General features: G+C 39.0%; 9 protein-coding genes across 15 annotated transcripts; 3 read left to right on the top strand and 6 right to left on the bottom strand.

Annotated features, from left to right (window-relative positions):
- Nucleotides 1-80,264: 80,264 nt before the first annotated feature.
- Nucleotides 80,265-91,980, bottom strand: LOC132126246 (GATA-binding factor 2-like). 3 transcript variants are annotated; one of them, XM_059537374.1, is made up of 5 exons: nucleotides 91,524-91,980; nucleotides 89,644-90,216; nucleotides 86,958-87,103; nucleotides 84,152-84,277; nucleotides 80,265-81,361 (listed from the first exon to the last, which is right to left on the bottom strand). In XM_059537374.1, the coding sequence occupies exons 1-5, from the start codon at nucleotides 91,747-91,749 to the stop codon at nucleotides 81,062-81,064; spliced, it is 1,371 nt and encodes a 456-aa protein (XP_059393357.1). In that variant the 5' UTR covers nucleotides 91,750-91,980; the 3' UTR covers nucleotides 80,265-81,061. The 3 variants fall into 3 exon arrangements, with proteins under 3 accessions (XP_059393357.1, XP_059393356.1, XP_059393358.1); XM_059537373.1 differs by having other exon boundaries at nucleotides 86,958-87,116; nucleotides 89,645-90,216; XM_059537375.1 differs by lacking the exon at nucleotides 91,524-91,980 and adding an exon at nucleotides 90,357-90,605 and having other exon boundaries at nucleotides 86,958-87,116; nucleotides 89,645-90,216.
- A 21,160-nt stretch (nucleotides 91,981-113,140) lies between these two features.
- Nucleotides 113,141-121,675, bottom strand: rpn1 (ribophorin I). Its single transcript, XM_059537048.1, has 10 exons — nucleotides 121,317-121,675; nucleotides 120,463-120,527; nucleotides 118,971-119,277; nucleotides 118,011-118,220; nucleotides 117,641-117,833; nucleotides 117,459-117,558; nucleotides 117,222-117,360; nucleotides 115,285-115,404; nucleotides 114,954-115,199; nucleotides 113,141-113,993 (listed from the first exon to the last, which is right to left on the bottom strand). The coding sequence occupies exons 1-10, from the start codon at nucleotides 121,548-121,550 to the stop codon at nucleotides 113,811-113,813; spliced, it is 1,797 nt and encodes a 598-aa protein (XP_059393031.1). The 5' UTR covers nucleotides 121,551-121,675; the 3' UTR covers nucleotides 113,141-113,810.
- A 1,832-nt stretch (nucleotides 121,676-123,507) lies between these two features.
- Nucleotides 123,508-149,525, bottom strand: pbrm1 (polybromo 1). 2 transcript variants are annotated; one of them, XM_059537295.1, is made up of 30 exons: nucleotides 149,396-149,525; nucleotides 147,211-147,358; nucleotides 146,972-147,069; nucleotides 146,736-146,883; nucleotides 146,282-146,428; nucleotides 146,066-146,176; nucleotides 145,920-145,988; nucleotides 145,725-145,823; nucleotides 145,542-145,627; nucleotides 144,596-144,687; nucleotides 144,286-144,502; nucleotides 144,073-144,214; nucleotides 142,246-142,340; nucleotides 141,876-142,155; nucleotides 141,648-141,753; nucleotides 139,531-140,170; nucleotides 139,217-139,428; nucleotides 136,239-136,424; nucleotides 135,654-135,811; nucleotides 135,292-135,546; nucleotides 135,069-135,214; nucleotides 133,035-133,192; nucleotides 132,698-132,881; nucleotides 132,300-132,504; nucleotides 130,364-130,565; nucleotides 130,074-130,226; nucleotides 128,278-128,427; nucleotides 125,626-125,675; nucleotides 125,242-125,455; nucleotides 123,508-124,100 (listed from the first exon to the last, which is right to left on the bottom strand). In XM_059537295.1, the coding sequence occupies exons 2-30, from the start codon at nucleotides 147,346-147,348 to the stop codon at nucleotides 123,928-123,930; spliced, it is 4,914 nt and encodes a 1,637-aa protein (XP_059393278.1). In that variant the 5' UTR covers nucleotides 147,349-147,358; nucleotides 149,396-149,525; the 3' UTR covers nucleotides 123,508-123,927. The 2 variants fall into 2 exon arrangements, with proteins under 2 accessions (XP_059393278.1, XP_059393279.1); XM_059537296.1 differs by lacking the exon at nucleotides 128,278-128,427 and having other exon boundaries at nucleotides 130,158-130,226.
- A 4-nt stretch (nucleotides 149,526-149,529) lies between these two features.
- Nucleotides 149,530-156,295, top strand: gnl3 (G protein nucleolar 3). Its single transcript, XM_059537302.1, has 15 exons — nucleotides 149,530-149,609; nucleotides 149,768-149,826; nucleotides 150,889-151,029; nucleotides 151,320-151,439; nucleotides 151,518-151,598; nucleotides 151,708-151,843; nucleotides 151,932-152,035; nucleotides 152,959-153,103; nucleotides 153,239-153,326; nucleotides 153,504-153,681; nucleotides 154,333-154,475; nucleotides 154,547-154,683; nucleotides 154,799-154,956; nucleotides 155,862-155,928; nucleotides 156,024-156,295. Exons 1-15 carry the CDS (start codon nucleotides 149,597-149,599, stop codon nucleotides 156,125-156,127), a joined length of 1,674 nt encoding a protein of 557 aa, XP_059393285.1. The 5' UTR covers nucleotides 149,530-149,596; the 3' UTR covers nucleotides 156,128-156,295.
- glt8d1 (glycosyltransferase 8 domain containing 1) lies at nucleotides 156,284-160,710 on the bottom strand. Of its 2 annotated transcripts, none has more exons than XM_059537297.1 (10): nucleotides 160,544-160,710; nucleotides 160,265-160,314; nucleotides 159,353-159,451; nucleotides 159,059-159,272; nucleotides 158,869-158,977; nucleotides 158,704-158,788; nucleotides 157,936-158,048; nucleotides 157,444-157,610; nucleotides 157,193-157,305; nucleotides 156,284-157,096 (listed from the first exon to the last, which is right to left on the bottom strand). In XM_059537297.1, the coding sequence occupies exons 2-10, from the start codon at nucleotides 160,278-160,280 to the stop codon at nucleotides 156,912-156,914; spliced, it is 1,101 nt and encodes a 366-aa protein (XP_059393280.1). In that variant the 5' UTR covers nucleotides 160,281-160,314; nucleotides 160,544-160,710; the 3' UTR covers nucleotides 156,284-156,911. The 2 variants fall into 2 exon arrangements, with proteins under 2 accessions (XP_059393280.1, XP_059393283.1); XM_059537300.1 differs by having other exon boundaries at nucleotides 159,059-159,269; nucleotides 160,265-160,312; nucleotides 160,543-160,709.
- Nucleotides 160,711-161,390: 680 nt separating this feature from the next.
- On the top strand, nucleotides 161,391-162,646 carry LOC132126175 (signal peptidase complex subunit 1-like). The gene is made up of 4 exons (XM_059537301.1): nucleotides 161,391-161,644; nucleotides 162,102-162,161; nucleotides 162,236-162,322; nucleotides 162,397-162,646. Exons 1-4 carry the CDS (start codon nucleotides 161,609-161,611, stop codon nucleotides 162,520-162,522), a joined length of 309 nt encoding a protein of 102 aa, XP_059393284.1. The 5' UTR covers nucleotides 161,391-161,608; the 3' UTR covers nucleotides 162,523-162,646.
- Nucleotides 162,647-163,971: 1,325 nt separating this feature from the next.
- LOC132126334 (serine/threonine-protein kinase Nek4-like) lies at nucleotides 163,972-178,906 on the bottom strand. Of its 2 annotated transcripts, XM_059537530.1 has the most exons (15): nucleotides 178,686-178,906; nucleotides 177,143-177,409; nucleotides 176,866-177,063; nucleotides 171,193-171,300; nucleotides 170,922-171,076; nucleotides 170,701-170,836; nucleotides 170,006-170,605; nucleotides 169,423-169,476; nucleotides 168,958-169,113; nucleotides 168,667-168,801; nucleotides 168,463-168,529; nucleotides 167,513-167,622; nucleotides 166,984-167,075; nucleotides 164,224-164,441; nucleotides 163,972-164,129 (listed from the first exon to the last, which is right to left on the bottom strand). In XM_059537530.1, the coding sequence occupies exons 1-15, from the start codon at nucleotides 178,770-178,772 to the stop codon at nucleotides 163,987-163,989; spliced, it is 2,526 nt and encodes an 841-aa protein (XP_059393513.1). In that variant the 5' UTR covers nucleotides 178,773-178,906; the 3' UTR covers nucleotides 163,972-163,986. The 2 variants fall into 2 exon arrangements, with proteins under 2 accessions (XP_059393513.1, XP_059393514.1); XM_059537531.1 differs by lacking the exon at nucleotides 169,423-169,476.
- A 6,020-nt stretch (nucleotides 178,907-184,926) lies between these two features.
- Nucleotides 184,927-227,610, top strand: camk1b (calcium/calmodulin-dependent protein kinase Ib). 2 transcript variants are annotated; one of them, XM_059538445.1, is made up of 12 exons: nucleotides 184,927-185,081; nucleotides 193,715-193,825; nucleotides 212,255-212,386; nucleotides 218,399-218,473; nucleotides 220,988-221,126; nucleotides 222,755-222,881; nucleotides 223,743-223,818; nucleotides 223,930-224,042; nucleotides 224,321-224,399; nucleotides 225,297-225,384; nucleotides 225,493-225,634; nucleotides 226,336-227,610. In XM_059538445.1, exons 2-12 carry the CDS (start codon nucleotides 193,740-193,742, stop codon nucleotides 226,431-226,433), a joined length of 1,155 nt encoding a protein of 384 aa, XP_059394428.1. In that variant the 5' UTR covers nucleotides 184,927-185,081; nucleotides 193,715-193,739; the 3' UTR covers nucleotides 226,434-227,610. The 2 variants fall into 2 exon arrangements, with proteins under 2 accessions (XP_059394428.1, XP_059394427.1); XM_059538444.1 differs by lacking the exon at nucleotides 184,927-185,081 and adding an exon at nucleotides 188,599-188,768.
- Nucleotides 227,611-274,348: 46,738 nt separating this feature from the next.
- Nucleotides 274,349-287,391, bottom strand: ccdc3b (coiled-coil domain containing 3b). Its single transcript, XM_059537489.1, has 3 exons — nucleotides 286,726-287,391; nucleotides 281,097-281,271; nucleotides 274,349-274,643 (listed from the first exon to the last, which is right to left on the bottom strand). The coding sequence occupies exons 1-3, from the start codon at nucleotides 287,079-287,081 to the stop codon at nucleotides 274,383-274,385; spliced, it is 792 nt and encodes a 263-aa protein (XP_059393472.1). The 5' UTR covers nucleotides 287,082-287,391; the 3' UTR covers nucleotides 274,349-274,382.
- Between the last annotated feature and the right edge of the window lie 967 nt (nucleotides 287,392-288,358).

Below are 288,358 nucleotides of genomic sequence, written 5' to 3'. Positions count from 1 at the left end.
CCTTCTTGGTTGATTTCCTCTCACAGCAGGGATCCTCTATAACTCCTCAACAATTTCCATGGCAATTGTGATTTTATTCCCATAATGGTTTTCTAACACCCTGAATATGTCAACAGCAGTGTTATAAGAGGATAACCTGAGCTCTTTGGAAATCTTATCGTCAATGCTGTCAACGAGCTGGATCTTTTTAAACTCACCTGACCCGGTGGGCTCCCCTTGCCTCTGGAGATTTTCCCAGTCCTTTTTCCAGCGGTAGAAATCCCTCTTATTACCACTAAACTTGGGTAAGCTTGTAGGTTTGATTCTTACTACTGGCATGACATGTGCTGCAGATGCTGTCACATCCAGGTTCTCCTTCATATTGGTTTCTGAAGCTCGTGCATCCTCAGCAGACCTTCGAGCCCACGCAAATTCAACCTTTCTTGCTTCAAGTTCATTGTTATCCTCCTTCAGCTTCCGTACACGACTTTCTAGAACCCCTCTTTCAGACGTTGGAGTTCATCTTTCCCAACTTAACAAAGCTCCAGTTGCCTCTTTCACCAGTCTCATCAAGAGCTCCAGTTCACTTCATAATTTTCGTAGGCGGTGCTGTCGACAGGTATGGTGACTGTGCGTTCACAGGCTTTCTCTGCTGCGGAGAAAGCAGCTAGCACTTCGTTCTGTCCGTATCTTTTCCAGAGATGATCTTGCACTAACTGATTAACTTCTTCAAACCTTGTGTCACAGTCTTCCAGAGTTTTCTTAAAGTCAGCCTCCTGCTGTGCTGAAAGTAATACCTCTGCAAAATCTTCTTGATTAGCTTCAATCTCTGCCAGCAATCCAGCTTTGTAACCATCATTTGATTCAAAGACTTTCCTTGCTTCAGAAGATAACTTTTTGAATTCCTCTTTGAGCTCAGATTCCAACAGTCTATGTACTTCTCTACAGATGAAGTTAGCTTGCCTGGTGAAGCTGCTTTTTGCAGAGGTTCTTTCCCTTTTCAGCTGATCGACTGTTTTTCCTAAAGCTTCCTCAGCCATGTTGGTTTGGATGTTATTCACTTAACTCCGTTGCGTCAGCAGAACTTTGTCTGGACTTCACACGCCATTCTCGGCTGCTCTCCGTCACTCAATTTGAATTCAGCTTCTCAGTTTCACCGATTTTATTTTAACAGTGCAGCAATCTCAGACACAATTCAGCTTTTTAGCCTCACAAGTGTAATTAATGTTGTAATCAATAGCCCAAGATTAAATAATGAATCAAGAAAGAGATGTTAAAATTGCACCTTGCAGTGTTTGGAAAAGTCAAGCGCATAGCATTGAGGGAATTTTGTATATATATATATATATATATATATATATATATATATATATATATATATATATATATATATATACAGTACAGACCAACAGTTTGGACACACCTTCTCATTCAAAGAGTTTTCTTTATTTTCATGACTATGAAAATTGTAGAGTCACACTGAAGGCATCAAGGGCTATTTGACCAAGAAGGAGAGTGATGGGGTGCTGCACCAGATGACCTGGCCTCCACAGTCACCGGACCTGAACCCAATCGAGATGGTTTAGGGGTGAGCTGGACAGCAGACAGAAGGCAAAAGGGCCAACAAGTGTTAAGCATCTCTCGGGGAACTCCTTCAAGACTGTTGGAAGACCATTTCAGGTGACTACCTCTTGAAGCTCATCAAGAGAATGCTAAGAGTGTGCAAAGCAGTAATCAAAGCAAAAGGTGGCTACTTTGAAGAACCTAGAATATGACATATTTTCAGTTGTTTCACACTTTTTTGTTATGTATATAATTCCATATATAATTCCACATGTGTTAATTCATAGTTTGGATGCCTTCAGTGTGAATCTACAATTTTCATAGTCATGAAAATAAAGAAAACTCTTTGAATGAGAAGGTGTGTCCAAACTTATGGTCTGTACTGTATATGTATATATATATATATATATATATATATATATATATATATATATATATAGTGTGCTCTGCATACTGCCCATTGTGACAAATGTAAAAGGTGCTGACATTTGCGTTCACATACTGCATATCATTGTATTATGAGCATTATATAATTCTGAACATAGCTTCAAGTTTCATATATTTCTGTAGATAACTATTTCATTGTTAAACTAATTTCGAGTATGTCTTGTCTGCTTAAATAATGAGTCAAGCAGATGTTAAAAGTCACAGATAGTATTGTTTGTAAAGTTCCAGTTGATAGCATTGCATTATGGGATATTGTGATTCATTGTGATCTTTTTTTATACAGCACATTTTGGCAAATATATATAAAATGACATCCAGGTCTTCCATGCATACCGGAAACGTATACTGTGCACAGTATGTAGGTAAATACTGCAGAAGCAGTTTGAGTGCTATACACACTGATACTTTATCATTTTTCCCAGCATTCTCATGCGTTCTGATCAGGAAAATGGGTTTCAAAGTGCAAGTTTTTGAAAATATACTGTTGTGAACCCCCCCCCCCCCCCCTTCCTCTAGTTCGTGCACACACCCACACACACACACACACACACAGCAGTTAATTTTTGAGAGGGTCAGGAATTGAGCAATAAAGAGAATTGGTGCTTCATTGTTAGAGATGAGGTCGCTCTCTTGGGGACTTTCCTAAATGTGTGTGAACAAAGATTAAGCCCCTCATGCACACGCACACACACACACAACACACCATAAATTAATTTTCTCACTTGTGACCTTTCCACACAAATCACAAATAAACATCTGACAGAGCATGTCGGCATGTAGATTTACTCTACAACATTTTTGGATATGGTGCTTTTAAGTGCAACGATTATTTATGTATGTGTTGATTTATCATCTTACTACTTATAAATCTGTTCAAATTAACTACAGTTGTGATACGGTTCCAGTCAGTTCAATCCTTTTGGACATTTAACTGAAAAGTTTGCAGAGAGATTTTTATTTATTTTTTTTAGATAAGTTTCTGTTAACTGTAATAGTTCCAGATGTCAGGTGTGAATTAAGATAACGGCAATGCACAATAGTAAACATTGTTACTACAGTAAAACTAAAATAAATAAGTATGGGATACTCTTCAAATTGTATGTTTTTCTCTTTTCTTTTCTTTTTTGTCTTTATACACAAAATTCATTAAAATACAATTATTACAAGCAATGACAGCTAATACAGCTCTGTGATGATAAGCATGCTCTTGAGCACACAGTATGTGTACACATACACACACACACACACACACACACACGCACACACACATATAGTTCTGTAAATAATAATAATAATATGTTTTATACATTTGAAAACTATTAGATCAAATTTCTAAGATTTTGAAAAAGTTAAAAACCATTGTGAAAAGAAAAGAAAAGAAAACTAAATGATATCATAGCAAACAACTTTATATGACATGGCAATTTAGTTCAGGTAGTGAACTAAAAAACAATTATATTTATGATATTGATGATACATATACTTAATAAAAACAACAAAATATATGCCAATATTGTAAGATAAGTAAATTAGCCAATTTAGTTTAAATGAAGGATTGCAGAAATGAGAACACCCTTGATTTAATTCAGAAAATGTATAATATTCTAGTACTTAGTATGTCCTCCACAACTTATAGTGCTCTGACTTTCTTGCTCTGGTCTTTAATGGGGAGTTTTGCTCAGCTCATCTCTACAGAATCTCTCACAGCTGCTCAAGAGCATTAAGATTGAGTGAAATACATGTCCACTGAAGGATTTTCATTTCGGGAGAATGAATATCTTCATTGCCATGCTGAAAGAAAATGCCCAATAATGCAGGGAATGAGGGGAGGGTAGCATCGTCTGTTTCAAGTGTTTGTATTACATCACACTACAGTGTGTGAACTCATGCCAGCATTGATAAAACACAACTCCCTCACACCTTCAGCACTTATTCATCCCTATATAAAAGCTTTACTACCACTGGACATCACTGTGGGTACCAAGCACTTCTCACTGTACTCCTCAACTACAAACACCAGAACATTTTGGATGCTTTTGGATCCGAAATGATTGACTTGGTCTCTTGAAACCAGAGTATGGATTCCCAGAAGTCTCTATTTTGTAAATATTGGCCTTGGAAGAGGTTAAACTAGTTTATTTTGCTTTGGCTACAGTCGGTAGTTCTGCTGTGGATAAACAAGCATATATGTCACTTCTGCAGGCTGCGTCGTACTCTGTGAGATAAAGTGTCACTCTTTTCATAGCTTTTGCCGGCTCCGAGACACTTGCATGTTATTTTTCCTGCTCTTCTTTTCTAGCAAAAAATCACTCATCACTAAATGAAAGTAAACTTAAAGTAAAGACCTGATTATTTCAGGAGCCTTTTCACAAGCCCATTGTTTTTGAATGTTGGTGTTACTTCTGCTATATTCTTACACTTAAAACAATAATTTGGAACTTCTCTTCTTCCATTGTCCTCTTTTATGCTAAGAAATAAGTCACCTGGCAGTTCTCTTCCACTGCTGCCAGTCTTAAGATTGAGTATGATTCAGTGAGCTATATAACTCTTTTAATTGTCAGGAAATCACCTGTCTTTAAAAGGTTTGGTTAAGTATACTTACCTGTTGATCAAAAATAGCCTTAAACCTATACACTTTCTTTGTTTTGTTCAGGAGGGTGTACTTCAGTTTTGCAACACACAATTTTATCACTTTCAAAAGCAAATCCTATTTTGCTGAATAAGTTTGTCATTCTTCTTTGGTAATTGATCAAGCAGGCTTGTTGGAATATTACATATCCAAAGAACCCAAGATGTCTTTTAAGTAAAGAGTAAATGCTGAATTTGTTAAGTTAAAAATCAAATAAAATCAGATTTTATTAAAAATAGTTTCATTAGTTTGTAAGCTTTTCCCTTTGATTTGTCCTGAACATTAGTTTAATTGTGATGAATAAAACTGCATGGAAAAAAAAACACAAAGCCTTGGGATGTCACATATCACACAACACACACACAACACACAAACACACACACACTGAGACGCTGCTGCTGCGAGGCCTGATGTAAATGAGCTAGAATGGTGAAGGAGGGGTCGGGCCTGAGCGAGACGCACAGAGAAAGAGAGAACTAAGACAACAGTATCACTTCTATTATCACATTAAAAGGGGACTAGAATGAGACACACTCCCGGCCTTGTGTCCACAGGACTGCACCTGCAGGGCCGGGGTCATTGTTAGGGACCCTGTCCTTCCCCCTCCCTCCTCCTCCTCTCTTTGGAGGGCTGCTGCTCTTTTCTCTTGCACCCTTTCTTTCCTCATCCCTCACTCTCCTCGTCTTTTCTGCCACTGCGTAAACACAGCTGAGAGAGAGGCGCTCACGTGCCGCCCCGCGGAGCCTTCTGCCAGAGGCCTGCTCCGGCCGGTCACACACGCGTGCGGCCTAGATTATGTTTGCACTTCTGAGAGTTTGTGTGAGTCTGTGTGTGTGTGTGTGTGTGTGTGTGTGTGTGTGTGTGTGTGAGTGAGTGAGTGTTTTTACATCTGAATGTGTGAGTAAATGTTAGCGCAAGTCATTTTCTCAATATCTGTTGGCTTTTTAATGCTGATGAGTTTGCTCAGTGCTGTCTGTTTGTTTGCTCTGGAGGAAAGTGTGGCGGTTTTAACAATGCTGCTCATTGTTGGCTCATTCGTCTTTATGGTGCAGCATATACACACCTGCCCATGGCTTTTATTTTGGGTTGTGTGTTTTAATGTATCATGTCTGCATGTACATTATGTGTGTGTGTTTGTGTGTGTGTGATTGGTATACTGCCAGAAAGTCTGTTTACCTATGAAATTAGTTTTCATATCTCATATCTTTTTATTTTCACTAACTGGATTCCATGATATTTTTTGTGACATTATCCTGCTAAGTATAGTTTGATCACTGATAATACATTTTTATGCATATCATAAAATTATTCAGTTGCTGCATCTCTTACAAAATTATAACAATTCCCGCACCATTTCCATAATATCTCAAGGTACTTGAAAAGGATGTGTCTAAACAACATGATAGTATCATTGCAACCTTTGATATTACATTGATAAGTAAAGTTTAATAATTAATTGATATTCAAATTATATATATATGTATATAATAATAATAATAATAATAATTCATTACATTTATATAGCGCTTTTCTAGGCACTCAAAGAACTTTACTTAGTCAGGGGGTATCTCCTCATCCACCACCAGTGTGCAGCATCCACCTGGATGATGCGACAGCAGCCATAGTGCGCCAGAACGCCCACCACACACCAGCTTACTTGTGGAGAGGAGACAGAGTGATGAAGCCAATCTGCAGAAATGGGGATTGTTAGGAGGCCATGATGGTCAGAGGCCAATGGGCGAATTTAGCCAGGATGCTGAGGTCACACCTCTACTCTTTTCGAAGGACATCGTGAGATTTTTAATGACCACAGAGAGTCAGGACCCTTTATATGTTTGTTGTTGTGTTATTATTACTCTTTCAATATTGTATTAATTTTGTGGTTGTTGTTTGTTATTATTATTTAATATTAACAATGTTAATATGTAACGTAAAATTAAATAAAATTAAATAGTGTCATTACAGTTGTAGTATCAGTAGTATTAATTAGTTGATACTCAAATAATAATAATAATAATAATAATAATAATAATAATTATATATATATATAGGTGCCGTCAAACGATTATGTTTTATACATACAAAATAAATATACACATTATGCACACATACATTATGTAAGAAAAAACTTGATTAATCGTTTGAAAGCACTAATATATCTATCCATCTATATACAGTGTATATATATTTATGAACTGGATTACTCTTTCAATATAGTATTCATTTTATTGTTGTTATGCAATATTTACAATTGTAATTCATATTTAATGTTGCAATAAATGTAATTTTACTTCAAATCAATCAGTGATTTTCCTGTATTTTTTCAGTTTTTTTTTTTATTTTTTAATTTTGCTTTAGTTTTGTGTATGTCAGGACAGGTAGGGTGTGTTTTGAGCTTTGATATGGTGAATGCATCCCCTCGCTACCTGTGGCTGGTATTCTAACCATGCAGGGCTTTTACAGCTTTACTGTGCCTTTTATTTATATATTTAAAAAAAAGCCCTAAAACAGTCTCCTCAGGTTAAAACAAACACACACGCCCACTCTCCTCACACACACAGACACACACGCCTGCTCTCCTCTCTGGCTCCAGTACCCCGTCCAGGGGGCAATAAACTCGTTATCTCTCTCTTTCAGATCCTAATCTGAAGGCTGGCTTGCACATTGCCAGGTGACCCTGGGTGGGGGCTGCCAGGGCTCCTAAATCCCCCGCTTCCCCCTGCTTCTCAGCACCCCTCTACCTCATTCCATCCCTGAGCCCACCCTCTGCCTGAGGGCCGCCCCAGCGCCCCGCTCCAACAGCAATTAATCCATCTATTGATCACGGAGTGCAACTCAGCAAGCTTCTGAACCTGCACACCAAAGCTCTCCTGTCTCAGGTATTGAACTGTTTTTTTTCTTTCAGTGATTTTTAAGTGTTTTTTGTTGCACTTGGCTCATCTGTCACCTCTCTCTCTCTTTCTAAAATAGCTCCTGTGGTCATCATAACGTCACACTTGGGAGCCATTTTGTCTCGGCCCTGTCAAAAGATGGTACGATGAACCAGCACAGGCTGTTGGTATCTGTCACAATGAATCATAATGAGAAAGTATGAGAAAAGCCACCTGTAGAAAATCAGGTATAAAATGGTTTCCACATCCTACTAAAATTTGAGTTACTGTAAAGTTATAAAATAAATAAATACATTTTTATTTTATTTTATTAATATGTTTGTGTGTTTGTTTGTTTGTTTAGCTGTTTTCTACTTTAATATATTTCTATGGTGCAAAGTTGAGTTTTCAGCATCAGTGTCACATGATCCTTCAGAAATCAGTCTACAATGCTGATTTGCTGCTCAAAAAATATTTCATATTTTTTCATCATGTAGAAAACGTGTTTTTTAAGGATTCTCTTATGAATACATAATGAATAGCATTTATTTGAGATCATGTGATGCTGAAGACTGGAAAAACTTTTTTTTTTCTCTGTAAAAAGAAAAAGAAAAACAAAGAAAAAAAAACATTATTTAAGGAGAATTTTTTTTATATGTATATAACTTATATTTTAGTATTTGTAATTTAAATACTTTTTTGTTGTAAACTGTTTATAACATATACAGTTAGATCCATTTATATTTGGACACTGAAACGATTTTCAAAATTCAGTTCAGTATGGTTCAGTATCACACCAGAATAGAATTCAAATGAAACAATCAAGATGAAATGTACAGACTTTAAGGTTTAATTGAAGGGGTTGAACAAAAATATAACAAAAAGCTTAGGAATTACAACCATTATTATATACAGTCCCCCCATTTTCAGTGGCTCAAATGTAATTGGACAAATATAATCATAAATAAAATGTTAATTTTTAATATTTTGTTGAGAATCCATTGTAGACAATGACTGCCTTAAGTCTGGAACTCATGGACATCACCAGAGACTGGGTTTCCTCATTTGTGATGCTGTTGTATGCTTTGAATCCAAGCCTTCTCCATACTTTTTTCTTCCTGTCATTCTGGCACAGGTTGATCTTAATTTCAGCAGTCCAAAGAATGCTTTTCAAGAAGTGGTCTGCTTTTTTGGTCTGTTTCACTTGGAGAGAGAGAGATCCTTTGACTACATGATGTGGGTTCAGAGCAACAACTTCCAAATATAAATGGCACACTTAGAATCAACTCCAGACCTTTTCCCTGCTTAATTGATGTAGAAATAATGGAAGAATAGCCCACACATGTCCATGCAACAGCTTTTGAGTCAACTGTCCAATTACTTACAGTCCCACAAAAAGTGGAAGGGCGTATCCCATTCAATTAATGGTCTGTTTTGCATGTCTTATGAAACCACAAAATAGCTTTGTGTGAAGAACAGGGGAAAATTAAATAATTATGCACAGAATATCTTCCCAAATGACAATATATGTGCAAACTTTGTTTCCATTTAGCTTGTTCTGGGCCCCATCGATTGTCGCTGCATGGACAAAAACAGGTGAAACGTGTTCCATAGAAGAAAGCCAGTCACACAGGTTTGGTACAACATGAGGTTGAGTAGGGGATGACATACTTATCTTTTTTGGGCAAAATATCCATTTACAGTTTTTAAAACAGCTTACAAACAAAATCTTTACTGGTCCTATAGTTTCTGAAACCTGACACTCAAACACCAGAACCACACTCCAAATCAGCAAAACCATACACTAATTCTCATCCTTTGACTCAGTTTTCAATTTCATAAAACACTTTTTGCAAAACACAACACACAATTCTCTATGTAACACACAAAATCTATCAGGAATTAATATTATGGCAAAGATGTTTGCAAATGTTTGCTTTTGAGATTTGTTTGTGATGTTTTGAATGCAGTGCTTCATTATGCAATAGATGTGAGGTATTTTGCATTTTGTGTGTGCGCCATTCTTGGGGTTGTGTGTAAAGTCTGGAAAAAAGAGGCAAAGTATTGAAAATGTAAGCAGTTGGAAAAAACAACAACAACTGTGACATCCATTTTGAGTGGATCATTAACAACTTTACTATATTAAACAGAATTCATACCAAGGACGATAACTCTAACTACTTATAACTAATAGTTATAACTATAACTATAAGTTTTAATAGTGGTTCTAATTATATTAAAACAGGTAATTCAACAAAACAACTATAACAACCACCACAAAGAGAATGATTTGTTTTCCAGCTAATGAATGATAAAAACACTGATAGCCAATCAGATTCCATAGCCATGCACAAGAGTTTAATCTGGCAGACGAAAAATAATAAATAGGACGATCCTATCTGTTGGTGTGGGTGATGCTAATGTAGTTATCATTATAGTTATCATTATTGGTGTGATTGGCCTTAAATGGAATCCCAAAATATGTGTGACTTGTTGCTTTAGTTTATATGACATTACATCACCAAAATGAGGGTTTAGTGAGTGTATATGTGTTGGCGTAAACACTGTATGTGTGTGTGTTTGCACGTGCACATACGCTGCTCAATCCAGCATGCCGGGCGCATGAACGGGACATCCTGAGCTCAGTTAATGCGTTCCAATGCATGAGAGAGCAGCGTGTCACTGGGTCACTTTGAGCTCTGGGGGCTTTGATCTGGCTCTGCGGCCTGAACCGGGGGTGTCGAGCCTGTCGAGGGAATGATGGAGTGATAGGGCTCACTCTCCTCCTCTCGCTTCTGTCCGCTCAGGCCTGAATGCCCCTCTTCATCCTCTCTAAATGCCACATTATGGGGCACTGAAGAGTGGGATATCCTGCGCTGCGACCCTAGGGGTCAGAGGTCGAGAGGAACAGACGAAGAGATGAAAGAGACTCTAATTATGCCGAAACAAAAACTACCTTGTCTCCAAACAACTATTTTTGGTGGGAAACAAGGGAATTCGAGATCAAGACATTTCTCCTCAGGCTGCGTAACACTTATCGCTCTTGGCGTCCTGTCATGGGTGCTTTTGCGATTGGCTGGGAGTTGCTTCTTATCTGATGGTGATTGGTTGAAGCCCATGGACGCAGGAAGTGACAGCGTGGTTCCCACAGTCCCTTCCTGTGAGAATGGGAAACTATGTTGAACTGGGGAGTACTGTACACATACCCACCAGCGTGCAGAGAACACAGAGTCTGTGTGTTCATGTCTGCGGGTCACGAGCCGTCTGCCCCCAGCTCTGTTTGTTTCTTTGTGGTTGTGTGAGTGTCTGTGTATTTGTTTGTGTCTTTCTGCATAGGGTGGGTTCATGGGCGTCTGTTTGGGCTGGGCCAGGGCTATGGGTGGAGTAACGTGGAGAAGGGTGAAGCTCGGTTCGGGATAAGGTGAGAGGGCAAAAGAGGGCAACAGCTACAGGAAACAATCCTTTATAAAGTGATCTTGATTGAATTTTAATTTCAGGGTACTGTAACATTTATGGCTAAATATGTTTATTAACCTTTAAAAATAAAGTAATAACCCATCTTTTGAAATATGTGTAATATTGTGTAATGTTGCAATTTTATTTTTATTTTTTAATATATTTTAAAAAGTAATATATTCATATAGTAAAGCCAAAACTTCAGCATCATTAGGGTACTCCAGTCTTCAGTGTCACATGATCTTTCAGAAATTAATCTAATATGCTGATTTGCTGGTTCGTTATTGTTACTTTTTTATTGGTGGTCAGTTTTTTATAATAGTTAATGTTATTATCGATTTTGAAAACAAAACAAAAAAAGTTTTTGCTGCTTCAAATTTTTGTGGAAACTGTGAACCTTTTTTTCAGGATTCTTTGACGAATAGAAAGTTCATTTAACAGCATCTATTGAAGTAAAACATTTTGTTACATTACAAAATTATAGACTTTACTGTGACTTTTGATCAATTTATTGCTTTGTTGCTGAATGAAAGTATTAATTGTTATAATGTTATGATAGAAGCTCTGGACTCTGAGCATAACTTGTTTTTTCTATAACAAACTATAAAATATTTTCTATAAAGACGTTAATGCCCTGGTCGTGGCAAATAGCTTTGGTTTTATATTTAATTTGATTACATTAATGTCTAAGTTGGGAGTTACAAGAAATATTTCAACTGCTACCATGTAAAAGGAATACTGCTGTAAAAAAGCACCTTAATTGTTTTAAGTGTTTGCAAACCAAAAAAAAAAAGGTTCAGTAAACTTTGTTGCTGCCATGTGCTTTGAGTTTGAGCTCCATCAAGTTAATTCTCTATCATCATCTTTTTTTTTATCTTAAAATACATTTTACACACCATACGTTTTGTTTCTATAACATGTGCATATATCCTCTATGGTATTCTACACCAAAAACAATCCGAGGTCGCCTTGTTATCCCTAGTTTTATTTTTTATTTCCTAGCTTATAGCCCATTATATAGCCCGAGTGGTTGCTGCTAACCTCATACATTACTAATACTCTATACACACACTTCATAATTGTTTTACTCACTGTTTCTTGCTTTAATGGCAGATGTGTGTCTACCTTTAAGTGCAGGTGAGGACATGTTCGATCATGTTCGCCATGCTGGAAACGCTCACAAGTCCGGGGTAAGTATACAGCGCACTGCTAACAGTCCCACCACCTCTACTCCATTTCTCTGCACAGGATGGTGCACCCAGGACGTGATCTTCCATGGGGGCATCTGCAACCGGGTGATGACTTCTCCCCCTTTGCTGCCTCCAGTCTTTGAGATCTCCACCTGGAACCATTTCGCTCCCCTCCGCAAGACATAATGCAACGCTGTGATCATTGGAGACTCCATTGTCCGGCACTTCCATGCTACATCAGTCAAAGTTAAAGTGCACACTTACTGTTTCCCTGATGCTCGTGATCTCAATGTTTCTGTGCAGATACCCGCGATCTTGAAGGGCGAAGAGAACATCGGGGTAGTCGTGTTTCATGCGGGGGTTAACGACACCAAACTGCGGCAGACGGAGACACTGAAGAGGGAATTCAGGAGCCTGATCGAGACGGTGCACAGTACATGGCCACCAACAATGATCATTGTGTCAGGACTACTTCCCATGTATCGACGAGGACACGAAAGGTTCAGTAGCTAAGCTCCATATGACCATAAGCCCATTCTCAAATAACTGCTATGATGGCTTTTGTTATACCCGCTTAAATGATTTATTAGATGTATTTGTGCTGTCCAATCTATTAAGACTGTGTCTGTAAATTTAATGCAGGATCTAGAAAAAATCTGATCGTTATTAAACCAGAAAAATGTCAAATAAATGTTCAAAAAGTTTTGAAGTTTGGGCTCATAAACAATAGATCACTCACACCCAAAGCAGTTATTGTAAATGAAATGATCACAGATCATAGATTTGATTTATTCTGCTTGACTGAAACCTGACTAAAACCAAATTAATATATTGGTAATAAATGAGTCTACTCCACCAAACTACTGTCATAAGCATGAGCCCCGTCAGACTGGTCGTGAGGGAGGTGTTGCAACAATATATAGTGATATTCTCAATGTTACCCAGAAAACAGGATACAGGTTTAACAGTTGTGTCTGCTCAGTTGTGCTCCTTCCTGCAAAACAATGATCTGTATAAAGAATTTCAGGCAGGTTTCAGGCCCCACCATAGCACAGAAACTGCGCTTGTTAAAATTACAAATCACCTGCTTCTTGCGTCAGATCAAGGCTGCATCTCATTGCTAGTTTTACTTGATCTTAGTGCTGCATTCGACACCATAGTGTAACGACTGGGTGAAGGAGTGGCAGGAAGCAAGTGCGAGATTAATGAGATTTAATGAAGACAATGAGACAATACAAAACTGAGACACAAATAACGCTGGGAGGAATGCACAGTCCAAGATGGTGGTGAGGAATGACGAATCTGGAAGGCGGAGGTGAGTTGGCAGCAGGAGAGGGTGACACAGGAACTGCGGGGAAGCGAGCCGAAGGTAAGTGGTGTTGCTTGGTGGTGGGGTGCGTAGAGTGGACGGGGTTCCGGGGAGACACGGACATCCAACGCAGAAACACACAAGAAAGCAAGGCATAGGTTACAAACATGAAACAACACTCTCACGAACACAAGACGTTAGACAAGCCAATATATAGGGATGAGTAATGAGTGACAGCTGTTGCTGATGACAGTTAACGGAGACGCCCACAAACTAATCAGTGCTGACGCGTAACACACAGACTTCACCCACAAAGTGCAAAACCCAGAGATCACGGTTTACCAACCGCGACAGTACCCCCCCCCCCCCCCCCCTCTAAGAATGCCTCCTGGAGTTCCCAGAAGGGCCTACCTGCTGATTGTAATCATCAATAAGGGAGTGATCCAGTATGTCCCTAGCAGGTACCCAACTCCTCTCCTCCAGACCATAACCTTTCCAGTCCACCAAGTACTGGAATCCTTGTCCTTGTCCCTCTCGAGTCCAGAATACGATTAACCGAATAGGTCGGTTCCCCATCTACGAGACACGGCGGCGGGGGAACTGGGGTAGGCGGATTAATACGTGAATAAAACACGGGTTTTTATTTTGTACACATGGAAGGCGGGATGTATCCTCCTGTATGCTGGAGGTAGTTTAAGGCGGACTGTCACCGGACTAATGATCTTGGTGATGGTAAACGGGCAAATGAATTTGGGAGCTAATTTGTTAGAAACAGAACGGAGAGGAATATTGTTCGTAGAAAGCCACACCTTTTGACCCATGACGTAAACCGGAGGCTTTGAACGTTGGCGATCGGCCTTGGCCTTAGTGTGCTCCCTCATCCGGAGCAGAGTCTCGCGGGCTCTGGTCCAGGTGCGGTGGCACCTCTGGACAAATGCGTGAGCGGTTGGGACCGCGACTTCAGATTCCAGACTAGGAAAAGCTGGTGGCTGGTAACCTAAGCTGCACTGAAACGGAGAGAGGCCCGTGGCTGACACTGGTAACGAATTGTGAGCGTACTCCACCATAGAGAGTTATTGGCTCCAGGAAGAAGGATTCTTGGAGACCAAACATCGCAACGTTCTCTCTAAATCTTGGTTGGCTCGCTCAGACTGCCCGTTACTCTGGGGATGATAACCCGAAGACAGGCTAACCGTCGCTCCTAGCAACTTACAAAATTCTTTCCAAAATTTGGACATGAATTGGGATCCCCTGTCAGAAACCACGTCTACCGGGAGGCCATGTAACCGAAAGACGTGATCTAGGACAGTGACCGCTGTCTCCTTGGCTGTCTGTAATTTGGGCAAGGGAATGAAATGTGCCGCCTTCGAGAACCGGTCCACAACGGTCAAAACGACTGGCATGCCATTAGAGGGCGGGAGGGCGGTAACAAAATCTAGTGCGATATGTGACCAGGGTCTCGAAGGGACAGACAGCGGTTGAAGAAGCCCATCAGGAAGCCGGTTAGACGACTTACCACTGGCGCAAACTGAGCAAGCCAAAACAAAATCGTGGACATCACGAACCATAAGTGACCACCAGAATCGTTGTTTAGCTAACCCCTTGGTTCGGCTTATCCCTGGATGACAAGCAACGTTAGAGCAGTGACCCCACTGAATAGCTTCGGACCGTAAATCTTCCGGCACAAATAAACGATTCGGTGGGCAACCGGGCGGAGGCGTTACCCCTTCTAAGGCCGTCTTGACCTTCGATTCGACCTCCCATATGAGTGCTGAGACGACTATTTTCTCAGGTAAAATAGACGGGACCGACCATGTTCTCTCGACTCGAGCGGCCCCTTTCCGGAGAGAAGTAATGGCGTGTAGGACTGACTTGTCTACCCAGGCGGTTAATCTGAGCGTCCACCCAAAGGGCAAGGTCGATTAGGCCGTTGAGTGTTGGGGGCAGCTCGAGGAGGTAGATCTCCTTCTGAACACGGTCGGCCAGACCATGCAGGAATCGAACCCACTGCGCTGCCTCGTTCCACTGGCACGCGGCCGCCAGGGTGCGGAACTGAATGGAATAGTCCGCCACTGATGATTTTCCTTGTTTCAGGTCCGAGAGCTGGTGAGCGGCCTCCCTGCTGGCCGCGGCTCGATCGAAGACCCGTTTCATCTCTTCGGAGAGGGAGTGGAACGAGGCACAACACGGATGTTGATTCACCCACATCGCCGTCACCCATAAGGCTGCCCTGCCAGAGAGTAGGGTAAGAGCAAACGCAACCTTGGACTCCTCTGTCGCTAAGGTGCGGAGCTACAATGCAAAATGCATGGAACATTTGTTAAGGAAAGTCTTGCAAAAGTTTGGCTCACCAGAGTAACTTTCTGGCGCCGGAAGTCGCGGCTCTGGCTGGAAGTGGTCCTGGGAGGTCTCCCGGGGGACGGGCGGCGCAGGCGCAGGCGCAGGCGCAGGCGGTGTGGTTGGCGCAGTGGGAGAGGTGAGTTGATGAATCTGCTGGGTGAGCTCGGACACCTGTGTCACCAGCGCTTGGATCGCGCGTCCGGTGTTCACGATGCTCTCCTGCTGCTGATCCATGCGGTTGACGCTGTGGTGAATGAATTTAGACAGTGAAGTGGTGCTCGCTGCTTCCATGGTTGGTGAGAGTGTTCTGTAACGACTGGGTGAAGGAGTGGCAGGAAGCAAGTGCGAGATTAATGAGATTTAATGAAGACAATGAGACAATAGAAAACTGAGACACAAATAACGCTGGGAGGAATGCACAGTCCAAGATGGCGGTGAGGAATGACGAATCCGGTAGGTGGAGGTGAGTTGGCTGCAGGAGAGGGTGACACAGGAACTGCAGGGAAGCGAGCCAAAGGTAAGTGGTGTTGCTTGGTGGTGGGTTGCGTAGAGTGGACGGGGTTCCGGGGAGACACGGACATCCAATGCAGAAACACACAAGAAAGCAAGGCATAGGTTACAAACATGAAACAACGCTCTCCCGAACACAAGACGTTAGACAAGCCAATATATAGGGATGAGTAATGAGTGACAGCTGTTGCTGATGACAATTAACGGAGACGCCCACAAACTAATCAGTGCTGACGCGTAACACACAGACTTCACTCAAAAAGTGCAAAACCCAGAGATCACGGTTTACCAACCGTGACACATAGATCGTGACATACTCATAGATCAATTACAAAACTATACAGGTATTCAAGGGCAGGCTCTAAGATGGTTTAGATCCTACCTGACTGATCTCTACAACTTTGTTTATTTAAATTGGGAGTCATCTCATTAATCGCCAGTAAAATATGGAGTGCCATAAGGATCTGTCCTAGGTCCTCTGCTATTTTCAATATACATGTTGCCCTTTGGTAATATTATTAGAAAATACGGGATTAGTTTCCACTGTTATGCTGATGATACTCAACTATAGATCTCAATGAGACCAGATGAAACTTCTAAATTATCTAAGATAACAGAGTGTGTTAAAAATGTAAAAGATTGGATGACCAGTGATTTTCTCCTATTAAATTTGGATAAGACAGAGATATTACTTATTGGACCAAAAACAGTACACAGAACCTTGTAGATTACAATTTGAAACTAGACGGATGTACTGCTACTTCCTCTACAGTCAAAATTCTGGGTGTTATATTAGATAACAACTTGTCTTTTGAAAATCATGTTTCCCATGTTACAAAAACAGCATTTTTCCATCTTTAAATCATTGCCAAGCTATGAAACATGTTACTTGCTAGTAAAAGCTAGTTCAGGCATTTATGACCTCTAGACTGGGCAATTGTAATGCTCTGCTAGAGGGTTGTCCTGCATCTTCAATAAACAAGCTACAGGTAGTCCAAAATGCAGCGGCTAGAGTCCTTACCAGGTCAAGAAAATATGATCATATTACCCCAATTTACTACCTATTAAGTTCTGTATCAGTTACACAATATTATTACTTAACTATAAGGCCCTTAACGTTTTAGCTCCTGAATACCTAACTATTTTTCTACAGTGCTACAATCCATCACGCTCCCTAAGGTCTCAAAATCTGGACTTTTGGTAGTTCCTAGGATAGCAAAGTCCACTAAAGAAGGTAGAGCTTTTTTGTATTTGCCTCCCAAACTCTGGAATAGCCTTCCTGATAATGTTGTGGTTCAGACAACCTCTCTCTATTTAAATCAAGATTAAAGACACATCTCTTTGGCCAAGCATTCAAATAATACATCTCATAGTCATAATCTTGTATTGCGGTTTTATCTGATCAAATGCAAGTTATTATTCTTTATCTTGGGTTAAACAAATACATTTTACTTGGTTGGAACAGCAGCTAAGCTAATTATGTCTATATTTGTTTCTGTTTTGCCACGGGATTTACATCCCGTGATAACAAGGATTTAAACAAGTTTCAGTCTGGATCCAGAACACCTGAGTAGAGATGATGCGGACCTCAGATGATGCTAAACCTGAAGCAACATACAGAACTACCAAATTTTGCTATAAGTTTGACTGCATCATAATAATTGCTGTTCAACACAGATGAAAATATACATAAATATAGCTACTGTATAAAAGAATAAAATAAAAGTAAACAATACAAATATAAGAATAAAATTTAAAAAAGGTATATACCGTAGAATTAAATATAGAATAGAAAATAATGTGCATGAAAGTACACTGTAGTCTTAAATATTCCTATAAAGATGCACAGGAATGCACAAAAGGCGAATTTGCAAACAGGTTGACACTGTCAGTATGTCCATGTGAGGTAGAGAATGTTGACTATCTTACTGATTAAGTGAATATTACGTGGAGACATGTAGATGTTAAGAGGCTGGTTTTAGTTTAGGAGCCTGATGACCTGGGGAAGAAACTCCTTAACTATGCCCCTTGGTTATTTAATATTAAAAATCATGATTAACTATGCGATTCATTTGCGATTCAATATTTTTATTGTTTTATATATATATATATATATATGATATGTTGATAAGCCTACTGAGTGCTCAAAAAGAGGCAGTGTGGCAGAAAAGAGGTAGTGTGGCCAAAAAGGAAGTACATTTCATCATCTGTGTGCTCAGCATCACATGCTGACAAAAAGCCTGAGTGGTGTTTCAGTTAGAAGAGCTGGACTGTTTTCCATGAATACAGGCAAATTATCTGTAGGGTGTCTACCTAGCTGATCTGTTTTCTCTGGAAATCCAGATTCCATTTTTCCAGTTTTTGACACACAGTAGTTGAATGAATCTCCCTTTCAGCTCATTTAATCAGAAGAGAGAATGGGATTATCTTTACTATTCTGAGAGGAATGTAGGATCCACTGGTTAAAATTGAATACTTTGGTAAAGGATATTATGAAATTTATATTTGGGCTATCAAATATAATTGCATTGCAGTTTATTAATTTATATAACTGTTCTTTCTGGTCCTCAAAACTGATTGGCTGATTAGAGTGTGATATTCAAATGATAACTCCAAGAGTTTCACTGTTTATATCACTCAACTTGCAGTATTTCTCACAGCGAGTATCATGGCGGACACGGTACTTGTTTAGACTTCAAATATAATAATTTTTTAATAAAGAAAACGTCTATTTTAAAATTTACTTTTGCGTTTCTGAATATGTGAGATCCAGGGCGCCAGCGGCCGTTCAGCACTCATGAATCTGCCTTAACAGATGAAAGGATATTATGACAAAGATATGTATTCAAACTAATGTTTTATTGTGAATATGAGACTGACCTGATGAATGAATGCTGTATTAGATGCATCAGACTCAGTCTCTCTCTCAAAATACTCTACATACAGTGAGCTTTTAATACAATACAGTAATACAATAAGCTTTCAATGAAGCAACTCAGAGTTTCTTCGTCACTAGTTCTAAAGTGACCTTTTCTAATTAGTAAAGGAGGCTTGAGCTCAGCTGTGAAACTGTCAAACTGTCACTGACATGAACTATTGTGACAATATGACACGTGTACAGTATGTATGAAGTTACAGTGATCTTAAAATACAATATTCTATGATTGATAGTCAAGAATTGATGACACTTATTGTTACAGACACGCCAGGTTCCCCCTCCATTCATTCACAGCGCACGCCCTCACCTGAGTACTGAGCACTTCCACCTGACCCTCATCAACATCCAATCACCTCTGCACTACAAATACCACACACATGCACTCAGTCAGCATCCGGTCTCGTTCGCAACAAGGTCTTACCTTTATGCTAACTCTAAGGACTAACTCTATCTCCACTTACCTCTCTCCAGTGATCTCCCGAAGTTCCCAGCCATCTCCGTGCGTGTGTGGGGTACACCTCCCTCCTTTGACGTCTCTACCCCTCTACTACGGATCCATTCTTCACAGTCAGTCTCCACATCACTTTACCCAGCACTACCCGCTACTCTGCTTGTGCCTGAATAAAACTGTCTTTCTGTTATCCTCAGCCTCATGTGGTATTCCGTAACAGAAGACCAGAACCAACACCGATCGGCACAAGCATGAGCCTCACGGACCCCTTCCAAGACCTGGTCGTTGCATTACGTCGGACACTCACCACTCTACTAGCATCCCCGACACCAGCGAGCACTTCCGCCAACAACGCCAGCACTTCTTCACCTGCCGTGCACGCCAGTCCCATGGCCAGGCTGGCGCCCTACTCTGGTTCGGCGGAGGATTGCAGCTGTTTTCTTCTTCAATGCTAGCTGGGGTAAAGCACTTCTGTGGGCAGATTCAATTTGGACTCAGAATAACCCAGTTATCCAGTCTTATTCCAGCTTCATCGACCATTTCCGAGAAGTTTTTGGCAGACCAGCTTGGGACTCGTCTATTGGTGAGAAGCTGTATAACCTTAAACAGGGAAAAATGTCTGTCAATGAATATGCTCTTCAGTTCAGGACTCTAGCGGCCACCAGTGGATGGAACGAACAGGCCTTACTGACTACATACCGTCAGGGATTCAAACCTCGAGTGCGGTTGCATCTCGCTGCATACGAGGATAGCATCGGGCTTGAATGGTTCATTCAACTCTCCATCCGCTTCGCCACCCGTATGCAGTCGTGCCTAGAAGAGCACCAGGGCCAGGCGTATCCCAACTCGCCACTCTGCCGACCAGAGGCCGTCAGCTCCCCAGAACCAGCCAACGAACCTATGCTAGTCGACTCCTATCGACTCACTGCGGCTGAAAAACAAAAGACGGCTGGCCCAGAATCTATGCCTCTACGGTGCATCCCCGGGGCATATCATCTCTGTATGCCCCGTCCGTCCTCCTCGTCCCATGGTGAGTGCCATTCTCCCTTCGAAGTATCAAATGAACCCACTCACCATGGTTGTGACACTTACTGCCGCTGACATTTCTCTTCCAGTTTCCTCCCTCCTCGGATCTGGGTCAGCCGGCAACTTCATCTCAGGTGCCCTCTGCCATCAACTCAAACTCGCTACCAAGGCAACGCCGTCAGCCTACCAGATCCACACAATAACCAGAAGGCCGTTGAGTAGAAGATGTGTGCGTCATAGTGTGGGTCTCATTACCCTCCAAACCGGACTACTCCACCAAGAGGAGATCCACCTGCTGGTTCTGGAGGAATCCACCGCTGACCTCATCCTAGGGCGCCCGTGGTTGGAGCAGCATAACCCTGTCATCTCGTGGAAGACGGGCGAAGTCCTGAAGTGGGGCGATTCCTGTTTCCAGAGCTGCATCACCGGTTGTCCTGTCCCAACCAAACCTACCCCTGCACCTCTTGCAGTTTGTACTACATCAGTTGAGAGCCCGGTGGAAAACCAATCCATCTCCATCGCAACATGCTACACCCCCTTCAGTGAAGTATTCTGCCCCAAACAGGCTTCCAAGCTGCCTCCACTCCAGCAATGGGACTGTGCCATCGATCTGCTTCCGGGTGAACCAGGGCCTAAAGGAAGGATCTACCCCCTTTCCATTCCGGAGGAGAAGGCCATGGAGGAGTACATCAAGGAGGCGCTGGCCCAGGGTTACATTCGTCCATCTACCTCCCCTGCTGCTTCGAGTTTCTTCTTTGTAGAAAAGAAGGACGGAGGCCTACGACTCTGTATCGATTATCAGGCTCTTAACAACATAACTGTCAAGTTCCGATATCCACTTCCCCTCGTCCCAGCTGCCCTGGAACATCTCTGTGGTGCCACTGTCTTCACCAAGTTGGACCTCCACAGCGCCTACAACCTCATCCGGATACGAGAGGGGGATGAGTGGAAAACTGCCTTCATCACCCCTACTGGCCACTATGAGTACTGTGTGATGCCGTATGGACTTGTTAACGTCCCCTCCGTCTTCCAGGATTTCATCTGTGAGGTGCTCCCGGAGTTCCTCCATAAGTTCGTCCTCGTCTACATTGATGATATCCTCATTTACTCCCGGAGCCTAGCGGAACATCGTCGCCACGTTGCGGAGGTCCTGCAACGCCTGAGGGCCTTTCAGCTCTACCTCAAGGCCAAAAAATGCTCTTTCATCAGCCCTCAGTGCAGTTCCTTGGTTACAACATCAACAGCAGTGGCATCCGGATGGACGAGGGGAGGGTAAATGCTGTAAGGAATTGGCCTATTCCAACCACCATCACAGAACTCCAACGATTCCTTGGCTTTGCCAATTTCTACAGACGTTTCATCCAAAACTACAGCGCCATAACCAGCCCTCTCACTAGTCTCCTCCGGAATAAACCAAAATCACTCTCTTGGACTCCAGCCACCACAGAGGCCTTCACCTCCTTCAAGAAGGCATTTACGACCGCTCCACTCCTGGTCCATCCTGACCCCAACCGACCCTTCATCGTTGAAGTCGACGCCTCTACTACCGGAGTGGGAGCAGTCTTATCTCAGCAGCAGGGGAATCCCAGTCTCCTCCACCCATGCGCCTTCTTCTCCCGGAAGCTCAACCCAGTGGAGGTAAATTATGACATCGGCAACCGTGAGCTGTTGGCCATCAAGTTGGCCCTGGAAGAATGGAGGCATTGGCTGGAGGGAGCCAAACACCCCTTTCTGGTTCTCACTGACCACAAGAACCTTGAGTATCTTCGGGTCGCCAAGAGGTTAAATCCAAGACATACCCGCTGGGCGCTATTCTTCACCCGCTTCAAATTTACCATCTCGTATTGCCCAGGGGCTAAGAACGTGAAGGCTGACGCCCTGTCCTGGTGTCACACCCCCGAAGAAAACCTAGAGGAACCAGAAACCATACTCCCAGAAAAAGTCATCATCAGCCCCATTTCCAATACCCCGCCGGGTTGCCAACCGGGACACCTGTACATCCCCAGGACAAGGCGCACTCCACCCATTCACTCTGCTCACACATCTCTTGGCACTGGTCACCCGGGGGTCAATGAAACCCTCTCGTTGCTAAGGGAATGCTTCTGGTGGCCCAACATGGCCTCTGACATCAGAAGGTACATGAATGGATGTACAGACTGTGCCGTCTCTAAAAGCCCATGCCATCTACCATCAGGCAAGCTCCATCGCCTGTGGTCACACCTATGGGTGTATTTTATTACTGATCTTCCTCCTTCTGATAATAATACCTGTATTCCTGTCATAGTGGACAGATTTTCTAAGTCATGTCGTCTTCTCCTCCTGAAAGGTCTGCCCACGGCAATGGAAACAGCCGAGTTACTATTTAACCATGTCTTCAGGTACTTCGGCATCCCAGAAGACATCGTCTCAGACAGAGGTCCTCAGTTCATCTAGCGGGTATGGAAAGCATTCCATTCGCTCCTAGGTGTGGCCATCAGTCTGTCCTCCGGATACCATCCACAATCTAAAGGGCAGACGGAGAGGAAGGCTCAGGAGATTGGATGCTTCCTCCGTACCTTCTGTCACGGCCACCAGAACTCCTGGAACCAGTTCCTAGGGTGGGCCAAGTACGCACAGAACTCCCTGCGACAACCTACCACCGGACTCACTCCATTCCAGTGCGTGCTCGGCTACCAACCTCCACTCTTCCCCTGGTCAGGAGAACCCTCAGAAGTCCCCGCCATTGACTACTGGTTCTGGGAGAGCGAGAGGGTCTGGGACGCGGCCCACCACCAACTCCAGCGGGCCCTACACAGGCGCAGGCATACCAACACGGTTAGAAGGTCTGACAATCCAACCGGGACATCCGCCTGCGCCTGCCCTGCCACAAGCTAAGTCCCAGATTCATTGGCCCATTCACCATCCATGAGCAAATCAATCCGGTCACTTACAAACTCCAATTACCACCTGAGTACCGGATTCACCCCACTTTCCATGTGTCTCTCCCAAAGCCTCACCATCCCTCTGTTTCTCCCTCCACAGAACCTGGCGAAGCCGAAGCCCCCCTCCACTCCTCTAAGGACTAACTCTATCTCTACTTACCTCTTTCCAGCGATCTACAGAAGTTCCCAGCCATCTCCGTGCGTGTGTGTGGTACACCTCCCTCTTTTGACGTCTCTACCCCTCTACTACAGATCCATTCTTCACAGCCAGTCTCCACATCACTTTACCCAGCACTACCCGCTCTTCTGCTTGTGCCTGAATAAAACTGTCTTTCTGTTATCGTCAGCCTCCTGTGGTATTCCGTAACACTTATCTCTTATCAAGGAAAATCTCTTCACTCGACCGTCATATTTGCAACACCTCCAGGCAGCTTAAACAAGACCAAATCCTCTCTAAATGAAAGGGGGAATCCTGAAATCTCAAAAACTGCTTGCTAAACTCGCGATTAAACTGAAAATTTCAAATCAGCAACAAAATCTGAAATGAACTGCCCCATAAATGCTGTTACTTATGCTAAAGTAATGTTTAAAAATCTTATTTTTCAGGCTAAACCGGCCAATGCACATGCGTTGTTCCAATGCGCTTATGACTGCACATGCATCGGCTGCTTTAGCCTGAGCTTCTAATGGCTGCTGCAGTTACCATGACTTTACCAATCAACAATTGGCTCTTTCATTTAGAGGTCGGGACTATCCCGCCATATTGCTCATTGCAGGTTATCCCCAGGGGTGCACAAAAGTGGTGCACAGGTGCGCATGCACAACCAAAAAAAAGTGCTTTGTAAATTAGTTAATACCGTTCATTTGCATACCGACACAATTGACAACTGACAATAACCATTTTAAATCAACTAACTGCAATACTGTATAAGTTTTTCATTCGCTGACACACTTCACTTGCACTCTTCACTGGTCACCAACCCACCAAAATACAATCTTCTTGATTTTAAATTTGAAGATGAAAATTCATATAAAAAAAGTAAATATTAGCTATTTATTTTTAAGTGTACTATATAATAATAGCATTTTTATCAAATATTTTTTATCTTAAAATATAATAGTATTATCTCACTTTATTATTTTGTTTATTATTTTCTTATGTGTATTTCTATGTGCAGTTTGAGCACCAAACCAAACATCCAGGTGGTCTCATGAGAACCAGAATGAAAAACTTTTGTTCACCCCTGGTCATCCCATTCATAAATATAATGGACCGTCTTTGTATTTCTATAGTCTTTGGTCTTATGTAACAAATATGATAAATATGATATTCACATATAATGTGCATGTGTATTTTCAACTAATAATAGTAATAGTATTGCTGTAAATAAAATGAAACCATTTTAAAATAAATATACATGTAAATATACATTATAAATAACTTACCCAGTTTGTTTGCTGTTCACAGTTTGAACATTGTTGTTCCCGTCAAAAAGAAAAAAAAAATTAATCAATGTTTTAATTTTAGTCATAAAAGTCACACGCAATGAAACTTGATCTTTAACCATTTTAACATTATACAAAAAATAATCAGTACCTTAACTGTCAGGTTAGTTAGGACAAAAAAAAATTACATTGAAAGCATATCTCGTTTTCAGAATCAACAGCTACTTTTCAGTGTTTGTCATTATTGAAACATGTTATTTTGTGTTCATAATGGTAAAAATACAGTACCTACCAGCAGAGGCTAACTGGCCAATGCTAACCTAGCTAAACCCTCACCCTTTGGTCTAATTATGCCTCCTATGTGGGTTTATTTTTCATGCAATATACTGGATTCTTTTATGTAAGTCTTTGGTCCCCAAAGGGCCTTGGCTGGTCCAAACTGGCCCAAACCTGGCCCCGAACTGGCTGATGGATTTAGGTCTAATGTTGCACTCCCCTGCAGGTGATGGATAGAGGTGAGAGGGGGGCAGAGAGAAAGGGAGGAGAGATGAGAGAGACCTGACCACCCAGGCCTGTCTTTACGAGGGTCTACAAGGAGTTGGCTGCAGGTCATCTCAGAGGGTTCAGCAACTCAGATTCCTCAGGGAGATTCACGATCAGACCCTGCAGGAATGCGGTCAGGCCACGTGCCAGTGCACTTTTTCAGGTAAACGGGAAGGAGAAATTTTTATGGGGGTTTGTTTTTGCATGTCTCTGCATCTAACCCATATTATCTAACCTTGTTAAGCAGGCTTTCTCACCAGATGCAGTATTCAAGTTCCCATTGAGCTCTAATCATTCCCTTTCAGGTTATGAAACCCCCAAACCCACCTGAAAGATGTTTAAATGACTGTCGAGAAAAGACAACAAGCAAAGCAGGCAGAAATTTAATTCTCACTCTTTATTACTCATAGAGATTTACGGGTGATTGCTTTTAAGTCTTCTTCGAAGCCCGTAAAACTCAAAACGTTTTATGTTGGGAGGTGGACTAGGTGATATACTGGGCAGAAACATCAAACCAAAACAGGAAAAGAAGTCAGAGTCTCTTAAAATGAGGAATTCTGAGATGTGGGATGTCATAGTACAGCTGGGCCCAGGGAGGAGAGGTCATCCCTCTCTCTCGCTCACTCTCATTATGGTTTTCCCTTCAAATATATCCTAAAACACATGACCTCTTTTTTACGTGTATAGCTTCGGTCCATCTGCAGAACAGTTTATTTTTTAAGTGTGTTTATCCTTACGTCTAAAGTCAATGGGGTTCCAAACAACATTCAAAATATATTTTATTATGTGTTGGGGAAAGCTATACTTTTAAAAATAATACATCACAATATGGCATTACTCCCTTAAAAAAAGGAGCTAACTGCATTGCTTAGTTAGGGTTAAAAAATATGGAACGTAATGTGTTACAGTACGTTTGTATGTATATGCAAATGTAAAAGTGCTTTCACAAAAAAAGTGAAATGACTAAAGGCGTGCAGCTTAAACAAAGCTTTTTGCTGGGCTGCCATTCTGGATTGCAGAAGAATTGGACACTGGAGAAGAAAGTTCAACACTTCTTACTGCCGCAATTAAACCCAAATGCAATGTTTAACTAAAGTCAGTTTTGCTCATTATGGTTGAATTTGATCATTAATGGTCAACAACAAAGAAATTGGTTTATGAAATGGACTAAAATGCGTAAAGGCTATTTGTGTTATTTAACATAATTACAGTACACATATACATGTACATACTGTATACACATACATAGTTATGGTTCACAGATAAGTCTTTAAGACTCACTAAGGCTGATTTCCCTTCACTGAAATCAATGATGTTTAGTGAACCAAATTTAAACACCCAAGTGTATTTAGTATAAATGTAGTTATATTACATGTTACTGGGATTGAGGTGGAGAAAGTGACTCTTAGTATCCTCCAGGTGGATTTGGCATCACTGAGAGACCCGTTTTAGTAGCTTTCTAGTAGTCCATTATATTTAACTCAAATTTGTGCTTGGCGGTACGTGGGCCTAAAAACTGCCAGACCACTTTTTTTCTTGCATGGACACAAATTATACTCTCACACACAAACAAACTCATGAACACACACACCACACTTGATGGTTGGCAGTGCCAGTTTTGTGCTGGGCAGGGTTGGTGGAATCACAGTGATCGGGCATGACAAGGCATGCAGTCTTATCCCGCAGCAGCATGTAGAGGAGGCTTAGCGTGTGTGCGTGTAGAGGACGAGGACGTCTGTGCTTGGATCTGTGTGGTAAGAGATGGGAATATGTTGAATGGTGAAATCTTGACTTTGGACCGATCAGTGTGGATTTAGAGTTGCTTCCTGGCAGGACGGGCTGCAGCAGAAAAACACTCCTGACAGAATAATCGCCCTGAGGCTTAACACATACACACATCCTCACATCTCATCGTCGAAGTGATAAGTTCAGTGCAACACACACACGCATATGCACACACACACATTCAGAGGCACACACATGCTCACGCCAAGGTGAAGCGATGACACAGAGTGTTGTGTATTCATGCGTGCATGTCAGTGTGTGTGTGTGTGTGTGTTCATCTATATGATCTCCACAACGAAAGATCTGTGGAGTCGGTGCTAATCTCATAGCGTTTATCCGTCCTCCTATCCTCTCTTTCTTCCATTTCTCTCTCCACACAGATTAATAAGACTTGGGCAGCCGCAGCTCTGACGTATGCTAATGGGCCTAGTGCGATTCAGCAGATCATAAAACTCAGATATTCCTTCTTATATAAGAAGCCCAGACGTGAATGCAGATGTTAAAGGCTTGTGTGGACTGAAGGAAAAAGAAGCCTTGAATTAGGATGTAAAAAAAATTAATGCAAAACATAAAACTCTTGTAGAAATGAATCTGCCTGGATGTAGACATGCAAAAACCGCCTTCGTAGGGTGACCAGACGGCCAATGTCTTTCTTCTGTGCAACACAAAAGAAAATATGTTCTATAAAATGTCTGTTTGTTTTTGTTGTCCATAAAAAGAAAGCCAATGGGGTTGTTTCGGACCCCAGTGACTTTCATCGTATGGACAAAAACAGATCTTCAAAAATGTTTGCCAGAATATCTTCTTTTGTGTTGCATCAAAGAAAGAAAGTCATGGAGTTTTGGAACAACACAAGGTCGAGCAAATGATGACGGAATGTTCATTTCTGGCTCAACTTTCTCTTTAAAAAAGTATTATCTGTGTCCTTCTGGAATCATTTGTGGTTAAAATGGCCAAACAACAACAATTGTATTTTTTATGTATAAACCCTTTCCATGCAGCCTGTGCTGTCACAGTTCCTTTTCCATTAGCCACAGATATAAATTGGTCAATGAAGATCAAATTTAGACAGCTAAACACTAGAATCTCTAACACTAATATGTGGAATAGCATTTTATAGTTCTATGTTCCAGTGGATTATTTGATAAAAATGTACTGGTAAGTCTTTACTAGTAAATAGCACAATCTTCAAATACAATGAACTGATTTTGTGTCATTTTCATTTGTTTCATTCAGAATTCAACTGAAGGGAAGTTTCCAGGAAGATGATATTAGATTTACACAAAAAATATGACATGCAAAAAACTACATTGTAGGACAAACTTGTTTTAATAAATAAAAAAACTAAATAAATAAATAAACTATATATTTTGGAATCACTGCTAATCATATCATTACTTTAGACTAAATACTCGCCTGTCACTCTGAGGCTTGCAGAGTCCATGAAAATATAGTTGTAAAATTATCTACAACAAGTTTTTGAAGGTAGACTTTTTTTGTGATTTTTTTATTTTTTATTCCTAAATCCCATTTTATGTACAATAAGAGGGGTTATACAATATGACGTTGTAAATAGTTAAAATTATCTGATATATTAGGAGATTTTATTAAATGTACACTCTTTCCCTTATGGGGAAATAGAGAAAAAAATATTGATGAATCGAAAAGAGGACAAACCCTTTAATAAGTCTCGACCCAGGCTTCCTGTTTTAAAACACAGAAAACTGAGCCATTGTTGAGCCATTTAAATTCAGATAAGACAGAGATATTAATTACTGCACCAAAAAACAGTACACAGAATCTTGTAGATTACAATTTGCAACTAGACAGATGTACTGTAACTTCCTCTACAGTCAAAAATCTGGGTGTTATATTAGACAGCAACTTGTCTTTTGAAAACAATATTTCCCATGTTACAAAAACTGCATTGTTCCATCTTAGAAACATTGCCAAGTTACAAAACATGTTGTCTGTTTCTGATGCAGAAAAGCTAGTTCATGCATTCATGACCTCTAGACTGGACTATTGTAATGCACTTCTAGGTGGTTGTCCTGCTTCTTCAATAAACAAGGTACAGGTAGTCCAAAATGCAGCAGCTAGAGTCCTTACCAGGTCATGAAAATATGATCATATTACCCCAATTTTACAGTCTATTCACTGGCTACCTATTAAGTTCCGTATCAGTTACAAATTATCATTACTTACCTACAAGGCCCTAAACGGTTTAGTTCCTGCGTACCTAACTAGCCTTCTACCACGTTAGAGTCACGCTCCCTAAGGTCACAAAACGCTGGGCTTTTGGTACTTCCTAGGATAGCACAGTCCACTAAAGGAGGTAGAGCTTTTTCACATTTGGCTCCCAATCTCTGAAATAGCCTTCCTGATAATGGGGTTCAGACACACTCTCTCTGTTTAAATCTAGATTACAAACACATCTCTTTCGCTAAGCATTCGAATAATGCATCTCTTAAATTGTGACTGCAGTTGCATCTGATCAAATGCACATTCTTATTCTTTAGCTTGGGTTAAACTAATTAATTTTACTTTGTTGGAACAGCAGCTACGCTAATTATGTCTCTCTGTTTTGCCGTAACTAGGATTTACACAAGCTCCAGTCTGAATCCAGAACACCTGAGAAAAGATGATGCTGACCCCTCAGAGGACCTCAGATGATGCTTACACTGAATCATCAACAGAACTAACAAATATTGCTACAAGTGTGATTACATCATATAATAATTGCTGTTAATAATGTTCATCGTCTGGCTGACTACGTCTTGTATTAATTTTTCTAAAAATCCTGTCATACACGCACAAACTGACAGTCACCACTTATAAGCTACTACTAAATATTGTAGAAACGTAATTTTCTGTAAAGTTGCTTTGTAATGATTTGTATCGTAAAAATCGCTTTACAAATAAACTTGAATTGAATTGAATTGAATGGGGTCTATACAAAATCTGTACACCCTAACACACACACACACAAATATGCTGTGGTGACCCCTCCCACTGTTCAGTGTCCTATTGTATAGTGGTGGTTTTCTGTGTAAGAGCTGCTGGGTAACTGGAGACACTGCTCTCTCTTACGCTCTTTTTCTGTGTTTTTGCAGGCTTTTACAGGTGCTCTGATTAGATTTGATGAGCCATTTGAATGTGCTTAGTGCAGTCGGGCTCCTCCTGTTTCTGTCTGATAAGAAGCAGAGGTTGCTTTCAGAAGGCGGCATTTCCGCGACATTAGCCCCGCAGCGCTAATGGGCTCTGTCAATGCAACAACAGGTGTTTATGCTGGGATGATCATTTCACTATTGCTCTCTCAGAGAGGTGTGGTATCAGCTGACCTTGATTTATAAACTGAGAGATAGTGGGATGGAGATGGAGTCATGGTAATGGAGGAAGAGGCGTGTAGACACATTTTAAGCTCCAAACCTGCAACATATTCACTACCATTTAAAGGTTTTGGTCTTATTGATTGATTGGTTGATTGATTGCAATCTTTGGATTACATTTTTGGATAATTGTTGGATTTTTGGCATTTGGCAGTCACACTTGTGATATTCATGGGCAAAAATTTTTTTTTTACTCTTCATTTAATTTAAAATAGATGTTAAAATGTTAAAATAGAGTCAATAGGTGCATTCGACTTCACGCAGCATTGCGCAAACCGATCGCTATCTGACTTGAAGCAGTTCATGCTAGTTAGAAATTTTATCCGACTTGAGATGGCGCCGACGCCACATGACTGTCACGTGTGCCATTAAAGTACCGCGAGAACGTTTCGAGAGCAGCCGGCTGACTCAGCCGCCGCAGTGTCTCCAGAGCGGCTGCAGGAGCGATGATGATGACACAGCTGTTTCACGATTGGCCACCACATGACAACGATCACGTGTGTTTCGGGTTAGTCGAAGCATTTCAGTTCCAATAATGGCAAAAAAATCTCTGTTTTTAGAATGGTAAAACCTTTTAAATGTAGTCGCACTGTTGTACTGAGTCACGTTTATCACACAAGACTGATAAAAGCATATATGCCCCACTGTATTACAGTCGTGGCCAAAAGTTTTGACAAAAAGTTTGCTGCTAAACTGCTTTTAGATCTTTGTTTCAGTTGTTTCTGTGATGTACTGAAATATAATTACAAGCACTTCATACGTTTCAAAGGCTTTTATCAACAATTACATGACATTTATGCAAAGAGTCAGTATTTGCAGTGTTGGCCCTTCTTTGTCAGGACCTCTGCAATTCGACTGGGCATGCTCTCAATCAACTTCTGGGCCAAATCCTGACTGATAGCAACCCATTCTTTCATAATAACTTCTTGGAGTTTGTCAGAATTAGTGGGTTTTTGTTTGTCCACCCGCCTCTTGAGGATTGACCACAAGTTCTCAATGGAATTAAGATCTGGGGAGTTTCCAGGCCATGGACCCAAAATTTCAACATTCTGGTCCCCGAGCCACTTAGTTATCACTTTTGCCTTATGGGTGCTTCAGGGTGCTTCATCTGAGAATATGACTTTGCCCCAGTCCTCAGCAGTCCATTCACTATACTTTCTGCAGAAGATCAATCTGTCCCTGATGTTTTTTTGGAGAGAAGTAGCTTCTTTGCTGCCCGTCTTGACACCAGGCCATCTTCCAAAAGTCTTTGCCTCACTGTGCGTGCAGATGCGCTCACACCTGCCTGCTGCCATTCCTGAGCAAGCTCTGCACTGGTGGCACTCCGATCCCGCAGCTGAATCCTCTTTAGGAGACGATCCTGGCGCTTGCTGGACTTTCTTGGACGCCCTGAAGCCTTCTTTACAAGAATTGAACCTCTTTCCTTGAAGTTCTTGATGATCCTATAAATTGTTGATTTAGGTGCAATCTTAGTAGCCACAATATCCTTGCCTGTGAAGCCATTTTTATTCAATGCAATGATGGCTGAACGCGTTTCTTTGCAGTTCACCATGGTTAACAATGCAAGAACAATGATTTCAAGCATCACCCTCCTTTTAACATGTCAAGTCTGCCATTCTAACCCAATCACCCTGACATAATGAACTCCAGCCTTGTGCTCGTCAACATTCTCACCTGAGTTAACAAAACGATTACTGAAATGATCTCAGCAGGTCCTTTAATGACAGCAATGAAATGCAGTGGAAAGGGTTTTTTTTTACCTTTTTTTTACGTTTTATTAAGTTAATTTTCATGGCAAAGAAGGACTATGCAATTCATCTGATCACTCTTCATAACATTCTGGAGTATATGCAAATTGCTATTATAAAAACTTAAGCAGCAACTTTTCCAATTTCCAATATTTATGTAATTCTCAAAACTTTTGGCCACGTCTGTAGTATTTAAATAGTATATGTCTATGTTGAACTTTATTCTTGAAAATATGGCGCTGCTTATATCGAAAATATAAGCAGTATGTAAAAACAGTTTCTGTTGTTTATGAAAGTTTCTAAAACGTCTGTGTATTTTACAAATACTGCATTTAATTCACTTAATTTGTGACAAAGTATGCAAAAACCACGTGAGTGTCACTAACAGGAGCAGAAAGTGTCCGCCCCCGACTGCAAGCGACTATTCTCGTTGTTCGCCGTCTGTAGCCGACCTTCAAGTCGAACGCACCCAATGCCTTTAAAATCCAATTTTGGAAGCCAGATTAGTGCCATATTGTGAGAGTAAAATAAGAAAAACATCTGAAATTCCATGGTTTAGCCCGTAGATTTCTATAAATAAAAGGCACATAAATTCTCTAATTGTTTTTAGACATGAATACTTATTTTTATTAAGTTGTGGGTTTATATATATATATTTAGACATTCTCAAAGACAAGTTTTGAAAAGTGTTTTTTTTATTTTGAAATGTTGATTTGAAGTGTCAGTTTTTGAATTATTATCACTACCGTCAAACCTAAACACAGAGAAAGCATTTTGAATTTTGAAAATTCTCAGAAATTTTGTTTTTTTTGTCGATTTCCCATTCATTTCAGTCATTTTTGACTGAAGACCTCTATTTTTTTACAATCACTTGTAAAGCCTGCTCGAATCATGCCCTCAATTTTTGTGTCTGTTCACATTCCAAATGCCATAGAAGTCATCAAGTTTAACCACATTTTTTTAAATTTAAAACCACAGAGCACCAGAGGGTTAAAAAATGCTGTCATCATGAAAGAATGATGAAAAAAGTATTTTGTTGTTTCAATAAAAATCTGAAAAGCCAAAAGCAAATCAGCATATGGATGATAGCACAGAATGATTTATGAAGGATCATGTGACACTGAACTCTGGATTAATGCTGAAAATTCCTTTTTAGAATATATCAAAAGAGAATGTTTTAAATTGTAAAAATATTTCACAAAATTAATGTTTCTTAATTTATTTTTTATCAAATAAATGCAGCCTTGCTAGGCATAAGAGACTTCAAAATCTTTAATATGTAATCAAAGTTTAATATGAAGAGACAGGCTTTAAAAATTAGCTATAACTGTTGCTACAAGGCAATGTGAATCTATCTGCTCACATGTGCATTTCTTTCATCCAAACGTCCTATTCATAACTACGTTCAAGATACATTTGATTAATATTACATTTAACAATTAAATTATTTACTTCATTGTTTTGATGTGAAAAGAAATTGTTTTGCTGTAGAAGAAAAATGAACATTCTGGTTAGTCATAAGTTTACATTTATTCACACTTACATTTATTCATTTAGCAGACGCTTTTATCCAAAGCGACTTACAGATGAGGACAGTGGAAGCAATCAAAAACAACAAAAAGAGCAATGATATATAAGTGCTATAACAAGTCTCAGTTAGGTTAACACAGTACACGTAGCATGGGATTTTAAATAAAATAAATAAAAAGAAATCAGATAGAATAAAAAAAGAATAGAGCAAGCTAGTGTTAGAGATCTTTACACATACACACACACACACACACACACACACATACAATTGCATAATAAATGAAAAGAAAATAGAATACAAATAGATTAGAAAGGTAGTTAGATTTTTTTTAAGAATAGAATTAGAATAGTGAGTGTTAAAGTTAAAGGGTCAAATAAATATGGAAGAGATGTGTTTTAAGCCGATTCTTGAAGATGGCTAAGGACTCAGCTGCTCGGATTGAGTTGGGGAGGTCATTCCACCAGGAGGGAACATTTAATTTAAAAGTCCGTAAAAGTGACTTTATGCTTCTTTGGGATGGCACAATCAAGCGATGTTCACTTGCAGAACACAAGCTTCTAGAGGGCACATAAGTCTGAAGTAACAAATTTAGGTAAATGGGTGCAGAGCCAGTGGTAGTTTTGTAGGCAAACATCAATGCCTTGAATTTTATGCGAGCAGCTATTGGAAGCCAGTGCAAATTGATAAACAGAGGTGTGACGTGTATTCTTTTTGGCTCATTAAAAATTAATCTTGCTGCCGCGTTCTGAATTAATTGTAAAGGTTTGATAGAACTGGCTGGAAGACCTGCCAAGAGGGCATTGCAATAGTCCAGCCTGGACAGAACAAGAGCTTGAACAAGGAGTTGTGCAGCATGTTCCGAAAGAAAGGGCTTGATCTTCTTGATGTTGAATAAAGCAAATCTGCAGGATCGGACAGTTTTAGCAATGTGGTCTGAGAAAGTCAGCTGATCATCAATCATAACTCCAAGGCTTCTAGCTGTTTTTGAAGGAGTTATGGTTGATGTGCCTAACTTGATGGTGAAATTGTGATGAAACGATGGGTTTGAATCACAAGCAGTTCTGTCTTGGCAAGGTTGAGTTGAAGGTGATGGTCCATCATCCAGGAAGAAATGTCTGTTAGACAAGCTGAGATGCAAATAGTTACCGTCGGATCATCAGGATGGAATGAGAGGTAGAGTTGAGTGTCATCAGCATAGCAGTGGTATGAAAAGCCATGTTTATGAATGAAGGAACCTAATGATGCCATGTAGACAGAGAAGTGGTCCAAGAACTGAGCCCTGAGGCACCCCAGTAGTTAGATGTTGTGACTTGGACACCTCACCTCTCCAAGATACTTTAAAGGACCTATCTGATAGGTGAGACTCAAACCATTGAAGTTTGGTTCCTGAGATACCTTTTGCCAGTAGGGTTGATAGGAGGATCTGGTGGTTAACCGTGTCAAAAGCAGCGGAGAGATCAAGCAGGATAAGTACTGAAGATTTGGATTCTGCTCTTGCCAGTCTTAGAGCTTCAACAACTGAGAGCAAGGCCGTCTCAGTTGAATGTCCACTTCTGAAGCCAGATTGGTTGCTGTCAAGGAGGTTGTTGTGTGTGAGAAATGTAGAGACTTGGTTGAACACAGCTCGTTCAAGTGTTTTTGCAATGAAAGGAAGAAGGGAAACTGGTCTGTAGTTCTCTAAAAGAGATGAGTTGCAGTCTGTATTCCAGCGCAACTTTTTAGTCCAGACACAACAACACAGTCAGCTATCGACACTGCTAGTTGTTGTTGGTTTGGTGTATCACAGCTAGGGTTGCCAACATCAGTAGAAAATAAGGAACTATCGTGTTTCTTCATAGGGAAATAAGGGACAATCGCACACAACATCACTGAATTCAGTGATGAATTGCCTTTAACTTAAAATTGAGTGTTTTCTGCTGTCTTTTTGCATTATAGACACACTGTTTTCCTATTTAATACTGTAAAGTGCTTTGACAAAATCTGTATTATTGAAAGCATTATATAAGAAAAGGTGACTTGGCTTTGACAAACTGATCTGCTGAAGTCGATTTGCTTGGAAGGTCGAGATCTATAGTTCCATCTTTGTTGATTCTGTTTACAGATATTTACTGGAATTATCTTAAACACTGAATTGTTGAACTACAGAACTACTATGCTTTTGAGAAAAGTCGCAAATCTTTAAGCTACTGTTAGTCAACTGAAAATCCTCCTGTTTGCTATCAAATCTGTCCTCTATCAATTGCTCCTGTCCTCGTAGACATTTCTCATCCTTTTTTTCTTCCAGGGAAAGACTTTTCAGCACACACACACACAGCATGACCTTTGCTCCCTGGCAAAGCTGCTAATAAGCTTAAATTAGTGTCTAACAACTTGGAAACATCAGGTGCTTGACTGCTCAACAATAATGACATCTGCTTCACGCAATTCAATTAGTGCCACAAACACCAGAAAAAAGGTCTTCTGAGATAGAGGGAAAGAGGGAAAGAGAGAAAGAGAGAACGGCAATGAGAGGGAGCCTCAAGGGCCTTGTTTGTCAGTGCATTTGTGTCCATGTGTGTGCGTGTTTGTCATTGTGTTACCTGCTGCTTCGGCTGGAAACTGTCACTGTCTGCGTCTAATCAGATTGTGAGAGCACCAGTGGCTAATGCAGACCGCTGCCGTCAAGTTGCCCATTTAAAGCACAAATGATTTGATTGCTGGAGTTTATTAGAAAATGGAGAGCCGAGGCTCACAGTGCTGCCCCCAACCTCTCTCTCTTTCTTTCCGTTTATCTATCTTTTTCTCTCTCCTCCCTCGTTCTCTGGGAGAGAATGGAAGTTATACTGCCTTTACCTATTTAGTTCTATTATCAGTACTTTAGGTTGGAGATGTTTTAATGTTTTAATGTGATTTCGGTCCATTGGCAGAAGTGCCTGATCACTTCCTCCCTGTCTGATTAAAGGCACATGCACAGATCAGGTAGCGTCATCACCGTGACCTCCACACAAAGATGGTAGTAAAAACCAGAAAACACGAGCATGTCATTTTTATTTTATTAGAGTTCTTGCCACAGAACATGGTCTTTGATCAAAAGTCAAATTCTGCCTCGTAATAATCTAAAAGCTGCCAGAGGCACTAAAGAGAGTTTAATATTTTACTAACCAAAATCATTTGACTGCATACTCCTAATGTTAACATGGATCAAATATATTTTGACATTTTTTAATTTATTCATTATTTATTCAATGTGAGAGCAGAAAGGAAATTATAGAAAGAACAAAATAGGAAGATAGAAAGTGAGCTCAGAGTGATTTGAACTTTTCTTTGTTTTTGTTTTTGTTCTAATTTGGGATTTTATTCATAGTTTCCAGTCACGTGACTGGCTCGATGACTGCATGGCAATACTTCCATAAAACTGCAGCACAACCCTAGTGAAAATTATATGTATTAAAATGTATTTGAAATACTTTTTCGCCATGCCAAGTGTATTACAGATACATTTACACATTTATGTACTTAATAAAAATACTGCAATTGTACTTTTGGTAGACAAAAGTCTCCGACAGTATTTTGGAACATCTAATTTTGTACTTAATGCACTTCATGTGAGCAGAAGAAGTGCTGAAGTCCAACTAAAGACATACTGAAATGCAACCGGGCTATAGTAGAACTATTGCAAACATGCTTTAGGTGCACTATAAAATATCTTGCATTTAAAGACTAATATAATATCATCATCAGTAGTGACATTAAAACAGATTTTAGGCATAATATTAATATTAATGTGCATTGTGCACAAGTAGTACTCGAAACAATACTATACAATAAAACTTTATTATCTTGCGTTACAGTAGGTTCACTTAGAATTACAAAACTTTATCACATGGACATTTTCAGTAAGTCTTGAGTGATATGTCAGTAAATATTTAACTATATTTAGTATGAAATTATGTATTTTAAATAAAACATTTCACTAGGGAAGCTGTACATTTTCCATCTGTTTCCAATCCACAAATATTTAGATCACCTATTAAAAGAATAAAACTAAGAACAAAATGAAGGTTTTGGTTATTTGCAATTTATATAAAGCACCTGCCACACTTTTTCAATCACTAAAATAGCTCATTGTAGTATGCACCATCAATAAGGTGTATACTGAATTCAGCCTTTTAATATCAGTGTCTTATAACATTACTGCTTTATATAAACCTTGAAAAATATCTGGTGGTCAGTGAAAGAAAAACCTTGTTTTGTCCTCCAGGTGGGTATTCCCCTAAGGGTGTGATGTCACATAAAAACTGAATGTTTGGCATTTTACCACCAAAAATTATTTCTAATCTAATAATTTGGGACAGCACGCTTGAAATTTCCCTACCACCTGATAAATTTCACTGATATGTCTAGTCAAGTTAAATGTATTAATATAGCACTTTTCACAATCCACACACTATCAAAGCTTTACAGAAAGTCAGATTATTACAGTAGAGTACATTTTAGGGCTGGACAATCTATATTGTAACTCTAACTATTATGTATATATGTTGTCTAGCTTTAAGAGATTTAAATATTATTCTGTTTGTTCTAAGAGCGAGTACACGGTTCTCAAAAAATAATGAGCAGTTGCCAAAAGTATAAATTCTGAAATATCTGTTGTTCTAACACAATCGTCTTAGGTTACGAATGTAGCCATGGTACCCTGAGAGGGAACGAGACACTGCGTCCTCTGAGGGGACACTATGGGGAACACCTCGTCGTGACCCGTGTCTGAAGCATACTTTGAAAAATGCCAACGTGTTGGCCGGCGACAGCCTCTGACGTTACTACCAGCGCGACTATAAATACGCGCCCGTAGGACCCGTCACTTATCTTCTTCGTGAAGCTTGCGTCCGAAGCATGGCAGGGAGCTAGAGGACGCAGTGTCTCGTTCCCTCTCAGGGAACCATGGTTACATTCGTAACCTGAGACGTTCCCTGTCAAGGGAACTTCGAACTGCGTCCTCTGAGGGGACACTATGGGGAACAGTATACCCACGCCGCCATGCTGAGGGGAGTGCAGACCAGAATCATGGCAAACACTAAGTACCAACTCTACCACTTCACCGGGAGTCGCCCCTGGGACGGTTCGAAGGCTGTCTATGACATTATCCCTTACGGCCAAAGGCCTAAGCTACATACCCAACTTACCTGTAGGGCCCTAGCCCGGGGTAGAGCTGAAGGCTTGGAATCACACAGACAGTGCGCAGAATCTTGCGTGCACACTTACCACTTTATGTGGGTTTCAGACAGTGCGCAAAGCGTTAACGTGCACACTGACCACCATGTGGTTTTGAGAAAGTACACAGGCTTAGCGTGTGTACTGAAAGGTTACCTGACAACCACAGTATGTGGGAGCTCACATTCAGAGAGACCTGTGAAGCCTGCTACCTGATAACCACAATATGTGGGAGTTCACCTACAGAGAGGCCTAGAGAGGCCTACTACCTGTTATCAGATAACCACCTCAAGTGGAAACTGAAAGTAATATGGAACTCGACTCCAGGGAGGCCTGGTGAGGCCTACTACCTGACAACCACAAACCGTGGGAGCTCGCTTTTTAGTGGAAACGCACAGTATGTGGGAGCTAAATCTCCAGCGAGGCCTGGCGAGGCCTACTACCTGGCAACCACAATATGTGGGAGCTCGCCTTCAGAGAGACCTGGTGAAGCCACTTGCGGGGCGCCCCCTTCTGGTCCGGACCGTCAGTAAGGCGGTTACTATGAACATAGAACCAACCAAAACATCGTAGGTCCAGGAAAGGAGACTGTTATGTGAGAGACTTTCCACCTAACCTCGATCCGGTGGAGAGCTGGTGGCTACAGGGGAATTAGGCAGGGGAGGATAAAAACAGAAGTTAAAACAGAGGTTAAAAACATAGACAGACCCCTCAGACCCTGCTTACCTCTCAGTGACCCGCGGGTCCTCTTGCCCCTGCCCTTAGGCGGGGGAGGAGCGCGAGCCGCGACACTAGCCTTCTGCGCCCGTCTACGATCCTCAGATCGAAATGGGCCATGACCCCTTTGTTGTTCGGGCTCGGACCTGGACCTTCGTGGAATGAAGGATTTAAAGGCAGCTGAGCGCGCCCTTGCCTCCCTGAACTTTTCGACCACCATCTCGACGGACGTACTGAAAAGCTCAGAAGGCGAGACCGGAGCATCGAGAAGAAACCCCCTTTCTTCCCTCCCGATGTCTGCCAGGTTCACCCACAGATGTCTCTCCGTTACCACCATGACCGCCATAGACCTGCCCATGGCGGAGGCGGCCTGCTTGGTAGCCCGGAGAGAGAGGTCTGTGGTGTGGCGCAGCTCGGCTACCTGGTCAGGTGAAAGGCCCTCGCCTGTATCCAGGTCCTTCAGCAGGTCAGCCTGGTAAGCCTGAAGCACTGCCATCGTGTGAAACGAAGCCACAGCCTGACCTGCTGCCGCGTATGATTTGCCATTTAAGCGGGATGTATCCTGGAGGGGCTTAGATGGCAAAGAGGGAGATTTAAGAAAGGACATTTCCCCCACAGAGAGATATCTAGCCAGCGTCTCTTCTACAGGGGGCATCCTCTCATAGCCGTTTTCGTGCATGCCCTCGATATTAGCATAACTCGTATGCTGAAACCGATGGGTGCGAGAGGAAAATGGCCTCTTCCATTCCTTTTCGACTTCTGCATGCAAGTCAGGCAAGAATGGAAGGCTCACCTGGGCTGGAGGGCTATGGTCAGACAAATAACCCTCATCGAGGCGACCTCGTGACGTTACCTTTCTGGCACGCTTCCATGGCAAGTCTAATTTTGCCGTGGCGCGATCCATAACCTCTAACAGCTCCTCATACGCAGGGCAGGAGGATTGAGAAGGCTCAGCCTCAGCTTCTTCGCCACTCTCAGACATCTCCTGCTCTTTCTGGGTAGAACCCAGCAGAGCACTAACTTCAGTGTCAGAATGGGTTAATGACAACGCATCTTCCTCCCGAAGTTCACTCTCGTTTGCCGCCGGAGAGTGTGAAAGGAAAAGTCCCTCTCTACACTCCTCAGCGAGATCCACCTGTGATCCCCACAAGCTCATTCTCCTCCGTGCCTCGGCAACGGCGGGTTCTGAGCCACGGGATCCAGATGGCTGTCCCTCTTTCCTCGAAAAGAGAGACAAACGATAGCGGAGCTTTTTCACAGAAAAACGTTTGCAGTGCACGCAGATTGCCCCCTGAAGGACATCGTGCGCGTGCTCTTCACCCAAACAAGAGACGCAAAGAGTGTGTGTGTCATCAGGTGTCAAATAACGCTGACACGGATGCACACACAGTCTTAACGCCTTGCTAGTGGATGCCATGATAATAATAATAGATCGCTCCTACCGTTTTGGTCATTTCTCAGATGCACGCTTCAAACAAAACAGTCAATGAAGACGAAGAAGACATATATATTAAAGTCGCGCTGGTAGTGACGTCAGAGGTTGTCGCCGGCCAACACGTTGGCATTTTTCAAAGTATGCTTCAGACACGGGTCACGACGAGGTGTTCCCCATAGTGTCCCCTCAGAGGCCGCAGTTTGAAGTTCCCTTGACAGGGAAACATAGTTCTCAAAAAGCATCAATGAGACTACAACTGGTTGACTTAAATTAACCATAAGTTATTGGAAAATTGACTTGAAAGCTGTTTTATGGACAAGCGTGGGCTATTCCTTTTAATTAATTAAGCAGGTTATACTTACAAATTAAGCAGGTAAAAGGTCTGTATCGCAATTCTGTTCTGGTGACATATATAAATATATGCATATATGAAATGCAAACTAAGAATATGATGCAAACTTGTAATAATGAAATAAGTTACATAACACAAATATCCTAATCTCATTTTATTAACCAATGTCTTTGCTGCTGACCTTCAATATTCCATTCAAACATGTTAACCCTCTGGAGTCTAAGGGTATTTTTGGGGCCTGGAGAAGTTTTGTCATGCCCTGACATTTGTGCTTTTTTCAGTTTCTTATAAATATCTAAATGGGTAAAGTCTAATCTCACTGTAATCAGCACAAACTGGGCTATAATAATATGTGAAATGCATGCATGTACATGATTGTATTTTTGAGAAAAAAAAATGTTATGCGTGGTTAGTGAAAAACTAAAAATGTTAAATCACTTGAATAAGGCCATAAAACACATAAAGAACAATGGTTCCCGGGATTTTTGAGAACTGGAGCTTGTAGCCTAGAATTTTTCTTTCTAAATGATGTGAAAATCATCTTGTTTAATCACTCACAGTAAACAATATCTTGATTTAAATTTTCTAAGACACTTTTTGTTGGTAAAAGTCATATGCGAGTAGGCGTCAACTATCATGAATATCATTGTGATTTACACCTGAGAAGACAAAGGCCTGCATAATGAGCTGCATAATGAGCCGTTCAGTCAGCTGTGTCACTGAGAGGAAGGAGTTGCAAGAAAGAATGTGAGAACAAAATAAATCTATAGAATTTTATGTTTGTAGTTTATTTAAAATATATTTAATTATCCCACAACATAATTTAATATTCACTTGGGGGAGCAGTTAAACTGTTTATCAGGAACAATCAAAGCTGACTTTCAAACAAATTGTTTTGCATCATTACTCCAGTCACACAATCCTTCAGAAATCCTTTTAACAATCTTATTTTCTACAAAAAACATTTATTGTTGTTTTTATTATCATTATTATTATTATTAATGTTGAAAAGAGCTGAGAATATTTTTTAGTTTTTTTAGGGGGAATAAATTGAAAGGACAGCATTGTCTTTACATTTGTTACAGTTATTTATTTGTTACATTTATATTATTTACATCAAGCTTTTGAATGGTATAGTATTGTATATTGTTATTGAAACTTCATAATGTTTCACTTGATTATACATTTAGTCAGGAATTATAGTTTGGAAAAAGTCTTTGGAAAAAGTCTAACTAGTAAAATGTTTACATGTTATGTGAAAACTAGTACAAGTATATAAATAAATAAAAAGAGACTTACTCATGTTTATGATCTCTGCTGAATAAAGTGCTTCATTCTTTTTTTTCTGAGGAAATCCATTTCTCAAATCCTCAAAAAAGTAAAAATGTATTTAGATAAACAAAACATTTGTGTTTCTTTTATTGAACGATTGATCTCTGAAGAGTGTTGAACTTTCTTTTCCTGCATCTTATTCTTCATGCAATCCAGAATTTGAGCTGTGCCCTTTACTTTACAGACTTGAATTCACATGTCTTTCAGCCTGAGTCTTATTCTTTTCATTTTTGGTGTGAAAGGACTTTTGCATTTGCCAAACATATAACTTTTTTATATTAAAGGGGTCATCGGATGCCTATTTTCCCCAAGTTGATATGATTCTTTAGGGTCTTAATGAAAAGTCTATAACATACTTTGGTTAAAATTTCTCAATGGTAGTGTAAAACACCAGCCATTTTATTGGGCTTATTGCTTTATCATGGGATGGGCCAGTACAGAATTACATATCTTTGGGAAGAATCTGTGAGTGGCTTCATTTGAGAAAGGGGTTATGATTTATCGGGATGAAAAAAAAACATTGGGTGGATTTTTATCATTATAGGGTGGTTGTGCACACACACTGCCAACACACATTTCAGTTTAAACAACATGTAAAAGTGAACTTTGAATTCGATGACCCCTTTAAAAACAGGGGAGGACTGAGAACTACATTGGGAGAAATTTTAGCTCGTTCCAACATGACAGCTTTTCACAGGGAATATCAAGCTGGTGTGTGTGTGTGTGTGTGTGTGTGCATTTGTTATGACCTTGGAGAGATCCTGGGACAATGAGCACCTTTATTCCCGGCAGATCGCCGCTAACACCACATCATCACGATGCCAGGTGGAGTAATGAAGTGTTTTCTTTGGAAGCGAATAAAAGGCCTACAGTTTTTTTTTTTCCGTGTTTTTGTAATCCGTGTCATGCCGCATCTTTGTGAGGAAGATGAAAATAAATTTTAGTTTCTTTACTTCTGGAAAGTGTTATATTAATTTTGTGAAGTGTGTATTTAGAGCTGCTATATGTTTAGTTCGTCAGGTACTTGTTTGCCTGGAAATAGTTTACCCATAATGGACCAGTGAATGTGTAAAACCTGCTATGTGTTTCTTGTTTGTTGTCCTCATCAGTCATTTATGTGTGTACACATTTGTTGATGCTTGTATATCTATGTGTATGTGTGTTTATATGTACTGTCCCTTTATAACTAGCCATCAGCCCCCCTCACCCCACCTCCTGATCTTTATCATCACCCTGATTTTATTTGGCAGTCTCAGCTAATCAGAGTCCAACATCTGGACTGTTACCATGGTTACAGGACAGCCGGGATGTGCAAGAGAATGGAAGGCAATCGACAGCTTTGTCCCCAGACAGAGAGCGATGGAGAAGGAAAGTACAACTGATGGACAGACAGTGTTGGGAAGGTTACTTTGGAAATGTAATAGGTTACAGATTACAAGTTACACTGTTTAAAATGTAATAGTAGTGTAACCTTTTCAATTACTTTATTAAAGTAATGTAACTAATTACTTTTGAGTACTTTTTGATTACTTTTCTAATTTTGTGAAAATTAAAGAATAATAAATAAAAGCATATACATCAACTTAAATACAGTTATCTAATAAGCATGTGACGTATTCTGTGTAATAAACTCCTGAAACATTGGTGTTTTTTTGAAACTGCTGTCTCTGTATATGATGATAGTTTTCTCAAAATAAGTAAAATGCACATGAAGTGATACAGAGCAGTTCTAGAAATTATGTTTATGTGCTCGTGTACTCCTATATTGAGGCAGCAGAGGTTGAAAACACTGCGAGCTTCAGTAGGCCAATGTGTAGTAAATGAAACCATGTCTTTGCCATTAATTTACAGGAGGGGCGGACTGGGAAAAAAATTCAGACTGGAAAATTCAAACTCATACAAACAAATTCATGGACAAAACTATTTTTTGTATGGACCTGACATAAAAAAGGTTTAAATATTTAATTTGGGGACATGCAAAATAATTAAAAGTTCTCTCCTGAACTGCACCTTCACTTCCACAGTCTCTTTATTTTGCCCTGTTATCCATCTCTCTCATGACTTTAATACTCAAGATTGAACAAAACTATACTTTACAATACGATACTCTACAATACTACAATATCTTTATTGAAAAATCCTAATACTGTACACGAGTTATGTTTTTCCTTTACAAAAAATTACCATGCTTTTATTAGCCTATATAAAAGTAAAATAACCTTGTTTTGTTTTTGTTTTTGTTTTTTTGCAAATGGATTTGTATTTATTTTTAAATAAATACATTTGCAAAATAATTTTACATTTTTGGTTATCACAGTTTAACAATAGTAACCATTTTCTCTGGATTTATAGTTAAATATTAAAATTTTAATTTTCGTAAGGGTTGCGTTGTTGTCTGTCGTAGCTACCCCTAAACCTATAAAAAAAAATCTGATTTTTTTCTCAGCTAAATTACTACAGTAACATTACAACCAGGGCCGGATTAACCATAAGGGCAACTGGGCAATTGCCCAGGGGCCCAAGACCTCTAAAGGGCCCAGGGCAGCAAGGGCACGAGCAAAATACTGTATCTGGTAATCTCCCGCTTTACATTAAACAAACTGTCAACACGGGCTTTTGCGCTGCACAGAGAGACGCTGCGCTGCCTATGACTTTGAACGTGAGTTGAGAGCGGTTGAGAGTCAGTCTCATGCGGAATGACCAATGAAGAGAGGGCCTCAAGTTAAGACCCTCTCCTCATTGGTCAGTCCGCATGAGGTGTGTCAAATGTTACGCCGAGCGGGTTACGTCAGGCGTTGCTACAACAGATAAAAATCTGACATGGAGAAGCTAAGTGGGAGCGCGAAGCGGAAATTAAAAAAGGAAAAGGACATCAGAAACGCAGAAAATTTTAAGTATATACCTAAAATAGGTCATTTCTTCACTCCTGTTAATGTTGCCGAGAGTTCTGTTAAGTCAGCTTCCGTCAACGACGAGGACAACTCAGCTAGCCAGGACTTTTCTTCAAGATGCCAAATGAAAGCAAACATGCACTCCCTAATTATTTAGGATTAAAATTGTGTGTTTTGCCAGGTTTTGAAGTATTTATTTTTATCTTTCTATTTTAGCTATTGGACATGAACTTGTTAGTGGCCTTGATTTGGAAGATGTTATACACCAGTTTGCACAGTCAAAGTCCAGAAAAAAGCCATTGTAAGATGTGTTTGCCAAATGAAGGCATTTCAAATTCAAACATGCACTTCCTCATTATTTAGGACTAAAATTGTGTATTTTGCCAGATTATGTAGCATTTATTTCTGTCTTGTCTTCTTCAGAGAAATTGACAGATTTCTAAATGTTTATGTAGCACTAAAATGTTTAACTGGTTAATTGTGCTGTGATATGTTGTTGTTCTATTTTAAAACAAGTTAAAATGAGCTTAGGATAAAAATGTTTATGAGCAGATAATAGTGATACTGCATTTTATTTATTTATTTTTTTCCTTGAGGTGTCAGCTTTATTAAAATGCTGTATATTGTTGTGGAGGGAAAACTGGCAGATTTCAAATTGTTTGTGTTGGACTAATAACTTGATTGCCTTGTTGAATTCTGAGGAGACAGGGTCACCCTGTCAGGGTGATTTCTGCTTAAAATGAGCTGAGGACCAAAATGTTTCTTGATGTGTTGTCTGTGGTCTTCTGTTATAGCTCTATCAATTCAATACATTTATATTGGGAATAAATGTTGTTAAATAAACAATGGTTTGAAAGTGGTTGCTTATTTATTCATTTTTGTGAAAATGGAGGATATTTCCCTCCCTCTCAATGTAGTGGGTCAATTTTACCAGATTATACAGATGCTGATGTGTTTTGTTTTCATAGCATTATATGTGAGTGAATGTCTTTGATAGGGGACATAGTAGTGCATTTGTAGTTCTATGAGCATTTAAATATTTGTAAATCAAAATACACCTGATGACAGTTAGAACTTGAAGTATTGAGTATATTTACTGTATATTACAGTAATATATTCTGTATATGACCATATTATGGGGATCCCGGGGTCGTGATGATGGGGCCCTTGAATATTGTTGCCCAGGGTACAACAAAGTGTTAATCTGGCCCTGATTACAACTGATAATAATGATGTCCTTTATATAGTATTTTGAGTGATGACTGATGAGCAACGTGCTGCTGCTTGATTAAATAAATAAAAAAAACAAAGACATAAAAGCATCTTTACAGATGAAACTGACCTGAAACCCTGAACAGTAGTTCTGCTTCTCTGCTCCAGCTGTGCGCTTCCACAGTCCACTCTTTTCTCTCTCTCTCTCTCTCTCTCTCTCTCTCTCTCTCTCTCGCATTGATTACTCTGAGTCTGATCCAAACCGTTTGGCGGAGGCGCGGAGAGCGCGCGAGTCATGACTAACACTTCATGACTTATTAGAGACAGGGGCGGACTGGCCATCTGGAGCACCGGGACTTTTCCCGGTGGGCCGCTAGCCAATGTGGGCCGGCCCACCCGGTACACAAATATATATATATATATATATATATATATATATATATATATATATATATATATATATATATATATATATATTTTTTTTTTTTTTTTTTTTTTTTAATTTACGGAAATCATAATATTACATCTCTTTTCTACGCAAATGGATGAGTGAGTCGATCGCGCAGCCAACAAGCGCGTTTTCGTCTAATTTAGAGAGAGACAGATTCATCTGGTACAGCGAATTTCTCTGAGCAGCAGGCCACTGTATACGTTCACTTAAAACATAACCGACTGTGTTTACGAAAATACTTGAAGAGACAATTATTTTGAAATAATTGTGTGTGTATTTGTTCATTCAGAAGTTACGATACCCAAAAGATGAATTAATTCTTTGTACGCGCATTGTCTGAAATGCTGCTCACAGCGCGTGCTTTGAACGAGTGCGCCCAAGCTTCGAACGCGCGCAAATTGTTTAAAAAAGTTGAATCAGCAAGATTTAGAAACAAGTGAAAACGATCAACTACGATACATTTCACCCCTCCAAGCGAGTGAACAACGCGAATTTTAAATCACTATTCACGATAGCCCGTCGGGAAGAGCAGTGATACATTTTGGAGCCCGACTGCAAAACACAATAGCCCTGGACGTCGGGCTAGCGATTTTGCGAGCCCTGCACCTCAGATCTATCCAGTTTGTGAACCACTGGTTTCCACAATGTTTTCGTTAAACAAAATAAATGATTATTTTAAAAGATTTACTCAAGAGAATAATCTGTTCACGAATCGGATCATGAACTTATATTACCGCATATTCATGCATCTGTTAACTGAATGCAAAGTGTGAGTTTTAGGAGAATGTTTGTCTCGTGATGAACATGTATCGCTCACTAGGAGTCGCTAAATGAACAGCTGCAGCACGCAGGTTATCTTTTTTTTTTTTTTTTTTTTTTTCAATGGAGGATCAGTTGCCCTATTGGTTAAAATCCCCAAACAGTATACTTAAATATCAAATAAATAAATTACATCAAAACAGGGGCGTTTGCGTTTTGATGTGGTGGGCTGCTGTGGGCCAGAAAGTCCAGGGCCACTTTTTGGTCCCAGTCCGCCCCTGATTAGAGATTTAATCATCAAATGGCGGACTCGCAAATGATCGCTTTAGTACATTCGGCAGGCAATTATACAATAATGATATTAAATAGTGGGGCAAAATCGGCTGCCAAGACACCGGGAATTGTCCCGGTTCTCCCGGTGTCCAGTCCGCGCCTGATTTCCACAGACAGGCAGAATGTGCAAGTCATATATTGCATTTTTGGGGCTTTATATTCACAGACACTAGTCGATGTCATGTTTTGATTCAAGTGTACTGACTTACTTTTGATTTAGTCATCCAAAATGTGGCATATTCCGCCCGCGTTAGGCATTTCGTTTTTATGACTGGATTCTACGAACCAGACTGTATTTCCGCATCCCGGAAATTATTAGGGCGGTATGTCTCAGAATAGTCAGTGCAATTTGGGAAAGAAATCAGTTAAATCTGTATGTGGATGTGTGTTAATATTCAAATGTAATCCCCTTTGTAATCGTAAAAAATGTCATAAGTAACTGTAATTTAATTACTCATTTTTTCGTAGTAACTGTAACTAATTACAGTTACAATAATTTTGTAATTAAATTACGTAACGCCGTTACATGTAACTAGTTACTCCCCAACACTGTGGACAGAGAGGTTAAAAACACATACACATGCATAAACAAATGTTAACCTAGCTATCCAGCTTTAAATAGACTTATAATGATTTTATATTAAAGGGTTAGTTCACCCAAAAATGAAAATTATGTCATTAATGACTCACCCTCATGTTGTTCCAAACCCGTAAGACCTCCATTTATCTTCGGAACACAGTTTAAGATATTTTAGATTTAGTCCGAGAGCTCTCAGTCCCTCCATTGAAGCTGTGTGTACGGTATACTGTCCATGTCCAGAAAGGTAAGAAAAACATCATCAAAGTAGTCCATGTGACATCAGAGGGTCAGTTAGAATTTTTTGAAGCATCGAAAATACATTTTGGTCCAAAAATAGCAAAAACTACGACTTTATTCAGCATTGTCTTCTCTTCCGTGTCTGTTCTGAGCGAGTTCAAAACACTGCAGTTTAGTGATATCCGGTTCGCGAACGAATCACTCGATGTAACCGGATCTTCTTGAACCAGTTCACCAAATCGGACTGAATCGTTTGAAACGGTTCGAGTCTCCAATACGCATTAATCCACAAATGACTTTAGCTGTTAACTTTTTTAATGTGGCTGACACTCCCTCTGAGTTCAAACAAACCAATATCCCGGAGTAATTCATTTACTCAAACAGTACACTGACTGAACTGCTGTGAAGAGAGAACTGAAGATGAACACCGAGCCGAGCCAGATAATGACTCGTTCACTAGTCAAGAACCGTTTCTGTCAGAGGTGTCTGATTCGAGAACCGAGGAGCTGATGATACTGCGCATGTGTGATTCAGCGTGAAGCAGACTGACACACAGAGCGTCTGAACCGAACTGATTCTTTTGATGATTGATTCTGAACTGATTCTGTGCTAGTGTTATAAGCCCAGGTAAACCGAAGGCTTGAATCAAGGGCAATCATCGCCAATGACCTCATTACGTCGAGCGCAAAAGAACCGGTGAACCGTTTTCTTCAACCGGTTTATTGAATCGAACTGTCCGAAAGAATTACTGGTGATCCGAAAACCGATGAAACCGGTTTTTGACTCGAGAACGAGTCAATCTTTTGTTCGTTATCTGGCTCGGCTCGGTGTTCATCTTCAGTTCTCTCTTCACAGCAGTTCAGTCAGTGTACTGTTTGAGTAAATTAATTACTCCGGGATATTGGTTTATTTTAACTCAGAGGTGTCAGCCACATTAAAAATGTTAACAGCTTAAATCATTTGTGGATTAATGTGTATTGGAGACACAAACCATTTCAAACGATTCAGTTCGATTTGGTGAACTGGTTCAAGAAGATGCGGTTACATCGAATGATTCGTTCACAAACCGGATATCACAAACTGCAGTGTTTTGAACTTGGTCACAACAGACACGGAAGAGAAGACAATTCTTAATAAATTCGTAGTTTTTGCTATTTTTGGACCAAAATGTATTTTCGATGCTTCAAAAAATTCTAACTGACCCTCTGATGTCACATGGACTACTTTGATGATGTTTTTCTTACCTTTCTGGACATGGACAGTATACCGTACACACAGTTTCAATAGAGGCACAGAGAGGTCTCGGACTAAATCTAAAATATCTTAAACTGTGTTCTGAAGATAAACAGAGGTCTCACGGGTTTGGAACGACATGAGGGTAAGTCATTAATGACATAATTTTCATTTTTGGGTGAGCTATCCCTTTAAGCTAACCAGCTGAATATATATATATATATATAAAAAAAAAAAAATATATATATATATATATATATATATATATATACAGTACAGACCAAAAGTTTGGACACACCTTTTCATTCAAAGAGTTTTCTTTATTTTCATGACTATGAAAATTGTAGGGTCACACTGAAGGCATCAAGGGCTATTTGACCAAGAAGGAGAGTGATGGGGTGCTGCGCCAGATGACCTGGCCTCCACAGTCACCGGACCTGAACCCAATCGAGATGGTTTAGGGGTGAGCTGGACCGCAGACAGAAGGCAAAAGGGCCAACAAGTGTTAAGCATCTCTCGGGGAACTCCTTCAAGACTGTTGGAAGACCATTTCAGGTGACTACCTCTTGAAGCTCATCAAGAGAATGCCAAGAGTGTGCAAAGCAGTAATCAAAGCAAAAGGTGGCTACTTTGAAGAACCTAGAATATGACATATTTTCAGTTGTTTCACACTTTTTTATGTATATAATTCCATATATAATTCCACATGTGTTAATTCATAGTTTTGATGCCTTTAGTGTGAATCTAAAATTTTCATAGTCATGAAAATAAAGAAAACTCTTTGAATGAGAAGATGTGTCCAAACTTTTGGTCTGTACTGTATATATATATATATATATATATATATATATATATATGTTTTTTTTTTTATCTTTTTTTTTTTTGGATGTTTAAAACTTAAACACTATATTGTTTTAAACTCAAAAAAAAAAAAAAAAAAAAAACCTGTGGCAACATTTGTGTACAATGATATTACACAAAGAGAAATGACCAGTAAGTGACGCTAAAAGTTTTTTTCTGAAACAGATGAATGCGAATATATTGATGTTAGATTTACATTATGTACATAACAGTTTGGAAATTAAATGCACAGTGAGTGGCACTGAAAATTGTATGCTCTATCACATTTTAAATTAATGTAGCACCTACACGAAACCCTATCCTTAACCTAACCGATAGTGTTAGCAAATGTGAATTAAAAACACATTTTAGCTTACTTCTGCAAGTCTGAACTTTTAATCATGACTCATATTCAGATGGATTCATACTTGAGTGCTCCGCTTTGCAACTGCAGTGCTGTACCAGGTGAGCTACCGAGCAAGTTTGTTACATCAGAAAAGCCTTACATATGCAGCTGGTTTATGTGATGCAAATACCGACATTTATTAGTTTACAAATCATCCAATATTATTAAGATCATTTGAGGTCATAAAAAACATTGTGCAAGGATTTGAAAACAAGTGTTTATTGCCCAGTAATCCACCCCTGAAAACTGCGTTGAATTATGTATAGGTATGTGTTTTGCAGTGTTTTCGCAAATATGTAAGTAGAGCCACGTTTTTCCAATTATTTTATTTTGCAATTTAGGACAATTCCGGTGGGATGTTTTGTCACATTTCGCTTCAGAGACAAATTTGGCCCCAAAGTATAGCTAAGTAAATCCTCACACACAGGATGACCTGCATCTTGGGTTACCTCATTCCTCTTGAGTCCAGCACCCCACTCACACACACCCATGGGGAAGGGTGTGGTAGGTCAGACATGGTGCGTATGCAAGTGTGTTTGTGCTTTTATGTGTCCCACAGGGAATAGCTGCTCTTTGAATAGCGTGGGTCACTAAAATGTCTGTAAATACACATGGTCATCAAAACAGTAGTTTTTATTTGTGTTAATGATCATTTATACAGAATGTAGATTATATGCATTATAAAACGTGCTGCGTGTTTAAAAAACTCAACTGTACAGCAGTAACACCTTAATGACCAATACTGGCTTCTGGGCCCTATGCAGAACTGTGTCGGCAGCAGGGGGTATGAGTGGTTATGAACAAATTAATGAAATGCATTGACCTCCCAAAAAGCGCTTGAGAAACAGTGTCTCTTTCACGGCTCGGTACGCTTTCAACTCGTTTTTTAGTCTCGAGCAAGACTGTACGACATTCACATTACATTATCTGACTTATTTTTACGTAGAAAGGGCAACAGGGAACCACATTAAAATAAATGATCAGTCATAAGGTTTCATAATCGCTGACCAAATTCAAAAACTAAACTAAAATTAAATCATCTTTGAGAGCAAGGGGGCCCCCTGGTGTTTCGGGGGCCCTTCACAGCTTGCGTATTTTACAGGGAGGATTGGCTCTGTGGTTAAAGGTCTGAACTGGTGGTGAAACGGGGTATAGGTTTGAACCTGGCTAAATGGTATTTTATACTTCAGCTTTACTTATTCTTGTAGAAAAGTGTAATATCAAGTTTTATAGTAGTAGTTTTATGATTTACTGTTCTGTAGCTTGGTATGCTAAAAGACACCATTGCTAAATCATGGCTGTTTGAGTTTGTTTGTTCATTCATATGATTTCACTATGTGTTTTTGATGGAGACTTCTTGTCTTTATGATGGTAGATATACACTGTATCTGTATACCTAAATACAGTTGTATGAGTCACAAACTGCACATTTTTAGTCATCATATTGCTATATTACATAGCTCAGGTTTAAACCCCTTTATATGTTTCTGAGAGTTTGTATGCTTATATGTGCTCACACTTAGTTTACTTAAAATATTAAAAGAATATTTTTTTCCCAACAACTGTATTTGCAGGTAATATAATATTTATGAAATAAATGGCCACTCAAGTATACTTCAAGAGAGTCTAATTTGTATGTTTTGCACTCAAGAACATTTAGTCAAATCATATTAAATATTTTATTTTTATTTTTTGTTGTGCTTTAAAGAATTACACTTTTTTATGTATTGACTAACACACTAAAGCATATATAAAGTACTCGATTATAGTTTTAAACTTTACATTCATTTCACACTGTGGTATAATATTAAGTCTTCATTTAAGTACTCCTTTAAAACGTGTGCTAAAATGTAATTCTTATTCACACTATAGTACTTTCTTAAAATCATTATACTTAAAAAATGCTCTTTCGATAATAACTGCACGTTATGTTCCTATGAAAGATGCAAATAATACTAATTTGACCTCTCAAAGTATGATTCAGTACAGTGCTATTGTATGTAACCTAATAATGTTGTCTTAAATTTGGCAATACTGCAATATAACATGGTGGAAATGTTAGTAATATTGTTGGTGCTCTTTCACAACAAATACAGCGTCACTCTCATGGGACGTACCCTTAACCTCCATATCTCTTCCTCTGTGCTCACACGCACATATACACAGAGAGAGAAGAGAGAGTTAATAAGGTCCATTACACTTTGCTCCCCCAGGCAACCAAAAACCTCATTTAACCAGGTCTGTTCGGCCAAGACAGGAAGCTCAACCCCCCCTTCATAACTACATTAAACTGAGCTAACGGATGAGCCCTAGGACAGGAGACTGGGGTCCCACCATTTCACAACAAACTGCTCCAAGGTGGGAGAGAGAGGGAGAGACAGAGAGAGACAGAGAGAGAGAAGCAGCGAGGTTGGGAGGCAGAAAACGTCCAACTGTAAAATCTAATCTCTTTTAAAAGCTGAGGACACGATCCAATTTTGGCAATTTCCATGTCGTATGGGGTCTGAGAGCAGGTCGTGTGTAAATGATGTTGTGTTGGTCCAGATTTGTTGCTATCACTGCAGGGTGATGCAGTTACGACTATCAGAGGCGCATCTCTTTCATGGTGCCTCTCTGTCTGATTCGGGATGTTATTTATACCAATAAGCACATGAACGCGAACCTCATTACTGCCATCAATCATGTATTCCACAGGCCTTACATTTACAGAAATTGTTCAGGTCCCACTGAGAGACGAGACGAGTGTCATGCACCTATGTTTAAACAAATAAAAAATTCTAGTGATATTATTTCGTACAGCAAATAAATTTTCTTTCTTTAATATACCAAACTCATTTTATTAATCAAAACAGTGGACCTGCAAATCATACTTTGTGTGAAAAGGAATAAAAGTTTGACTGTCTCTAGCGTTCATTTCAACTGGAAACTGCAGTGATTCGTATGGATAGATGCATTTGTTTGAGTTTCGCAGAAATGTAGGTAGATGCACATATTTCCAATGAGCCTATGTTGCAATTGGCAGTGAACCATTTGTGCAAGTGTACTGTCAGCAAAATGTCACTAATTATAAAGAATATTTTATCATAAGAAAAGAGAGTGCGAGAGAAGATGAGCAGGATTGGAATGACTGCAGTTTAAAAAAAAAGTGTAGGAAATGGGAGAGAGATGTCAAAGAGGAGACAGAAGGGAGGGACGGAGAGAAGACAAGTTTAAATGGAGTCCTAACAATGCCAGTGTTTGATGTTACTGCAACTGTAACTCACACCACAATTAAATAAAGCTGTGTTTTATTTCCACTTCCTCTTGTCTTCCTTTTAACTCTGTCCCTCAATCAATACGTCCACAAACAGACGATCGCACATCCCTCCTCTCATTTGGGTCACCTGTCCTCGGCGAAGAGGCCGAAAACCAGCTACTCTTCAACCCCCGGGAACCTATCCTCCGTCTGCACATTGTTAACGGTGTGAGGTATTGTTCACTTTTCTTGTAAGCTGCTCCCTTTGGCTCATCAATGGCACATTCATGTGGCCGAGGCATCATGCACAGCTTACAAATGCCCGGAGAAAGAAAGGAGCACTTTCTTTTCTTCCACAGAGGAAGATGCCATTGTTGAGGCCATTCTTTAAACACCACAAAGCGATCAATAAGCATTCAACAGGTTACGTAAAACCGCCCGACTTCCAGCCCACCATACCGACCGAAAGGAATCCTATCCCATAATGCCCTGTGTCTGTTCTCTCTTATTGTTTTTATTTCTGTCGTATACTCGATTCTTTTTCTTTTTTTCTCACTCTAGAGACATGTCTGGTATTTTCTGTAATGTGTATTGTAATTTAAAATATATATATAAATAAATAAAAAGAGTTTTAAACACTTCAATGTTTTTTTATACTTTACAATAACAGTACCTCTTCCCAAGGATCCAGGTTTGTTTGTGGCTGTTATACCAAACACCACTTAAAAGAGACATAGTGAGAGCAAGAGCAAGAGGTCAGAAAGATAGAGGGCAGGAGCTCGGAAGAGAAAGGGGAAAGATGTAGAGATTACAGAATGAAGTGCGTAGAAAGAAAGGGAGAAGAGGCGGAGAGTGTTAGAGTGTGTTTGTACAGCAGTCACACGTCCCCTCAGGCATTGTACTGATGAAGATGGACGTGGGGCGGGAATGATTTGGGCTGCAGGTAATTGTGTTAGTATTTCTAGCTCGGCCAATAAGCATCAATAGATCAATTTCAGCAATCTCAAGCAATCCAGCATGACTGATCTGAGCTAAAGTTGTCTGTAAATGGAGAAAGACACTTTAGAATGGGTGTGTCACAGTTTACCTGATTAAATAATGATGACACCTATAAAATGCTGCACTGTTACAATTTCTTGTCAATTAGAACAAAATTTAGTTAAAAATTACATTAAAAAAATAAGAGAATACATGTAATGTTATCGCAAAATAGTCCTCACATAATTTACTGTAAAAGGTATATACTCAGAAGTCTCAAAACTCAGATGTACATACTCAAATTATCTACTTATGTTGTTTTGTGGTTTTGTGTGTTTTGTGTGTAAGTGTCTTTACATGCAATAATTAATCATTTATATATACAAAGAAAGAGAGAAAGTGAGAGGTGTTTTATTATTATTATTATTATTATTATTATTATTATCATTATTATTATTACTTTTTACAGTTTAGAAGCTTAATTCCAGAAGAAGGTACGCTTGAATAGATATGTAATAAGAGAGACAGACAAGTGAACAATAGGGATGCAAAATGGGTAGAGACAGACTGGAAGAGGGAAGGAGAGAGAGTATGTTGCGGTAAATGACAGGTTGGAGCGGGACACTGATAACCTTCCTGGGTAAAAGCTTCCTCTCTTTCCTCTGGCATTTCGTCAGACCTTCCAATTACATTGACAGGCCGTCCCAACATCCAGCATCTGATGTCCCCTCGATAAACGCAATTATTAATTAACCAGCACAATTAAATCTGCCATGATGGACGGGATACAGGACAATTAGAGCCGGCAGAGCTGACTGATGCAATCATGGTTACAGTAAGTCAGCACACACACACACACACACACACACCAGTCACAGGTACATGCAAGAACATACAGTATTTGGTTTAACTGTTCAAAACAAATGCCCTCCATTTTCCTCTCCAGTTCTCATTACCATCATTTTAGAGGGCTTTTGTGTGTGTGTGTGTGTGTGTGTGTGTGTGTGTGTGTGTGTGTGTGTGTGTGTCTATTGTTTTGTTTTGTTGATCAGTTGTCTTTTTGTTTTTTGTTGTTGTTGCTGTTGTTGTGTTGTTTTGGTTTTGTATCGCTTTGGTGTTGCTTTTCATTTTGTTTTAGTTTAGTTTTGTTGTTTTGATCTTTGTTTTGTATCATTTTGCATTTTGTTTTGTTTAGTTGTGGTGCGTTGTTTTTTTTTGTTTGTTGTTTAGGTGAGTTATGTTGTTTTTTGTGTGCTGTTTATTTTTGTTTTGTTTGTTTCTGTTTTTTTGTCTTGTTTTCTTTTGTTAATTTATTTCCCATTATTTTCTATTGAAATTAATGTAAAACAAATTGTACTAAAAAGTTTGCTTAACTGTTTATTTGTGTTATTGTTACTTTCTTTCTGGGTCATATTTCAGTTTATTTATAGATTATGGGGTGTATTACAAAACATACATGTTTTTGACATTTGTGACACGATTTACCCATTTGCAATGTGCAAAATGAAGGACATGTATTACGTGTCGTTGGTGTGGGAATGTGCAGTGATTATATGTACAGACACTGAGCTTGGCTTGGCTGGGGGGGGGGTCCTGGGGGTATTGTGTGGCATCAGATAAGGACAGTTCTCAGAACAGGTCATTATTGACGCTTTTGTATTACAATAAGAATGATGGGCTTGGATGTCTCAGAGGGTGAAGGGGTCTGTGAGGATGGGCGAGGTGGGGTGAATGCCCCTAAAACACATTCATGACGCTGCGACTCCACATCGAGTATGACAGGTAGACCTCTGGGAATTGTGGGAAACTGACTGAAACAGAATGCTTTAACATCGCCACATAGTTCAGCTATCAGTAATTAATGAAAGACATGGGGAAGATTGGGAAATGCCCTCTGGGGAATGTTAAGGTGATTTTTATAGGGTCTAATGCAGGGGAATGGGGTGACGAGATACTGTTGGATGAGTCCTCTTGGGTATATATGGGAATCAGAAGAAGCCCCCATTCCCAGAATAAAAAAATATCAATATAACTAGTTTTTGCATATACTTAACCTGTTGATAGGTTACACACAGTTAAGGGTCTAGGAAAAGAAATTGGAACTGTGTGAATGGAAATACTGCTTGCTTCACACAGACAAATACAATGATGCGCATCAGGTCATTTTTTAGACTGACCACTGGCCACCTGAGTGCTTATGCTACTGTAACACATTACCTGAAACTTAACCAGCAACCTTTGTGTGACCATTGTGTGTGTGTGTGTGTGTGTGTGTGTGTGTGTGTGTGTGTGTGTGTGTGTGTGTGTGTGTCTGTGTGTGTGTCTGTGTGTGTGTGTGGATGCGTGGATGGTTCAGCACATCCTAGAATCAGAACATTAACACATGGAAAATCTCAGCACTCTTTGCATACTCTGTTCTGCACACGTTTACAAATATTATTGACATTTATTATTTATGATTTTAAAACATTAGTTCAGTTCATCTATGCATACAATTTGCTATCTTTGACCGTCTTAATTTAAATCCCTTTATAGCTAATCTATAGCTGGTGTAGGATTAAACTGTGTTACCTACATTAAAGTACTGGTTTAAGAACACTGGGTCTAAAATGATTCTGTAATATTTTACATTTAGTTAATACATTAACTATACAATACAATACAATTGTGTTTTTGTTTTTGTTTTTTTAGCATGCAATTGTAATGAACAAGTAAGAAGTTAACTGTCAATGGCATAAGAACAACTGTTGCAAGTAGAGTCCATTTGTTTACCTTCATGCGGTCTACTCTTCACAACAATGGTAACCACAAAAACTTCAACATTATAGAAACTCTTTCAAATGTCAAACATGGCATTAAACATTGGAAGCTTTTCACTTCACTAAAAAAAAATAATAATAAGTAACACTTTCACTGCTCAAATAAATAATTAAAAAGTAGCATTGATATTTAAGTCCACACAATGTTACTTTAATGTACTCATCCAGAAGATTTTAGCATGGTAATGGTAATGATAATGTTAATGTATTTTGTCTTGGCGAAAAAGATCTTCTATGCTGCTGCAGCTGATTTGCTGCTGCTGTTGGTTGTTGCTGTAGTTTTAGATTATTGCTGCTGCTGCTGCTGCAAGCAAGTACTATGGTGCTGTGAGTATTTAAGACATACTGCTGCTGCACAAGTATCATATAAAATAACCCGAAGCAGATCTGTACAGGTGGAGCTGGGGAAGGTGGAGGGTTTCAGAGGAACACTGAAAGTGCGCTGCAAAATACTTAAGTAGATGCTAACCAGCTATTTAAATGTAAAGCAGAGTTTAGCTCCAACCCTGAAAAGAAAAAAAAACTCACTTGTCTGTATCTGTAGTGATCCTGAAGACCTTGATTAACTTGTTCAGGTGTATTTGATTAGAGTCAGAGCTAAACTCTGCACTCTAGCACTCTAGGCCTGACGTTGCCTATCCCTGGTTTAGAGGCTAATGTTAATTTATAAATTGTATACTAATACATTTCAACAATTTCAACAATTCAAGTAGAAATAGTATATATGTTTAGAGAGAGAGAGAGAGAGAGAGAGAGAGAGAGAGAGAGTGAACAAGCATGTATTAACAATAAACAATAACATGAGTAACATAGATAAATATATCAAATTGCTGAACAAAACTGTGTTGTCAAAAGAGTGCTTGTATGCTTTTAAAGAATAATCCTGAAGTGTGAATAAATGCAATGTATTCGGATACTTAATAGTTAAATGTATACATTGCAAGTAAATGAAAATGAAATAAAATGTACTAAAAGCTTAAATGAATATTTAATGCAGTTAGCTGAAAATATGAGTACTTTTTGACCCACATAAGTCAGACTTTTGTGAATATGTATATGTTGTTTACATAACTGATCATGCTGCTGAATGTGCTGACAAGCATTTATGATAATGTAATTACATTGAATGACATTTCTAGTTTTACTTGTCCAACTAAATAAATGTGTAATTACCTATTTGTAATGATGTATTTGTGATTTAATACATTAAAAATATAACCTAACCTATTTTATATAAAATAACTTAAAATATAAAATATTCAGTTAAAACATACTTTACATGTGCTTTAGTGTGTTAAGAAATTTAGTTGAGAAAGTGTACTTACTTCCTTTAAATACACTTGAATGGCCATTTATTTAATTCAAATTATCTTTTATGCAAGTACAGTTTTTAAAATTTTAAAATACTTTTAAGTTTTGAAGTACTCTACAACTACACATTTAATACAATTAAGTACACTTCTTTTTCACAAGGGACCTAATGCATTAACTAATGTTAACAAACTGAGCACTATTGTAAAATGTGTTTTTTTAAAACATATAGAAAAGTTGACAAATAGACAGAAAACTCACAATTTTATTAATTATAAGTTACTGATAGCAGATGCTACGGTGAACTACAACCAGTGACCTGTGCAGCAAGTTTTTTACATGGATGAACTACACACATGGACAAATACATCTTTCTTATGGCAAATATACACACATATACACAAAAAATATATAGATTCATGTGTTCACTTACCATGCTCTGACCTACTAACCTAGGGCTAACATACATACACACTGGAACACAGATTTGTTCACACACAATTAAGGCCCCTAAACCCTAAAATCCCAGTTTACACACACACACTGTGAGTGTTGGACAGACAGACTGCCTGGCTCTGAGGTTAATTGAGTTGGGTGTGTGGCCCCGTGTGGCCGCAGCGTGACCTCGCTGTAGCCAAGGACGCCACTGAGCTCTCGCTTTGATACATTTGATATGGTTTAAGTGTGGAATGAAGAGCTAAGCCTGTTTACATTTGAACTGGATTAACATCAGGATGACAGTGGCTTCACTCGATACTGAGAGAGAGAGAACAAGGCAAGGCGTATGCTATATGCAGCTTTACACAAGGAATTGAAATGTCTCACTGATCGCCCTTGTAAGACTGCGTGCCGTGATTCTGTCCGACTGCCTCATCTGATTTTTAATTAAAGGAGCTAATCAAATATTTGACGATCACTTAGAAGGCGTCACATTATCTAAGCAGGCCTCGGCAGACGGTTAAAGCTTCCCAGAAGAAAGAAAAAAATTAATTGCTCAGAAGTTAAGATTTAATTGAGATCTCAGCTATGTTATGCATGATGCATCTTTGACTTTTTATTGTAGACTTTGCTTTCTGAAGTAAACATATCCAACGCACATTCCACCGCAAAATCTAAAGTTGAATATAATATAATATAATATAATATAATATAATATAATATAATATAATATAATATAATATAATATAATAAAATATAATATAATACAGTCAGACATATAATTAAAAGTTTAGTATTTAGTTTATATTGTAACATATTTAGTTGTTGAATTCACAGGCCTGTATCTGGAAGTTTTACAGTTTTAGTGTGACTGTGTGTGTGTGTGTGTGTGTGTGTGTGTGTGTGTGTGTGTGTGTGTGTGTGTGTGTGTGTGTGTGTGTGTGTGATTGCGTTTGATCTCTCATCAGAAGTCTTTCTGAACACAAGGCTGTTATTTTTTTACGTGTTTGCCTCGCCTGAAATCTAGATTGCATATGTGAAATAAGTGATTAGATTACGGCTTGATTGCTTTGCCAAGGAGAAGAGCATGTCTCTAAATATCATTTCATATAAACCATGATTAGAAGAAGCCCGTATAGAGCTCTCTACAAGCTTATTCACTTTTGTAAACACACCAGAAATGAATTCTGAGAAACATGCTGTTTTATACTCAACATTGGATCATGACACGCTGCAAACTCAAATGGAGAACATAAATCTGTGTGTGTGTGTGTGTGTGTGTGTAATCGTAGGAACAGGGTGCTTGTCTCTGTTTGTGCCATCTGAGGCTCTAATTCACTGTGTAATACTGTTTATTATGGGTATCAGTGTGTCTTTCTGCATTAGTTAAATGGGCCCCAGCACATTACTGTAATGGAGTGGCCACATGAAAACACAACCTGATCTTCTTCTCCTCTCTCAATCCCTCGTCTTTCTCTCTCTCTCCCTCTCTCTCTCTCCTAGAGTAATGATTTGATGTTGCTAATGGCTTCCTAAATTCTCTAGGAAGGGCAAAACCGATGTCGTCTTGGGTTACATTGGCTGGCAGACGGCCAGAGAGGGTGAGAGCGAATGAGGGAGAGAGAAAGCACGGCGACGCTCTTCTCTTTCTGCCTTTTCGTCCTCGTTGCTCATTTACAAAGTGAACTTATTAACAGTTATAATAATGACTGTTAGAAATTTAATCCTCATGTTCTGTTAGGGATCTGAGCAAAACGTTGAAGCTGTAAAGGTTTCACTCACAGATCACATAATTAAGTTCTTGAATAAAGTTTGAAAATGTAATTTCACTTCATCGCCCCTGTAGTGTGTTTTATTGTGGATTTGTAAGAAAGTCATTAAAGTCATGTCAATTGTTTTGATAAAAAAATAAGTAAATGGTGGCTGCTAAATGAATAATCTAAATTTAAAGTCGATTAGTTATCTAAGAGTGCATTCATTGACTGCATAAAGGTGACTTGACAGCTGAGCAGCAGATAAACGTAACAAGTAAAAGCCATTCGAAATATCCCTTGTACTGCATTATTGTAGTTATGTTTAAAGAAGTGTACTACCGTTCAGAAGATTTAAGATTTGTTGAAACTACACCCAGGCTGTGTTTTTTATTTAAACAGGTGAAATGTTATTGCAATTTAAAATTACTATTTTATATTTGAATATATTTTAAAATGTCATTTATTCCTGTGATATCAAAGCTGATGTTTTCAGCATCGTTACTCCAGTTTTCAGTGTCACATGATGATTCAGAAATCATTCTAATATTTTGGCCAAAACTATTTATTTATTTGTTTGTTTGATTGGCTTGTTTTTTCCAGGATTCTATGATGTCATTGAAAAGAACAGCATTTATTTGAAATATAAATATTTTGTACATTACAATTGTTACTTTTAGAACAGTTTATATATTTATTTTTATTCCTTGTTGAAATTTGGATGAACAGTATTAAATTTGCGATTAGACTTGGATGTGACTTGGTTTTAATGAATAAATGTTCAATATAAAGATGATATAAAATATTGCAATGATGGCTGCTTGCATCTGGTAAGCTTTTATACCAAAAACAAAATAAACTTCCAATGGGACTGAAACATTAATTTATGTTGGACTAAATATCTCAAATGCTATTTTCTGATTTGAACTTAAGAACAGGATCCGTCTGAATTGTAAGTGACTCACTTAATCAGACTAATTTTGTGAGCCAGATCAATTATGAATCATCCCTCATGAACACATGAAGGGTTTTTTTTTTACGGTTTTAGAGGAACTGAAATAGGTTACATTGCACAACAGCCTCAGTCTCCATTCACTTATAATAATAATTTAAAGAATGGTTAATTTTGGAATTTTCCAAAACTTTAGTCCCGCAGAAGAGGGTTCGGATTGACATGAGGTTCAGTAAATTAATTTTTTGGACAAAGTACTGCTTTGAGGCATGCTTGATTCATGCTCTGTTAACTACAAACGTCAAAAAACTTAACCAACAGTCCGTGTTCAATCTGCAACAAACGCAAACAAAGCATGAAAAGTTTAAAGGCGGCAACTTGTCATCTGAGCGAGTTGAGTAAGTGCATTGAGATCGAATGCCTTGAGGTGTGACTGCTTTGCCTTGTGTCTAACAGACAGAAAGAGAGAGAGCGTAATAGCGAGCGAGCGAGAGAGAGAGAGAGAGAGAGAAAGGTCTCTGATGTGAGCAGCATAATGCCGTTTATTGTTGTGATTAGTATTAGCTCTCTGATTCAACCCTGATGAAAGCAGCAGGCACTGCGCCAGTGAATATGTACATGAAATGAATAAGGGAGACTGATATGTGTGTTTGTACCCTGATTTTCAAATGGAGCGAGTGTGTGTGCATTTGGTAAATGGCAGTCTGATCACATGATGGCCTATGGCAGCCCCTAACAAACCGTGTAGGCGCCAGCGGGAGGGGGGGAGAGGGGCACTCGAGGATGGGGGGGGGGGGGTGCTGACTCGGGTCACATGACAAATAAAGTTTGAAGCCAAACTCCTTCACTTCAAACAATAGAGTATTAATGTTGATGACACATGATCTGAGCAGAGGCAATGGACACGTGTGTGCTTGTGTGTGTGTGTGTGTGTGTGTGTGTATGATCGTGTCTGCGTACTTTTGTGTGTCGAACGGCCTCGGTCCCGTCTGGTGTCTGCATGTCATGCTTACACACACACACACACACACACACATAGGCCTACGTACATTGCATGCCACAGAGAGGTGAAGTGGAACATTGCAATGCATGCATGACCGTGTCTATGTTCTTTTGTATTGCTCTTATGTCTCAGTCTCCTGTCTATAAATTTAGGTATCATTCACCACAGGTTTTTTAAGCCAATTTCCCAATCGTCTCTCAGCATGACAGAGATAAAAGAGACACACAAACAACTGTTATTGCAAAATAATACAGAGGAAACAGAATCCAGTGCATACTGATCACCATATCAAGCTAATTCTTAATAAATCAGTTTGACATGTATTATTTGCAGAAGGATTATATTTGTGTGTGTGTGTTTTCTGATATTAGTTAGCTAGAATCTTTTGCCAGCGTTGATGGCAGAACTGATGTCTTCTTCTGCTACAGAGCAGCTTTCAGTGCACCTTTGAGCCATTTATTCCACAACTGATCTTGGAAGATGTTGTTTAAAATAAATATATTAAAAATAATTGTACCCCATGATTGTGAAACACAATTTGAGACCTTTAGACATTGCAGTGTCATTCCAGTTGAGCAAGTAACAATGAGAAAGACTGTTTCTAACAACACGCTGTCTTAAATCTTGACATTAACATGCTATGGTGCTCTAAATGCGTAATCACATAGTTGTGTAACATGCAAATGTGGGATGCTAATAAGTTTATGGTAAACTAAAACAAAACTGTTTGCTTGAGAGAAAACGTAAGAGCTCAGAGCATTATGTGGACTCATTTACACTTATTTTTGAATATAGGGTAAAAAAACAAAAGCATCTATTTTAATAAAAGTTCCATCTGTGGCCTTTCAGGACTTTCCAACTTTGCAGCTTTAATATTTAAACTATTCCTGATTGAGTACCTGAACAATATTGAGTACATTTGTGTTTAATTAGCACTATAGGTGGGCTTGGCTAATGTGGAGCGTATTATGACTCAATTCAACTATGATTCATGTGACCTGAGTTTGTATCCTGGGTTTCTTTTCAAACTCCCACTTCACTTCTGCAGTACCCTCTGATACATACTATATAATAAAGACACCCCCCCCCCCCCAAAAAAAAATAAATAAATAAAATTAAAATTAAAATTAAAATAAATATCTTTGAAAACTGAAGTAATTTCATACACTTCATATATAAAACAGCTCACATTTTATATGATGGGTAAAAACCTGAGCACCTTAATTAAAGTTTTTATTTTGTTACAGTTTAGCAATAGAGAGAAAGTAGCAGAGAAGAACAGAGCAGTCTTTTGCTCTGTATGCTTCTGGATCTCGAAGGCTTGGCTGCGCTGTCAAGTCCAATATTCTTAGTCCATTAATCAGATGGAGGGTGTGAGCTTGTGTCCCAGTGTTTACACAGCAATGGAGTGATCGCTGCCCCCCGGCCACACACAGAGGAGGCTGAGGACGCACTGTGAAATGGGCCTGACATTGCTGTGCCTGTGTGTATGTGATGCTTGAATTGGACAGCAGAAGGGGACAATGCCAGACTGTGTGTATAAGTGGAAATCAGTAAGAGGTGAAAGAGTTTATTCGTGAATAAAGTTCATATCTTTGGTCTAATAAGAGGCCTTTCATAACTTTCAGGCAACTGCCATTTCCCTCATTACAACTGAACTGAGCTTTTTTTAAATTTGATGTACACAGTCACACAGTCAGGATTAAAACTCAATTACTTATATGCAATGCAACCACCTTAATCTAGGATCAATGTTCATCCATATTATTAAACATGCTTTGAAGCATGCATCTTCAAGTTGTCATTTAGGTGAATCATAATGCAAACCATATAAATGGTTGCACTCCCGTGACAAGTCTTGCAGAACCCCTTACAACTTTGCAACTGATCTAAGTAGGACATGAACATTCTTTGTTGGTCCTAAAGCAACATTTACATCAACCAAACATAGCCCTAATCTAGGAATGTCCAGTCCTGCTCCTAGAGAACCATCTTCCTGCAGAGTTTATCTCCAGCCCTAATTATATTCATCTGAACCAGCTAATAAAGGTCTTCAAACTCATTTGAAACTTTTAGGGCAGGGGTGTTGGAGCAAGATGAAGTTAAAGTCTGCAGAAAGATGACCCTCCAGGAGCAGGATTGGACACCCCTGTCCTACCGGTAAATCTGAAGTGTAATGAATGGTTGTGTTTCTTTACAATAAACCAAGCCCCAAGACTTACCTTAATTTAATATCAGAGGGCAGTGATTAAATACTAAGACAATTATTTCTGTACAATGGTTTTTGATCCATGAACATGGTTGAACTTTATGCCTGAGCCCCTACAATGAGGAGTTCACTCTTACAGCTGAGAATCCCTGGAGAGTGACAAATTGGTCTACTGTTGGTTGTTGGTAAGCATTCCAGTTGCACCCAACTGCAATAGGACGCAAATCTGATTTTCTCTCATTGGTAGTAATCCCATCACTGTTTTTGAAAGAGTTCCATCAGCAATGGTCTTTGTTAATTATGACACCTCAATAGTTCCATAAAGAAATGGCTTCCAGTCACTTGAATTTGTCACTTAAAATCTTAGTGCAGTGTTTACATTCCTTAATTAATTGTTTAGAATTACATTTACAATGAATCATGAAATATAGGCTAGTCAGCTTCAATGAACCAGGGATTTACTGAAGGTTTTCTGTAGTGGTCATTGGGTAGGAACAGTTGACCAATATGTGCTCTCATTGTGTAAATGACAAGTTTTATATGAGTGGGGAATCAGAACGAGCTCAAGATTAAGTGAATCAACAAGAGGCCTGTCTTACTCAGCAATTCCTGTAGCCTCCACTGTTCTTCTCTTTCTCTCTGTCCCTCTCTTCTCTCGGTCATTTCTCTCTCCCCTCTTGCCTACATTCCTTACAGTTTTGTTCTCCTGCCAAGGAAACTAATCAAAAGGCCCTCTACTTTTTTCTTTGTAGATCTATCTATCTGTCTGTCTATCTCCCTCTCTCTTTCTGTAGTTGACCTCTGGCTGCACATCCACTATGCAACCCATGGCATTATGCATGCTCCTCAACAACCTCTGCGGCCTGTGATGTCATGGCTGAAGTAGGGGCAGTTGGGAGTTGACCCCAGGGCAGCTTTGCTCGTGGCTCTGGGAGCTTGTGCAGTGGGAGGGTTTAAAGTAGTCAAATGATCTTGTTTCCCCTTGTTTGGAGAGCCTATCTCCCTCCACAGTTGTGTACGGATTTTTCTCCTTTTATAGAGCTTGCTGCAAAGCAAATTAAAACTGTCGGATCTCCTTCTTTCCATGCTGCCCTTCCCACATGATGGACCCATAATCTTATGGCCTCAGTTTGTTACCTTTCATTTCAGCTCTGGGCCCTTCAAAATACTTACCCAGGGTGGTCTAACGGTGATGTATGGGTCACTATTAACTTCCTGGGCTATAAACTCACAAACAGCTGGTATATGGAAAGGAGAGTATCACCTAACATGCATGCATAAAAGTGTTTAGTTTTAGGTATTCTGTGGTTGAGACACAGTGGTTGAGACACTATCACGTTTTCAGACCTGATAGATCAGATCTCCTATGTCCACATATCACAACCCAAATGCACACTTCGTATCATAACCCCAATCCTCTGATCATTTCAGATAGTACTTTGATAGAGGCCCAAGAGAACACCTTATAACACACTCTCAACCTGCAATAAATCCCTGTGGTGCTGCTAGTGTGTCGTGCTGACGAGGACAAACTCTTATCAGTGACAATGTTCATGTTGGAGAAAAAGATCTAACCGATGCCAATCTTCATATGCTCTATAAGTAGTTTTGATGCACATGTACACATGTATCCATGGACACAAAGCGCATCTTCCATCTGCCTTAATTTGTGCACACTCGTTTACTGTGGAAAATGATCTGCTTGGTGTATATTTTTCTTTTGAATCAAAGATTAGATGTTGAATTTGATCAGAAAGAGATAGAGAGCGAAAGAAAGAGCAAGAAAGAGAAAAAGAGAGGTTATGTTGAGACACACCGTTTGCCTCATCATGTAGTTTTTTTTTTGTTTTTTTTTGTTTTTTCGGAGACTGTCATTTCCGACCATTTCACAGATGCATATCAAATTCTGCAATCTGCTTCGTGGAGATAAGGCCCACTAGATGCTGGAGTTGCAACATCCCACTGAGCGAATGAGAGAGCAGACAGGTTTTCATAGTGATTTCCCTGTGAGATAGAACCTTTCCAGCACCCTCAGCATCACTGATTAGTGCTCTAATCTCACAGAGACTGGCGTCTGCCAGCCCAGCAAGCATATGCACATGACCCTAGAGTATGTAAGAGCCATAACCATGCTCTTGCTCTGGAAGGAGATGCAGCCATGAATGTCGCCTTGCTGAAAGCCAAAAGTGAAGACTCCCATCTGGAAACTTTTTTGTAAAAGTGCTCCATTATTAGGCGACTGCAATGTTTATTTGGTGGGGCCATTGCAGGTCAGGCTCATTAAAGTTCTGTGAGTTAGATGAGAACTTTTTTAAATTGTTTTGGGTTTTTTTGTTTGTTTGTTTGTTTTTGATAAATCTGTGAATATGATCTTGGAAGTTGAATGCTTAGATTTTAAGTATGAATTCTGTAGTGGTGCTTCTACTCAAGACATAGGGGGTCTTGGGAACAGCAAGATACTAGACACAACAAAAGCAGAAGTGTGGAAAAACAATGTGGTGTGTTTTGTCTGGAGAGGTTTTTACCTGTAATGCCAAAGATGGCTTAAATGAGGGATGGCTAGAAGGCTTCTAAGCTCCAAGGCAAACCCATTTTGTCAGTTCTCCACACGTTTACATGGCGATAGTCAAAATTGTTGTAACCTGCCAAATTCTACTCCAAGAAGCAGTTTGTTCCCAACTTATTTATGTCTAAAGTGAATTCTTGAAGTAATGGTCTCTGAAATTGTTGTCCCCTTTCAATCTGGTCCCTGATCCCTCTAAACTCTCTTGGGGACAGACACCAGGTTCTGTACCTCTCTATTCCCCCCGACCCCTAACTTTGGCGATGTGCCAGGCTGGCCTAGATACACCCGCTCCAGTTACCTGATGATGAAAGCACATGGGGTGCGGATGGGGATGGGCCGTCCAGACTAACACTCCCCTGAGCCTGTTCTGGCATTAGCACTTGCCCCCTTTGCTCTGTCAATGGAAGGCCGGATGAATGTACCTGTTTGTGCACAGACAGTGGGGATGAATTTGTCTGCCTTAGAAAAGAACAGGAAGGCCTGAACGTTGTGTGTCCCGCGAGGATGCATTGAATGCAAGAGTGTCTCCAGTGGGACATATGAATACTGCTGAAGCTGCTAAATGTTACCTCTCACAGGTGAGAGTGGCCCCAATGCTAGCCTCAATATTGGTTCTTTCAGGATAAATGCAAATACGTACTTGCTTTTCTACATAAGGGTGCTTTCAGTTCATAGATTCATAAATGAGATTTGCTTTGTTGACTATATGTAAGCATTAATAGCTGCATTGCTAACACTGACGAGACAAGCATTAATGTTAGCACTAAAAGTAAGGCAGAAAATAGATGAAATCGTTTCTTCCAGAGTTTACTGGCTTTAGTTATTAGTTATTATTTGTGAACATATTGATATTTTAAGCTGATTTATATTCATTGTGGATATTCACCTTAAATCATGTTGGCACTGCATAGTATCTTTTATCGCCTGTAGTTTACTTGCAAAAAAAAAAAAAAAGATTTCTTTATTGACATTGGAAAATTTGCTAAGCTAATGTTAACATTGCTATTTTGTTTCCTTTCCCTTGCTGTAGTGTCAGAAAACATATGAAAACATCTAACATCCAACTTTAATAGAAACAGCATTAATCCTAGTGAACAATTTATTATTTAATACCCACAATGCACTGCGATGAACAATCAATGTTCTGTAATGGACACAATATAAACTATAATGTTTTCTGGAGAGGGACGCTGAGCATAAAAATAACAGAAACATTATGTTTTTCTAGTCTGTCAGCTTAAGAACACAAAAGCCAACCCAACAGCAAAAAGATCTGTTGGAAATGTTCGTGAAACAAACATTTGTGTTGACTTTTGTTTGACAGTGAGTTCAGCTCACTATGAGCACATAAATCAAACATGACAAACAAATCATGAGGTTTACTGTAACATTCATAACATTCAAGAGTCCACAAAACTGACAAAATTGTAGAAGTGTAATTTGTTACAAAGATGTTTATGCAACATCCCAAGACCATCCTAGTGTCCAATTTCTGGTGCATAAAGTCATTAAATCAGTGCCTGAATTGTTTGCTTGCTTTTGTAAAAAAAATAAAAAATAAAATAAAAAATAGTCAGCTATATGATATAATGACTGACTCAACTGTTAATAGCATTTTTTTTGTCCAAAAAAGAAAGAAATGTGATGCTAGCTATCTCACAGCTTCTGTATGAGCCCCCTCCAAAGAAAGATTCCAGTTCTGTCTTTCTCAGTGTAGTGAAAGGATACAATACTCCTGTCCCAGGTGGGCATGTCGACCCATTTTCTCACAGAGCACAGTTAGGACCAGGACCACACCCTCTAACTTTAGACTTTATTTACAGTCAACCACAGACCTCTTCTGTAAGGGGTTTCACTTAACATTGGCAGAAATAAAACATTTTGGATAGTGTCTGACCTTTATTAAATGTTAATTTTGGATCTTGTCCACAACACTGGACAATCCAGCAGCAGAACATCACATCATATGCCTCCAGGCGTCATGATTATGGATTATGAACAAAACATTGCATAGTGACAGACAAATCTGGGAATCATGGGCATCACAAATATATTCACCCCAATATGAAAACCACAAAAAGCAATAAAGGTAGTCCTTAACCACGAGTATTTATGTGAAACCCTTACTCTCTATTCCTTTTTATCTTTTTCACTTCTCTCTACATGACATGTTTCTCTTTCACTCTTTGTATCCCTGAGCTGTACAGTACAGTGAAACACAGTACAGATGTACTGTTTTGCAAAGCAGACATGCATAACCAAGTGTGACAAGCAGTCAGCCGTGGACCATTTAAAAAAATAATGTAGTTCACAATGCCTTTTTCACCATTTTGATAGATTTTAGGGCTTATTCAGACCTAATAATACAATACGAGTATTTCCTGCTTAACGTTTTCACTTCCTGTTTTGTGAGGTTGTGTGTGCGCACGTGTGTGTGTGTGAGGAATGTGCTCTAAAGGGCTCAACGCCAGCATTATTGAGTTGGGGTTTGATGGCTGTGTAGAGGTTTGGTTTAAGTGTATTGGAAGTACAGTATGAATCAGTGAAGAGAACTGAAAAAGAAAAAAAAATGCAAGAAAATGGGACAGAAGAAAACAGAAACGGAAAGAAAGTGACATCCTGATACCTGCATCTGGTTTGTTCCTGAAATATGTTTCTTAGAAGCAATCACAGATTCTCTGATCTCTGCCGATGGTCTTTGCTTCAGGAATTTTATTTTTTGTACATAGATGAATCATTTATTACTGTTTTTAGTGGTGTTTGTTAATTCAAGCATCACCATTGCTCATTCATGGGATTTAAACACTTAATACTTTTAGTTTTACAAGTATGAATAGTACCTCACATCATGGTGACTGAAGAAAAATGTGCTGTATAAGCAATCAGACTTTACATTTTGCTTGGAAGTTGATGATATGTGTGGGTGGGGGAACAAAGTATACATTAAACCTGATTTATTACTAGAGACCTTAATATTACAGAGACTTGGTGATGTCCTTTTTTTACTGGATAATCTACCATGCAGAACACCTTAACAACCAATCAAAATTCCTTAGAAACCACAAACCAAAGCCTTGGAAACCATCCACAACAATCTTACATTGTGTCAGAAACTATTTGTACAGGTCAGCACCCCTCACGTTTTCTAAGTGAAACCAAAAATACTTCCCTGCCTTCTTCCTGCATTCGGCTTAATAAGCAATTTGGTGGCTGTAGTTTTGTAACTTTCCCTTTTGGCCTTTCTGCAGGTTTGAAACAATTGCCTTACACACGAGCAGGAAACTAGAGGGGAATAACAGTAAAGTGTAATGAGAGAGGAGCTGAAGTTTTTTTTCTTAGCTTTGTCCTGGCCTTTAGTATGAGGCACTGCCTTCCTCTAGTTTGTTATTTCATCAGGAAAGGTTAGTATATAAGACTGTGTATACACTGGACGTGAGCGGCAAGGTGCGACAAAATACTATAGAACTCATTATAATCAGTAATGCTGTCTACACTGGATGCGACGCGCCGCAACATGACAAATACCCTAAATCTGAAAATCTCTTCATCCTATCTATGATTAATCTGTGAGCAATTTAATTATTTTGAATTCTTTATTCTTAATTTTAATAATCCACTTTAGACATTCTCCTCTCCTACCTGTATGTAACGTTACTAAAGTAACTACATGTTAACTACCAGTCATTTGAGTATTAGTAGACTGTCTGATTAATATCTGCTAACATTTTTTATGTTCCCCGACAGACATTTTACTGAGTATGTCAACTTATTCTACTAACCCTAACCAGTCTACTAATACTCAACTCAGAGTTAGCTGACACAGAGTCATTACAAGCTTATATCAGCAGCAGTCATTGTGCCGTCTCCTTCTATGTAGTACCACAATGGGGGGGAGCTAAAGCCAAGCCTCGGGTTCGAGCCTCCATTGAAGACAGCAAGCCAAATTTGTGTGCTATATATACCATCAGGACTGGATGGGCAGGCGAATTTGTGTAATAGGAGTAAGTTCACATGTAGTTGCAAAGATACTTACAGTTACACTTAAAGAGGACTATCAAAATAAAGTTAATCAAGTTGATCAAGATGTCACGTAACAGAAAAATGATCTGTCGCTACTTAGAATGCATCTCAACTTTAATGACAGCAGCACCCAAGCTGAGCTAAACTCCAGAAGTTTTTGTAAAACCTGACAATCATGTTTTCTAGATGATCCAAAAGCATCAGACCATCAAAAGAGATGTCTTATCAAAGGATAATTGCTTGTGTGATTAGTGACCTAGGAATAGTGTAATAATACAAATTTGAATCATCTGAATCCCAGATTTGTGGTCTCAGACTTTTGGACCCCAGTGTATGTATTTTTATGTGTATGTGTGTTTATGAATGTGTCTCTTGGGGGAGAAACAATGGAAGAACACATGTTGTAACCACCGTACCCTCCTACTTACTTTTCTCAGGCTATTGAACAGAGTTACCGTTACTCCACCCCTTGCTTGGCATTTCATTACCAAGGGACCATATTTCTATGAATTTATGTCAGACCTGAAAGAGGAAGTTCAGCTAATAATACCTAACCAATGCAATGTGCAATTTGCGTGCGTGTGTGTTTGTGTAGGTGAGAGAGTGAGTTTGTGATCTGGGATGCCCCACCATCAGCAGAAAAAACCTTATGACCTTTGCAGTGGTTCCAGCAGAGAACCCAAGAGTGAAAAGGTTGTCCTTTCTCTTTCTGTCTAACTATAGTGTTCATCTGTAATAAAACGCAATGGAGGTAGGGGTCAATTCGATGTTTGTGTTTTTAAATCTGGTTAAATCTTGTAAAATTGTTTAAATCTAAAGCAAATATGCTTGGTTCTGTCACATGAGCGCTCGCAGAACAAGGACAAGCGTTGTAGAAAACATTTTATTCCAAACCACTGACACAGACAAGGTCTTATTCTGGAGACAAAGAAAGTGCCTTAGGAATGAGCAAAATTCCTTTCTCTCCTCGTAGGATATGACTCCTTATTTCCTTGGCGGGGTGCAGAAATAGTGACCAAAAAAGAGAGACGGAGAAAATGAGAAAGAACAAAAGAGAAAGGGAGGGCACGGCATGTTTAGTTGAAGCATGTTTGTATGAGGTCAAGCATCTGACCCCGTGCATTGCTAGAGACCTGCGGTTGAACCGCTCTCTTCGCTTCTTTACGCTTTCATCTTTAGCTCCATAACTCGAGTCTGTGTGCACACGGCCCCCGCCACCTTTTGATTCCTTTAATTCAATTTAATACATAAACAAATACATGAAGGGAGTGAGGGAGATGAAGGGAGAGGGGAAGGGAAGGATGAGAGGATGAAAAGAAGAGGAGACTCGTCTTGATTGTAGCTCATAAAGCTCTCATGGCTCGGGGACGAGAGGCCACCATGCTGTTTCTGAAGCCTTAGTCATAAGTCTCCATGCTTTCTTTCCACCATACTATATAACCGGGCCGTTAAAAGATCCGCCGCCTTTTTAGTCATAATTTAGCCATCTTAATTTAGAAGTAAAATATTGTTGTTATTGTAGAATACTATTCACGGACATAGATCTTACCTTGCCTCCATGTGCTATGTTAATCTTATGATTTATTGTCCCATGATGCTATACAGCCATTTGTATTCAAAAACACTGTCTGCATACTTTCTAATAGCTAGTTCTACTGAATAAGTCTTTACTTTGTGACCGTTAAAAAGTGTTCTATATAGTATGAATATGTGCAGAATGAATGTAATTCAGAAGTACTACATGTGTCATGTTGTCATTGTCATGTGACACACAGCATCAGTTGCGTCTCTTCGCTAACATTCTCAAATCCTCTTCTGTGGCCTTATGAAATAGTAAAGGGCCATTAAATGCACATTTTAGGATCTCGCCGGAAGTAGGAGGCTATCTCGGTTCGCTTACTGTTTCATGAATATTGTTTTTCACCTACTATATAGTAGGGAAGTAGGTAACCTCACTCTCACTCACTCACTCATGGGAGGCGGACATGCTAACAAGGACACTAAAGACACTAAAGTTTACCCTCACAGCACTTACTAGCTGGCCTCTGTTACATATACGAATGCAGTAGGAGGATATGTTCAGAATAGCATGTAAGCACACTAGCATAACTATTTTTGCTTTACATTTTCAGAACACACTAGGGAGTGTTTTTATATGCCTTACTTGTGTGATGTATTATATTTGGCGTATAACTCAAAGTAAACTGAGTACTCTCCTCGACCTGACCTGCTGTTTCCAGTGTGAGGAATGATGATGGTGTGATGATGTTTAACTGCCAAAAGTTAACAAAATTACAAAGTTAAAAGACAAAATTAAAATGCTGGATGATTATTGGGTGCCAATCATAGTATTTGGGTCAGTGATGAGATGCCACAACCCGATGCAATGAGAAAAAGTATGAATTTGTATAAAACTTGTATCATACAAAATATACAATGTAAAATACAAAAAAAAAGAAATAATAAATAAATAAATAAATAAATAAATAAATAAATAAATAAATAAATAAATAAATAAATAAATATGAAGATCAATTGAACTAAACCTAACCCTAAGTGGGTAGTATGGAAAATTCATATAAATTTGATTGCAATTTGTCAAAATGTAAATAGTTGTAAAATGAATATAATGTGTGTTGGTTGTTGTTGTTGTTGTTGTTGTTGTTGTTTGTCAGTACATAAATGCATTGACTTTAATACACATATTCTTTTATAAAACTGTTTTAATCTCTAAAAAAGAATAATATTTTAATAAAACTGCATTACAGCCTATCAGTGATGTGACCAATATGCACAATATGAAACCAACATGAATACAGTATTCATTGTACATTAGCACATTTTTAACTAGTTTATATTCTTTATCATAGACCCACATGCAACTGTACTATTTAAAAAAAAATTATAGTCAGTGTACAGTCTACACAGTGCAGTATTTGTTATTTCACTCTGAACATGGCCAAACACATATATGTAAGAAGAGACCACTTATATGAAAACACACATGTGAGGACGGAGAGGACAGGGACACACGTGGAACCATGCGAGCATGTCACGGTGCCTCAGTCTCTACACTGAATAAAGCTTCTCTTTTTCCTACTCCCGTCTCTCTGACGCGGCCCAAACCCATTATTATTTTGGGGAAGACAGCTAGTTCCCTCAGGAGTGCCCTGTTTGAGTCCGTTGGATGTTTCATGCTCTGGGAGCCTGGCCAAAGAGAACAACACACACACACACACTCACACAAATACCTACACACACACACAAACAGAAAAGCCCAGTGGCATCTATAACTGGCAAACACACAGCAGGAATGCAGTTGAACAGTTACAGTCATGGATTATTGCTACAAACACAGGTTTTCTATTGGTGGGACAGAATATTGTGGACTTTATGAAGGATTTATGAGATTATCTGATTAAAATTTAACATTTTTAATTAGTGTTTGAAGACTTTTTAAGTTTTTATTAAGCATAGTTTTTATTTGACATCTAAGTATCAACTTCTGAGATGTTTCACATAAATTACTAATGAGCAATAAAATAGAAGCATATTAGGAAATTGTTCACATAAAGTAGTTGTGATTGCTTTACACAAGGCTATTCCAGAGTTTAGCAGCCATATGCGAAAAAGCTCTACCTCCTTTTTAGTGGACTTTGCTATCCTAAGTACTACCAAAAGTCCAGCGTTTTGTGACCTTAGGGAGTGTGATGGATTGTAGCGTGGTATAAGGCTAGTTATGTAAGCAGGAGCTAAACCATTAAGGGCCTTGTAGGTAAGTAATAACATTTTTGATACAGAACTTAATAGGTAGCCAGTGCAGAGACTGTAAAATTGCGGTAATATGATCATATTTAAGCACTCTAGCTGCTGCATTTTGGACTACCTTTAGCTTGTTAATTGAAGATGCAGGACAACCACCTAGAAGTGCATTACACTAGTCCAGTCTAGAGGTCATGAATGCATGAACTAGCTTTTCTGCATCAGATACCGGTGACATGTTTCGTAGCTTGGCAATGTTTCTAAAATGGAAGAATGCTGTTTTTTTTAACGTGGGAAATATGGTTTTCAAAAGACAAGTTGCTGTCTAATATAACACACAGATTTTTGACTGTAGAGGAAGTAAAAGTATATCTGTCTAGTTGCAAATTGTAATCCAAGAGATTATATGAAAATTTTAACTTTAACATTTTTAACACTCTGTTAACTTTCATCTGGTCTCGTTGAGATATATAGTTGAGCATCATCAACATAACAGTCGAAAATAATCCCCTATTTTCTAATAATATTACAAAGAGGCAACATGTATATTGAAATTAGCAGAGGACCTAGGACAGATCCTTGTGGCACTCTATATTTTACTGGTGATAATTGAGATTACTCTCCATTTAAATAAACAAAGTTGTAGAGATCGGACAGGTAGGATATAAACCATCTTAGAGCCTGCCCTTGAATACCTGTATAGGTTTGTAATCGATCTATGAGTATGTCATGATCTATGGTGTCGAACACCGCACTAAGATCAAGTAAAACTAGCAATGAGATGCAGCCTTGGTCTGGCGTAAGAAGCAAGTCATTTGTAATTTTAACAAGTGCAGTTTCTGTCCTATGGTGGGGCTTGAAATCTGAATGAAATTCTTCATAGAGATCATTTTTTTTGCAGGAAGGAGCTCAATTGAGCAGACACAACTTTTTCTAAAATTCTGACATAAACAGAAGATTTGAAATAGGCCTATAATTTGCCAGGTTACTAGGATCTAGTTGTGGTTACTTAATAAGAGGCTTGATAACCGCCATCTTGAATGGTTTTGGGACGTGACCTAAAGATAACAACGAGTTAATGATATTGAGAAGCGGTTCTTCGGCTGCAGGTAACAACTCTTTCAGTAATTTAGTGGGTATAGGATCTAATAAACATGTTGTTGGTTTAGATGCAGTGATAAGTTTATTTAGCTCTTCCTGTCCTATAGTTGTAAAGCACTGCAGTTTATCTTTGGGTGCGATGAATGAAGCTGAAGTATTAGATGCTGTAGAATCTACATTCACTATTGTATTTCTGATGTTATCTATTTTATCAGTGAATTAATTCCGTGAGGGAATATTTAGATTGGTTATTTGTTAATGTAGCCACTGTGCTAAATAAAAACCTTGGATTGTGTTGGTTATGTTCTATGAGTTTGTGGTGTACACGGCCCTGGCCATTTTTAGAGCCTGTCTATAGCTGGACATACTGCTTTTCCACGCAATTCTAAAATTCCAAGTTAGTTTTTCCCCATTTGCACTCATGACTACGAGTTTCTTTCTTGAGAGAGTGAGTATTACTGATGCACCTTGCGCAGTACGTTTTCCTCTTACCTTTTTCAATTGGTTGGGGCCAACAGCTTCTAAGGCATTAGAGAAGGTAATATCTTTTTTTGTATCCTATCTGAGAAAAAAGAAAGTCTCATAGGTTTTGTACAACATCAAGGTTTAGTAAACTACAAATTTGTGATTTATATATAAATCACAAATACATATTTTTAAGAACTTGTGGTTTCACAAGTTCAACAGGAATCAGTTTCACAGATTTATTAAACTGAAGCTCAAGTGTGTTTGTTTGATGCGCAAATACAGCTTTTTCTCATGCGTCAAGCATGTTCATCATATAAAGGCCTCTTTCGAAGATTTTGTTTAAAGCTCTCAATTTATATGGGTGAACTTTGACACTGTTTTTTATGAAACTTTTTGAAGCATTAACATTTAATTAACTTTCGACAGAGGGACAGATATCCATTGGTTTAATTTAAAAATAGCTTAATTTATGTATGGAAATCTAATTTTGATGATTTTAAAACTTGATGATGAGTAAATGATGACAGAATTTTTATTTTTGATTGAACTGGCCCTGGCTTTCAGAAAACACTGAATATTAATCAGGACACTAATAGACTGATACTTCAGTAAATGACTGATAGAATAGAATAGAATAGAATAGAATAGAATAGAATAGAATAGAATATAGGGGTGTGGATCATTTGTATGGGGGATGGGCATATCTGCACTTGTGCATGAGTCAGTGTTGACCTGAAGTCGGCCCTCCTCAGCATGGTCTGCGCTGTTGTTGGGTCTCTCTCATTAACTGTTTGCTGGGCTGATGGTTTCCTCAGACACCTCACTGGGTTAAATAGCTTGAAAATAAGACCAGGTTAAGAGCTGTTTCCTGCAAGCCTCAGCTGCAAGCACATCTGTGGGAGAAGGCTCCAAACTGCCCCCCACGTGTTTGTTCATGGACTGGACTGATTGCCTTTCCTTCCTCTTCTCTCTCTCTCGCGCTCTCTCTTTTGTCTCAATTTCTCTCTCTCCAACCAAAAAACTTGCTGTCCTTTTGCTTACTTTTCCTTTGGCTCCAGAAAAACAAGCCAAAAGCAAGGGGGTTGAGCAGGTCAGATGAAAAGACTGACACAGGGACAACAGATTTGTCCATCTAAAAGCATTCTGTACAGTATGGCTCTTCCCATTTGCGTGTGATGTGAACCCACCCATTCCTCCAATGTTTGGAGACTGTTGTCTGGGTCAAACTGAAGCACCCCGGGGGGCTTATATGCCACAGAGGTCTCCTTCTTCCCCAGACGGACTGCAGTCCAAGCACTTAGCTTGTGCATCTGATATCGCTTACCTTCTAGAGCTCAACGATGCCTAGGTGAAATTCCCTCTGACACTTAGTATATGGAACAGCAGCGTATCCGAGTGCTTGGGTGTTTTTGTGTTTGGCCTTGTGCATGTTTTGGCATTTGCGTGCGTTTCTCATGTTAAACTACAGTAACTGGTTGGAAATACGATGCCCTGGAATCGGAAACATAAATGATCAAACCAGCCTGTAGCTGCAGAAACGTCTCCGTTTGAGAAGATTGACTGTACTTTGATTTCACAAAACATTAGCAAGGAAGTACTCAGGGAAAGGATGAAGTATTAAAACTTTATTTCCTTTATTTGTGTAATGGAAAATGATAAAAACGTACAGCTCAGCAACATCACCTTAGCTAGGATAGGTCAGTGTTTTTTTTCTTTTTGTGTGTTTTTTTATCAATAACAATCAAATAATATTTATTATATAACAATGTGTTCTGAGGAAAGCGAAATAAGAGATAAAGAGTGAAAATAAATTATCATAATAACAATAACTATAATAACAATTAACCTTTATAAACATTTCTTTGCTTGTACTGTATGTCGTATCCATAGAGTCCATTCAGAGGGAATCATGCCCGGGGGGGGTGTTTTCCAGCATGTTAAGAGGGAATAAACTTAGTGGTCTTCTCTCTTTCTGTCTCTCTTTCTTTGACTCGTCAGAGAGAGTCCTTAACAAGAGAGTTTCTGAGAAGGAATTGCCACACAGTGAATCTGCAAAGACACATCCTCTCTTTCAGGACAGTACCAAAGTGACTCAGTAAAACGTAACGAAAAGCTAAAAGCAAAGATAGCTCTCTCTCCCTCTGCTCTGTCTGTGAAGGTCCGCGGTGTCTAGAAGGGAGAGGTGCTTCTTAAACACGCAAACCGTCCTCTATACAAGCTGACGTGGTTGTTGATGAGATGACACCTTCCTTGCAGTGACCAAGCAGGAACGAACCCGAAACAAACCCCTTCACGTCCCTCATCTGAGGAAGATTTCTTTACGGGAGGGGAGGGGGGTGCATGGAGATTTTCAGTATGGAGGAGCTAACGCGAAGCCCCTGTCGAGGGGATGCGAGCGAGCATGGGTCTTCAGTGAGGCTCGGCCCAGGCGGGAGAGCGGCTGGAATGGTGAGGGTGGCTGAATGTAGGGTGAATGGGAGTCGGTGTGGGCAGCATGTGTCCAGAATGGCTGAACGGTGGCAGGTGGCCCATGTGTGGCATGTGGCTTGCCAGAGCACTGGCGCTGCCAAATGGAGAGGTCTTGTCCTGCATGCACTTGGAGAGCTCCTCGAAACACTCGCCAGATCGTTTACACCTCTTGGACTTGCTGGACATCTTTCGGTTGCGTGTTTGGATGCCCTCTTTTTTCATGGTCAGTGGCCTGTGGACCTACAAGAAAAGAGATGTAGTGTAGGTTAATGATGATTGCAAAGGAAGTATAAAAAAATGATGGGGTTTTGCATAAGTTTAGATACTTTTTAAATGTTTTTAAGTTTATTAAATGGACTTATGAGAACAGTAACCAGGAAAACACATCAACAGTAGATCAGAACTGTAGATTAGAATATTTATGTTACAATAAAAAAATAAAAACTATGTTAAGATCATGTTCCATGTAGATATTTTGTAAATGTCCTACCGTAAATATACCAAAAACTTAATTTCTGATTAGTAATATGCATTGCTAAGGACCTAAAAGTGGTTTTCTCAATATTTAGAATTGCACCCTCAGATTCCAGATTTTCAAATAGGCAGAGGTGGAAAGTAACGAATTACATTTACTCGCGTTACTGTAATTGAGTAGCTTTTTTGTGTACTAATACTTTTTAAAGTAATTTTTTAAATCTGTAATTTTACTTTTACTTAAGTATATTTTGTTTGAAGTATTGTACTTCGCTACATTTTAAAACACATTAATTACTGAGTAAAAAATAATAATAATAATAATAAATAAAGAAATCGCTCCCTGGAAACTACGGCAGTAAATAATGGGCAGGAGGGCAAAATGGCGCTAAAATCACAAGAAAGATGCAGACGGACAAAACAGGCGTTAGTGGTGCAGACACCGCTGAAAACGAAACCCCGTCATATTCTGAAGTTGAACTCGAAGGAAATGAAGTGAACCCCTGGCCATATGCTCTATTATGCTGTGTAAGCTGTACTTGCCTAGGAAGACCAAACTAGCAGCTTATAAAATCTCGACAAGACATCAACCCTTCGCAAGAATGTAGAGGGTAAGCTAAGTAATTGCATCGTTGCATTGGTGGTTAAAATGAAGCTTTGACATTTTAGCAAGAGGTTTTGCACAAATTAGCTAAAAAGACCGTGGTGAGGAGTGTGCTATTTTTGTTTTAATGATGTGCACGCGCATTTATAGTGCGTTCTTTCACTGTGTGATTCAGTCTCCTAAAATGCATTTAGAATGAAGATATATCACAAAATTGAAGATATAGGGGCAGAAAATTCACATATTTATATAATTTCATATATTAAATCAAAATCACACAAAGAATGCCATCTTTTCCTCCAAAAATCATCATGAATATATACATACATATATATTACAGTTCAGTAAACAAGTTAATTAACAGACTTGCATTTTAGACACCATATTACCTTTTTTAGCTCTATTTCTACAACAGAAAATAATTCCAAACACAGCCACCAAAGCACAGTTTTGCGTCTCTGAGCAACGTGACAGTGTTTCGTTCCTGAATGAATCAATCGTTTAAATGATTCGGTTCAATCGCAATGACTCACTTATTAACAGAGACTTGCTGACACATACTGGCCATTTTAATTTCACATTTAAAGTATCTTTTGATTTTTTTAAATAATTAATTTCCTATCATTTTAAATGAGTATTCAACATTTTATGTCTTGTATATCAAAACATTATTCATGCATTTGTAACTGCAGGTTAAATGCATTCTTGTCCTGCACTAAACAGTGTAATACATCTAAATGCCACTTCCAATGAATCTTCTGCATTTCCTCTGCATTAAAAGATGAGTTTGTTGATAATGATTTGCCTGGTAACAGCCCAAATGTTTTATTATTCTAAATAACTGATTCCTTTAATTAAAAACAACTAGTTTGAGATTAATAGACCTATCCCAGGGGTGTCAAACTCAGTTCCTGGAGGGCCATAGCCCTAACCCTGCTCCAGCACACATATCATGTAGTTTTCAAATAAACCTAAATGATTAGATTAGCTGGATCAGGTGTGTTTAATTAGGGTTAAATCTAAACTGTGCAGGACTGTGGCCCTCCAGGAACTGAGTTTGACACTCTTGGCCTGTCCCATTTTGACTCCCTCCCACTGTTAAAATGTAACTAAGTAATTTTTACTCTGAGTAAAGTTTAAATGAGCTACTTTTTACTTTTACTTGAGTAGATTTTTAGACTGGTACTTTTACTTGTACTTAAGTAAAATTTCATTAATGTAATGGTACTTTTACTTGAGTAGAATATTTTTGTACTCTTTCCACCTCTGCAAATAGGCTAGTTATATCTCGTCCTGATATTGTCATATCCTATCCGTACATAAATGGAAAGCTTATTTAATCAGATTTCAGATGATATATAAACCATTTCATAAATAAAAAAGTATAACCTTCTATCCATGGCACCGAAAATGTTCTCTAAAATTCATTGAATAAATTACGCATTTATCAGATGTAGTATTTACACAAATTCTAGCCGACATCAAAGTGTATAATGTGGTCTTTTATGCTTTCAGGGTTGAATTTCAAACGACAACTAGACATCGAAAAAAAGCAATTCAGCAGCTCAGCTGTCACACAATTCCGTTTTTCTCTTTCCTCCTTTGTTTCGCTTGTTTCATTAAGGTGAAATGTATTTATTCGTCTGCTAAATAGATCGCAGCCAAGCTTAACATTAAAAAGGCTAGTTTCAGACAACTCCGAATTGATAGCCTATAACTGACGCCGTATCTTGAATAGCAGACCCGCCCTGCCGTCCCTCCTGGGAATAACGCCCTCCTCTGAAACAAAGCTGGATTAATCTAAAAAGAAAACGGTCAACGGGCTCTGTCTGACAGGGAAAGCCGGCTTTGCGTCCCCGGCCTCAGTCTTGCCTCTCCTCAATCGATACAAGCTGTCCGCCCACTTGACCACTTCGCTGTCACTCTCAGTGTCTGCAGCTCTTAATACTCACGTTGTGGAGTTTGTAGTAGAGCCCGCAGGCGTTGCACACCGGGTCACCGTTCCCGTTGCGCCGCCACAGAGTGGTCGTGGTTGTCTGGCAGTTCGCGCAGCAGGTGCCAGCTCGCCTCGCAGCAGACTGTAGACAAGAAAAAACACACACAAAAAATATTCAATGCTGTGTACTAAATTAAAACATCCATTGTCCAAAACGCCAGTGTAGCCTAGTCTGGCAATGTTAAAACTTAGACTAGCGTAATTCCGATTACACATTCCATGGATAAGCATATTCTGATTAGGCTATTGTGAGAAGTTTCAAAGTTTCTCGACAACCGTAAAAAGCCCATATAGGCAACTGCATTATAGCTATTACTAGCTATTATTTTTAAATATATATATATTTTTTTTACAGTAACACGATGCCTTACGTTGCGTATAGTCTTATTTTCACTATCTTTATTTATTGTACCAAATGCAACTGTCGAATGGACTACATAACTTCATTCCGTTCTATGATCCACACTGTAGCAATCAAGGGTTATGCTTTGGGTTGAAGTAAATGAATTCATAAAACGAATCTGATGTGGTGACGTAGGCTATTCTGCATCAGACAGCATTTCAAAACTATCCCCAAAAACATTAAAGCAAATGCGGCCTGGACATATGAAATCTCTTACAGGGAGTCGCCTCTGTGTTTGGGTTAATTAAATATAAGCCAGCCTGTTCTGTGCATATAAACACGCTAAATTCAATTTTCCAATTTGACCTTGATTAGAAAAAACTGTGCCCGGTGAAACTGACCTGTATCTAATACATTCTGCCATATTTCAGTAAATGCATTAGACAGATCATTAATTTCAAACGTTCCTGCTCGCCTTGATGCCAAGAATCAAACGCGTTAGTGGGCGTGGCGACTGCAAAGCAGGGTCATCAATCCCCTGTTCGCTTTTTGTCCATTACGGATCAATTTTTCACACATAATGAGAAACATTTATAGGCATACAACGCAGTTTCCCCGCAGTCCAACACACATAGCATTTGCAGTTTGTGTTCGTTAACGATTTACATAATTTCTATTGAGCTTTTGTAAAAAGAAGATCTGAATGAAAAAAAACGCCGCTATGAATAAAATTAAACAAAACGCAGACGACAACAAAAACACACACATTCCGATACTTCAACTCAGTGCCAGTCGAGCATGACAAACAAGAGAGCAAAGAGTATAAATCCATTTATTTTCCAATCCCTGCCCCAGCCCCTTCACACATAGTGCTCTGATAATCGCTTTACAGTAGATGTCACTCGGGCCTGCCGGGGCCAGAGAAAATTCAGCCGGGTTTGTTGAAGACGGAAACACCCGGGAGCCTGGCTTCCTTATCGGGCACGGGCAGATATCCGGATAGGAAACAACTGGATGGCCTTTGAACAGCGCTCTGAAAACACTTCAGCCCAAAATGCAAAAGCATGGGCCAGCACACTGACTCCATGGAAAACCCTGTGGCATTTTTTTCACCATGAGAACATAGAGAAAGACAGAAAGAAACTTAAGAGAGGGAAAAAAAAAAACTCAGCCTATGTTACACCTACCACTACTAAAAATAATACCGATCACCATAATAAGGAATTGTAGTCTTAAAACTCACAGTTTAATTCCTCTTTGAATATGTCACTATTGGTAACTCGGTAAAATCTCATGGTTCTCCTGCTAGGCACTAAGTGTCTCTTTTACAACACTGGAAATAAGATTCCCACTTACGCTTGTATTTACACTCTGATGGTCACTTAGCCAAGTGAAAATTAAATTATGACACATGGCTGATAGAAAAAGACGGTCTCACTCAATTAAACTGCTTGTTGTGTCTCCAAAATGAATCTCTATAATAATATTACATCATGCCTTGAAAGACTGGAAAAATGACTCAATAACAGAGTAAAGAGACAGGGGTAGAGATATAGAGTTTCAGGATAAAATAAGATTATGTGAATAAAAAAAAAAGATTGTATTCTTTGAATATGTAATTGTTTTTTTTTTCTTAGAATCCTGATGTTGAAAAAAAAACAGTCATCCTGTCCAGGTATTTCATTCCAACAAGGTACGATTTATATTTAAATAAAAGCACAGAGGAGCCTCCTTTTACAAGCTGTCCATGAACCACGGGGGAAAAAGGAGATTAATAACCAAAGCTTAATCAGGTCTGACTTTTCACACATCTTATTGGTTTCTCAAGAAAACAGCAAAATAATCTTGAAACTTTAGTTTTGCTTTTTATCGGTCATCTCAATGCAAAGAGCCATTAAGATAAATCAAATCAAAAATCACACAGACAAAATCTGCTTTTAAACATTTCATCAAGATTAAATGAGATAACCATGCTGCTAGCGATTCGAAAATGGGACCAGAATCATAAGCCAGCCACACAAAACAAAACCAATGGCATGTGGCTTTCTAAACACCACCAGAAAAAAGTAGATCAAACTGCTAGATCTAAATAGATGCGCTCGGACAATAGTGCGACAACAGGTTTCTCTCAGTGTGGAGTGGTGATAATTGTAATGGCATGGGCATTGGTATCAGTGACAGTATCAGAACTAGAAGCAATAATGATAGCGGGAACAATGGCAATAGTAGCAGTATTGTAGCAGGCAGAGTAGGGGATCACCAGGGGGTGAGGGCGACAAACAATTCCTGGAAGATTATAGGGAAAATATCACTTTCCTGGAATTGTGCTCAGGCTTTCTGCTCAGTGCTCCTATTTAGCCCTCTTTCTCATGCATGTGTGAGGGGAACTGAAAGGATTCTAGAGGGCTCATCGACTCACCAGTCTGCGCTTTGGCTTGATAAGGGGTCGGTTCTGGCCGTTCATCTTGTGGTACAGGCCGCACGCGTTACAGAGGTAGTGGCCTGTTCCGTCCCGCCGCCACAGCGGGGTGGAGGTGGCTCCGCAGTTCACACATTCACGCCCCTCTGTGCAGAATTCAAGTGGAGGAAAAGCAAGGGAAATTTATATAATTAAGAGGTTCACACTCCATCTACAATACAGGAACACAGGGTCATGCAAAGGCACGGTCTGGGAAAAGAAAAACAACTCCCAAGTTAATTAGACAATATCTAACATGACATCCACACTGGAATCTCTCATCTGAGAGGGATGTATTAAATAACTGATATCGGAATTTGTGAACGTGCATGTGTTAGTGGATGAAATAACATTTTTGTCACTGCGTGACTATGTGAGAAATGAGCAAGACAATATTTTTAAGAAAAAAAAGTGATTCAAATGTGAGTTAAATTCTATGCCATGCATCCCACCCCCCTGTTTATCAGCCAGCTCTCCCGGCTTGTCCTATTCTCAGGTGTCATATCACATGTGAAAAGCACCCTAACCTGCTGGAAAAGGCTGTGCGCTTTAATTCATATGCTCTTCCTCCTCACTCCCCTGAGCACCTCTCCATTATTCGCATTATAATGTGGGATAGTCGCTGTCCCACCCTGACAAGTGAAAAGAATCCGCCTGAACAATGGATGCTCTTTCGAAGTTTACGTGATGTTGTAAGTCAGTCATTTTCATTACATTTTCTCATTAGGCTGGACATGCTTGCAGGTAGCCTATCACTCGTATTTTAAATGAAACTTGTTGCTGGGAATGTTAGGCCTGAAAACAAAATGAAATCTGGCATGCAAACAGGGTGAATAATAAGAGGAGATTCACTAATGCATATCTTATGAATTTTAAAATAAAAAAAAAATTTTCGTCAGTACTCAATCATGTTTGTAGGACTGCTTTGATTGTTTACATTGAATCTCTTCAGCTAAAGAATGATCAAAAACAATTTACTATGAAGTTCAAAATGGTTCCATTCACCACTGCACAGTCAACCCTAACAATATTTTCAGAACAAAATATTTTCCATATCATAGGTTGGCTAAATAACTAAAAAGCACACATAAAATGTTAAAACAATGATAAGGGCATGTTTTGCATTTTTGAGGTTAATAATAAAAAACACAATATTTACTATTCATTCATTTATGAAGCAACTTGTATTTACATATTATTTTAAATGTCATATAATAATAATTACACATAAGCAATATGTGTAATGTAACTGTAATGAAAAGTGTTTAAAAAAATGATCAAAATAAAGGTCTTCGTTAGGAGTGCATCAGGCCGAGGTTGTGCATAAATAAGCACACAAACAGCAGGGTCCCGTCGCTTGTGAAGGCCTGTCCCGCCGGGGTTTTTTTCAGTATTGGGGTCGTGGGAGGGCGGAGGGGGGAGTATGTCGTGATTTGTTCAGCTGAAGGTATACAGGATGTGACTGGAGCCAGCGCGTCGTGACTCCTAAACGTTTTAAGTGCAATAAGGGATAAATTTTAAAAGAAAACACAGCGTGAGGCAACACGCAGCCCGCCAAATAAAATCATTCTTCAGGCCAAACCAAGAAAAAAAATATATATATATTTGTGGTTATGTATGTAGGCCTACCTGTGTTTTTTAATCATTAAAGCCAAAATTTCTGCGAAAGCACAATTTTCCACTTTTCATTATGTTTTATTTGTCATTTTATGCTAACTTGTTGTTTTTTTTTGTTTTATCACAACACCTTTGATAGGCTTTATCGCATAGACTGGTAGGCCTGTTTGTTCTCATAATCATTCGTTGACTGGATCCTTTGCAATATTTTATCATAATGTTAGACTATATATATATATATATATATATATATATATATATATATATATATATATATATATATATATATATATATATATATATATATATAGTTTTTTTGTCTTTATAATTTCCGCAATTTTAACTGAATTGTCTTGACCAATATTTAATTATATTCAACGTGGTCGAAAAAGCAACAGCCTAAGCTTAAAATATGTTGTAAATTTTAAAAGTATTGATAATAAGTTCAAGTTAAAAAAAAATATCGATGTATATGGAGCAGCAGTGTTTAGAATTATCTTTGGTTTACAGTTTATGCAAGATAAACCCTACTCATTTATTGGGAATGACGCCTTCGGATTGTGATGTATTTTGGTGTTGCATTTTTTAAGAGCTGCTGAAACTTGTGCTTGTCATAATTTAAAAATTGCGATGTAGAGTGGCCTCGAGGGAGACTGCTAAAATGGCAGTTGAATTCATCCAATTAGACAAAAAAATTAAAAATAAAACCCCATGGAAAATGAAAACGTGTCTGAGAATAATAAATAAATAAATAAAAATAAATAAATAAAAAAGATAATGGACAATGGATATTTCAAGCCAAGAACATTTTTCAGGACGTCTTATTGCTACATTTAATTAGCCTATTATTATTTTATTTTTTTAAGAATTACACGAAATCCTAGCATAGCCTAGGCTATATTCATGTTCTGTATTGATGTTACATTTCGACAGCTGATGTATAATGCTTTTTAAAATGCTCCCTAGACCAATGTTTCTCTAAACATGCCTATCTAGGCTTCTCTAGAGCTCTAGAGCTAATGAAACTCACCTGAGCACGACCTCGTCTTGCTTTTGCATTTAGGTGTGAAGCTTGAAGCGGATCCACTGAGGAGGGAACCGGGATGAAACAGACCGCCGCCGTACTCGTGTGGCGCGGGAAGAGAGTACGTTGGGTAGGTTGGGATGGGATGGTGCGTGGTCGATGTTTGGGCGCTCATAGCCAGGCTTCCCCGAAGAGGACTACATCCCTCCATTTTCATCCCATCAGCGATGGACACTTGGTACTTGATGGACTCCTTTTCATCCATTCTTACAGTGGTGGAAGTCGGAGAAGAAGGGCCGGGGTCCGGAGAGACGTCTTTCGGTGGGGTTGGGGGGAAGTTATAGAGGGGATGTGGACTGGAGTGAGTTGCGGATGTGAGAGAGGAGACGGGAGCGGTGCTGGAGCTGCTGCTGCACGGGTAGCCGGCGCTGGCGGGGTGCAGGCCGGGCTTGCTGAAGTGACTGACCGCCCAGGCGTTGTGGTGAGCGGCGGAGAGCGCTGCCTTCCCGCTGTCCAGCCAAGGAATCCCGGGACTGTGTATGAGGTGTGGCCGGCAGACCTGACTTCCCGTGAGACGAGCTGAGAAAAACAAGAAAGAAACGAACATAAAGTTCGATCCGAAATGAAAATTACCCGCATAGTGTCTATTTCTTCCGCTATTTAAGCCGAGACAGTTTGTAGGCTATCAAGGAACAAACTGTCGAATGTTCACTTCTCACCTGTTGACTCCGTACTCGAATAATACAAACTTGACATTGAGATCAAATAAACTTAAATATCAGTTATGCAACACACACAAAACCGCGGTTGAGGATTTAGGTTACCCTTTTAGTTCAAACTGCACGCGAGCATTTGAAATATATTTTCCTTCGCCTCGACGTGATTTTTCAAACAAGAAACAGACGTAAATTCTCCTGAGAAAACGACAGACGATAACTTTTGAACGAAGACTTCTAACTACAGCCTGTTGTTCGCACAAATTACACACTTGAACTAAGAAGTTCATCGGGAATTTTTCGTTTTGATTTGGCATCCGGGAAGTGCCTTGATCCCCCTCTCTCTCCCTGACACGAACTTCCCTTTCCTCATCAAGTCATTCGCTGGACATTTTCTTTTTCTTCTTATCTTTACATTTCAACACGCACCTCAAGGAGATGACAGTTCACGCCGCAGAGAAGAAATCCGATAGCTAACATTTCTGACACATTTTTGTCATCCCTTTTCTCGGCTAATTTGTCTCTTTCAGACACACAGTCCTACGCATAGCTAATACAGTTTTGTGCAGAACAACAACAAGAACATTTACATTAGCTTGTCTTTAGTTAAGTATCGAGACTTCTCGGCCATAAGAAAGTCCGTATTTAGGCCGCACTACGTTTCACTTCAAAGCCCGTGAAAGTAAAAGTCATCGAAATCTTTCACGCACAACACGGTTGTAGCCTGTAAAAGATTTCGTTTTACATATAGCCAGCTGATTCCAAATAACGTCAATGATGTCATGTTTATTTATTGCACTTTTTAAGCACAAACGTACAAGCAAGAACCATGTAAACAAAATGTGTCTTTTGCCATAAACATGGACAAGATTTTATACTGATGTTAAATATAGATAAATATATATAGCCTATATATATATATCAGTAACAATATGCATACTATTTCACACAGATTTACAAATAAGTTCACATTTAGCACTTAAATCGCATATTAAATAAACAAGTTACCTAGGCTATTAAACTTATAAAACGTTTTTTCATGATTAATGTAGCCTAATGTGTAAATGAAATATGTATAGGAAACTGCATAATGACGTGTATAAAATACATATATTCTGCCATCAAAATATCATATGTAGCCTGCTAAATTTGACGTAAAAAGCATCTTACCGTGCGCTTGTCCGTATGATACTCTCGCCCGAGAATTGGAGTAGTACGGGTTCCCCTGCGAGTCCAAGTGATTCAAGAACACATCCACTTCGTCCGGGGGCAGAAGAGGGGCCATGGGCTCCATGTAATTGTGTGTAAGACCGTGATGATGGGACTCTGGGTGCTGGCCGTTGAGTACCGCATGATGATGGGCCATCCATCGAGACTGATCGGCCGCGACCTCCATGTCTAAATTGTCCGCGCTTCGAAAATGTCTCGAGGAGTTTTCTAGATGTCTGCTAAAAACCTATCGGACGCTAACAGACCCAGGAGCACCACAATGGTCCTTTAGATTATTAAAATATGTGTCGTGAGCTTACTGCTTCTGTCAGTGATGCACTGTTCAATTTTTGTACATGCCCATGCACATGAAAAATCGAGGTCCTGCTTCTTTGCTTTCAACAATGCTCGGGAACACCTGTAAGAGAATAACAAACAGATGCATCTCAGTTTTTTTTTGTAGGCTACGTTTAATAGCTATTGCAAGACTTGAGATCTAAAGATATTTATAAGATCTAACTTCGTACAATAGATAGATTAACTTTATCGAAATATGGGTTGCAACCTGTAAACCTAAGTCGCTGCATTACAGTCTCAAGCATACGCAGTTTTAAAGAACTATCGAAAAGTAGGCTACTCACGGCGCAAAGTATTTCAGGACTGCAATCCTCAGTTTATTTTCCCCGTGTTATTCACGTACAAAGAACGTTAATCCTCAAGATGTCTGTATTCGTAATTCGCCACTGGTTTAAATTGTCCACAGACCAATTGTTAAACTCTCCCTAGAAAAAATGTGCGGCTGTCCGAAGCGGAGAGAAGTCTCATTAATGAATTGCGCTTGTGTACTGTCGGATCTGGCGCCAGTAGATTCCATATCTTACGAACATGGGCGGGGTCACGGGCTGGCAGTGATGGCTCTGTTAACCAATAGCAGATCGCGCTGACTGTCATTGGCTCGGACATCTGCTTTGCGAACTGCCACGGAGACTCTCGGCCTAGTGCTCCACATCCAGAGAGCTGAGAGACTCATAATTCAGCAGAGCAATTTAATGAAATCTTTTAACCTTTCTTTAGAGCTTTACATTGGTAATGTGTGATAATGTTGTCTTTTTACTTAAAGAGAGCAGAATTACCTGAAATTAAGACTAAATGTGAGGTCTTATAGCCTACTTCATCAGAAAGTTTATACAGACAAAAATATTTAAAATTATTGTATGTGCAACTAAATATATATATATATATATATATATATATATATATATATATATATATATATATATATATATATATATATATATATATATACATAAATATATATATATATATATATATATATACATAGCCTACATAAAAATATTTATTGCAGGTATCATAAACTTTTGTTAAAGAATATATTAATGCGATTAGGACCTGTTTGCCTGACCATTAACATTGGCTTAATTCAACAAAACGTGTATCATCATGAGATATGTGCCTAAAGCAAACTAACATAAGTCTTGGCACCTCAGGCATTAATTGGGGAGGAGTATTTTATGGTCTCTAAATTGGGGGGCTTTTGTTCTCGCGCGTCTAATTGTTTTAAATTAGTTGTCACCACATTCTTCTTGTGAAAACACTGTCTTTGTATGCTGTTTCAAGCGATCAAGCGTCACTTTACATATTAATAGCGGGCCCGTCTCTCGGTGGAGCCGACAGGTCGCATGGGCAGGTCCAAATAGAGCCGATTGGCGACCATTAGGGCAGCCTCGTTGATTCTTGCTTACAATCTCGTGGCAAAACAAGCAGCAAGCTCGCCCACCGCAGGCAGAAAGACAGTGCGTCGCCAATTTGCTTGATAAGCGTTTAGATAAACCGTGGATGCAGGTTAGAAGACTTCATTTAAATTTAGAGTTTATAGATTTCATCTCGCAACGTTAAATTATTTTTTATCCCATTCAGTCAAATAAATAAATAAATAAATAAAAAAATAAAAAACATATAACATTTAAAATCCCATTGAGTGTTTCTAAACGAATATCATGTAATATATTGAGGATACACAAATGTGCTCCACTGGACAGCTGCTTCTCACCTTTGCTAGCTCTGTGGCCTCAAACTGCTTGTAGCAACGCTTTGTGTATATTAATTATTCATTTAGCTTGTCTGGATCAATCAAAGAGAACACAAGATAAACTTGTCTACCAGGGTGCTACAGCTCGTTCATCACTATCATTCGAGAAAGACACTGTTTTGGTCATTTTTGCTTTCTTAATGGAATAATTTTTTTTACGCAAAGAACCAGATATCAGATGAGACATTGCGTTTTAACTCGATTTTGAAATAATTGTGGTGTCTATGGGATTATTGTTATTTAAAGCAGGAGTTTTAGTCTGTGTGCTCTCTTCTGAAGCAACAATGATTGACAGGCAATAACTGGAGCGCGAGCTCGGAGCCCCTACCGGCCGCCACTCTGACGCCATCCCTTGACGTCACAGTATCTCGGTAAAGGAGCTAGAATGTAATGCACTCAGCATGGAAGACTTGTTAGGCATTTTTTATTTAAATAAATGTAGGCTATGCATTTAGCAGACATTGCTAACAGTTTTTACCTAACATTTGTTCCTTGGGAATCGAACCAGCAACCTTGCGCTGTTAACCAATGCTCTACCACTTGAGCCACAGGAGCGCCGTATTTTCACCGTATTTTCAGTTGCATCAAAAAATAAATAAATAAATAAATAATATATATTTATATAGATAGATAGATAGATAGATAGATAGATAGATAGATAGATAGATAGATAGAAATACAAATCTGTGAGTTTTATAATCAATTTAGGCACCAATGAACATAACTTCAATATCAGATGCTTAAATCCCTTTTTAACACACTGGATTCTGGCCAGAGGCCCTACACAGCACAAAAAGCCCTGGCAGCCTGAAGCCGACAAATTAGAGTGTACAGGATAATATGATGCTTAGTTTTGCAAGGTAATGATCCATTTTACACACAGTTTTATGATTCTTAAGGTGGAATAGCAGATCATGCAGACATAAATGGAAGTTGATATAAACTTAAAGAGTCTAAAATGGCCTCTTTGTCATAACTGCTTTATCACAGACTGAGTGCTGTGCTACTGCATAATCAAAAATAATAGCCTATAAAAAAAAGACTCTTTACAAAGGTGACTTGAGGCTGCTCCAAATATTATGTTACGAAAACGCAGTGGCATATAAAAGCCGTAGGTGTGACACTCCTCAGCCATTAGCAGGATATTAAAGTGCAAAATAAATAAATAAATAAAAAATACATTATAACATTTAAAATATTGAAATATATTAAAATGTTATATTTTTATGATCCATTATGAATTGTCAATTATGTTCATTTCTGTGCAGCATTAAACCGTGTAAATATTTAAGTGGTCTGCCGTCCCAGGTTTACAGTATAGGCTACCACCTTTTTAGTTGCGCAGATATGGCATTTATTATACTGTGTGTGTTTTCTAGCTACCTTTAGCCATGTTATCTGAACCAGTTTTAACACTGATAACGACTCTTGGTTTAACTCATCTGAGGCTAAATATTCTTAAGAGAATACCTGAACTAATTACCTGTGGTAATCCAGTTGCGCTCAATGTTAAAACAAAAGATAGCAACTGTCCTTTTTGGGACTTAGCATGTAGGCTTGGAGTTATTACCCCCGTCTGAGGACTCTAACTTACCCTTCTTTAAACGCGCGCGTGTGTGTGTGTTTGTGTGTGTGTGTGTGTGTGTGTGTGTGTGTGTGTGTGTGTGTGTGTATGTGTGTGTGCTCTTGTTTTTGTGACATATCAGGACACAATTCTGTATAATGACATGGGTATGACACAGGTATTACAAGGAGAGGGTGACTTATGAGGACATAACCCATTTCCCCATTTTTCAAAACGCTTATAAATCATTTTTTGAGTTTTTTTGAGAAAGTAAAAATGCACAAAGTTTCCTGTGAGGGTTAGGGTTAGGTGTAGGGCCATAGAATATACGGGATTTCCCTACTTTTCACAAAAACAAACGTGTGTGTGTGTGTGTGTGTGTGTGTGTGTGTGTGTGTGTGTGTTTGTGACATATCACGACACAACTCCGTATAATGACGCAGAAAGGTGAAGGGCGATAGAATATACAGTTTGTACAGTATAAAAGCCATTACGCCTATATGGGATGTCCCCACTTTTCACAAAAAACAAACGTGTGTGTGTGTGTGTGTGTGTGTGTGTGTGTGTCCAGATTCACACTTTATTTCTTATGTAACGCAAGTTAGTTTATCCACCATGTGTGACTGTGACGACGACAATGACTTCACGTTTGTGATGTCACATTAATTCGCTTTAAATTAATTGCATAAAAATAATGGAGAGCGCTGGAAACAAGCTCAGCGAAAATGGAGCCAATCATTCCCTTAATTAACAGGTGCCGTGAAATGGCTTTGCCCGTTCGTTCCCTCGCCCCGCATTTATCATTCTCTGTGGGGTTAAAAGAGGACAGGAGGGGGCAGAGAGCGCCGTAGAAGGGTTTGTGAAGATAAGCAGGCACTGGATATAGGGGGAATGACACAGACCAGCTGAAGCGGTATTGTCCTTTACTCACGGGTAATTAGATTGTGACAGGGCACTCGGGGGCAGACACAAGCACAGGCAAAGTCACAAGCCTCCTGTCCTCTGCTGAAGCATGGATAACAGCGATTGAAAGCAAAGCCTTTCACCCTCTTTTCATTTCATGCAACAATCCACATTATTTTGCAGCAAAGTCTCATATTTGTGCATGCGTTTTATAGCAGTATTAAACGATGCCTCTAGCTACGTTTGTTCTTATAGCTACGTGCCGTTTTTTGTCTTGTGCGATTTATGGGTAAAGTTCTTATTCTGAGTGATAGCGTTAGTTTAGTCGGAAAATGATCCTCCTGTGGCAGTCATAAATCTGAAGGGCGATGACAGCGCGCCCGCCCTCCTTTTGTGCTTGACAGCTCTTGAAGTCAATGATTTAAATAAACAGCACAGGTGGGCTAATGCAAGCGTCCTTGGGGTATTCCAGAAAACTCAGCTAACACACATCACATTCGCTTTCACAATTATAAGCATTAAAAAAATAACAATAATAATAAATAGATAAATAAATCGTTACGCTCGTTTGAAATTGGCAGACAGCCATGTGCATGCTACGATTTTTGTATGCCAAGGTTATATTTGATCAACATCAAAATTGTATCCTCACAATCACAAATTTCAGAATGGATTACATCTTAAATGTTCTATATTGTATTTTGCATGCGCGTGATTTAATATAGCCTAAGTCGTAAAATTGTATTCGTTTCATTAATAAATATGTTGTGTATTACAGGATAGCACTGTAAATGACTGCATTTGGATTTGTATTGTAACTTGTTTACAAAGATACACATGGGCAAAATTGTTAGGATATGTTAGTTATAACTTAAAGTAAAATAAGTCAATCATAATTTTACAAATAATATCATATGAATAGGCTACTATTAGCTCATGTGAACATAAAAATGTGAAGATGAAGACGTTTAACAATCTCTTTCGATTTAGTCTTTTCTATTATAATCCAAAATGCCTGCGGTCGTACAAATAACGGATTTAGTAAAACAATATGACGTAGCTTTAAACAACAATTTTTTATAGCCTATTTAATATAGGATATTTAATGTATTTATTATTATTCAGGCAGTATAAATGCATTGTATTGTCTATTGTTTTATTATAACACATTTTAAACTGCAAACTACAATAATTATTTAGATTTAAAGTGAAATTAAAAGCAGCCCTAAAACAGCATAACTAGCCCGTTTTGGATTTATAGTTCTCTATATGAATACCTCGCTAAATGGCGTGAATAATCTCTGGGTTTTACTCGACTTCACGCTCGCTGTGTCGAATGATAGCCTACGCAAAACGCGTCTTACCAGTGTGTATGATTGGGCTCTCTCCTCTTGACATTTCGCAGAAAAATGTGTCCTGGGGCCAATTCCGTGTGGCACCGTCTTTGAAAGAAGAGTAGCGGTGATTCGTTGTGCTCTGCGCTCCGCTGAGGCTCGATCTGGGCACAGTCTTCTCTAGCTGGCGATGCCAACCTTTCCAGACACTCAAGAGTCTTTCCAGAATGCTTTCGCTGTGGATCTTTCTTCAGTGACTTACGGCGTGGTGTAGTGTCTGACACCTCTCTCTCTCTCTCTCTCTCTCTCTCTCTCTCTCTGGAAACAGCGAAACTTGAGGCACAAAAGTAGGGCTGCTGCAACGTCGCCGTGCGTCAGCCAATCTGGTCTTCCGGGTCGTGCTTTGATGATTAAAAGCTGTGCTGAAGCTGTTATGCGTGGTGTTCACACTCGTATAATTATGAAACAAGACCCAGTCGCTATAAAGGATTTGCGCGTAGCTCTTAACATTTCGACTTTCACATATGCAAACAATACGGGGCGGATTTGCACCTAACACTGTCACTCTTATAGGTTTGGCAGACTTAATTTCTGAAATTTTCTTTGATATTATATGGGATTGCAGGAAAGATTGTGAAGGCTAACCCCACCATAAATAGTACAGTAGACCGATGCATTTGTATATTAATTATTGCAGTTCTCATTTAATCACTGCGATGTTGCAGATGTGTGCTTGAGTGTGTGAATATGTAAATCTTTACTTTTAATATGAGACGCCTTTAGGCTTCCCATCCTAATGAATTCTATCCCTCCTTGATCTTGTCTATAATAAGTTGCGACGTTGTGGTCGACCATGCCTTCCCAGCCAGTTTTAACTCTCTCTCACACATAACACCAACTTTTAAAACATGCAAAGCCTCGGTAAATCTCTGGCACGAGACCGTGGGCTCGCGTGCAGAGGCTCAGGCAGGGCAGGTGCAGCTCCAGCCTCTCGCGCCCGGCTTCCCCCAAGAGTACACGGGCACAATGAGAGCGCGAGAGGAGTGAACTCTGACAGAATTAATTGCTTTATGTAGAATGATCAAAATAACAATGTCCAATGCCAGCTATTGTTTTGCATTCATTCAAGAGACCACGATTCAAGTCAGTCAAATCACTCTTGGCTGCTACATAGCGGGCCTTTAGGATGATAAAAATCAAAATTCTATGTAATCCTTGGTTTCCCCTTTGTCTTGCACTTATATTGTAAAGATAGAATAACAGATTTTGTTTTAAAAAAAAGACAAGTATTGGCTACGCATTGACTGAGTTTCTGGCAAGTGCACCTTGGATGAATCGCTTTGTATTTGTGTTTATCGGTTGCTATTTGAGTGCTTTGGTTATCAGTACTATCATTTTGTGAGGATCATGTCATCATGACATGAGTTGGCATGTCTTTTCATAGCCAACTTAATCATATCTTATTACAAGAGAATATTCCTGATACAGGCTGTTTCTTACATTTGTCACGGCGAATCTTGGAGGAAGCATTTCTAGATGCTCTAACTTAAGTTTAATTTGCAAAATTATAAAATGTAAGTTTTTGTCCGCCTCATGCAACTTTTTGCGCCTATAGATAAACAGGTCTCGATTGCACCATGAGATGTAGCCTAAAACTCTTAATAAAAATGTAAAGAAGTAGCCTAATTGCCGAGTAAAATTAAGGAAGAGTGTGATATTGCTCCTTTAAAAGCCTTTCTAAACCATTTAAATCGAAAACAAATAAAAAGCATATCATTAAGAGCATTATTCTGTCACAATTAAATAAACATTATTTCTAACATGTTGTTGTTGCTATTACAAAACAAAAATATTTGTGATTATAGATAAATATGGATTTAGCATATGCGGATTTATTAGAGATCTTATTAATGCATCTTTTGTCATGTTAAAGCGTTGAGAGCAGTAGGTGCAGGGTTTACAGAAGCTTTGCAATCTGTCCAGAAGAAGATGCTCACTCATGATGCGTGCGAGATAAGCGCTTATCAGTCTCGAGCTTGCATCTCCAGCGCATTAAAAAAAATCCTACTTTAGACTAATAAAGGCGACTGCTTAAGGCGCCTGCTCCTTTCCAGCAGCACACTGTGGCAGACACGGTGACATTTCCATTTGACGTTGTCCATCAAAGGCGCAGCGGAGCCGCGCATAGTCACTGCGTCAAAGTGCGCTCGAGAATCCGACTCATTTTACCCGACTGCCTTTTCATTAATGCCAAACAATAAATGGCAAAGCCAGAAATGTTTATGTTAGATAGCGCATTTATTCCACACTTTCACAAAACATGTTGTTGCCTTTTGTATAAAATTATTTGTTATGGTTTATTTCTATTTTTAATATTTCCCCAATTTCTTTCTTTTATTATCATAATTTTTATTAGGCTATTTTTTTTAAGTGCCCTAAAGTTATTATTTACATGCATCAGATGCCAGGGCCCTCTCCTTCCGATTATTACCGGGGGTAATATTTCATCGGTGCGAGGCAATCTTTGTTCTTTGTGAAGATAATAAATGGCCTAATCGTTATCAGCTTAGCGCTGGAGGTGTCAGGACCGAGCGAGGCTGGAAACAGGGTCTAAAACGGCGCTGAATAAATTGGTGTTTCTTATCTCTCTCCCCCAGATTATCACCGCCTTTTCAAACCGCCACAACAAATACATTCAATGCATCTAAAGCATCATTTGAGGGGGAAGATCGCAGGGGTGATAGAGACAGATAGGCTACCCGAAGGAGAAATATTTACACATTTAACGTGCTCGGGCCAATATTAGCTGGGGGTTTGAGCGAGTTTATTGGACGGGCCGAGGTACACGCGCTTACCATATCAATGCAGCCAGTATCATTCATATTGTAGCGCTACTGTTGATAGGTATCTGCGTGATTATTCTGTCTTGTCATTAGATCTGTTACGTGTTGAATTAGTTGGGAAATTAGCTCGTTTCATCCAAACACTTGTTTTGCCTTCTTTATCCGGGGGATATCAGCAGTATCGTTACCCACCTTTTCTGCACGTCTTTCTTATGGGAAATAAAATCAATAGTCCTATAAATTAAATTGGAAGACAGAAAGCTGAAAACACTTGGCCCTGGATACAGTGCTTTTCAATAGCCTAAATTAGCAATTACGAAAAAGCAATAAGAGGAGGATTCTTCTCGCTAGATTTAAATTAACAATACGTATAAATAGCTATACAATCATATAAATAGCATGTAAAAAATTTTTTTACATTTGTTTATGGGAGTCGCTTATTTTAAAGACAATAAAAATAGGAATATTGTCTCTTTAAAATATCTCTAGGCCTTTAGTCAGAAATCATTTTGATTCAGTGGAAATGCCTCTCATCAGTAGATCTAGAGTTAGGCCTATCTCCAGGAGTAGAGCTGTAACTGGATATCAGCCCGTCCATTAGGCTTTAAAACAGCGCTGAACTCGTTTAATCTCTAATGAACGCTTAAGCTAATTCCATTAAAACGCTCGTCATGAAAAGTGTACACGTCATAATGCATGGGAATAATAATAATAATAATAACCAGTTAAAATTTATTTTAATTTTCTCTACGCTGACAAAACACACACACACACACACACACACACACACAAAACTGCACCGACTAAAACCACTGCCTTGATGTTTTCAAAGTAAATTGAAAATGGCGCCAAAGTGAATTAAATTTAAAAAGTTGAAAATCCGTCAAATTTAGGCTACAGGCGTCATTATGCTCCACTGAAGCAAACATGTTGCTATAATAAACAAAACATATGTTTTACACATTTTAATGAGAGAGTGAGTCTTACTAATTGCCTGTCATCACATATAGGCTACGCCTTTATTATTGTTGTTGTTGAATTTGAAAGCCATTTCAGATCCAATTCAGTAGGTCACCTCTGCTTAGAGACTCTGTGCTATATTGTTTTATTTAATGAACAACTGGGCATTTCATAAATGGGTAGGCTGAAGTGATCATTTCTAGTTTGGAGAAGATGGACTCTATTGAGAGGCCCATTCTGTGCTCAAGAATGGATTGCTTTGCTGAACCGTGCTCGAAGTGAATTTTGTTATTTTAGAGAAAAGAGACAGGTTTCCATTTACCATCGAGAGGGGAACGCTGTGCACGTGAGTGACACTTATGACAAAAAAGCGCCTTTTTCCAATATATACAAACTCCCCTTTTAATAAAGCGGCATCTTCACGGGCGCGCGCTCTCTGATGGTCTCCACGGCGACGCAGATAAGGGAGCAGCAGTTTTCCATATCTGCCCCAGAGTCTATTATACCCCAGGATTAGCTCGTTTTCCGAAAAGGTCAAACACAAAGTCATGAAACCTGGTATTTTCGCCCTTCCTGCGGGTCCCTGCATATTCATTCGCATTACATTCGCTCCTCTGTCATTTCATTTAGTTAATTTCATCAGGATAATGGATTTTTTTTTGAGTTGAGTGGAAACTGAGTAAGAAAAACATGTCTACATCGCCCGTTTTGTGTTGAGAAAAATAAGTAGCTCGCAGTGAACGGAAAGACTGATTATAGACATCGAACAGTTTTGCTTTGTGATATAGTGACCTCTAGCGGTCAGAGTTCAATGTGTTCAGCTCCCCAATACTTTTGAGGGGACAGGATGCTAGGGGTGTTGTAATTAGGGTGGAATGGTTAAAACAAAAGGTTGAGAGGGTATATATATATATATATATATATATATATATATATATATATATATATATATATATATATATATATTCCGCTCCTAAGTTTACGTTTCTCTTTCGTGATTGAATTCATGCCTGTTTTGACAATTTTAGTCTATCTACAGTGTGCAAATAATTCTATGAGTTTCGAATATATATATATATATATATATATATATATATATACACATATATACATGTGCAAATATTTCTATGAGTTTCGAATATATATATATATATATATATTCGAAACTCATAGAATTATTTGCACATTGTAGATAGACTAAAATTGTCAAAACAGGCATGAATTCAATCACGAAAGAGAAACGTAAACTTAGGAGCGGAAATCCATGTGTAGCCTACACTTTGTAAATCAAACACAAATAAAAGAGAGAAAGATAGGGAGTGCGAGGCACAATTCATGGATGGAATGTCCCAGGTGGGAATCCCAATAGCTGCAGAGGAAGTGTGCTGAGTTTTGGCAGGAAGAGGGTGCTGGGAGGGGTGGTCCTGACTGAGGAGGGGGGAGTTTCCTGATATTCCTCTTAACTGGCTCCAGCTCGTAGGTTTTCTTCCCTTCCCGGACCGTCCACCCTCCATACTGCTTGTCCAATTCACTCTCAGCACAGCGTTCCTGTCTGCACCCTGCCCTAAAACATCATCCTTCCAAAATCACTCCCTACAGTCTCCCAGCATTCCCTTTCCAGTGATCTATGTTCAGTTACGAGCCTTTATTCTCTCTTATCATGACCTCTTTATAGAGCTACAAGCAATGCGCTGATTTTGTCAATGTGTACCTTTTAAATAATTCATGTAAACCCAATAACTCAATTATTTTTAATTTGCGACTGATGGATTTATTTGAAGAGCAAATTATTATAACCTAATAACCTCTTGTCTTTCAGAACTCCATGTTTGCTGTGCTTGTTTATAAGGTAATAATAATAATTTAGCCCCAAAGTTAGTGGTTGCATATGACTATAAAATAATGTGTGGAGCAGAACCAAGCCTTTTAGAGACACAGAAAACAGTTGATCAAGAGCTGCTGGTCACTGGTGTGTAAAACAACATAGTGCTGCGCTGCACTCTGCAACCAGCAGTAGGCTACGTGTTTATTTAAATAAATTACTGTCATTTGGCAATTTCAGATTTGTTTCAGTCAATCATGCAGCCCTAGTATTACCTTTCTCATCAAATTTTTATAGTTATTTTTTTTTCTTAAAGTGTGTAGCTCTGCGAAATTGGGTGAATTCCATTAATTTCAATGTGAACCCATGCGATTGGGAGTTTTACACAAGGGTTTTTTCGGCTACACATTTTAAGGTTTCCTTGTTACAGTGTAATTATATATTTAAGAACTGATTAATTAACTACATGTACTTACTACATACTTGTGATAAGCTGGCTTGCTTAGTTGGGGACACTTCATTTCCAGCGATATCGTTGACTTGATTGCACAGACACTATTTAAACTGAACTGAGCTGGATGATGACATCACTGAACTCAATGATGAACTGTCTTTAACTGAAAAATGAGTGTTTACTATTGTCATTTTGCATTATTGACACTATTTTTCAAATTAATGCTGCACAGTTGCTTTGACACAATCTCTATTGTTAAAAGTGCTATATAAATAAAGGTGACTTGACTTGTTTGGTTTAGGGATACTTGCATGTAATTGTGCATAGTTAATTGTTATTATAATAATAACTGTAACAAGGTCACCTTAAAATAAAGTGTTACCGATTTGTCCTTTGGGGGATTATGTTCAAGCTGGTTTGAAAGCGGCTTCTCTGTGAGCAGTGCTTCATACTTCACTATACTACGGACAATGGAAAATTGACTATTTGTTGCCCCATGGAAATTAGGCAAAATGTAACCACACCTACTCTTACTCTTCTCATATTTTTTTTTTCTTTTTCCTCAGCAACTTTAGGGGAAGCACCTATGATATAATAGCGTGCCTCTTGCCTCGTTGTTCCATAGGCTGGTCAAGAAGCATGTTAAATAGTTTATTTTATGGTATTTTCGGGTATTAAAAAATAGAGGTTGAGCTTGTAGGTCTGTGTGGTCTCAGGCTGGTGCAGGTGGAAGTGAAGTTCAGATGTTAAGAGGACAGCATGACCGGCGGTCCGACACACAACTTGGTGGAGGGGTAAATAAAGAGTTGATACGGGAAGCAGCCGGGACACGAGGTCACTTCCTCTCTGTCAAACAGCTCCAAACCTCAGGCTTCATCACGTGCCGGTGGGCAGCACACCTGGCCTTCCCTTCACATCCCACTCGGACAGGTAGAGGGCAAATAGTTAAGGCTGTGGGGCAGGATAGAAGAAGTGGAGAGGGATAAAGAAAGAAAGATGTTTTCAAGTGTCTGGGGAGGTGAGAAGGAAAAGTCTTTTTGTCTCTGCTGAGCTCAGCAGACTATCTAAGTTTCCTAGCAGCAGTCGAGTAGTGACCTTGCCCTTCCAATCAGTCCAAGCTTGTGTGACTGTACGTGTGTGTTAGTGTATGCACACAGATGGTCATGGTTGAAGATATTCAGAAGGAATCAGATATGTATCGACATATCTGTGTGTGTGTGTGTGTTTGTGTGTGTTTGTCCTGAAGTGGTTGGGCTATCGTATAAGTATTTTGACAGGGAGCTGGGTTGAAACTACACTTGGAGTCACGCTGAGGCAAAGAATAACACACACACACTCATGAAAAAACATTAGACGGGGATCTGACACAGATATGCTTCCTCCGAGATGAATCAGGGGGCTGACTCATTCTCAGAACCTGGGGTAGAGATGCTTTGATGGGATGCCATGTGGCAGGGATCAGGGGGTCTTAGCTGGAGTTCTGGACTGAAACACAAACGAGGAGGAGAGCAGAAGGATTTGACTGGTTAACACAGGTCTATTAGAAAACTAAACATGTATAGTGTTTACACTTATATACAAAAAAAATATATATATTATATACACCAATGATTAGATTTCTGATTTGTGAAAACATTAGTGGACTACGTTCACAGTTGATGTGACAAACTACACCAGCTGTGGTTATTCTGAAAAGTGACGCTAGTTCTGCAAAAATCTCCGGCATCATTTGTTTGTTATCGAATGCATTGCCACTCAGAAACATTTAATATTGTTTTTGAAACCACTCTATAGATTATTCTTCGTTGAACATCTACAGACAGGCACACACACTTGTGCACAGGCAGCATTACTCTTTTCAGTCTCTCTCTTTCTTCCGCCGTCTTTTAGAAAGAATGTGTCTCTCGGCACCCAGCACCCAATCCTGCGTTTGAAGTATCACCGTCAGAGCTCTCCCTCCCCTCCGCTGTCGTGTCTGTCTATCTGTCAGCCGGACTCATCTCCACCCCCTGCAGCTGTGAGCGGGAAACAGACCGGTCCTTTGTGTCCCTCTGTTCCTGCCGTCCCTCGTCTTTTACCGCCGTGATCACACCTGCCACCTGCGCAGGGCACTGCTCACCTTTCATCCTGCTCTCTCCTGTTTTTCTCTTTCTAAAGCTCTGTCAGTGTGGAATGACCGCTGGACGGGGCAGCGCCTGCTTCTTGAGGACTTTTCTAAACTGGCAGGTGCTGAAGCTGTGCATTACGCTGATTTTACCATGGGAAAGGAGTGTTTTTAACCTCTGAATCAATGTACTGCACAGCCTTCAGTGTTTTATTGCTTATACTGTGTATTCAATATAAATAGTTCTCTTTGAACTTCACTTTGAACCAGTTCTCCACTCAACATGCTCCTCAGCAAAGGTTAGTCTAGCCTTTTGATTCTGTCTGCTGATGAGAGGTTTGGTCACTGCAGAGTGGGCTTTCAAGACGTACTGTATGTCGAGACAGATCCTTCCCTGTTCAACACTGAACTGACTAGCAATGCAGCTGCAGTGCTGAACCGATTGCAGAATGAAATTCTCTGCATTATCTTGTAATCTCGTGCATTTGTCTTTCGCGGACGACCAGCCTTTTCAGGGGACTTGAATGAGATAATGACATTGTAAAGATGCAATATTCTAGAAATCACCGATTTGGAATGAGCTTCAAATCGGCCTTCATCTGGACAACCTGCTGTCAGAGGATTTCAGTCACTTTCAGTCAATACTTTTGCAAAGTCAGTGAAACCTGGAAAAAGAATGGCCGGAAAATTAAGTAAAATTATCTTATAATTTATTAAATAAAATTAAGTGTTGTCTAATGTTGATCAGTGTTCATTTTCAAATATAAAAAAAGGATACTGTGCTAAATATATTTAACTCATGAATTATGCTTAAACACTCCTGTTAGGATAACATGAAATAAGACTAAGCAGTGACTTCTACATTTAGGACATTGTAGGTTGTTCTTTTTCAAATAAATGCTGTTTCTCTTTTAAAGTTTCAATTAATTTCTCTTTTCAAATATCCTGGAAAAAATATCATAGCTTCAAGAAACCTTTTTCAACATTGATAAGAATAAGAAATGTTTCATATTAGAATGATTTCTGAAGCATCAGGTGACACTAAAATCTGGACTAATGGCTGCTGAAAATTCAGCTTTGTATTATGGGAATAAATTATATATATATATATATATATATATATATATATACAGTATATATTAGTTATTATTATATTGTAATAATATTTTACAATACTACTATCTATTTTACTGTGTTTTTAAACAAATTAATGCAGCCTTATTGAGAAGAACATACTTCTTTTAAAAACATAAAAAAATCTCACTGACTCCCAAGGTTTGAACAGTTTTGTAAATTATATTTATAATATTATACTCATATGGCATATGTATGAAATATATTCAGAATATTATAAATAAATAAATATATTTCTTTGATTTTAATTTCAGTGTAATCTGAAGGACAAATTCTCAGTATTTTAACAGTGCACTATTGACAGCTGTCAGTCATCGTAGAAAATTCGAACATAGCTCATCTAATCAGAATTTAGCATCAGAACTACATGAAATTGAATTTATACCCATAATGGAACGGCGTATTTGAGAGGATGTTGAGGAGAAGGAAGGAGACGGAGATAGAGGAAGCTGCAGCTGGAATTCATCTTTCTTTATTAAAGAGAAAAACACGGAATGAAAGAAAGATGAAAGTGCATTTGAGATAAAAGTTGTTCTGAGGGGAGGATCGGGCCGCGGGCCTCGTGTCCACTTCACGGGGATGTTTAGGGGTCATATGTTCACCTGTGGAGGGGTGTCTGTTTCCTGTTACACTATTGGAGGTCTTTGTTTCTTGTAAAAAGATGAAGGCAGTGCAAGGTTTTATTAAACTGAGCAGCAAGAAAATAATGGAAAACAATTAATTCATTGACTCGGTTATTGGAAGTAGACATGAAATGTTGCAAACAACATGAAATGTAACATCTGTCATGGGATTTATTTAAATCTAGGTGGGGGATTTTGGGGAATTGTTTAGAATAGTCTTCTACTGTCACAGATAGCTGGGGAAAACAAAGATGAATGCAAATGATAAAATGCAGCCAATCATATAATTGTGTATACTAAGGATAGAAAATTAGGCTTAGTCAAAAATCTGCTTAAACTATATTTTAAGATGTCCTTACAGTGTATTTGCACAGAAATGTACTGAGGGATATTAATTAGGGTTAAGCACTTTATTTTACAGTATGTTACAGTGTGCTTACCCAAGAATATTCTATAAGGTAACTACAGGGGTTAAGGTTTAGGGGTAAGTTCAGGGTTAATACCTAGTATGCAGTAACTATAATTGCTAAGTACATAGAATTACACAGGACTGTACAATAAATTGCTGCCGGTTTAGGGTTAGGGTTGCTTGTAATTATGCATATTTTGCTATTATTATTACTATAGTAAAAACTTGTAAGGACACCTTAAAATGAATGTTGCAGATAATCCCAAAACTTCATCTTGTTCATGTCAAACACCATCCGTCCAAACTTTACAGTATTTTGTCGCAAATCCATCGTTTTACATGGTAGAAATCTTCAAAAACATACAAAGCAGAACTACACAAGAAGACTAAGTAATAACAAATAAAACTGCATTGATTCTAAACACACTTTGTATTGATCATAATGTGCTTTGTATAGGGAATTATTGAATATCAGTGTTAACTTTTGTTCAATAAACTGCCAGTTGATGTCCAGTCTGAATCTGATGAAAAAACTAAAGCGATCGGTGACTTCAACCAAAAAAGAAAGTGCTTTCAGAGGCAAATGATTACATTTTGATGAAAGATAATGAAAGGACCATAGATGATTTAAGTAAACAGGTGTTTTCTGAAACTCAATGGAGTGTTGTGTCAGAACCCAGCACCAGGTTTAAATCCATTGCTTTAAATCCATTTCATAATTACATAAATATCAAAGTTGTTCTGAGAGGACGTGGTTAATAGGTTGAATATTTCTCTTTGCAGGCCCAAGTCAGGTGGTACAATGTAACCTTTCAAAAACACCCCTTTCATGTAGTTGCACAGCTTGAGGTTTTCTGACAGAGTGTGTGTGTGTGTGTGTGTGTGTGTGTGTGTGTGTGTGTTTGGTTGCTTGTGTGCGTGTCATGGAGTGCGGACAGTGAGGGCGGTGTCTCTGTCACAGTAGTGATTTACGAGCGTGCTCAGTCGCAAGCTGCACAGTGCAGGATATTGTTCTCTGACACTGACGGGTCTCTCTGCAGGCTGTCAGGACATGTGCGCGTGCAGGGGCTGCAGGTGAGCCCGGGCCGGCACAATCAATCAACGGCGGGTCAGTACAGTCCCGGGGCCCGGGACCACCTCACACTCGCCTCTATTGTGGGCGCTCTATCGCTAATGAACACCGGCCAAGTTGGGACTCTTTGTTCGGTGCTGGAGGCTTCTTGAGCTTTCAGCCTGGGCTTTGAGAAACTGTCACTGAACTCTTCAGCTTGGAGTGGGTGTGTGCCCACCCTCCAACCTCCACCTCCCCCAACCCTCACATCCACCTTTCTTTCTCTGAGTCTCAGCTTTCATTGTGCACCACATCAGGATACAGTACTGCTGCTGGATTCCGGTTTCAAACAGAATTTAAGCTCCGGTCTGGTCAACAGCTAAACCGCAAGCTTTGGCAGGAGCTGTACTGTATGTTCTAGATGAAGCTCTGATGGGGGGGCTTCACCCGTAACGACCCTTTCTCATTCACCAATCAGCTCGTGCTGGAAACCAAGACAAACCTCAACGTGTCTGCATGCACGGCCTTATTATGTCAAATATCTAACATGTGGCTCAAAATCAAGACGTGAGATGAAAAATTGTTTCTTTAAGCAATAAGCAATGAGAGGCTGTGCTATATTGTGAATATAACATGGATGGAACGCTGTATTGACCAATCAGCATCCAGGATCTGAATTATCAGTTGCATGTTAAAGATTCGAAACATCTAATTAAAGTTTCACATCTAAAGACAGATTCAGTGCAAAACTCACCACAACACTATATTGAGTTGTAGGTGGCTTGCAGGGGGTTGCTATGTGTTTGTGAGGCTGTAGCTAGTCTAGGAGGTCAAAAGAGCCCAAAAATACTTTGAGCACAAAACCAGTCATAAGCAGCAAGGGTATATTTGTAGCAGTAGCCAATAATACATTGTATGGGTCAAAATGATAATTTAAAAAAATAAATCGATTTTTTGCACCCTCAAATTCCAGATTTTCAAATAGTTGTATCTCGAGCTAAATATTGTCCTATGCTAACAAACCATACATGAAAGGAAAGCTTATTTATTCAGATGATGCATAAATTAAAGTTTAAAAGTTTTTTTTATTTTATTACCCTTATGACTTGCTTTGTGGTCCAGGGTCACATTTTTGGTCTGTATGTATTGCTCATATTTGTTTGATTACACTTTATTAACTATGCATTTAAGTACTGAGTAATATTAATTAACTAAATGTGCTTACTATATGGTTCGGGTTAGGATGAGGATTTAGTATAGGGTCACTTGCATGCAATTACTGTATGCATATTTTTTTTTTTTCTATTACCATAAGTGCATGCAATATTCCTAACAATGACAATGTAAAATAAAGTGTTACATTTGTTGTTGTTTTTATTGATAATACTGAATAAAAAAAAAGTTTTAATACAATTTGTATAAAATAAATAAACCCTTGATTACATAATATCTAAAATAAGTAATTACATAAAACAATTGAATAATTGCGCTACTGTTCAAAGGACTGAGGATGGTTAAGTTTTTAAATGTGCCTGCGCTAGGCTGCTTTTATTTGATCAGTAGATCAATATTGTGAAATGTTATTGCAGTTTAAAAGAACAGTTTTGTGCTTAAATATATTTAAAAATCTAAACAGTAATGCTTCAAGCCTTTATGCATATTTCATTGTAAAGTTATATACAATGCACATTGTAATTATATCGATTGCGTTATATCGATTATCGATTCATAAATAAATGTACGTAACTTTAAAATGCATTGTAATATTTGCAGTTTTCTTGTAACGTCTGAAACCGTTTTTGTCATGTGCATTTATGCATTATATTTTCTAAAGGCATAACATTGAACAGAAAATTATTATAATGTATTATAACTGTGGATACAGTTATTTCTGAGATCATGCAATGCACTAAAAGCGTAATTCATGCATTACAATACCTCATAATGCACTATGCTGTATGTAAAGGGTTTTAATTTATTCCTGTGATACAAAGCTGAACTTTCAGCATCACTCCTCCAGTCTTCAGTGTCACATGATCCTTCAGAAATCATTCTAATATACTGATTTGCTGCTCAATAAATATTATTATCATTACTTTTTTTTTTTTTGAATGGTAGTTAAAAATTTTAAAACAATCAGTACCTGCACTATTATTTCAGTATTGTCTCTGTGTAATCAAATACTCTCCCTTCAGTATGACCCAGACTGATGTACTGACAGATGTTAGTAAGTTCTGTAACTGTAAACATATGAGTGATGTGCACTGAAAAACACAAGCATGTAACCATTCTAGAAAAGTTTCTGTTTGTATGTTCTGTTCAGCATTCACACATGCCCTAGACTTTTACAAAAGCCTTCTTAACATGCATTTTGTCTGCGTATGTGTGAGAATGAGCGTTTGGCAGGGTTTCCAACCCTCGGCTGCGAAAGCCTGACCACAAACACAGAGTGCGTGCCATTGTACGGGTCCAGCCGCTCTAGGCATCAGTGCTAACAGACATTGTCTTGGTTTCCCTCCAGTGTGTATTTTCAGAATGATTATTGTACAGAATATACAATATGTCTGCGTTATCATGGAGACGAGAATGGCTCTTGTTATTTTGCCCCAGGAAATGGCCCTGCGCTGACCACTGATGACCTCATGAGGAAGGTGATGACCTCAAGTTGACCTCTGCCAGCTTTGTGGGTTTGGCTGAGAATTGGTTACAAATCCTGCACAGAAATATGGCCATACTATACAGATTACATCAGTAATGATTCTGTTTTTATATCATTATTATTATTTTTTATATCTCTGCCCATACATGCAGTGATCAAACACTAGGTAAAGCTACAAACAGCAGTGCAATGACATATTGATTTTATTTTTTGATAATAGATCATAGATGTATTTTTTTAATCCTTTACTTATTCCAAAAGAAGGGTTAAAACATTAACTACATCTTATAACCCATGGTTTAGATTTAGGTTGAGATTGCACGAGTACGTTCTCAGTGTGTACAGAATAACAGTGCCCTCCTGTGGTCATAACATGAAAACTCATTATTGGGAGGTTCATCCGGGTTGCATTGATTTTTTTTTTTTTTTTTTTTTACCAGCAGACCACACAATGGGTGCTTCTCAATATCCCTCCTCGTCTCCTCTCTCCTCCGTCCTCTATCCTATGACCCGGAAACCGATCGAGCTCAGCCATCTTGAAGGACATCTCAATTCTCTAATTGCACCGCGAGGAGTCGAGGATCGAGGAGTGAGGAGGCTTCCAAGAGGAGTCATGAGCGAGGATACACAGGTGCATCCTATGCGGAAGAGTTTTATCGACTAAAACGTGACGCACGTATAAATTCTCCTCCCCCTTCACATCGGTCACAATAATTTTGATTTCTACTTTACTTTTGCAGTTTATATAAACCACACACCTCACATATTTCAACAGGGTATCTTTCTTTATTATTATTTATTATGAATTTCTTAAATAAACAAATTTCAACAACATGAGGGCAGATCCTCTGAGCGCTGCTTATGACGCAACGAAGTGACGCTCGAGTGATCAAGGATTCCAATGTGTAAAAAAAGCTTTCATTCGATCCCTCCGTCCTCGCGTCTTTTCCTTGCAGCCTTCCCTCGCATCCTACAGGGGGCGGAGCTGAGACGCGAGGAAAGGAAGCGAGGAGAGGAAACGAGGATGCACAAATAAGAATTGAGAAGCACCCCATATGAACTATAAATATACACTAAAAGCAAGAACGTTTGGACTTTATGCTGTGTGACTGAATTAAGTTTTGGGCATATGCAAATTCTAGAAAGACCTGATTTGTTATTGTCAGGCTTTTGTTAAAAAGGGGTTTATTACACAGTAATTTTACAGTTATGTGTGTGAGTGTGTGTGCTTGCATCTATAGAAAAAGATGCTCTGACAAAGTAGCAGCAATATTTAAAACCAGTAATTAAAATATAGTGCCTCATCTATTATAAAATATAAAGAAACAAAAGTTACATTGTAAAAATGCGTTGTCGCAAAATATTCAAGTGTTAATTTCTTACACCCAAAACAATAATTGATTCTCATAGTTTTACTTAATGAACAAGACACTTCTCAAATATATATAAATAAAATATTTATGGAAATATTGGACTTCGTAATTAAGCTGAGCTTCTTTTAGTTTTATTAGATAGAAAGGGATCTTATGGCTTAAACATTTTAAAGTCAAAATGTTTTAATTTGTAAACAGGGTTACAAAAATAAATAAATCAAAATAACATCATAGGTCTGGTTTCACATACCTTATTTATTCATGGACTGATGGAAATGATTTACAAGCAACATCTGTCACATTTACCCTCGGCATACAAAAATCAGTATCATTCACTGTAGATATGAAATGCATCGTTTACAAAAAAATGAAAATCATACAAAAATATGAGAAATAAAACCCCAATAGAAAATTTGCAAACATGAGCATATCAGTGGCAACCGTTTCAGGATCTGCGGTTACATACTTCTTTTTTTAGGACACAGAGCAGATCATTCTCTATTCTTTCATTTTTTTGGAAACAATAAGTGCAAAGGTGTTTTTTAGGTGAGGGGTTGCAGAGCTAATTTAAATTCAAACCAGACTCCAAAACTGCAGAGGAATATTAAAAGGAATCTTGTGAATGAAGACTGCATTTGACATTCAGAAACTTGAAACTTAAAAAATAAAAGATTTTGCATCCAAGTACACACACACAAAACCCTCTTCCAAATCACACAAAACAACATGCACATCCTGCAAAAATCACTTTCACGTCCTACGAAGGCACAAGCATGATGTTCACAGAATGATGCAGATTGTTTGTGAGTGTACACTATTGATCTGTCAGTCCAGTCTGAGTGTGGGTGACGTCTTCTGAGGGCGAGGACATGGCCCGGCTGAAGACTGGACATCTGGTGGCTGATTTACAAGGCATCCAGAAGGCTGTCGATGCGGCTGACCAGCTCCTGCCTCTTGCCTGTCAAGGCTTTATCCGAGTCGATGTAGGTGTCCTTTTTCACCTTTCCAGCCACCAGGCGCTCGGCCTCCTGACAGGATCGGGACACCTGATCCTTCAGCTGGTTGTCCAACTTCTGGATTTCACCAACCTGCAGACAGAGAAACGGAAAACAGAGAGAGAAAAAATCCATCTTAAAGGGACAGTTCACCCAAAAATGAAAACTCGGTCATTAATTACTTAACCTCATGGAACGCAAATTAAGATATTTTTTGATGAACTCCGAGAGCTTTCTGACACTTCATAGACAGCTAGGGAGCTACTACACTGTGGTTCAACCTTAATTTTATGAAGCTACGAGAATGCTTTTTGTGCATAAAAAAAATTATAATAATTACAATTTCTTAATTTCTTTCTCTTCATAGTGGTATATCGAAGACTGAAACGGAAGAGAAGAAACTGTTGAATAAAGTTGTTATTTTTTATTTATTTGCATACAAAGTTCTCTCATAGCCTCATAAAATTAAGGCTGAACTACTGATGTCACATGGACTAATTTAACAATGCATTACTACCTTTAGGGGCCATGAACGTGGTAGTTGCGTCAGAAATAGAGATGTTATGATTCACGCAACTCACAATTCAATTTTCTCACAAAATGAGATTGAACTCGTACAGCAAATGAAAAGGTGTCCTTTCATTAGGCTATTGTTGCATGTTTCTGACAGCAGGCGGCGCTAATGAACAATGATACGGTGTTTCCTGAGTTACCGCTGAAAATACATAAGATGGAAAAAAAATATATATATATACTATGTAAACTTTTATAAAAGACAGCCAGTTCCCCTCAGCGATACAGTTGTAGAAATTCGTACTCCAACTGTATCACGATTAGTTTAGCATCTCAACTGATTTCCACGGTTCATCGTTACATCGATAGCGATATAAGCTCTGGGATTTTATCAATAACATATCTTTATTTGTGTTTTCCGGAGATGAACAAAGGTCTTAGAATGACATTAGGTTGAGTTATTAAAGGCAGAATTTTAAATTTTAGTTGAGACATCCTAAATATGGTTTAAAGATGGGCTTTAGAAGACATTGACTCTACTTTTTCGGCTAGGTCGGAGCCCTCTGCTTTGAGACGGGCTTGTAATGCACTGATGTCATTGGTGAGGGTGCGGTGCTCGGCCTCCAGGGTCTTGCGGCCGTTGTTCAGCGCTCCGGTATCACGGGTCTGCTTGTAGCGGTTCACAACCTCGTCCATGTGGCGGTACAGACCGAGACGCTTGTTCACCAGAGTCAGGACCTGCTCGGTGATGGAGGCCACCTTCATGCGCACCTCTGCTGCTGGATCCTAGCGGAGGAAATGAGGAAACGACAGCTTGGTTAATGTGACACCTTCACACTCACTTCAACAATAGCGCGTGCTCCAGACGCACCTTGGTGATGGAGAAGTCCAGGCGCACGTAGATGATGACAGTGAAAAAGAGGATGTAGAACGCCCCCACCACTAACAAAGGCTCCTGTAGCATCAGGATCTTATTGAAGGTGTAGTGAACCTAATGAGAAACACAGGTAATACTCACTCAAGGCTCAGTTTTTGAACAAGCACACTTTTGCTGAACTTTACGTGCACTTCAATTCCTTTGGAAAAATCTGAAGCTGCTCTGCAAATGCACCTGTACTGTCGAAGCAGAGTAGAACTGGCATGAATAATGATTAAAAATTGTTCTAATTCATGAAAATGTTAGTTGGTAAGAAAGAACTGTACACCTGTTACTTACCATGTGTAAATGTGTGTAAAATTGTACGTGATCTTTTTCGCAAACTGATGACACTGCACTTTTGATGCAATACAATAATATTTTCCAAGTTTGTTTACCCTGTATTTTTATTTATTAGGAGTTGAGAACTGTGGGTAAAAAGAAAGTGATCGTCACTGTCACTTTTTACCTAGCCGTCCAATCAGTGGGGGATGGGCGGGGCAAATACTACACCCACCAACCATCCTACATGTACAAGAACTGAACTGGTGCATTTATATATTGAGTAATATTCACCAAAACGGGATCCTAGTAATGTGTTACGGAAGCCCGTTTCCGCCACTAAATAAAACAAGGTAATTACGACTTCTCAGTTCTCACAGACTTTTTTCCTCAGAATTGAGAGTTCATATCTCGCAATTTTGACTTTATAACTTACAATTCTAAGAAAAAGTCTGAATAGTGAGATGTGAACTCACAATTGCGATAAAAAAAAACCCTCAGAATTGCAACTTCGCAATCTCAATTCAGACTTTATATCGCGCAATATTGACTTTATAACTCGCAATTGCGTTATAAAGCCAGAATTGCGATATATAAACTTGCAGTTGTGAGGACAAAAAGAAAGTCCAGAATTGCGAGACAAAAATGTTTATTTTTTACTCAATGGTGGGAACGGGCTTCCATAATATGTTTTGCTACTGTGGACCATAGCATTTGACATTTTTTCAGATGGCTAAAAACGCTTTGGAGAAACGCGTTACTTGAATATTTATTGCTAGGCATATGGCCAGTTACTCTTTTTTTTTTTTGCATTTATGCAGTATCCTGGAGCCAAAACTGATATGGAAATCCAGAAGATTCCACAGCATTCTTGAACGCGTCTTACACACGGTATAATTCAGAGGCGGGGATTACACTAATTGTGAAAGAGTGCGCACATGCACCCAATTTACGACATGACTGCAATTGATTAACATACCCTTGATGTTAAACTATCAAATCTAATGTTTACAAAGTATTTGTTTATCCGGAGGAGTTTTTGGGAAAGTGTTTTATGGGGAAATTACTCCTCAAATTTCCTTAATGAGTCCCAATGTTTCTGTACAGTGAAATAACAGGTTCCAGCTGTTCAGCTTTTTGTTCAGAAATTAAAGTGTAATCCCATTACCTTCGATACACTGAATTAAAGTCTCCAAACAATACAGTAGAATCATATTAAAAAGGTGGTTTATGAATATCTTGTATTGTGCAAAATCTGGTTGAAAAAAAAAATGCAAGAAAATTATTTATTATAAGAAAATGTAAGCTGAGTTTTAAAAAATAATTAACATTTAATTAGAATTTTTTTATTTATTATATAAGCATTTCGTTTACATTTCCAGTTGAATAGAGCATTTACAAATTGTACTTTTTTTTTAAGTTAGTAATTATTTTTTTTAGAAACTAGACAATAAAACAGCTCAAATGCTCGGTTGATATTTTCTCTGCACTGCTGTAAAGAGTACTAGTACAGGACAGGATTGAGGAAGACAATGCTTTTACAGAGGTTCTGGATCCCTCCAAGAGCTTTAACACCTTTTAAAAGGCCCCTGTTGAAAGTCTTATCTTACCACGACGTCCTGAATGTGCTGCTCCACCAGATTGTTCTTGGTGGCCACCAGCACAGGTCGGCCAAAGGTGTCCAGGTAAGTGTAATGCAGCTCGTCCTGACTGCGGCTGATGGGGTAGGGAGTCTCCATGTGGATATTTCTGGGGAGAACAACAGAGTAGCGGTAAATCACCAAATCAAACTTAATTATGATTTTATTGGTGAGGTTTGCTCATGCTAATGTATATCAGATGCTCACTTGGCTCCTTCAGGAAGAATCAGTTTCACAGTCAGCTGGTCAATAACCTGGTCATCATACACATGATCAACCAGACGCATTTTCAGAGCATACTGATCTCCTAAAGGACAAGAGGATGTGGAATTATGAGTTTATTTTAATAGAAAATATTTTCATCTGTCAACCTGATACGGGACACCCACCCAGATTGTAGAGATACTCATAGCTGGGAAGATTATAACCAACGATGTAATGTGTTTTCCAGCCGCCGAACAGCGGGAAACGGGGACGGATTTCAACTTCTACAGAATCATCTAGAACTTGGAGGTGAGATGTGGAGATGTTCCCGATCTCATCACGGTAATACACATCTTGAGCAGAGGCTGGGAGGATGGTCTGTGAGAAGAAATAAAAGGAAGTTGAAGAAAACCAACCGCGTTCTCTACTTAAAGCAAGATTCAAGATTTATATAACATTAACTGTTGGCTACTGGGATGCCACGTTTAACTGAGCAAGGTTACTGGACCAGATATAATTTTGCTAAATACTAATGAGTTGAGAGAGTTAAGTTACCTTGAAAGATTTGACTGATGAGATGCCGCTGTCAGACTGTCTCTGGTAGTCGTAGCGGGAGAAAGGGCCCTTCAGGTAAGCACCGGTGTGTCTCAGGTCGATGGTTTCCTCCACGGCGATGTTGCCCCAGTGAGAGACCTCGACAGTGCGAGTGATGCTGCTGATGGTGAGGAAGGGTGAGTTGTTCTCATAGTGGATCCTCATGGCATCCTACAAACCAGCAGTTTTCAAAAGGTCAAACACTACCGTTCAAAAATATGGGGTCTTTCGAAAGAAATTAACACTTTTATCTATCAAGCACACATTAAATTGGTCAAAAATGACAGGAAATACATCTATAATGTTACAAAAAAATATATATTTCAATATTGATAAGAAATGTTTCTTGAGGATTTCAGAAGGATTGGTGACACTAAAGACTTAAAATTAATTGCAAAAAAAAAAAATTTTTTATATATATATATACAGTACAGACCAAAAGTTTGGACACACCTTCTAATTCAAAGAGTTTTCTTTATTTTCATGACTGTGAAAATTGTAGATTCACACTGAAGGCATCAAAACTATGAATTAACACATGTGGAATTATATACATAACAAAAAAAGTGTGAAACAACTGAAAATATGTCATATTCTAGGTTCTTCAAAGTAGCCACCTTTTGCTTTGATTACTGCTTTGCACACTCTTGGCATTCTCTTGATGAGCTTCAAGAGGTAGTCTTTGAATGAGAAGGTGTGTCCAAACTTTTGGTCTGTACTGTATGTATGTGTGTATATATATAGGTGTGTGTGTGTGTGTGTGTGTATATATATATATACACACATATTTTTTTTTCTATTTATTTTGTGTTTTTAGTGTCACATGATCCTTCTGAAAATCGTGTGTGTGTGAGAAGTGGGGAAATATACACACAATTTAATTTAAACTTTAACAATATTATTGTATTTACTGTCGGTTACCTGGCTGAAGGGAGGAACGTCTTTGAACGGTCCATATTCGATGGACTCCTCGCTCTTGGTGGGGTTGCCCAGCTTGGTGTAGCTCTCCACGGTTTTGGAGGCCAGGCGGACGCGGGTGGTCTGGGAGCGGGTGGGGTACGGGGAGAACAGGTAGTGGTTCCCCTGGAAGACCACCAGCTGTCGCTCGGCCTGCGTGATGTGGGTGGGGTAGGGCTTCAGCACGTGACTGAACACTGTCTCAACCTTCACCCGCAGCTTAGCCCCCGGAGCAAGAGACGACGGTAACTGTGCCTCGAAGAATTTCCCACTGCAGGAAGGGACAACAAAAACCTCTGAGCTGGAAATAATATACACAAACATCTCCAAGAAAAGGAAACATTATATACACAAAGAGAAGCGTGTCTTGTAGTCTAAACCGAGACAACACTAAATCTGATGCGTACAGACCACATCTATATGCTTTTAAAAATTGGATTCAAGTTACGGCTGCATGACAAAGATTTTAAACCCCCCAATCAGAGCTTCTCTCTTAAAAGGATACATTTTTACTTAATCTTCTCAACCTGGCAACCATGTACACTTTCTCCCTCGGCACTGATGGGGATGTATGACAATAGTCCAACATGTGTCGGAGTTTAGCCAACATTTCAATATTCAGTTAAAGTGTAATACAGCAGTTTGGGTTCTGTGTAGAAGCCACTTGTGCAATTTGCTGCAACCAAATCAGTCAGCATATTAAAAAAAATCCAAACATGAATCTCAACTATATTGTTTACAATTGTGGTTGTTGGATTTGTTATTATTAAAATAGAAAATTGTTGACATCATTGGAATTAATATTAGGAATTTCTCCGTTTTAGATTCTGAGAGATGCTTCTTTTCTCTAGTTTGACCAGTTGTCAATGTAGATAGTAGTGGTCAACTGATGGTCACTTATATATGATTTCAAACTATTTTAAACAGGATAAATAAAAGCATAAAAAAGTATTTATTTTACATAATTATACTGAAATACTAAAACTTAAAATCATCTGAAAATGAATAATATATAAAAATAAAACTTGACAAGAAAATATGTGAAACAAACAGGTGTATACTTTAGCAACTTATTGATTCTGTAAACATTACAGCATTTTTCAGGAGAAGAAAATCATAAATAAATAATAAGCAAACTATAACTGCCATACTCACAAAGACTTACCAGCAGAATAGAAAAAATATTGGCTGATGCTAAAAAAGAATAAAAGTCCTTGGCAATATACCGATTGTGTGTTGATAGATCATAAATATAATAATGAAGTTTTCTTAATTTGTGCTTATGTGAAAGTGCAATACTTCTGATGAAACGAGGCCTACTGTAAAACGAGCAATTGCGGTTTATATTTTTTTTATGTGATTATCAGTTTAACATTATCGTACAGCCCTAATTCAAATTATTTTTTATTATTTAGTCACACTGGAGAGTCTATTCTGAACAGTTCCCAGTGTGTACCTTTGACCTCGGACTGTTGTCTCCTTCAGCTCAAGGCTCTCATCTTCCTCTTCCTCCCCCTTTACCTGGTAAAGATAAAAATATTGTCTTATTACCATAACAATTTCACAACATGCAGTCTAAAGTAAGGAAAAAAGGTTAGATCCAGAACACCAAATTATGTTTAGCCTTAAAAACAAGCCCTTTGTCTACAGGTCAAAGACAACTAACGTCCCCTGCAAATGAGCGCTTGATGTGTGGAATCAGTGCCTGTCAAACACTTAAACACGAGAAAACAACGCTTTTATTAAAAGCAAGAAACCCAAATGAGCCTGCTTCGTGTTTTTGTATAATACTGTAGTAGTGATAAAGCACGGAAGTGACGTGTGCATCTAACGCTTACGTGTCACGTTGGCACTGACAGAGCAAAGCGGAAGTGCGCTGCACATCCACTGCTAATGCTAACTACCACACAAAACACCCAAATAACCCCAAGTGCATCATATCAGAATTCATTTAAAGTACTCGTTTGAACGAGCATTACATCTTAACTACGCTAATCAAGGTTTTATTTTGTCAAAGCAAGTGCAAGCACACAAATTAAGCAGGATTATATAGCTAGCTCGTGCTACAGTATATGAAAAGTTGCACTACCTATTGTCTATTATAACCATAGACTGTATAAAAAATTATAACCTATTGTGTCAATGCTAAAATACAGTTAAGAAATAATTTATTTTAAATAAGAACAGAATGAGTAAATTGTGCAAGGGAGATGTTAAAGCACAATTTAAAATAAAGTCAGTGACAGCTCTCAAAGAGTGCCCTCCTCTTTACTCGTGCATGTATTTATTATTTGACGTGGACTGACTCACAGATGCGCCGATGAAGGCCAGGTGCGGGGCGAGCTCGGCCTCCAGCGCGAGCGTGAAGCTGTTGACGCGCGCAGCTCCGTGGTTCGCGAGCTGGATCTCCGTCGTGATCTTCGCGAGGTGCGAGCTCAGGTCCAGCGCGCGCTTCACGTCTTCGTTCACGAGCCCCTCCGCACACAGCGACGCGCGGAGAAAACACGCGATTAGGGCGAAACTCACCGCACCGACGCGCCACATGCTTTAGTGCTTATATGTTGTGATTTGGAGAATAAAAGTAATGTAATGAGTCCTTGTTCGCGCGTGCAGTGAGGCCTCGCGCTGCAGAAGTTGCTCCTCCTGAAGGATGACGCTTCATTCATTCCATCCTGAGTGACGTCACCAACATGGCGGACAACGAACCAACCTTTCAAAGTAAAAAAACGAAACAAAAAGCACTGCCTGATATTTTTCTTGCTGTGATACACACAAAAGATTGTAGAAAGCAGTGTTGGGAAAAACATACATGTGACAGAATTATGTAATTTAATTACAAAATAATAATACAAGTACAATAATTAAATTACAGTTCCTACTACAGAAACGATTACAATCGAGTTTACATCTCAGTATTTTCCACACACATTGATTTCTTTCCCAAATTGCTTTGACTGCTTTAAAATATTCGACACCAATGTTTCAGGAGTTTTTTCCTATTTGGGTTTATGTATTTATGATTTAAGATTTGTTTTCTTTCTTTTAAGGCATTAGACATTTCGATTTTAAATAAATGCTGTTTTTCCCCACTTCACTTAAATGCAGCCTTAGTGAACACACACACAAAGAGAGACACGCACACACATAAAAACACGCCCACACTTGTCTAATGTTTGGAGTAATGCATTGTGTGTGTGTACAGTGGCATGCGAAAGTTTAACTAAATAAAAAATAAACGCATTTTGTATGATTTATCTTATTTCTAATAAGATTCTCAAATTTTCGCATTCCACTGTGTGTGTGTGTGTGTGTATACACACACTATTTATCATTTTTATCACCTGAGTCCACTTTGTTCCACAAAGTAGGTTAAGTATAACTCTGAGTATGTTAACCCTGAAATGAGGGAAACTCTAGGTTTTCTGTTTCAGAATGGGAGAGGTTTAAAGCAGGGTAGTTTCTGAAAGAGAGCTAACTTATACTCAGAGTCAGTTACCATAGTAACTTACTCTATGAACCTAACCTGGTCAGGAGCAGGTTTTCTTCGGTAAACCCAGAGTTTATTTCGGTCTCTTCCCCCTTTTTAAACACTTCATTGATCCACGCTGGAAAAATGCTCTTCTTAGTGTTTTTTCTTCTTCTGTGAATAACGGCTTCAGTGGTGTAGGCAGTAATGTTTTGGGAATGGAAAACTAGCTTGTAACGCGATTGATTGGGTTAGAGTCCGGCTTTTGCCGAGCTTGTTTTTTTGTTCTTCTCACTTTTCCCATCACATGCCACATTAGAATTTATTTTCAATAAAAATGAACAAAATGTTGTAAAAGTGGAAGTAAAGTGCCTAACGAGTGTTTAATAATGATACAACTATTTATAATTGTAATAAATATAATCATTTACAATCTATTATTATTGATTCCTGTTAATGTATAACAATACTGAGGTGCAAATGTATCTGCCAGTATAAAGTATAACTATAATCTTATTATTATTTACACTTAACCTGTTGCAAAGAACTGCTACTTTTACATGGTAAATAGAATATATCACGATTTTCACTGCACATTTTTCTGTAAATAGCATCTAGAGCTACTTGCAATTAGCCTACTGTAAACATATGGCTAAGAAAGTATGTTAATTCCACATACATCTACATTAGTGTAAATAGCCACTGCAGTATTTTTCTTACTGTATTGGCAGATCATTTGTAAAATAAGAAAAATGCACTTAAAATATTATTATTAATATTATTATTTAATATATATTTTTTGCCCATGAGATACCATAAAATGATTAGCTATTAGTTTATTAATCTAACGTTCTGCAAGTTATCACCTGTGGTATTATAACACTGAGAAGAATTACATGTTAATTAATTAATTTAATTAAGTTAATGTAATTACAATTACAATGACATTTCTCAAGAGTCGCCTGGCTGCTCTTATCTCAAAGTATATATATATAAAATAAAACATGCTTTTTCTAGACATAAACAACAACAATGTCCTGTCACTGTTAGTTTATTGAAACAACAGACAGATGATGTCCACTCCAAAATGTTTTTAGCTAATACAACTGGGATGCTATGAAAAATAGGCGTTACTAACTTTTTCTGAACCGAGACCCCAAAATGGCCATTCTCTCAAAACAATCCTAACTTAACCCTTTCACAGATTACAATGCACAAACATTAAGGTCAAAACTTTAAAGTTCCTCATTTTATGAAAATGTTTAAAATGGTCTAAGAACATTGAATAGCCAACATACAAAATCAGCCAATTGAAAGTGCTATCAAGAAACATCAACACTAACAAGCCAACAGACAATATTAAGCATTACAAAACCCTAAACAGAAGGTTATTTGATCACAACATTAAAACACTAAGAACAGCTCATCTTGTCGGGGAGGATGAGGAGGAATGCTTCAGAGGTTTTGGATGTTATAGGTCTGCTGAATGTTTAGTGTGTCTCGTAGCATTAGGTCCCGTAGTCGCCACAGAGCATCAGCCATGGTCTTGTGAGCTCCCTTACTCTTCAGCCAGTGAGAGGGCAGGCGGCTCTCCTGCTCTTTTGTGAGCCGCACATCTTTTCTACGAGCTGAAGTGACATACAAGGACGACATTTGGCCATTTTAAGATCTCTAATGCTACCCAAGCATCAGTTCAAAATTCAAAGTACTGACTTGTTAGTAGATATTACACATTTTTCTAGCAGTATTATTAATGCTTTAATTAATACAGTAAATACTGTGTAACAAACCATCACTCAAAAGACAGTAAAACAATTACATAATTCCTTTACATTGTCAGGGAGGTATCTCCTCATCCACCACCAGAATAATTATATTCTATTTCAAAAAGCTAAATGCTGTTCTCCAAACTTTTTATTCATCAAAGAAACTTTGAAGAATAGTAAGCAAAATTTTCACAATGATAATATATAATAATGTTTTATTTATAAAAAAAAAAAAACAGTTCTCTATTCAGTCTACTTGTTGTTTTATTTATTATAGAACATTGACCCTCTAACAGTAGCGTTCTCTGTTCTTTTTCTATTCTATCTACTTGTTTTCTTTTTATTGATTATATGACATGAGTCATGAACATTTCTGAGAGGCAAAAGTGATAGATCTGTAAAGCAATATATTGTGATAGGGCCATGTGTTACCGCGTCCCATACGACTCAAAATAATAAACCACAAAGTTAACAAAACAATGCACTCCACTGTGGTGAGCTAGAGCGCTTCTTTGCTGTCTTCACATGCTATCAGTAACATCCTATTTCCCACCAGTCGTGAGTGCTTCATGTGAGCGCCGCTGCAGTCTTAGGCCCACCCCAAATGCTCTCATTGGTTGAGACCCGTGATGACACCCGTCCCAAGCCAGCACTAAACATCCCACCCTCCTGTGAGCCAGCGAGCAACGGACTTTCATAATAAAATAAAACGTTGTTAACGAGTGCTAAAATTAATGTGATAACTTTTCCTACTCCTAATATATATATATATATATATATATATGTACGCATACAAGAACTCTCACCCATATTTTCAATTAACTTTATTTAAAATTCAATTATAATTATTGTTTTTTGATTTTGGGGTGACATGTGACCTTGACATTTCTCAAGAGTCGCCTGGCTGTTTTGATCTCAAAGTATCTGTATTGGTCATGGAAAAAAACAACAACATGTAAATCAACCATTAACATAACATAAATCATTACATTTTCTTACTCACCAGTGAGCATTTGGTCCCATTTGCTGACAGTAGTGGACTCCGCACTGAGTCCTTCTATGTATCTCAGGTAAGCCTCTGAATGGAGCAGTCGCTGGGGTTTGGGTGGAGGAGCCACGAATATGGGGGTGGAGGGCTGCTGCAGGGCGGGCTGCCCAACCTGGCCTTGCCCCGGGTAGGGTGGCGGGGCTTGCTGGCCAGAGTTCATCACACCCATCTGGAAAAACACAAAGATTTAGAAAATCTCAATATGAAATTAAAAGCAGCTGGTCTTTCATTTCCTTTTGTGCCCCAACAGCTAAAGCCACCTGACCTATCTCCTAAAATTAAACATTTAACATTATAATGTAAGGGGATAAATTAGAAAACGTTCAAAATGAGCATTACCTGAGTCCCATAAGTGCTTCCTGTAGACCCTGGGGCCATTCCATTCATACCTGTGAAAGATGAATCAGCATACACTGCGAATAAGAGACTGACTGACCCTAAGGTCTTTATGTTCTTTGCTGAAATCATTAGCTTCTGGTAATAGCTTATGGTGAAATCCACAGAAATGTAGACATCTGAAGTGAAATCTTTATCCTTAATCAAGCAAAAAGAGAAATTGAGAAATGCTGCTGTTTTCCATGTAACAAAATCATATAGTGACGAGGAGCTGTCAAGCTATAAAAGTAGTCCATGTGACTTCAGTGTAATAAAGTGAGCTTCTAACTGTGTTTGGACAAGACTGAATTTTTATTCACTACATGATTTGTGTCAGGTTTAACATGAATGGCACTAATCAGGCAAACACCAAATTTCTTTAATTACCAAATTAATTAAATTAACCAATTAATTATGAAAATTAAAAACCTTTTTAAAGCTTAGATGCCCAAAGTTACTATTACTTTAGTGATATGGAAAAGAGCTTGAAAATTATTCAAAATATTAGCGACATTTTATATTTTGGTAACGCTTTACAAAACAGTATTTTTTGTTAGCATAAGTAAATACATTATGAACTACCAACGATCAATACAGAATTTATTGATTAACCTATGTTAATGTTAGATCATGTTCATGCTAACAGATATAGCTGTTGATGTTAAAATGTATTAGAAAATGTTTAAACTAACAAGAACTAATATTAATAAATACTGTAAAAGTATAGTTCATATTTTAGTACATGTTAAATAATGTACTTAAAGGGATAGTTCATTGAAAAATGAAAATTAGCCCATAAATTACTCACCCTCAAGACATCCTAGGTGTATTTGACTTTCTCCTTTCAGACGAATCCAGTCAGAGTTATATTAAACATTGTCTTTGATCTTCCAATCTTTATCAGTGCTGTCAGTGGGTGTTACAGTGCATCAGTCCAAAAGAAGTGAATAAAAAAGCGCCCATCCTTAATAAAAAGTGTATCACAGGGTTATTCAAATCTTGCCCTGGAGGGCCAGTGCACTGCAGGTTAGCTCCAACCCTGATCAAACACACCTGAGCCTGTTAATCAATGTCTTTAGGATCATTAGAAAACCACAGGTAGGTGGGTTTGATCAGGATTGAAGTTAAACTCTCGAAATTCGAATCGCTCTCGCGGTACTTTGATGTCATACAGGTGATCATTCTGTGCAGCGCTGCTTCAAGTCGAACGCGCCTAATATAACTGCTCTCCCTCTCTCATAACTGCATATCAAATATTGATACGAGCCGTGACTGTTTCCTACACGTACAGGTTATTTTTCAGCAATAGAAAAACGTTTGGTCACACTGTGTGTGTGTGTGAGTTCTTGTATATGGTTTTATCTAAAATAGGTATTACAATGTAAACATGGTTTGTGAGGACAATTCATGTGCCCTCGTAAACCAAATGGCTTTAAAAAATACTATACGGTGTTTAATAGAAATTTTAAACATGCCTTTTTCCATGATGGATAGAGGTAGTGTATGGGGATATACAGTATAGAATACCATTACGTCTATGGAGAGTCCCTGTAAACTACATATGCGTGTGTGAGAGAGAGAGAGAGAACTAAAAAGCATGGTACACGTTGCTAGAAACATTATACAGCGCTCACTGTTCCTGTCAGACTTCAGCGAGTTTATCCTCCTGGTCAATAGTCCACATTCGCCGTGGCGCTGCCGTCTTCGTCTTTTTCTCCTGTGGTTTTCCTAGTTCGTGATTGGTCAACTTCAGATAAATCAACAAATCGGCTCGTTCAACCGCGCACATGTCACAAATTCAAACCGATAGCTCACAAACTTTTTAGACATGTCTAAAAATGATCGGGAGCTCGGGAAGTGCTCGTGAGCCACTCTGCTCGGCTCGTAATTCATCGCAAATGATACGAGCCACGACCATACGAGCATACGCGATTTCCACACGATTGAAAAAAATCGCATGCGAACTCGTACGACAGCAAAAATCGCACCGTGTACGCCCACCTTAACCCTGGGGTATCCAATGGCTACAGGGGGTGAACAAAGTCCTCTTGTAGTGAATCAATGCATTTTTTAAAGAAAAATATTAATATTCAAAATGTAATAATCACTTTAATGTAGCTTATTATGGAAGGCCGCCAAAAGCTTTTTACGTAACTTCTTTTGGACTGATAAATTGCAACACCCGCTGAGTGCCATTAAACAGCTTGAAAGCAACTTAACTCTGACTGGATTCAACTGAAAAAAGAAAGTCATATACACCTAGGATGCCTTGAGGGTGAGTAATTAATGGGCTAATTAAACATTTTGAGTGAACTAACCCTGTAACAAATAAACACTTGTAAAGTGTTACCAAAACATCCAATTTTTGTTTCTATGAATGAAAGAAAGTCATACATGTTTAGAATTTCATAAGGCTGAGTAAATGTTGACAGAATTGTCATTTCTTGCATGAACTATTCTTCTACAGAAGAATTCTCTTCAGTTGGTTTAGTCATGGCCAGGGCACACATTTTTCTCAGTTGAGCCCCTGAGCCTATGGTACAGGTAGCCCCTCAGGTTAGGATTGGAGAGGCAGACAGGAAGCAACTGCAAGTGTGGCTGTGAAGTGGTTCTTACCCGGATATGGCATGCTAGGCATACCCCACGGGGAGTAGAGCGGTGAGGTAGGCAGCCTCATGGGATGCAGAGGCATGCCGGCCAAGTTAATCATGCCATTGACAGACCCCTGAAAGGGCTGCATGGGTGGCCTGTGACTACCCATCATGCCTTTGGAGGAAGAGGAAGGTGGCGACACAACATATGCATGCATCAGTATATCATGCAGTTATGAGAATGAATTCATGCACTACATGTAAAAAGAAAACTACAATTAGAGAATGTCAGCTGATTTATCATTCACAATGAAATGTCAAACCCAACACACACACACACACACGTTTGTTTTTGTGAAACGTGGGGACATCCCATAGGCGTAATGGTTTTTATACTGTAGAAACTGTATATTCTATGGCCCTAAACCAACCCTACACCTAACCCTAACCCTCACAGGAAACTTTGTGCATTTTTACTTTCTCAAAAAAACTCATTCTGTATGATTTATAAGCGTTTTGAAAAATGGGGACATGGGTTATGTCCTCGTAAGTCACCCTATTCTTGTAATACATGTGTCATACCCATTTCATTATACAGAGTTGTGTCCTGATATGTCACAAAAACAAGAGCACACACACACATACACCCCTTTTCCAGCTGGGATTACTCTGGCCCCTACCAACGCATTTCCACTGAAGAAAAGTGAAAAAGTGGTCTGAAAAGTAATCTCTGCAATGGCTGCTGCCTGGTAACCGCAATAGAAGCAGGAACTTCACCCAACACTATATTATTATTATATTATATACTATTTATTATGTATATATAAATACAAATACATGCATGTATATATTTAAGAAAAATATGTTGTTTATATATTAATTATATATTTATATATAATATAAAATATAAGATTATAAATATATATACATGTAAATATTTTTAAAATATATACTGTATGTGCATGTTTTATATATGCATAATAAATATACACATACATATATTATGTAAACCAAAACATTTATTTTGGATGCGATTAATCATTTGACAGCACTAATTTATTTAACTTTTTTTTAATAGTTTTTTAATATATTTTCACATATCTTTTTCATTTTTATTTATTTATTTCAGCTTTATTTCAATAAAATTTTTTTTTATAGTTAACAGTACCCTAGTCTCAGCCTCAGACGTCACTTATAATTTTGAGTAAGTGTTAGATGATAGAAAAGGTAATATAAATGTAAAAACTAGGAAAAATTTGAATGCATAATTAAATAACCATTATCAACTTATATTGATAAATAAAAAATACAAATAAATAAATAAATAAACTCCAATATGGGTCAATAAATTATATACTGTGCATCTTTATAAAAAATAAAAAAATGTTGTACATTATTTTATGTATTTGTTACACACTATTCTATTCATCTTATGATAGCATAAAGATGCCTAATTAGTTTTTTTGGGATAAACAATCACTTCCATCACGTTTCTGCTTTCGAGTCAGTGGAAACACGTAGGAATTCTGAAACTTCACAGAATCCATGGCTGAGCATCATTCCAATCCAAAAGGGGTTGTAAAGTTTCATGATTGTTCCAGTTCATGCTATATTTATTTGATGGATGACAAAGGCCATGCATACAAAATCACATTCAGAAAATCTGGGATTATAAACACCATAACATGGCAGTTTTGCAGAAGGAATGGATTGGTAGAAGATGAAAAGTGCACTGGGGATGAGTGTGTTAGCAGTTAGGCTTCTTATTGCAGCTCTGTGTGGCACCAGAAAGATGTGTCCACCACATCTGAGAGGGGTTACCTGCCATAGGCGTCATGCTGTGGCTAAGCATCCCCATGGGGGTCGGGGGAGGTACTACCCCCACGAGTGCCCCTACTGGGGTACCTGCTCTTGGGGAGATCTGATGCACTGCTCGTTCTCGCTCCTGCTGCTCCGCCACCTTTGCTGCCCGCTCTAAATGGATGACAAAAGATAAAAACAATTTGATGTTTTATGTAAAACCTGGAGACATTGTATGCCATGCATCTGTGTCCACAGATGATTTCCAGGCAAATTTCTTTTGTGATAAATGGCAAAATTCAACACTTCACCTTCGTACTCAGCTTTCTTAGTGGCCTCAAGGTTCCTCCACTCTGTGCCCACCAGTCGACTGAGTTCTCCAAAGGAGAAGTCTGGGTGCTGGGCCTTGATGACGGCTCTCATTTCACTGCTGAAGAGGATGTAGCCACTCATGTTGATCTTCCTCTTCGCCCCCTCCTTCTTTGACAGACCCTTAATCGACTTTGGTGTGGACTGTGGACAAAATGAGATACTGATCATTTAGGCAAAATGCATAAGGCTGCTAATGGTACTTTTGATTCATCCACTCATCCTAGAATTCCCTTAAAATACCTAGTTTTAATATGATTGACAGGATTAGTGTAGGCAGCCTTACATAGAAAGTTTCCACAGAAGAACTTGGCTGTTATTGAGCTAGAATTAATTTCAGATTAACAATGCTTTTTTAGTGCAACATTAAAAAAAGGATTAAAAAAGACTTGAAATTTTGAGAATAAAGTAGTAACATTTCAAAAATGACGATTTAAATGGATGAGGATTTTGTCATATTTCACTCACCCTCATGACGTTCCAAACATGTACGACTTTAAGCAATACAAATGGAATTTTAAAATCCGTCAGTCTTTTCTTGTCCATTAATTAGAAGTTACCGACATTCTTCAATAAAACATATATTGTGCTCTGCAGAAAGTCATGTTAAGAATGACATAAAGCTGTGGTCAAATTAGTGATTAATCAAATTTTGGCAAAACTTTGTGGCAAATGGTCCTGTATCAATAGTGTATTTCCGCCCGTGAAAATTCAATTAACCGGCAGTAAATGTGACCACGCTTTATGAGCGAGTAAATGACAGACTTTTATTTTTATCACTTTACTATCATAACTATCACTATAATATTTTGAGAATAATTTGAAAAAAGGCATTGTGCACAATTAGTCAGCTTTTCAAGACTCAAAATATTCTGATAACACTTAAGGGGCCAATACTTTTTTAATTTTACAATGTTACAACTCTAAGCGGAAACATTTCCCAAAACATTGCTTTACTCTTCTTAAAGGGATACTCCACCCCAAAATTAACATTTTGTCATTAATCACTTACCTCCATGTCGTTCCAAACCTGTAAAAGCTTTGTTCGTCTTCTGAACACAATTGAAGATATTTTGGATGAAAACCGGGAGGCTTGTGACTGTCCCATTGACTGCCAAGTAAATTACACTGCCAAGGTCCAGAAAAGTATGAAAGACATCGTCAGAATAGTCCATCTGCCTTCAGTGGTTTAACTGTAACATTATGAAGCGACGAGAATACTTTTTGTACGTGAAGAAAACAAAAATAGAGACTTTATTCAACAATTCGTCTCCTCTTGTGTCTCTCCACATCAGCGTAGCGCCATTTTGGAGAATATGAGCTGAACGCAGGCAGCATACGCTCTTCTGTGCTAGCCGCACCACACGAATGTGCTGTTTTATTTCAAATCAAAGCTTAAATACACGTAGAAAACATATCCTTGTGGTGCGGCTGACACAGAAGAGTGTACGCAGCCTGCGCTACGGTGATGTGAGGAGAGACAGAGAAGACGAATTGTTGAATAAAGTCATTATTTTTGTTTTATCTGAATACAAAAAGTACTGTCGTTGCTTCATAATGTTACGGTTGAACCACTGATGGCAGATGGACTATTCTGAGGATGTCTTTCATACTTTTCTGGACCTTGACAGTGTCATCTTCTTGGCAGTGAATGGTACAGTCACAAACCTCCCGGTTTTCATCCAAAATATCTTCAATTGTGTTCCAAAGATGAACAATCTTGACAATAATAAGCTGCAAAATGGATATGACTTTATGCAGATAAATAATAGTCTTGCTCTTCCAGAATACTAATTATCACAAAATACCATCAGACTCTTCCGAGTTGGTATCAACAAAGACGAAGTGATTTTCTTTCAGTAAGAGCATGATCCAGACCTGTGGGGGTGCATAATGCAGCATGTCCATGTCGCTGGTCAGCTGAGTCTGAAGCTGCCGCATGCAGTGAGCATCAGATCCGTCTCCATCATCATCACCCAAATCCTCCAGCTCTTCATCCGTCATATCTGCAAACTTGGCCTCCAACTCCTCGATCTTCTTATCCAGCAGTGGAGAAGGCTCCTTCTGAGGCACTATGAGCTTTCTGACAGAGATAACCAAAAGCATGAGTCCAGTGTCCCAAGTCTGGGACAGAAACAACCAAGCAATCCCTGTTGATGATGTCATGAGCTCTCATCGATATACACTAAAGGCTCTTAAAGTTTCTTATGTACATCGTTTTTCTTTTTTGTAAAATTTGGATTACTTCAGTAGTTAACAAGAATGAAAGAACTGACCGGAAATAATAGATTTCATCCTCAACTACTTTGGCAGACAGAGAGAAACGCTTCAGCCCTTTAAACTTCTTCATTTGCTTCTCGCTCTCGATGTAGCGGCTCTCACACAGCAACACATTCTCCTCCGGCATTTCAGTTGGCCGGCATGACAGGAAATCTTTGAAAGAAGACACTGTACACTTCCCTGAGGAAAACCAAATACAGTCCAGATGTAGGAAAAGACATGGTGAAAATGAACAAATCACTTCTTTATTTCACTTATTGTGCTCTCAATGTAAAGAACAATACAGTTGCAATGAAGGAACTCAAATTCAAGGCCATCCAAACATGCTGTTACCTCCAATGCAGGTCATAGGGCAGGTTTCTTCCAGGTTACTGAGGAACACTTCCTTCTTGTAGAACATCTTAGTAGGTTCATGCTCAGTCTCCTCTGGATGGATGAAGATGGGGCCAAAAAAGAAGGCAGCTTCATCTCGCACCCACATCTTCTCTATCCTATTACAACACAAACCCATTCATATATAAAGAGACACTGTCATCAAAGTTTGGTAACATCAGTGACATCAAACATTGTTGGTCCCTGCATATTTTGGAACCAAATTTTATGGTTTTTGACATAAGGTTGAGTAGATGACAGAATTGTAATTTTTCGGGGGTTGAATATACCCTTTAAAGAAACACTCCACTTTTTTTTTTTTAATTAGGCTCATTTTCAAACCCCCCTAGACTGTTTTACAGTTTATTGGTAAATTAAACCAATCTTCGGGTAGGCCTGTTGCAATAATCAATAAATCGACTTATCACGCAATATATGTGCATGATGTCAATAATTATTGGTGACGCAATATATGTCGCCCATTATATTTACTTAAAGGTACAATTTGTAAGATATTTGCAGTAAAATATCCAAAAATCGCTAGGCTAGTGTTATATATTTTGTCCAGCTGATTACTAACAATATCCTTGTTTTCAACTACTTGTAAATCATGAGATAATTCCCATTCTAAACAGTTTCACGGGGCAGTGCAGTCGCCTGTCAATGAAGTTAGTTACCCTTTGTTACCGCCTTTACTGACGTAGAAACCACGACAACAGTGTCGTGGACAAATGCATAAGTAGCTTCGCGACAAACTTTAACTAGAAAGAGATGCCGATCTTGCTTGTTTTACTCGACAGGTGAGTTGTTTTGATTCGTATCTTTTCAGAAAACGTATGCTATTATAACGATCAACAAGATTAGTATTATGGGGCATACACGCCAAAGGCGGGGCATCGCGTCTCTAGACCCGCGTGAGGACGCGTCTGATCCATAGTCTGATCGCGTCTTTGCATTGACTCTGTATGTAATCTACTCGCGCAAATCGTTGAACTCCATGATTTATCTCTCCGTCTGATTTATGGTCGTCAGCGGTTGGGTAGAAGACACCAAATCCCATCATTCCACGCTCCTTCTTAGCGTCATCAAACCAATCAATTGTTATTGTTTTGGTAGTGCCCCCTAGTGGCAGGTCCTACAACCTGTACCTTTAAAAATGTATATAACCATGTTTTGTACATTCCACTTGCGCCTGTGTCTTTTGCAGCTTCTCTTCCATAACGTAGTGTAGTTTTAGTAAAGTAAAATCAAAACAGTATAGTTTATTTACTATTTATTAAAGTTTTTAAGGTATCAAATATTTGGATACTTAATTTCCACAATCTTCCACAATATTCTCAAAAATCTAAAGTTTGTTTTCCTTGTGTGTAGGCCTTCATGCATTTTATGCCATTACATTATGATTTTAAATTCAGTGGCATAAAATGGTCTTTAAAATGACAATAATATAGATTATTGCAATTATTTCTAGGGCAATATATCACACAACTAAAAGTTGTTATTGTGACAGGCCTATCTCCAGGTCTGGCAGTAGGACTTTTAACTTAGCATAGATCAATGAATCTGATTATAGACCGTTAGCATCTCGCTCAAAATGACCAAAGAGTTTCTTGTATAGTTCCCAGCCATATCGGCCTAGAACATCACAACTTTTCATTTTCCGTCGGTCTTAGTACACGATGTAACTACAGAAGAGTCAAGTTTTAAATAGGAAAAATATCGAAACTCTTTGGTCATTTTTGAGTGAGATGCTAACGGTCTAATCAGATTCAATAATCTATGATAAGCTAAGCTAAAAGTGCTACCGCCAGACCTGGAGATCGGCTGAATGGATTAAAAAAATGGTAAAACTCAACTGTTTAACTCTAGGGGAGTTGGAAATTTTTTAAAAAAGTTTAGTGTTTCTTTAACTACCTTTATGGTGCTAACTACCTTTTCAACAATCCACAATATAAACAACACAGCGACTCTTTGGTCTCATCACTAGCACCCTACCTGCCCACACGGTTGCGTACGAGCCCATGAGAGCGGATGTAGACACAGTCGCCCACTTTTAGCCACATGTCATTGTAGCAGAGCTGCTCATAGTACTGGCAGCCTGGCTCTCCATTACTGAGCTCCATGGTTACATCCTCTCTCTCCTGAAGACACAGACTGATGGTCAGGCAGCATATATATATGCCACTATCATTAGCATTAGCATATATATATGTCTTACCTTATCAATAATCAATGGCACAGCTTTGCCATCCTCTGCCACCTCAGGAGGCTTTTCGCTGTCCTGTTTGGGTGCAAACATGGAGGCCACACGAACCACAGGCAAGGGCACTTCACGAGGGATGAACTTCACTGAGCTCAGGGGCATCGTCCACATCTTGATCTTTTTGAAGGACTTGGTTTTCGCAGAATAACGAGACTCGCAAACAAAAACATCTTCAGGTCTGAAGCTGTCAGGCTGAAGCTTGAAATACTCCTGCAACAAAGATTTTTGTATCAGAAAAGTTAGTTACTGTCAGTTAGTTTTTACAATTGCATAACAATGCACAAATATGTTTTGGAATCATTGCTGAGTGATATTACCTTCACAAACATGACGACACATTTGCCCAGTATTTTATTGACAGGAATTTTGTTGTAATAGTCACTTTTGAAAACTTCTTTCTCAAGAAATTTGCGTGTAGCGAGATGAAATGTTTCGTTGGGTCTATAGAACCAGCAGCCATAAAGCCAGTTCTCTCCTTAATAAAAAATAAAAATAAATACATACACATAGTTTAACAGCAACACTAATAAGTTTTAAATGTTTTTGTAAGAATAAATAAAACATATAGTAAAATGGTAATATTGTGAAATAATATTCTAAATTGTGAAAACTAGTTTATTATATATACGTAGATATGGCAAAGCATCACATTTTCAACATCATTCCTCCAGTCTCCAGTGTCACATGATCCTTCAGAAATCATTCTAATATGCTGAATATTCTTTGATGAATAGAAAGTTCAAATGAGTAGCATTTATTCAAAACAGATTTTTTTTCTATAACAATCTTAGTCTTTATAATCACTTTAGATTTTATTTTTTTTATCTTACTGACCCCAAAATGTTATATGGTACTGTTTATTCTCACCTATGTGCCATATAAAAGGTTTTATGAAGCAATACCTGCATCATCCTGCCACAGGCGCTCTATGCAGACGATGTGTGGCTGCAGGTTTGGTTCTGTGGGCTCTACATAAACATAGTCTCCCACGTGGTACTTGTTGTCCTTGAAGCTGCAGTCCTGGCTGTAGTTGCGTTGTAGAGCTCCCTGCCATCCACCACCTGCTGTGTCCTCACTCTTCTCAGCCTCTGGAGATCAGTGTGAAAGGATTAATAAACAGCCATATGAACTATAAAACATTACAATTATTGGCAGCTTGCACACTCCAAGTTTAGTTTAGAGACTGACAACTGCTTTAAACACAGGAGAGAATTTCCTTTGTCTTTAACATAAAGAAGAAGACATTCCCAGAACTGTGACAGTTGATATAGGATGTATATATACAAACAATTATTGTATGCTAAAAGTTCATCCTGTTTGAATATGATTTGTGGGTACAATATGTTTGTCACTCCTGTAAATGGGTCAATAGCAAATCATTGTGGCCAAAATAAAGGAAAAAGATTCTCATAAAGCACATATTCTCCATGACTATATTCTACATTTCTAATTCTACCCAATACCTAAACGTAACATAAGATTAGGAGTTTACTGAGGCAAAAGTCGTAGTCAATTGCTTGTTAATAGCAAGAATTTGACCTTAAAATAAATAAGTAATTATATAATTAAAAAATAATTTTTAAATAAAAAAATAAAATCTAATGTAAAACATATGTAAAAAGTTCTTAGAAATGTATTTGTTGTGTTGGTATACTATTTTTACTTTTTTTAAAGGTAAAAGTACAAGTTAAATGTTATATATATGTATATATATATACAGGTCCTTCTCAAAAAATTAGCATATTGTGATAAAGTTCATTATTTTTCATAATGTAATGATAAAAATTAAACTTTCATATATTTTAGATTCATTGCACACCAACTGAAATATTTCAGGTCTTTTATTGTTTTAATACTGATGATTTTGGCATACAGCTCATGAAAACCCAAAATGCCTGTCTCAAAAAATTAGCATATCATGAAAAGGTTCTCTAAACAAGCTATTAACCTAATCATCTGAATCAACTAATTAACTCTAAACACCTGCAAAAGATTCATGAGGCTTTTAAAAACTCCCAGCCAGGTTCATTACTCAAAACCGCAATCATGGGTAAGACTGCCGACCTGACTGCTGTCCAGAAGCCCATCATTGACACCCTCAAGCGGGAGGGTAAGACACAGAAAGAAATTTCTGAACGAATAGGCTGTTCCCAGAGTGCTGTATCAAGGCACCTCAGTGGGAAGTCTGTGGGAAGGAAAAAGTGTGGCAAAAAACGCTGCACAACGAGAAGAGGTGACCGGACCCTGAGGAAGATTGTGGAGAAGGACCGATTCCAATCCTTGGGGGACCTGCGGAAGCAGTGGACTGAGTCTGGAGTAGAAACATCCAGAGCCACCGTGCACAGGCGTGTGCAGGAAATGGGCTACAGAGAAGCAGCACTGGACTGAAATGGGCTACAGGTGCCGCATTCCCCAGGTCAAGCCACTTTTGAACCAGAAACAGCGGCAGAAGCGCCTGACCTGGGCTACAGAGAAGCAGCACTGGACTGTTGCTCAGTGGTCCAAAGTACTTTTTTCGGATGAAAGCAAGTTTTGCATGTCATTCGGAAATCAAGGTGCCAGAGTCTGGAGGAAGACTGGGGAGAAGGAAATGCCAAAATGCCTGAAGTCCAGTGTCAAGTACCCACAGTCAGTGATGGTCTGGGGTGCCATGTCAGCTGCTGGTGTTGGACCACTGTGTTTTATCAAGGGCAGGGTCAATGCAGCTAGCTATCAGGAGATTTTGGAGCACTTCATGCTTCCATCTGCTGAAAAGCTTTATGGAGATGAAGATTTCGTTTTTTCAGCACGATCTGGCACCTGCTCACAGTGCCAAAACCACTGGTAAATGGTTTACTGACCATGGTATTACTGTGCTCAATTGGCCTGCCAACTCTCCTGACCTGACCCAAGACCCAACACTCTGGATGAGCTTAAGGCCGCTATCGAAGCATCCTGGGCCTCCATAACACCTCAGCAGTGCCACAGGCTGATTGCCACCATGCCACGCCGCATTGAAGCAGTCATTTCTGCAAAAGGATTCCCGACCAAGTATTGAGTGCATAACTGAACATAATTATTTGAAGGTTGACTATTTTTGTATTAAAAACACTTTTCTTTTATTGGTCGGATGAAATATGCAAATTTTTTGAGACAGGCATTTTGGGTTTTCATGAGCTGTATGCCAAAATCATCAGTATTAAAACAATAAAAGACCTGAAATATTTCAGTTGGTGTGCAATGAATCTAAAATATATGAAAGTTAAATTTTTATCATTACATTAAGGAAAATAATGAACTTTATCACAATATGCAAATTTTTTGAGAAGGACCTGTATATATATATATATATATATATATATATATATATATATATTAGTGCCGTCAAACAATTAATTGCATCCAAAATAAAAGATTTGGTTTTGCATAATATATATATGTGTACTGTGTATATTTATTATGTATATAGAAATTCACACACATGCATTTATAGATTTCAGAAATTTTTTAAACTATTAAATATATGTACATATAGATGCATGTACATTTTTTCAAAACATGGTGTGTGCGTGTTTATGTACTAGACACACATATATATTATTGGATGCGATTAATCACGATTAATCGTTTGACAGCACAATGTGTATATATGTGTGTGTTTTCCAGGGTCTTTTTATTCCATAAAAAAACAAAAACCCTTATTGACCTTGACACAGTTTCTGCACAGTGGTTGCACCACATGACTTTGTTGGTCGCACCTCATGCAACTGAATGCATGTGCAGATTATGTAAATGGTAATTAATGATATATAACAGAAGAATTATGCTCAAGTCAATTTATGTATGAGTTGTAGTTTTAGCATGTTTGTTTTTAATAAACAAACTGAATTAAAAACAGTACCTTTCTTCTCCTCCTCTCTCTTGAGTTTATCTTCTTCATATTCTTTGGGCAGCTTCTCTTTCTTCTCTTTCTCCACGTCGCTGTGCAGGTGTTTAGTGGTGTAGCTGAGGGCCGGCGACAGCAGAATCTCTCCGTTCTTACACAGTTCATCTCTGATCCGAATGAAGAACTGCTGGAGCTCCACAGAGTCCTCAAAGATCTCAGAATCCGTCCTACGACACAAATTAAAAGATTTAGGATTGTGAAAAACCAACATTTTGCCTCTCCAGGCCCGTAAATCCTAGACAAAATGAGTGAATGAAAAGCATCATAACCTGTGCAGACGCCTGGCTTTCTCCAAAACTTCAAACATATGGTCCTGGAACATGTCTAGTCTCCTATAACGACCCTTATCCACATTAGATCTGATGATTTCAAAGTTCAGTGGAGTCTTATCGGGATTGTTGGGATCAACAGCTGGAATCTCCGCCAGTGAGTCACTATAGCAACGTCCCTCGTCATCCTGGTGACCAAGAACTGAGACGAAAAGATTGCGAATAAGCTCCTGGATGAGTCGTGCAACATCTGGGACATGAGCGTCGTCGCCTCCCTCCAAGTCTCTCCTGGTCTCCAAAAGCACTTTGTGAAGCACCAATGCATCTTTGTAGATCAACGATTCAGGTTCGTTGTAGGTGCACGCATTGTTGAACATCAACACTAAGTCTTCCACCAGAGCATCAACATCCTGGTACTTGTTGGCCAGCATGTGGCTCTTCACCTTCTCCATGTCTATGGGTTTCTTGATGGCCACATAGTAGTCTGGAAGCTCGGCGCGGGATGGAAGACGGAGGAAGATTGTGCTGAGACGCCGTCCACGCTTGTCTGTGTAGTTCTTCACCGCTTCATAGAGTTCACTGAGTTTCTGCTGCAGAGGAGTCAGGTACTTGGACTTTTTAGGAGAGATGCCACTCTTTCCTGGAATGAAAGTGGTACATGGTCAGTCACAGCTTCCTGAAAGGACCCCAGAGACGACATTCCAAAATCCAAATAAATAGGAGTTTAACTGGTGCATGTTCTGTGCCCAAATGCACAAATCAAGCAACCCAAACTGAGCACATGCAGACTTCACTTGGAGCAGAATTTACAGTCACTCCAAAACACAGAAAACACCCAATCATAAGATGCAAAACAACACAGTGCTACACTTCACTCTAAAACACAAAGCCCATATATTTTATTTCAATATATTTAATTAAATTGCAACATTTTTATTTAATAATCACACTAAGCCATATTGCATTTATTTATATATTTTTTTGATTCGATTGTTCAACCTTAACACTGGGCGATACAATGATAACGATTTATAAAACGGATAGTTCTAGTCCTTGATTCTGATTGTTTGAGCCAAGTTGGAAGCTGTTGTAAATTACTCTACAAACATATACCTTTGTTTACGTTGTGAAGAATACTGTTTTTTATTAAAATCATAACACTTTATTTGTTTTATTTTGTGAAACCTTACTACTTATATAGAATAACTGTTTTATAAACGCAATAAGCCCTGTGAAACCATGGTTTACAGTGAATTTATAACAGCTAAGGGGGTTTCATTCGCCTCGTGCCTAACAACATCCCTTAGCTGTTATTAATTCACTGTAAACCACGACTTCTTGGGGCTTATTGCGTTTATTTATTGCAATCTATTTTATTAATGTAATAATCAATAAATGTTCAATATAATGTGTATGCACCAAAATATATTAATTAAATGGATTAAAGGAGTAAGGAATATAATAACAGTATTTTTCGTGATTAAGCTATCCACCTTTTTCCTGACGTAGAAATGGGTGCCGCCATTTGTAAATTCTATGGGTCTAGCTTCCGTCTCATTTTTGTCCAGCTATTTTTAGCTGTACAAAACAGTTTGTTTTGGTGCTTGATATTGATAATTGATGTGTCCTATCATATTATTTTAATCTGTTATCTTAATTAAGAACACATTGGTTTGTACTGCAAACAATTTTACCATTTATTGCACGTTATTCCCCTCGTTATTTACCTATAGCGGCTAATGAAACGGAAGTCTCACTCATAGGGGCTTACTTCCATGTTGAGAAAAAAAGTGGATAGCGTTTGTGCATTCATACCAAAAGTATTTAGACTACTGTTTTATACCTAAAAAAAAATACCTAAAAACATTTTTTTTATCGAGATGCTGTACATATGTGTAGTCATCATAACCTAAATGTATGTTACTAATAATAAAACTCAGTCAGAATAATTAAATTGCACCATACAATGAAATGTATCTTGATAATTATCAGTATAAACTGATATGAAAAATTTAATTGTGATAATTTTTTTTGCCCATATCGCCCAGCCCTATTCAACCCTAAATAAAAGCAACCTTCAAAGTAAGGTATACACATATACTGCTTTCAAAACATACTAATTTTCAACTTGGGTGAGACGATTTCCTCGTCGTCTGGTGGAGGTCCGAGTTCCCTTCGTTTTTCTCTTAATATCTTCTCCAGAATGTTGGCGTCATTGTAAACCTAGAGTAAAACCAACACAACAGAGCAGCTAGTATTTATAAAACCTAGGACAACGAAATGATTCAAAAAGCTAATTTAGTCAACACGGTCTTTCCAAGGTTACTAGTAAACCTCAAACTCACTCGTGAACCTTCTTCGTTGTAGTGACGTGCATTACGAAACATCAGCTTCATGTCCTCCATCATGGCGTCTTCGCTGGGGTATCTGTCAGAGCGGATGTTGTGGTCGATGGTCCTCAGGTCCACTGGTTCCAGAATAATCTTGTAGTAGTCTGGGTAGTCTTTTTTTGAGGGCTTGACCATAAACAGGTCGCAGAGTCTCCGGCCTGTGCCCATCTCCCGAGCCTCTGCCACAGCAGCGTACAGAGCCTTCATACGGTTCTTCTTTGTGTTCTTCTTATGGCTGCCAGAAGTGATATTTTATGGCACAGCGTGAATGTTTAAGGCTATAATAAGGTCCAAACCTGTAGTTTTACTAATACTGTAAATATACCTCTTGCGCTTGGTGCTGCCCCCATCAGAAAGAGTAGATGACAGCATGCTATCGCCATCTTCATCATCTCTCCTTGTCAGTTCTTTCCTTTTCATCTGAATACATACACGAATATACACATATGTAAGGGTGTAAGACAATATCGATACACGTGAGTATCGCGATATTTCGTTTGGCTGTATCTTACTGTTTCAATTCTCAAAAACGGAATACTGATATTTATAAAAAAAAAAAAATTTAAATAAAATCATACAAGATTCATGGCAGTTGTTTCGTTTTGAGTTAATATCCCGACCGCTAGATGGCAGTCTTCATCTCTGAACTTAAACAGTGACAGGAAATACTAGTTTTAAGGTACGCCACTATCATTAGCATTAATATAGTTCGCTGCCAGTAATCGAGGATGAGAGAATTGTTCCAGTTCCAGCTTCTGTGTTCAAAGCTGAAGTGTGCCGTCTTTTGGGCTTTTGTGCTAACTTCCGCACCGGGGCCGTGGTGAGGGTGGCCCCTCGGTTTCGCCGCTTGCGGCGTCCCGCGTGCAGAGCCTTCGCGCAGGCCACGGCGGGCTGTATGACATTGTACGTATCGTATCACCAGATTATTGCCGATACACAGCCCTAAGATAAAGATTGATGCATATGATGCAATGAAAATTTTTCCTTTCTCTTTGGAGTGTTACAAGCTCTTGGTGCAAGAAGAAGATCTGTAAAGTTGCAAAGACTAAAGTCTGAAATCCAAAGAGATATTCATTATCAAATTTAAGACTTTGCCATGCCCCCTAAAACAGCTCATTCAAACACGCCCCACGTCTACATCACGGTGTGGAAATATTTGTGTAATGTCGCCCAAATGTTCATGCGAAAAAGAAGGCGTGGTTTCAGTAACCGCAGTTAGTGTTGAAGCAGTCATGTCAGGGAGATGCTGTGTGTTTCTAGACAAAAGCAAAAGCACTTTATTTGGCCTTCTGAAATTAGATGCATTTAGGAATCTTTAAGATTACTTACAACAGAACAGCAACACATTTTATGGACGAGCGTTTCGTGAACCTTGGAAAGGAGGTAATTCTGACTTTGCTACGACAATCTGGCGCATCTGAATTAGCTACTAGAGGTATATTTTATTAGAAGTATTTGCTATTGACTGCTCAAATGCGGACTTTTGCACATTGTGTGTGTGTGTCAGAGATAGAGAGAGAGAGAGTCTTTACATTTATTTTGAAAGATGAAGCTCACGATTATGGAAAGGGGCGGTGATCTGCCAGTCACAATGCACTGGGTCAGTTGACCAATCAGAGCAGACTGCACTTGTCAGAAGCAGGGACTTTGTAGAAAACGATGCATTAGAGAGAGGCGGGGCATAGAGGACCTACAATAATGTACAGTATTTGAAAAATAATGTATTTTTTGAACATTAAAGCATGCCAACATATTCTGTTACACCAAATAATGATCTTTAAAAAAGGATCATATGACCCCTTTAAAGGAACAATCCACTTTCTTTTAAAATAGACTCATTTTACAACTCCCCAATAGTAAAACAGTTGAGTTTTACTGTTTTCGAATCCATTCAGCTCCGGATCTGGCAGTAGCACTTTTAGCTTTTCTTAGCGTCAAGTGTTCCTTTAAGGGTCGCTTAAATTATTAAATACTTTTTGCGGTTGCATATACACAGTTACACACACAAGTATCATTATCAATCAGTCATATCAATCCAAATTCTCTCTTTTGTCTTTGAGAAACGTCACGTGATTAATTCTAACTACACTGCCAACTAAGACACTGTAATTTACAGTCATTCATATCCTGTCTTTCTTTGGGTTTATATTACCTGCAATATATGCTGCAACTTCATCACACGTTTGTAGATTTGAGAGTTGGGAACGTTGTAGCGCTTTGCGTTCTCAAACATCAGGTTGAGGTCTGTGTCTATCTGTTCCACACTTTCATACTCACTGTTCTTCATCTTGCTCCTGAGGAAAGATAAAATACTTCATAGTATGTTCGACAGCAAAGAACTCGCAGTGATGTTGTCTTACTGTACCTTATCTGCTGGAGGGAGATTGGGTGGTTGATTTGCTGAAAGTAGTCAGGGTAGTCTTTTCTGGAGGGAAGCTGAAAGAAGGGCTCTGATAACAGCTGTCCCTGGTTGTTCCTACAGCCCCGCACTGCCTCGTACATCTGGAAGATGGGGTTGCTCACATCCATGCTGGAGTGGATGCTCTCGGCCTCTGACTCGCCCTCATCATAATGAACAGAGCCTTAAGAACATGGAAACACTCTTCTAATTAGTATAGAAGCCAATAATATATTGATGTTACATCTCTATACAGACACCAACGTGTATAACGTACCAGTTAGTATGGTGTCTTCTTCACTCTCTGAGCCATACTGTAGAGCAGTAGTGATGGAGGAGAGTCGGTCTCCCTGTCCAAACCTTCTGTTCCTGTGCAAATACAACACTGTGTCATAATATAAATGTTTTTTTTTGTTGATAAAAAGTAACATGTTAAACCCAACACAGTGGTGGCACACCAGAACAGTGATCATAAACTGAAAAATACTTCAAAGAAAACCATGGTATCACAATGTTACATGCCTATAAAAGCTGGCAACACAATGCCGCTTTTTAATACTTTTATAGTAGTTTATCAAGTTAAAATAAAATTTATTGTTGTAAGTAAAAAGTTTTTTTTTTTCATTTCTGCACCATATAGGTTTTTTTGCATTATATATTTATTATTATTTATAATATAATTGTACTATATTATATTTAGTGCTGTCAAATTAATAATCGCATCCAAAATAAGTTTTTGTTTGCATAATATATGTGTGTCTTCTGTGTATATTTATTATGTATATATAAATGCACACATACTATATATATATATATATATATTTACATGTCTATAATTATATTTATATAATTTATATTATAAATATATTTCATATATAAAAATATCATATTTTTTCTGAACTATATACTGTATGTGTGCATATTTCTATAAATATACACAGTATACACACATATATTATGCAAAAAAAAATATTTTGGATGATATTATATTATATTATATTATATTATATTATATTATATTATATATCTAATTAACAAATTGTGGTAAAACGTTATGTTATAACTAACTTATCCTGATGCTAGAAACATATTTGATATAATTCAAATTATAATTAAAACACTAATTATAGGTACTAAACATCAAATTATATTTTACATTCACTTAAATATCTAGCTTAAACAAAAACGTGTTATAGTAACATGAACTCCATAACATAATTTACCTGATCCGGATGCTGCTTTTAATAGGTTCGGAATGTTCAAGCTCCAGTTTTCTTTGTGAAAAAATCTTTTTGATGGTGTTTGCATCCTGGAAATTCATATATATGAATAAAAATATAAGTCTAAGATATAAACATTTATATAAATGATATATTAAAATAATGAGATTGTCTGTGACACATTACTTTGAATACTTGTGATCCGGGTTCATTGTAGGTTTTGGCATTTTTGACTAACAAGTCAATGTCTTTAGCCATATGGTTTACACTTTTATAATAGCCCACCTACAGACAAAAAGCAACAAGCTTCAGTGTAAATTATAATAAATAATAAATGGCAATATTGTATTGTAATAGAACATGATCATAATAACAAGATACCTGTATTCGCTGTGCAATGGTCTTCAGATCTATTGGTTCTTTAATAATAGCATAATAATCTGGATATTGCTGTAAAAGAATGTTTAAATGAATAAGAACAATATGATATGTATGTGCATGTGCTGAAATGAAATTGCGAGAACTACCACTTTAGAGGGAAGTCTCTGGAAAAGTTCACTAATGAGCCGCCCGTGTTCTGTGCACGTCAACACAGCATCCAGAAGCTGCCCCAGCACTTCCTTAAGGCTCGAGATAGACTGAAAAAACCAAAGAAATCAGAATGATCTGTCTGCTGGACACATCTAAAACACATTAGTACAGTTCCAAAGCTTGTCTGATGGCCATTCAGAATGACTTCTGACCTCCTCCTCAGTGGCCCCTCCAGGGTTTTCCTGTGAGTCGTCATCGTCATCATCTTCATCATAGTCCCCTCGCTGCACAAACTCATTTTTGGTGCGAATATACAGATCCCACAGTTTACAAGCCGCTCTGAACTCTGGAGTCTCTGGCTGCACAGAAAAAAATAATATTTCAACTTTCAAGGTCTATTAACAAACCACTATGACTTTTGCCTCAATAAATACTAATTCGCTGCTTATTAACAGTTAGTAAGGTATTTGTTAAGTTTAGAATATGGTCATGTAGAATATGTGCTTTATATATATGTGTGTGTGCTAATAATAGGCAGGCTAATAAGCAACTAGTTAATAGTGAGAATTGGTCCCTATACTACAGTGTTACCCAATATCTCAATGATACTTCATTGGTGCAAAAATGAAAACAGAATATATATTTAAATGTAAGACATATACACACTTTGTAGTATGTCTTGGCATTGTTGAATAAGAGCTGAAAATCAGCTGTGAGCTGCTCCACGTCATCATACTCCTCCATCTTCAGCTTCTGCTGGATTTTCATCATGTCAATGGGCTGAGACACCACATCATAGTAATCCGGCTGGTTCCTGTCGGGAAGCATGACCTGGGTTATCCATTACAGAGTTTTGGTTTATTAGCGTTTCAGCTGTCAGAAACCTCTAATGTGCGACTGACCTTCTCTTTGGTGCTCTGATGAAGAGTTCACACAGCATCCTGCCCTGATCGTCCTTATAGTCTCTGATAGTGTTGTACAACTCGTGACACACAGCAATCTGTGAGGAATAAAACTGAGTGAATGACACACTACAACAAGTAACATCTGCAGTTTCCTAAAAGCCGACTGCAGTGAGAGCAGGAACAGGGGAGCCATGACAGAACTTCTGCGTAAAACATGAGGAACTCAATGAACTCACGGGGTCAACAGTAGGGATGTTTGTGGTTCTTCTCCTCTTCCGACTGGTTGAAGGTATGGACGTGGTCTGGCTGTCCTCGAAATCTCCTCCGCTCACACTGCTGGAAGGAGAAGTGGCTCTCCGTCGCTTTGAGCCCATTGTAAAAGCCCTTCATATAGAATAAACGTATAATAATTCAAACAGTTAATATTCATTCAAATGCAAGCTTATTTTTACGACTGATCATTAAATATATTTCATAAAATGACTGGAACGTGATACTAGTACTATAATACAGAGGTACAGTATTTGTGGCAGCTAGACATTCATGTGCTGAATTTTAACGGAAATAAATAAATGCAACGATCCATTTCTGCTGATGGCCTGCTTCTAGACTATGTTTTGTACCCTTAATACTGGCAATCTCCATAATAGAGCAAGCTACATCACAGTCAAAGTTCATCACAAGTAGGTTTTCTAAGTACTGAGGGAAATACTAATATAGAAGGTGCACGGTGTGATAAACAAATACTAAACACTATCATAGTAACACACAGCACTAAAACAATGCATGATACATGAATTAAACATCATGTGCTCTAACATAAAAACCTAATATAAACATAACTGAAAACATCAACTATTAACACAATTATTTAACTAAAATACAGTCAAATTTGAGCTGCCACAAACTGTATACTCAACAATATTTTACTGTAAGGTTGGATCTATTATAGTTTTTCACTGTATACAATAAGGGACCTAAGTGTTAATCAGATAACATTTGTTACAGCATTGTTACAGTCTTTTACAATTTACATTTCTATCATTATTATACAGTGTACAGTCACAGATACAATTGTGGTAATCTCAGCCAATACTGATAGATAAGATCAAATATGATTTCTAAATAGTTCATAATGGTAATACATATTATAGTAACTGATATTTAGGTTGAAACTATGCTTATTCAAAAAAAAAAAAAAACACACATTTTCAAATGATTTACTATTAACATAATCGTTAACTAATGGATTACTGTTGCCTTTTTCATGAATTAACAGTAAGCTTGTTAGAGCAGTCCTACAGTACAGTAATACTTTTTTTTATTATATTTACCAACATAATTATTATGCCTATTTACAAAGAATGTGCTATGGTAGCCATAATTCCCCTAAAAAGAAAAAATACTCCAATTATTATACATAAACAAAACAAAACCACCATGGTTCAATACAATAGAAATAAATAAATAATAAATAGGGGTATATGCACAAACTACACTTTTTTGCAAACTACATTTGCAATAAATAGTAAAGTCAAGTCACCTTTATTTATATAGCGCTTTAAACAAAAAAGAGTGTGTTTAAGCAACTGAACAACATTCATTAGGAAAACAGTGTGTCAATAATGCTTAATGAAAGTTAAAGGCAGTTCATCATTGAATTCAGTGATGTCATCATGTGCATACACAGATACATAAATAAACTAACAAAAAATCTAAATGAAATAAACCAAATTCTAGAAATATTCTGAAAGCTTCCAACTGATTTAAATACATTTCTCTAATGTTTAAATTATTCTTTATTACAACTATGCATATTAGAGGAAATGCTTAGGGTCCAACAGGAAACCATTTTCGAAATCAAGTAACGTTAAATACGTGTTTTATACAATGGTCCATTACTGATGTAGCAGTGAATTAAGGTTATTAGCAGTCGTGCTTGTTAATGCCTGCTTACTAACAGCATTAGTGGTGCATTACTATATATTTAAGATATCCACTTTTGAAACTGTGCAGAAATAAAACAACACAAGCTGCGTTAAAAACAGCGCTTGTGCACAAATCTCGTGCATGAGTGATGGGCAGGTATGAGACACAGCGCGAGACTGTGATCAGCTGCATTTATCTTCATGATGACTGGTAACCACTGCACTTCAAGTGTTTTCAGGAATCAGTGGTTTGCAGGGCGTTGATGATGATGATGATGATGATGATGATGATGAAGGTGGGACCGTTATGTGTCTGCAGACACAAGCTGTGTGACACACGCATCAGCACAGGCGAATTAAAACAAAGACACACACACACACAGTCACTCACACACACTCACTGGGCCATGCAACACTCTGCGTGATGATGCTCGCGGTTTATTACAGCATGAGCAGCAGACAATACACAGCGCGCGCCAGCTGCAGGCCTTACCGTCCGTGTCTGAGCAGCTGTCTCTGAGAGCTTTCTGAGGCCTGACACACATTCAACACGGAGGCTGACTGATTTATTCAATAAAACCGAGATGAGGTAAAAAATTAACCCTTTAAGGCGCGAAAGCGGAAGCGGAAGTGAGGAATAGAGACACGTGCTGCGCTGTGCGCGAGAGGAGCGCGTGCTAGACCAGCGACAGACATGAAGAGACCGAGTGAGTATAATAATCTCGAACAAATCTCATTATTTACACGCGTTGACGATACAAACAAAAAGCAAATCATTATATTTACCAATTGCTCGTTATAAGGACGTAATAGACGACCAGAAATAGTAAAACACACTGACAAAACCCACGTGTCTGTTTTGTAGAGTTGAAGAAGGCGAGCAAACGCATATCATGCGCCAAACGCTTCAAAATACAAAAAAAGGTAAGCGCTTTTATCTGTAAGTGAATAGAGACTTTGGTTCCGACCTGGATGTTGTCTGCAAACTTACTTAATATCACTAAGAAAACTGTTCCGTGGATTTTAATGGTGTAACGTTATATATGAGGTTTAACAAATACCTAACTATTATATATTTGTGTGTGTGATGTGTATTGTGTATCCAAGTTCCAATATAATACATTACCCTTTTCGCACTGCTAAAACAATTTTTTCCAACTGTATTATTAGATAATTTTTCCATGTTTCATTTTCCATGTGTTACTGTTTTTTTAAGTTACTTATGTGTAGAGTTATGTGCCAGTATTAAAATTATTGGTTTATTATTAGGTCATAGGTGTTATTGGCAAAATGTTTTTCATATTATTGTAAATATTAAAATGTAGTATCATTTTGCCCAAATAAATGAAAAATAAAATGGGGAAATTCATTATTTCGAATTCTACAAAAAGCATTACAGCTTTTTGATGTACTGTATGCATAAAGTAATTTGTGATGTAACAAATGTGGGTTTGATAGATTATGCATCCCGGTCTTACAATGTTTTGCTAATGTACTCAACCATGCAAAATTTGGGGACAGTAAGATTTTACTTATTTTTTTTCAGCAAGGATGCATTAAATGGCTCAAAAGTGGAAGGAAAGACTTTTACATTGCTACAAAAGATTTATATTTCAAATAAATGCTTCTCTTCTGAATATTTATGAAAGAACCATGAAAAAATACATACTTTTTCCACTAATATGATGATGATAAATGTTTAAGAAGCAAATTAACACCATAGGATGCAAATTAACATCATAACAACAAATTCATCTTTGCCTTCATTTAAAAAATCTATTAAAGCAGTTATTTAAAATTGTAACAATTTCACAATATTACAGTATTATTGATCAAATAAAAACATCCTTGAGCATCATCGACTTCTTTAATGGTAGTGTGTCTTTAAAGTGCTCTGAAAAGTGTCCCAAATACCTTGGGCATCTAAACATATCATTATTTATTTGTTTTGGCTGTTATTACACACTTCTCTTTCTCCACGGTAAGGTCCGGGAGCATAACCGTAAAGTACGGAAAGAGGCGAAGAAGAAAGGGATAAGCCGAAAACCCAAGAAAGATATTGGAGTACCGAACAGTGCTCCTTTTAAAGAGGAAGTGCTTCGAGAAGCTGAACAGAGAAAACAGGAGGTATGATCATCCCTGCAAAACCCTGCATTTGTCCATATGCACCTCACAGTTAATAACTGGCCATCACAATGTTCAGTACATACAGTACTGTGCAAAAGTCTAAGGTCGCTAGTATTTTCACCAACAAAAAATAGTTTCAAGTCAGTTATTTCTATCTTTTGCTGTAGTGTGTCATTAGGAAATATCAGTTTACATTTCCGAACATGATTTTTGCCATTAATTTTAATAATCCAGTGAGATTTCTGAAATATACGCAATCGCACTAAATGCATTGTGTGTTGCTCTTAAAGCTTGAAACTCTGAAAGAGCAAAACAAGATCGCAAAACAGCAAGAAAGAGCTGCAAAGAGGAAAAAAGAGAAGGAAGCAGATAGTGCCGGAGACGGACCTGCAACCAAGAAAGCTAAAAAGGTAAGATAGGTGAAGAAATGGTGACTATAGAAGTGACCCACTGGCTGGAGCTAACCTGTAACTTTTGTTCATTTGCAGGTGGCAAAAGCTAAAGAAGCAAAGGCTGCACTAATTAAAGAGAAAAGCGCTAAGACGTTCAAATGCTGTGAGCTGAACAAGGCAAGTTGACAAGCAGATATCCAGCATATAGTGGCCAGCACTTGACAGTAATATACTCCTGAATCTGTGATTAATCTCTAGCATGACCAGGTTGTGAACTCTTGTGCAGGTGATTGAGGAATCTGACGTGATCGTGGAGGTTTTGGATGCCAGAGATCCTCTGGGCTGCCGCTGTCATCAGCTGGAGGAAACCGTCCTGAAACACGAGGGAAAGAAAAAACTCTTGTTCATATTGAACAAAATCGGTAGAGAGCAGTTCGTATTGCCTAATACTTCATACCATCCCGTTATCAAGATGGAAAATGCTTATTAAAGGCTGTTTTTACTCTCTAGATCTTGTTCCTAAAGATAACGTAGAGAAATGGCTCCGGTATCTTGAAGCTGAGTGTCCTACTTTTCTCTTCAAAGCATCAATGCAGATACAGGACAGAACTGTGGTATGTATCAGTGCTTTCATAATGCAGCGCACTCCCAAATTAAATGTTGGGTGGGTATTTAATCTTTCCAGAATCGATGAGATACTACTATTGAAAAGTATAAGTCGGGTCTGTAAGATTATATGTTTTTGAAAGGAATCTCTTCTCACTAGTGCTGCATTGATTTGAACAGAAATAATTCAAAACTGCTGAAGTTAAATACCGTATTTTCTGCACCATAAGGTGCACTGGATTATAAGGCACATAGAAGATACTGCAGTCAAAGTTTGACTGGGTTTGCGTTATGCATCCACTAGATGGAGCTGTGCTAAAGGGAATGTCAACATTTTGACAGTGCCTTGATCCATATATAAGGCGCTCCGGATTATAAGGCGCACTGTCATTTTTTTGAGAAAATTAAAGGCTTTAAGTGCGGAACATACAGTGCCATCACAGGGATAGATTACCGTTATTTGTGAAGTCTTCAGTGCCACATGATCCTTCAGAAATTAATCTAATATGATGATTTGCTGCTTAAAAAACATTCAAATGTTTACATTTGAAAACTTGTGCTGCTTAGCATTTAATATGTAACATTTTGCATATTTCTGAAGAAAAGTATTCATTTCATAAAAAATAAAATAAATAACACCCTATATACGATAAAATGTTTATTAAAAATAATAAATATGGGTATATGCTACAACTACATTTGCACAAAAAAAAAGATATCAATAAAAATTTACCAAGTAGTTTAACGAAGTAGTTTTCTTGACTTTTATAAGTAGCAACATCAATTATGTCAGTCTCGTGATTCACAGTTTTTATTGGCCCTGCCAAGATTTACTTTTTAATAAGCTTTAGTATAGGGGTAAAAACAACGACAACAACAAAAGATGGATTCAAAGATCTGTGGATATTGTCATCTTATCTCTGTTATACAGCAACAGAGGAAGCAGAGAGGAGTCAATGCAGTTCTGGATCACAGCAGAGCAGCTTCATGTTTGGGGAGAGACGGTCTCCTACAGACGCTTACTGGCTTGGCTAACAAGAAGGATGCTGAGACCATGCTTAAAGTTGGTGTTGTCGGTAAGATTTCTTGTCGTTTTTATGGACCACGGTTAACTGAGGAAGCATTGCTAAACTCTGAAATAATTTTGACTCTCTTATGCATTTCTATTAAAAATGTTGCTATTGAACCATCTGTGGTTGGCTTAACTTCAGGTTTCCCTAATGTGGGAAAGAGCAGCATCATCAACAGTCTGAAGGAAGTCCGAGTGTGTCATGTTGGTGTACAGAGAGGACTGACCAGGTAAAGCTTCACTATTTGTAGTCCTCGCAGATGTGTATTTGAAGCATGATGAACTGTATCGGTCTGACTAAAGCATGAAGTCTTCAATCAATCCAACACTGAGCTTCATATCCCACAATGCATTTCTGCCATAGGGCTTTGAGGTACAGCCTCAATAACATTCTTTCCCCAATACAGATGTAAGCAGGAAGTGCATATTACTAAGAGGCTGAAGATGATTGACAGTCCAGGGATTGTGGCGGCCTCCAGTAACCCAGGAGATGCGATGGCCCTCAGGAGCCTGCAGGTGGAGGAGAAGGAGGAGAGTCCACTGGAAGCGGTCAGGACTCTGCTCAAACAGTGCAGTCAGCAGCATGTAAGGAACACAACTGCTCATCACATCAAAGCTGGAGATCAATTCACCCAAAAATGGAATTCTGTCATTTACGTCATTCCAAACCTGTATGAAGACATGTATTAAGCTACAGCATTTGTGCATTTATGCTGATTTTACGACCGTTTTTCATACAAATAACTAGAGACCATGGTTATATTTTTATCCTGTTCTTGCAGTGCTATATGTGTGGATTTAACTGTGGTTATCATGATCTAAGTGTATTCTACTATGGAAGACCAGTGGTTAATTTTTAATAAAACAGTCAGAATAATTCAATTTCATCCTGAGGTTGCTACAATTTTTACAGATGTTATTGTTTTTGAAAACAAACTTGAATTTACATCTTTATCCTAACTCAAGCTTCTGTCAGATGTGCATTTCTAATTCTAAGAAATTATTCATATTTATTTTTGTATTAATTATTAATATTGTAGCCTACAGTGCCAATGGTGCTGAAGAAGGTATTCTGGTTTGGGATGCAATTGATCGGGCGGTTTCTAAAACTAATTCTAATTTCATAGAATGTATCAGAACTTAGTGAAAATACTTTTTGTATTTCAGTTCACTGTATTTTAATTTCTCTTTAACCTCACATAAATAAGATGATCTTCTCTCATGTGTCTCTTTCAGATAATGTTACAGTATAATGTCCCAGACTACAGAAACTCCTTGGAGTTCTTGACCGCCTTTGCCAAGAAACGAGGCTTCCTGCAGAAAGGAGGTGTTCCTAACACAGAGCTGGCAGCCATGACGTTCCTCAGCGACTGGACCGGGTCAGTTTCAGAAGACGTGATGCTGAAATGACACCGTTACTGGCTTCCTAAGCTTTGTGTTGTTGTTTTAGGCCAAAACTGAGTTACCACAGCAGAGCTCCGGAGCACCAGGGCCTCCCCTCATACCTCACTGAAGCCATCGTGACTGAACTGAGGTCAGATCTGGATTTGGATGTAGTGAGGAAGGGCAATGAAGATGTTAAGAAAGGTACTTCTCAGATTGGAATGATTTAATATTCTAACGGTTAACAGTTCAGTGAACAAATCGGATCAGTTTTGACATTTTAAGTTGTGGAAATTAAACAACATGTATCTGTCCTAAGGTGTGCGATTTCCAAACCTAGCGAGCAGCATAAGTTTTAATTCAAGGGGCCCAACCGCTGGTGTGCTGAATGTCAGTGAGCTACCTAAAGAGAGCATAACAATCACAGCAGCTACAGAAGCAGATGAGAAGATGGATGAGACCGCCAACACAGAGGAGGTACTTCTTATGAGAGGCTAGGAATCATTCAGTAATGAGGCTTTACACTTCTGTCATCAGAGACAATGAGAAATGATGAGTTTGTTGTTCACATAAGTCTTTGATGACCTTCTAATCCAACTCTGATCTCACTCTGACAGAAACTGATATTCACGAACCGCATCTGAAACCAACTTCATTGAAAGTTCAGTGCAACGTAAGATCGGTTATGAAAAAAGAAAATGACTTTGGCCAAATGTTTTATAAACCATTCCACAGATAATAAAGCAGTTTTATTGCTTTAATAAACGTGCATTAGTAAAATTTAGCTTGATGCGCCCTCTTGTGCACTCATGAGAGAAGACACAAGCTTTTTTCCCCTGAAAAACTGAAATTGCCCTTTTAAATTTGAATATAATTAGAATGTTATTTGAGTAATTAATAATTTTTAAATGCAAAATTCCAGTTTTTTGGGGTCAGTTTTACTAAACAGGGCAAATTAGCACGAGAGCACAAATACAGAAGGAAGCCACAGTACGCTGGAAGGAACCGGACGTTGATAGACCTTGTATTGCATGACTCCTAGTTGAGGTTTCCAAGTCCTCTTATTTTCTGAAGCAAATTAAAAATAACATGGCTTGCCAAAAGATATGCTCACATAATGTGTTGTTCTGCCATTCAAAATAAATTAACACATGTGGAAAAGCATCACTCCCTCTGTTCTTGCACTTGTTTCCCCTTAATGTTGGCCCTTTGTAAACCTTATTCAGAACTTGTGTATAAAATGATTCTGCTGATACAAAAATACTGCGTGACAAGTCTAGTGTTTTGCTCTCCATAGAGTTTGTTTTGTTCCCAGCACATCGTCAGTAATCTGTATTCAGTAAATGGCTGTTGAATATTGATTGGCACGCTTTGTTTTTCAGCCTGAGGTTGAAACTCCAGTTTCAACGGTGGTGACACAGATTCAAGAATTGACAGAAAAGAGAAAAGGTTTGTTTTGTGATCTACACCTATGAACTTCCTGTTTTCTTTTAATCTAACCATCTTCTGACAAACTCTATTGTTGTGCTTTTTATTTTCTGTAGCCAAAGCAACTAAAAAAGTGAAGTTTGTCCCTGTCAACATTGACCTGACTTCAATGCAGCAAAGCAATGATGACGCATATGACTTCAACACAGATTTTGTGTAAAATTTCACCAGTATATACAGATTTATATGGACTGAGAGGAATCGAATTGTGAAACTGCACTCAGTTGGAGTGCATAATGTGTGTTCTCTGTCTGTATGTATTAATACATAATTAAATGTTATTTAGTAGCCTAAATAAAAGTTGAATACTCTTACATTGCACACAAAACTTATACTGAGCTTTATTCAATAATTTGTTTTAACACTTTCATTCATGTACAAATTGACGTTTTACCCTTCCAGTTGAGGACAATGGTGAGTAACAGCCGATATGTGGAGAAAGAGTGAGAGAGAGGAAAAATAAACATGCATCCATAAAAATGTAACAACACTGAACACAACAAGGGGAAAGTGGTTCCTGTAGTGTCAAATACAGATATTCTGAAATGTTCATTGTCACAGGTTTTTGTCTCGAGTCCTAAAGCAGTCTAAAATACTGAAATAAAAAAGAGGGGGTCCATAATTTCACCCAACAGTATTTGAGAACATACCACTTGTAAAAAACAAACATCTAAACACTTGCATGGATGTAACATACAAAATGAAGATTTTAAAAGCTGCACCATAAATGGTTTAGTGTTTTTACTTAAGAATTAAGATCGCGAATGTTGAGGTAGCGCACTGGTGTCAGATGTTGCCTATTGGCTGTTGTTCTGTTCAAATGTTGGTCCAGTTACTGGGGTACTCTTAAGTTTCATGAAGGCCCCATATTTTGCATCCAGGCATCCTTTAAACATCCCCGAACGAAGTCAAATATCTGCATCAGTGTAGCCCAAACCGGGGGTTTATTTTTCCACAGTGAGTCTCCGGATTGGGTGGAATTTACCTGTGGGATCTGGAATGAACCATTTGTCCCAAATTTCAGAAAAAGCGGACGCTCTTCCCCATGGCTTATAATGTCCGTTCCAATGGAGAAGTTTGGCAGCCTTCACAAACTGAGGTGAATACCGATTCCCGGCTCCTGTCACCCCTAGAAATGTAAACAGATTAATCAAAAATTTTGGTTGCTAAAATATTTACAAAGGGGTTTTACATTTCTGAACCACAGCCTTGATCATGTCCTTACCGAGGTGTCGGACGTGCCACATTGGATCAATGTTCGAGTGGTGCTTGTAGAATACAATAAGCATAGGCGGCGTTGTGATGCTGTCTGCTAAAGTCTTACTGTAAAGATCCTCCCTGAAACAAAACAACACCATTAAAAGTCCTCAAAGACACCTACTATTTGATTAAAGAGCGTTAGAACTGGCCACAGATTTGACAGTAGCTATAACATTTTTGAAATGTTTGTTGTAGTTTCTAGTAACACAAACTAACTTGGCGTTGCGCTCCATCCAGAACTCAAGCTGGCTGGTGATATTCTGCTGCTTCCACTCGGTTAAATTGGCCACAAAGACTCCAGGATTGAAAGAGCAAGTGTTCGCTCTCATTCCAAGCTTCTTGATCGCCTCTTTTTTGAAGTCCAGAAAACCAATATAGCTGTTCTGCAGCATGTGAGAGAAATATGCAAATTCATGTAAATATATGAAATAGGTATGTTCTGTAAACATTGTTTGAAACGGGGCTACAAGCAAATTCTTATGAATAATTTCATACCACAGTGACGGTATATAATCACAATATAGAAAATAAATTGGTTAAAACAAGTTTATATGTAACAAAAATTAATGTTTTGTAGTTATATTTGAATAAAGGAGTCCTAAACACACATCCTATCCTGTATTTTCACTTTTAACCGATTATCTTCATCAGCCCTGATATTGTGATGCTGGAATACAGTCAGATGAACTCAGTACAGAACAATTATACCTGATTTCCAGCTCCTCTGGCGATGCCTTTAGAGGACGCAGAGTCACAGTCCTCGGAGAAAGCTGCCACATGTCCCACCTTAATACTGGTGTCGAAAAGCTCTCGAATGTCTCCTGAACCAGAGAAAAGACTGCAATCAATGCTACGGTTACTTATTGTTTTTAATGGAAACTGCACAGTATCACACTATTACTATTCTCGCAGCTTCCACAGTAAGCAGATTTTCTACGTGCGTTAATTATACGGATGGCATACTAAATGCACTACAATACAATAAACTTTAGATTTTATTTCTAGTGTCATTTTGAGGTTTTAAAACCATTTTATTTACCAATATAACTGGACATCACTCGCAGAATTTGACAAATGTATAACTTTTTTTTTCTAATTTTTATATACTTTTTTTAAAATAATACACCACAAATAGCTACTCTGTTTAATATAATATAGCTGTATTTTTAAATCCTTCCAAAATTCCGAGGGAGGCTCAACAAAACAAAAACGCTTTCAAATAAAATAAAATCACTACAAATCTAGATATTTCTTACTTCTAGATATTTCTCTTAGAATCTAGATACTTATAATTACAATCCAGCCCCAAACTTCTGGAAATCTTTCATTTTTATTCCATATTATTTTAAGTCTCTTACTCTATGAGCAATCCTAATTCATTTGGTTTTGTTGTTTTAGAGACTGTTTAACTGGTTTTGCCCCAATTTAAAATTGATTAATAATCAAATCCAAAATACAGACGATAATGCACTTCACCTTGTACAATTACGTCATCATCCAGGTAAATAACTTTCTCAGTATCCGGCAAGAAAACCGGCAAGAAGAATCTGGCAAAGTTCAACTGGAAAAATAAGATACATACATAGTTATGATACACGTTTTCCATTTTCACAACTCCAAACTCTACTTGCAATTGATTACCGGCTTCACCGCCTCCACCTTCTGAGGATCATTAGAAATCTTTCCTGTGAGGATCTTCGGATCAAATATGATCACTTTGTGTTTCATGTCAGTCTTACTCAACCATGTTCTGGAATGAGAAAGAATCATATTGCATGTAATGTAACTTCCTATAAATTAATAAACCGCTGTAATGTAATACAAGGTGTACCTGAGATGGACCACAGACTCATTTAGTGTCACTATATTGAATACTACATTGGCTTTGCTGTTGCGGTAGATGCTGTTCATGGCGGTGACGGCAGCTCCCAGTCTCTCCTCTGGAGCGGTGATGACCACAGGAATCTCATCTCCTGTCCTGATGACCTTATGACCCGACAGGAAGTCCATCTCAAAGGGCAGGACCATCCCAGGCACTGTGTCTGCTGAAGGAAAATCAGTGAGGTGTGACTTTTCATGGTGCTAAAAAAACTTCTAACCTTCACTAACTTGAGCATACTCATACCCGAGTTCTCTTGCTTGAGGAAATCATTGAGATTCAGCAGATTGCGATGCAATATAATTAAAAAGGCGATGACAAGCAGCACAAGAATGACCACATTCACTGGAAAAGAGAAGATGACAAATATTTTAATTGATAGTTTCTACAGTTGACGAAAGCCATTGACTTCTATTACACTACACTACTAGTCAGAAGTCTCTTCTGCTCACCAAGCCTGCATTTATTTGATCCCAAGTACAGCAAAAGCAGTAATGTTGTAAAATATTTTTACCATTTAAAATAACTGTTTTCTATTTGAATGCATTTTTAAGTGTAATTTATTCCTGTGATTTCAAAGCAGAATTTTCAGCATCATTACTCCAGTCTTCAGTGTCACATGATCTTTATTATAGCAATTAACACTTTTATTCAGCAAGGATGCATCAAATTGATAAAAAAAGATGATAAAGACATTTACAATGTTAAAAAATATTTATATTTCAGATAAACGTTGTTCCTCTGAACTTTCTATTCATCAAGGAAATCTGAAAATAAATTATACTCCGCTATTTTCAACATCATAATAATAATAATTATTATATATATATATATATATATATATATATAAATTCAAATAGAAAACATTTTAAATAGTAAAAATATTTTACAATATTATTGTTTCTGTTGTATTTTGTATGAAATAAATGCAGGCTTGGTGAGCAGAAGAAATTTCTTTATAAAAATGTACTTTTGACTGGTATCTCTATCAACAGTATATATATATATATGCTGGTTTGGTTAACTTTATTCTAGAATATATCCTCTTTTGTTGTCAGCAGAAGAAATAAACTCACAGGTTTGGAGCAAGTGGAGGGTGAGTAAATGATGAATGGTGTGTGTGTGTGTGTGTGTGTTTAACTCATATAAATTATTCACCTCTGCGTACAGTCATGGCACTCTATCAACAGCGCTTGAGTTTAAATCCTACAAGAAAACAAACAGTAACGTTAGTAAAACAGCATGGAAAACACCTTAAATGTATATTTAACCCAAGGCTAAGTGGAATATAACAGAAACATTTTGAGACTGAAAAAAATCACAAAAAAAAAAAAAATAAGAATCCTGTATATACAAACACGCATTTTTTTTTTATCAAAGAAGCAACTCCAAAACTGTTAACAACACAAAAGTATAAAAACTACCAGTGTACAGACGTTTTTTCGTTAAAATGTCTAGACTCTCCTCGACTCATCATCCAAAACGCCAACTCAACATCAACAAGTCCTTCAGTCCAGCAGAGAACACGCCACGGCCGACAGACCTTTCACTGACACATATACTACACTGATCGCGCACAGCAGCAGGCAGCAGCAGCGACTGAATCTTTTATACCTTGTTAACATTGATGTATTGAGTCGTCTGTTTTTCTAAAGACTGACAGCAGTAAGAGCCAATAGAATTCGAGTGTGGTCTTTGAAGGCGCATTTCATTGGCTTGACCTACCAAACGAACCGCCCACAGAACGAGTCGTTTGTTCGGAGTCTTGAATGTGACTCGGAGCTTCACTGAGTGTTTTCTTTCTCAATGACAGTTATTATTTTATCAAACTTTTGTTCTTTATTGTGTGTAAATGCTTTGTCGGTGTAAAAGCCTCTACCACGCAGTGAAGAAGACGGAATGAAAATATGATAACAAGACTCGTTTCGTTCATGATTAGGTGAATTAAAAAAGAGTGAATGATTCATTGACTCGTAACTCAAAAAGTTTGCTTGTCCTATTAGTGTAACAATGTAACCTACAGAAACGAACCAAAGAGAAAAAGAGTACAATGATACAAAAGATTCGCATAACTGAGATGAATCAAAATCCTTGAGTCCGTCCTGATTCATTCGGGCTTGTGTTGAGTGGTTCGTGGTTCCCTATGAGCTACAGATCTGATCATTTCAGCGGCCATTGCCCATAGAGTGCGTCTAGATTACCGCCTGTTTAAAAACACACGTTTATTTTAATATATAATCTCACATAGACTGCTTTGTGTGCGTATTATTTTATTATGTAAACCACAATTTCACCGAGAAATATAATTTTCAGTCACAAGACTTATTTTCCACAGGGCTGCGCAGATATCCAGCATTTGGATAGATCCAGCATCATCCAGCCCCGCTGATGTTTTTGTGAGGGGTCCTGCGGATTTCTACGTAACGTTACACACTTTCAAACAGGAAACCTGTATTCTCTTCTTAATAACATTATCAAGCAGCCTTATTTTGTCATTTCAAAATGCTTTCAGCGTTTAAATCCATTCCGACACACATGGTAAGCCTATGTTTGCGATCAATTATTATTAATCTGCATGCTTTTATAATATGAGTTCGGTGGTGTTTCGAGCGTTAACATACTGACATGTTAGCAGCTAACGCATGAGCGACGAACATGTTTAACTATATCTTTTAGCAATATTTTGCTACAGTAAATAACACCGGTACACCAAATAGCTAGTGCTTGTATCAGAACCATAGAGTTTGAACCAAGTGTGAACTCAGTTCTTGGTAGTCAAGTGATTGACAAGAATTGTGAATGTAACAAGTATAATAAAATATTCCTTGCAAGACCTACACCAAGAGAAAAAAAAAGCATGTCTTATGCATGGTCTTTACAGCTCTAAAGTTTCTAATATCAATAATCTTTATAAAATTGTCTTAGATCACCTTGTATAATTGATCACACAACCTAAGGCAACATGAATATTAATGTTTACAATGACTATTTGCAGGACTATAAAGGACAAAAGCTTGCAGAGCTAATTTTCCAAGGAGTCATTCTGGTGTCGGCGGTAAGTAACACTTTACTCTCACAGCCATCACAACATGTTATGTCTGCTCTGCCTCATGTCTGCTTTCCCTGCAGGTGATCGGCTTCATATATGGCTTTACTATTCAGCAGTTTGGGTGGACAGTGTACATCATGTTGGCTGGATTCATAATCTCATGTTTGGTATGTCATAAAAATACTCTGTTTCATTTGAAGTTAAAAGTGTTGTGTAATTCTGGCTGTGTCCTGTTCTTCAGCTCACCCTTCCTCCCTGGCCAGTGTACAGAAAAAATCCTTTGAACTGGCAGCCGGCTCTGCCTGAGACATCTGGAGAAAAAAGTGAAAAGCCTCAAGAGAATCAGAAGAAGAAGAAGCACAAGTGATGCACGGCAGTATTTTAGCTTGGATTTGGCACAACAAAGCCATATAGATATACAACATAAATAAACCAATTCATTTTTGTCACTGTTTAAACATTCTGTATGTAATAAAGAACTGCATTTGGTACTTTTGTGTGGCCTTTTTGGTATGTTTGAGTTTTGGATGTTAGCAAAAGACAGAACAGGGTTTCTAAAAATGTCATTTATTATAAATCATTCCTTATTAATGTATGTCATAATATAAATATACAGTTCAGAAAATAGAAAAAGTTAACTATTTTTAACATGTCTTTTGTGATTCAAGATTATCTCCATAGCATAGTTTCACATTTTCAAAAGAAAGACGATTTCTGAAAATAACGCTTTTGTGAAATTTAAAGGTGCATAATAACAGCATTTTTTTTTTTTGCATATCTATGTTCAACTCACTTCTATATGGAAGCCCGTTTCTGCCACTAAATAAAAAAAAGGTAATTGCAACTTTTTATCTCATGATTCTGAATTTATTTCTCAGAACTGAGACTTTATATCTTGCATTTCTGAATTTATAACTCGCAATTCAGAATTGCGAGAGAAAAAATTAAATGTAGATTTAATCTAGAATCTACATATAATTTATGTCGCAATTCTGACTTTATAACTCGCAAATCTGAGAAAAAAAAGTAAGTCAGAGTTGCGAGATATAAACTCAGAATCGCAAGATATGAACTCGCAATTCTGAGGAAAAAAAGGCCGAATTGTGAGATGAAAAGTCACAATTACCTTGTTTTATTTTTTGTTCAGTGGTGGAAACGGGCTTCCATATTTCTATCACTACACATTTACAAAAACATTAATAAAGTAACAGTGATTGTGGATAAGAGGCTTCAGTGAAGTGTTTAAGAGCACAAATCTGCTGCCCACCAGCAGTAATGGCATATCAGTGTTTGATAAAGGATCCCTCGTGTGCACCTGGCTCAATCCTTGAATGCAACGTCTTCAAAGAACTTCAGCTGTTGGACTTTCACTGCATAATGCTTGTATTTTTCCTCCCCCATTAGCTCTTGCAATAGGTGCTGGATATAAAAAAAAAAAAAAAATTCTGTTAGCCTAACTGCTATTCAATATAAAAAAAATAATAATAATATATATATATTCATATTCCCCATTAAAACAAAACAGTGTTTTAAATATAAATACATCCAATTTAAATGCAACTGTACTCTAAAATCAATGTGTCTCATGTACTGATAACAGTAGAGAATATTTTATGTGCACAGGAGAACTTCTCATGAAAAAAAAAAGTTGCAACCTCAAATTGTTCATGAATACATTTCAATACAAAAGTTATTGAATGACAGTTTGTATATGCACAGATTTCACACACTTTTAATGAACAAGACCCATTGTCTGGTACTGAAAAGTTCTTATCAACAGCCTATTAGTATAGACTGTTACGTTTATTTCTAATGTACAATGAAACTTCAGTTAACTTGCCTCTCTCTTCTCTTCATCCTCTTGCTGCATGATGTCCAGGACTCTGTCCAATAGCTTCACCCCGAGTCCTTTAACCACATCTGTACGCAAGTGCTCGATCACTCTCCTGACCTTTGCTGGACCCGTGCTGTCGTCTAAAAACAAATTAGGAACAAATTCGGTCACCAAAAAAAATCCTAACTCCAAATATTTAAACCGTTTTATTTTCAGGCAGGTATAAGTTATTACCTAATGGGAAGCCACTGATTTGGTTATCTCCCTGTCCCTCTCTGGATTTCCCATGAAGCATCAGCGTGTCCCTGTACTTCCTGTTTAGCTTGAACTCAGGCAGTGGAGTGGAGTGGGATCTTGAACTACCTGGTTCAAATGATACATCTCTGGCATCCATGTGTAATGTTTGTGTCATCATTTGGACCAAGTCTTGCATCTCATTGGTCTCAAACTTTCTGTAAAAAAAAAGCAATTTCACAAACAAATGCCAGCCATCTTATTCAGATTTCTAAAAACAGAATAGTGGCAAGATGGTTAATAGATGTACATGACAGATGCATAATCGGAATATGAGTGAATTCTGGCTCACGTCAGACTTTTTACATGCATAAACATTCAACTGAGACGGCCTTGCTCTCAGTTGTTGAAGCTCTAAGACTGGCAAGAGCGTAATCCAAATCTTTAGTACTTATCCTGCTTGATCGATCTGCTGCTTTTGACACGGTTAACCACCAGATCCTGTCAACCCTACTGGCAAAGGGCATCTCAGGAACCACACTCCTGTGGTTTGAGTCTTACCTATCAGATAGGTCCTTCAAAGTATCTTGGAGAGGTGAGGTGTCCAAGTCACAACATCTAACTACTGGGGTGCCTCAGGGCTCAGTTCTTGGACCACTTCTCTTCTCTCTCTACATGGCATCATTAGGTTCTGTCATTCAGAAACATGGCTTTTCATACCACTGCTATGCTGATGACACTCAACTCTACCTCTCATTCCATACTGATGATCCGACGGTAGCTATTCGCATCTCAGTTTGTCTAACATACATTTCTTCCTGGATGATGGACCATCACCTACAACTCAACCTTGCCAAGACAGAACTGTTTGTGGTTCCAGCAAACCCATCGTTTCATCACACCACATCAACCATAACTCCTTCAAAAACAGCCAGAAGCCTTGGAGTTATGATTGATCATCAGCTGACTTTCTCAGACCACATTGCTAAAACTGTCCGATCCTGCAGATTTGCTTTATTCAACATCAAGAAGATCAAGCCCTTTCTTTCGGAACATGCTGCACAACTCCTTGTTCAAGCTCTTGTTCTGTCCAGGCTGGACTATTGCAATGCCCTCTTGGCAGGTCTTCCAGCCAGTTCTATCAAACCTTTACAATTAATCCAGAATGTGGCAGCAAGACTAATTTTTAATGAGCCGAAAAGAATACACGTCACACCTCTGTTTATCAATTTGCACTGGCTTCCAATAGCTGCTCGCATAAAATTCAAGGCATTAATGTTTGCCTACAAAATTACCACTGGCTCTGCACCCATTTACCTAAATTTGTTACTTCAGACTTATGTGCCCTCTAGAAACTTGTGTTCTGCAAGTGAACGTCGCTTGATTGTGCCATCCCAAAGAGCACAAAGTCACTTTTACGGACTTTTAAATTATATGTTCCCTCCTGGTGAAATTACCTCCCCAACTCAATCCGGGCAGCTGAGTCCTTAGCCATCTTCAAGAATCGGCTTAAAACACATCTCTTCCATCTTTATTTGACCCTCTAACTTTAACACTCACTATTCTAGTTATATTCTTAAAAAAATAATAACTAACTTTCCAATCTTTTTGTATTCTATTTTCTTTTCATTTATTATGCAACTGTGTGTATGTATATATGTATTATCGGCGTTAACTTGAGACTCTTATCGGGCGATAAAAAAAGTATCGCCGTTAATCTATTCTCAAAGTTGGGTTGGGAGCTGGGTCTATACTACACGAGCTATGATGACTTTCACCTTGATATTTTAGCGTGGATGTATACCTTGCCGAATCTGTAGGGGGCGAGAACGAGTCTTTAAACCTTTGTGTATGCCTACTGTGAAATTACCACATTAAACGTGACATGCTAACATGGATGCAGCTAAGATGCTGCCAGGTTTGCTTCAGTGATTTATTTTTTATTTTTTAAAGAAGTTTCCCAATGGAAACCTCAACAAGACGCACGCCTGTTTCACACATACCCCGTCTGCAGTGCGTATGCAGTCCGTATGCGTTACGTATGTGGTGCAGAAGCAGCACAGACTCATACTCATTTTGCTTTCACACAGGACGCGTTTGCAGTCAGCTACTCGGTACGTGAAGGATCGCTGAACTGCTGCAGACGCAACGCTCCTGGAACGCACTGACGGACCGCAACCACAGGAACGCATGTGAATGAATGTGGAATTAGTTTACGGCTTTCTCAAGCAGTTTGTGTTGCATTTTGGAAACAGGAGATGAGCCCCTGGTCTAATGCACCACCTGTCTTGAGAAACCCGTTCTCAAAGACTTAACGTTACCTTTAGTCATAATTTTATTTGGGTAGCACACATTCTCAATGCCTTCGGCAGAATTCAAATGAGCCATTTTAATTTAGATTAATTCCAAGATTACAGTGAGATTAATCTAGATTTAAAAAATTAATCTATGCCCACCACTAATATCTCTCTCTCTCTCATATATATATATATATATATATATAAGACCTCTAACACTAGCTTTCTCTATTCTTTTTCTATTCTATCGGTTATCTTTTTATTTATTATATTATTTAAAAGCCCTTGCTATGTGTACTGTGTTAAGATAACTGAGACTTGTTATAGCACTTCTATATCATTGCTCTTTTTGTTGTTTATGATTGCTTCCACTGTCCTCATTTGTAAGTCGCTTTGGATAAAAGCATCTGCTAAATGAATAAATGTAAATAAATGCGGCCAGTTTGAGTACAAATAATAGTACCGTTCTCTGTAGTCGCCCTCTGAACGTTCAGTGGAGCTGGTGGAGGAACTACAATCTTCATCATCAGACTGTCTCCATGAGCACTTCCTCTCCTGATAAACAAAGAAAAAGAAAACTGACCAAGTAGCTGAGGTTATGTTAGATAGCATCTGCTTCAAATGGTTCCACAGAGCCTATATCAAGGCTTACTGTGTTGAGATGGTCCGGTTTACATATTAATTGGGATAATTCACCCAAATATGAAATTTCTCTCACCATTTACCCACCCTCATGTGATTCCTAATCTGAGGGACTCTGCAGAATGCAAAAGAAGATATTTTGAATTTTTTTTTAAAAACCAAACAGCATTTGAGTCCATTGACCATGGAAGCCCATGTGTGGACAAACAAAGAAACTGAGACAAAATATCTTCTTTTATGTTCCACAGATCAAATAAAAAAAGAAAAGAAGAGGTCATGTGAGTAAATGATGACAGAATTTTCTTGCAAGAAGTGTATAGTGTTGAGTCAGCGAGAAAGATCAGACATACCTTTCTTGTTTCCAAAGTTGTGCTGGCAGGTCTTGGGCAGTCTGGATGGTCTGTCTGCTTACTGTCTAATGAGGGGACATCACAAGGCACCCTTTTGACAGCGGACACAGCTTCAAAGAAAAGAAACATAAGGGATCATATTCAGTGAAACTGTACAAAACCTCCTTTCATCTGAATTGGTGTATGCAGCACCTGTGGGCTTTGATCATAGTGGGCAGCTCTCTTATGCATTCTAATGGACACATGCACAAGCGTCCCGCTTTGATCCACCAAAATGGTTCTTAATGGTGTTATTGCTCTTGAGGCCGCTTTAACAGAATGAAAGTCAGACCTCTTTTTAAATGTACTAAAAAGTGAACAGTTTCAAATCTAGCCTACATATTGACTGTGCATAATTTGCCAAAGAATAGAGCAATATTAGAACATGGTCATATTGTGCACGCCTAAATTTATAAAGAATGCTCATTCCAATTACATGAATACAGAAATATTCCAATCTGTGTAGAGGTATTTCAGCATTATTTATATAATACAATTACATGTTTATTTAACTGTAATTTAGAAATGTTGTTTTTTTATAAATACTTTTTATTATTCAGGTTACTGCTTATGTTTAATTCATTTTTATTTCAGTTTCAGCTTTAGTTATTGTTCAGTTTTTCATTTATTACCAGTTAGTTCTTTAGTGCTTCAATGTAAACTTACTTAAGACAGCTGCAAACGCAACCTTTCTTGTAGTTTTAGTTTCTCATCTAATATTTATATTTTATTTAATTTATAATTATTATTATTTATTTTTTTTAATGGCCATGTAATGACCATGTTAACTTGGTTATTGTTCTTCACCCTAAAAGTGTGTTCAGATCTTGCTTTGGTCCAATTCCATTCACGCTGTTGTATTTGAAACATTTCTAATTTCTATTTAATTACATTCAGAGAAATCCACAGACCTTGTAGTCTGGAGTTCTCCTGTAATTGCTTCAGTCTTCTCCGTTCCCTGGCTGACAGTGGACGATTCTGTAAGTAAAGTGAGCTCTGTTAACAACAGCAGCAGCGGCGGCAGATTACTGCATGCATGTATCTGACATGCATTTATATAGGGATATGCTGTGTGCAGCTGTTTAATGTAGTCTGTACAGTCAGTATTGTTTCACCTGCTGCTCTGGACAATTCTGGGCAGAGGACGAGAGATTGTCAGGTCTGTTTTTCTCCGAGTGGCCTTTCTGTTCATTGTTTACTGATGGGACATCTTCTGGAAGAGGCGGCAGAGGTCTGGGCACTGCTTTGACCTAAACATACAAATGTTTTAGAGAAAGCAAAAGACAACAGTAATGATATCTGATTCAATTTTGGTTCATGTTAAGTATTTGATAAAAAAAAAAAAAAAGTTTAATATTTTAGTTATCACTGAGTCCTAAAATACAAGAGCAAAAAAACAACAACACCTGTGCAATGTCCACGCTGCTCAGTTGATGGCTGTTCTGGTCATCGAGGGACTTGTCTTTCTTCTGCCTGCGCTGACGTGACATGGACGGTTCAGAGGAAGAGGAAGAGTGCTGAAGAAATGGTCTGCTTTGATCGGAGAGAGCTAAAGCGGACTCCTAAAATGTTATTATAAACAATGTTTCAATTGGTTTATGTTTTCTTTAAAATATTATATAAATATTTATAATAAACATACAGATTAAAAATATTATGTTAATATACAGCATCAACAACAAAAACGATAAAATAATTATTTTATTTGCACTTGAATAACCAATTTAAAAAACAAACAAACACAACAAACAAAAACGTTTTAAAGAATTTAATAAATATTTTCTGTAATATTTATAATAATATAAACAAACTAGTAAGTTGAACACAAATAAAAAAACAATAAAAAAATATTAATAATACCAGTGTTTTACCATTAAAATGTCAGGAACAGGCTTGAGTAGTTTCTCTGTGGAGTCTAAACTTCCCTGGAATATGAAGGACAACAAATACATTGTCTTCAGTGTAAAGAAAAGCTGTGGCTCAGTGGTAGAGCATTGCGTTAGCAGTGCAAAAGGTTGTGGGTTCAATTCCCAGAGAACTCATGTTAGGTAAAGAAATGTTAGCCTGAATGCACTGTAAGTCGCTTTGAATAAATGCATACATTTAAATAGTTTAAAGCACAGACATTAAATGTTGTGATTCCAAACCCATTTGAGTTTCTTTCTTATTTGGAATGCAAAAGGAGATATTTCAACGAATCAATGTTTTGATGACAAATTTTAACTTCCACTCCACTGTATGTTTCTCAAAGTATCTTCTTTCATGTTCCACAGAAGAAAGTAAGCCATAAGAGAATGACACAAGGTTGAGTAAAGGTAAAAATCACATTTAGAGGAAACTTCAACACTTTAGTCCATAATATATTTTGATGCCCATCAATGTTAGAGAACTTTAAGATTAGATTAGATTTTAAATTAGGCAATGCTATCAGAGGTTTTGATCACAGTAACTTACCTCACTCTCCTCAGTTGAACTTCCAGTAGGAACATCCTTTAGGACACAACATGCATTGCTAAGATTATCATCAACAGTCTTTCTGTGGCTCTCCGACTTTGTCTCAGCATTGTGATGTTGTTCCATAGGCTCGTGTGGGATGTCCTCCATCCCTGCCTCACGCAGAAGCTTCATTGTGTCGTCTTTAAGGTCCATACTTGCATTAAGAGCCTGATTCTTGCTTAGCATTTTAGTTTGATCTGCGGGCTTGGGTGTAGTTGAGTTTTGAGATATCAGTCCATTCGCTGACATCTTATCCTCGGCTCTGCTGACACCTAATGCTTGTGTCTGAGCAGGATCTTCTTTCTCCTCTTTCTCTCTCCTCTTGCTCACAGATGGCAGCGGCTTGTGGTTCTGATGGCTGCTGGGTTTTTTGGTTTTTCTCTGTTTTTGTTCCTGGGATTGGATTTCAATGTCTATATTGCTGATTGTTGCTGTAGATGGACCTGTTGAGTTAAAAATGTCCCGACTTGGAGATTTAGGGGGCAAGTGTGGGTTCAGAAGCACTTTTTCCACTGCATCATTACAGGGTTTTTGTCGGTTCAAGTGGTTTTCTTCAACCTATAAAACGTGTAAAACAAAACAGACGTACCGAGATCAAAACAATGCCTCGCACAGAAGAACAGCAGACTTCTAGGGTTCCCATTTCATCATACCTTTCTTCCTCTGGCCTTTGATTCAGAGTTAAGGCATTGTGGCTGAACAGCGTCATGATTGGGTTTGGTTGATGCATCAGATCCAGCACTGCTCGGTTTGCTGTTCGCTGCATTCTTCCGTGATTTGGCTGTTTTTCTGTTAGATCAGTAACAGGACAGACGAGTTGAAACTATTTCAATACGTTTATTTCAACTTTAAAGACAGGATAAAGTGCACATACTCTTTCGTGGCCTCCAGGAACCTGGAGATCTGCTGCTTGATGTACGGCTGTCGAAGGATGTGTTTGACGTCTGGCCTGTCCTCCGGTTTCTTACACAGCATCCGCTTGATCAGTTCTCCCAAATGGGGGTCGTATTTACTCGGCATCTGGGGCAACTGAACATTACAAATTAATTTATAATGTTAGAAGAATGTCTTGAATGAACAGCTCTTTAGATTTGATGCATGCAAATATTTACAGTTCAGTGAAACGGATGAATATATTCATGTACCTTCCCTTCTACGATGCGGTACACGAGAGAGTTCATGTCTTTTGCGTTGAAAGCATGTTTTAGAGTTGCCATTTCATACACGCAACATCCCAGGGCCCACACGTCTGACTGCAAACACAACCAAACAGAAGTAATGATTGATCCAGAACACAAAATATCTGGGTAAAGAGAGTCCAGGCCACACCAAAGTAATTTTGCATACAGAAAATAAAGTCACGTTTAGGACTATTAAGGTTTAAATTTAAGGACATTTTCAGTTTCAGAGTTTTTTCTAATTTTACTTATTCTCATTAATTAATTGTCATTACTATAAAACGGCATATTGCACAGCATCAAAGCAACATAAAAACTACTCAAACGTTTTTTTTTGTTTTTTTTATGATATTAGCAAATGTCTCTTATGCTCACCAAGGCTGCATTTGTTTGAGCAAAAAATACAGTAAAAACTGCAATATTGTGAAATATTATTGTTATTTAAAACGTCTCAGGTTACGAATGTAACCATGGTTCCCTGAGAGGGAACGAGACACTGCGTCCTCTGAGGGGACACTATGGGGAACACCTCGTCGTGACCCGTGTCTGAAGCATACTTTGAAAAACGCCAACGTGTTGGCCGGCGACAGCCTCTGACGTCACTACCAGCGCGACTATAAATACGCGCCCGTAGGACCCGTCACTATCTTCTTCGTGAAGCTTGCGTCCGAAGCATGGCAGGGAGCTAGAGGACGCAGTGTCTCGTTCCCTCTCAGGGAACCATGGTTACATTCGTAACCTGAGACGTTCCCTTTCAAGGGAACTTCGAACTGCGTCCTCTGAGGGGACACTATGGGGAACAGTATACCCACGCCGCCATGCTGAGGGGAGTGCAGACCAGAATCATGGCAAACACTAAGTACCAACTCTACCGCTTTTCTCTTCACCGGGAGTCGCCCCTGGGACGGTCTGACGGCTGCCTTATGACATTATCCCTTACGGCCAAAGGCCTAAGCTACATACCCAACTTATCCTGTAGGGCCTTGGCCCGGGGTAGAGCTAAAGGCTTGGAATCACGGAGATTGGCACTTGGCACTTTCCTCTACCAAGTCTTTGCCTGTCACACAGGGGCTACTGCTAGCTTTCGCAAAAACCTGCCGAAAGGGCTGTCCCTACAGCACTCTAGTAGCGGCGCCCTGTTCTAGATAGGTATCCGAGGATACCTAGGTGGAGTGGTGCCCAAGATGAACGGGGCTTAAACCAACTCAAGAAAAGGGCACGAAGCAGCAGCGCGAAGCCCTTACCATCTAGGGATTTTAGAAAGAACGCAGAGACTAGCGTGCGAACTTACCACAATGTGGATTTTAGAAAGTGCGCAAAGACTCCCGTGCACACTTACCATAACATGGATTTAAAATACTGTTCTAAGGAGGGGTTCTCGTGGGACTCTGTCAGAGCAGCTCGTAGAAGAATGGCCCGGGAGCAGAGCAATTGGAGGCCTCAGCCCCTGCCTCAGCAGGATGCCTGCTCTCACAGAGCGTCTCAAACAGTATGTGGTACTGGAGCGCTCTGAAGAACCGGGAATCAGTCTCCCAAGAGAGGAAGACTCCGAGCTCCGAGCAGCATGCTCATAGGTGACCCTTTCAGAAAAGGGGGGTTCTGCTGAACTACCCGAGAATTGCCCACACAGCCCCCCCCAAGTTGAGGGGGCTTGGGGTGTACAATAAGTACACACCGGTTGGATGAAGCCCAAGGAACACCGGGGCGAATCATCCCGAGAAAGGGAACGAAGTGGAGCGCGTAACCCTTACCATACAGGATTTTAGAAAGTGCGCAGAGTCTTGCGTGCACACTTACCACTTTACGTGGATTTCAGAAAGTGCGCAGAGTCTTGCGTGCACACTTACCACTTTACGTGGATTTGAGAAAGTACACAGGCAAGCGTGTGTACTGAAAGGTTACCTGACAACCACAGTATGTGGGAGCTCACATTCAGAGAGGCCTGTGAAGCCTGCTACCTGATAACCACAATATGTGGGAGTTCATCTACAGAGAGGCCTAGAGAGGCTTACTATCTGTTACCAGATAACCACCTCAGTGGAAACTGAAAGCAATATGGAACTCAACTCCAGGGAGGCTTGGTGAGGCCTACCACCTGACAACCACAAATCGCGGGAGCTCGTATTTTCTTTATGAAACGCACAGTATGTGGGAGCTAAATCTCCAGGGAGGCCTGGTGAGGCCTACCACCTGGCAACCACAGTATGTGGGAGCTCGTCTTCATAGAGACCTGATGAAGCCTACTATCTGAAAACCACAATGTGCTATTTAGTGGAACGCACAATATGTGGGAGCTAAATCTCCAGGGAGGCCTGGTGAGGCCTACCACCTGGCAACCACAGTATGTGGGAGCTCGTCTTCAGAGAGACCTGATGAAGCCTACTATCTGAAAACCACAATGTGCTATTTAGTGGAACGCACAATATGTGGGAGCTAAATCTCCAGGGAGGCCTGGTGAGGCCTACTACCTGGCAACCACAGTATGTGGGAGCTCGTCTTCAGAGAGACCTGGTGAAGCCTACTATCTGAAAAAAGCCACAACATGCTATTCCGTGGAAACGCATAGTATGTGGGAGCTAAATCTCCAGGGAGGCCTGGTGAGGCCTACTACCTGGCGACCACCGAACGTGGGAGCTCACCTTCAGAGAGACCTGGTGAAGCCTACTATCTGAAAACCACAATATGCTATTTAGTGGAGACGCACAGTATGTGGGAGCCAAATCTCCAGGGAGACCACCCAGCCCCTCATGTTGAGGGAAGCGATGCTTGAGGTGCATAACAAATACACACTGGTTGGATGAAGCCCAAGGAACACCGGGGGCGAATCATCCCAAGAAAGGGAACGAAGCGGAGCGCGTAACCCTTACCATACAGGATTTTAGAAAGTGCGCAGAGTCTTGCGTGCACACTTACCACTTTATGTGGATTTCAGAAAGTGCGCAGAGTCTTGCGTGCACACTTACCACTTATGTGGCTTTGAGAAAGTACACAGGCAAGCGTGTGTACAGAGAGGTTCCCAAGCATCGCAGAGGCGCTGGATCGCACGGGAGCGGTGAGCTCCAACCCTCTTTTCTAGGCGAGGGGAGCATCACCTCGCCAGGCGGCCCCTCAGAGGACGCAGTTCGAAGTTCCCTTGAAAGGGAACGTCTCAGGTTACGAATGTAACCATGGTTCCCTGAGAGGGAACGAGACACTGCGTCCTCTAGCCGGACATCTATGGAATTCCCTGCAGTGCTGTGCCAATTCTTTGGCCACCTAGCTACTGTAAGGAAACTCACAGAGATTGTTAGTAGACATATAACCACCAGCAACATAACGTCCATAAACAGGTAGAGCAAGGGTTACCTACTCACCCACCCTCCTGTACTGGAGTGCCGCTGCGGGGCGCCCCCTTCTGGTCCAGACCGTCAGTAAGGCGGTTGCTATGAACATAGAACCAACCAAAACATCATAGGTCCAGAAGGAGACTGTTATGTGAGAGACCGTCCACCTAACCTCGATCAGGTGGAAGCTGGTGGCTACAGGGGAATTAGGCAGGGGAGGACAAAAAACAGAGGTTAAAAACAGAGGTTAAAAACATCCGGAGCTACTAGGTCATACTACCGCTCTGACCCGGGCGAGGACGCTGCCTCGTCCGAATCACGTCCCTCAGACCCTGCTTACCGCTCCGTGACCCGCGGTTCCTCTTGCCCCTGCCCTTAGGCGGGGGAGGAGCGCGAGCCGCAACACTAGCCTTCTGCGCCCCTCTACGACCCTCAGATCGAGATGAGCCAGGACCCCTGAGTTGCTCGGGCTCGGACCTGGACCTTCGTGGAATGAAGGATTTAAAGGCCGCTGAGCGCGCCCTTGCCTCCCTGAACTTCCCGACCACCATCTCGATGGAGGTACCAAAAAGCTCAGAAGGCGAGACCGGAGCATCGAGAAGAAACCCCCTTTCTTCCTTCCCGATGTCAGCCAGGTTCACCCATAGATGTCTCTCCGTCACCACCATGGCCGCCATAGACCTGCCCATGGCGGAGGCGGCCTGCTTGGTAGCTCGGAGAGAGAGGTCTGTGGTGCGGCGCAGCTCGGCTACCTGGTCAGGTGAAAGGCCCTCACCTGTATCCAGGTCCTTCAGCAGGTCAGCCTGGTAGGCCTGGAGCACCGCCATCGTGTGCAGTGAAGCCACAGCCTGACCGGCTGCCGCGTATGACCTGCCATTTAAGCGGGATGTATCTTGGAGGGGCTTAGATGGCAAAGCGGGAGATTTAAGAGAGGATGTTTGCCCCACAGAGAGATAGCAAGCCAGCGTCTCTTCTACAGGGGGCATCCTCTCATAGCCGTTCTCATGCAAGCCCTCGATATTAGCATAGCTCGTATGCTGAAACCGGTGGATGCGAGAGGAAAACGGCCTCTTCCATTCCTTTTCGACTTCTGCATGCAAGTCAGGCAAGAATGGAAGGCTCACCTGGGCTGGAGGGCTATGGTCAGACAAGTACCGCTCAGCAAGGCGACCTCGTGGCGCCACCTTGCTGGCACGCTTCCATGGCAAATCTAATTTTGCCGTGGCGCGATCCATAACCTCTAACAGCTCCTCATACGCGGGACAGGAGGATTGAGAAGGCTCAGCCTCAGCTTCTTCACCACTCTCAGACATCTCCTGCTCTTCCTGGGTAGAACCCAGCAGAGCACTAACTTCAGTGTCAGAATGGGTTAATGATACCACATCTGCCTCCCGAAGTTCGCTCTCGTTCGCCGCCAGAGAGTGTGAAAAGGAAGGTCCCTCTCTACACTCCTCAGCGAGATCCATTTGTGATCCCCACGAGCTCATTCTCCTCCGTGCCTCGGCAACGGCGGGACCTGAGCCGCGGGATCCAGATGGCTGTCCCTCTTTCCTCGAAAAGAGAGACAAACGAGAGTGGAGCTTTCTCAGAGAGAAACGCTCGCAGTGCACGCAGACCGCCCCCTCAAGGACATCGCGCGCGTGCTCTTCGCCCAAACAAGAGACGCAAAGAGTGTGCGTGTCATCGGGTGTCAGATAACGCTGACACGGATGCACACACTGTCTAAACGCCTTGCTAGTGGAAGCCATGATGAAAACAGTAATAGATCGCTCTTACCGTTTTGGTCGTTTCTCAGATGCACGCTTCAAACAAAACAGTCAACTGAAGACGAAGAAGATAGTGACGGGTCCTACGGGCGCGTATTTATAGTCGCGCTGGTAGTGACGTCAGAGGCTGTCGCCGGCCAACACGTTGGCGTTTTTCAAAGTATGCTTCAGACACGGGTCACGACGAGGTGTTCCCCATAGTGTCCCCTCAGAGGACGCAGTTCGAAGTTCCCTTGAAAGGGAATCAATGTTTTCTATTGGACTATAATTTAAAATATAATTTATTTCTGTGATTTCAAAGCTGAATTGTCAGCATCATAACTCATAAGTCTTCAGAGTCACATGATCCTTCAGAAATAATTCTAATATGCTGATTTGCTGTTCAAGAAACAGTTCTTATTACGATCAATGTTGAAAACGGTTTGGTTGAAAAATATAGCCTTAACAGGTTTTGTGAAATATCAAAACTAATAAAAGTTATTTCGCTAAAACTAAACCGACACAGACACTACTGTTATGATTGTTGTGAGTGAGTTGTGTCCATGCAGTACCTTGTAGTTGTACGGTTTGTTGGAGAAGAGTTCTGGACTCATGTAGTAAGGTGTGCCGATCAGAGTGCTGGCCATGTCGTTCTGACTCTCCAGGACCCGCGCGATGCCCAGATCACCCACTTTGATTATGCTGGTCTTGGTCAAGAAGATATTCTGCGTTTTCAGATCTCGATGCAGAATGTGCTTCTCGTGTAAATACTATGGATCAACAACAATGCAAAAGCTTTATTATTCAGCTAAAAACTCGGGAAGGACAGATGGATGGTCACGGACTCACCTGAAGGGCCATGGCAATCTGAACAAACCACTCCACAACCTGTCTCTCAGGAAGTAGTTCTCCCTTCTGCTGTTTGAGTCTGTGGTAAAGATCTCCTCCCTCACAGAATCCCATCACAATGTAAAGCTGACAGTCCTCGCCTTCCCATGATTCCCTGTAGGTGACGATGTTGGGATGCTTGAGCTGTGAGAGGAGCTGTGCTTCCTGCTCCGCAGACCGCCGTTCGCGTCTGGAGGATGTTCTCAGGTTCAGCTTCTTGATCACATACTGCCAAAACCATACAATATATTGTATATATTATATTTGCACATAAACAAAAGACAGAAATTCTAGCGGAAAATGTCCACATTAAAAAAAAAAAGATGCTCTAATGTTTGCTGTACAAAGAAGGTTCATATCAGCAATCATGTGTACCGTATCGCATATCAATTATTTTCATTTTTGTTCAATATGAAAATTATTTATTTATTCACTTTTTAACACCAGGCTATTTTCCTGGCGATCTCTGAATAAATTATACAAAGGTATACAATTAAAAAAAGGTTTTAAAAGACATTTTTAGATATACACTAGACAAAAATTTTTAAAATACATTCAGGTGATACACTTTTAAATAAGTTAGACACACCTCTGAATAAAACCATTGTCTATTTACATTATAAACAGTGCAATCCAATAAAATATATGTTTCACAGTCAATTTTTTTTTTAATATTAAAATCAAAAAGAATAAAAATCAAGACTCAAGTTACATAGCTCCATAAAAAACAAAGTATTTCGTAAGAAGAAACCAAAAGATGCACACAATTTTTTTTCTTATTTATGTAGCCTATTTATTTATGTTTTATTATGCAGCACAGCACATATGAACCAGACATTTTAATATCAAGTTTTTGTATAAAAGTGTATTTTAGGTGCTGATAACCTTTTAAGATTTTCCAAAATTTTAATCACTTCTACAATACAACTAAACTGGCCTTTTTGTCAAAAATCTTTCTTAAATAAATACATAAAAAAATGCATGTATATGATAACTAAATTGTTTATTTAAAATGGTAAGCAAAAAGTTTCTCAAAATAATTACAGAGCACGTCACAATGCAGGATGTCAGCTGCCTTTATAGTAATTGATCAAACAAATCAACAACATCAGTAACACTGAACCATACATTATTCCGTCTAACAGGTTGATTTGATTCCTGTTTTTCATACACATTTATATTCATACATAATCATTCTGATGTGAAGCGTCAGAGGTATTATAAATTATAAGTTATTATAAATGTGTAATGTATAAGGAATATTAAACGCATCATGAAGTAATAAAAAATCCTAAATAATAAAAAAACATAAAAATAAAAAAAAGTTTTTCCTAAAATATGCAAATACTCCTGGTTATAGAAGAGGCTAACTCTCAGATGTAGTATCAACAACAACAAACTCTGTTATTAACTAATGCTTAAAAATAAAGGCATTCGTTCCGTTTGAACACATGAAGGAGTGTGTTAGTGATCAGCAGGACTCAGATGCACGCAGCGCTGTTACCTGTTTCCGGTCTGACCTGTGTCTGACCAGATTCACCTCCCCATAGCTCCCCTTCCCCACAACTCTCACGAATGAGTAACTGTCCATGATCCTCCGTCCAGAGACGCTCTCTGTATCACATAGCGAGTGACGCGAAGCCCTTCTGCAGGAGTTAAAACACAAGCACGCGCGCTGTTCTCAATGCACCGACGGTGATTTGTCTGTTTCAAACTTGTTTTGGGTGACACTACTACTACTACTAGTGTTTAATGGCGGTTTGGCAGACCAACATAAATGGTGCATTTCCGCCACCTACTGATCTGGAGTGTGGAGTGTACTTGGCTTTGGAAGAGAGAGAAAAAAAAAAAAAAAAAAAAAAAAAAAAAAAAAAAAAAAAAAATTTAAAAAAAAAAAAAAAAAAAAAAAAAAATTAAATTCTATTTACTATTCCTGTTTTATTTAGATATTTAAATAATAATTCATGAATTCTTGATTGTCTTATTCCATTTCCTAGTAATACTTTAATTGAAATTGTATCAACTCCCATCCTTCCTAACTCTTGACTTAACTGTTGTCTCTCCCTTTCATATGCAGCACATTCTAAAAGAATATGCTGCACTGTTTCTAACTCCCCGCAATTGTCACATTTTCCTGTATCATGCTTCCCTATTTTATAAAGACTATAATTTAATGCAGTGTGACCAATTCTTAACCTTGTAATAATGACATCTTTTTTCCTATTTCCATATCTTTTCCTCTCATTTCCAACCCGTTCCTGAATTTGATAAAGATGTCTTCCTTTAGAGTCATTATTCCATATCTTTTGCCATTTTTTACTAATTTCAATTGCTATTAACCTCTTGATTTCTGATTTACTTAATGATACCTTAATTTCTATTTGTGGATGCTTTAATGCTTTCTTTGCCAACTTATCTACCTCCTCATTACCATCCACACCCACATGTGCTGGCACCCAGAGGAAGAATACCAATACCCCTAACTGCCTTGCTCTAAATAAACCTTGCAAAACTTCAAATATTAAATCTTGTCGAGATTCCGATTTTCCACTCATAAGACTAGTGAGAGCAGCCATTGAATCCGTACATATCACAATTCTTGATGGTTGCACTTCTTCAATCCACTGTATTGCTAATATGATAGCTAGTAATTCAGTAGTAAATACTGACACATGATCCGATACTCTTTTTGCAATTTTTATATTAAATGTAGGAATGAATACTGCTGCTGCTGTTCTACAAGACTCTGGATCCTTTGACCCATCTGTAAATACCTGTAATACTGAATAATATTCTCGATTTACATACTGTTCAACTACTAACTTAGTTGGTATGCTTATTTGATTATTTATTTCTTTATGTATTTGTAAGTCAATTAATGGCATAGGATACATCCAAGGGGGAATTGCTGGTATAGGAACAGAAGGGGCTATTAAATATTCTTTCAATCCCAAGCTATTTGCCTCCTTCCCTACTACCCAACCAAAGCTTTCTATTTCTTTGTATTCATACTCCCAACATTCCTTCAAAAGTATTTTTACTGGATGACTTTCCAGATGTCCACATACACCAGACCAGTATCTCATCCTCAATTGAAGTCTGCGTTGTTCCAATGATAATTCTCCTAATTCAACTTGTAATGATACTACCGGAGAAGATCTAAATGCTCCACAACAAATTCGCAATGCCTGATTTTGTATTACTTGTATTTTTTTAAGTAAAGTTTTATTCGCAGAACTATATACCATACTTCCATAGTCTATATTTGACCTGATCACTGCATAATAAATTCTTTTCAGTGACTGGCAACTTGCTCCCCAGTCCGCACCTGACAAGCATCTTAAGACATTTATTCCTTTTTTACACTTTTCTATCAATTTCTGAATATGAACTCCAAAGTTTAATTTATAATCCATCCACATACCCAGAAATCTCACTACATTGACTTGTTCCAGCTGATTACCATACATTTTAATATTTAACATAGGATTATTTTTCTTATTTGAAAAACAAATTACTTGTGTTTTTACCACAGAAAATCGAAAACCCCAACTATTTGACCATTTCTCCACCTCCTTCACTGCTTTTTGCATTTTATTCTCTACAAGCAGCCTATTACGCCCCCTTTTCCACAATGCCCCGTCGTCTGCATACAATGATCTTCCTATTCCAGTCTCAATATTTCTAAATATATCACTAATCATTAAGTTGAAAAGAATAGGGCTGCTCACACTTCCCTGGGGAGTTCCATTCTCAATTGAGAGAATCCTAGAATATGCAGACCCTACTCTAACTTGAATCGTTCTTCCAAACAAAAAACTTGAAATCCAGTTATACATTTTTCCCTCAATTCCCAAACTTTCCAATTTCATTAACAGCCCTTCTTTCCACAACATATCATAAGCCTTTTCAACATCGAAAAAGACTCCCACCAACATTTCTTTATTAACTTGAGCTTTTCGAATTTCCGCCTCCAAACTCAGAATTGAATCCATCGTATTTCGCCCTTTTCTAAATCCGCTTTGACATGCTGACAGCATACCTTTACTCTCCATTTCATACGTCAACCTATTCATAACCATCCGTTCCATAAGTTTGCATAAATTGGATGTCAATGCAATTGGTCTATAACTAACTGGCTGGGAATGGTCTTTTCCAGGTTTAGCGATTGGCACTATTACTCCATGTTTCCAACTCACAGGAATCTTCCCTGAATCCCAAATTTTATTAAAAAGTCTTAAAATTATATTCAATGATCCATCTGACAATTGCTTAATCATCTCATAACAGATTTCATCCTTTCCTGGGGAAGTATGTTTAACCCCTACAAGTGCTCTCTTTAACTCATATAAAGTAAATGTTGAGTCTAACCTACTTCCTGACGGAATCTTCTTTTCATATATATGCTCATTCTCTTTCACTTTCTGTTCCCTATACTTCTTCATATTATCTGTAATATTATCATTACTATGCACCTTTACAAATGCTTCCACTAACATCTCTGCTTTATCACTATCTTTTATCGCTATTTTCCCATGTCCTACTAAAACTGGAATATTAATATTTCTCTGAATCCCTCCCATCTTCCTAATCATGTTCCAAACTTCATTTATTTCAATGTCTTCCCCTATTCTATTGCAATATTCTCTCCAGAACATTCTTTTTGCTATTCTTATTTCTCTCCTAACCATAGCCTGAGCTCTCTTAAAAATAATGTAATCAGTAAACAATACAGATTTTCTGGCTTTCTTCATTGCTTTATTTCTTTCCCTCACTGCCTTACTACATTTTTCATTCCACCACGGGACTGCTTTTCTTCTACTTATAGTTTTCGTTTTTCCTATTACTTCCTCTGCCGTATTTCTTAACACTTTAATTACTTTCATACTTAACTCTTCTATTTCTTCAATTTCTCCCATTTCGTTCATATTGTTATTACACAGTTCTTTAAAAAGCTCCCAATTAGCTCCCTTAAATTTCCATCTTGGCATTCTCTCCACCACAGTTTGTACAATATCCACACCAATTTGACACCATATTGGATAGTGATCACTTCCCATTGAACTTTGCTTGCTTACACTCCATTCACATTTTCTAGCTAGATCTTCTGAAACCAGAGTAATATCCAATGCTGAATTACGCCCATTACTCACATCTATTCTTGTTATACTTCCATTATTAATACATACTAACCGTCCCCAATCTAGCATTTCTTCCACTATTAACCCATTATAATCTGTTTTAACACTCCCCCATAATGTATTATGTGCGTTAAAATCACCACACCATACTACCTTCTGACTAGTATTACCTCTTATTTTTTCCACTGCATTCTTACATAGCTTTTCACATGGATTATAAAAATTAATTATTTTTATACTTTGATTCCCTTCCCATACTTCCATCATCAACGCCTCTTGATCCTCACTCACTTCTACATTCCTGTATCCCACCCCTTGTTTTATAAATATTGCTACCCCACCTCCATTACAGTTTTTCCTATCTTTCCTAATTAGTTGATACCCTTGCAAAACAAAATTTAACTGAGGTTTAAACCATGTCTCCTGTATACATATAATATCTGGTCTTTTATCCAGATCAGAGATGAATTTTTTAAACTCTTGTCCATTAGCAATTAAGCTTCTCGCATTCCACTGGAATATTAAAAGCACCATTATGAACCACCACATCCTGCTTGCGTATTTGTTAACTGCATCTTTAATTTTTCATTAATCATTTCCACAGAAATCCCCTCAATCTCTAGATATTTTTCAGCTGCTTTTATTATTATTCTGATTCTTTCAGTCCGGCTTTCTGTTTGCGCAGAACAATTCACCACTTCAGCTATAAAGGTTACAAATGCCACATTATTCTTAATCCCAAAGCTCTCTTTAGTTTTTCCCTGAGCCGTTTCCATCTTTTGTTGAGGAATTCCTTTACCTTTATCCCCTGATTCCAAAGTATTTCCTACTTTCTTCACCGCCTCCGAATATGACAATCCTTCCTTTATTCTTACATTTTGCACTTGAGCTGCATTTTTCCTCACCTCACATCCTCCATACCCCGCACTATGCTCCCCTCCGCAATTACAACACTTGGGATCAACTCCTTGCTCGCATTTGCCATATTCATGCTCTCCACCGCATCTCGCACACCTTTGTTTACCTCTGCATACAGCCGCTACATGTCCAAACTTTTGGCATTTGTAGCATCTTAGTGGAGGGGGTACGTAAAGCCTAACCGAGAAACTCATAAATCCTAAAAAGACTTTACTTGGCAGCTTATCCTCATCAAACTGAATCATCACTGATAGACTATCTCCCCTTTCATTGTTTCTATTACATTTAAGTCTTTTCACACCAATTACTGCGCCTCCCGTAAGACCTTTCTTAATCTTTTCCTCTGTTACATCAGTAGGGATCCCTGTAATTACTCCTTTAACCCATTTCTTTTCTTCTTGAACTGAACAATTCACACCCTGTCCCATGATCGTTTTAATTTCTAGAGCCTTTTTCTGTTGTCTACTGTCCTTACAATATATAATCAATCTACCATCCCTCAACTTCTTCACACTTTCAACCAGTCCTATTTTTTCCTTAATCACTTTAGATAATTTCAGTGGATTAATGACACTGAAAGATCCAGCATCTAATTTCAACAATACCTTAAACTCTTCTTTCCTTCCCCTTGTCACGTGTAATCCATTCTCACTTTCAGTTTCCGATTCATTTCTTCTATTTTTCTTCCTTTTCCGATTTCCTACTGTACTCCATTCACTATCTCCACCTTCCGCGCCAAAATTTTCATCCTCCATTTCCGGATCGCTACCGGATTCTACTCCACTTCCTACCATGCACACTCCAGTCACAGATCAGCTGTCTTCCGCCCACCCGTCTTCCTGAACTGCTCCCCGGCCTTTTGGGTGACACGGAGCACAGGAAACAGCCGAACACAGCTTCAGCGTCACCAGGCAACTGAGCGCGTTAACGCTGCGCGCTCGGGATTAATGTGTGCGCACAGTTTGAGAACAGCGCCATCTTACGGCGCGGCGACACGCGACAAGAAAGAAAAACAGAGAGACTGTTGTTTATGTCATAATTAATTAATTAACATCTGCAAATATTTTAAATCAATATTTAGTATGGAAAGTCTTATAAAGATTAAAGTTGTGTGTTAATAACCAGTATAGCCCAAGTCATTTTTTTTCACCAGTAGGTGGCGTAATGTTTTTATTAACGTATTAACCACCAACAAAACCATCAGCCTTAATTAAACAAGCAACATGATTTTTTTTCTCAATCTCTTTTTTTTGTGAACGAAGTGAACAGTTTAAAATTTAAAATGCATTTAAACTGTTGACGTCACATATTGTACCACATTGGATGTCTATATTCCACTTTATACATTATGCAACTGCCTATAACTTGGCAACTACATGAAAATGAAAAATACGAGATAGGATGCGCATATTTTTGTAAATCATATAGGCTATTCTAATAGCATATGCTGATTTAGTGCTAGATTATTAACAAATGCTGTAATTATTGTCAGTGCTGCAAGCAGTTTTTGCTGCTTAATAACAGCAATAGCCTACATAAATCAATTTAATGCATCTTTGCTGAATATATTCATTCATATATCAGATATCAGATAAAGCAGCTATAAAAATCAAATTCTAGGAACACCGATTAGGACAGACATAGCCCCGCCCCATTACCTGAGAGTCAGCTATCTCTTTCACCTGATAGGCGTAGAGCTGTAGAGGCGCTGTGACGTCAGGGCGCGCTGAGACTGGGTCAGCCGGAGGAAGCGGCAGCCAGAGCTCCGCGAGACCCGCGAGCGCACCGCGTTCAGAACAACAGCCGGAGACGCGCTTCTGCTGCACCCCTGCGATACACAGGTACACACATCCACTGCATTTAACGCTGTGTCTAACACGACATGTTGAGGACAGGCGTGCATGATCGATAACTGCTGCATGACATGCACTACAAATGCAAGCTAGTCGCACAGATTAAGACCTTACAGTAGGTTTTAGTTTGAGTTAGCTGGTTGTCTCTACTCCACATGACTTTATGATGGGTTAGTTATCTCGCCTATTAGAGGATGTGGTCAACCGCTCCTATAGTCTTTGAATGCACTGAAACTTTAACAGCTGATAGTTTGATAGGATACAATGATTGGAGATGAGAAACTATATATATATGTATATATATATATATATATATATATATATATATATATGTATGTATATATATATATATATATATATATATATATGTATGTATATATATATGTATGTATATATATATATATATGTATGTATATATATATGTATGTATATATATATATATGTATATATATATATATATATGTATATATATATATGTGTATATATATGTGTATATATATATGTATATATATATATGTATATATATATATGTATATATATATATATGTATATATATATATATATATATATATATATATATGTATATATATGTATATATATATATATATATATATATATGTATATATATATATGTATATATATGTATATATATATATATGTATATATATATATATATGTATATATATATATATGTATATATATATGTATATATATATATATATGTATATATATATGTATATATATATATATATATGTATATTTACATTGTCATTATGATGCATCAATTTCTTGATTTCTTATATGTTTAACTATATATTTCTCGGTTGTATTGAAAACTCTGCAAGTTTAAAATAAAAACACATCCCAGCAGCATTTAAAGATAGACTACTAAATTACAAAATTTGACTCTTTTGAACATCTGCAATATTCTGACTTCATACTAGTTAGCATTTCAGCAAATTATCAACTGTGTTTATCAGTCAGTATGTGTCAGTGCCATGCCATTCCACGTTGACATCTTTACTGTAATGGAGTTCATAACTGACATTATGACTTTTTCAAAAGGTTTAATTCAGGCTGTATCCTCAAAAGTGGCACTGTTAAAACCCATCAAAGGTGACCGCAAAACCACGTGAGAAAAATTGCTTAGCAAAGTGATTTATTTCATTTTACACAAACATTAAAAGAAAGCCTTAAAGCAGCAAAAAGTGGACTGTTTATTTGTAAAGGTCATGAGATGATAAAACAATAAATAAATAAGTAGGGATGCATAGACAGATTTTTTTTCTTGCCATTCTTTAAATATGGAAGCTGCTAACCAACACATAAGCAGATAAATCAAAATTTTGACTTACATTTTTGTGAGCCTTATTAGAAAAACTAACGGCTTATTGCATCCAAGGCAAGCACTTCAAACTATATCAAACTTATAATGTACAGCTGCTTTAAAAAATAAATAAATAAATAAATTATATATATATATATATATATATATAGATAACACTAACATTACAAATGAACATATTTTCTTAATATCAATATGACCTCCAATATATTGTGCATCCCAATTAAAATGCTCAAAAACTCGAAAACAAATTATTTAAAATATATGAAATTACACTTCACTGTATTTGACCGTAAAAGGACAAAGCCTGACTGAAAATGTTTGATGTTTTAGTTTAATCAGTTATCTTATCTGAACATATCATCTGTTTCTTTTAACCAGTCACATGTGTGCCCTTTCTCTCTCAGCCCATTAGCATTTCTTTTCTGCATTCTTGTGATTTTTCCTCCTCTTTGGCACAGCCAGTGTTGGCATTATTTAAAGCATTCTGGCTGTTTGATTTCCTCATTTGAACATTCTTAGGACTCAGACAGCCTGCTGGTTTTAGCAATTAATAACCTCAGATGGAGCTGGTTACAGTCTAGTATTTGACCGGTTGGTGTACTAGAATAGATCTAGCCTTTATCAGTCGTTGTGGGCTGCTCTGAAAGTCAGGATGTGATTGATGTGCAGATAGACGCATTCATGTTAGGGCTGGTTACAAGCAGCGTATCTTCCACTTTGCAAAGCTTTTGTTTGTGCAGTCAGTTGTGCAGTTCTGTACTAGGCTGTAGAAGGAAATAAAGTCACAGTTATCACTGCATTATAAGTATTCTAAAACAGTAACAAAGCGACAGCTGAACTTCCCTATGCTTTCCCGCGGCATTCACTTCCCTTTGGAGTCATGTCGAGGGCACTGCACTTTGACGGAGCTATTTGCACATAAAAAAAGAGAGCTTTTTGTTATAGAGCAAGTCATGTGCTATAATTAAAAGCTGAGCTTTGTACCTGTGTGCAAATAACATGTGGATCACACACTTGTTGATGGGTTGTTTGTCGCAAGCAACCATATGGCATTTGTGTATCTGACGGCATCTCATCCATGCTTAAAGAGACAGTGCAACCAAAATGAAAATTCTGTTATTATTTTATCACCCTTATGTCATTCCAAACTTGAATGACTTTCTTCTGTGGAAAACAAAAGTGGTCTTTGCTCACACAGTGGAAGTCATGGGAACCCAAAACAGCTCATTTAAACACGCCCCCACATGTCTACATCACGATGTGAGAAGATTTGCATATCGCTGGGCAAATGTACACTCAAAGAAAGAAGACATAACCATTTATTCTCGCTGTTGCCGCCGGTGCCATGTGTGTTTCATTGTGAAAGCGAAACTACTTTAATAAATTAATCATTAATTAGTAATTATGTCCCCACTGGATGCAACAAATGCCTTGTTTACAATGGGTTTTATTGGTTTTGTCTTGTCACGCTGGGAGATGGCATCACAGTATGTTAAGGAGCGTAACATTTCTTGTGGTATTCAGCCAATCACAACGCACTGGATAGCTGGCCAATCAGAGCACACCTCGCTTTTCAGACCGATGAGCTTTGTAAAAATTGACACGTTTAAGAAAGGTGGGGCAGAGAGGAGCAACAATAATGTAGAGTATGTGGAAAATAATATGTTTTTTAAACTTAATCCACATACACAACGCATTAGACCAAATACACCAAATAATGTTCTTTTTAGCAACGTCATATGACCCCTTTAAATATTGTAAAATCAAAATGAAGATCGATTAATATTGATTAATAGGTGTTGTGGACCCAGCCCTATTTTGCAACAGATCATAGCTGCAAAGTCTATTAAGCTCCACAAATAACAACAAAAAAAGCATAAATAAAGCAGTATATTGAGATGCTATGTGTAGAGAACAGACCAACAATTGAGTTGTTATGAGCTTCCCCAATTTGGGGGTTTGTGTCGATGTCACAGTTCTAATGATCACTGACAGGTGTTGATTTTGAAACCTTTCAAACAGATAAAGCAAGTCATTATATAGATTGTTTTTGCACATCCTGAAGTGGAGGGAGGCCCTTTTTAGGGTGAGAGAAGACTCGCTAAAGTTGTATGTAAGCTCTATACTTCCTGAGTTTGAGTTATGTTGTGGTTAGATAGCTCACCTTAAAAGGGGAAGCGCAGCTTGTGGTCATAAACGCCCATGACAGACTCTATTAGCACGAATAATGAATTGTTCTGAGTGTGGTGTGATTGTTCCAACCTGCTGAAGGTTTAGGTGTCACTCTGTATCTCTTCTGTCCTCTTCTGAGCAGCCATGGGAAACCAGTGAGTATCTCCATCATCTGTCTGATGAATTCAACATTTTGAATGCTGCATGATGATCTAGATGGTAGCGTTGTGTATGAATGTGTCTGTTTTCAATCCTTCAAGCTTGCCTTTTGATTCTCCTTTCAATGTGGGTTAGTTCATAGCTCTTCTATAATCTATTTCTTGACCTCTACTTGGTTCCACACTAACAAGCGGTGAATTAAAACCCTTTCTACCTCTGGACCTGCATGCACAGTGATGCAAATATCTTTGCTATGATATATGGTGCCTATGTATATGATTCTTAAAACTTCTTGCCTGAGATTTGGGATGCCTTTAAATCTTTGGTGTGTGTTCATATTTTGCTTGGATGGAGTTTAGTCTAACTCAGGGATGTGTCTGGATGCTCTGGTGGTGATTCTCAATAAGAAAATGGGTTTGTCAATAGAGAGAATTGAATGTCTTCCATCTTCTTTGCATGTGTCCATGTTAGATGTCAGCCCGGGCATCACGTTTAATTCATGCACTCTCGTCTTCAGCTGTGTGGGGTTGTCATCTGTATGTAATGCAGAAGTTTTAAGGAAGTATACCATTTTTAAGAGAGATTTCCAGTATTATGTTTGTATAATGTTAAACCAAAAGTGTGATCGTAGCAATAATGAATCAGAATTTCAGTTATTACGGTAATGCAGTGTAGCGCTTTGAGAAATCAGTATTTGTGGAGTCAGTTTAATTGTGCCGGGACATCAAGTATTTCCTAATGCACTACATCCTGTGGTCTATTGAGAAGTCTGATGTTACCCATTAAATATCATGGTGAATCCATATTAACACCGTGAACTAAAATACAACTTACAATGGAAGTCTATGGGATAACATGCAGTTCATATCCTAAAAATGGTAATTGCAAGGAAATGTATTTAATTTTTGTTTGTTTGATATGGGAATTTTCCAGAAGAAGAATAAAAAAATCATGCACGATAAAGAAAATGTGTGATTCATGTTGGTTTATCGAGGCTTTTGGACAAAAATCATCTAAACCATTTGAAGAAAAAAATTCAACCGTCAATCTTAGTCATTATTATTGTTGTGCATTTTTATTAAGTTTGGTATGATAATTTAAAACCTAAACTTGTAATTTCATTAATAGGTAAAATTATCTAATTTTTCAAGAGACTCATTGACCATGAAGTCTTAACAGGTCCTCTCTTTGATATAATTTCACATTTTTAATTGCTGCATATTTTTGTACACTGTTTGCGTCATATTGCTTTATTGGTCGCACCACATTTTGCAAGAATTTAATTATTTTAATGAAGCTTTTTCTTCATTAGCACATCACACCCTAACAGTGTATTACAGAAGAAGTGTGTTAATTGTGTGTATGAGTAGCATCTTTAATGTATATATTTGCATAAAATAATAGGACGAGATACAAATGAGCTTTGCATAAACTAGGTTTGATCTATTTTCTGTTCTATTACAGCATGCCACAGTTGCTGTCATTAAAGAGTTTAACTTCCTAAACCCCAAACTATCTTTAATGTATGCCTAGTTCAGCTATGACTTAAATTTTGGTTCTAGCACACAAAACGCTCGGATGTCTTATCAGTGTAACATGGTTGTGACACTACCCAATATTGCATAACTTCTGTTTTAGGAAAGAGGAAATGTACTGCCTCCGATTAAGAAACAACTAACTTAGGTTTACCGGAGAGACAGCCCTCCATAAATGCACATATTTAAACAGTTTAGAGTGTTTACCCAAACTGTATGCCTAAAGCAACCGAGATCCCACCGCAGCTGCTCTATTAGCTTGCCATTTGGATCCAGACGCACTGTGGATCACCGGGTTCCCATGGAAACATTGTCATTACAAAGAAAGAATACAGTAAAAAACCAACTGTTTTTAAGTTAAAATAGACATAGCAAAAAACAGCACAGTAGACCATTATGATTGACAGTAGGTAAAATGGTTTGGCATGAGTTGATGATGATGACTTTAAGCACGAAGAATATAGACAAAACAGACACAATGAACCCCCACGCAACAAGTCATGAGTCTCTCCTGAAAGCGATTGCTGAAGATTGCAGGCCTGCTGGGCGACCGAATGTGCAAAGCTGCATGAATGTTATTTCGGCATTGGTCTTAGGATATCCCTACGGCTGTGTGGAGTGAAAGTAACATTCACAGCTCCTGAGCTGTTTGGTGACTCGTGAATCGTGCTGGTGAAAATCAAATGGCAAAACACTATTTACAGATTTACAAAGTCACACATTTTAGGTTTTGTTATGAAAGGAGCCTGTCCTCCAACAAAAAACGGCCATATAGGTCGTTTGTGCAAGCACCTTATTACAACCTATATTTACGTTTAACGTTAAACGTTAAACTTTAAGTAAAGTTTAAAGTTATATTTACGTTTTAAAGTTAAGCGCCCTCTAGTGGGCGTAAAAATAATGACAGTATCGCGTTGCGTCTGTCGTCATGAAATGACGTACAACGTCATTACCAATCAAAACGCACGTTTATTTAAATGCAATGTGTGGACTTTTTACACCGATCTCACAGTATTTCCTACATATTTTACTAGGTGGGTTATTCGTTCGAATGACCACACCTAACCCCACCCCTAAACCTAACCCTCATAGAAATCATGCTAAATTATGATTTATTGAGCATATACATTTTCGTGCACGTCCGTTCTCTGGGATCGAACCCATGATAGCATGATTGCATATAAAGGTATAATGCAATAATCTACTAACTGAGCTACACGAAACACAAATCAGAGTGCAAATAAAAGAGTACAAGACATTAATATGAAAACGACCTTTTGCCGATAGGGGCGCAATTGTAGTATACGCTCTGATGGGTCGTATTTCAGGGATTTGGACAAACGACCTATACGAGCGTATTGGTTGGAGGACAGGTTGTCTGAAAGCCATGTGACATTTAGGTAACACTTTATTGGAAGGTTTCATATTTTACATGCACTGTCATAATAACAATTGATTGTGCATAATTACATGGACGTAACCCTAAGCCAAATTTTAACGCTAATTATGTAGTAAGTACATGTAATTAATTAATATTACTCAGTACTTAAATGTATAATTACTAGTGCTGGGCAACGATTATTATTTTTTTTTAAATTGCGATTAATCGCATGATTGTCTGCGATTAATCACATTGTTATGCACAAAACTAATTTGCACTTTTTTCATTTAAAAGTACTGCTATATGAACAAAAGTGCAATAACATGGTTTGCAAACACTTTAAACAAATAAGATGCTCCTTTTACATAGTAGCAGTGAAAATATTTAACTTATTAACATTAATGTAATTAAACAAGCTATTTGTCACTGCCAGGACAGGTAAATATTTTATAGTTTGTTATAGAAAAACAAGTTAAGCTCAGAGTCCAGAGCCTCGATCATAACATTATAACAGGCACCTTCCTATTAGAGACGAGCACGAGCACGAGCACGATCACAGGACCCATCACAGCAGAGTGCGGTGTGGGACAAGTGGGTAGAGACTCGTGTGTGCGGGATTTGGGAGAATAATTAGGGTGGGCTCACACTAGGCAATCTTAACCCCCAAAGCCTCGTTCATTTGACTAGTGTGATAGCTTTAGCAGTCCCTGGCTCGTGGGAAGAGGTGGGCAAGAGTGCGGTTCAGTTATATATAGATCAGCGAGTGTGAGCGCTAACCACACTGGAGTGCAGATCTTCTGATACGTGTTGCATGATTGCGTGAATATTTTCTGAAACGCCAAAAGCGATAGATATGTAACGCAATATATTGTGAGAGGGACGTGTGTTACGTATCCCATACAACTCAAAATAATAAACCACAAAGTTAACAAAACTATTCACTCCACTCTGCTGTCTTTATGTGATATCGGAAACTTCCTATTTCCTATATTTTAATAAGTGATTACGAGCTCGTTGCATTCTTTTCTGTTAAAAATAACAGTGGAGAGTGAATGTTGATGCTTAGCCTAAATAATTTGATCGCGAGCATCCCTCCTGTTACCCATGACTTGTCTGTATGTGTATTCAGAGCCAGTGGGCAATGGACTTTCATAATAATAAAAAAACAGCTTTAACGTGTGAAAAAAATAATTATCGGCGTTAGTCAATTAATGCATTAATTTGATAACAATGCATTAACTTGCCCAGCCCTGATAATTACATAAAGCTTAACCGATATTTCTACTTGTTATATTCCAGAGCTATTACATTGTAACCAATGCAATATTTTTTTATTATAAACGACTCTGTTTTGCATTTTTAAGAACAAAAACGTTTTCTGCATGAATGGCTCCTAACAGTGCCCTTTAGCCATTTTTGTCCGGATGGATGCTTTGATCAGGTATAGAACAGGTAAGTAGCAGGAAAAATTAGTTTTTCTTAGTGTCTTGAATTAAGAGAAAATAATTAGTTTCCACCATGCTTAATCAGCTAAGAATTAAATTTTAGCAAGATCTTTTAAGTAGTTGCGGCTGAATGAGCTCAGTTTACACTGTCATGTCTCACTGAAGACTGAGCTAAATAAGAAAGGCCTGGGTTATAGAGGTGTGGAGTTCTCAGAACTCATGCTTTGAAATACTCAAGGGAAAACAGACAGAAGGGGAGCACTTGCTTTGACATGATGGTGTCTTAATACTGATCAGTTTACACATCGTCAAAGTTTGTAATGCTTAAAAGACACATCATGTGTCTTAAGGTGACACTTTTAGGCTAAATGATACTGCAGTCATGTAAACCTGAATATTTCCACATGGTGAGGTCAAAATCCAAGTGAATTGCCCTACAGGTCAAAGTTTTTAGAAATTCAGCTGAAGCCGAGTTAGTTTCTGGGAAATTTCATGTCACTAAATGTAAGATTGGGCCTGAAAAATCTGTAGGATTGTGTTGCGTAGCATAGTAATTGAATGGTTTCCTCTTCTTCTCTCAGTTTATCCAACACTGACCGTAGCAAAATGCCATTGGGAGAGGATGGACACTCTTGGAAAAAGAAAACATCGAACGTCAAGGACATCTATGACTTTAAAGAGGTTTTGGGAACGTAAGTATAAGAACTTTTAGCTACCGCTGATGTTTGCGTTTGAGCTGATGGTGGTTGTTTCTTCCAGATATTAATCAACTTGTCTGAACTGAATTATGTTACAAGTTTGTGCTGAGGACTTTTTTGTGTTGACGTAATGCGGACATGGCACTTCTCTTTTGTTCCAAGTATACGATCATAACATTTGCAAGCTTTTAATGGACTGTTAATAGGGAACATTCATTATTTAGTAGTCAGCCCACTCTGCGAATCAGATTACGTTAGGAAATTATCCAATCATAACAGAGCTCATTTATGAATAGAGGTCTTAAAGTAGCAAAAGCAAAAACTGTCTGTTTTATTCAGAGTATTTTTGGTGCAAGAAGCCTTGACCAAAATTACTTCAGAGAAAAAAGCTATAAATGTCTATAGTAAGACTCTTAATACAAACCAGATATCCTCAATTTGACAAGCAGCAACAAAATTCCCACAACTGCTCATGTGTTTCTGTCAATCTGATATGAAACGGTGCAGACCATTTTACATAGTGCTTATTAATACAAAGAAGATTTCTTAGTTATCCATTTTTCTGTTTCTGATCTCACTTGTTTCTTTAGCAGTTTTTTTAATTATTCATTTAGCACTTAAAAAACCTTTATAATTATTCACTTAGCACTTAAAAAAACCTTCATCCTGCACATTTGGTCCTAACTCTTAAATAAAAGCAGTATTATCTTCTATATGTATCGTTAACTACTCATTGACACATGAACAATAATTATAATCTTTCGAAGTGCACATAATTTTTTTTAATCCATTTTGTGTTGGACTTAATGAAATGGATCGTCGTCAGTGAGCAAAGAACCAGTGAATGAGACTAATCCTGAGTTTTTTTACTTTTTGATACTATAAAAAGGACTGGCTCACATGAGAACTTTGTTCAGACTTCACACGTCTGTTGCTCGTTGTCTGTTTTTTGTTTTCGTTTCATTTTATTAATTGAATCTGCATGGAATCTTTGTTCTGGCACTGTAGATTCAGTAGCAGTGCAACACTTCTCCCAAAACACCGTCAGAGTATTTTAGTTTAATGTTCCATCTACATCAGCAAAAATTACAGACCTTTTTTTTCTTTTCAGAACCAGTTCTGAACAGGAACCAGTGCTCAATTCCAAACCCAAGTCATTCATTAAACACTTCCACATGCTTTACACAAGACTGGGGGGCATTGTAAGGACTGATTTTTAGGCCTTGTTTAGTTTTCGGGCGTGCAAGTTGACCCTTGACCTCTTCTTAGGAGTGGGAATATTCTGGGCCCGTATCCCAAGCCTGGATTCAGTGCACACAGCAATGTTAATGGAATCTTCTGTGAGCTCATGTCTGCAGCGAGAGTAACAGAGAGAAGCGGAAATGATGCTTACATTTATTTAACTAGAGTCAGTCTAGAGTTCTCTGCTGTGGGGTTAATGAGAACACAGAAAGACATGTAATGTTTTAAACAGTCCCAGAATCCCTGAACAAATGGAAATGTCTTAATCCCAATCAGTTTTTCTTTCTCAAGTCTAAAGATTTCTGTATTAGACAAACTCTGTTCTTGAGGTCAGTTTTGGATGTTGTCCAGGCTTGTTTGGGAATAGATCAACAGCTCTACATCGTTCAACTGCGAAGGTTGGTTGTCTTGGCAACAAGAGGAGACACTTTCCATATGGACTATAACTGTTGCTATGGAAACAAAGTTTTTATTTTCTATTAATAATCTGGTGAGTAAACGTGTAAGCATCAAGAGCCTCGATGTTCAGTCTAGTGGAAAGGATTTTTGGGGTATTTGGTCCAGTCGTGATGGTCTGCTGAATCTTCTTCAGGCTTCGTCTGTGTGACTTTGTGTTGTAGTGGACCACTTTGAGGGACAGTGTGCAGCTCCTCATCATAAACTCATAAACTGGAGAAGATGTCAATATAATGTCAAACTGTTAATGTGCTTCACTAAAACTTCTATTGAGTAAGTGTGAGGCTCAGGAACTGTAAATTGATGCAAAAACCAGAGCTATTTCCTTTTTCGTGGAGTCATGAAAGCCAATTTAGGACAATCTGTACCAAGTCTGTAGAACATTTTGTACCAGCAATAAACCAAAGCTGTGGTCAAGCTAGATTTATGACCACAGGCCATCTAGAAACAAACTAAAATGCTTTAAAAGACAGACAGCATCATCTTAAGATAAATTTTCCGGCAGGCAATTGAGTCATTCTGTAGATACATGATCAGGATCAGGAAGCTGCTCTATTATTCATTCATCGTTTTCATCGAGATGTTTTCCAAGGTCGGCAGTGGCATAATATTGATGCAGTACTACAGTAAAATGTTTGCTGCAATTGTATGCATTTCACCCTTTTTAACGTTTGTTGAAGTAGTTTCAACAGTAGGTTCTCCATTTTAATTTTTTGTGTTCAGCAGACCATAAACCAAAAAGAAAATCCCATGGACCTAAGGGCCATTTACATCAAAAATGATAACAACAAGGATAACTAACACCAATTACGTTTTGTTTACTTCAAGCTCATGCTACAGTCATGATGTCATTTGCTTTAAATGGATAGTGTGTAAATCTGATGGTTTTATTGCTCATGAGCTGAAAAATGATTCCACTAATATTGTTACTCTGCGCAGTTATCGTTAGAGTTGTGGTGTGGATGTCCCTGTTCTCGTAAAATCAGAACGACTGTTAAAATGTTATAGGTGTAGTTATGGTCATTGGTGTTAACAGCCCTTTGCACTGAAGGGGGAACCTGAGCCAAAATTCATAGATACTAGTTGGTCAGTAAGCAGTCACCCAAAACACATTAGCAGCTGAAAGCACAAAGATCTAGTCCTGATGTCTTTGTGGTGGTTTCTCCACATCTCTTTTATTTGAGGACATGATTCCAGACTCTTCTATGGCCCTACGCCTTGGATGTTTGTCTGTTAAGCATTTGGTTTTACATGCTTACGCTATCATACAATACATTACAGCAATATTTCAATATGTTGCAGATATATTACAGTATTCCTGGTGTATTTGGATTCTCGTGAAAGCACTGTTTGCTGTTGGCTCTGTTTGTATCCAAGAGATACAGGCTGTGTATTTAGCTTTTGGGCGGACGCTGTTTGTTCCATTCTGTTTTAACAGTTGTTGATGTACTCAGCTCTGAAAACTGTCATGTTTCTTCACCCCCACCCAATCCCTCGTGCCCCCGCGCTCATGTAGTTATTCTACAAACTCAGTTTATCAACACCATAATGACTTCCTTGAGTAAATGTTTGACTAAGTGACTCCTGTGGACACACTTTCAGATTAAACAGACTGTTTTTTGAGGACATCAAGAGGGTTGTGTAATCTTCGGTAAGTACACATAACTGCGATGCTTATCAAATGTACATTAGACTTAAATTCTTGCATGCATGTGTTTTTCAGAGTTTCTGAATACAGTTTTTCCAACTCTAAAATAAGCAGAGTGTGTGTGCGCTGTGGACCTGCCTTTACCAACACGCTCTTCAAATAACAACAACAAAAAAAGCTGACTTTAGACCAGGTTTTAGTTGGTCTATGGTGCAGTCTATTTCAGTTGCCTCTAAATAGCAACGCGTAAACAATGCGCCTGAACACACTTTGTTTTCAGACCAGCACACCCATGAACGCACAAATGGGTGCAAATGCATTTGTTATTTAAACAATGTGGAACGTGGAAAGGATTACTACATCAGGCTAAAACTAGCAAAAAACACACGTCACGCCTGGTGAATGATAGAGCCCAGAATTTAGATTTGGAGTGAACTAACCCTTTAATTAGTAGTCGATCTATATTTAGGGGGAGAAAGTTGCGTTTGTGAATTACCTGCGTCTGTGCATCTCTTTCTGCCAATAATGAAGTTGTGAATTTGGTTACTTCATAAACAGCATTTTTTTTAAATTATGCATCACATAAAAGCTGAATAAATAAGCTTTCCATTGATGCATGGTTTGTTAGGATATGACAGGATTTGGCTGAGACACAACTCTTTGAATATCCACAATCTAATGGTGCAAAAAAAATCGAAATATTGAGAAAATCACCTTTAAAGTTATCCAAATGAAGTTTTTAGCAATGCATATTACTGATCAGAATTGTATAATAATATAGACCGGTGATTAATCTGACTTGGAATTACCTGTGCATTAAATGGTTTTAATGCATACCCACCAGCCAATCAGAATCAAGCCGTGGTATAATAAATTAATAATGACAATACGTATGTGCTATCTGATACTCAACCTATAGCAGTGTGCACTTGTTGTGGTTAGATCCTTAGGTCAACATGACTGTAGATGCAAGCATCTATATTACACAATAATAATACTAATATAATGAATATACTAATATTACAGATTCTTATTTTTTGTTCACTAAAGCATCAATTTTAAAGCTCTCTTTATTTAATAAACTGATAATGACAGTATGTGTGTGTTTTCTGTAGACTCTATTGAAAAACACTAGTGTTCTGTTGCTATGGTTAAGTCATAAGGCAAATGTGACTTTAGTTCGCAAGTGACTATATTATGCTAATATAATCAGGGGCGCACACATTTTTTTTCAGCCTGGTTCTCATAAGAGAACCTGGAGATTTGGTTTGGTCCTCACACTGCATATAGCGTGACCCATTAAATGCAACTATAAATAATGTATTAATAATAGTTATAATATTATTGCACTTTATTTATTTAGTTTTTTATTATTAAATAATAGTAAATAAACAAAATAATAGTGTGTGATAATATTATTAAAAATAAAAAGCAGTCCTAGTATTCAATACAAATGCATTTATTTTATAGTAAATAAACTTAAAAATAAAATACTAATATTTACTCTACTTTGTTTGTTTGCCTCTTTAAGAAAAATCACTTTATGTATTCCCCAATTTTAAGTCGCTTTGGAAAAAAGCGTCTAAAAATAAATAAACAAAAGCGTTTTCATCATATTCAAACTTAAAATCAGCAGGCTTTTACTTTGGCGGGTTGCCGGCAAGTAAGTATACGCGCTTCCGGATTTAGCAATGCTGCTGATTAAAGAGCATCAGTGGATGAATGTCACAGTTTTGCATTGTACTTTGAAACGGTAGGCATAGCCTAGATTTATGCTTTCAGGTCGAAAATAAAACTTATATAGAACAGTTTTTGATCTAAAATGGTAATTGTGCACTAACAGCTGTCAACCATGTCGGTACGCAAATGCGCTCTCAGAACATATTTATATTATGTATTTTTTATTTTGGTCACACATGCGGACCTGCGGACCACTTATGTGCACCCCTGAATATAATGAATATCCTAATATAACACAGATTCTTCTTTTTTTGTTGTTTACTGAAGCATCATTTAAAACGTTATGTATAATGTTGTTTCAGAAGTTGTGCCTAGTTTAATAAGAACAAACACATGCAAGTAAATGGGGCCAATTTTTATTCACTCATATTAGAAAGTTTAGTTTCCCTTTGTATATTTTGGTCTTTCTTCTGCTTGGTATCTGGTCTGAAGGTCATTTCCTACTCTGATCATGTAGTGACCATGCATCCACACTGTAACAAAACAGCTTGCATCGATTGTATTTCCTGCATGTTTTTGTGTCGCTGTTACCATGAAGGCCTTCCAGTAATCTGAAAAACCTTAAAGACCTTAGTTAAAGATTTAACATCGGTGTTATAAAATAGAAGGTGGAATTGGGGGGGGGGGGGGGGACTGTGACTGAAGCAGTTTTCCGTTAACTAAGAGAGTGCCGCTGGCCGGTATCCAGAGCTATTTTTAGTTAATAGAGTAGAGCAGGGTTGGCAGTTTTTGTATACTTAATCAAAATATTTATGTGCACAGCATGTTTATGTAGGTATGTTGTGCAGGATGGATATTTATACAATGCTCTAAAATAAAATTGGTGGTGGGAGCAAATAAGCAATAACTACATTATTACATTTAAGTTTTATGTAATTGATAATTTTCTGAACCCTAGAAATGGCTTTTGACAATAGTATGTGTCTGATATATTGGGGGGGGGTCTGTAAGTCTGTAATTTAAAATAAGTCTCACAATGGCTGCGTTTATTTGATGAAAAATACAGTAAAACTGTAATATTGTGAAATATTATTATAATTTAAAATAGCTGTTTTCTATTTGAATAAATGTCATTTAAAATGTCAATTATTCCTGTTATGGCAATTCCAGCATTATCACTCCAGTCTTCAGTGTCACAAGATCCTTCAGAAATCATTCTAATATGCTGATTTAATACTAATGAAAAAAAAGAAGACTTATTATAGCAGCTAAAAATGGTTGTGTTGCTTAATATTAATGTAAAATAATAATTAATTTATAATAAATATATATATATATTCTTTTCTGGCATCTCATTATTTTCAACAACAGATCACATGTCCAACCTTATTTAGTGGCACTGCGAGAACTATGGCGCTTCCCAACATGCTTTGCAGGGCTGGCAGTGTGTGGGAAGTTTGGAAGCACTGGAATAATCTAAAATCAATACAGAGTATGGATCACCTCTGCACGCTGCTGCTGTTGCTGCTGACCCCGTGCTCTCATACTTTCATTTCAGTGATTGATAGACAGCGAGAGCGCAGGACAGCCAGCAGTTGACGAATTTCTGTCCTGCTTAGCTTTAGGTGCCTTAAGACAAACAAGTCAGCATTTGGGGTTTCTGAAGAAGACTTATAGCTCTGTTTCCAATAACATGACTCGCACTCGTTCTCCCAGCCCTAAGAAGTCAGTCCGGGACACAGCAGGAGGTGGTCTACAGCACACGGTGAGGTGTCAGATGTCTTACAGACGTAAACAGAGGTCCATTCAGCTGCTCTCCAATGTCAGAAATCCCTCGTGAAAACTGATCATTCAGTCAAAAAGTTGAATAAATATTATATACTTAAATGTACTAACTACTTTTTTGATCGTCAACATTCCTTTTGTTCTGTTGTTGCTAGCACCATTCCAGTTTGAGCTACAGATATTGTAGTATTATTTATGTAATATTATTTTGTATTTTAATAATAATTTCTATTTTGAATTAGGTTCAGTTCACTTTTTAATTTTAGTTTAGTAGACTATTTATTTTTTAATTGTAGTATTTTAATTTTAGGTTTGTTTGTTTGTTTGTTTATTTTGCCTGCCGTCTGTTTACTACATCAGACAAGGAAAAGTCAATTTTATGCTTTTTCATACTTTTAAGAGTCCTCTAAAAAACGTTACACTGGTAGAACATGTAGACCATTGTAACTTTTTTTTATTATTACTTCTATAGTTTTTATTAATATTTTGATTTAGTATCATGGTTTCAGTTTTCATTTTAATTGCACTTTAAAATTGAGTAATTTTGTTGTGCTTTTGTCATTTTGTCGCTGGGTTATATTTTTTGCAATAGCAAAAAAATAATAAAAAAAAAAACATTGAATAGGTAAAAAATTATTGATTTTACTTTTATGCCAAAAATCATTAGGATATTAAGTAAAGATCACGTTCCATGAAGATATTTGGTAAATTTCCTACTGTAAATCTATCAAAACTTCATTTTTGATTAGTAATATGTATTGCTAAGAATTCATTGGACAAATTTAAAGCCGATTTTCACAGTATTTAGATTGTTTTTTTTTTTTTTTTTTTTTTGCACCCTCAGATTCCAGATTTTCAAACAGTTGTATCTCGGCCAAATATTATCAGATCCTAATAAACCATACATCAATAGAAAGCTTATTATTCAGAAATTCAGAAAGACTGGTTTTGTAGTCCAGGGTCACATATAGCTTTATTTAAATGTATTTCCTTTTTATTTTTAGTATAGTTAGTCTATTTCATAGTTTATTTCATTTAGTTGCCAACACAACATTTCTAGTTTTCATTCGAGTGTTAAATCTATTATCTATATTTTATATGTCTGTAAACGTAGTGGAATGAGCTTAGTGTTCTTGGTTTATTCAAATCCATGTGCAGTAGTAAAAATGATGCTTGCCTTGGCTTTGTTTTGCTGTGTAACATCCTGTTTAACAGAAGAATGTTTCAGCACTTGGATATCCAGTTTTGATTCCTCCAGGTACTTGATTTGATTATGAAGAACCCATAATCCCTCAGAATAGTCACTGAGCTGAACCAAATCACTGAGTTGCCATAGTGATGTAATGCTTTCTCTTTCATTGATGTGAAGCACAGTAAGGCATGTTGAATTTCCATTTGCTGCTTATTAGCGGAAGCAGTCATGGCTCTTGTGAGTGTTGGTTTAACCCACAGCAAGATGGACATAGTGTGTCATCCAAAGTGTTGTCAGAGCAGTTTGGGTGGTAGCACAAATATTTAAAGTGAAAACCACATAATTTGGTATTAGCAGCAATTTGATGTTTGTTTTTCTCTGTAAAGAAAGAAAAATTAAGTCACTTTGTGCATTGCATATATTTATTCAGCATTAAACACTCTGTTATAGGGCTGGGTGATACGGGCAACTATATTATACTCTATATTATTATATATGTATTTTTATTTCTTTATCGTATGGTATAAAAGTTTATCAGGATATTAATTTACCATTAATTGGGAAAGAAATGCTTTTAAGATGCTTGTAAGACCTTGAGAATAATGTAAACATGTCTTGTTTGTTTCACAATTAAATAGGAAGATTTTGAATCTCTTTCAAACACACAAACACCCTGCACTTATAAATGCACTTCACGAGTCTAGAATTAAATTGATCCTATTTCATATATGTATATATATGTACTGTATATACCTGTATGTATGAATGTGTATATATATATATATATATACGTGTGTGTGTGTGTGTGTGTGTGAGCGCGTTTGAGTTTAGTAGATGAAACTGTATGCTATTAATTCACACACACACACACACACACACACGCAGAGCAAGCTAAATTATTATTATTTTATATTTATAAATATTAACATAAAAAAACAGTTTGTACTGTTTGGTTTTAATTATTTGTTATGTGCTAGAAGAGGTGTGAGCAGTAACCAAAAGTGTGTGTGTGTGTGTGTGTGTGTGTGTGTGCGTGTGTGTGCGTGTGTTTGTGTGGGTGAGCAGGTGTCTCTACCAGGCTGGTAAACACCATGAGGTGTCCCCGTGCATTTATTATTCAATCACCAATCATTGTGCACACACACATTTGCACGCATATACACCCACAAACACAAGTCTCAGTGGCATTGCCACAGTTTTCCATCCTTTCACACACACGAGTGAGTGTGTCATGAGACACTCGAGGAGTGTCTTCTGCAGCGATAATGCCAGGAATGAAAGTTGAATCTCCTGATTGCTATCGCTTGTTTCTCCATATCCCCCCGGCCCACTAATCTGCTTCATTAATCACTACATCATCAGCCCCTCCCCCATATCCTGGATCAGGTGTGCCCATCTTGCACAAGCAGATGCATTCATGAGGTGGTGCTCATCAAGTCAGACTTTCACAGGAAAAATTTTACAATTTTTCCAGTGCCCTGTAATTTTTTTTAATTTTTTTTTTACCTCAAGTGATGGTTCGCAGTGTATTCTTTATTATGAGCCATTCCCAACCCACCTACTACTCTACTGCTTCCAATGTGAACGCTATTTCAAAAGTGACCAGGTAGCTTTTAAGATACTTTGTTTTGTCCAGAATTGAAGTTAGAATCACATGCACATATTACAGGAAAAAAAAATCCATGCTGAACTTGAAATTTATCCACAGTGACATACAAGTTAGGTGTTACTGTTCCTCTAAGGAAGGCGATGGAGACCAATATAATCCGTTAAGTATTAATAAAAAAAAAAAAAAATTGAACTTAATTTGACTATCACCCAATTTGTGTGTGTGATTACAGTTATGTTTATTATTGGGGTGTTAGCTTAGCAACATGCTAATGTCAAAATCAGTAGCAATTTGGTTGTGTTGTTCATAACCCATTTGCGTGGCATGTAAAGATGCAGCGTAGTGTTCAGCAAATCAGTTTGGGACTATTCACACAAAACGTGTTTTTCACACAGAAGTTACAGCTAAACAACTTTTTACTTCAGCACCACATTTTTAAAACACAATGTCACGTCTGAGGTGCTGCAAAAGACACAAAATGCATATGCCGCTCTCAAAACACGTCCCTCTAGAATAATAATAAAAAAGCAGCATAGTGCAATGCAAATATGCTTAATTGTAGACAGCTAGCAAGGCAGTTTGCTAGTTTTTGAAACATTGCCCATAAATGTTTTTACACATTTGTGCTATATGTAGTTTAAGTCTTGTTTTTTTTTTTAATCTTGTGTAAAACTTGAACACAAATGAAATTACTTCCTTTCATCTGACCGTCATATGTACACTTCATAAAAGGCCATGTGGAAGTGAACATCCGTGAAGGGCCCATACAAATAGTGTTCTCTTTATACAAATAACATTTTACACTTCTTTTTTTCTGTTTGTCTAGTCTAGTCATTACAGATATTGTCTGTTCATGTTTAATGGTAATGTCTGCAGGCTAACCTCTGGGCTCAGCCGACGGCAAGGTGTGAGGTCGCAACTCCTGCTTTGGAAACACAAATATCCGGAGGCATCATTCAGTGCTGCTGTTTGTGCATGTTTGTGTGCGACCCTGAGCCACTGCATTCTAAGTGCACTGTACGACATCTGTGAATCACATCATCTGTGTGCCAGAAACATTCAGCTACACTATCACAATGAACTAAAGGAATAGGACAGATGCATATAGTGAATAGTATATCATAGCAGTAAAGATAATTGCTTTATTGTTCTTTTGGATTGTCAGACTACTGTCCTTTAGTTTTATGTTTTCATAGAGTTTAGGATTGAGACAAACACACTTACTTACTGGTCATCTGATTTACAATTTTCATAACCACTTTATGCTTAATGGATAGTGTGTGTGTGTGTGTGTGTGTGTGTGTGTGTGTGTGTGTGTGTGTGCATTTGTGCATATAAAGTAAACAGTAGACTACTGAACAGCTTTTTAGGTATTTCCCCATAATCATCATATTTAAAGGTTGATATTTTGACCAGGATAGTAATAACTGTGCCCTCTTGCTTGGCAGATTCACAGAATCATGATGTCAAGAACAATGTATTAAGTTAAAGCTACAAGGATTGTTTATTATTTACTTAATATTATTATTGACTTGAACAATTTATTGAACATTGGTTTACTGTATTGCTGTTTTGACCATATATAAAAGTTTTGAGTTGCAATGAAATTGTGCTGAAATAATGCTAAGCTATTTCTAACACAGATCAAAGTTTGTCAAATTTGCTGAAATTACTTCGTGAAAGCATCAGTAAGAATGCGTTTCCAAACTACAGACCAATCAGTAATGTATAATTTCCAGCTTGTTTCATTTTTTTAAGCAGGTAGTAGTTGTTATTGTTAACTGAAACTTCAATAGTCTTCATGAATTGAAATAAGGCTATATATATATGTGTGTGTGTGTGTGTGTGTGTGTGTGTGTGTGTGTGTGTGTGTGTATTAGATTAAATATATGTACCAAATATAACTAAATAAAATGACTATATATAACAAAAGGATGTAACAAAATACCAACACTTAAAACTAAGATTAAAACTGAAATATCAAAACTAAAGCTCATTCAAAATATTAATAAATACCATAATAGGATACAAATAGTACTAAGTAGCAAAAATATTTGAATTTTTACATTTTGTTTTAGAAAATGTAACATTTAATTAAACATTATTTAAATAACATAATTTTTTAGCAAATATATAAAAATCTGTTGCTATAAATAAAAAGTTAACAAGGTTAGGGATCAGATCAATGCTTATGAGTGTCTGACTGTTGCATGCTTATGCCATATTTACCGTAATGTAAATAATTGGTTCACCCAGAATCAGCCTGCCTTGTCCCAATCCAGATTCTGATCTAAAAGCTGTTCTCAGATCAGCTGATCTCACACACACTCTGGAGTTGGCTAGTAAGTTGAACCCGAACTAAGCAGAGATATATGGCATCCGTCCAGAAACACTGGGCCATCTGACTTGATTCACACGATTCAGTCTCAATCTGGCCTCCAGCACAAAAGCTGCACCTGCTTTTTGTTTATTTCGGGGAACGTTACATAACGCAATCAGCACAAGTGACGGTTCTGTGTCGAGTCTGTGGGACCTGCGCTGAACTGAATTTAGGCTGAGCACTGCCTCAGGAAGCAAGATGTCATGTGGCGTCGGTCTCCTGAGAGATTAATTATTAAATTGTTTGTGGTATCTAATTAGATTACATTATTAGTTTTCTAAAAAAAAAAATGTCACGTCCCCATGAAATTTGTTTGCCTCAGTGCTCTAATTTAATGTGACAAAATCTTTAATATTGTACTGGTCACTCTTTTTAATGCTATTAGAACAGAGCTTTAAGCTTCCAAAATTACATGGATGCACCATAAATGTATTATAAAAGTAGCCATTTGATAACATTATGTAATGAGCCAAATCTTTTCAAAGAATCGGTTGATCCTGTTCACCAAAGAGGTTTTAATGATTGGTTTATGATTTGAACTGATTAAAGTTTGGACTACAGCTATAGGTTATTGAACTATTCCTTAAACACTTCTTGAAAAGAAGTCCCTCTCTTCTGAGAGATGTGAGAGTCATGTCACACGGACTGGAAGTTTGCTCTCCCCCCTGCACTGCGCCTGACCTCTTGTTTCCTCTCAGGGAGACTGCAATTTCTCTTGAAGCCAGACCCAGGAGAAGCCATAACAAAAACCCAACAGACTGTTGTTAATGGAACATGAGAAAGAAAGAGAGAAATAGACAGTATATTAATACTGGGAAAGAGTGCTTAAATGAAGGGAAAGAGAAGATAAATGAGAGCGAATGTGAGAGTATTATAGACATTCTCCCAAAGATGTCAATGACTGTTTCAAATAGTATGCAGAAACATTATTCAGCCGAAGAGTGCATTGTGACAATCTCAGTGAAAAATAAATCAAAGATGATCATAGAAAATAAATGTGCTTTTTTTAATCATAACTAACATAATTAAAGTTCATATTTTGGAGTCCATCTCTGGCCCCAGCGACCCTTTCTCTGTCCTCTGTGTCATTCAGGAAGTATAATCAGGAAGCCACAACAGACAGGCCTGTGTTTTAATCTAGTCCACGTCCCTTGGCTCCACCAGATGGCCGTCCACTTGTGTCTCTGACTGGAGAGGAATGTGCTGCTTTGCTGTCTAACATTCCACAATCCCCAGTGCTTTCTGAGGACAAGAAGTGTAGTGAAATAAAACAAATTATTTTCCACATAATGTAAATTATTGTTGCTCCTCTATGGCTCCTTTTCTGAAACTTACAATTTATGTTTTCTTTAGGTTTCTCCTATTTGATTAAATCCAACTGATCGCACTGGCACCTCACCACGCATACACACAACATTTCTAGCATTGCTAACTTGACATTTCAGCTATTCATCCTAAAAATAAAATGCAGACAAGTAAATACCAAAGTTACAGTGGTCAGTGTAAAAGTTCCTCTAAAATCAGCGTGCAGCACCCAAACAAACACATTTTTGCTTATGTGAAGGATGACGTTTAAAGTGGATATTAGAACACGAGGAAAGTAAATGCTTTTTATCTTAAAGGAGCTATGTGGAGGTTTTTACTTAAAAAAAAAAATTTAAGATAGAGTTTTCATTTGTATATGTATGAGCCAACCATGATGTAAAAAAAAAGAATGACACCTCCACCACGGTTGCCTCTATCAGCCTGTAGGCTCAATTGTGTGTGGAGGAGTCGGGCCCAAATTGGCGCGAAAATTCACAAAATGTGATGTCATGCGCATTCTCGTCTGCAGCGGCAATAGTGTTTTCAAATGGACTCTGCGGATGGAAAGAAGCGACCAGCCTCCAGCACAATTCAGACACCCACGGACACTCCTCGTAAGTAAAAAAAAAAAAAAAGAGCGTGCGCACTGAGAACGAGCATGAGACTGGCTGCAGTTCCTCTAACGACCACTGGTGTCAGTAACGGTTAGAAATTTCAGAACCTACGCAATGCTCCTTTAACGAATAATAGTTTAGCAACTAAATGTTGCAAGGAAAAAATGGAAACATCTGGATTATGGTCGAATGTGCAAGGCTTGTGAAATTCCATTTCAGTTTTGCTTTAAATAAAAATAATTTTATCTTGATGTTTGTGTGCCGTTAAATGCCTCTATAGCCTAATTTGTGTTTTATTTTATAGTTAATTATATAATGTTATAGCTGCTTCTTCTTCATTCTTGTTCTGTTATGTATACCATTCAATTTAAAGAATTTTGTTTAATTATGTTTACCGATATTTAATATAAGTATAAATTAATGAAATAGTTTGAAATGACAAGTATCATGACAAGTAAAGTTAGATCATGTTCTCTTTCATTAGATTATTGCCTCCATTTCGCTGGGTTATGTTTCTCCATGTCGTAAACTCTAGGGGCAAGGCTTCTAACCCGGGCGTGGTGTTTAAATGGCGATTGTTTTCAGCCGCAACATTTATCAATGTATGTTCATTCTTACGATGTGATTGGCGGCATATGAATTGACCATGAATCACACGTGAACCCTGTCATAATTTGATTTGTCCAAAGATAGATTGATAAATAAGGTCCTGTGTGACCAATTGGTGGCTCTCATAATTCTGATATTAAATTATTAGTGAGTTTAAGTCTTAAGATAAATACCGATAAATTGTCTATCCCTACAAAAAAACATTCAGAGTACCTTAACAACCACATCGCAACACCCTGGAAAAGTGTGTCTATGCCATTACCACTCACTCCCCCATATAATAACTTAGTGATGAAACTGACTTTTTGAGGTATATCTTTCCAAGTGATCGGTTAATCCAGTTCACAAAACTGGTCTTGAATGACTGGTTATGACTTGTCAGTGCTCTGGTTGCTGCAATCAACAGCTTAATTGCTTCAGAAATCGTAAATAGTAAAACATTCTACGTTTCTGCTTCCTATCATTTGAAATTATGGTATCCATATTTACTGCATTGTTACATGTATGTATAAATTTTACTCAGTTGTAACTCATGTAACATCTGTGCAGATATTTTTAGCTAGAGAACACTTTTTTTCTCACTTCACTAAGACTTCCTGTTTCAGTTCTACATGTACAGTCCGAATAGTGTTGACTAGTTTGTGTGTGTTAGTGTGCACAGCAGAGCAACTGATCCCAGTTGTTGAACCATATTGAGTTTGATGAGGTCACAGCACTGAACATTACATGACTAAAACACGTTTGACATACTGTACGCAGGGTCTGCTGTTTTACACTCGTCACATCGACATCTGTGCACCATCATGATCAGTTGTGTGTCAGCAGTAGTGTGGCATTGCTGTAAACGAGCAAGTGTATGTGTCTCCGCTTGCTGAGCATTGGCAGTTTAGCCCGCAGCCTTCTCCCATCCTCTCTCCTGTCATGTGCACACACATACACGCATGCAGGCTTAACTGTGTATCATATCAGTGTTTGTCCTCCATGGCTGCGCTGAGCTCTCTGTGATAAGTCTGTCTGGCCGGATCTGTGCTGCTGAGGAGCTATAATCACATCCTGTATAATAATGAGTTTACTCTTAATCTTCATTCCATTCTCAAATATTGAACAGACTGGGTGGTTTGCTGATGATATCAGAGCTTTTAGGCCTGATCACGGATCTTCTCGTCTCGTGACTGTGTGGATCTTTGTGTGTAATGGTATAGAGACAACTGAATCAACTGAAGATATATCAACACATAGTAAATTATTATTCACTTGAAACTAGGGTTGTGTAGTATTGACAAAATGCTATTTTCCGGGTTTTTGCTAAAAACTATAATTGGACAGTATTTTGCTAAGCGGGTTTTTGTGCTGGTGCCTTGGCTGGTTGTTGACGGCTGACTCCTGAAGCTTACATTAATTTCCAGTGGCAGTTGTACCTTTAAGGGGATTTTTTTTCTATTAGACATGTGAATCATCTTTATGCCACATTCTCACATTTAATCAGTAAATGCAACTAGAATAATGCTACACTATCAGTATCAACAAAATCTTTTTTGCATCTGATGTGATAGATCCAACAGTTTTAGGACTACTGTGTGAATCTGCCTATAATGTTATAATTTTGCCAATGTTGCTTTTTCCTGACTGAGGAACCAGTGAAATTTGTTTACTTTTTAAATACTATTAGTATTCATTAATATTTCGAAATTTGTATTTATATTTACATTTGTCATTTGAGTTTACGTTTAAGTAATTCTGTTCACTATTAGTTCTAGTAACTTTAGTTCTTAAAATTATTTATTTCAGTTAGTTGCCAAGGCAGCATTACTATTTAAGTAATTTAACATAATTTATTTTGATCTATATTTCATTTACTTAATTTTATTAATAAATAAATAATTAAATTAATAAATTAATTAATTTTATATTAAGTGACTATATTAGCCTTTCTTAAATTGGTTTCCAGTAGCATTTGCACATTGAAATGTTTTTTTTCTAACCTTGGAATTTGAATGCATCATCTTTTGTCACATTTTCACATTTAATCAATAAATTAAATGATATCAATAATACGCCCTAAATTTTTATCAAATTAAATCGGTATTAACCAAATCTATTTTTGCACTAGAAGTGATGCAGATACTTTAGCTGAAGTGAATTTAGATCTATTAACACATATTGTTTATTGCAGCTCAGACGTAGTCTGAATACATTTATTCTGCATTTACAATTGCATAAAAGATGTTATTAGATTAACGTTTTAAATATGATGTTATAAATGTAATGAAATTATACCTTTAAATATGAAACTAAATCCTCCATTAGATAGTAGCAAGTCAGTGGCTTGATGGGCAAGTCATTCAGTTATTTATTCAACCAATTTGCTGAAATGGCTAAATAATTTGGGAACTAAGGATATGACTTTGAATGGATCATTGAATTATTGACTCACGATCATTCTAAACTTAAATTCAATTAGTAACAAAAAAACAACTGCATGTTGATTGAAGGCACAATGCGATTTAATAAAGTAAAAACAGTAGAGACAATATAGACAAAACTGTGTTTAAAGTGTAGCTCACAACATTAAATTGAATTGAATTGTTGGCTAAAATGATGTGGTTCACAATAATTCTGATATGCTGGAAAATCACCTTGTGTACGTGACTATATTGCATCATGTAAACATAGAGGGGAAAAAACCCTTTGAATTTTGAGGGCATTCAAGTTTAACCAGGAGAATAAACATAATGAAACTCTAATTCTATTTGATATCACTTCCATTTCAGACCAATTTTTTTCCTCAAAGCCAGCTCAAAGTTAAACATCATGTGTCTCTGACCCAAACACACTAATGTTGTTTATTTCCTGAATGAATCAGTGTTTTTGATCAAATCAGAAAGCAGAGTTTAAATACTTCAATCTGAATCCTGAACTCTTCTAGAGAACTCGCCTCCTGTGTCATCCCTTCAGAATAAGTCTTTTAGTATCTGCTTCCTGTTTTTCTTCATTTTCAACCAATCCACTAGCTCTAATGGTTAAAAGTGTTTTATGTTCAGCGACGGAGTGACCTATGAGCCAGAGAGATTTCTTTGTGGACAGGGCCACAGAAATAGAAACTGAATCGTCTTCTATCATTCACAGCTGGTTTATCAAATTTACATGGAAGAGCTTTTATTACTTGCCACTGTACCATGTTGTGTCTAGTTAGGTCTTGTTGAGACAGGTCTTTCTGAGTCAACATGCAGCCCATCTGTGTCTTTCACTAGAAAACTTAAAAGTAAAATAACAAGAGAGCTTTCCCAGCAGGACGTCACTTATGTCAATCGTGCATATAGGCATTTGCCTTTAATGTTTTGGGGTTGCCTTGCCAACTTTTTCAGGCCCACGAACCTTTATTATTTCAATATTATTTAGGAAACTATTGTAGTGTGTATTAATATTTTAAATATTTTGGCATGTGCTTTTTAATGTAGTTGTCATTCATTTTTATTTCAATTTGAGTCATTTTAGTAATTAAACATATTTCAGTTATTAGCCAATGCAACATTTCTGAGTTTTGTTTTTCGTTTGTTAATGTTATATACATTTATAATAATTGTTAATCTTTAGTTAAAATTCATTCAAATAATCACGAAATGTTATGAAATGTATATGCTATTTATAGTTTAAATGCTTATATATCTGTCCATGTAGGACCTTCATGGACACATGGTCTTACTGAATTCTCATAACATCTTTTATGCAATTGTAAATGCAGAGTAAATGCATTCATCCCAACTCTGAGCTGCATGAAACAGTCTGTGTAAATATATTTAAATTGATTTCAGGTATAATTCACTTCTGCGGTGCAAAAATTGATTTGGTTAATACTTATTGGTAAAACTGACACTGATTGATTATATGGATCTTGTCTTACAGAGGGGCTTTTTCTGAGGTGATGCTCGCAGAGGAGAAGAGGACGAGAAAACTAGTGGCGATAAAATGCATCCCGAAAAAAGCTCTGGAGGGGAAAGAGAACAGCATTGAAAATGAGATCGCCGTGCTCCACAAGTGAGTCATTGAAACTGCTGTTTCAGTTCATTTACGAATGTGCACGACACACACAAACACACACATTAAATATCACAACCTACTAGCTTAATGAACAGTGAGGCCCATGGTTGTAAAGTCCATTAAGATCTTCATATATGTGTAACAGCCGTGTTATCTCAGGGTGAGAGGACAGTAAGTGATTTGTTTGTGTGTTAAGAAGCTCGTGTTTAAACCTCTGGAATCATAAAGCTCTGAGGGAATGACTGAAGCCGGAGCAGCCGACGCTATTTTTAGTGTCTGGGTTGCCCGGGTTACCACAGGCAAAGAGGCACAGCATTCGCAGAGAGATTTGAGAGAAGCACTCACAGCCTGCTGCAAAGTCACATTTCTCAAACATGCTGCTGGCACCAGTGAAAGGGCTTTAGACTTAAACTAGGGTTTTAAAAACCAACTGCATCCTCATTTATTTAACTCTGGTGCAAAACCTAATGTGCTGTCTACCTACTTAGACAGCACATTTAAGGCATCATTGCTTCAATGTGAAGACTGTTCTAAAAGGTAGGCTGCAACATTGTGTTGCCTTCTAAGTTGCCTGATTTTGGCCAAAAAAAAAACAAAAAAAGCAATGTACTGCTACAACATAAGTGTGAAAAAACAATCATTGTAGCTATGAGTTTAATTAAATTTTATTGTGCTGTGTAATTTAATGCTTATGAAATTTGCAAATTAATGGAAGTTGTGAGAGGTCTTTTCATTTGTACTGTGGCATACAGTATGTAGGGCAATGACTAGGTTCCGTCCAATAGTAGTTGATTGAATGAAGGGAAAATCTCAACACGAGCTTGCAGCTGATTGTAAGAAAGGGGTGGAATTTATACAGACAAACTTATTGGTGAAGTCCTGCATACATCATCATAGAGAAGGTTGTGAAGAAGTGTTGTGAATTTTTATAAATTGAATAGCTGTGTGCCATCTTTTTTTTTTTTTTTTGCTTATTAAAATTGCAGTTTAACAGAAATAGCGAAATATCTGTGCTTCCATACTGTCAGATATGTTGCTTTCAAGTTCTTCTTGAAAGTTTGTATTTAGTTTGCAAGTCGTAATGAAGCAAACCCGGCGGCTCCAGCTACATCCATGTTAGCACGTCACGTTTGATGTGATAATTTCACAGTAGGCATACACAAAGGTTTAAAGACTCATTCTCGCCCCCTACAGATTCGGCAAGGTATACATCCGCGCTAAAATATCAAGGTGAAAGTCATCATAGCTCGCGTAGTATAGACCCAGCTCCCAACCCAACTTTGAGAATAGATTAACGGCGATATTTTTTTAACGCAGTACGTTAACGCCGATAACGGCCCACCACTAGTTTTTATTCAATTTATAAAGCTTCTGATAACTGAATTGTTTATGTTTTCATATCTTTTTTTTAGGGCTGTCAATCAATTATTATTTTTTTTATCTTATTAATCACATGGTGTAGCGATTTAATTAATTTTTATTAATCACAAAATAAATTTGACTGTGAAAATTCCTACAGAAGATTAATTAAAGCTATTATTGTGTTAAATGAGAAAATATCAAGTACACATTACAAAAATAACATAAAAGATAATTTGAGAAGCATCTAAATTTTTTTTTTTTTTCGTACAATGAAAGGCACTGGTAACTGAAACAGCTTTGTTACCAAATCTTCAAAATACCTTCTTTTATGTTGTGCAAAAGAAAGTATGTCATTAAGGATTGAAACAACATGAGTGTGATTAAATAATGACAGAATTGATTGTATTTTTAATTATTGTTTTGGTGAACTATCCCTATGATATTAATGAATTAATAAAAAAAATAATACAAATACATTCTAAAGAAAAAAATAAACTGCCATTCAATTCATTCAAATGGCTGATTCATTTAGGAATTAAGAAAATGGCTGTATCTATGAATGGCCTTTAGATTCATTGATTCACATGATTCGTTCAAAACGCAGATTCATTCAGAAACTAAACACTGCTATCACACAGACGCACAACAATTCTGCTGTGGCTTTACAGTTAATATTTTCATTAGCAAAATTGAGCAAAAAGCAGACAATATTGTGTTTAAAATATAGCACATTACTGACTTCATATTTACTAAACTGTTGGAGAAAAATCACATTTGCACTCTTGGACATAAACAGCACTCGACTTGTGAAAAACCTCATATGGGGCATTTTTTTGCCACAAAATCTTTAATTTTAGGGCATAACTTCAATGATGGAGTTGTCACCCTACATCATATTTGTCAACAGTCAGCTGAATGAAATGTAAGATGATGTACGTGTAGTTAAATATTCAACTGTTAAAATATTTTAATCGCATTATGTTTCATAACTAATTAATTAAGTTATCATGTTAGGCCTACTTTTTTATATCATATTTTTTAGATGCAACTTAGTTATTTTGTAAAAGACAAAAAAATTATCCTAACAACAGATTGACCATAAATACAGATGCTGCTTACATTGCGTTAAATGTTTTCTCACTGACACCCCCCTCCCAAATCAGGACCTTGGGGGTTGAAGAGATTTCAAAGAGTTGCCCACTTGTAATTAAAACTTTAAATAGAAACTGTGTGTTGTTTATTAAGTAAAAGTTTACCCGAAAAATAAACATTGCCTTAAAAGTACTCGCCTTTATGCCATCGAAGATACAGATGAGTTTGTTTCTTCATTCGAACAGATTTGGAGAAATGTGGCATTACATCACTTGCTCACCAGTGGATCCTCTGCAGTGAATGGGTGCCGTCAGAATGAAAGTCCAAACAGCTGATAAAAACATCACAATAATCCACAAATTTAAGTAATTCACATGACTCCGTCCATAAATTAACATCTTGTGAGGTGAAAAGCTTGTTTGTATGAAACAAATCCATTGTTATGTATCCATCAAGTAATCAATCATTTTAACTTTAGTCATCTTTCCATATCCATAAATAGTTTGAAGTTAAAAACGTGGATTACTTAGAATGTTTTTATCAGCTCTCATTCTGCCGGCACTCATTCACTGCAGAGGATCCATTGGTAAGCAAGTGATATAATGCTAATTTTTGGGCTACATTTCTCCAAATCTGTTTTGTGAAGAAAGAAACTCATCTGCATCTTGCATGACCTGACGGTGAGTAAATTTTCAACAATTTTTCAGTTTTCGTGTGCACTGTTCTATTGATATTACTGGGTGAACTGTTCCTTTGATATTACAGAAATACTTCACAGTACTTTTATGTGTAATTACACTGTAACACAGACACCTGAAAATTAAGTGTAAGCCAGTACTCAAATGAATTAACAAGAATAACCTTGCTTTGGAATCGTGCCATCTCTGACTGCCCACGGTTGAGTGGTGTGTAGTTTAGAAGAAGTCAAAGACGAGGCCACCTCTAAGCCTGAAAGGGGAGGAGGAGAGAAGGGGAGTGGGTGAGCGTACATGTAGCAGACAGGAGAGAAAGAATGAGCCTCGGTGACTCATTCAGGTGCTTCTGTCGTGTTGTATTGCCAGTGGGGAGGTGTGTGGGATTCCCGGCTCAATTAGAGCCCACACATGCCACACACACACTCATCCAGCCCTTCTGTAAGTCAATGAAAATCAGCTGGGCTGTTAACCTTTGTGGGGGCCGTGAAGACTGAGACTCAGGGGTCATGGAGGAACATGTGCGACATTAGTTTATACATTCTTCTTTAACTCTTTTCTATTATGCACTAGATTAATACAAAATCCACCCCCTCATAGACTTTAGTCAGAATAGACGGCATATTTAATTTGAATGAACACAAGGCTGTGTGGGAGGGAAGTACAGTCTGTTCAATATGTCACAAGCTGCGTCCCTACGCAGTGTTCACTGCTCCCTGCACTGATCAGACGATTTCTTAAATAATTTTTTTTTTCCTTTTTTTTTTTACATGACGTAATTTGTTCATTTGGAGTTCCCTGAAATGTCATCCAAGATGAAATGTCAGGATACAGTACGGGTCAGAAGTTTGGGATCAGAATTATTTTGAATGTTTTTTACAGGAGTTTCTTTTGTTCATCAAGACAGGAAAAATGTAATACTGTGAAATATTATCATGATGTAAAATTTAATTTTTCCATTTTAATATACATTACTTATTTATTCCTGTGAGACAAAGCCAAATTTTCAGCATCGTTACTCCAGTCTTCAGTATCACATGATACTTCAGAAATCATTTTAATATACTGATTTATTATCAGTGCTGGCAACAGTTGTTTTGCTTAATATTTTTGGGAACCTGTGATTCCTTTTTTCAGGATTATTTGATGAATAAAAAGTTAAAAATAAGAGCATTTATTTAAAATATAAATATTTTCTAACAATATACACTACAGTTCAAAAGTTTGTATTCTTTCTTATTTTCTTTTATTTTTTGATAGCTATTAAAACTTTTATTCAGCAAGGATGTGTTAAATTGTTGAGAAGTCTTATATATTATATATTTTGAATATATTGGATGCTAAAATGTTGTTCTTTTTAACTTTTCATTCATCAAAGAAGTTTAAAAAAATAATAATTTAAAAAAATAATTTCAAAAATATTTTTTCTGTATTTTTGATCAAATAAATGCAGCCTTTATGAGCGTAAGATACTTCTTTAAAAAACATTGCTAGTCTTACTGATCCCAAACTTTTGACCAGAAGGGTGTGTGTGTGTGTGTGCGCGTGTGTGTATTTCGAGTCTTGTGGGTTCGAGTCTCGGGCCGGTAATACCACGACTGAGGTGTCCTTGAGCAATGCACAGAACTCCCAACTGCTTTGAACTTTTTAATTGTCCTCATTTGTAAGTCGCTTTGGATAAAAGCGTCTGCTAAATGAATAAATGTAAATGTAATGTAAATGTAATTGAAGAATGTTTTGAAATCCCAATGGAAAAGAAAATGGATAGGGAAAATACCTACAGACCACTAAAGGCAGCGGATTAACATAAAGCTGAAACACTTTTCCTCACTTTTGTGAGATGTTTTTGCCCGTTGCCATCTCGGTACGAGAGCTCATGCCAGCTGCTCTGGAAATGTCACATTATGCTGTTGTTAGTAACATGTCTTACACTGTTTATAATAGGCATGAGACATTTGATGGAACCAATTGAGAGCTGTCTCCCTTCTCCTCTGTCTGGTTTTCCTCTCGTTCTCTTTCTCAGTCAATGCACTCAGACCTGGTTTCATAATTGTTTGGCATCTCAGGCTATAGGCAACAGGAAATCTGATTCCGGATCCCCTTGGTAAATATTTATGAAGCATCTCTGGGTCAGTTTAACAGTCTAGAACATTGTGGCAGAGATTCGTCTGGACGAGTAGAGATCTGGTGTCGGAACAGCTCTCTTGGAGACGGATTGATTAAAGCTGTTAATATGAGCTGTGAATCTGCAGTAACACAAACAAGAATTATAACACTCTATGACACTTTCGGCTCCACCCAAACAAATTTGCATGCTGTGTATCAGTTCTGTGCCTTAAAGGAATATTTCAGGTTCAAAACTATTTGTGCTCAGTTGGCAGCACTTGTGAAATAATGTTGTTATACCACAAAAACTACTTGCGGTTTCAACCATGTAGCAACAAGTAGGAAACCATATGTGTACAAGTGTGATGAAGTTGCTTAATTCAAATTTTTGTGTTAAGTTATAGAAAATTTTACAACATTTTTACAGTGACATCGTGAAACAAAACCTCTAAATGGTTATAAATGGGCAAAAACAACTTACAGCTCAAATAATTTGCCATTTTTACAGAATAATTAATGGAAATTAGGGATTAGTGTTTTTTTTTTTTTTTTTTGATTGATTGATTTTATCTTATCACATGCAAAACAGTTGTGCCTCACTTTCACTGCAGACTGTTGCGTTGTTTTCTCTCATGCTACATTGCATTCTGAAAGTATTTTGTTTATTTCTGAAGTACCAGTAAAGATGTACTAAGCCTAGATATTTGCTCTTTTTCTTGGGTTGACATGCTATTTTTTTTCTCTCTCTCTGTCCTAGGATTAAACATGCCAACATAGTTTCCCTGGAGGACATCTTTGAGAATAAATCCCACCTCTACCTTGTCATGCAACTGTGAGTGATTGATCATTAATTTCACCTTTGCTGTCGCCCCATATTTTCATGCTTCCTATATGGAGTATGTGAGCCGACCTCCAAACAATTCAGCTATTATTGAGTGCAGCTGCCATGTGCTTGTTGCCGTTTTTAGCTCCTTATCTCAAACTCGTTTATTTCCGTGATTTAAAAGCTCTCAAGGTTCAGATGTTGTGTGGCTTTTATGGTAAACAAATCCCTAAAGATCTCAATGTTGGCCAAAAGCCAACTTTAAAGCATCTGTATGCAACAAATAAAAAAAGCAAAGGCATTATTCCATTGAATATTATTGCTATCAAACATAAATATAGACATTTAGACCCAAAATATTCTCTACATAAGTATATGAATGCAAACACTTTCAATGAATTCTATAATATTTCAGTATTCATCCATAACACAGTGCAAGAATGTGTTGCAATCTCAGCCAAAGGGAGCGCTATAGTGGCATTTGTCATGTTTTAACAAAGTACACTTGCTTACATGTGTTTACCAACATACTAAAATAATAAAAGAGACCAAAAACACGACTGTTTCCCGAAACTCCAGTAACTTCTTTCACACATCTGTTGTTTGAACATTGGCTCAAAGAATTGAAAGTGAAGTAATAACTTCTGTTTCTCGATCGCTTCAAGATGGAAATGTCAGGTTCCCTCTTATGTCATATGGTTCTTTTACATTTTTACGCATATGCACGTTTTCAAAAACCAGTCTTTGATTCACTTTACAAACTAACAGATGCAAAATGAAACTTGTGTATACATACGGCATGATATATAGCTGTAGTTCCATCCACACAAATTTGCAAACGTTCGTTGGAACGTTGGTTTCGGGAAACGCTGAATCATTGAACTATGTTGATAATGAAACAACTTGAGATCATAGTTTGCTAACTATGCCTTTGCGAAATGCATCTCTGGTCTTGATTTTCAAGCAAAGAGAGAAATATTTTGAAAATGACTCCTACAGTTTACGATTTACTTATTAAATGTGAACTGAAAAAAACATGGAAAAAACATTGTTTTAACATGGAAAAAATGACATTTCATCTTCAGACCAGACGATCCCCACAGGAGACACACAACACAATACTAGAAGCTATCATGTGTCTTTCTAACAGGCCCCATAGAGCTACAGAGAAGCAGGTACTGCATGACTGTGTGTGTCACCCCCCTCGGCTCTCTCTCGCCCCCTCATAGTGTCAACCTCTTTTAATTACTTATGTGCCAGAGAGCCTCGCTATTGTCTTTTCCACTGAGAAATCAAGGAAAAGGATAAACAACCACACACACACACAACACACACACAGGCGCATAAGCCCACTGAACAGAGCTGGGAAAATATGCTCACACCTGCGTCTTCACACCTACTATCTAAAATGTCAGTAAGAGAGAGAGAGTTAGTTGCGTATATCGAGAAGAGAGACAGATTATATCACGGATGGCAAGCGATGGAGAGAGAAACACGGCAAAGGGTCGTTTTCCAAAACAGCGGTGTTAACAGAGAGATCAAGAGTGACAGAATGACAGAAAGGGAAGTGAGAGAGATGTTCATTGTCGTATTTTCTGGGTGATGGCAACTCCGCATGCAGACAGCAGGACTTCAAGCTTGCCTGGGCTTTCAGCTCAGTGAGAGATTAACTCTGCATGCATGTACGTGTGTGTGTGTGTGTGTGTGTGTGTCAGCACTCACAGTCTTGATGCTTCAGATACCACAGACTGTGAAATCCCACCCTCAGCGTTGCATTCATCCTACACATGTGAAGAGACAAAACACAGTCACTTCTGAATGAAGTTTCACTGCCTCCGCACTGTTTGTGTTGAGAAGGAAATGGACAACATGTCTTGTGCAGATGGATTAATCTCACAGAGAAATGCTGATATGTTTCACCCCAGTAATTATATTCTGCCTTAATGAAATGATCCTTAGGACCAAGGGCCAAGACTAACTGCATTTGTGAAATTCATTTTTACAATTAAGCATATTTCCCCAAATTCTCATTACTGTAATAAAAACAATCAATTTTATTATTAAAATACAATAAAAACAATATAATCTAAGATCATTTGTCCACATAGAATTTTTTTTTTGCATTACAGAAATGATAATTGTGAGATAAAATATGTTATATGTAAACATAGATCTGTTAATATAGATTGGGTAGTGTAACCACTTCTAAGGAATGACATTAACTTACTGCTACAGAACTTATATGAGTCATCTTTGAAGTTTACTTAAACACACAATGAGATATGTGTAAAAGAAAGAGAGTCTACCCAGTCAACATAAAATGAGTAAAACAGCTTCCTCTGGTGGTTGTGATGAAGTACAGCATCACCATGTGGTTCTGCTGTGATCCTGCTGTGCGCCAGTCTGTCTGGGGTAAAATATAAAAAAGAAATATTGCAAAGGAGTGAGCATGTGCGTTGGTGTGTGTGAGAGACACAGACACCGAAAACAGCTTTGCAAGCATCTCTGTTTTTCCATTGGCAGAGTGTCTGGTGGTGAGCTCTTCGACAGGATTGTGGAAAAAGGATTTTACACAGAGAAAGATGCCAGTAAGCTCATCCAGCAGATCCTGGATGCTGTGAAGTACCTGCATGACATGGGCATCGTGCACAGAGACCTGAAGGTGAGACAGCAGTTGGTCTGGAGGAAAACAGGTCTGATGGAACAGATTAAAGGAGTTGTATTTTTTAACCACAGTGTTAGAAATCTGTTCTGAAAGTTTTGAATCTGCTTTTCCCATCCGTAGAGCTTAATCGTTTCATTCAGGAGTCCTTGATGGTGCTCTTGATATTAATAGTTGGGTCTTTGCCTCCAGGGACCAGGAAAGTAGTTCTAGGTAAATGGATCAATCAATGGATCCAGTCCCATTTTTAGAATGATCATTTGGGTCAGCGCAGTGACCTAGTGGTTGACTTGAGCATGTTGATTCCCATTTCACATATGGGAGATGTGAGTTTGAAGACCACCCACCAAAATCTAGGGGATGTCCCTTTCAAATAACCACCTTAAACTCTTTAGTATACGTCTGGGAACTTCTCAAACACCCTAGAAACTCCACTCTAACAAACATATTAGGAAACATTTTGTAATATATATCAAATGTTTAAATTAGTTGATTTAAAATTTCATGGCATCAACACATCTCAAAAAGTTTCAGTACCCGGATCATTCTTCTACGGAGCATATGTTGTTCTAGAATTTGGATATACCTTTCAGCATTGATGGTGCCTTTCCAGAAGTGTAAGCTGCCCATGCCACATGCACTCATGCAACCCCATACCATCAGAGATGCAGGCTTCTGAACCGAGCGCTGACAACAACTTGGGTTGTCCTTGTCCTCTTTAGACCAGATGACATGGCGTCCCAGTTTTCCAAAAAGAACTTCAAATTTTGATTCGTCTGACCACAGAACAGTTTTCCACTTTGCCACAGTCCACCTTAAATGAGCCTTGGCCCAGAGAAAGCACCTGCGCTTCTGGATCATGTTTAGATATGGCTACTTTTTTGACCTATAGAGTTTTAGCTGGCAACGGCGAATGGCACGGTGAATTGTGTTCACCGACAATGTTTTCTGGAAGTATTCCTGAGCCCATGTTGTGACTCCAGTACAGTAGTATTCCTATATGTGATGCAGTGCCGTCTAAGGGCTGAAGATCATGGGCATCAGTATGGTTTTCCAGCCTTGACCCTTACGCACAGAGATTGTTCCAGATTCTCGAATCTTTGGATGATATTATGCACTGTAGTATGTATTATGTATGATGATAACTTCAAACTCTTTGCAATTTTTCTCTGAGAAACTCCTTTATGATATTGCTCCACTATTTTTCGCCGCAGCATTGGAGGAATTGGTGATCCTCTGCCCATCTTGGCTTCTGAGAGACACTGCCACTCTGAAAGGCTCTTTTTATACCCAATCATGTTGCCAATTGACCTAATAAGTTGCAAACTGGTCCTCCAGCTGTACCTTATATGCACCTTTAACTTTTCCGGCCTCTTATTGCTACCTGTCCCAACTTTTTTGGAATGTGTAGCTCTCATGAAATCCAAAATGAGCCAAAATTTGGCATGAAATTTCAAAATGTCTCACTTTCAACATTTGATATGTTATCTATATTGTATTGTGAATAAAATATAAGTTTATGAGATTTGTGTCCCAACTTTTTTGGAATTGGGTTTGTATATATATATATATATATATATATATATATATATTCAAGTGCCTATTTGTGTCTCTTTTTTCTAACACAGCCAGAGAACCTGCTGTACTACAGTATGGATGAAGACTCCAAAATCATGATCAGTGATTTTGGTCTGTCAAAGATTGAGGGTTCAGGTAGTGTGATGAGCACAGCGTGTGGCACTCCTGGATATGTAGGTAAGACAGACCTCCATGTGCAAAAGTATGGTATACGTATATCTGGATTAAACCTCTGCCTTTAAGGTTTGAACAAGATTTGAGGGTAATATACAGTACATAAACCAACTAAGAAAACCAGTGAAGTGTTTTGTCTAGAAGTGTAGTTCACATCCAGGTGTAAACTCAATCTAACATCAGTCTTTTCTTACTTTATAACATTCTTCAGGTTTACCTATGAGCCCTCATCTCTTTTTCTTTATCTCTTTGAAGTGTTCATGTGTAGCACTAGCCATAGCTTTAGAAATGACTGGTTCAAACTGGTTTCCTCTGGCACCCAACTCTAAAGAATATCCTGTATGTGTGCCTGGGAAAATTAGATGCGTGTTATTTCTATAGAAAAAGAGAGAAAAACTGAAACTTGGGTATGAGTATCTATGCCACTTACACATGGAGGAATGAAAGCAGAAGTGCAAGCAACAACTTATCAAACAGTGTATCTAGAACCAGTATTATCACCTTAACTACTCCCAGTTACACAACATTAGAATTTACCCCTGAAAATTATAAGCTATTTATTTTTGTCTGATTTTGTCAGTGGCCTTTAGATTTGGGTTTCAGGCCAAAACTAAACATTATCCATCGATTAATATCTTTAATTAGTAATTTATTCATAATTAACACTGTATTATTTTATAAGATAAAAATAAATGCATGCTTTAAAATATCATTTGTAATGTATTTCGTTAGATGAAGTTTTGTAACTTACAATATTTTGGAATACTTGGTTTATGGTTAGGGTTGTTTAGTCTATCTACTTTCTAGAAAGGGCTGAAATGATCAATTAAACTGATGTTTGATCCCATTTATTCTGATCTTCAGCTCCTGAGGTTCTGGCACAGAAGCCGTACAGTAAAGCGGTGGACTGCTGGTCAATCGGCGTCATCGCTTACATTCTGTGAGTTTGACTATTACTGCTGCTTATACATGTACATACTTACATCTTTTATCCCTTCTAATGGTTTGCATTAGAAAGAATTCAACTGGACTTCTGTTTGTCTCCTCTCAGTTTATGTGGCTATCCACCATTTTACGATGAGAACGATGCCAAGCTCTTTGAGCAGATCCTGAAGGCAGAGTATGAGTTTGATTCACCGTACTGGGATGATATCTCTGACTCAGGTATAACCAACATTTTCCTGATCTTTCATATGTTAAAACTTGAGTTTTCCTTCTTTCTTTTACCAAACACTAATGGTTGTCAAATAGATCTGGAGTCAATGAAAATATGACTTTTATGTCTGGCAAATCAAACAAAAGAGTCTCTCAAGAAACTGAGGCCAAGATATTTTCTCCCTGTTTCTTTCTATCTTCCTCTGACAGTTGCTTTGTTTCTCAGTGACATATCACGGGAACAGTTATGTCATGTTCTGAACTTTCACACTGTGCTCTTTTCTCAGCTAAAGATTTTATTGTGCATTTAATGGAAAAAGATCCCAGCCAGCGTTACACGTGCGAACAGGCTCTTCAGCACCCATGGTATGAGTTCAGACGCCACACTGAGACTAATCGTCCGTGATACTGTAAATCTCACTTACAGCACTTTTATACTTGGAGTTTTGCAGTATGTCATGCAGCAATTTAAACAATGATAGCACACATACATACATTTATTTATTGCCATAACCATTATAGTGGCCATATGTTGTGGCTTAAAAAGCCAGTCAGACTTTTTCATGAACCGTCATAGTTTAACCTTTCAAACATCTGTCAACGGGTCCAACAACACAATGAGTATTTTTCCCAGTTCCACATAATCTACAGCTTGTGAATTCTTTCCAGCAACATCATTTATTTATGTTGTGTCATTTCAAACCCTTATAACAAAAAAAAGAGATTGCTCTTTCCATACAGTGAAAGTAAATAAAAGGGATGGATGTTGTAGAACTCGAAAAAAATGACATCATGAAGTACCATATGTTTTTGTATGAAAAACATCAACAACAACAAAAAACTAATTATTTACACTGATAAACTCCCGCAGTGCTCAAATCACATATATTCAAATACGCATTAAATTAAGTTTTGCTAGACCTGTTATCAATGAAGTCAAATGCCATTGGTTTTCACGTGTTTTGTAGCCTAATTAATGTCAAATGAAGTTTGAGAATGCAGAAGTGACTTCTAGTGAAGATTTCTAGTGGATTAAATATTGGTCAGTTCTTGATACATAATTATCATAAATGTTCACTTGACTTCAAATGTAGAGAGAAATTCGTACTGCTTTGGAAGAACATGTCGGAATAAATGATGACAAGAGCTTTGCGTTTGCATTTCATTGTGGCTTTGAAACAGACAAGATAAGATATTTTGCTTTTATATAAGCAGATACGGTTGACATTGGAGGAAACTTAAATGTCTTGTTTTGTACTTCAGGATCGCTGGAGACACAGCGTTGGATAAGAATATCCACGAATCTGTCAGTGCCCAAATTAAGAAGAACTTTGCCAAAAGCAAGTGGAAGGTAAATCCGTGCCTATTTGAGAGTGAAAGAACCTCATCTGAGAATGTTAATGAAGTATTAAAAAGCATGGATTTTTCATGGTCGTCTTTTTCTTACTGTCATACACAGCAAGCATTTAATGCCACAGCAGTAGTTCGTCACATGCGCAGGCTGCAGTTGGGAACCAGTCAGGAGGGCCAAACGCAGTCCACCCTGCCCAACCCCTGCCACGGGCACCTGCTGCTGCCCGAGGGGGACGAGGACGAGAGCTGTCAGTATCGAAACATGTCACATTTATATTTACCAGTTTTTGCATACACATTCGTCCAGACAGACACTATAGTTAACTGCCAGTCATAATAAAACATAGCAAATATTTACACTGTCATGAAACTTACTGTATATTTACAGTATTAGACTAGCTTTTAGTCAAGCCAGGTCATATTTCAGCCCATAATGTAAAAAGAAAATTACATTTGCCATTTTGTTTTAAGATTTTTTTATTATTTCAGAATATTTGCCCATCAGTTTCATTACGGTAATGTTAAAGCAATCTAATTACTTAAATTACTGTAATGTGGAAAATCTAGTTTTTGTGTAATATAGTACTGAATATTTAGTTTTTCATTTAAATCAAGTTAAATACAGCACAACATTAGTCCACGACGCTGTTGTCATGTGGTTTCTACGTCAGTAAAGGCGGTAACAAAGGGTAACTAACTTCATTGACAGGTGACTGCACTGCCCCATGTCACTGTTTAGAATGGGAATTATCTCATGATTTACAAGTAGTTGAAAACATTAGAGATTTTGTTAGTAATCAGCTGGACAAAATATATAACACTAGCCTAGTGGTTTTTGGATATTTTACTGCAAATATCTTACAAATTGTACCTTTAAGGAGGACTAATCTCTCTCTCCCTCTCTCTCTCTCTCTCCCTCTCTCTCTCTCTCTCTCTCTCTCTCTCTTAGCCCTGCGGAGGGAAAACAGTGGCTGTTCTGAGGGTGTCAGTGATGGAAATGACATCCAGAACTGCACCTACCATGTCCATTCTACTAGTCGGGTCTGAGTGTCAATCATCCTGCAGTAACCAATGACTGACTGTCCTGTTTTTCCACTGGAGTCCTGCCACACCCCGAGTCCGGCCAGGACTACTGAGTAGTTCCAGCTTCCTGCCACTTGGAGGCGCTGCAATGTAAAGAACCAAGGTGGGAATGTGGTCACTACTATTCCAATGGAGCGATTCTGTTTAATGAGAGTTTGAAAAGAGACAAGATTGCCACAGGCACTTCATGGGTAATATATGCTATTGTGGGTGCTGGATAGAGATTGGACAGTGTTTTAACTCATACTTTTACTTAATTTTTTCTTTTCCTGAACTAAACGTCCTTCAGCCTGTTTCTCTTTAAATTCAAAATGTCACAGTGGCTGTTGGTATGTGGCCTGATTAAATGCACATTCATTTTAGATTTGGTAACATTTTATGAGATTATGAATTTTGGCCTTAGGTTATGCTAAGATTGCCCAATTTAAATGCACATCTTGAATGATAACCAAACGGTTTCTTTTCAATTAAGGTACGAACAGATTTCATATTAAATTTTACATATTAGTTGTGTTGCCACATCTCAGTTGCATTGTACATCCAAAAGAAGCGCTGATTTAGTGTAGATGACATCTTAGTTTGTTTTGGAAATATTTAACGTCTTTTTTGTTTTTTTACACTAAGTCTTCACAACAGATCATTCAGTCAGTATGTTTAAGAGCATCTTTCTCGCTTCAAATGTTTTCTGTGGTGCCTTCATGGATTCAGTATCAATGTTTTACTCTTTTTTTAATTATTATTATTTGTTTAAATATGTTTTGATCTTTTCAGTTGGGAATGTTGGAAGCTGTACATGTTAAACCATCAAATTCACCTACATGGCATATATGGCTATTCTAAGCTATGCACTGTCGGTGGACGCTTTGTAAGTGTCTAATGTTTAATGCTGCCATCCTGTAAATATTGCAAAGCTGTTGTCTTTTGTAAACCCCTTTCTATTACAACATTAAAAATACTCAGGGGAGGAACTGAAATCAGAGAATTGTGATATACTGAATGGTCATTTTACAAGACAAAACTATAGGATAACATCACTACAAGGCTGTGGTCCGTATTATATAAATATATTTGACAATTTGGATTATTTTCGATGTTGGAACCTGTATGAAAGTAACCTCCATTAAACAACATGAATGTGTGACTTGACTCCAATTTTATTGTTTTGTTTGTTTCCATTCACTGCTGTCCAGAAGTTAAAAGAAAAAAAACATTAGATGGAAAAACTTACGGAAAAAAAGTCACATAACAGAAATCTCCAGATGTTTGCGGAGAAAGTTTTCCACAAGTTGGTTGGAAGATAGCGGTTTTCCGTAATCCATTGGAAGACGTCTGTGTTTTTTGTTTTATTTTTAGTGAATATGATTAAGCTGAAAAAATGTCTATGCTGTAGTGCTAAATTCTAAACAATACCAAAAGCTTTGGATTAATTTATATTGTGAAAGTACATACAAATATAATTGAAGTCCCAGACCTGTTTAATTTGTGACAGCTGTTTCATAGTCCCTTTGTCATTTTTTTTGCATAATGTTTATAATCTTGAAGGTTTTCATCACATATGTAGAACCATTAGTTAACTCTTTATTCTGGTGCTGACTGGCTCTCAGAGGTCTGCTTTAAGAGGTCTGTTTATCAATAAGAAAATGTGAGGTTGGGGGAAAAAAACACTTACATAAATTAAGGTATATATATAAGGTATATAAAATAAATATAAAACATAAATTCCAATGAACAATTATTTGATTTATACAAATTGTTTGATTTTGTTCTATATCTGTATCTGCTTTCTGAATTTATTTTACAAATGTGGTGAAGACAGATGAAATCAAAGTTTAAAAAGTATAAAACATTTATAATAAAAGGCAATGTGTCGTGTGATTTTGCCTGCAGTGTTGTTTGCGCAGACTTCCTTTATTGATCAAGATGCCAATATGAGATGATGGGTCAAAGAATCAATTCTGTTGTTGCCCTTTACATGCTCTGGTGTTTTTAAAAATATATAAATGATTGCACAGTGATGCACAAGTGGCGTTGTGTACTTTAATGTGTTTAAATGTGATCAACAGTGAAAACGAGGATTTGCTATATATGTATATATAGGGTCTGAAAATATTGTCTGGTTGAGCATCAAGACAGTTAGCAAGGTTAAACTTCTGCTATTTTATAAGGTTGAATGTTTAAGTATTGGTGCATATGTTGCTGTGTGTGTTTAAGCATGGTGTGGTGAGTTATGTACATACATAAAATGTATGTAAATACACACAGATGCATTTACTCGCAAATATATGCTATTGTTAAATGCAAAGTGCAAAAAATATATACATATAAACATTTACGAGTTAAATTCTACATCAATGGAAACCTCTAAAATTCTTATTAACGGTTCTGTATAATTGGTTGTTGTCATTTTTGTTTTCTAGGCTGAATGGCAACATTGAACCAACTATACAGGCTAGTTTATAACATGATTATTATAAACCAACTATGTTCGGAGTGGAATATTAGTGTGATGTGTACTTCATACTGCACATTATATTGCCTGTCATAAAAATGTAATTGGTATGTTGCATTTCTAATTAATTTAATGTAAAAATGAGTTTTCATAGATCATATAAAAAAATGAGGCAAAATTAAATATATTTTTAAAAAGTGCCACAAAATATGGCTGCCAAGAACATTGCATCATGGGATACAGTAGGCAGTGTGCTCTGCTATATACAACACAATTTTGGCAGGGCTTAACCCGAGTATTCTATAGCACTTAGTAAACATACTGTGCAAACAGTAAGAACAGTATGATAGTTTGCCATTCCGAACATTTGGATTATCCCTACTCTTTATGACACACAAATGAGTTGATAGCTACCTCTCTGGCTTCGAAATGCTTTCTGCAGAAGTCGTGGTTTGCGTTTGTTTATTTATTTTGGACAGAGCATGTTTTTGACAGTATCTTGGAAAAGAACGCAGCGTGCAAATGTACCAACTTGAAACAACTCAGGATTGCAACAATGTTGGATTTGCATTCTGTATATTAAAAATATAAAAAAAAATATTAAAAATATTTTTTGCAAACCCAAACATTATTATCATTGGCCTTAGTAATAGTGAATATGCAAAATGAACTTCAAGGGCTTGACTCTTTAAAAAGAATGTCTTGCCAATTTTAGTCTGTTGGTCTTAAAATTGAAGTTAGATTTATTAATTTCTCTTTCTCAATGTAACATCGTTCTAACAGACAAATTTAAAATCAAAATGAGATTTGCTTCAAATTACATTTTATAATAAATGTATTTACATTGTATTTCAGGGTTCCTTTTTATTTTAAAATACTAATGACAGTATGTTGTAAAATATATATAACCATAGGCATATACATACTGTTCAGCCTTTTTGTAAGATGTGTATGCTGTTTTGATCCATTACTTGTATGGATGCAGTGCATCATAGGTATTTACTGTATTTTTTCATAATGGAGTGATTGATATTGACGCCAATGATTTGTATTTTTAAAACATTTGTAACTGTAAAGTGGATTAAACTTTCCTTGTCTATGCACTGTTTCTGTGTGCTATCTAGTATGTTGAAAGAGTGAGAGAGTGAGAGATGAGTGGACGGATGTGGTAGAAGTGAATAATTGCAGGTTATGGTAATAAAGGCCTACTCAAGCATGTTTTTTGAGAGAGATTTTTTTGGTGTGGGGTGGGGGGTGTAAGTATTCCCTGCACCACAGTGGAAATTCTTTTGAATTCTTGGCCTGTGCAGAGTGTATGTTATATAAACATCACTTTCAACTGATTTTTTTTCAACTGATCACACACATTTTCAAAACTTTACCTTTCTTTTTCAAAACTTTACACACAAATCCTCACACAAAATGCCTCACATCTCTTGCAAAATGAAACACTTCATTCAAAATATCAAAAACACATCTCAAAAGCAGACATTTGTTTTACGTTGCAGACACCTTTGCCATAAAATAATATTTTTTTTATTTATATAATGTAATATTTTTGGATATATCACATACACAGTTATTCAATACCTAAAGCTCTTCTTTCATGAGCGGCTATGTATATTTATGTACAAAACTGAAAGTTACTGGCAGAGAGATGTTGAAAAATTCACAGTAAATACGAAAACAAGATTGAAATCAAACCTTTTTTTTCTTTATTGTAAGCATTTGTGGTTGTGAATACAGTATTACACAGTACAAAAGAAAATAAATAAATTGTTTGCATCCACTGTTCAAAACTGTTGTTTTGGTGCATGTCTCATATCAGTAATGGAATTCTTAAAAGTACTTGTGCAACCTCAACATCATCTAGTCACTTGTGCACATCATAAAATAAGTTTCTCATTCTTTTTTTTTTTACAAGTTGCAATTGCTTTGGTACATTCATGTAATTGATTATGTACATTTGTCTGCTGTTTCCTACATTATCAGTTGCTAATGTCATGTTGCTCAAAATGTATTATATATTTTTTTTTTAGCTTTTAGCTTGTTAGAAGTGAGCTCCGCATGAACTGTGTTCCCATTATTCATTGTTCCCTACTCCCTGAGCAGGTGAAATCTGTTTAAGTTTACCTCACTTCGGAACATTTATTCACTGATTTGTGCTGCGCAGCGTCTTTACACATGGACAACTGTGATGTCTGTGATGTCCACTTCGCAGGGCACTTACGTTTGAATAGAACAAACGTCTAAAGCGCTAGGAGAAACGTACAAAATGTGCAGAGCAGTGGGGTGCGAGGACCGGAATTGAGAACCGCTAGTATAAGTCATTACATTCAAAATGATAGTTGTCATAAACCGTCAAGCATGATTTCTGCACGCTTCTATTAGTCTTTTTGTAAATTTGCCATGAATTTGTGCTGGTGAATCTTGACTTTCACTAATGAAGAGAATGTAGATCAACCAATGAGTTCTACTAGTTCTCTGAAATTCTTCAAAGTGTTGGATGTAAAAGCAAAGATTTGGCTAAGGTTGATGCTGCCCCTTCCAGTGTCCTGTGCGAGCCGCCTGTGCCCCTTTTTGGAGTAGCCTAGGGCTCGCAAAAAGAAGACCAGTCACTGTTGTCATAGCACTACCCACTTAGAGAGATTGGATAACACTGGGAAAATGTACCCATTCCACTTGGAACAGGAACGTTGCGGAAGCCCCATCCTTCCCGAATGAGGTCCTGGAAGCACTTACAAATATGAACATCCGTTTAGGTGCATATGGAAGATTAGATGTGATTGAAACCCTCATGGAAATGGCAGAAGTCTGCCGGGGAAACACAGGTTCTGAGGTTATACCATGGACTTTACACATATGAGATCCACTTAGGTCTCTACATATGGAACCCAGCTCTCTATCAGTTTTCAAGGATTTAGCTAGACAGGGCTTAGCGCTGGATGTTCTGCCACTTCTGGATTGCCGAGGGGATGGAGGGGCTTGACATGGACTAAAGTATGGACACTCTGGAGCAGTCTTAGCAAGCCAACACTAAACCGGGGCCTCTCAGTGCCTCTACCTGATTGAGGTGAGAACACAGGAGGATAACCGCTTCACAAGAGGTATATAGAATCTATCGAACGTGGTGGGGTCACCCATTCCACAGCTTTAATCAGTAGGATTACCTGGGAGTCAGCCGGCCCAAGCTTTAGACATGAATTGTTAACCGAAAATGCATGCAGGTCCCCTACCCTCTTGATGGATCTCGATGCAAGCAGGAGCAGAGTTTTCATTGAAAGAAACTTTAGCTCAACTGACTGCAATGGCTCAAATGGGCCCTGCTGTAGTGTTTTGAGCATCAGAGACAGGTCCCAAGAGGGTATGGAGAGGGGCCGGGAGGATTTAACCTTCTCACCCCCCCTAAGGAACCTGATGACCAGGTTATGCTTCCCAACCGACTTCCCTTCCACGGGGTCATGGTTAGCAGCAATCACCGCAACATAGACTTTAAGGGTGGAGAGAGACAGCCTTCACTCCAACCCTTGCTGCAAAAAGGAAAGCCCGACCCTGATCAGGCATCTCCGGGGGTCACCACTCGGCGAACAGGTTCCACATCAAGATGTAAGCATGTAAGTCTCTTAGATGGTGATCTCACCAGTGATGGTGTCAACTACCTCTTGGGGTATGTCACCAAGAACCTCCGCCTCCCATCCAGGTACCATCCTTGACCTTGCACAGCATCTGTGCGAGAAGGCTCACTGGGAAAATGCATACTTGGGCAGGCCCTGCAGCCAGCTATGTGCCATTGCTTCCATGCCGAGTGTTCCCTCTGTCAGGGTGTAGAACAACTGGCAGTGAGAGGTTTCTGGAGAGGCAAACAGGTCTACCTGATGTCTCCAAATCAGCTCGACCATCTGGGGATGGAGTCTCCATTCTCCTGGGAGCATAGCTCGTAACACCTCATCAACCATACAGTTGAGCAGACCCGGAATGTAAATGGCACAAAGTGTCCTCAGAACCTTCCGAATCCAAAGGAGGAGGTGGCGGGCGAGTTGCGACATGCAATGGGAGTGTAGACTAACTTCTCGGTTGATGTACACAATGGTCGCCATGTTGTCCATTTGGACCAGCACGTGCTTACCTTGTAAGTACCCTTTGAGATGGTTCAAAGCAAGGTGCACCGCTAACAACTCTAGGCAAATGACATGTCAGTGCAGTTAGGGGCCTGTCCGCACATCCATTGAACGAGAACCATAGAAATGGTCTCTGGTGTGGAAGGATCAACACATGAAAGTACGCGTCCTTCAGGTCGATTGCTGCAAACCAATCTTGGGGATGGATGCACCTAAAGATGCGTTTCTGCAGCAACATCTTGAACGGTAACCAGCGAAGGGACACAACTGGTTGTAACCCACTGCCTTTCTTGGGTACAATGAAGTACAATATGTGTGGTGCGATGTTGGTCTGTCTGTAATTCTCTGTGCCCTCCCTGGACCCAGGGACAGAGAAAACTGCTCCCTCTTCGAGATTTTCAAGATTCTTCACCCGGGCCTCATCCAGAGGAGGGAGAGATGCATTCACCATCCCCCAAAAAGGAGCTTCCTCCCTCTCTGGGTCACCCATTCCGGGGGCCTCTTGCTCTTCCGCTCACTGCGAGGTTTGACCAGGGCTGAGCAGGCTGGGACGCTTTGGCCGGCGGACGGGTGGACGGGCAGGGTGTGACAAACCGCCTCAGTCTACTTCTGTGCAGCTGAGAGCTGCTGGGCCAAGCTCTTGACCGCATTGTCGAAGAGGCCGGTCTGGGACCCAGAGGCATTAAGGAACCGAACTTTGTCTGTGTCCCTCATATCGACCAGACACAGACAGAGATGGTGCTCCCAACCCAGATAATTTGCAGGGACCTACGTCGCTCGTAGCACAAGGTCAGTAGCTGGTCGGAGCTCTTTCAGAACTATTGGATCGTAACCACCATCATGCAGGTCCTTCAGTGCCTTGGCCTGATGAGCCTGCAGTAAAGCCATAGCGTGTAAGGCTAAGGCTGCTTATCCACAGGCTGTACAAACTGACCCGGGAGGATAGGCACGGTTCACCCTGCCGGGTGGGGGCAATATTAGGACACAACTGCATCGCAACTGACTGCTCCATCGGTGGGATCCCTGTATTCCCCTTAGCTGCACCACTGTCGAGAGTGGTGAGGGAGGAGTAACCAGCAGATTCATTTCCGGCAGCAAAAGGTGCCATCCGTGACCTGGTGAGCTCCTCATGCACCTCCGGGAAGAAAGGCACCTAGGCGGGGGGCTGAGAACCAGCTTAACCTCACTGAGAAATGTATCGTCCAACCTCGAAGGCTCAGGACAGGGCCTAGGAAAGTATAGCCGACATCTCCTGATCTGATTCAGGCCTTGCCGTGCCCCGGAGGGCGGCAGCACAGCTGAATTTTCCTATCCAGATAGTCACTCCCATGCAGTGATCTATATCTGGTCGTCAGGAGGAACACAGAAGGATACCGCTGATACGCTCTTTGACAAGGGCCCAGCGCGTTCCTTTGGAGGTTCAACTGGTTGCGAAGTGGTAAAGGATCAATGGTCCCCTGAGGGGTTTGCCACTGCTGTAACCCTCAAACCATCCATGCTACTGCTGGAAGTAGCCCTCGCCTGGCAGCCACCAGGACGAGCAATAGATAAAGCAGTTTGGTAGGAGCAGAACCATGTTGTCTCAAGGCTTCAAGCGAAAAGCTGTTATGTCATGCACCTGCAGCCTTTTTATGCTCACACTGTAATCAGTGGCAGCTGGATGCAATAATTGCATAGAAATGTGCATTGGCTCATTTAGTTTACACTCTAAGTAGATTGGTCTCTCTAAGCAAGATACCAGTTCGTTGGTCACTGACGTGTAACGTCGAGAGTGACTGACTGAAAGGGAACTGTATTGTCTAATGTGTGAAAATTTTGGACAATAATTTCAGAGTCAGTGTTGTTGTGTTTATTAGTCAAGGTCAATCCTTATATCATCTAATGTATCTAACTTACATCCCCATTGCAGTTGTAAAACAATTTATCTTACCTTTAAGATTCAATTAAATGACCAAAGGACCTGGATTCCTCCCCGACGCCACACCTGCTCAGCTGGGCCATGCCTCTGAAGGCTTAGTAGGTATATTCAGTTACAGAAGAATATGTTATCCGTATATGTATATGAATTACTCAGAGACTCTTCATTTAATAAAGTTTTAACGCATCACCATTTGTAATGGCTTCACTTTATTAATAGACAATAATTCATAAGCAATCAAACATGAAAATAACAGCAAGAAATTCTTCACCACGGGATACGGCCTCAAACTCAACACTATTGGGCCTTTTATAGCTCTTGCATAAAATGTACTCCTTATTTGGTAATCACATATGTTCCTAAACAGACATAGTCTAAAATAGAGTATCAAAAGTTCAAGTTGGAAAAAATTGCAGTGGGTCAACCACACATTACTGATACAAAAATAATTTATAACTTTGGCAAGCATAACTATATAACTGCAAGTTAGTATAGCAAAACAGCATAGCTAGGTATATGTTCTGTTTTGCAACCTAGTTGCCAAATGCATCACCTTCCTTTTTTTCATCTTCAGCACAGCATAGCATATAATAACATCAGACCACAAAAATAGCACCTTTAGCTAAGGGGGTATAATAGATGTGAGCAAAAACATACATCTAAAACTTTCATCTTCTTTTAGCTGGAGTCTTTAGTTGCAATGACTCTAAGTCATCTGTTAACGTTTGCAGCTCTAGAGTGATCCTATTATAATCAGACATTTCTTTTATAAACTTCATTATTCTCTTATTCAAAGTTTCCTGTTTCCACATCAATTTGATTACAGACCTCGATTTGAAATCCATATGGTGTTGATGTTCCAGGTTTCTTCTTTGTTCGGCGATGCTTCTCCACTTTAGCTTGATTTTTGTTTTTTCTGCTTTCTTCCAACCCTTGAATGATGAGATCACCAAAGTCAACATTTATGTTACCTGCTTCACAATTCCCTATAGAAACGACCCAGTCGGGAATTGATCCGAAAACCACATATCTGCCTCCTTACAAAACATTACAGTGTGTAAGGACCTTTACTGTAAAAACAAAAACAAAGTTTGGTTTCTATCTTGCTGTCGTTTTTACAGTGAATTTTTCAACATCTCTCTGCCAATTGCTTTCAGTCTTGCACAGAAATGTACACAGGAGTTTATGAAAGAAGGGCTTTGGTTTTGGATGACTTTGTGTATATGACATATCTAAAAAATATAATTCTATGACAAAGGTGTTTGGAACGTAAGAAATGTTTGCTTTTGAGATGCGTTTGTGATATTTTGAAAGCAGTGCTTTATTTCGCAAGAGATATGAGTCATATTGCATTTTGCAAGAGATATGAGTCATATTGCATTTTGTATATGCAGTTATTGGTTTTGTGTGTAAAGTTTTGAAAGAAAGAGGCAAAGTTTTGAAAATGTAAGAAATTGGATTTTGCACCAAAATCTTACATACTATATCATCACTGATATAAGTGATAACACGGATTTAGACTTTTTTGTTTTGTATTATAAAAAACGAGTTCACAGGCAAATTTGCTTGATTTCCCCAGCATCAAAATCAGACACATATAAATAACATGATTCCTGGCAGCATATTAATATCCATGGACCACCGGATCTTTGATAAGTTGTAAGGAACAATATAAATCCAGTCATGCAGCAAGCTCTCTCGCCACTCAATCCAGCTGGGGGGCATGTTCCAGAGGGAAAGTGACGTCAATTTTGCATACCCTTTAAAAGTTCCCATCGAGTGTCACTCAGAAGGTTTTTTTTTTGTCTAATTTGTGTCAGGATGAAACGGGCTTGATTCAGTTGCCTGTTACACTGAGCTTTATTGAAAGCAGATAAAACAAGGCAGATGAGTATCGTTCCACAGTTTAGCTCGTTCGACAGCCGAATACCAGAGACATGAGTGCTGGAATCTTCTTGGAGTACGGCATTCGTGAGAACAAGAGGCAGAGCAAAACAGCAAAAGACACTGGAGCCTGAAGACAAGACAAGGTGAGTACACAGACCAGCTCGAGCTATTGGTAAGAGTTACAACAGTCTGGCGATGGACAGAGAAACACAGGGAATCATAAAGGGAAGAAATTAGAAGAACATTGAGAACAGGTGGCGAACAATTAAGGTTAACAACGGAGAAACAAGGAGGGCGGGGAAAACTCAAATCAAACAGGCAGCAAAGTGAGCTGTCAAACCATCCAAACACACATTCAAAACCCCCAAAGGCAGGTGATTAGCCCCGAACCCTGACAATTTGTTAATTTGATTTGATTATTTTGTTTGGTTATGTTCAGTTGACCCTTTTAATGGGCCCAGACCTGCCTTTTTTCATTCAGTTTTCAAATAATTTAATTTAGTAACTTTGTTTGTTTGAAAGCTGAATGAGAAGAAGAGGGAGGGATTGTTTTGAAGAATAAATTGCTTTACTGATAATAAGAAAGGCACTGCAGTAAGGGAAGATCTTTAAATCTGACAGAACAAGAAAACTTACATCAAGGAGCATATGACAAAGATAATGACGATGAAAGTCTGTTACTGTGTTCTTGAAAATGTGACATAATATAGCCATTACAGGGTGGTCTCCATTCGGACAATGTAGGCCCCAGATGCCTTTGTGAAAAATGAAGATAAACATTTATGCAGAGATCTGAGAGCCAGTCAGAAAACACTGGTTGCAGTGTTTAAGGGTCAACACCAAGCAGGGAAAGAGGGAATGACTAGACTTGAAGAAATTAGGCAGAAAAGTTTTCATCACCCTCCAGCAGGAGTTGTTGACTGACACGAAACATAACAGAATCGCTGGTGTGAGGCCGTGAACTCACTGTGTACTGCAGTCAGACTGCACTGTTTGTACTGATTTGAATTTTACTAATAGTGCATTATATTTAAATTTTAATTGATTGAATTTTAATTTAAATTGAAAAATTCATGAGTAAATTACATTTACATTTATCCATTTAGCAGATGCTTTTTTCCAAAGTGACTTACAAATGAGGACAATGGAAGCAATCAAAATCAACAAAAGAGCACTGAATATGCAAGTGCTATAAGTCTCAGTTAGCTTATAGGGTTAGTTCACCCAAAAATCTAAATTATGTCATTAATAACTCACCCTCATGTTGTTCCAAACCCATGAGACCTCCGTTCATCTTCGGAACACAGTTTAAGATATTTTAGATTTAGTACGAGAGCTCTCAGTCCCTCCACTGAAACTGTGTGCATGATATACGGTCCATGTCCAGAAAGGTAAGAAAAACATCAAAGTAGTTCATGTGACATCAGAGGGTCAGTTAGAATTTTTTGAAGCATCGAAAATACATTTTGGTCCAAAAATAGCAAAAACTACGACTTTATTCAGCATTGTCTTCTCTTCCGGGTATGTTGTGAAATTTCAAAACACTGCAGTATAGTAATATCCAGTTCGCGAACAAATCATTCAGTGTAACCGGATCTTCTTGACGGTTTGCATCTCCAATAAGCATTAATCCACAAATGACTTAAGCTGTTAACTTTTTTAACATGGCTGACACTCCCTCGGAGTTAAAACAAACCAATATCCCGGAGTAATTCATTTACTCAAACAGTACACTGACTGAACTGCTGTAAAGAGAGAACGTCCCTAGGTTACGAATGTAACCCTAGTTCCTCGAGGGAACAAGACGCTGCGTCGAGTGCTTTTGGGGAACGCCTTTGGCAAGAACAACTCTGAAAATCGTGTGCAATCAGTCCAATGGAAGAGCGTGACGTCACAGGCGGGGTGACGTAGCGACCAGGAAGCTATAAAGGCACGTGCCGTGCAGCTGGCTTCAGCTTCGAGTAGGGAAGCAAGCGCCGGCAGGGGTGCCGGGAGTATGGCTCTGCGACACAGCGTCTCGTTCCCTCGAGGAACTAGGGTTACATTCGTAACCTAGGGACGTTCCTCTTCGGGAACTCGAGCTGCGTCGAGCGCTTTTGGGGAACGATGTGCCAACGCTGCCAGACTACCAAACCCCTGCCTAGTGTGTATCCGAAGAGCACAGCTAAGGCGAGAGAACAGAAGAGCCAGGAGCGGCTCGCATATCAAGATTGTAAAATCTGGCAAATGTAGAGGGCGTAGAGATATAAGATATAAGAGACCACCGTTGTGTTGTCGGTGCGCACTAACACATGACAGTCTCTCAGGTCTGGGAGGAAATATTTCAATGCTCGATACACTGCTAGCATTTCTAGACAATTGATGTGCCATGTCAGATGGCGACCACTCCACAGACCGCGGGCAGGGTGGTCACTCATGACCGCATCCCAACCGGTGAGGGATGCGTCTGTCGTTAGCGTTACACGGCGACCAAGAGCTCCCAACACTGGGCCCTGATTCAAGAACCAAGGTTTCTTCCATATGTCATCGCCGCGTGACCTTGATAGTTCGCAATGGATTTCCCCTCGGGGAAAACCCCTTGGTCTTGAGCCACCACTGTAGGGGCCTCATGTGCAGGAGGCCAAAAGGTATCATGTTGGACGCAGCTGCCATGAGCCCTAACAGTCTCTGAAACTGCTTGACAGTGAGTGACTGGCCTTCTCTGACTCTCTTGACTGAGGAAAGGATTGACTCGATCCGAGCAGGAGACATACGTGCCTGCATCGTGGTCGAATTCCATACTACGCCTAGCTAGGTGGTTTCTCTGAACTGGAGAAAGTACACTCTTCTTGGCATTCAGTCTCAAACCCAGCTCCCCCATATGGGCGAGAACGACACCTCGATGTCGAACCGCCATCTGATCTGACTGAGCTAAAATCAACCAATCGTCGATATAATTCAGAATGCGGATGCCCTGCATACAGAGGGGGACCAGAGCCGCATCTACACATTTCGTGAACGTGCGGGGTGAGAGTGCAAGGCAGAAGGGAAGTACTCGATATTGATAAGCTTGCCCCCGAAAGCGAACCTCAGAAACTTCCTGTGTTGTGGAAGGATGGATATGTGGAAGTATGCGTCTTTGAGATCTATTGTGACCAACCAGTCCTCAGATCTGATTTGAGCTACAACCTGTTTGACAGTGTGCATTTTGAACTTCAGTGACATTACTGAGAGGTTTAATTGACGTAAGTCTAAGATCGGGTGCAACCCCCCATCCTCCTTTGGAACTATGAAATACCGGCTGTAAAACCCGGATTCCCTGTCTAGAGGAAGGACCACCTCGATGGCCTCCTTCCTTAATAGGGTATTCACTTCTTGTTCCATCACCAGAGCCTGCTGGGGGCAGACGACTGTCGGTGTAACCCCATTGAACCTCGGCGGTGGACAGCCAAACTGAATACAATAGCCTCTTTCTACTGTGTGCAGGACCCATTGAGATACACAGGGCCGGCCCTGACCAATTTGCTGCCCTAGGCAAGATTTTACCTGGCGCCCCATGCATCACAGCCCATTTCACCCTGTCATTGTGTTCATGATTTAGCATATATATATATATATATATATATATATATATATATATATATATATATATATATATATATATATATATATATACACATACACACACACACACACACACACACACATTACAGCAGAACTTTTTCCAACACTCATAATAAATCATATTAGAATGATTTCTAAAGGATTATGTGATAGACCGGATGTCACATGTGACACTGAAGAATGGAGTAATGATGCTGAAAATTCAGCTTTGCATCACAGAAATAAATGATAATTTAAAGTACAATAAATTGAAAACAAATTATTTTAAATTGTAATAATATATATAACATTTTTTTCTGTATTTTTGATCAAATAAATGCAGGCTTGATGAGCAGAAGAAACTTCTTTCAAAAACATTAAAAATAGTAATGTTTCCTAACGTTTGGCCTGTACTGTATCCCCCCAAAACTGCACAACTGTAGAGTAAAACAATAATAAAAAAGTGATAATAAAAAATGCGTCTCAAAACTTACATGATTGTACAAAATCACAGTTTGGGGACTCAGAACTCAGAACAACTGCTAACATTAAGTTTAAGGTAAAAATAACTGCCATGAAATTATAGTTATATAGTTATAGTTATAAATTACAGTTAATAAATATATTACTCCTATGCAATAAATTGTTCATTCACTACATCTCTTTACCTCTGTCTTTATCCTCTTCTCTTCTTTTTGGCACTGTAGCTATCGCAGACTATGCTCATTTATAATGTGTCATGTAAATTCGGCCTTCCGTCACAATCAGGAAACTTTCACCGTGTCTAGAACTGGCGCGAGCTGCCAGGACCGTTTCTACGAGCTGTGTGTTAACAAAAGCAGTGCTGTCTACATTGGATGCGGCGTCGGGCACGCTACACAACAAATTACCAACAACTGATCGTGCGTGAGCTCTATTTCTGACGCACTTCAAGCAGTCGACGGGTGGGGGAAGATTGAAGAGCCGAACTTTTTTTTATTTATTTTTTTTTTTGCTTTATTTGGTAGTATTTCGAATTAATGGTTTTTAAATAGTAGCCTATTATAAAAAAAAATATGTAAAAAAAAATAAAAAAATAAAAAAAATTCACTCGTTCACTCATTCTGGCGCCCCTATGGATGAGTGGCGCCCTTAGCATTTGCCTATACCGCCTATGCCGCGGGCCAGCCCTGGAGATACATTTGGCAGTAGTTTCCACGCTGCTAGATAAAGTACTAAGGGAATCAGTCTCTCGAGACTGATCTCTGGTGTAAGAGGCCCCCGAAGGGGTGGCGAGCTTCCCAGCTCATAACTGGGAGTGACGCTCGCGGGAGACCGCTGTGCCCTAAAACACTGGCAGGGTTGGCAGACCGGCCTCCAGAGGGCACCGGGGTGAGACGGGCACCGTATAATGAGGTGGACACCGCTCTACCCCAGTAAGGGCTACCCTCAGGGTCACTGCGACTCTGGCGTCAGGACCTCTTCGTCGAGGACTTCCTGGCTTCGATAATTGCACGAAGATCTGATTTTGGCTTGGAAGTCCCCGACTCAGAGACTCTGTTTTTGAGCCTCGCGGTATGAGGAGCCCGCTAGTGGCGTAGGTATCTACCGCCTAGATAACCCACGAGAGCGATGAGGGAGGAAACTCTGGAACGCCGCCGCCTGTTTGCGTGCCTCCTGGAACCTGTCGATGACGGTATTAATTGTGTCGCCGAACAGGCCCGAGGCCATCGCTCATCGAGCCCCGCGACATTGCCATAATATTGAGAGTCGGGGCCGAAGAGACGGGTCGAATAAGGGTGTTTCCACGACCTCGCTATTTCTTCGAGGAGGTCGAGAAAAAAGGGAATGCTCCGGGCTGGAGGTGTCTGTCTCGGCCGCAGAAACCGCTCATCTAGTTTACTTTTCTGCGGTTCATGTTTTTTCTCTGCAGGCCACTCGATTTTTAATTTATCAACTGTGCGAGTTACCACCTCCAACAGCTCCTCATACTGGGGCGATAGGGGTGGCGAATCCCTACTAATCGTCTCCACATCCACCTCATCGGATGAAGAGAGGTGGAGTGTCGACCCCTCGCCCTGGGGGGAAGAAACCGACGAGCATGCTTCCGAACCTAGGGTTTGGGCGCCGGATCTGGCAGAAGAGGAAGGAGATAAGGACTGGCCCGTCTCCATACCCTCCGCCAGATCCACCTGCAAACCCCACGAGTGCAGCAGCCGTTCTGACTCGGCAGAAGCGGGGCCAGCACCGTGGGGAATGCTGGCGAAGGCTCCTTCCTCGAAGAGAGCCCTACGGGATCGAATCGTCCACATCGGCAATCGATCTCGATTGAGAGCCGACTCAGCGTGCTTTGACCCCAGGCAAACCACGCATAAATCATGTGTATCCCCAGCCGTGATGGAGCATTGGCAGGGAGGAACACACAATTTATAGCACGATTTGGATTCGCCCTTCACGTGTCTAGTCTTTGCTTTGCACTTTGGCATTATGTCTTTATTGGGACGGACAACAGTAAATAAGACTTACAAGACAGACTTTTGAACATACACACACAGAGCGCTTGCTAAAAGACGCGAAGCTGAAGCCAGCTGCACGGCATGTGCTTTTATAGCTTCCTGGTCACTACGTCACCCCGCCTGTGACGTCACGCTCTTCCATTGGACTGATTGCAGAGTTGTTCTTGCCAAAGGCGTTCCCCAAAAGCGCTCGACGCAGCTCGAGTTCCCGAAGAGGAACTGAAGATGAACACTGAGCCGAGCCAGATAACGATCCAAGGAGCTGATGATACTGCGCATGTGTTGTGTGATTCAACATGAAGCAGAATGACACACAGAGCATCTGAACCAAACATTTTTTTTTTTGGTGATTGATTCTGAACTGATTCTGTGCTAATGTTATGAGCCCGGGTAAACCGAAGGCTTGAATAAAGGTCAATCATCGCAAATGACGTCATTACGTCGAGCGCAAAAGAACCTGTGAACCAATTTCTTCAACGGGTGAATCGAACTGTCCGAAAGGACTATTGGTGATCCGAATACCGATGCAAGTGGTTCTTGACTCGAGAACGAGTCAATATATCGTTCATTATCTGGCACGGTTGTATAAAAAGCATTACAAACATGTTGTGATGCATTCCAAGTCTTCTGAAGCCACACGATACCTTTATGCGAAGAAGAGAGTAAAACAAGTTTTTAATCGGTTAAAATTATCCCGCTCCATTAACATGCTCACATCACGTCTCATTCAAAAAAATTCTCCCGTATCATGACGCAGTTGATCACGAGACACTCGTGCCAATGCCAATGGCATTTCACAACAGCATGATGCAATCGGTCATGAGACACACAAGATCCAGTGGCTGACGTAAGGCTTCTTCTGGCGGCATTTTGTTAGTAGTATCTGCCTGTTATATATTGTGTCATATTGTCAAATGGTAGGTTTAGGGCCATGGGTTGGGTAACCTGCTCATAAATGTGTAAATAGTGTAATATAAATAAACTGTTGTGACTGTTTACATTGAAAAAAAAAAATCACACCCCAACATATATGCAATAATGGCAATATTGTTGTCCAATATATAATTTAATCATGACGATAAGCCTTTGCATTGGCATATTGATGCATCAAAAAGCAATGCCAAAGTGTCCTGACCAAGCGTCAATATGTGACGAGTTGGAGTGAGACCGTGTTGGCTTGGTTGAACAAAGCTCATTCAAGTGTTTTTGCAATGAAAGGAAGCGAAACTGGTCTGTAGTTCTCTAAAAGAGATGGGTTGAGGGAAAAACACCAGTGTGAAGGAATGTGTTAATGATGTGAATGAGTGAAGGCTTTAAGGAGATGAGATGGAATAGGATCAAGCAGACAAGTAGTAGGATGATTAGCAATGATGAGTTTGGAGACTTCTGCCTCAGAAAGAGAAGAATGTAAACGAGGGTATGTTTGCTGGTAAGAAGTGCTTGACAGATTGTGGTGTTAAAAATTATGCACTGATGGTTTTAATTTTATTAATGAAGAATGTGGCAAAATCATTAGCTGTTAGAGTTTGATGAAGGAGGGGGAGGAGGACAAAGGAGGGAGGAAAATGTTAAAGAGTATGCGCGAGTTAGAAAATTGTTAATTTTATTATGATAGTATGTCCTTTTAGCAGTGTAGACATTAGCAGAGAAGGAAGAGAGGAGTGACTGATGTACATTCTGGTCAGTAGGATATTTTGATTTATGCCATAACCTTTCAGCAGCCCTGGGGTGAGAACGATGTTCGCATAGAACATCAAACAGCCAAGGGGCAGAAGGGGTGGTATGGCCTAGCCTGGAAGACAACGGGCAGACAGTGTCTAAACAAGATGTAAGAGTGTAGCAGAAAGTATCAGTAGCACTGTTAGCATCAACAGTTGCTAACTGTTTAGAGGGAGGAAGTGAAGATAAAACCATAGCAGATAGCCGGGAGGGTGAGAGTGAGTGTAGGTTACATTGAAAGATTACATGTGGAGGGGTATGTGTTATGTCAGGAACCATGTTGAGGTTAAGAATGAGGAGGAAATGATCCAATGTGCGCATTGGAGTAACCAGTACAAGATCAGTTGAGCAGAGTTGTGAGTAAATAAGTAAATAGGTTGCCTGATAAGGCTAGGTATAGTTTGAATTTTATCGTTTCCAATTCCGATTCTGCTTATAGATTCTGCTTTTTTTCGGTTCCAATGTGATTAAATAATGATATCAAACATTTATCCTGTGTCTCTTTTTTTGCAAACCATTTATTGGAGCTGAATACCATAAACAAAAATCAACAGGCTTCATTAAAACTGGACACTGTTTTTGTGGAAAATAGAACGGCAAGATTCTAGATAAATTTAGTTGTATTTTTATTAAAGTTGTGGTGCTCTCATGATTCTGAAGAAAGAAAAAAAAATTAGACAACTAAACAAAATCACATGTAATTTATGAACGAATGAATGATTCATTGACTCACTTAAGATGTACTTATTTCATTACTGTATGAATCAGCATTCTTGAAAAAATCTCTTGCATGATTCAAAGACAGATACTTTTTAACAGGCCTTTTATATCAGTACTTCTTTGATTTTAATTTTTGTTACAATTTTCTTCAGCCACAGCCTTAGATGAACTGAAGACAAAACATTAAATCTCTCAAGATCTGATAAAACAACTCCACAAACAGCATTACAACTTCATTTACCGTTTTACAACCCGAATTCCGGAAAAGTTGGGACGTTTTTTAAATTTTAATAAAATGAAAACTAAAGGAATTTCAAATCACATGAGCCAATATTTTATTCACAATAGAACATAGATAACGTAGCAGATGTTTAAACTGAGAAATTTTACACTTTTATCCACTTAATTAGCTCATTTAAAATTTAATGCCTGCTACAGGTCTCAAAAAAGTTGGCACAGGGGCAACAAATGGCTAAAAAAGCAAGCAGTTTTGAAAAGATTCAGCTGGGAGAACATTTAGTGATTAATTAAGTTAATTGATATCAGGTCTGTAACATGATTAGCTATAAAAGCTTTGTCTTAGAGAAGCAGAGTCTCTCAGAAGTAAAGATGGGGAGAGGCTCTCCAATCTGTGAAAGACTGCGTAAAAAAATTGTGGAAAACTTTAAAAACAATGTTCCTCAACGTCAAATTGCAAAGGCTTTGCAAATCTCATCATCTACAGTGCATAACATCATCAAAAGATTCAGAGAAACTGGAGAAATCTCTGTGCGTAAGGGACAAGGCCGGAGACCTTTATTGGATGCCCGTGGTCTTCGGGCTCTCAGATGACACTGCATCACTCATCGGCATGATTGTGTCAATGTCATTACTAAATGGGCCCAGGAATACTTTCAGAAACCACTGTCGGTAAACACAATCCGCCGTGCCATCAGCAGATGCCAACTAAAGCTCTATCATGCAAAAAGGAAGCCATATGTGAACATGGTCCAGAAGCGCCGTCGTGTCCTGTGGGCCAAGGCTCATTTAAAATGGACTATTTCAAAGTGGAATAGTGTTTTATGGTCAGACGAGTCCAAATTTGACACTCTTGTTGGAAATCACGGACGCCGTGTCCTCCGGGCTAAAGAGGAGGGAGACCTTCCAGCATGTTATCAGCGTTCAGTTCAAAAGCCAGCATCTCTGATGGTATGGGGGTGCATAAGTGCATACAGTATGGGCAGCTTGCATGTTTTGGAAGGCTCTGTGAATGCTAAAAGGTATATAAAGGTTTTAGAGCAACATATGCTTCCCTCCAAACAACGTCTATTTCAGGGAAGGCCTTGTATATTTCAGCAGGACAATGCAAAACCACATACTGCAGCTATAACAACAGCATGGCTTCGTCGTAGAAGAGTCCGGGTGCTAACCTGGCCTGCCTGCAGTCCAGATCTTTCACCTATAGAGAACATTTGGCGCATCATTAAACGAAAAATACGTCAAAGATGACCACGAACTCTTCAGCAGCTGGAAATCTATATAAGGCAAGAATGGGACCAAATTCCAACAGCAAAACTCCAGCAACTCATAGCCTCAATGCCCAGACGTCTTCAAACTGTTTTGAAAAGAAAAGGAGATGCTACATCTTGGTAAACATGCCCCGTCCCAACTATTTTGAGACCTGTAGCAGAAATCAAAATTGAAATGAGCTCATTTTGTGCATAAAATTGTAAACGTTCTCAGTTTAAACATTTGCTATGTTATCTATGTTCTATTGTGAATAAAATATTGGCTCATGTGATTTGAAAGTCTTTTAGTTTTCATTTTATTAAAATTTAAAAAACGTCCCAACTTTTCTGGAATTCGGGTAGTACTAACCTGGGGTGCGTTTCCCAAAAGCATCGTTAGCCAACTATGGTCGCAAGTTCTGTCGGTACCAACGTAGTTTAACGATTCGGTGTTTCCCGAAACCATAGTTGAAATGAACATTCGCAAACTGCATCGCAAACTGTGTCTTTGGAACGACAGCTCTCCACCTGTGGTTAGAGACATAGTTCATCGTTAGTTTGCTGTGTCGACGTCATTGATTGCGCCGCACCTGGGCTGTTTTCTATTCAGAGTGATTTAAAAGACTTAAAGTTGGGATTTAAGTTTATTACATAATTCGCCTTTTTATTATTATTACAAATTCAGTTTGAAACTATATAGCAGCGTGGCCCTCGCGATTATTCTCCCTCAGAAGTGCCTTCTGAAAGCATCAATCATGCCGATAAGAACGCAGCCATTGTTTCGTTTGTGCGGAAAAAAACGTACTCAGTTACTAACGTAACCTCGGTTCTCTCTAGAAGAGGGAACGAGTACTGCGTCTTAGCTAAGACGCTACGTTAAAATCCCAACTTTAAGTCTTTTAAATCACTCAAAGTGGATGATGAAATCTTCTAAAGCATAGGGCATAGGGTCGATAACTCTGAATAGAAAACAGCCCAGGTGCGGCGCAATCAATGACATCGACACAGCAAACTAACGATGAACTATGTCTCTAATTCGCATTTTTATTATTATTACAAATTCAGTTTGAAACTACATAGCAGCGTGGCCCTTGCGATTATTCTCCCTTAGAAGTGCCTTCTGAAAGCATCAATCATGCCGATAAGAACGCAGCCATTGTTTCGTTTGTGCGGAAAAAAAACGTACTCAGTTACTAACGTAACCTCGGTTCTCTCTAGAAGAGGGAACGAGTACTGCGTCTTAGCTAAGACGCTACGGGAAAAGTGTCTTTTCACGAAATACTAAAGCAAAAAATTATCCTTAATTTTGAATTTTTGTAAAGCGTATTTGCAGCAGCACACAGCCATAGGCTCGCTCGCTTCGCGCCCTTCATGCCACTTCCCGCCGAAACGGGTGTGGCCCAACCCTATAAAAGGAGCTCGAAAAGGCTGACTCACCTGATTTATTTCATCGCCAAAGCAAACCAGAGTGAATCGTACGCACGGCAGAGAACGCAGTACTCGTTCCCTCTTCTAGAGAGAACCGAGGTTACGTTAGTAACCGAGTACGTTCTCTTACGAGAGTTCTCTCGTACTGCGTCTTAGCTAAGACGCTATGGGAACCCCATGTAAAGCGCCGTGCGTGCAGGGATCACACACCAATAAACCTGAAAGCAACGCCCAGGATTTACAGTGCACAGTCACCCGAGGGACTCACAGAGAGTCCAGGACAGGAGGGGGGGGAGCCCTCCGTCCCATATCTAGCAGCACCCGTAGATGCGGCAATATGACATCACACAGTCGAGGCAAAGCCTGACCAATGTTGCAATGCGGGTCTTACGCAATACTGCCCATATAACAGCATAACGCTCACGAACTCAGAGTTCCCATCAGGGCCCTGATTCGACTATACCGACAGCAGCCTTGCTTGCAAGGCGGGAACCTCCAGGCTATAGAACCTGATAAATGTAGACGACGAGGCCCAACCTGCCGCCATACATATATCCTGCAAGGAGATCCCCGTAGACCACGCCCAAGATGAGGCGACGCCCCTTGCGGAGTGTGCTCTGACGCCCAGTGGGCACTGAAGGCCCCTGGAAGTGTAAGCTAACGCTATGGCGTCAACTATCCATCTGGATAGAGTCTGCCTCAAAACAGCCATTCCCTTGGAACGTCCACTGAACGAGACAAACAGCTGCTCAGTCTGTCTAAAGACAGCGGAGCGAGACACATAAGCTCTTAAAGCCCTTACAGGGCAAAAAAGACTCGAGTCTCCATCCTCTCCTGACACCGACAGGGCAGACAGGCCAATAACCTGAGCCCGAAACGGCGTGTTGAGGGACTTCGGCACATAACTGTGCCTAGGTTTGAGTATGACCCTCGAGTCATTAGGCCCAAACTCCAAGCACGACTGGCTCACCGAGAGCGCGTGCAGGTCACCCACACACTTCACTGAAGCGAGAGCCAACAAGAATACTGTCTTGAACGACAGATGCTGGAGGCTAATCGATTGGATAGGCTTGAGGGACCACAACTCCGGTTGAGCGTGCCAAATCGAGCCCCCGGCCTGCGAGAGGAGATCCCTCCTCAACGGCACTTGCCACGGGGCAGTGTCTGCTAACTGCATCAAATCTGGGAACCATGGTTGGTTCTTCCAAAATGGTGCTACAAGCAGTATTGAACATCCCGTTTCCCTCACCCGTTCTATCACCTGCGGAAGGAGGGAGACGGGGGGAAAAGCATAAATCGGGCAGCACGGCCATTTCCGTGACAGCGCGCTTTCGTTCTTGGAAAAGACGCAAAGAGGTCCACCTCTGCCCTGCCAAATCTCTCCCACAACAGCCGGACTGTTTGCGGGTGTAGAGACCATTCGCCCGTGGGAATGTTGCTTCTGGACATCCTGTCTGGACCCAGATTCTGTAGCCCAGGCACATGAACTCCCCTCAGCGAGCACAAGTTGCGCTGAGCCCAAACCAGGAGGCATTCTGCCAACCGTCTGACTGGGGTTCAGTGAACTCTTCGTCCAGTTAACACTGAGACCGAGTTTCTCGAGGTGATCGAGTAAAATGACCCCGTGTTCCACGAGCTCCGCTCGTGATTGAGCCAGAATCAGCCAGTCGTCCAAATAGTTCAGCACTCGCATGCCTCTGAGTCTGAGAGGAGCGAGCGCTGCGTCCACGCACCTCGTAAACGTACGAGGAGCCACGGACGAGCCGAATGGCAGGACTGTAAACTGGTATGCCTGGCCCTCGAAGGCGAATCTCAAGTATCGCCTGTGACGTGACGCTATCTGTATTTTAAAATATACGTCCTTCAGATCTATTGACATGAACCAGTCTCCTCTGCGAATATGCGCGAGGAGTTTCCTGGTTGTAAGCATTTTGAAACTGCGTTTCGCCAATGCTTTGCTCAGCTGTCTTAGATCCAGTATGGGTCTGAGACCCCCATCTTTCTTGGGCACTAGAAAGTATCTGCTGTACAGCCCCCCTCGCTTTGAGCTTGAGAAACAGGCTCCACAGCACCTCTGCTCATCAGTTTTGATATTTCGGCTCGAAGTAGATGTGCTACTTCTGTTTTGATCGTGGTTTCGACGCGCGCTAAAAACTGTAGCGAGTAGCCTCCCTTTATAATGTCTAGCACCCAATCCGAAACCCCTGGAAGCGCTGACCATGCGTCTGCATGAATGGCTAGGGGTTGGATGCGAAGCGCGCTCTGTTGGCTGGGCAACGGCAGCGCTTCGATGTGCTCTAACATGGGCGTTAAGCCTGTGACATTTGAGGCGGGGAGCGCGCTGATCACAGTGGGCAGATCGCTCGTCCTCGACCCCCCACGGTGCTTAACCGAGTGAGGGAGGGCGGAGCGGGTCCCGTGGGACTCGTGCTGTCTGTGAGTAATTGTGGGCTGTAAGCGTGCACATTTACTGCTTTAGACTCGCTGTCTGCCTGGGCAGAACAAACGTGCACAGGTTTCGTTTTTACAGAAACCACATGATGCGTGTGACATAGTGTTTGTGGGCACTGAGGAGTGGGCACGTTTACTATGCAGTGCGCGCAATCGACTTAAGTCGCTTTTAAGGGCGCGAGCCCTGTGTGAAGGGCTGTGCTTATATGTGGAGATGGGCACTGAGCATTGGGCATCGTCACTACATTTATAGCACCATCGGCCGTGGCCGGGACACCAGAAATTACACCTTTTTCGGGAAATATCTGGGTAGCCGTGATAACAGTTTTTGTGTGCCGTCAAGCAGGCAACCGTGCAGGCTTGCGCATCGCAAAAGATGCTGAAACAGTCACAATCCCTGGAACTGAAACAGCGGCAGTGTGGAGAATGCTAGTGAGACAGACGAAAGAGTTCGCGCTGAATATGGAGCGTTCCAAGCCTTTGCCTCCTCTTCGTGAAGCTCAGGAAGAAATGAGGCGGCCTTTGAGAAGTATGCTCATCCGAAAGGAAACTACCATCCAGCCGGGAACGAGAGGGGGGCGCTGGTGCAGACCACTCGAGGCCGAGACTCATCGCGGCCAGCGTGAGCACTCGCCTCGGCTCCTTCTCGATGTCAGCTCGTTTGCTGGGCTTCTGAGCAGAAGGCGCGAGATCCCCGGAGCTCGCCCAGCCCTCACTGGCCGAAGCTAGCAGAGAGCACGTGTCCTCTTCTCCCGACGTGGCCCGGAGATCGACTTTCTTGGACGACGCGGCGACAAACAGCGGGCACTGCCCATCGGGAAGCGATGCAGGGGAGTGGGCATCGTCACTACATTTATAGCACCATCGGCTGTGGCCGGGACACCAGAAATTACACCTTTTTTCGGGAAATATCTGGGTAGCCGTGATAACGGTTTTTGTGTGCCGGCAAGTGGGCAACCATACAGGCTTGCGCATCGCAAAAGACGCTGAAACAGTCACAATCCCTGGAACTGAAACAGCGGCGCGCTTAGGTGAGAGTTCGGCCGCGGCGACTCGTACACCGGCGCTTTCCTAGGATGGCTTCGGGGCTTCCGGCCTCACCGTAATCCTCTGCCGTGGTCCCCGCGGCGCGGGGCGATGGCCGGAAGAGCGAGAACGGGGTCTTGAGCTGCGTTGCTGAAGCTGTTGTGATAACAGCTTTTGTGTGCAGGCAAGCGGGCAACTGTGCAGGCTTGCGCGTTGCAGAAAACGCTGAGACAGTCACAATTCCTGGAACTGAAACAGCGCCGCGCTTGGGTGAGAGCTCGGCCACAGCGGAACTCGTACACCGGCGCTTCGATGAAGCAGCAGGAGGCGGGGGGTGTGGCTGAGAGCTTTGCGAGGCCGGTCTAGCACGACTCGCTGCAGAACCGGAGCGCTTGCCATGTCTGAGAGCGTCAGCCCTAGATGCCTCTCAGCCACCGTAGCGGAAGCCATAACTCGTCCCATGGCTTGTGCAGTGGATTTAGTAGCGAAGCACTCCTAAAATCCGCGAGACAGATAGCCTCAGGTCCCATCTCGTCCCGTTTACAGAGGAGATCACCCTGGAATATCTGCAGCCATCGTGTGTAGTGCAGACGCAGCCTGCTCAGCAGCAGAAAAGATTTGCGTGAGCCGAGGTGACGTCATGCGGCAGGCTTTAGATGGCAACACCGCTTTCGTCCGCCATCCAGCAGAGGGCGGACAAAGGTGCGTCGCTATCGCCTGTTCCACCGGCGGAAGTGACTGGTAGTTCCTGTTTTTAGCATCATCCAGAATGCTAGTGAGACAGACGAACGAGTTCGCGCTGAATATGGAGCGTTCCAAGCCTTTGCCTCCTCTTCGTGAAGCTCAGGAAGAAATGAGGCGGCCTTTGAGAAGTACGCTCATCCGAAAGGAAACTACCATCCAGCCAGGAATGAGAGGGGGGCGCTGGGGCAGACCACTCGAGGCCGAGACTCGTCGCGGCCAGCGTGAGCACTCGCCTCGGCTCCTTCTCGATGTCAGCTCGTTTGCTGGGCTTCTGAGCAGAAGGCGCGAGATCCCCGGAGCTCGCCCAGCCCTCACTGCCCGAAGCTAGCAGAGAGCATGTGTCCTCTTCCCCCGACGCGGCCCTGAGATCGACGCGGCTTCAAACAGCGGGCGCTGCCCATCGGGAAGCGATGCAGGGGAGGCCAGTGAAGCAGGGCGAACTGGCGAGCTCGGTTGAGCTGAAGACGGTTGCGGAATCCGCTGGAAGCGGCGCTTTTACGGCGCCTCAGCGCAGCGGAGAATGCAGGCTCAGAGAAAAAGGCCAAGCGAGTCCTCAGAGTCAATATGGCAACAGCTCGCAGTGAGGGCATCCGCCGTCAGCGAGCGCGAGCGCTGCATGATCTTCACCCAGGCAGGAGACACAGATGACGTACCGGTCTCCCTCGCTGAGTGGGGATCTGACGAGCCGCAGGAAGGCATCTTAAAAAAGACGCAAGCTCTTTTACGAGTGTGTGTCACAGGGCGAACACACACACATGCATAAAGAACAGTTGGATATAACAGAATTGAAAGGATATGTGCGCCGGAACGCGCAGCAGGAACGGCAGTGGAAGGCGGCGTTGGCCAGCGGCTTCAGGAATAGCTCGTCCCGCTGAGATGCCTATCAGACGGCGCTTGCTTCCTTCGTGATCCAGCGATGCGTGAGCTTCGCTGAAGAGATGAAAAAATCAGGTGAGTCAGCCTTTTCGAGCTCCTTTTATAGGGTTGGGCCACACCCGTTTCGGCGGGAAGTGGCATGAAGGGTGTGCAGTTGCCGCAGAGCAGCCAATGAGCGAGCGAGCCGTCTCGCCTATGGCTGTGTGCTGCTGCAAATGCGCTTTACAAAAATTCAAAATTAAGGATAATTTTTTGTTTCTATATTTCGTGAAAAGAGACTTTTCCCGTAGCGTCTTAGCTAAGACGCAGTACGAGAGAACTCTCGTAAGAGAACAGTAAGTTTGTCAAGCGAGTTATCTTTGTAAAAACATTCCAAAAGACATATGTCTCATAAAACAGCGTGTTAGAGGTTTTCACTTATATTAAATGTTAACACATAAATCACAGTATTTTTATAGTAAATTAATTTTTAATTTACTTAATTTTAAATGAATGTACCTAAATAAAGTAACAAAAACGTATAAATAATGTTTTTTTTTAATGTTTTTAAGTGTTCATTTAATGCATATCGGCAAATAAACCAAATATTTAACAGAAATTATGTCAGATTAAACAAATGGTTTAAACTGCAGTGGTGGCTGGATGCTGCACAGGTGACAGGACGTATGGGTGTAGAGGACATGTCTGATAGCAGCCAGCTATCACTAAAGCCATACACCCTTTTCAGCCAACTCCAAACTGCGGAAGCCATAACTCGTCCCATGGCTTGTGCAGTGGATTTAGTAGCGAAGCACTCCTAAAATCCGCAAGACAGATAGCCTCAGGTCCCATCTCGTCCCGTTTACAGAGGAGATCACCCTGGAATATCTGCAGCCATCGTGTGTAGTGCAGACGTAGCCTGCTCAGCAGCAGAAAAGATTTGCGCGAGCCGAGGTGACGTCATGCGGCAGGCTTTAGATGGCAACACAGCTTTCGTCCGCCGTCCAGCAGAGGGCGGACAAAGGTGCGTCGCTATCGCCTGTTCCACTGGCGGAAGTGACTGGTAGTTCCTGTTTTTAGCATCATCCAGAATGCTAGTGAGACAGACGAACGAGTTCGCGCTGAATATGAAGCGTTCCAAGCCTTTGCCTCCTCTTCGTGAAGCTCAGGAAGAAATGAGGCGGCCTTTGAGAAGTACGCTCATCCGAAAGGAAACTACCATCCAGCCAGGAATGAGAGGGGGGCGCTGGGGCAGACCACTCGAGGCCGAGACTCGTCGCGGCCAGCGTGAGCACTCGCCTCGGCTCCTTCTCGATGTCAGCTCGTTTGCTGGGCTTCTGAGCAGAAGGCGCGAGATCCCCGGAGCTCGCCCAGCCCTCACTGCCCGAAGCTAGCAGAGAGCATGTGTCCTCTTCCCCCGACGCGGCCCTGAGATCGACGCGGCTTCAAACAGCGGGCGCTGCCCATCGGGAAGCGATGCAGGGGAGGCCGGTGAAGCAGGGCGGACCGGCGAGCTCGGTTGAGCTGAAGACGGTTGCGGAATCCGCTGGAAGCGGCGCTTTTACGGCGCCTCAGCACAGCGGAGAATGCAGGCTCAGAGAAAAAGGCCAAGCGAGTCCTCAGAGTCACTATGGCAACAGCTCGCAGTGAGGGCATCCGCCGTCAGCGAGCGCGAGCGCTGCATGATCTTCACCCAGGCAGGAGACACAGATGAGGTACCGGTCTCCCTCGCTGAGTGGGGATCTGACGAGCCGCAGGAAGGCATCTTAAAAAAGACGCAAGCTCTTTTACGAGTGTGTGTCGCAGGGCGAACACACACACATGCATAAAGAACAGTTGGATATAACAGAATTGAAAGGATATGTGCGCCGGAACGCGCAGCAGGAACGGCAGTGGAAGGCGGCGTTGGCCAGCGGCTTCAGGAATAGCTCGTCCCACTGAGATGCCTATCAGACGGCGCTTGCTTCCTTCGTGATCCAGCGATGCGTGAGCTTCGCTGAAGAGATGAAAAATCAGGTGAGTCAGCCTTTTCGAGCTCCTTTTATAGGGTTGGGCCACACCCGTTTCGGCGGGAAGTGGCATGAAGGGTGTGCAGTTGCCGCAGAGCAGCCAATGAGCGAGCGAGCCGTCTCGCCTATGGCTGTGTGCTGCTGCAAATGCGCTTTACAAAAATTCAAAATTAAGGATAATTTTTTGTTTCTATATTTCGTGAAAAGAGACTTTTCCCGTAGCGTCTTAGCTAAGACGCAGTACGAGAGAACTCTCGTAAGAGAACAGTAAGTTTGTCAAGCGAGTTATCTTTGTAAAAACATTCCAAAAGACATATGTCTCATAAAACAGCGTGTTAGAGGTTTTCACTTATATTAAATGTTAACACATAAATCACAGTATTTTTATAGTAAATTAATTTTTAATTTACTTAATTTTAAATGAATGTACCTAAATAAAGTAACAAAAACGTATAAATAAGGGAGTGATTTTGTTGTTTTTACAGAATTAGAATACTCTCTAAAAATGTGTTTGTGTGTGAATACATATATGTATTCACACACAAACACATTTGTAGAGAGTATTCTATATTCTAATATATAGAGAGAGGGAGAGATAGAGAAACAGTATGTACACTGTTTGCAAAAGTTTTTTTTTAATGTTTTTAAGTGTTCATTTAATGCATATCGGCAAATAAACCAAATATTTAACAGAAATTATGTCAGATTAAACAAATGGTTTAAACTGCAGTGGTGGCTGGATGCTGCACAGGTGACAGGACGTATGGGTGTAGAGGACATGTCTGATAGCAGCCAGCTATCACTAAAGCCATACACCCTTTTCAGCCAACTCCAAACTGGAGAAGTGGCCCACACAAAGGAGTAATGTGTGCTTCCATCACCCACCCATCAGGCCATCACCCACCACCTCCATAAATTTCCAACAGCATAATAATGCAGTGTAGCTAACAACTGATTTTAAAGCGTTGTTTCTTCTTATTGCCCTCTGAAGATGTGAAGCCTGATGTTGAAGGGCCAGACTGGAGAGTGCCTGATGTTTGGAGGCCTGAACTTTGAAGGCAAAGGCCTGGTTTATGCACATGTATCTATATCACCAAGGATCCTTCCATTGCAACAGGCCCCAGGATGGCCAAAACTTTCTCTTCCTCTGTAGGGACAAGAGGAACTGAATTGATACCCCACCAGTCTTGTTTGCTTCCCTCTTACGTGCCACAGCCCTCCGTTTTGTCACACTTGCAAAGTCCCTCCACTTATTCCTGCCTTCTTATGGGCTTTGTTCATATCCACAGCCAGCATCATTTATTTTTTGAGTGATTTCTGCCCAGATTTTATTTTTGTCAGCATTTGTTATGCTATTTTTCAGCTTTGAAAATAGCTGGACTTTATTATTTTCCACCTCCTCCAAAAGAACTGCAATTTCATGCTTTGAAAATTGGGGTTTTCGTGTCATTTTCATTAACACGTCAGAATGGCAAGAAGACATAAATAGGAAAAACTTAGCAAAATAAGAAATCCACAGTACATCACAGTTTTTCAAAACCCTTTTTTTCAATTGTGGTTAAGTAGCCTATCAATATTAAATAAGAAATAGTATTTATATGAAATTGTGAAATTATTGACATTGGGATCAGAAAAGAGCACTTTTTAACTCTGTGTGTGTGTATAATGTATTGCAGAACAAAATGATTAGTTATTACTCGACTCCTACGTAACATGATTTCAAAAGCATAATTCGAGTCGTAGAAAAGAGAAAATAAAACCAAATTACTGTAGGTGGCGGTATGTTCTCATGGCTCAAGTCAGCCATTAGATCGAAGAAGAAGAAGAAACTACGGCTCAAACCAACGTAGTTTGAACCATGGATCTGCGACACAGGTACCATGGTTTTGGGAAACAGTCTTGACTAGGTCGTTTGTTTTCATAACGATGCATCGTACTATGGTACAAAAAAAGTTATCTGGTGATTGCTTAACAACAGGTAAGTTCGGAAACGCAAATAAATACACCTTTGGGCATCCTTAAGGCTTTTAATTTTTTTTAAAGTGTTGATTTAAAAAAAAATTTTAGCCAAATATTTGACTTGGGTTTTGCTGCTTGAGGAGGTAAAGTGGACTGCAGTAATGGATCTGGAAACAGCAAGTACAACCCGAATTCCGGAAAAGTTGGGACGTTTTTTAAATTTTAATAAAATGAAAACTAAAGGAATTTCAAATCACATGAGCCAATATTTTATTCACAATAGAACATAGATAACGTAGCAAATGTTTAAACTGAGAAATTTTACACTTTTATCCACTTAATTAGCTCATTTAAAATTTAATGCCTGCTACAGGTCTCAAAAAAGTTGGCACGGGGGCAACAAATGGCTAAAAAAGCAAGCAGTTTTGAAGTGTTTAATTAAGTTAATTGATATCAGGTCTGTAACATGATTAGCTATAAAAGCTTTGTCTTAGAGAAGCAGAGTCTCTCAGAAGTAAAGATGGGCAGAGGCTCTCCAATCTGTGAAAGACTGCGTAAAAAAATTGTGGAAAACTTTAAAAACAATGTTCCTCAACGTCAAATTGCAAAGGCTTTGCAAATCTCATCATCTACAGTGCATAACATCATCAAAAGATTCAGAGAAACTGGAGAAATCTCTGTGCGTAAGGGACAAGGCCGGAGACCTTTATTGGATTCCCGTGGTCTTCGGGCTCTCAGACGACACTGCATCACTCATCGGCATGATTGTGTCAATGACATTACTAAATGGGCCCAGGAATACTTTCAGAAACTACTGTCGGTAAACACAATCCGCCGTGCCATCAGCAGATGCCAACTAAAGCTCTATCATGCAAAAAGGAAGCCATATGTGAACATGGTCCAGAAGCGCCGTCGTGTCCTGTGGGCCAAGGCTCATTTAAAATGGACTATTTCAAAGTGGAATAGTGTTTTATGGTCAGACGAGTCCAAATTTGACATTCTTGTTGGAAATCACGGACGCCGTGTCCTCCGGGCTAAAGAGGAGGGAGACCTTCCAGCATGTTATCAGCGTTCAGTTTAAAAGCCAGCATCTCTGATGGTATGGGGGTGCATAAGTGCATACGGTATGGGCAGCTTGCATGTTTTGGAAGGCTCTGTGAATGCTGAAAGGTATATAAAGGTTTTAGAGCAACATATGCTTCCCTCCAAACAACGTCTATTTCAGGGAAGGCCTTGTTTATTTCAGCAGGACAATGCAAAACCACATACTGCAGCTATAACAACAGCATGGCTTCGTCGTAGAAGAGTCCGGGTGCTAACCTGGCCTGCCTGCAGTCCAGATCTTTCACCTATAGAGAACATTTGGCGCATCATTAAACGAAAAATACGTCAAAGACGACCACAACTCTTCAGCAGCTGGAAATCTATATAAGGCAAGAATGGGACCAAATTCCAACAGCAAAACTCCAGCAACTCATAGCCTCAATGCCCAGACGTCTTCAAACTGTTTTGAAAAGAAAAGGAGATGCTACACCATGGTAAACATGCCCCGTCCCAACTATTTTGAGACCTGTAGCAGAAATCAAAATTGAAATGAGCTCATTTTGTGCATAAAATTGTAAACTTTCTCAGTTTAAACATTTGCTATGTTATCTATGTTCTATTGTGAATAAAATATTGGCTCATGTGATTTGAAAGTCTTTTAGTTTTCATTTTATTAAAATGTAAAAACGTCCCAACTTTTCCGGAATTCGGGTTGTAGACAAGTTTGCTATAACGATAAATTAATACACGTAGAACTGCTGTAGGGAAAATTCAATATTCACACTCCTACTCACAGGTTTAAACTGGTGACAAGTTTTCTTGCCAGCTTTAAAGGAGACAAATGTTTGCCATGAGCCAACAGCGCTTTCACTGTGGTGGTCTGCTGTACACCAGTTCAAATGGCTGCAGGTGAAGGTGCAGATGAACTGGAGGTCGCAGGTGGAGGTGCAGGCTGACTGGTGGATGTCTTGAAAATGTCCATGTTGTTGTTGGGCCTGGCATCTGCCTTAACAACCTGATGAGAGCTCGGGCATCCAAACATCCTTCATGGACCGCCCTTGGAAGTCACCATCAAGCAGCCCTGGTCTCCAGTTGCCCGGGCTTCTGCTAGCATTCCCTGCTTCCTCTAATACTGCAATCTCTCTAATATGAGAAATGTATTGTAGGAATATTTTAAGGGGTTTCATAAAGAATGGTATCAAAACGTCCTGCAAGATCAACTTCTTCTGACGATCCATCAGCAATTTGGTGATGAACCATGCATTTTCCAGAATGATGGAGCACCATATGACAAAGCAAGAGTAGCTCAAAGATCATTACATTGAAATTTTAGATCTGTGACCAGGCAACCCCACAGATCTCAATCCCATAAAGAACCTGTGGTCAGTCATCAAAAAGCAAGTGGACAAGCAGAAGCCCAAAAATTGTGATAAACTAATAAGGCAAGAATGGATTGCCATAAGTCAGGATTTGGCCCATAAGCTAATATCCAGCATACCAGAGCAAACTGCAGAGGTTATGGCCGCTACTCTTCACGAGGGCCGCTACTCTTCATTAGGGCCGCTACTCTTCACGCTTTATATGTTACCCTTGGGAGATATCATCAGGAAACATGGTGTTAGCTTTCACTGTTATGCTGATGATACTCAGCTCTATATTTCTTTGCAGCCCGGTGAAACACACCAATTTGAAAAACTAATGGATTGCATAGTCGATATAAAAAACTGGATGACGAATAATTTCTTACTGCTAAATTCTGAAAAAACAGAGGTGTTAATTATAGGACCTAAAAACTCTGCTTGTAATAACCTAGAACACTGTCTAAGACTTGATGGTTGCTCTGTCAATTCTTCGTCATCAGTTAGGAACCTAGGTGTGCTATTTGATCGCAATCTTTCCTTAGAAAGCCACGTTTCTAGCATTTGTAAAACTGCATTTTTCCATCTCAAAAATATATCCAAATTACGGCCTATGCTCTCAATGTCAAATGCAGAAATGTTAATCCATGCATTTATGACCTCAAGGTTAGATTATTGTAATGCTTTATTGGGTGGTTGTTCTGCATGCTTAGTAAACAAACTACAGCTAGTCCAAAATGCAGCAGCAAGAGTTCTTACTAGAACCAGGAAGTATGACCATATTAGCCCGGTCCTGTCAACACTGCACTGGCTCCCTATCAAGCATCGCATAGATTTTAAAATATTGCTTATTACTTATAAAGCCCTGAACGGTTTAGCACCTCAGTATTTGAATGAGCTCCTTTTACATTATAATCCTCTACGTCCGCTATGTTCTCAAAACTCAGGCAATTTGATAATACCTAGAATATCAAAATCAAAATCAACAAAATCAAGCAGATCCTTTTCCTATTTGGCGCCCAAACTCTGGAATAACCTACCTAACATTGTTCGGGAGGCAGACACACTCTTGCAGTTTAAATCTAGATTAAAGACCCATCTCTTTAACCTGGCATACACATAACATACTAATATGCTTTTATTATCCAAATCCGTTAAAGGATTTTTAGGCTGCATTAATTAGGTAAACCGGAACCGGAAACACTTCCCATAACAACCTATGTACTTGCTACATCATTAGAAGAATGGCATCTACGCTAATATTTGTCTGTTTCTCTCTTGTTCCGAGGTCACCGTGGCCACCAGATCCAGTCTATGTCCAGATCAGAGGGTCACTGCAGTCACCCGGATCCAGTACGTATCCAGACCAGATGGTGGATCAGCACCTAGAAAGGACCTCTACATCCCTGAAAGACAGCGGAGACCAGGACAACTAGAGCCCCAGATACAGATCCCCTGTAAAGACCTTGTCTCAGAGGAGCACCAGGACAAAACCACAGGAAACAGATGATTATTCTGCACAATCTGACTTTGCTGCAGCCTGGAATTGAAATACTGGTTTCGTCTGGTCAGAGGAGAACTGGCCCCCCAACTGAGCCTGGTTTCTCCCAAGGTTTTTTTCTCCATTCTGTCACCGATGGAGTTTCGGTTCCTTGCCGCTGTCGCCTCTGGCTTGCTTAGTTGGGGACACTTCATCTACAGCGATATCGTTGACTTGATTGCAAATAAATGCACAGACACTATTTAACTGAACAGAGATGACATAACTGAATCCAATGATGAACTGCCTTTAACTATCATTTTTGCATTATTGACACTGTTTTCCTAATGAATGTTGTTCAGTTGCTTTGACGCAATGTATTTTGTTTAAAGCGCTATATAAATAAAGGTGACATTGACATTGACATTATGAAGAACAAGGGTCAACACTGTAAATAAAGACTCATATTTCTTGCCAATAAAATCCAGTGCACGAATGGTGGTCTGAGGGTGAGCAGAGGGACTGTCAAACGACAGCGGTGGAGTAGGCTGGAGCGGGTGTGAGGGTGGGTTATTTTCCAGGAGCCCATCCTGGGCTTGACTCTGGAACAGGAGCCCTCTGTGGGCTTGAAAGGGGAAATCGGGAGCCCCTCCCAGGCTTTGCTTCTCCTCATTCCTAGTTTCTTCTACTGGATCGGTGGGGAAAGGCATGGTCTGGGCCAACAGAGGAGCAAACTCTGGGGCCTCAGCAAACACTCGAGCGAACTCTGGAAGGTGTGTTCGAGGAGCTGGCACTCGAGGGCGCTCTGGAAGGTGCTTTCAAGGAGTGGGCACTGGGGCTGGAAGGCTTGCCACATTAATGTTCATTGGGCTTTCCACATGCGTGGCCACGGGTTCTGGGCTGAGGATCAGATTGGTTGGGGGAGTTGGAAATGGAGGATTGATGGCAGATTTCAGTGCTGATCGGACAGATGTTAGAATGGGGTCTGCAACCTTAGCCCCCAGGTCAGCACTGTTAGAAACCCCCTTCAGGGCTCGGGGAAACAGGTATGGTCGGACCCAATGGCCAGGTATGTGGAGGATCTCAACATGGAGTGAGCTGGCGAGGCCTAATGGTTTTCAGAAGGGGCTGGATGAGAATAATGTAACTTCTCCAACCTCCTCAACTTCAAAATTAGAGCCATGTAAATAAAGGATTACATTTATTAACTCTAGCAAAGTAAAGTCAACAATGGGAAACGACAAATAGTGTTCTTGTCCAGTCCCAACTAAAAACAGGCACATAGAGAGGCGTCGGGCCAGCCCACTTGATGGGAAAGCTCTATGAATTCCTCCACATACCTTTCCAGAGGGTGACCACCCTGTTGCAGGCAGCACAACTGGTCTTCAGCCCAATCCATCTTGTTTAGGTCCAGTCTTCTGTCACAGTGTGGTGCATGAGAGAAGCACATAAACGGGGCAGATAATGATGATATTTAAATTGATGATGATGATGATGAAGTCTTTAATAATCCACATGGGGTAATCCAAGGTTAGGTGGCAGAAACACATGTGTACCTGTACATCAGCGAGACCAGACAACCAAACACTGAACAGACTGCAACTTACAGTATATGGGGAACGTAATTGAGGATAATTGGTAAGACACACCTGAACAACATGACACAATCAAGGGGAGACATAAACTAGGTCACACAGAGAACATGAGGAATGTAACACAAAGAGTCCAGGGGCATGACAATATTTAAATTTGTAGGAAAATTTATGATTTATTCAAACACTTCAATATTTTTTTTGTTTCTTAATCAGTGGGCATTTTCTAACTACAATGGATGTCTTTTACTCCTAAACCAAGCCCCCAGTGGATTAGAACAAGGTAAAGCAGGTAAAGCAGCTGAAAAAGCCCCACTGATTGAGTAACGCTCACTAGCATTCTGCAGAGAAAATATTCCATGATGTTGTAGTCATCGACTACAAATCAAGATATGCTAGTTCATTATTACTGTCTACACCCGAAGTGTCCATTTTCCATGTATAGATTTGTTCAATTTATCTTTGTTTCTGTTTAAATGATTGTCTGAATCATTTGGGCAGATGCTGGGCTGAGAAACTGCTCTATACTAAATCAAAAGTTGGGAAAACTGTTAAACACATCAGCTCTCAGAGACTGTATTGTTGCCAGCATTCTTGTCTGTCTGAGATCTTGTAGGTCAATGTCAATGTCACCTTTATTTATATAGCGCTTTAAACAAAATACATTGCGTCAAAGCAACTGAACAACATTCATTAGGAAAACAGTGTCAATAATGCAAAGATGATAGTTAAAGGCAGTTCATCATTGGATTCAGTTATGTCATCTCTGTTCAGTTAAATAGTGTCTGTCCATTTATTTGCAATCAAGTCAACGATATCGCTGTAGATGAAGTGTCCCCAACTAAGCAAGCCAGAGGCGACAGCGGCAAGGAACCGAAACTCCATCGGTGACAGAATGGAGAAAAAAACCTTGGGAGAAACCAGGCTCAGTTGGGGGGCCAGTTCTCCTCTGACCAGACGAAACCAGTAGTTCAATTCCAGGCTGCAGCAAAGTCAGATTGTGCAGAAGAATCATCTAGGTCATAAAACATGCTTGGAAGCCTATGTCTTTAGAACAGCTTTTGAACGCACACACAAACACCACAAAAAATGAATAAGTAAAAAAACAAAAAACAAAAAAAAAACATTGCTATTAATGTGCAAAAGGCTAATCTAGCAGATTTGCTCTTCTCCCATCTATAAGTGAGCAGAATGGCTTGGCACAGGTCCATGCCTTCATTTACTCTTTAATTATATGAGTGCTGTGTTAGCCATTGTTATGCCTGTGGCTCTGGGTTGAAAACGCATCTTGTTCCACTGCTTTTCCTGGCAGTCTTGATGTTTGGTTGTCTCTTGGATAGAGAGGAAACAGGCCCAAAGGTTACAAGACTATATTTATTCCCCATCAAACTGATCCTCTGGTTAGCAATAATTACCCTGATGAAAACAAATGTATTGTTCTGCATAGCATTCCAATCTCTGTAATTAAGGTACAAAATGTCTACTGAAATTAAGAAGTGCGTTTTATGGAAACACATAGCAGAAAAAAAAGAAGGGAAAAAAATCAGCTTCTGGACAGGATTCATGAAAGAAAATATTCAGTAACTTTAAATCTATAGCTGTAAGCTAAAGACAATTACACTTTACATTTACATGACAGTCCTGTCCCACAGCAGTTTAAGGAAAATGTGGCACCCTCTTTCAAGAATAAATGTAACAAAGCTAGGATTAACCTTACATAGTGTCTTATAACCAGTCACAATGCAATGCTGCAAGGTATCTTTTCCATGTTTGTTTATCAGAGTTTTGTCCTAACTTGCTTTGATGGCAATCATGACAAAATGCAATGAGTGACATAAGGTTCTTTTTTTTGTTTCTGTTTCTGTGACATCTTGGATGGAACAACAGCATATACAGTAAACTATGACAATAATAATATCATGTGCTGATTCTGTATTTTAATGTAATCTTAATGCTCTTGAAAATAAATAAAAGGAAACATTAAAAACATGTATTTCAAACAAGTGCATTTCATGACAAATACTGTCAGTCACTTTGTACTATATTTATTTTTCATGTAAAAATAGTTTAATATTTATGAATTACATTATGTACTTATCTATTTTGTTGCAGGTGCAATGCAGTTTAAAATGTTTATCATACCTAAAAATCAACAGTTTTATATTAAAACACTGGTTCTCAATTACAGTCCTCACATACCACCTCTCTGTATATTTTGCATGCCTCTTTTATTTAACACACTTGATTTCGATAGCCAGCTCTTTAGAAGGGAGCTTCATGCATGAAATGTGTTTCGATTGACATAGTCCCTACACAGTGTTCTTTGCTCCCTACCAGGGGCGGACTGGCCATCTGTGTGATCTGGAGAATCACAGAACGGCGGGTACTCCAGGACGGCCAGCGGTCCGGCCCACCACCCTCCACGCACGCAGTCATCACCTGTTTTTTTCCCCCACTAATCTGTTTCACACTCCAATACTGTAGGTGGCAGCAATGCACCTTTAAGTTGGATGCCAGCTGCACTTGCCGTGGCCGCCAAGTAAGGAGAAGAAGAAGTGGAAAAGTAGGAAGAAACCAACTGCAAAGACGTTAGATAGGAAAAGCATAGAAACATACATTTGCATAACGCGTGTAAAAAAAAAAAAAGGAATGAAAAGGCTGAGCGGTAGAGAGAAAATAAATTGCGTAGTTTAGATACTGAAGTCGCTAAATGTAGCAAACTAACTGAAATATTTAGCAGCATAGTCAGCAGTACCTCTTAGTTAAATATTAGCAGCAGTGAAGAAGTGAGCCAGACAGCTATGCAGCAACATGACACCGGTGATGATGATGAGGGACAGAAAGATGAGCTGGTTCCACAGGCAGATCCAGATACAAGTATAGAACATGAGAGGAGAAAGAGAGTTACTTGCTAGGGATGATGTTAGGAAGTGATATTCAGGTTGCTACAACTTCAACATTTTAGCTTTAAAATGTCACATGCAGTAGCTAATATTAAGAAATATGTTGTGCTTTTACTTTTAAAAATGGTGGTAACGTTACAGTTAATGCTTACAAACTTTGAAGATTTTGAATACATAAGTTACATTTGTAATGGTGTATTTTCATTTAGATGTGGTATTATTATTTGTGCAGTAAGATTAATTACTGCATACTGTAAATCAATTAAGATTATTAAGTAATACATTTATTTTAAGACAGCATGGAATAGATCATATAATATGCTATTATAACAGCATATTTTATAATCTATTCCATGCTATCTTGGAATAAAACCATTTATTTTTTATATTCATTCCATCATTTGTTTATTCAGGTTGAGCTTAGACCAAGAGCAGAGAAAGACACCCACTCCAAGTCAACATCTAGTCAACATCAGTGCTATTGCCATCATTTGGATGGTATAGTATCTTGAGCCACAATTAAAGTTTTGTGACACTCATGCCAGGCGTTATTGTAGTTGTTGTCGCGTTTATGCGTGGCGGTTGCTAGTCAAAGTCCAGGGCCGTTTTTTAGTCCCAGTCCGTCCCTGCTCCCTACTACCTTAGCATGGGAAATCCTTTGACGTTAACTTCACTTCAAAACATAGACATGGGAGGGGAACTCAGCCGCTAAACTTGGAAACGGCATGCTTATAGGTGACCCTTGAGCGTGAGGGGAGCACTGCTATGCTCAACCATAAGAGCAGCCTAACATGGTGGTAAAATATGGCCTAACAACCTGGTATAGCTGCCCCATGAAGCTCTGGGAGCAGAGTCCTAGAATCGAGAGAACTCACATGTTCTTTCCAGTACCAGCAGGCTGAAAGGTGACCCTCAAGTAGTGAGTGGAGCGCTGCCATAAGGGCAGTCTTGGCTGTAAAAGGAATTCCCAAGAGTGAAAAATTAATTCCCAAATGAAGAGGTAACTCACATGCTTAATATGGGAGCAGCAGGCTCATACTGTAGGTAACCCTACAGTGAGGGGAGCTCTGCCAAGCTCAATAATAAGAATGTTATTTCAACCCTGAGGGTGTTATTTCAGCTGAGGAGGTAAGAAGTGCTGTCAGTGGATATTTTGTCCAAGATAAGCTACTCTTACATTACGGTTAGGTTACATTAGCGTTACATATGTATCCTGTAAGAAAGGTTTGATGGAGGAATCCATAATTCAGGTGGTGGTGCCATTTCAGGAGGTAATAATTAAAATTGCACATGTTGGAGTAGGAATTGTGTTGGTCTGTTACTTATGTCTAAATTAGGTAATGTGCGCATGTTAACAGTGATGTGTCAAGCAACTCAGTATCCAGCCGCTTATTCTGTTGATTACTACTAAAACATTTGTAAAAGCTTTACCCAATACATCTTTATCTTCGGGATACCTAAAACTATTCAGAGTGACAAAGGGACTAATTTCACTTCACCTATGTTTGTGGATATTTTGAGGCTGCTTACAATAAAATACAGACAATCAAATGCATATCATGCTCAAAGTCAAGGGGCTCTTGAACAGTTCCACCAAACGTTGAATGCATTATTACATTCTTATTGTATGGAGTTGAAACTTGATTGAGAGGAAGGATTACCTTTGTTGCTGCTTGCAGCTACAGAGGTAATGTACAGTAAGAGAGTTTAGGATTTATCCCAAATGATCTAGTTTTTGGTCATAGAGTATGTGGTCCACTTTCTGTTTTGCGGCAGGGATCGGAGGAGGAAGATCCTCCACAGAATTTGTTAAATTGCTTTCATTTTTGGCTAGAATAACTACTCAGAAAAATGTTGTTCGAACACGTAAAATGAAAGGCACTTTAATTAATATCAACATAATGTTGTGTTTTTACACCAGGTGATCAGGTGTTGGTTTTGTTGCCTTCAACAGGATCTACTTTTTGTGCACAATTTACAGCCTGTACACAGGTTTGGAAATGTTTTCATGTTTTCCATATTTTACTCAAGTGTTTTTTTTTTACAGATTTCCTATCAGTAAGCAGCAAGTACTAGAGTCTGAAGTGCAATATATGCTTGAGAAAGGGACAGCTGTTCCTTTGTGCTCCAGTTTGTCTTCACCACATTTATTGATGAAGAAACAAGATTCTGCTTATATATTTTGTACTGATCATCCCAAGCTAAACGCTATTACTAACCATGATGCTTTTCCACTTCCTCGAATAGAGGAGTGTGTAGATCAAGTGGGTATAGTGAACTTTGTAAGCAAATTGGATCTCAAAAAGGGATACTGGCAAGTGTCATTAACTCCTCAATCACAATAAATAATTTCAATATGATACCGATACTTTTAATGGCAGTACTGTCAATGTCAATACCGATACGATACTTCTAAACTGAACTTTTAAATTATGAAATGTATTAAATTATTAAATTACTAAGAGTACAATGTACTTAACTTTGCACTTAACTTTATAATACTGTATTTGAAACACATTTTGACATTCAATACGCCTTAATTTAAACATATTATATTGTTTTTGTTTACATATGGTAAAAATATATTTACTGGAGTGGTAACCATGGAAATCTACAAATACTATAGTTAAACTATGGTCCTTTTAGGAAAACTATGGTTCATTTTCATAAGGTACTGCCAGTAATAGGCTGTTGCATGCATAAAATGCAGCCTTTTTATTCGGAGAGTGTATGATTTATATTAACAATACAGAATAGAACCTGAGCAATATGAACCTTTAGCGTTCAAATTTAAATAAACGTACTACACAAACTATGCTACAGTTTCAATTTGTTTATTTTGAACTAACTCAAACATATATGAATCAATGTCTTCTTACGATAGGCTACTTTTGGGAAACACAGCTCTGTTTAAATGCACTGTCAGAAGTGAGTGAACGTTTAATTGATTGATTCTGCCTTGCAACATTTGCATGTGTTCAGATGAAGAGGAAAATCCTTCCCACACAATTATTTGCTAACATAGGTTATTCATCCAACTTAATGCATATTGTACAAATTATGTTTTGTTACTGAACAAAATCACTGGTAAATAAAAACACTTTAGTATCAATATTTTTATTTGAGTATCGATACTTTTGATACTCGCATCAGTATCAATATAACAATACTTCAGGATCGATTCCCCATCCCTACCTTCCAGAGGTTAATGAATAAAGTGGTATTTGGTCTGGAAGGTTGTGCGCTGTATATGGATGATGTGATTGTAATCAGTGACAGCTTGAAACAACATTTGGTACGTCTTCATGCTCTGTTAATGCGTTTAGCGGAGGCACATCTTACAATTAATCTAGCAAAGTGTTAGTTTGCCAAGGCTACGGTAAGATGTTTGGGAAAAGAAGTTGGGCAAGGTGAAGCAAATTTTTTAAGTATGGTGGAGTATTATCAAGAGTTTTTGCCCTCATTTTTCAACTTTTGCTTAAAAAGATGACTGACTTAGTTAAAAATTCTGTCACATCTCCGAGTCACCCTGTGTTTCTCTGTGTTCCTACGATACAGGTTATTGGCTGATGTGGTTTTGTGCCTAGGCTAAATCAACATGCTTTAAAAGCTACTCAATGGAGGGAGAAGCAGTTGCTTGTTGTTGGCATTTACACATGAGTCTGCCGGAGCTCTCACAGGATATGGAGGTTACGGGAGATCACTGCCACACCCAAGAAGTTCCCATTTTGATTCATCTTCCCCTAGACTGGACTTTTGATTTTTGTTTAAGGTGTTTGCTTGGACTGTTGTTATTTGTACTATTTACAAGAACTTGCTGACATACTGACTATCATATACACTGTGTCACACTTCATGGACTTTTGAGTTTGTTTTCATTTCATCCTTCATGTTCCTTGACCTAGTTTCTATCTCCCGTTGATTGTGTCATTATGTTCAGGTGTGTTTTTTGTTTTGTAAAGTTTTTCTTTTATTCCATTTTGAATGATCCTAGTGGATCCATGCTGGAGCATGGGGACCGCTCTCTCGAGGACCACACAGAGGACTCTGTGTTCCTGGCCAACTACATGCACTACCTGGATAACTACCCCTGCATGTTTTACCGACCTGGACTAAATAACACCACACGAGAGCAGTTGTCCTGTGATGGTCCTCGAGGCAGCTTTGCCACCTTTGTGGATCATCGCAGGCGACCACACCAACACCAATCCAGACCCAGAGCCCAGCTAACGATCACCCCGCAGTGTGGATCCAAAACCTGAGCCCACTGTTGATAGAAAGCAAGAGCCCCCTGTGATCGAAGAGCTATTGCCAGAGAGAACGACAGAGCCAAGGATCACCCCGGAGCCCGAGCCTGAGACACCAGACAAGGTGCGAGAGTCAGCAACTTAGCATGCAATAGTGGATTATGCCAGCGGCTTCACCATGGCTCCTAGCTCCCACCTCTCCACTGTGGCCCGTCACCACCAGCTCCGCCAGGCTCCCTCAATCCTCCGGCTCCACCTTGGTCAGTTGTTGACCATCTGCCGCCTCAGGAATCCACTCATCTGGCTGCGTCTCATCCGTCTATCCCTCCAGCTCTGTCACTCTCCTCCTTCAATCTGGCTCCACCATGGCCCTCTGTTGCTCCGGCTCCCCTGCAGCCTTTCTGGATCCCTGCCTCCAGCTCGGTTGTTGGAGCCATCTGCTCCGCCTTGGCCCTTCGGATCCTCTGTGTCACCCTGGGTCATCGGCTCTCCATCTCCACCTCAGGCTCCTCGTCCACCTGCTCTGCTGCCATCGGCTGGCCCTTTGAGTTGTCAACACTTGATCCACCATGGCTCCTTCCTTCATCGAGACTACTGTGGGTCGCCTTCATGACTGCGGCCTGGGTCCCACTTGGCTCCTCTTGTTCTAAGTCCCTCGTGTCCTCTCCCTGGCTCCTTCCTCCATCTGATCCACCCTGGCTCCTTCTGTCTTCTCCTTGGATCCTTCCTCCATCATCACCACCGTGGACTCTGTTGGCCGTCTTCTTCCAGGTCATCCGTCCACCTCCTGAACCTCCTCCTGCCTGTCTGTGCCAGCCTTTCACTATCCCTCCACTGTCACCTAATCCTTCCTTCTCTGCGGTGCGAGGTCATGCTTTCCGGGTGGGGGAGCGAACTCCCACACTTCATGGACTTTTGAGTTTGTTTTCATTTCATCCCTTGTGTTCCTTGACCTAGATTCTGTATCCCCTTGATTGTGTCATTATGTTCAGGTGTGTCTTGTCAATTATTCTCATTTGCTTTCCCAACACCTACATCTAACTCAAGCCTTCCTGTTGTGGATTATCTTGTGTGGATTATATTAACCTTTTGAGTGGTACAGTCCCACATATGGGATTTTTATTTCCGTGCCCCTGGGAGTATGGTCCCCTATATGGGATTTAGAAAATTTGGTGATGTCATATATGGTTGTTTCACGCTATGGCTGGCACTGAGCCAGAGAGAGATGTGCTCTGTGCTTGTCAAACTATCACAACTATGCATTGTTTTTAACCACATAATTTAAACTGTTTAAACTGTTTAGAGCTGGATGATGACATCATTGAATTCAATGATGAACTGCCTTTTTGCTTTATTGACACACTATTTTGCTATTTAATGCTGTTCAGTTTCAGACATTTAAATACACATAAGTACTAGTAAAACAATACATTTAGAGTTTGTAAAATACACACAGATGTGCCATTGTGTTTTATTCATATCAGATACACATAGTGTAAGTAAAAATAAAGTTCACTCTATTCTTCACCCAGTTCACCGGCCGCTTACATGCATTTCTAATTTGGCTAAGCAGTGGCAAGTGTAAGTGAGAGGGAATGAAACTATGGAAAAGGAGTCAATTAACCACCAGAGAGGAAACCATCAGCACATTTGTAACAAAGTGGATTATGAACTCCTGTTGATGGCATTGCAGTTAGACTGGATGTCTCCAGTCCTTTCCACTCAAACAGCAACCAGAAAAAGAGTTCAAGAACAGAAGAGAGAAAAGAGACGGTCACAGATATAAGACCTTTTAACTTCTGTAGATGTCACATATTATGAGTTTGGCTTGACTAGTGTAAAAGGTGTAATTTCAAGTGGGAAAAGTTCTTTTGTTTGGAAGTTCTTTGTTTGGAAGTTCTTTAAACCAGAGTAACCTTTTCTGCCTTTGGTTATTAGTTCACCAACATCCCGGAACCCAGTCCAGTTGTTGGTTGAGGGGTCTATTAGATTATTAGTTATATTTGATTTTGATTTGTCCAGCCATTACAGCCCTTTTCTGGGATTCTGATGTCTATAATTAGCATAAAGTCTCTAAGGAAGATCAATGCACCACACATACTGTCAAAACATCTGTTCTGCAGCTTGGCTGAGAACATAGTTTACATTGAAAATGCAGTGTGTATATGCGTTCTTTGGAGCATGATAATAGAGTAAAAACAGATTCTTGCAGGGTGCAGAACTACAGTGATGTACTGCTTTAAATAGGGGTCATTGAAGAGGGTTATTTAATGTCTATACATTATTAAAAATGCCAGATCTGTGTTGTTGGTTTGGAAGTATATAAGAAGTCCATAAATGTCAAAACACTTCTCCACTTCATACATTTACAGCAACATCCATTTTTTTCAGTTTATTGCAAAAAGAACATGCTGTAAGTCTTTTAAGGCTCAGTCATTTAAAGTTACATGCACACACACAGACACACACAAACACTTTTTTTTTAATGAACAGTCACACACATTTGGAAATCCTGGAAATAGCGTTGAAAAAAATTAATTGCCAATCAATAGAAATCAATATTCAAAAAACATTATAGGAAAAATTGGGATCTGAGGAAACATTTTCACTTTGCACTTTATATTTGGCTTAGCATCTCTTTGGATGAGTCATAAATGATCTTCATTTCTCAAATACAGGGAGAAAACCAGACAGCCTTTATGATCCCTTTGGTATCATCAGTAAGGTCTAAAATTATTCAGAAATGTTGTGTGTGTATGTGTTTGGAAACAATGTTCCTCCAAGGGCTTCAAATTCCTGAGATTTGACATGAGAAGAAGAAGGATATCTTTCTCAGGTCTCAGAAGCCTCATGGACACAATTTCAATCCAGTGGGGTGTCTTGGACTGACTTTGAAATTGTACATTCTTGATGCAATATATCAACCCTTCTTCTATCCAATTAAATGGGACAAGCAAGCCCATTTGAATGAATTAATGAATAGTCATACCCTACACTGAAGTACTTCCTGTTGAAACTGTAATTTGGATCATTTTAAAATAATCATTTGGATGAAATTCAGGTTATAGCCTGGCAAGAGAACATTTGACAGCTTGTACAGTATATGAATCAAAGCAATCAAGACACTTTACCATTTACCTTCACCTATGACCTATCACTATTAAGCAGACACTTTTATTCAAAGAAGCTTATTTACTTACTGTATATAAAATTTAGGGTGAGATTATCAATCCAGAAAACATTATTTGGACAAAAATTACATACACCACATTTTAATATATTTTTATGATATCCGTATATATATATATATATATATATATATATATATATATATATATATATATATATATATATATATATATATATATAAGTATTTATGTAAAAATATACAAAAATGTGTAAAAGGTAATAGAGACATTTTAAAGAAAATGTGACATTTATTTAATTTTTCATTGGCATACATGTTGATGTGTTAAACAGGAACAATCATTGAAAGTTCAGATTAACAAAAACAAAAATAACAAATTAACAAAAATAACTGTTTCAAAACCTTGTCAGTAAATTGTTCTTTAAATGATGAACAGTTCACTTTAAGATAAGCTTCACTGAGTAAAGATTACATATATCAAGTGCTCAGCACCTTGTTTGCAATAATAAAACACATAACTTGGAATTATTACATGAAAAACTTGAAGAAAGCGGATCCCAAAACAACAGTCATGATGTAGATTGACTCTTAAGGTTATATTTTACCCATAAAAGCTCAAATAAGACTTTACATATGGAAACACTTCTACAAACACACACATAGACACACACGGAAAAAAAAAGAAAGAACAAGAAAGATTTTTTGGGTCTGTCTTGCACTCGGCCGTAAATGTTTATTGGAGTTTTAAGCTGAACAACTTTTACATTTAGGAGAAAAGGGTGATTTTTTTCTTAAATGTATTTATTTATTTATTTATTTTTTATTTTGAAGATTGAAGGTCAGTGTTGCTACATTGTGCCAAAATGTATTTCCATAAAAACACCTGTCCAAATAAATTCAAAACACTGCTGTATCTTGTCAGGCTCTGCCTGATTAACATCATCTGCTTCTAGTCAGAATGATTTTGTTTTCACCAAAAAAAAAAAAAAAAATATTGTGGATTTTATTGCCTTTAACCTCATGTTGTAGTTTAAAATTGCAATACATCAATATCTTTACATTTTGGTAAAAGCATTGTGATATTTTAATGATTGTGAAGTCAAATTTGTATTTATTTATTTATTTATTTTTTGCTATTGTAGCTTTTCATGATATTATACAGCTAGTTATATGAAAAAGATGTTTGTCTAAACTTTCTGAAGTCTGTAAAGAAAAGTTAGTCTAGATCTTTCAGTACACTGTAATTTTCTGTAATCTGAATTTTTTTTTTCATTGCAGGAATGGCTTTTAATTGTTAAGCTTTTTTGGGCAGGATTTTCCTGAGAGTGGTGTCCTGTTGTGGATGTGGGACCTCTGGTTCAGCTTCGTGAAGCTGTTTGAAGCTTTTAACTGGCTCTTTGGTCTCACGTTTGGCCTGCCTCAAGAGACGTTTCATGCTCTTCACCTTGTCCCTCAGGTGATTGTTGGCTTTCTCCAGGACCTTTACTTTCTGAGAGAGGTTTTTGACTTTCTCTTCCTCCTCAAATAAGGCCTTCTGCACATTGGAGCACCATAGCTGAAGGAATTGAAGAAAACGTTAAGTCAATAGAGGTAAGTAAAAATTTATAAATCTGTTTGACTTTCACACTTGGACTAAAATGATGTAAAGTAAACTTCAGAAGAATACAAAATATTTTGTGGCAATTTAAACATTCATGAACTTCCCACATTTCTCACATTTTTTCAATAATAATTAGTTTTTACCTGAAGAAAAAATGGGTAATAATTTAGTATAGGGACCAATTCTCAATACTACCTAATTTCTAAAACAACATGTTCGCTGTTTATTAGTGCTTATAAAGCACATATTCTGCATGACCATTTTCTATATCCCTAATCCTAGTACCTAAACATAACAACTACCTTACTATTTACAAGCAGAAAATTAAGAGTTTATTAAAGCAAAAGTTATAGGAGTGTGATGTAGTGAGAAAATGTCTCAGTTACAAATGTACCCCTCATTCCCTGAAGGAGTGAATGGAGATGTCACGTTGGTGACCGACAAATTGGGATCTCGCTTAGAGAGTGTAAACTAAATGAGCCAATGCACATTGGCATGCGATGATTGCATCCAGCTGCCACTGATCGCAATGTGAGTATAATTAGGCACCAGGTGCAACGAATAATCAAGTTTCTCTGGTGATCTGGCCGCTCAGTATTGGTACAGCAGCTCTGGCGACAGGATGTGATGTCTCCACTCCCATTCTTTTTGAAGGAGGTTTTGGGATCACTTACACATATGGATAGGTGCATATGGAAGATTTAGAGGTGGTTGTTGTAACCCTGTTGGGAAATGGTAGAACGTCTGCCAGGAAAATAAATGCTCTAAGCTATACCATCAAATGTTCACATATGGGATCCACTAAGGTCACTACATATGGAACCCAGCCCTCTAACGGTTCTCACAGATTAATTGACTGGGGGCCTGGCCTCTATGCTCCTCCATATCTGGCTGCCGAGGGGATGGAAGAGTTCGACAGGGTCTGCAGTACTCTCCGGAGTGGCTTTAGCAAGCCGACACTAAACTGGGGCCTCTCAGTGCTTCTACCCATTTGAGATGAGAACACAGGAGGATAACAGCTCCACATGAAGGCTATAGAATCTAGCGAACGTGTTGGGGGCAGCCTGCAGCTCTATAAATATCTGTCAGCGAGGTGCCACAAGCCAACGCCCAGGAGGATGCCACACTCTTAGTAGAGAGGGCTTGCAACCTAAACTGACAGGGTAAACCCTGTGCCTGATAAACCAGGGTGATCGCATCCACTACCCAGTAGGCCATCCTCTGCTTAGAGATGGCATTGCCCTTCTGCTGGCCTTTGAAACAGACAAAGAGCTGATCTGAAGCATTGTGTCCAGTGTGTACATACCATCTCAAGGCTCAGATGGGACAAAGAAAAGCTAGGGCTGGGTCTGCTTCCTCTGGGGGCAGTGCTTGCAGGTTCACCATCTGATTCCTAAAGGGAAAAGTAGGAACCTTGCTCACATAGCTGGGCCGAGGCTGGGGCCTCAGGATTACCTAGGAGTCAGATTGTCCAAACTCTAGGCATGATTCCTCAACTGAAAATGTGTCTTAAAACACTACAAAAATATGGGCAATTATAACTGACTGTCTCTATGTTGTTTTCCCGTTTCTCTGCATCAAAACATGACAAGCTCTTAAAACATCTAAAACAGCAGCTTGGGTATATACACTCACCGGCCACTTTATTAGGTACACTTGCTCAATTGCTTCGTACCACAAATTCCTAATCACTCAATCACATAGCAGCAACTCGATGCATTTAGGCATCCAGATGTGGTGAAGACGACTTGCTGAAGTTCAAACCGAGCATCAGAATGGGGAAGAAAGGGGATTTAAGTGACTTTGAGTGAGGTATGGTGGTTGGTGCCAGACGGGCTGGTCTGAGTATTTCAAAAACTGCTGATCTACTGGCATTTTTACGCACAACTATTTCTACGATTTACAGAGAATTGTCTAAAAAACTGAAAATATCCAGTGAGAGGCAGTTGTGTGGACGAAAAAGCCTTGTTGATTTTAGAGGTCAGAGGAGAATGGGCAGACTGGTTAGACATGATAGAAAGGCAACAGTAACTCAAATAACTACGCGTTACAACCAAGGTATGCAGAAAACCATTTCTGAATGCACAACACGTTGAACCCTGAAGCAGATGGGCTACAACAGCAGAAGACCACACTGTCAGCTAAGAACAGGAAACAGAGGCTACAATTCGCACAGGATCACAAAAATTGGACAATAAAAGATTGAAAAAAAATGCTGCCTAGTCTGATGAGTCTCGAGTTCTGCTGCGAGATTCAGATGGTAGGGTCAGAATTTGGCGTAAAGAACATGAAAGCATGGATCCACCATGCCTTGTCTCAACGGTTCAGGCTGGTGGTGTAATGATGTGGGGGATCTTCTTGTGGCTACATCGAGCAGGACAATGCACCATGTCACAAAGCTCAAATCATCTCAGACTGGTTTCTTGAACATGACAATGAGTTCACTTTACTCAAATAACCTCCACAGCCACCAGATCTCAATCCAATAGAGCAGCATTGGGTTGTCGTGAAATGGAAGATTTGCATCATGGATGTGCAGCCGAAAAATCTGCAGGAACTGTGTGGTGCTATCAAGTCAATATGGACCACAATCTCTGAGGAATGTTTCCAATACCTTGTTGAATCTATGACATGAAGAATTAAGGCAGTTCTGAAGGCAAAAGGCGAACCAACTGGTACTAGCAAGGTGTACCTAATAAGGTGGCCAGTGAGTGTATGCTGGTTGCAAGATTTCCCGTCAATTCCCATTTCTTGTCAATTAAGTCATGTTCGATGTTGATGAATGGTATACAAATGTTTGCCTGCAAAGTTTGAAGACAACCTTTTTGGGGTCATCTTTTATCCTTTCAAAATGATCCCACACTTCAGATTGTCTTCCCGACATGATTATTATTTTTATATTATATTATTTTGAAAACCATATTTCTCAAGTTACAAAAACTGCATTCTTCCATCTTAGAAACATTGCCAAGCTATGAAATGTTACCTGTTTCTGATACAGAAAAGCTAGTTCATGCATTCATGACCTCTAGACTGGACTATTGTAACGCACTCCTAGGTGGTTGTCCGGCATCTTCAATAAACAAGCTGGAGCGCTGGACTTTTGGTAGTTCCTAGGATAGCAAAGTCCATTAAAGGAGGTAGAGCTTTTTCGCATTTGGCTCCCAAACTCTAGAATAGCCTTCCTGATAATGTTCGGGGTTGAGACACACTCTCTCTGTTTAAATCTAGATTAAAAACGCATCTCTTTCACCAAGCATTCGAATAATGCATCTCATAATTAGTGACTGCAGTTGCATCTGATCAAATGCGCATTCTTATTCTTTAGCTTGGGTTAAACTAATTCATTTTACTTTGTTGGAACAGCAGCTACTCTAATAATGTCTCTATTTACATCCCGTGGTAACTAGGATATATACAAGCTCCATTCTGGATCCAGAACACCTGAGAAGAGATGATGCTGACCTCTCAGAGGACCTCAGATGATGCTAACCCTGAATCAACAAACAGAACTAACAAATATTGCTACAAGTGTGATTGCATATAATAATTGCTGTTAATAATGTTCATCGTCTGGTTGACTACGTCTTGTATAAATTTTTCAGAAAAATCCTGTCATATGCACACAAACTGACAGTCAGCACTTATAAGCTACTACTAAATATTGTAGAAACGTAATTTTCTGTAAAGTTGCTTTGTAATGATTTGTATCGTAAAAAGCGCGCTATACAAATAAACTTGAATTTAATTGAATTGAATTAATGAAAATTTAGTCGACCAAGCCTGTTCTTGTCGACTATTAATTAGTCGACTATTAGGGGACAGCCCTAGTCAGGTCCCAAGAGGGTATAGTGGGGGGCCGGGGAGGATTCAGCCTTCTTGCCCCCCTAAGAAACCTGATGATCAGGTCATGCTTCCCTTCCCTACTACAGCGTCAGGTTTAGCAGCAATTGCAGCAACATAGACTTGAAGGGTGGAGGGAGACAGCCTTTGCTCTAGCCCCTGCTGCAAAAAGGAAAGTACAACTCTGATCAGGCATCTTCAAGAGGTCTTCTCAGTGAAAGAACACCACTCAATGAATAGGTTCCACTTCAAGGCCTAAGCGTGTCTTGTAGGCTCACGCCTAGTGTTGGTGTCTACTACCTCTTGGGGTAAGTCACCTAGAGCCTTCGCCTCCCGTCCAGGGACCAGATATGAAGTTTCCAGAGGTCTGGACGTGGGTGTCAGTCGATCCTTCCTCAGAGGAATCTGCCAGGGAGGGGCTGTCACAAGGAGCATTAGTTCTGGGAACCAGGTCCGAGTGACAAGCAGGACCTGCTCTTCATCCTCCCTGATCTCGTACAGTGTCTGTGCAAAAAGGCTCACTGGGGGAAATACATACTTGTACAGGCTCCGCGGCCAGCTGTGTGCCAGTGCGTCCATGCCTAGTCTTCCCTCAGTCAGAGAGTTAAACAACTGACAGTGAGAGGTCTCTGGAAAGGCAAACAGGTCTACCTGAGCAGTTCTGAAACATCTCCAAATCAAACCTTCCAAAACTGTCCTCCAAACCATCTGGGGATGGAGTCTCCATTCTCCAGGGAGCGCATATATATATATATATATATATATATATATATATATATATATATATATATATATTAGTGCTGTCAATCGATTAAAAACTTTAACTAGATTAATCACACGTTTTTCCTGTGATTAATCGCAATTAATCGCAATAAAAAAAGAAATGTTTTTGTACGTTTTTAATATATTTTTTAATGTAATAATTTCACAGTTAATCAAATTAATGTAGAAACAACATAAAGACAGTATATTTTAAATACTTGTTTAAATGGCATCTTTTTATGAATGAAGGCCAGTATTACTGATATTAATACAGCTACTGATTTTTTTCTATTTTTTTACATTTATTATTAGGCTTCAAAAATATAACAGTTTTTAATTTAAGTAAACTTAAAACAATGCTAACATAAACCCATAATAAATGTCATGTTTACTCCTGCCCTTCCTGTCTTAACAGTTAGGAAATATACAGAAATTTAATAAAGTTATCAAAGTTATATCCAGTCTGCACTGCATAAACTATAAATTAAATAGTTAATCCTTATTAAAGCAACAAAAATATTTAGTCAAGAGCAGCGAGTCATTTTCTCTGTTCCCTTTGTTCTTTAACTTTACTGACAGGAAGCTTTATTGGCTGCTGTCCCTTTAAGAGCAGACAGACACGCGGATCTCACCGTTTATATACTGTCTATGGATCTCGCCTCATTCTCTCACAACTCTTTTTGTTCATTTTAGACTTTATATAAATCTTTTAAGATCGCTCCTATGAGGATAATCGACAAAACTGGCACTTTGGGATGTTTATTGTTAGTTCAAGCGCTTAAGAGAACTGGATTCTGGCGCCCTGTCTATGCATTGTGTGTGTGTGTGTGTGTGTGTGTGTATGTGTCACATAAGGGCATTCACAGACAGCGCATTCTCTTTTGTCTTGCCGCGCTTGAAATGTTTAAAAGCATTTAAATGAATAAGAGCGTGATCATATAATGTAAAGCTAGCCAACGGATGGCAGAAAATACGGATGCTGCGTTAATTGCGTTAAATATTTTGACACGTTAAACCAGACAAAAATTAATTGCATGCGTTAACGTGTTAACGTTGACAGCACTAATATATATATATATATTTATATATATACAGTCAGTAAAAATCTTTTCTTAAAAAATCCTTACAGTCCAATGCAGAGTATTTATTCAAGGCTGAGAACCTCTGGTTTAGAGTTTAAACATACCACAACCAACAATATGAGAAACATGTTCTCCCAAGGCAAATGAAAAAGTAAAGAAGTAAAGATGTCCAGAGAGGAATAATAATATCCCAGCAATCACTTCTCTTAATTCTCTTGAGATTTGGACCCAGACATAAACTACACTTAATGGTGAGCACCAATTCACAGTAAAATATAGGTTTGAAAATGTCTTTTGGTTTGGATTCTCAAGATATGTTGCTTACTTATTCTAGCAAGATTTCTGTGGAAGACTAGCTGCATCTTCCACTGCAATGTTGATTTTTGCATGCAATAGCCACAGAAATTTCTGTTAGTGTTCCTCATCCATTTTCATAAGTCAAGAGAGCAACAAAAAGACATGCAAAAGAGCCCAACAAGCAAGATTTTCATACTTCTTTGTTCACTAAGAAGTGTCTGCCTCACTAAAACTATCCATCAATGTGCACACAGACAAGCACACACCAAGCAAGAACAGAACATTAGTGAAATTAGTCTATCTAATGCTTCATGCATCAGAGTCAAAACAGGTAAAAGTTACATCTGCTGTTTATTAGTATTATTGTTGTTGTTGTTGTCATTGCTGCTGTTGTTATTGTATTAATACATTAAAAGTAGCTCACTCTGTTGTCCTCCTGTACCTCCCAGTCTGGGGTGTACATGTGAACCTGTGTGCCAGCTGTGCAGTTGGAAAACTGGAACAAGCTGGCAAACATGCGATGGTTCTCTGGTGTGTCAGAGAAGATGGGGTCCTGGAAGTTGACTCCATGGGGAATGATGCTGTAGTTTTCATCCATCCTGAGAAGAAATGCAACAAAAACTACATTACTATGATTAATAATTGTTATGCTTGGACTAATAGGTGATTTGAACACACACCACGCTTCCCACATGGTCTGTACTATGGACATCAATGATTAATTATCAGACTTATTAAAAGGTGTGGCTGATAAAAAATACTGATAAAAATGCTGATATCTGATAAAAAAATAAATTAAAAAAATACAATAAAGGCCACATCCAAACCCCAGGATATCACAGAGCTTTGGGTGGTCTTTTGACTAATTTGACCCAGTAACCAACCGACTTGTAGAAACTACTTTAGCAACCTTAGTGTCATCCCTCCGGTTCTATTCCCCTCACTCACTGTGTCACTGAGTGGCATTTGAACTGGCATTTCCAGCATGGGAACTGGCACACTAATAAGGATGCTAAAGACCAAAGCCTCTAACATCATAGTGCACCTCTTAAGATGAGGGGAGTGAGGTCTAAATTCGCAGCTCTTACCAGCAGGCCATTACATTAGCATGCTCAAAACCATTCTGAACACCTTAACAACCTCATATCAATACCTTAGCAGAAAAATTTTAAACCCTGCTTTATAATGTTAAATTTCTGCAAATGTCCATGCATGCCATAGGGTGTGTATCAAACATGAGAGGCAAAATTACCATTACAAAATGCTATACCACGAAAGTCGCACACCCGTTATGTATTTTTGTTTCTCTTGTGTGGGCCACAGCAATGTAATAGTTGATGACCACTTGGGACGCTTAATGTTTTTTGACCCAATGACCCATATATTTTTAGGCAGGCAAGAGGCCAAGGTGAGGGGAGGTACCAATAAAGGGTATGCTGGGACAGCTCTATTTGTGTTTTTTACATGTGTGTGTTTGCATTTGGGCTGCCTTTATATTTTTATTGTTGCTAAAGCAATAGCAAAAATATTACGCTTAAAGAAAAATATTAAGGAGTAAAAATCTATGTAATCAATATAAGAGGTTAATTATACAGTGTGAGGTGTCCCAGGAATTATACGTATAGCTTAGGGAGGTCTATTATTTTCTCTTTATTCTTTCTCTTGTCTCTGTAGCTGTGTGAGCAAAGAATTCATTACTTGTGATTGGTGTACAAAGCTGTTCTTTGGCCGGTCTCTTGCTGTTTCAAGCCTGTAGTCTTGCAAACTTTCACACATCAGCACACACATACGCACACACACCTCCCACCAGAGAGGAAATGAGGAAAGTCTGTTATCAAAGTTTCAAGGGTGGTTTTAAAAATATTAATTCAAAAACCATGGTTACATTGGCACAATGTGAGGAAATGAGACACCCTCTTCATACGGACTCTCCAATACGCTTGTTCTCCTATATTTTTTTGTGTGATTCAGCTGCCATCAGCCTGCAGGAAAATCTACTTTTTGCAAGTTAAATGGTTTGCAGTACTCACTTGCAATCACCAACAATGTATATTTTTTTAAATTTTAGTTTGGGAAAAGAAAAACACAATTACTCCAAACAAATGACAAGTTAATGCATGTGTGTACATTAGAGAGCCAGAATTCCCTCAAGTGCATTCGTTGATATATATATATATATGATCAGTTCAAACATATGTAAGCTTTGTTCATAAGTTTGTTGGCTGCAAAACACTGTTGCTCACAGTGAGGGAGACGGTTTTGAGGTGAATAGTTTTCCACCTGGCTTCCATATCCCCTTTTCCCTGACAGAAACATTGGCTTTGGACCTTGACAGCAGAGAGTCCCTCCATCTGGATCTAATTTAGCCTCTTTAGAGGGGCATCAGAAGCTCAGGGGCTTTTACAGAACCTGTGCACAATGCCAGACTTGGAATATCTAGATCCAAAAAGAGATCCAGAATTCTCTGATGGATTTCAGCTGAGCTCCAGAATATTTTGGACTCAAGTGTCTAGGTCTGGAAGACCACTTCGACTCTAGTTTCAGCTCCAGAAAATTGGTTTGCTGTTAGATCTATGAGTAAGAGATAAATATTTAGTAAACATTCTTACTGGCAAGCCGTTGACAATTTGTTAAATGAAAGTGACGGTTTTTGTTATAACGTTCTGGTGTACTATGGGATGTGAAGCATTATGAAGTTTGTATAGTTTATGCAAAATATTACATTTCTCAAAACATGGTAAATATGGTAAAAATGCACAAATATCCCCTTACATTTTTTTCCTGAAAGCAGTGTTAACCAACCATGCTGAAAATACCATAATGTTAACTAATAACCAATAACTTCCAGATGGGTTCCTCCTTTTCTCCTACACATTTTCAAGCATCTTCAGGATATAACCTTTTTAATTCACTGACCACCCTAAAATAGAGAGCCTCTCATGGGAATCTAAATGTAGTTGTTCCATGCACCACATTGCATTAATTATTGTTTCCATGCAGAGTGTCTCCAGTTTCTCAGGCTTTTGATGGTTTGACTAGTGAGCATTGTCTCGCCAAACTGGAACCAGCTGTCTGATTGGTTCATGGCTTAGACTCATGACATATGGGACATTAAAAAGCAGAGAAGAAAAGTTGTGCATGTGTACTGAGGCAAGGTTTTCTGTCAGTACAACAGAAAAAGGACTGAATGTCTTAAATGCACATTTTAATACAATGAAAGTGAAATGAGTTGTTTTTGAGCTTCAAAAATGACCAAACAAGCATAATGAAAGTGCCATAAACATGATCTATACAACTCATTAATTTAGGACTGGATTTAAGAGACCAAAAAAAAAAAACAGAGAGAGTCAAACTTATTTAAACAGTGTTTCTGAAATCCAGATTTTAGCATCAAGTTCACAAAAGCATTGGTCATCCAAGCATGGGCTCGCCATTGATAGTAATTGTAAAAACAATGCCCTGCAATGAGTTTACAATTCAATATCAGTGATGAGATTAAACAAAGGAACAGTGGCGTAATAAAACAAATAAAACAAGCTTAACATCCAACAAACTCAACACTTCAAGCACTTTAACAGATCATGGCTAATGTAGAGACTACTGTCGGGGTTAGGTCAGAGCCTAGTTGCTATCAAGAAAAAATAATTTTCTGATGAATATTATTTTACATAATAAGCCACAAAAACGGTAAGGGTGTAAGAGTATGCAACTCCCAAACACTTGATCAAATGCCAAAACAGCCTGTTAGCACTAGATGGGACCTATAACCTGCTGCCCTCAGGTCACACAAGCACTGGGGGACTGTGTGTTCTGTGAAATTAAGTCAAATGGAAGGAATTCCAGGGCTGTTTTAACTGCTCTGTCTATGAGACTGTGAGAATTATTAGTAGCCCATCTATTTGCTTTCTCATTGATTGGGAAAAGCTACATTTTATGTTCATAGCATAGTACTATCACAAGGAATAATAAACCGTTATTCAACTACAATGCATTATAGTGTTAGTACACCCCCAAATTCTGTCATTAATTACTCATCGTAACATGATGTTGAAGACTGACATGGAAGAGAATAAATGGTGGAATTAAGTAATTATTTTTGTTTTCTTTGCACCCAAAAGTATCCATGTAGTTTCATAAATTTAAGGTTGAACCACTGATGTCACATGGACTATTTTAATAATGTCCTTATTACCTTTCTGGGCCTTGAACATGGTAGTTGCATTGGTGTCTATGGAGGGTCAAAAAGCTCTCGGAGTTCATCAAAAATATCTTAATTTTTGCTGTGAAGATCAACAAAGGTCTTATGGGATTGGAACGACATAAAGGTGAGTAACTAATGACAGAATTTTCATTTTTGAGTGAACTAACCCTTTAATACAGTTTATTTTATGACATTGGTAAATTCTTTATTCTGACTAGTTGACATATGCTTAATTGTTACAAAGTGCACGGCTATGCATTTTCAAAATTCCTTAATTCGTAACTCATCCCGGAATATTTGTGCTACAATAATTAATAATACTTCAAGTCACGTATCCTCAATTATTCTTTAATTGTTTCTTACGCTTTATTTTGGGTCATGTGACAGACATAAGAGTTATTTCCAGAGAATTAATGTCAGGTAATTTTAGAATAACATGAAATCAATCTGCTGCCTTCAGTATCTCTTTCTCTTAATAGTTATGTCTCCAGTTACAGCGACCTAGTTTGACCCTATAGTCACATTAGAAGAAGAAGAAGAAAACACATTGACATATGTTGCTGTATATTTATTAGTTTGCCTTGGATAAAACTATCAATCAATCAATTCAAGAAAACAGTACATTAATCATAAACTGTTTCAATAATTACCATGCAAAAATGACTTATATGCAGTTTTACTGTCACTCAGCTGTGGAGTTTTTTTCACCATGACCAACAAATTATTATTTAAAAGCATAAGACCAAAAGTGTCCATAGTTCAAGAACTAACCTCATATGTCTGCAGGTTTTCTCTCTGTATATTGTTTATGTAAATTTTTGTAAACTATTAGTTACAGCTGTTTCGTGGTCCCAACAAGCAAGATTGTTTTGGTAAAACAGGTTATCAGTTTACATTATGCATGTGAGGTGGTGCCTATCTCAGTAAACTACTTGGCCAGAAAAGTGCTGAGTGTGGTAAATCCAGTACTGCTCTGTATGAGGGAGTTAAACATTCTTCATCTTAACCGATCGGATCATAGCGTGAGACAGGAAATGCAAGTCAAAAAAAAAACAAAAAACAATTGTCAAGAGATTCAAGCCTTACGCTATTAATATGAATCAGTCAAAGGTGTGTGTCTTTGAGAAAAAGTGAAATCACAACAGTGAATCATATACTGCATAATCTCTATCCAAATGGGCTGTATTTTCTACCGGTTTGTTAACTTCCTCATCCTCTGTAAGTTCATCTAAAAAATGTGATTTCATCCCCACTATAAACATAGAAACAAAGACAAGCCAGAGCTAATTAGGTTTGACATATGTTTTGATCACAGGATTCATGATCATTATACACAAGTTTAACCATTTTCCATTCATGATGAAAGAAAAAAAAGGGAAATCTTGGTTGTTTGGCGCAGTATTCATTCTTTGTGAATACCCCTGGTGGAGCTTGCATTAACACGTAACCCAACCAAGACCAAATAGAATAGCTTAAGTTCTAAGATGACAATGAGCACAGATGTCAGACAGTTGTGCACAGTTGTAGCCAAGCCAATGTTCTGATACTGAGCTCTCATGCTCACGAATGTTCCATGCCAATGTCACAAATCAACTTTTGTTAATTCAATATGAACAACTTCAAATCCCACAAACATTATATGATCTAAAATGTAAAATGTAATCCTTAGTAAGTGTGTGTGTGAGTATATATAAGTGTGTTATGTTAATGTTATGTATGGAATCTTGGGCTCTTCATCTTAGTCTGATTCTTTATTTTATTTTATATTTTATTTGACCTTATTATTTTTAAAGCAAAATATTACCAAGTACACCTTTAACATGAGCAAATCCTTACTGTCATTTGATCTTACCTCAAAAAGAAATAATATGAGTTGTTCTCCACGACAGTGTACGAGTGGCATGGGAAATATCCCAACCCGCTGACATTGAACCTGGACCCGGCTGGCACTTCCAGCATGCTGCCCCATGCCTGATCGCATAGCAGCTCGATCTCCGCGGAGAAGAACAGATCCGTGTCGTACTGCCACGGCAGGTAGTTGTACACGCTGTAAGACTCCTTATGGAGAGCGAGCACCTTGGCAAAGACGATGATCTCCGCCAGCTCTGCGCGGCACGCTTCCGTCTGAGGTCTCCAGTCGTGGGGCAGTTGGCATCCCCATGATGCGCTCATGGAGAGCGCTAATATTAATGCAAGTAGAGTGCCCATGTTACGCCGTCTTACCTTACTCGTGCAAACTGCCTAATATAAAAGCAATTCCGCGCGGGTCACTGGTTTTTCCTTAGAAAAAAGAGTCTTGCAGGTCCGCGTAAAACGCAGATAAATAATATGCAAACTCTCAAATGCAGTAAAAGATACGCGTTGATATTAAAGACTGTTTAAAATGGGTTTTCTCTACTTTAGGTATAATGCATATCTGTGAATTTAGGCTGATCTATAGGTCTAATTCCTCTCCATTCTTCCCTGTGCGCTCTGCGCATTAGGCTGCGCGGTTAATGGAGAACACTTTAGTGACGCTCAGCTGTATTACATCTGCAGCAGAAAACAATGGCAAGAGCTTCAGTTCTGCTTTCATTTCACGCTTCAGCAATGTGTGTTCGAAGAAATCAGTGAAAAAACAAGTATTATTATTATTATTATTATTATTATTATTATTGACAAAGTATAACACAGAGTTTTCAATACAGCAACATTGTCTTCTGTCACTTGGTGTTACTTTGTCCATATTAAATCATTTCCACCGCAAAATGGACTGAAAATCTTTTTTATGTAAAGCCACGAAATGTTATGAAACCATTCACATTCACACAGTTACTATAAAATGTTACCAGATTAAACACATACTCAGCCCTTACGTCATGCATATGAGCTTTCCACATCTTTAACTCATTTTGTTTCCAGTTTGGCTTTGCTGTGAGGAAGCAAATAGTGACAGACCCTATGTCAGCCAGACCAATAAATCTTTCAATATTTCGGATTATCGTCATATCGTTGCAAATGTTCATGAACACTTGGATGGCTAAGAGATGTGTCAAAATGTACTTATAGTTTTGTTAAAGGATATTGCACATTTTCTATTCCTCCCGTATAATAAATTTTGTTTAAAACTTGTGTTACATACAGGTAATACATGATCTGTTTTCTAAGTATTGGTGTCAGTGTTGCTGTCAGTTAAATTAGATATTTGACCTCTAAAAATAGCTATGAGAAGCACATCCACAATATAAAAGCACTTAAGTATAGTAATTATATGAGCCTGATGTAGTTTAGTGAGATCAGTTGCAAAAATATCCATACCATGCAACAAAAAAAATATATATACATATTGTCTTAAAAACTATTTACAGCATTACAACATTTTACAGAGGTTCTTTGTATGGTGTACAGATCAAGATTTGACCAACCCCCAAGAGGATTTTTGGAGCAATTAAAATAATAAAATCCCATTTATGTTTATGTAGGAAATAGCTATGTCCTAACACAAA

Source organism: Carassius carassius, chromosome 44 (genome assembly GCF_963082965.1).
Source record: "Carassius carassius chromosome 44, fCarCar2.1, whole genome shotgun sequence".
NCBI classification, from domain to species: Eukaryota; Metazoa; Chordata; class Actinopteri; order Cypriniformes; family Cyprinidae; genus Carassius; species Carassius carassius.
This window is presented reverse-complemented; position numbering and strand designations above follow the sequence as displayed.

Coding starts and splice junctions, on each gene's coding strand:
- camk1b (XM_059538444.1), top strand. Junction 218,474..220,987: donor CTCTACCTTGTCATGCAACT/GTGAGTGATTGA, acceptor TTCCATTGGCAG/AGTGTCTGGTGGTGAGCTCT. Junction 223,819..223,929: donor GGCGTCATCGCTTACATTCT/GTGAGTTTGACT, acceptor GTCTCCTCTCAG/TTTATGTGGCTATCCACCAT.
- ccdc3b (XM_059537489.1), bottom strand. CDS start 287,081: ATGGGCACTCTACTTGCATTAATATTAGCGCTCTCCATGAGCGCATCA. Junction 281,272..286,725: donor TCATATTATTTCTTTTTGAG/GTAAGATCAAAT, acceptor ATTTCTTCTCAG/GATGGATGAAAACTACAGCA. Junction 274,644..281,096: donor AGGTACAGGAGGACAACAGA/GTGAGCTACTTT, acceptor CAATTCCTTCAG/CTATGGTGCTCCAATGTGCA.
- LOC132126175 (XM_059537301.1), top strand. CDS start 161,609: ATGCTTTCAGCGTTTAAATCCATTCCGACACACATG. Junction 162,162..162,235: donor GAGTCATTCTGGTGTCGGCG/GTAAGTAACACT, acceptor CTTTCCCTGCAG/GTGATCGGCTTCATATATGG. Junction 162,323..162,396: donor GATTCATAATCTCATGTTTG/GTATGTCATAAA, acceptor CCTGTTCTTCAG/CTCACCCTTCCTCCCTGGCC.
- LOC132126334 (XM_059537530.1), bottom strand. CDS start 178,772: ATGGACAGTTACTCATTCGTGAGAGTTGTGGGGAAGGGGAGCTATGGG. Junction 171,301..176,865: donor ACAAACCGTACAACTACAAG/GTACTGCATGGA, acceptor TTGTGTTTGCAG/TCAGACGTGTGGGCCCTGGG. Junction 171,077..171,192: donor ACCGCATCGTAGAAGGGAAG/GTACATGAATAT, acceptor TGTAATGTTCAG/TTGCCCCAGATGCCGAGTAA.
- glt8d1 (XM_059537297.1), bottom strand. Junction 159,273..159,352: donor CCTCAAGCAAGAGAACTCGG/GTATGAGTATGC, acceptor ATTTTCCTTCAG/CAGACACAGTGCCTGGGATG. Junction 157,306..157,443: donor TGGATGGAGCGCAACGCCAA/GTTAGTTTGTGT, acceptor GTTTTGTTTCAG/GGAGGATCTTTACAGTAAGA.
- LOC132126246 (XM_059537373.1), bottom strand. CDS start 91,749: ATGGAGGTCGCGGCCGATCAGTCTCGATGGATGGCCCATCATCATGCG. Junction 90,217..91,523: donor ATCATACGGACAAGCGCACG/GTAAGATGCTTT, acceptor TGTTTTTCTCAG/CTCGTCTCACGGGAAGTCAG. Junction 84,278..86,957: donor TCAAGCCAAAGCGCAGACTG/GTGAGTCGATGA, acceptor TCTTGTCTACAG/TCTGCTGCGAGGCGAGCTGG.
- pbrm1 (XM_059537295.1), bottom strand. CDS start 147,348: ATGGGCTCAAAGCGACGGAGAGCCACTTCTCCTTCCAGCAGTGTGAGC. Junction 146,884..146,971: donor ATCAGAGCACCAAAGAGAAG/GTCAGTCGCACA, acceptor GCTTCCCGACAG/GAACCAGCCGGATTACTATG. Junction 142,341..144,072: donor AGTTGCAGCATATATTGCAG/GTAATATAAACC, acceptor GTATGTATTCAG/ATGAAAAGGAAAGAACTGAC.
- rpn1 (XM_059537048.1), bottom strand. CDS start 121,550: ATGTGGCGCGTCGGTGCGGTGAGTTTCGCCCTAATCGCGTGTTTTCTC. Junction 117,361..117,458: donor ATTCTTCCTGAAGGAGCCAA/GTGAGCATCTGA, acceptor TGTTCTCCCCAG/AAATATCCACATGGAGACTC. Junction 115,405..117,221: donor AGCACATTCAGGACGTCGTG/GTAAGATAAGAC, acceptor GTTTCTCATTAG/GTTCACTACACCTTCAATAA.
- gnl3 (XM_059537302.1), top strand. Junction 153,682..154,332: donor AACAGTGCAGTCAGCAGCAT/GTAAGGAACACA, acceptor TGTCTCTTTCAG/ATAATGTTACAGTATAATGT. Junction 154,957..155,861: donor AGACCGCCAACACAGAGGAG/GTACTTCTTATG, acceptor TTTGTTTTTCAG/CCTGAGGTTGAAACTCCAGT.